General features: G+C 44.8%; 9 protein-coding genes and 2 long non-coding RNA genes across 21 annotated transcripts; 6 read left to right on the top strand and 5 right to left on the bottom strand.

Annotated features, from left to right (window-relative positions):
• Positions 1–23,020: 23,020 nt before the first annotated feature.
• LOC135397846 (histone-lysine N-methyltransferase SETMAR-like) lies at positions 23,021–25,802 on the bottom strand. 6 transcript variants are annotated; one of them, XM_064629388.1, is made up of 6 exons: positions 25,714–25,802; positions 24,766–24,801; positions 23,681–24,664; positions 23,507–23,627; positions 23,264–23,296; positions 23,021–23,150 (listed from the first exon to the last, which is right to left on the bottom strand). In XM_064629388.1, the coding sequence occupies exons 3-5, from the start codon at positions 24,485–24,487 to the stop codon at positions 23,271–23,273; spliced, it is 954 nt and encodes a 317-aa protein (XP_064485458.1). In that variant the 5' UTR covers positions 24,488–24,664; positions 24,766–24,801; positions 25,714–25,802; the 3' UTR covers positions 23,021–23,150; positions 23,264–23,270. The 6 variants fall into 6 exon arrangements, 4 of the variants coding, with proteins under 4 accessions (XP_064485458.1, XP_064485456.1, XP_064485454.1 ...); XR_010423799.1 differs by having other exon boundaries at positions 23,264–23,627; XR_010423800.1 differs by having other exon boundaries at positions 23,021–23,627; positions 23,681–23,822; positions 23,887–24,664.
• A 14,640-nt stretch (positions 25,803–40,442) lies between these two features.
• LOC135398482 (uncharacterized) lies at positions 40,443–41,757 on the top strand. The gene is made up of 5 exons (XM_064629884.1): positions 40,443–40,669; positions 40,746–40,853; positions 40,922–40,993; positions 41,284–41,333; positions 41,734–41,757. Exons 1-5 carry the CDS (start codon positions 40,471–40,473, stop codon positions 41,755–41,757), a joined length of 453 nt encoding a protein of 150 aa, XP_064485954.1. The 5' UTR covers positions 40,443–40,470.
• A 43,445-nt stretch (positions 41,758–85,202) lies between these two features.
• LOC135398481 (uncharacterized) lies at positions 85,203–85,655 on the bottom strand. The gene has a single exon (XM_064629883.1). The coding sequence runs from the start codon at positions 85,653–85,655 to the stop codon at positions 85,203–85,205; it is 453 nt and encodes a 150-aa protein (XP_064485953.1).
• Positions 85,656–92,416: 6,761 nt separating this feature from the next.
• LOC135397845 (uncharacterized) lies at positions 92,417–95,505 on the top strand. Its single transcript, XM_064629383.1, has 3 exons — positions 92,417–94,454; positions 94,526–94,901; positions 94,966–95,505. The coding sequence occupies exons 1-2, from the start codon at positions 93,727–93,729 to the stop codon at positions 94,545–94,547; spliced, it is 750 nt and encodes a 249-aa protein (XP_064485453.1). The 5' UTR covers positions 92,417–93,726; the 3' UTR covers positions 94,548–94,901; positions 94,966–95,505.
• Positions 95,506–101,503: 5,998 nt separating this feature from the next.
• On the bottom strand, positions 101,504–102,985 carry LOC135398480 (uncharacterized). The gene has a single exon (XM_064629881.1). The coding sequence runs from the start codon at positions 102,983–102,985 to the stop codon at positions 101,504–101,506; it is 1,482 nt and encodes a 493-aa protein (XP_064485951.1).
• Positions 102,986–108,674: 5,689 nt separating this feature from the next.
• On the bottom strand, positions 108,675–142,289 carry LOC135396535 (ubiquitin thioesterase OTU1-like). Of its 4 annotated transcripts, none has more exons than XM_064627562.1 (5): positions 142,164–142,289; positions 135,869–135,997; positions 129,046–129,336; positions 121,523–121,720; positions 108,675–111,472 (listed from the first exon to the last, which is right to left on the bottom strand). In XM_064627562.1, exons 3-5 carry the CDS (start codon positions 129,304–129,306, stop codon positions 110,978–110,980), a joined length of 954 nt encoding a protein of 317 aa, XP_064483632.1. In that variant the 5' UTR covers positions 129,307–129,336; positions 135,869–135,997; positions 142,164–142,289; the 3' UTR covers positions 108,675–110,977. The 4 variants fall into 4 exon arrangements, with proteins under 4 accessions (XP_064483632.1, XP_064483636.1, XP_064483634.1 ...); XM_064627566.1 differs by having other exon boundaries at positions 121,523–121,717; XM_064627564.1 differs by having other exon boundaries at positions 135,869–135,993.
• Positions 142,290–142,472: 183 nt separating this feature from the next.
• On the top strand, positions 142,473–147,257 carry LOC135396536 (myosin regulatory light chain sqh). 3 transcript variants are annotated; one of them, XM_064627568.1, is made up of 5 exons: positions 142,473–142,609; positions 142,847–142,921; positions 143,129–143,335; positions 145,432–145,661; positions 147,013–147,257. In XM_064627568.1, the coding sequence occupies exons 3-5, from the start codon at positions 143,149–143,151 to the stop codon at positions 147,118–147,120; spliced, it is 525 nt and encodes a 174-aa protein (XP_064483638.1). In that variant the 5' UTR covers positions 142,473–142,609; positions 142,847–142,921; positions 143,129–143,148; the 3' UTR covers positions 147,121–147,257. The 3 variants fall into 3 exon arrangements, with proteins under 3 accessions (XP_064483638.1, XP_064483639.1, XP_064483637.1); XM_064627569.1 differs by having other exon boundaries at positions 142,807–142,921; XM_064627567.1 differs by lacking the exon at positions 142,847–142,921 and having other exon boundaries at positions 142,474–142,609.
• Positions 147,258–161,207: 13,950 nt separating this feature from the next.
• Positions 161,208–224,784, top strand: LOC135396534 (aminomethyltransferase, mitochondrial-like). The gene is made up of 8 exons (XM_064627561.1): positions 161,208–161,489; positions 163,776–164,010; positions 167,167–167,312; positions 169,011–169,092; positions 182,529–182,674; positions 203,347–203,533; positions 218,947–219,066; positions 222,938–224,784. The coding sequence occupies exons 1-8, from the start codon at positions 161,400–161,402 to the stop codon at positions 223,165–223,167; spliced, it is 1,236 nt and encodes a 411-aa protein (XP_064483631.1). The 5' UTR covers positions 161,208–161,399; the 3' UTR covers positions 223,168–224,784.
• Positions 224,785–235,217: 10,433 nt separating this feature from the next.
• On the top strand, positions 235,218–241,189 carry LOC135396533 (uncharacterized). Its single transcript, XR_010423420.1, has 4 exons — positions 235,218–235,440; positions 237,544–237,689; positions 237,968–238,080; positions 239,430–241,189. It is a non-coding gene; the product is annotated as an uncharacterized LOC135396533 (long non-coding RNA).
• Positions 241,190–242,073: 884 nt separating this feature from the next.
• On the top strand, positions 242,074–260,467 carry LOC135396531 (cylicin-2-like). Its single transcript, XM_064627560.1, has 6 exons — positions 242,074–242,238; positions 242,295–242,403; positions 242,500–242,601; positions 252,795–252,846; positions 256,997–257,134; positions 259,703–260,467. The coding sequence occupies exons 1-6, from the start codon at positions 242,207–242,209 to the stop codon at positions 260,446–260,448; spliced, it is 1,179 nt and encodes a 392-aa protein (XP_064483630.1). The 5' UTR covers positions 242,074–242,206; the 3' UTR covers positions 260,449–260,467.
• Positions 260,468–287,544: 27,077 nt separating this feature from the next.
• On the bottom strand, positions 287,545–287,983 carry LOC135397843 (uncharacterized). The gene is made up of 2 exons (XR_010423798.1): positions 287,783–287,983; positions 287,545–287,719 (listed from the first exon to the last, which is right to left on the bottom strand). It is a non-coding gene; the product is annotated as an uncharacterized LOC135397843 (long non-coding RNA).
• Between the last annotated feature and the right edge of the window lie 375 nt (positions 287,984–288,358).

Below are 288,358 nucleotides of genomic sequence, written 5' to 3'. Positions count from 1 at the left end.
CACTCTTGATGGTTTTCAAAGTATGAGCTTTTCAAAAATCCTTCCAATCTCGTGACACCACCTCATTGGACATGACAGCCTATACATGTAATCATATTGTGACGTCCAAATCAATTATTTTCGTTCTGTTTTTTTTAAACCGCATTTTGCGGCGTGCACGAGTATGTGTATGTTGTCGCGCCCAGGATCAGCGGCGGGGGGGGGGGGGAGTAGGGCGAGTTTTCGTATCGAGCCCCCCCTACCTTGGAGGTCTGGCTACGCCACTGTGTCTGATCACACATATGGCTCCCGTTTCCAGCCCTCTGATGCCTGCAAACCACAAGAGCAAAGTGTGGAAGATGTCGAGTGTGCAGCTTGGCAGGAAGTGACACAGGCTATGAAGACACAAACGTGCCAGGTAAGTGAATGCAGTTATTGTGTTAAGAAGCTATATTTCAGTGCTTACATCACCAAAATATTTTCTATGAGGCTAGGAATTAAGCTTGCCAACTAATTCAGGTTCATTCCTTCTGTAACCCAAACTGAATTTTACTTACAAGGTCAACACAGCACATCTCTCCAGACATGCACCACGCACGAGTATATTCAAGGTATGCAGGTAGACATAAACCAGCGTGCAGGAATAGAATGCATTAGCATTGAATGTAAGTACAACAGCTGGTTCCTACTGAATTACTTAAATATGACCGTAATTAGCTCTTTGGAAACTTCTGGTTGTTTTGTATTGCTGCTATCTGTTGCCCTTCTTTCTGGTATATGATATACGTGCAGCATCTCAATACTGTTGTTCATGTTAGGCCCACAAGAATCACCACAGCTCGAAGTATCAACCTTTCTCGAGAAGATAGTCCACACAGCAGATGTTGCTTGTCAAGCCAGCTCCCTTGAGCTCCCCAGGTTTTCGCCATTGGTGTCTGCATCCCTGCTGAAGAACGAGCATGAGCTTGTTGCACTCACCTGCATTCCTTGTAAGCACCTGTTCGAAAATATTGTTCCCATCTACACAGAGATGCGCAAAACAGTCTCAGAACGAGGCTTTTCTATTAGTGACGACGATGCTATCCTGTTAACCTTCATGAAGCTGTATCATAACCTGACATACAGTGCCTTAGGCGTGATTTTTAGGATCCACAGAACCACAGTAGCAAAGATATTTAAATTGTCTGTCTGCATTCTGTCAGAAATACTTGGTCAAGCGACGTACTGGCCTGAGAAGGAGGAAGTTCTGAACAACATTACGTCCCATTTCAAAGGCTACACAGACACACGAGTCGTGCTTGACTGCACAGAAGTACCACTACAAAGGCCGAAGGATCTAAATTCCAGAATCCTGACATACAGCCATTACAGCGCACATATACTGCGAAAATCCTGGTGGAGAGAGACCCCAGGAGGAATGATCAGTTTTGTGAGCAAGGGTTACGGTGGAAAGGCATCGGACAGCTTAATTTCAGATGAAAGTGAGGTTCTTGCTTGTGTGAGCCATATACAGACGCTGTTATGGCAGACAAGGGCTTCCTTATTGATAAAACAGTGTGAAGATGCTCGTGTGACCTTGTACCGCCCACCCTTCTTGGAAAGAAAGGTCAGCTGTTTGAGAGGGCTGCACTGCAGAACCAATCGATTGCTGCAGCTGTGTGCATGTTGAGAGAGCAATTCAGCGCATGAAAGTCTTTAAGATCCTAAGGGAGCCTTTTGATGCAGATATGCTGCCTTACTTTGATAAGGTATCACAATAATCGCAGGCATTGTCAACCTGTCACGACCTATCATCAATTGCTACACGCCTGTGATGAAAACTTGTGATGGCTTCTGTGAACAAGCATTGCACAAATGCAACATCCACGACAGTATAAGCAAAGCTACTATCAACAGCCACATTTTTATTCAATTTCTCTGGTAATCCACTGCTTGAATAATCATCATTCACTCTTGAGTGCATCATACAGTATGAGAAGAACAGCTCCTTCATCTTGCATAAGATTGTCTCATACGCTGCTTCATCGAAAACGCACTCAACGTTTACGTAACCACCTGACCTCTGTATCAATAAAACAAAGAAATGACATTTGTGTATTGCCATTACTCCCATTTGCAACATTCATTTGCGTTGTGTACACAAGTTTTGGTCTAAGGTTTTCTAGGTTACGGAAAGAATTCTTAATTGCGGTTGGGCATTTTCACCTCGAGCAGTACCTTTTTCCCCACACAACATGGGCAAGAAAACTCAACCACACCGTCTGGCGAGCAGCCATCAATTGGCAGCTGCTTTGATATCTGCGAAAGCCAACAGCATGAAGAGTAGCAGTGTGACCCTGCTCCTCCATATGTCCCAAGTAGCATTTCTTCGCTGAATCCTCTTTCATTATACCATCTTTCATAGCACTGCTGCAAAAGATGATGTATGCAGTACCGCATTTATGCACCCCTGAGGTCGTGTGGTCGTTGCTGGTTGATCAACCTGCTTGCCTTTGTGAGGCACGTGTGAGCAATACTGGCCGTGATCAATCCTCTTCGGTACGAAACCAAAGTGGTGACTTTGACTGCTCCCTGGTTGCGTGTTCGATATCTGAAGGTTTTCATCTGTGTAAGTACTTGAGCACCAGTCAGGAACCCTTCTGCTGTCAGACTCTCGCCCTTCTTCTTTACTAACTCATGAGAGTGGGTGGTAGGTGGGTCACCTGTTGTGAAGAATTACACATTATGTTGCTGTTGCTGAGTGATTTTCTCTGATACATAAAACTTCATCACGGAAAGCTCTGACAGCTGTGCTATGTTGTCACTGGTTATGCATTGCAGAGAGACTACTTGTATGCCTTACCTGCTGCTGCACTTCTAGGGACGAAAGCCTCTGTCTCTTTGCTGCTAGTTTCTCTTCTGGAAAAAAAAAGGTGTGCAGCTTTATAGCTGTGATAAAATAGTTTGTCGGGCACAGTAGTGCCAGAGGATTCTAACAAACAATTCATATAAATATGAGGTTAGAGTGCAATTTGCTGAGCATGCTGTCGATATTTATCTAAAGCATGTTTGGCTGATGTACTAGCATATATATTGTTTAGTGTATGCGAGATCCTTAATTATAAATTGTTGGTGTAAAGTTGTAATAAATCTGCACAGATCACCTCCTATGCTGTATACATAGCGGTATTGGAGCTCCAACCTATTACTATCTTCTGCTGCAGCGATGAGTGGGTAAAGCAGGGCACTGATATGGGAGATTCTGTAGTAGCCGTCTCAGTGTATCAGGTGGTGCAGATAACGCCTTGGAAACTGCACCTGTTATGTGTTTCAGGGTATTGACATGTCATACATATAATGATATGCCTCTGTGATGCTGTCTGGAGTGACATGCAGCAAATGATTTGATAAAAAAGTATGTGCCTACTTTGTGGAGCCACAAACATGCATGCGGGAGCCACACAGCCTGGAGCAAATGGATGGTTTACCTTCTCGGAACATGCCAGTTCCACAACAGGGCGCGGTGCGAACTTCTCTTTCAAATCACCCCTGTGTGCCTTTCCCCATTGTTGTTCCATGTCGGTGCAGGACAGTTTGGGGATGAATTTGTGTTCCCTGACGTGCAGCAGCACAGCGATGCAATGTTTGCATGACTGGGAAAGCCTGAAATTAAATTGATAGCGAAATATCACCTAAGATACCTGCGTGCCCAGGAAAGATAGTGACACAAACAGCTACGGCTCATATTCACAGATTTCCTCCCTTTGCTTTTACATCCTCACCCTGCCTTGCATGAGCACTTGATTTCTATCAAGTTCCCAGCTTGCAACAGCGCGTTCACTTCGTGCGGTTCTTTATTGAGGGCAGACGTCTGCAAAACATACGAACGTATGTGCAGTTCGTTTCCTCGAACATTCTTCACCCCGCATTCGACGACGTGCCCAGCCGAAAAAACATCGTCTCCTTCTATTATGCATCTTTTCGGTCACCAACGTGGTCCATGATCACACGCAGAGTCACTGAAACTGAGTAAGTAGTACATGTGTATATGGAGCTCCGCGTAAGCGGCTCTCATGGATTTTCGAGAATTCTGTGCATCAAGGGCAAAAAATAATACGTACCAGGCACGGATTCCCACTGCGGCTCCATCATTTCACTGAATTTAATCGGACACTGCTGTGAATGAGGCTGACTCCGGTTGTAGGACGAAACAACACCACCTTCTAACATATTCTACCACCGGAGAAGCGTCTGCGATCCCCAAACCCTGTTTCCGTTATTAGCCACCAGGGCGGCGCCAACGTTCGCGCTCGGCGCCAATAGGCGAACGTGACGTAAGGCAGTATTTCGTCCCATGTCTTGTGCTCGACATCGACGTACATCGAAATCATGTCGGCCAGGGTTTTGTTTAGGCGTTCGGTGAGCCCGTTCGTCTGCGGATGGTACGCCGTTGTCCTCCGGTGAGCGGTGTGGCTGAGTCGAAGGATTTCTTGTGTTAGCCTGCTTGTAAATGCCGTTCCCCTATCGGTGATTAAGGCGGTCGGAGCTCCGTGCCGTAGTACGATGTTCTCGATGAAGAACTTCGCCACTTCTGTAGCTGTGCCCTGTGGAAGTGCCTTAGTCTCAGCATAGCGTGTCAGGTAGTCGGTAGCGACGATTATCCAACGATTTCCGGAAGACGAACGTGGGAAGGGCCCGAGTAGATCCATCCCAATCTGCTCGAACGGCGCCGACGGCGGTGCGATTGGCTGAAGGTACCCAGAAGGTCGTACTTGCGGCGTTTTTTCGTCGTTGGCATTCCCGGCACGTCCTTACGTAGTGGTGTACGGTCTTGGCCAGTTTTGGCCAGTAGTACTTTTCCCTTATACGGGCCAGTGTCCGGCTGTATCCCAAATGACCTGATGACGGTTCGTCGTGGCAGGATTCAAGAATCTCGCTGCGCACGTCCCCAGGCACAACGAGAAGCCACGTAGCGCCTTGTGGTGCGTGGTTTTCTTTGTAGAGAACACCATTACGTAGGGAAAAACTTGGGAGTGATCTTCTGAAGATGGGAGGAACATTGTCGGCGCGGCCTTGCAGATAGTCGACGAGTGTCTTCAATTCGGGGTCGTTATACTGCTTGGTAGACATGGTAGTCGCGCTCATTAGACCGAGGAAGGCGTCGTCGTCCTCGAGGCTGTTGTCCCGTCGCTGGAGTGGTGCTCGGGACAGGCAGTCGGCGTCGTTGTGTTTTCTTCCTGACTTGTAAGTGACGGTTACGTCATACTCCTGTAATCGGAGGCTCCATCTCGCTAGGCGTCCTGAGGGTCCCCTTAAACCAGCCAGCCAGCACAGAGAATGGTGGTCTGTTACCACCTTGAACGGCCGTCCGTACAGGTAGGGGCGCAACTTGTGATGGCCCATATGAGTGCAAGGCACTCTTTTTCGGTCGTCGAATAGTTCTTCTCTGCCTTGGTTAGCGTTCTGCTTGCGTAAGCGATGACACGTTCGACGCCGTCGTGCAGCTGAACCAGCACGGCTCCTAGACCATCGTTGCTTGCGTCGGTGTGTATTTCTGTTTCGGCGTTTGGATCGAAGTGGGCAAGCACGGGTGCGGTCTGTAGACGCGTCTTCAATTCATCAAACGCCTGTTGCTGGGCTTCACTCCAGATAAACGTGGATCCGTCCTTGGTGAGGGCATTCAGGGGTGACGCAATTCTTGAAAAGTTCGGAATGAACCGTCGGTAGTAGGCGCAAAGGCCAAGAAAGCTTCGAGCGTCTTTCACGTTAGAAGGAACACGGTAATTTGCGATGGCCGCCATCTTGTCGGGGTCAGGGCGTACGCCGTCGCTGCTCACGAGATGGCCGAGAAATTTGAGTTCCTTGTAGCCGAATCGACACTTCTGAGGCTTCAACGTCAGCCCTGCAGTTCTGATAGCCTCGAGGACTTGCTTTAGTCGTTCAACATGTTCTTCGAATGTTCTGCGAAGACGACAACATCGTCGAGGTACACCAGGCAGGTTTGCCACTTCAACCCGGTGAGAACTGTATCCATAACACGCTGGAACGTCGCTGGTGCTGTGCAAAGGCCGAAAGGCATAACCTTGAATTCGTAAAGTCCATCCGGAGTGACGAAGGCAGTCTTCTCACGGTCCCGTTCGTCGACTTCAATTTGCCAGTACCCCGTCTTGAGGTCCATGGAAGAGAAAAATTTTGCGTTTTGAAGGCGATCGAGCGTGTCGTCGATTGCGCGGTAACGGGTAGACGTCCTTCTTCGTTATTTCATTGAGTTTCCGGTAGTCGACGCAGAACCTGAGTGTTCCGTCCTTCTTCTTCACTAGTACCACCGGCGATGCCCACGGACTGGTCGACGGCTGGATAATGTCATCTCTTAGCATCTCTTCTACTTGCGTTCGGATCGTTTCTCGCTCTTTTCAGGAGACCCGGTACGGCATGCAGTGAATTTGACGGGCCTTTTCGTCGACGATGATGCGGTGCTTCGCAATGGGCGTTTGTCTTACTTTCGACGATGCAGCGAAGCAGTCACTGAAATCGTTGAGCATCTGGAGAAGGGTTTGCTTTTGAGTTGTATTGAGTTGAGGGTTTACGTCGAAATGTTCGGCCTCGTGTTCCGTGGTGACTGCGATGCGAGCAGTGTCCATCAGGCAAACATCCGTGGTGGAGTATTGGTCTACGATGACGGCAATCTTCGTGCCATTCGCCAGGTGTTGTGGCTCCGGGCGAAAATTTGTGACCAGGAGTTCGAATATTCCGTTTCTTACGGGCACAATTCCTCTTGCTATCCCAATTCCTCGTTCGAGGAGAAGTTGCGTGTTGCCTTCAGCCAACAAACAGCCAGTCGGTACTCTCTCGCACGTAGCCGTCACAAGGACTGACGACAAGGGAGGCAGGTTGACGTGCTGAGTCGTCACGGCGGTTACGTCCGTGTTTGCGCGTTTCTCCGGGGTTATTCGTGCCCACCACTTGTCATCGGCTGCGTCCAGAAAAGCGTCGGTCGTGGCGGGTGGATCCCGGGACAGGGCGCGAAAAATTTCTTCTTTTATGCCCTCATGAGCCGCTGAACCTTCTTCTCCTCGGAAGCTTTGGGGTCAGCTCGCCGGAAGAGCCGCAACACATCTTCGACGAAGCCTGTAACGCTTTCGTTTGGCAGCTGGATCCGTCTCTGGAGCAGATGTTCAGCGCGTTCAGCTCGTTGTTGAAAAGCGAACGCCTCGCGGAGTTTGCTTTTGAAGACGTCCCAGGACGTGAGCGAAGTCTCCGGTTCTCGAACCATGTCTTCGCGGTGCCTTCCAGGGAGAAATAGACGTTCACGAGCTTTTGGTCGTCACTCCAGTTGTTGAACTTGGCGATCCGCTCATACTGGTCGACCCAATCGTCCACGTCGTCGTAATACTCCCCGCTGAATGTCTTCGGCGACCGTGCAGGGGCTATGGGCGTGGCAACAGGTTGCGCCACTTCGGTACTGGACTCCGCAGTCATCTTCTTGCGTTTAGGGGGTTCTAATGGACCGAATTCTGCAGGCAGACCAAGCTGTCTTCTGCTTTGTCGCAGTTGGTCTTCCAGGCCGTATAGGACAAGGAGTGCCCCGCACCTCCACCAGAAATGTCACGAAGCGAAATGGGCCGGCGAGTCGTCGAATAAACAGCGAACGGTTTATTAGAGTACTTGGTAGCAAAACACAAGAGTGATAGCTCTGTGAACACAACTGAGTCCAGAGAATGAATGCTCCAGCCTGGAGCGCACAAGCATTTAAGCGTCGCGCCGAAAAGTCTAGAAACAGCACGTGCGTTTGCCAGAGAGCAGGCGATGTGTCTGGAAGCTTCTTGCTTCCTCTTCAGCATGCGCCGGGATGAGATGTACCGTTTAGTGCCTGCCCTGGAAGTTTCGCGATGATGATTCGTGGCAATATCTGCCCTGATTTGTTGAAGACGGAAGGCGTACACCTGGTTTGTGACAGTTATGAACATTTCGAGCACAATAGGGAATCTAAGTTGATTATTCCAACATTACACAATTAACCAATTTCTTATTAAGTGAACAGCATAGACGTAAGAAAATAACGAGAAACAAAACGATCAACAGCTAATAGAGAGCCAAACCTGCGCACCATCCAACACATAGAGAAATAATAGCTAATCAATCTATCAAAAGGAGAAATATTACATTATAGCACAGACTCAACGCTGAAGAACAGAGGAACACCGTAAACGGCGACATCTAAACAACAACAGAGGAAAATAATCTATCATTGAACCATCATAAAATCGACCAACATACAATTTTCATTCTAACAAACACTACGAACCTTGATGTAGGTATCCAAGACATAGAAAATATGCACTGTTTTCATCTCGGTTTTCATGCTTTTCCTCAAAGCCGGGGGACTTTATGTCTCTATCTATATGACCAAGCTCACATGCTTTATCACTCAAAAGGTTGGGGGGGGGGGGCTATATTCCTTCGTCCAGCAAACAGGACGTTCTAGAGGTCAAATAAGAAAGTTCAAAGGCGATATATTTTATTGTGCAGCGCAAATAGATGTCGATATCACTCGCGGGGATCACTATCTTTTCGCATCCTTTCCTTGAGAGGAAATCTTTCGTCAAAGTGGTTGTCAAGTCGACTAAGTTTGTAGAGATGCGATATTGTTATTGAACATGTAGCGAAAGTCCAAATTATTAATTGGTAGCAACAATACTCAATCAAAAACGAGAAACAATTTTAATTACATCAATTTTTGTAATATCTTGCAACAGATATTTCTAATGAACCACACAGAAATATCAAATGTGAAATGCAACTCAGAGTTATGAGGCATTCCCAACTCAGAGATTGTTTTTACTTATGTCAATCGAGTGAACAATTGAAACAAATACAAGACAATAATTATTTTAGGCAGTTTGTTCATAACTCATCGAATATCAGTCGAGTCAATACTTGAAAAATTACATCAATTTTTGTAATATCTTGCAACAGAAATTTCTAATGAACCACACAGAAATATCACATGTGAAATGCAACTCAGAGGTATGAGGCATTCCCATCTTAGAGATTATTTTTACTTATATCAATCGAATGGACAATTAATACATTATGCATACATAATGTCCAACTCATAGAATATCAGTCGAACCTGAAACAAAACAATAATTAATTCAGACAAATCATTTCTAAGCAAGCAGCGTGAATACACCGTATAATCTGTACAGAAACTTGTAATTTTCAATGAATAAACATGATCAACTAGTGGATTCAAACGATAAAGTGTGATGAAACCCGACGACCCCCAACACCAACATCAAGTTAGGGAGGGACGGACTCTAGTATGGTCTTGTACATAGAATCATTGAAAGCGCACATTTTTTCTTACCCATCACATCTTTTTGTAAATCTATTTCCATAATTCTCATGACATGTGGATATTAATAACATTCTAAAAAAATTAATCAATAAAATGAGCATAGATATTCTTTTAATTAAGTGTAGACGCGCACTTGAAAACAGAAGAGACAATTGTTCTACATTGAAAAGATGGACAGATTTTGTACTCGATACCATAAGTCATGGGAGGACATGATAAAACACTGCTTCGAAAAGGAAGAGCCGCGAAACGATTCCATTATCGCTGCATTTCAATACGTCTTAGACATGGTCGTATTCGGAGATATGGTACAAACTACAGAATTGAAGATGCAAGAATTTATATGCCGAATCTACAATACTTATAAAAATATCTGCGCATCAACGTCGGAAGGGCCACTGGGATTGATGGCGGAGTTTTTGAGATTTGCTAACGAAGAATTGAAATACACTAGACCAGATGTAATTGTAATCATTGCAATTGGCATTGCGTTAATCAAGAAAGCAGTCAGATCAAATTATCATATACAAGCGGTCTATATCGCACGGTTCATTACGGATTTGTTGAAATTACACATATCTGAGATGGAAAGTACATAAAATCTTATCACGTGATAGATTCCAATACCACGGCAACGCAATTATTTTGTTCTACGGGTCTATTGTTTGTGCGGGTGACCCTTTCTTCGAGTTTTAAGTAAATTTCGTTCGGAAAATATTCGTAACTTTTAATATCCACGACATAAAGAATTTGCATTATGTTATAGTGTATATAGAAAATATCAATCCATTCGATTAAATTATCTGTCATCGTGAAAGAGTGCTCGTCAAAGTGAGCGAACTAAAGCTTGCGTATTGTGAAATTACACATTCTACAACACTGATCATAAATCGCAACACCTGTTCAAATTTTAATTAAACTCTTACTGATGTGTGGCAGTCACCACTTCTCCTGAATGTGAATCAATAAATTTTAGCACTTAAGCCACAATCAAATATCTTGTATAGTATGTGTGAGTATATGCACAACTTTTTAATCTATATCTTTAAAAAATGCAAGAAATAGCGTGCAGTTTTGACTTTGAAAATTTAAAGAAGAAAATGATCTTTAGTGTGGACTTTGTGTTTTACAATGTTATGAGCTAAAGACTTATAAAATTAAAGTATGGCCTTTCCATTTGTAGTGCCCGGATGCTGTGACACTAAAATAATGTGATAGTTTTTCTGTATGGCTACGGGAAATCTCGAGTATATTTTGTGAATTGGATCTACGTTTATGTGTGACCTGCGCTGATCTGCTGATTATAATTAATATAACATATCTTCCATTGTGTTTATGCATAACGCTCATCTTCATTGTATACTGGTTAATCATTTCTGATGGCGGTTGTTTCTCCCAAAATCTGATTGCCACTTGGAAATTATTTCATATACGTTTGTGTGCCGTGTGTTAGGAAGATTACGTGATTAGAAATGTAGACTTCGCCTGCACATCATGCTCGTAACATCCTCCATTTGCATCGCGGCATTTGATAATAGATTCGCTTTTCGCGAAGGCTTCGTATTATCTCGCAGGCACAGAACCCGAATGCGATTGTAAAAGTTGTCGCGAACGCTTTGACTTATCCCGCCGCAATCAGTTATCTTGTCTTATTTCCCGTTTTGCCCTATCTTGGACGGCTCATTTTTCCTATCCAGTCATACAAATGGACAACTGTGTTGACGAAAATATTTATTTATTTATTCGGCACTCCAATCGGGTTGCTTGTCAAAGACGCCTCTTTTACTACGTCTGGGCTAGTGCAACTGATTGAGAAATATACATGCAGTGTGGAATTTAATTCATGAAATATGATAAGTTTTCACAAGAGATTAGTGATCCTTTTTTTGTAATCATAGACTGATGTATCATGCCTCTAAATTTCAATGGCCGATCCTTTTGTGGCAATTCTATCCTTTGGGTGATGAAGTTGTACAGAGTGTAGTCGGGGGTAAAACCTATTTGATGGCTAGCTCTGATTCCATATTAGAATTTTTGCACACAGTGTGGAATATTCGTCTCCTTAGCAATCTTTAATCTAATCATAAGCTGTTTGCGTTGCGATGTGTAGAATACATTACAATGATGACAAAGAATACAATTATTATTTCAATTATATGCTTGTTTATTCCGATAAATTACAATTCTATTCCAAACTCTGAAGTTTTCGTTTGTTCTCTTGATTGATGAATTCCGAAGACATCAAGTAGTTGATTCTGATTATTGGGCGCTTGAATCCAGCGTTGATTAACGCAGGTGATATGTTGTCGCCGTGTTTGTATTGCTTCAACAACTTGCACTTTGTCGCGACGAACTTGCACAGTCTCTTATTGATGTTTCCTTTCTTTGTATGAAGATTCTTGAATGGCGTACAAGAGAGTATTAGATGAAAATCGCCCGGTGGTCCACCGCAATTGATATGTTTGTTGAGTTTCAATAAGTGATGATACATCAGACCTTGCACAACAATATTGAACTTCTGTTCATTCGACATCACTGACTGGTAGAATAAAATAATTGCGTTGCCGTGGTATTGAAACATATCAGGTGATAAGATTTTATGTACTTTCCATCTCAGATATGTGTAATTTCAAGAAATCCGTAATGAACCGTGCGGTATAGACCGCTTGTATATGATAATTTGATCTGACTGCTTTCTTGATTAATGCAATGCCAATTGCAATGATTACAATTACATCTGGTCTAGTGTATTTCAATTCTTCGTTAGCAAGTCTCAAAAACTCCGCCATCAATCCCAGTGGCCCTTCCGACGTATGTGCAGATATTTTTATAAGTATTGTAGATTCGGCATATAAACTCTTGCATCTTCAATTCTGTAGTTTGTACCATATCTCCGAATACGACCATGTCTAAGACGTATTGAAATGCAGCGATAATGGAATCGTTTCGCGGCTCTTCCTTTTTGAAGCAGTGTTTCATCATGTCCTCTCGTGACTTATGGTATCGAGTACAAAATCTGTCCATCTTTTCAATGTAGAACAATTGTCTCTTCTGTTTTCAAGTGCGCGTCTACACTTAATTAAAAGAATATCTATGCACATTTTATTGATTAGATTTTTTTAGAATGTTATTAATATCCATATGTCATGAGAATTATGGAAATTGATTTACAAAAAGATGTGATGGGTAAGAAAAAATGTGCGCTTTCAATGATTCTATGTACAAGACCATACTAGAGTCCGTCCCTCCCTAACTTGATGTTGGTGTTGGTGTTGGAGGATGATTTTATGATATTCAACATGATAGATTATTCTCCTCCTCTGTTGTTTTGATTAAGAATATCTTCTTTGTAGTGCTATAGATTTTATTTCCTGTTGTGTTCGTGTCCCGTGGTCTTCCCGGGTCTCTGCTGTTCACAGTTAATTACATACAGCTATCAGAACTTCCTTTCTCTGCTATTCATCCGTGCATGTTTCTCGTTTTGATAGATTGTTCTTCAACTATTTATCCTTTGTGTACCTCTTGTTTACATGTTGGATTTTGGCTCTCTATTAGCTGTTGATCTTGTTTCAATAATATTTTCTTGTCTGTTGGTTACACGTTGGCAGATGCGCCGTTTAGAGTGTTTCTCTGCTATTCAGCGTTAGCTCTGTCCTGTATTAAATTCATCATGTGCATCAAAGTGCTTTTCTGCTACTCATCCGTGCATGTTTATCGTTTTTGATAGACTATTTTTCAATTATTTTCCTGCATGTGTCTGTTGTTTACACGTTGGCAGATGCGCCGTTTAGGGTGTTTCTCTGCTATTCAGTGCGTGCATATTTCTCGTTTTTGATAGATTGTTTTTCAATTATTAATCCTTTGTGTACCTCTTGTTTACGTGATGGGTTTTGGTTCTCTATTAGCTGTTGATCGTTTTGTTTCTCGTTATTTCCTTACGTCTATGCTGTTCACTTAATAAGAAATTGGTTAATTGTGTAATGTTGGAATAATCAACTTAGATTCCCTATTGAGCTCGAAGATGTTCATAACTGTCACAAAACAGATGTACGCCTCCCGTCTTCAACAAATCAGGGCAGATATTATTAGAGCTGGTTGTTGGCTAGGAGCGTGCTATGCGGTGAAGTTCATTTTTTTAATATATTCCCTGTGTTGGATTCATAAGACAAAGTAAGGTTTGTAGTGTCTCTTAGAATGAAAATTGTATTGGGTTCGACTAGATTAAGTCACGAGGATGATTTTATGATATTTAAAATGATAGATTATTCTCCTCCTCTGTTGTTTTTTTGGTTAAATGTAGTGGTATAGATTTTATTTCCTCTTGTGTTCGTGTCCCGTGGTCTTCCAGGTTCTCTGCTGTCCACAATTAACTATCGGCACTTAAAGCTCCACTACTGTGGTCACGTATAATAATACTTTATAATAAAACTTTGAATTTTGATTGGAATCATACTGATTAATAAATGTGTAGAGGCCCTACGGTGGAATATATCACGTGATAGGATTTTATGTACTTTCCATCTCAGATATGTGTAATTTCAACAAATCCGTAATGAATCGCGCGGGGGTGGGGATATATATTTATTGAATGGAAAGGTCTGCCAGACCAAGGTCGGCATGCTATTCCATTTTAAAAAATCAAAAGAAAACGAAGAATAAATAGAAAGGAAAGGACGAATAGGAAAAGGTGAGTCTCCGTAAAAAGGAGGAAAAACAAAAACGAAAAGAAAGAAGGGAAAAGGAAAAAAATAGCAACGAAGAAAGAAGAAATAGAAAAAAAAGAAAGAAAACGAAGGTGAGGCTCCTGGAGCGCGCAGCTCAGAGCTTAAAGGCCAGGCCAGTGCACTTCAGAAAGTGCAGTAAAGCAGTTGTGATGGCCCACTGTTGGTGCTGAGGCACAGGGCCAAGAAGTGCGGCCAGCGTGAGCTGGTTGTGCCCGAAACGTTCGAGGCAGCGAAAAAGGGTAGCCCGATGGTTGGTGCACGTGGGGCAGGTCAGCAGGAGGTGCGATGTGTCCGCAACCACTTCGCAAGCATCGCAGAGGGCCGAGATCTGCCTCCCCATCATGCGCTGGACCGGTGGCGTGTCTGCCAAGTTGAGGCGCAGTCGGTGGAGGAGTGCGGTGCGATATAGACGGCTTGTATATGATAATTTGATCCGACTGCTTTCTTGATGAACGCAATGCCCATTGCAATAATTACAATTACATCTGGTCTAGTGTATTTCAATTCTTCGTTAGCAAACCTCAAAAACTCCGCCATCAATCCCAGTGGCCCTTCCGACGTTGATGTGCAGATATTTTTAGAAGTATTGTAGATTCGGCATATAAATTCTTGCACCTTCAGTTCTGTAGTTTGTACCATTTCTCCGAATACGACCATGTCTAGGATATATTCAAATGCAGCGATAATGGAATCGTTTCGCGGCTCTTCCTTTTCGAAGCAGTTTTTTATCACATCTTCCCATGACTTATGGTAGCGAGTACAAAACCTGTCCATCTTTTCAATGTAGAGCAATTGCCTCTTCTGTTTTCAAGTGCTCGTCTACACTTAATTAAAAGCATATCTATGCTCATTTTATTGATTAAAATTTTATTATCTGGTTGAGAATGCTATAATATCCACCTGTCGTGAGAATTATTGTTTTGACTCTGTTTCAAGTATTCACTCGACTGATATTCTATGAGTTGTGAAGTTACTACCTGAAATAATTATTGTCTTGCATTTGTTTCAATTGTTCACTCGATTGATATAAGTAAAAATAATCTCTAAGATGGGAATGCCTCATACCTCTGAGTTGCATTTCACATTTGATATTTCTGTGTGGCGTCTACACTTAATTAAAAGCGTATCTATGCTCATTTCATTGATTAAATTTTTTTAGAATGTTATTAATATCCACATGCCATGAGAATTATGGAAATTGATTTACAGAAAGATGTGATGAGTAAGAAAAAATGTGCGCTTTCAATGATTCTATGTACAAGGCCATACTAGAGCCCGTCCCTCCCTAACCTGATGTTGTTGTTGGGGGTCGTCGGGTTTCATCACACTTTATCGCTTGAATCCACTAGTTGATCATGTTTATTCATTGAAAATGACAAGTTTCAGTACAGATTCTACGGTGTATTCACGCTGCTTGCTTAGAAATGATTTGTTTCAATTAATTATTGTTTTGTTTCAGGTTCGACTGATATTCTATGGGTTGGACATTATGTATGCATGATGTATTAATTGTGTCGTATTTGTTTCAATTGTTCACTCGATTGAGATATGTAAAAATAATCTCTGAGTTGGGAATGCCTCATATTTCTGAGTTGTTTCACATTTGATTTTTCTGTGTGGTTCATCTATACGATAGAACTTTCTGTTGCAAGATATTACAAAAATTGATGTAATTAAATTTGTTTCTCGTTTTTTGATTGAGTATTGTTGCTACCATTTAATAATTTGAACTTTCTCTACATGTTCAATAACAATATCGCATCTGTACAAACTTAGTCGACTTGTCAACCACTTTGACGAAAGATTTCCGCTTCAAGGAAAGGATACGAAAAGATAGTGATCCCCGCGAGTAATATCGACATCTATTTGCGCTGCACAAATATATCGCCTTTGAACTATCTTATCTGACCTCTAGAACGTCCTGTTTGCTGGACGAAGGAGTATAGCCCCCAACCCTTTGAGTGATAAAGCATGGGAGCTTGGTCATATAGATAGAGACAAAGTCTCCCGGCTTTGAGGAAAAGAGTGAAAACCGAGATGAAAACAGTGTATATTTTCTATGTCTTGGATACCTCCATCAAGGTTTGCAGTGTTTGTTAGAATGAAAATTGTATGTTGGTCGATTTTATGATGGTTCAATGATAAATGATTTTCCTCTGTTGTTGTTTACGTGTCGCCGCGTGTTCCTCTGTTCTTCAGCGCTAAGTCTGTGCTATTTCGCCTTTTGATAGATTGATTAGCTATTATTTCTCTATGTGTTGGATGGTGCGCAGGTTTGGCTCTCTATTAATTGTAGCTGTTGATTGTGTTGTTTCTCGTTCTTTCCTTACGTCTGTGCTGTTCACTTAATAAGAAATGGATTAATTAAAAGTTGAGTAATGTTGGAATATGAAACTGAGATTGCGCTCGAAATGTTATGACATATATTCACGCTATTGCAATGATGGTTCTCACGTATAGAAATATTAGACTTTTTATAATACAATTTGTAATTTGATTGTCATCATATTGATTAAGAATATCTTCTTTGTAGTGGTATATATTTTATTTCCTCTTGTGTTCTTGTCGTTCGTGTTCCGTGGTCTTCCATACATCTATCGGCACCCGTCTTCAACAAATCCATCAACAAGATAAAATTAGATCTGGTTGTTGGCTAGGAGCGTGCTATATGGTGAAGTTCATTTTTAACATGTCTATTTTCTGATGGGTTTGATTTTTTCTTCTGATTTTCTGAATGATAGATTACTATGTTGTTTTGATTAAGAATAACTTCTTTGTATTGGTATAGATTTTATTTCCTCTTGTGTTCGTGTCATTCGTGTTCCGTGGTCTTCCATACATCTATTGGCACCCGTCTTCAACAAATCAGGGCAGATATCATTAGATCTGGTTGTTGGCTAGGAGCGTGCTATGTGGTGAAGTTGATTTTTAACATGTCTATTTTCTGATGAGTTTGATTTTTTTCTTCTGATTTTCTGAATGCTAGATTACTCTGTTTGGTTCTCTGGCTGTTGATCGTGTTTCTCATTATTTCCTTGCGTGTGTGCTATTGTTTACGTTTGGATGGTGTGCCGTTCAAAGTGTTTCTCTGCTATTCAGTGCTAGCTCCGTGCATGTTTTCGTTTTGATAGATTCTTTTTCAATTATTTTCCTGCATGTGTCTGTTGTTTACATGTTGGATTGTGCATTGTTTTGGCTCTCTATTAATGCTAGCTGTTGATTGTTTTGTTTCTCATTATTTCTGTATGTCTATGCTGTTTACTTAATAAGAAATTGATTAATTGTGTAATGTTGGAATAATCAACTTATCTTCCCTATTGCGCTCGAAAATGTTCATAAATGTCACAAGACAGGCGTACGCCTCCCGTCTTCAACAAATCAGGGCAGATATTATTAGAGCTGGTTGTTGGCTAGGAGCGTGCTATGCGGTGAAGTTCATTTTTTAATATATTTTCTGTGTTGGATTCATAAAACAAAGTAAGGTTTTTAGTGACTCTTAGAATGAAAATTGTATAGTGTTCGATTAGATTATGTCACGAGGATGATTTTATGATACTTAAAACGATAGATTATTCTCCTCCTCTGTTGTTTTGATTAATCAATGTAGTGGTATAGATTTTTTTTTTCCTCTTGTGTTCTTGTCCCATGGCCTTCCAGGGTCTGTGCTGTTCACATTTAATTACATACAACTATCAGAACTTCCCGCTATTGCACTGATGGTTCTCACGTATAGGAATATTAGACTTTTTATAATACAACTTGTAATTTTGTTTATAATCATATTGATTAAGAATATCTTCTTTGATTAAATGTTGTGACTGTTTCTCGTTTTGATATGGTGTAGCTATTATTTCCCTACATGTTGGATGATTGGTTCTATATTAATGCTATGTGTTGATTCGAATTATTTCCTTATGTCTGCGCTATTCACTTCATAAGAAACTGATTAATTAAATTTGTGTCACGTTGGAATATTAAAGTTAGCTTCCATATCGTGCTCCAAATTACTTACATCTATCAGGTTCTCACGTCTCAGACTTTTTATAATAAAACTTGTAATTTTGATTGTAATTGTATTGATCAAGAATATCTTCTTTGATTAACTGTGCTATCTTTTCTGATTCATTGAAAGCTTGTGTGATTACAGTTAATAAAAAATATTGTGTTTGATCTGTGATACCTATTGAATGCTATTGTATCATACCTTTAATAAGTATATGCTTTGTTAGATATATTGTGTTCCTTCTGCTTCAGGTTTTTTGGCTGGGTTTTTCCCATTCACACAGAGTCACAGCATAATTCCTTGCACTATTGATTTTAATAAATATATTTTCACTTGTACTTTTGTGTATTGCTATCCTTTGCATGTCTCTGCATGTAAACCGCTCACCTGTTGTATCGGAAAAAATATGTGAAGTCGGCCCATGTATGGCCAAAGAAGTCTGCCCAGGCTGAAAAATACGCTAGGATGAGCGCACGCGCAGCCCTCCCCCGCCGATAAGCGCGCGGACAACCCTCCGCACACGCGACGCGCGGGGAAAAATACGCGCAGGGCTCAGGGCAGGGGTCCAGGTTTCTAACTCTCACCCATGGTGTCCTTCTCAACCCCCTCCTACTACTCACCTTTCATGTTGTAATGGGCTGGAATACGGATTCAGCCCATTGACCACATATTCAAAGTATTATTGTCTTAGTGTTCCGTACGACGACGGAAATGTGGGACATTCTCGATTTGGTTTCCTTAAAAAAAATCCCCATTTCTCATTACAACAAACAACAATTTTATTGCGAGATGATGAATGGGGAGTTTCATCGCCAGGGGCAATACCTGGAGTTTGGCAGCGCGACACTAGCGCCGCCTTTCTCCCCTGGTAGTACGGAGAGGAAAAGTTTCAGAGTAGAGTCGTCAGGCGAAGCATGTGATTACATGCGCTGTGCACGATCTTCCACAGTCTGTTTCCGTGCAATATCAGAGAATGTGCAGCCCGGGGAACGGGAAAAATAAAAGCCTGGACCACGTTACTGTTATAAAACGCACGAAATGCACAAGAACACCCGAGCGTACCTGTATCATATCTGTTTATCATATCTGTTATCTGTTTTTCTTTACATTTAAACTCAAGCTGATAGCTGTGTGATTTTGCAAGCTTATAAACTTGAGATGTTCGGCCATTGTATCTGCTTCGTGCCCGACGCTTTTTTTCATAATTAATTTCGTCCACCAGCTTGCCTGCGTCTACGCCATTCTGTCATAGACGTAGACCTATGTCTCTGGCTGCGTAGTACCATGTGAAAATCATGAGTAATGTGGATTATGCATTTATTTTTTTTTATCCTTAGTTAGATATTCTACATATATAGGTGGAACAAATTCGTAGGCAGCGAGTGCTTCGCAAGCACAGGAGATGTATGAGATGTCGCGAGTGCATGTGAATCCCAAAATGATCATCCTACGCAGGATCCATCCGGGAGTCCTTGCAATTGGTCCTTGGATTATGAAAGTTGTATTGTACTCGAGACGTGTCTCTCATTAAGTTAGTTCCCATTCACAGTCTAGTGTCTCAAAGTCAATAATCTCAGCCGCAAATACATCTAAATTCTTGTCCTGATGACTGTTTTGATCTCAATCAATCAATCAAATAGAGTTTATTGTTGATTAAACTCTATCTGACTCCCATATTCCTCTCTTCCGAAACAGTCACGGATATGTGACAAGTGGTAGCTTGGTTTGGAGTAAGCAAAAAGAGAAAAGAAAGAATGTAACGCTCATAAAAGAGCCGACTACTGGCTGCTGACAAACATACATAGTGCTAGCTCCATTCATTTCATAAATCATTACTCCACCGGCTCTCACACCCTCTTTGTAAACCTGAGTAAAACATTTGAAACCAGATATGCCCAACTGTATGCATTCAGGCTTTATTCTTCAGTCAGGTTTCGCTCAGAGCTACTAGATCGACGGCACCTGGGAGCCACATTTTACTCGTATTTCGAGCCTGTCCGAGAATATTCAGCCATGCGCCAAAAACGCGCCGCTGTTGACGGTTTCCCTTCTTCCGACTTGATGGGCAAACAATCCTCGGTCCCTTTCGCCTTATTCAAAAGCGCAACACAACTTGGCCATTCTGACACAGCACACGCATACCATGTGCGTGATGATAGAACACGCTACTTTTGAAAACTTAGCACAATCACCACAAGTGGCGCTGACTGCCGTAAACAGGAGCGCCCTCTGGCCCAGCCGAACAACCCTATTGCTAGTGGTGATGCGGGGAATGAAATAATGAGCCCCTTCACAGTAAGGATCGAAGTCCTATGATATCCAGAAAGGTGAAGAGAGATTTGAGGGCAGAGCGTTGGTGGGCTGGATGTGGCCAGGGACCAAGCAATTTTGTGAGAGAGGGGGGCGAGAATCTGGCTCGTTAACGGAACCGCAGAGTACGGCTCGGGAAGGTTAGTAGTGTGGGCAATGGAGAAGAATGTGCTCTAGATCTTCTACAGCACCGCAGTGACTGCATTGGGGAGAGTCAACTTGTCTCAAGCAGTGCGCTTTAAAGGGACGGTCTCGTACAGCCGGGGCGATTCCGAAACTTAGCCAAAACAACATTCACGAGTACTGTACACATACAACCGTCAAAGTTTCATTTGGAATAACAGTAGTATATAGTCAGCTCAACTTGCCCACGACTCACACAGTGGCCGGGACGCCATTAATGAGCAATTAGAGCAATTTGGGACCTCCCACAGTAATTAGGATCATTCAGTGAGTCATTACACTAACTGGGGAGCATCTAAGACGTGTCCAGACCACTGTGTGAGTTGTGGGCTAGTTGAGCTGATAAAAAATAAAAAAATAGGTAGAAAATAAAATAAAAAGATAGAAATAGAGTGGAGAGAAGAAGTTTAGTTGAAGATCAACAACGCCATCTTGAAGAAAGCGGTCTGGAACGGTCACTGACCATCGCTGGGTAACGGAGCACAGAGGCAGGCTGCAAAGCATCACAGCTGTGACCACACGTTCCGGACATCCTGTGACGTCAGCTGTGCTGTCATCATGGCATGTCTGGGCAAGTTAGGACAGCTCTGGACATGCAAGGAGAAAAACACTCGTAATACAGAGACTGGGAAAGGAAGAGTATGCAAACCATCAATAGCTAACAAGAAAATAGAATTAGTTACACAACAAATGATCCCACCACAACAGGAGCGCAGAACGATGCGACTGCTCTATCCGACAGCCAGGCAGAGAACTGACTCGTAATGGTTTTTTTCTTCTGTATAAAGCCCCGCAGCTGCACCCCCTAGCGGTTATTTTCTCAACTAATCTCACAACAAAATTATTAAGAATCACACCAGCGCTACTCCCGTTCCCAAGGCAGAAGAAGATAGAAAATGGCGGGGATGCCCGGACAACAGCAACCAGCACCCGACGTGCACTGGCACGAAAATCGCAAACAAAGCGGGAAGAAAGTTGGCGAAAGCATTAGTTACACAACAAATCAGCTCACCACAGCAGGAGTGCAGACCGATGCGACTGCTCTCCGTGACAGTCAGCGAGAAACTGACTGGGACGCCGCTCCGCGGCCGCTACGCATGCGCGCTCCTAGCGCCCTCTGGGGCGACCACCTCCGAGAGGCTAAGAGAGAAGAGCATTCCTGCGCCCCCTGCTGGCCGTTCTCATTGGTCGTGACGTCATCCTATTGTCTCAGGGCTACCCTGTTTTTTTCCACTAATGCTCCTCTAGACAAGGTCAATCTGCAATGAAGCCACGGTATGACGTCATCATGCACCTGCGTGGCTCAAGAACGTGTGTGCTCTAGACAGGGGACTTATTATTTATTGAATCACTATCCCAAGATTATTTCATTTATTCTTCTATAACGATTGAATAGGAAACTATTGCAGAAGAGCACCATGCATGAAAGCTGATCGTAGGAATTCCAAAGTCTTACTAAATGAGACTTGCAAAAGAACAAAATATCCTAACACGTAACTCCATCAATGGCAAATAAGAGGACTAGGCACTCAACAAATCAACACAGAGTACGGGTAACCAGGAGCGCAGAACTCAGGGCAGTCTATCTTGCGTCTATCTTGCCTTTCGTAACATGCTTGCTGATTCGTACCTTTATTCAACATCTGTCCTGGCCAAATGAGGACGTTGTCTGGACCGCCACTTTGTCATCACTGGCTGTTAGCGACCAGCGGGACCACGCCGTCATCCCATTTTTGTGCCTGACATGGCGCAGTCTACAGGATCGGCAGCATTCCATCCTGTTACGAGGCAAGATCGTTCCAATATCATTCGCCCCGGCATGAGGCACGTTCTAAATTTCGTTTGGGTCCAATTTCGTGCGGCATCTATTCCTTATTTTTCAGTGGTCACTATAATGTTCATCTTCTCTTCGGAGTATAATAGACTTTCACGGATTTATCTTTGAAGCTGTAACCTCTCGCAGGTCAGTGACATTCATTAGCTCTTACTTTTTCTTTGTTCTGCAAAGCATTCTCACTGGCTGATTAGCGGTTTATCTGAGTAGAACGTCATGCATTTGCGTCGCATCATGGCTTCGATCACTAGAATGGTGTTAGCCAGCATTCGTTATTCATTTCCGCATTAGTCGTACGCAGTTACGGTGGAATACTTTGCCACTGACGCCAGTAGTATAGAGGTTGTGAGATTCACAGACAATGAGATTCAGAGACATGGACCCTTGGACCCTGTGCCGTTGACCCCTGAGTCCTTCGCGTATTTTTTCCCGCGCGGCGCGTGTGCGGAGGGTTGTCTGCGCGCTTACCGGCTGGGGAGGGCTGCGCGTGCGCTTATCGTAGCGTATTTTTCAGCCTGGGCCGACTTCTTTCGCCACTTTCCCACCTGGGCCGACTTCACTCACAAATTTTTTCCCCCTACAACAGTTGTGCAGTAGGCGGCTTACATGCAAGCATAGACATGCAAAGAGAAGTCATACACAAAAAGTACAAGTTGAAATATATTTATTAAAGCCAATTATATTGCCAATAGTACTGGGAATTGTAAAGCCAATAGTGCTGCCAATTATGATGCTAATCAGGTGAAGGAGAAAAACCCAGTCAAAAACCTTCACGACCTGAAACAGATGAAACAAAACACAGGACAGTACGTGTAAAGAATATACATAAATTATTCGCTACATCCAGTCCTTAAAGAAAAGATCATATCAACATTGATCACATTGCTTACCAATTGTTCAATTACGGAGCCCCGCACCAACGACTGAAAGATGACTTATTATTATTACTACATTCGCATTCAATAATATGAGGGGTGTTCAAGTCAAACCGGGACTTTTCGTTTTTCGCAAAAGTAAAAAGAACTTAAAGGCGAGAAATTAGTTTTATTTTTCAACGTAATCTCCAGCTGCACTAATGCACTTGTCCCAGCGTTTCACGAGGGCTTGTATGCCAGCAGCATAAAAATCCTTACCGGCGCATAGCAGCCATAATCGGACCGCATTCTTGACCTCATCGTCGCAGCTCAAGTGGCGGCCCCGAGGAACGCCTTCAGTGCCACGAAGAGATGGAAATCGCTGGGGGCGAAGTCTGGACTGTAAGAAAGATGTGGCAGCAACTCCCAGCCAAGTTCCTGTAAGGTGCGTACCGTGAGGTGCGCGGTATGCGGGCGTGCATTGTCCTGTAGGAGGAGGACTCCTTTGGTGATGAAGCCCGGCCGCTTTTGCTTCAGCGCCTTATGCACATCCCTGAGAACCTTGCAGTAATATGCACTATTGATGGTGGTACCACTGGGCCGAAAATCAACATGAACAACGTCAGCCTTGTCCCAGAAAACCGTGGCCATGACCTTACCCGCAGACAGGGTGCTTTGGCACTTCTTGGGAGCAGGCAAGCCCGGATGCTTCCACTGTTTTGATGCGCGTTTAGACTCAGGAGTGAAATGGTGCACCCACGTTTCATCGCACGTGATGATCCGATCAAGGAACGGCTGTCCTTCAGTGTCGAAACAGTACCTTAGCTCTCGAGAGATTTGCAGTTTTCTCTGCCGGTCAAACACCGAGAGCTGCCTCGGGACCCAACGGGCACTAACTTTCCGAAACTGGAGGTGTTCATGAATGATAGTGTTCAACGTTCCCACAGAAAGGTACGTCTTTCGAGCCAGTTCCGTACATGTTATCCGTCGGTCCTTGAGGATCAGGCGCTTCACAAGTTGGATGTTCTCAGGAACTCTGACACTGGGCTCTGAACCGCCGCGGGCGGGATCGTCCTGCACTGATGTACGGCCGTCTCGGAACCGTTTGCACCACTCAAACGCTTTGCTGCGGCTAAGTGTATCATGGCCATACTGAGTCTGAAGTCTCCTGTGAATTTCAAATGACTTTACGCCTTCATTCACGAGAAACTTCATGACAATTTGCTGTTCGATGTGCGCGCTCACCTCGTTGTCGGCCATCTTGTCCAGCACGTGTCTTCTGTTTTGCACAAACTTTGGGCCACCACGTGATGAACGCGGAGGCCTGTCGCGTGTGAAAATTTGTACACTCAGCCATTTGTACGCTCAGGAGACAGAAAGTCCTGGTTTGACTTGAACAACCCTCGTACATTTAATACTGCGTCCACACTGGATAATCTGAAAAAGACACATTTTAATATCAACAATCATACTTCCATTATAGCAACAATAATCTGAAAGAGAATCTAATTTAATATTCTACTTTCAATAATACATACATTGTGGCGGCGGCAGCGGGGGTGGACCCCAATAATCTGAAAGAAAATCTCTTTTATTATCATATTCTACTTTCAATAATACATACAATGCTGAGGCCACATTCGATAATCTGAAAAAGGTACATTTTAATATCAACAACCATTCTTGAATCCATGGAAGACCATGGGACATGAACAACAAGAACGACACGAACACAAGAGGAAATAAAATATATAACACTACATTTAATCAAAGAAGATATTCTTAACTAATATGACTACAATCAAAATTACAAGTTTTATTATAAAAAGTCTGAGACTTGAGCACCATCATTGTAATAGCATGAAGTTCTGATAGTTGTATGTAATTAACTGTGAACAGCAGAGACCCTGGAAGACCATCGGACACGAACGACAAGAACGACACGAACACAAGAGGGAATAAAATCTATAACACCACATTTAACCAAAGAAGATATTCTTAACCAAAACAACAGAAGAGGAGAATAATCTATCATTTTAACTATCATAAAATCATCCTCGTGACACAATCTAATCGAACACTATACAATTTTCCTTCTAAGAGACACTACAAACCTTACTTTGTTTTATGAATCCAACACAGAAAATAGATATGTTAAAAATGAACTTCACCACATAGCACGCTCCTAGCCAACAAGCAGCTCTAATGATATCTGCCCTGATTTGTTGAAGACTGGTGAAGATAGATGTATGTAATTAATTGTGAACACCAGAGACCCTTGAAGACCACGGAACACGAACGATAAGAACGACACGAACACAAGAGGAAATAAAATCTATAACACCACATTTAATCAAATAAGATATTCTTAATCAAAACAACAGAGAAGAATAATCTATCATTTTAACTATCATAAAATCATCTTCGTGACATAATCTAATCGAACACTATACAATTTTCATTCTAAGAGACACTACAAACCTTACTTTGTTTTATGAATCCAACACCCAGGCAACATGAGAGGATCTCGGATTTTCTTCAAAGCCCGGAGACATATTATCTCTCTGTCTATACGGCCAAAGCACTGCGCATGCTTTATCACTCAAAGGGGTGGGGGCTATATTCCTTTTCCTTCCTCAAGCAAACAGGGCGCTCTCGAGGTCAGATAAGATAGTACAAAGGCGATATATTTTATTGTGCAGCGCAAACAGATGCCAATATTATTCGCGGGGGTCACTATCTTTTCGCACCCTTTCCTTGAAACGGAAGTATTTCGTCAAAGTGGATGACATAGTCGGCTAAGTTTGTACAGAAGCAATATTTTTTATTGAACATGTAGAGAAAGTCCAAATTATTAAATGATAGCAACATAACTGAATCAAAAACGAGAAACAAATTTAAGTACATCAATTTTTGTAATATCTTGCAACAGAAGCTTCTATATAGATGAACCACACAGAAATATCAAATGTGAAATGCAACTCAGAGATATGAGGCATTCCCAACTCAGAGATTAGTTTTACTGATGTCCATCTCTTATCAACTGAAACAAATACAAGACAATAATTATTTCAGACAGTAACTTTCTAAGCAAGCGAGAAATATTTAAAAGTTTTCCTATAGAGGAAATCGACACAATTAATACATCATGCATACATAATGCCCAACTCATAGAATATCAATCGAACCTGAACCAAAGTCAAAACAATAATTTATTCAGACAAATCATTTCTAAGCAAGCAGCATGAATACACCACAGAATCTACACAGAAACTTGTCATTTCAATGAATAAACAAGATCAACTAGTGGAGTCAAGCGATAAAGTGATTGATGGATGAAAGCCGACGACCCAACACCAACATCAAGTTATGGAAGGGAGGGTTCTAGCATGGTCTTGTACATAGAATCATTGAAAGCACACATTTTTTCTTACTCATGACATCTTTTGTAAATCAATTTCCATAATTCTCACGGCAGGTGGCTATTAATAACATTCTAAACAAAACAAAAAAATAAATTTTTAATCAATAAAATCAGCATAGATATGCTTTTAATTAAGAGGACATACCACCACCTGTTTTCTATGTGAACTTTGCATAGGTTTTATGGCTGAACAACGAGACAGATCGGATTGCGGAAACTTTCATTGGAAAGGTGACATCAAGATCTCTTAACTCTGGAAACTGAAATATCGAACTAGCGTTGCAATTTTTTTAAAAAGAAAAAGAAACGAATTTTGTCGCTACCCAGCTTCAAAAAATCCAAATAAATAAATGAAAGCAAATAAAAACAATCCGCTTCTGAGGTTAACCGGGGACATGTTTCAGGATTGAAATGACGCGTTTTTTCTGTGTTCTTAGTATTCTGTTTTTCCGAAAAAGAATTAAAAGTGAGTACAGGCATGCATCCAAGGCGTTTACCACTGATTCCGGAAGATGGCGCCGTCCGCTCGCAGCGCCCAGAGCCGTATATTAAAAGGGAGTCTGGCCATTGGGAGGAGTCACAAAAAGAGGCTCGACCTGTCAATCACAGTTTCGCTCCTCTGATTGGTTTGCTTTTTACCAAGGGGGTCGCCATGACACCATACTGCCACCCAAAATGGCGACGAAAACAAACACAGTGAAGCGGGGATTTCGTGACAAAAAATTTTCACAGACTAACCTGATTTTATGCTGCAAATGTACATCCTAATATAAATTTCTCGGAAATCAGTTTCAACTTATGCTCATCCATCAATATCTAACTGAAAATAATACGTTTTGTCGCCGGTGTTAGGCCTAGTGAACACGGCGATCACAAGGAAATCATAACAAAAACGGCGCTGTGCTGTACGATCTTATTTTTAACAGCTGGATTTCATGGATATAAACATTATTGCCTCTTATATTCCAACTATTCATGTAGATTTGTTTAAAAATCATACCGACAACAGAATGTGTCCCAGCAGGTGGTTCTGACGGCAGCGGTACAACGACGGAAGCAGACGACAATTCCCAACGTGCCTTACGCTCCCTAGGTGGCGCTTATCAAATTTGCACCAACAATCCACTACTTTTGCAGATTGCGAGAGGTATCCATTTCAATCCCATCCAATCCACTTGCCACCCAAAATGGCGCTGCCCATGTTGGATAGGGGGGGCAAATAGTGAGGATAGGCTGATTGATAGCGCCCCATATTTCAAGACTTCATTGGTCGGAAAGCTGAAAAAGTGGGTGGAGCTTCAGGTATAGGCATGACCCATTAATGGCCAGACTCCCTTTTAATATACGGCTCTGGCAGCGCCGCAGCGCCCGAACGTAGTCCGCTTGTAAACATCCACGTATTGCGCAGCAGCTGATCGGCGTCCGTGGTTTCGGTTCGTCCTGAAGTGACCAATTCGTGGCTAAGTTACGCGTTTTTTTCACTTTCTTGTCCTGTTCATTTGCTCTCTGTCCTTCTGTGTTTTCTGCGTGTTCATCATATTTACCCATTATGGCTCGAAGTCACGTCTACGGACAACCGAAACGTAAGAAGAAGGACTTTGCGAATTTACGTGGTAGAGGCAGGCATGTGACGGAACCTGCGGATTTGAGAGATTTTGGTAATGCAGGATGCTCCAGCCGTGCTGTTCCGAGTGATCGTTGCACTTCGACGACTCCACATCGCGCAGATACCGTTCTAGGATCAACCTTTGGTGGTAATGTTGTTCCTCAAACTGTAAGTGATGCCGGTCGGAATGCTTGTTTCGCTTCGAGCACAAGCGAAATTCGTCCTTCAAATTCGTCATTTGCTGATTCAGCTGAGGTAGATAATGTAGTCCCCTGCAGTTCAGGTTGTGACGAGCTTGCCGGTTCCAGAGCAAGTCCCGTTCCAACCACTGCCGCTGTTACACCCAGTCGATCTCAATCTTTCGATACTGGCAATGTTCACCAGACACAGAGTCAGCGCACAAGCAGTGTGAATGGTCGGCGTATAGTGGAGATTGATCACTTCTTCTCGTCTCTGCAAAGTTTGTCGGTACATAGTCCGTTTGGTTGCGGCCTGGCTGACATAGAAATTGTATCAGAACATCGGCGAGGTCTGTGTAGCTCTTTCAGTTTCGAAGTGCAGGATGTGTCTTAGGAAAGATGTAGTCACAACGGGGGCACCAGTTCATCAACTTGTTCAACAACGCATGGACGTCAATTCCTCAGCAGTGAACGGTATCGTGTCTATAGGTTCTGGTTTCTCAGGCCTTCTCGAGCTCCTAGGTGCTCTGGACATACCCGGCATGGCTAGTAGCACGTACAGTAAGTATCAGGATATTGTTGCTAAAGGAATCGATAAAACAGCTTGGGAACAAATAAGAAAAGCAGGCATTGAGGAAGCTTGGTTAGCTAGGGAGGCTGGGGACGTCGATGCTGACGGTTTTCCTATAATTACGGTCGTTGCCGATGGTGCTTGGTGCAAGCGTTCATACAAGAACAAGTACGACGCTCTTTCTGGCTTGGTAAGTAAATATTTTTATCTACACTAAATAAAGGTGCCCGAAAAAGAAGGATTTATCTTGCACACCGCTTGGCAGACGGGATATACAGGAAGTCTGTGCCCACGATTTGCGGAAAGAACACTATGAGCATTTATTTGGAGGAAAAAGTTGACCCCTCTGCTGCTATTAGTGGCACTGCTGTCTTTTGGTAAACACACTTACTAGAGTGGTATACATCCTGTGGCATGAATTTGTACGATACGCATACAGATGCATAATTCCTGGAAACATTGTCATTGCGGGTAGAGTTTTGTGGAATACAATCCTGACATTTTTTCGTTTTTGCAGGCTGTAATTGTTGGGTACCGCACAAAGAAAGTACTGTTCCTAGGCGTCCGGAACAAATTTTGTACACTGTGCGCAAGTTGCAAGGCAGGGTCGAGCCCAAAAAAGCATCTGTGCTTCAAGAACTGGGACAGCAGCTGTGCCAGTATGGAGAAGGATATCGTCGTTGAAGGCTTCAGGCGCAGCATTGAGTTGCACGGGGTAAAGTACTTGCAGTTGATCGCTGACGGTGATTCGAGCACATACAAGTCAATTCTTGAAGCTGCACCGTACCAGCATCAGGTAGTTCAGAAGATAGAATGTCGCAACCACCTTCTTCGAAACTATGTAAGTCGTCTTCGAGATATTGCTTTGGCAAAGAGAACAACCCCCACTCCCCCATCGCTGAAGAAGCTACTTCTCGATAATGCTGTTCGACTAAGAGTTGGAGTTGCTAGGGCTATTCACTATCGCAAAGAGCAGGCTGAGTTCAGCAAAAAAGATCAGATTCGGAACCTGGTGGCTGATATCCGTAATGGGCCGCTCCATGTGTTCAGCGACCACGCAAAATGTGCGGGTTACTTTTGCAGTGGTACAAAAGAAGGGGAAGTCAATCACGTCCCAGAGCTCAGGAAATGCTGACTTTTCAATGGAATCCTTGTAGCGATGAGTCGTTTGGCAAACAATGGTAGCAGCTTGATCCTTGACGTTAACAATAATGCTGCAGAACATTTCAATTCTCTCGTTGCAAAGTTTTCTGGCGGGAAAAGAATAAACTTTTCCCAGAGGGGATCATTCGGAATGCGGGCTTCAGGGGCTGTCGTGTCTTTCAACTCTAAGCAGTACCATCGTGCTGTACATAAGGCAGTGTACAACACCAGCCCTGGGAGGTATGCAAAAATTATGCTGAAACGTAAAGCAGCTGTTCGTGCTGCTTGCATAAGGCATCGGAGTTCTGGGGCTGCTCGCTGTAAGCGTTCACTTCAAGGTGCGCCTTGCAAGCGTGCTTCCAGCGACAACCACTGTGGCTCCATAGTGGATGCCCCAGACATGAACCACGATGACTATGTTGAAGCTGCTGCGGCGTACAAGGATTCCCTTGTGCTCTCCCAACCAGATGCAGAGCAGCTCGAGGCTGATACTCGAGGTCAAGAAGGGAGAACTTTGTGCATGCAGGAGAGGCGAAAGCGACTCACCGCTTCTAATTTTGGCAAGGTATGCAAGATGCGAGATGCAAGGAGCAGTGCAAGTACTGTTCGTTCCTTGCTCTATGGTCATTTTGACACTGAGGCTCTCCGATATGGTCGCGACACTGAGCCCATTGCAATTGCTAAGCTGCAGGATGAGTTAGGGGTGACTGTTTCACCATGCGGCCTTCTTGTTGATCGGGAGTTTGCATACCTTGCTGCAACACCTGATGGGCTTGTCGGTGACGACACTGTCGTGGAAGTGAAGTGCCCTTATTCGGCTCGGTCCCTTACCCCTGTGGAGGGGTGTGAGGCCATCATGGTATTCTACCTTGGCTTGAGTGTATGAAAATATAGCAAAGTTGTCCCCAAACCGTCGTTCTTCCCAGGCATTGTTGAAACACGTCCGCACATTGATGCTATATGTGTGAGGCCATCATGGTATTCTACCTTGGCTTGAGTGTATGAAAATTGTGGAAAGAAACATGAATGGTGTTCCTAGCACTTTTGAAGCTCCACCAGCCTGTTCAGATGTCGACATCCTGAGCATTAATCAATTTTGATATTTTGACAAGGTCGGTAAGTATCATAATTGTGCAGAGCTGTCTCCCAACTGTCGCCAGTTCCCCGCATTGTTGAGCACGAGCAACATCCCAACATGTCGCTCTGCGTTACGTCCTCTTGCCATCTTGCCTTTACTTGGGTGTCATTTCAACATATGAAAATTGCCTTTTCAGATTCAGGTTTCCAGTACTACTGCAGATATGATGGCCAGACGCCCAAAGGTCAAACTTCCTAAGTGTTACTGTCTTTATCTGTCATTTGAAAATTTCCCACTCTCTCCCTGATTATGAAGCACATGCCCTTGCCAGTGTTGTACCTGGTTCAGCATTATGTGGCCAATGATGAATGGTACCCTGCTGGACATTTTTTTTCCATAAACACACACTCTGAGGCCTTAGCGGCCAACTGACAAGCAAGGAAACTCGTTGCTGAGTAACACGTTCCAAGTTTTTACTATTCCCATATTATGAATCTGGCTCCGTCAACCAGGATGCTATATGTTGATGCCGTATGTGCGAGACCTTCATGTCCAAGTGCGCCTACATGCAGCGGACTGTATGGTACTTCATTATGTGTTTATGCCACATCACCAATGATGAAATGTGCTCTGTTGGATACTGTATCCACGAATGAACATTCTGAGGCTACAAGCATGAGCTGATACGCATAAGTAATGCAGAAAACGTGACAATGTATACATGCTGCGTTCTTCAATAAAATATCTCCAATCTACCAATAGTGAACACATGCTACTGATTTCTTTTTAATCTTTCGGGTGCTGGCTGTCTAGGATTCTCTGCTTGCAGGAATCTGTGAACCAGTGGTTACTAACAACGGCTATTGGTCACCTTGACCAGATTTCATCTGAAGAAAAACTTGAGTCCGGGGGAACACTGCAAACACATCTGTACGGACCACAATACAAATTTGAGGAGAAATACATTTTTTCCCTTGAAAAGCTTGCTATGAAGCATGATATATTTTATTAACCAAAACATATCGCAAAACATATCGCACGAGTTGCACCCGTAGGAAAATACCTAGCCATCTCATCCAGGAAATATCACGGGGAGGGGGGCATATGTGCCCTGGACCAACTTCTAAGGAAACTACTGGTCTCGGGGTGCCTAGGGTAACGAGCAGACAGCCCAGCCGGAAGCTAGCAGACGGCATGGAGCCATTACAAAATCGCCATTGGAATGATGATAGTTGTTTACAAAATTTTATCGGGCAGGTCTTGTGTAAGATGTGGGCCATTTGTACACTAATCATGGGACAAAGTATGCGATGGCAGGAGGAACAGGTTACAAAAAGCTTTGGCTACGTTGCTGCTGCTGACAGAAGTGAGCATAGGATTGGGGATCAGATGACATGGTTGTTATAATACAGCAGGTAATGGTGGTAACATCGTTCTGTGTCGTCATGACATGGCGGCTAAAATGGTGAGCGTTCACGACGGTGAGCGCACAGGCCTGCATGCACTCGTGGGGTGTCCCTTAGCACGACATTCTTCACACGACTCCATTGGCTTGAGTACGATGCCACGACGCGGACCCGGTGCTTTCAGCCATCGTCCATAGCGTTTCACGAGGGCTGTGCGGAGGATGCCTGCTAGGCACGATAACCCCCGTCCCCTCGAAATGTGATAGCCATCCCGTGAAAGCATCCCCTCTTTCACCTCCTTGTTCTTGGTAAAGACCTTGTGCTGGAAAAGATATTTGAACATATATACGGAATGTTTTTGCAAACAGCACTTCACAAAGAGAGCAATACAAATAAACCGGAATTCCTGGTAGGCATGTGCCAGTACTTCGTACGCATTTTATTTTCGGAAAAATTGCGCGATAAAAAGCAACTGGAAACTAGCTTTGTGATACTTGAATTACAAACAGGTACCGCATCAAGACCATCACCTGTTTGTAATTCAAGCACCACAAAGGTAGCCCCTGTTCCTTTTTGTCGCACTGTTTTTCCAAAACTAACGAGCATTATAAAATACCTGCCATGACCACCAGGAAGTTCCAGAGTTAGCTTTCAAGGAGCGACTACTCACGTCAATGCTCAACACCGTAGCGTCACCGGCACGGACAGCTGGAATAGTGCGCAGCATCGCGTTATATCCCTGAATTGTGCCAGAAAGTTCAGGCCGCCTTGTCTGTGGCATCAGCTTATACAGGAATATATGCTCCGCGTAGCCTTTCGCCACCTCAACGGTATCCTGTGAAAGAAGACAATTCATGGAAATGAATCTTCCCTGGCGTGTCAGAGGAAATGGGTTTTAGCAGCACGGAGATTGAAATCGTTGCAATCTGTACTTACTGAGACTTCCCGCAAAAGAGCTGCGGCACTCTTCCCATCCTGGATATCGTTGCCACCGATATACATGACGATCCAGTCTACTGCTAGGTGCAGTCGATGGATTTTTTCTCTCATACGGGCCGCTGTAGCTCCGGGATAGCTAAAAGTGACGATTTCCACGTCAGAGTCCACGAACAACCTGTCGCGCGTCATAAACTTCAGCTGGCTACTGCCAACCAACGCGCCTTTCATCGTTTAGGTTTCTCTGGGATCACAATGCGTGATGCAGCGAACTGCAAAGTCAGTTGAACGCTAAACAAGTAAATCTCCGAAGAAGCTGCAAGGGAGAACCATGCGTGCGTCTGTGTCGTGCGCGAGACGCAGTTGGCGCCGTTGCGTAGTCCTCCTCTCCACAGCTGTCTGGTCGTCTGCTCGCTGAGGTCGACGCGACCACCAAGCCTTTGGCAGCCCGCTCGTGCAGACGCGGATGTTCTGTGACGGGGCCCATACAACAAACCCACCGCATGCAAAAATATAAATAAAATCAAATGCGTTTGTGGTGTTTTGCACATTGGTTTAGGGCCTTATGGACCAGCCAAACCAAATATAGTGGGATGACCGTGAGGGTGGGGACGTTTGCCAAACCCGGATGTATTTGTCATGAGCATTCTGCATGTATTCCTAAGAATCCTTCGCTGTAGTGGGACGATCATATGTTTAAACACTAAAAACAACAAATTATTTATCGAGCAGTCAAAAGCTTCCTTTTATGAACTGTATATGCACCGCGGAAAGGATGGAAATTCGCCTGCAATCTCTGACGGTGAAAATGAAATCATAGTTCGATTGCCGCGGAAATAAACACTTTCTTTTATTGTTGAATCGGATAGTCTGCGACTGATGCAAACTACACTATGATAAACAGTCGCGTCCGAAATATCGAATATTCAGACAAACAATTCAACACGTCAGCCTGAACAGACTGGAAGACAGGTTGCTTTATCTTGGAATTATGAAATTTTTATCGTGGTTGAGGAAGGCCCGGCTAGCATTAAACCCCATAAAAAAGTAACAATAATACAGTGAAGGAAGTAACAAATTGATACCTGCCGTCTGCACGCACACTGTATCACGAAATTGGCCAAATCCGGCGGCCAATTACTCAAAATCGCCGCCAAAATTTTGGCACGATTTTCGGGTATGTTATGGAGCTATCCTTCCCGAGAACGCAAAGAAAATTGGAATGGACAAATGGGACTGGCCATCGTGCCCGCTGCGAGCCTGGGGAACACTTAGAGCAGAGGTGGGTTTGGAGTTTTGGGTCTCAGTATGGAAATATTGGTGTATGGGCAGGGCACGGGCCTGAAAATCCGGCCCATGCAGTGCTCTACCCCTTCTCAAGAGGCGACTACAGTGCCAAAATGCGCATGACCTGTGCATACGTGCACTGTTTGGTTTGTTTGATAGCTGAACTCGGGACGGGGGACAAGACAGCCGTTTCTATAGAAAAGCGCTATCACGCATTTTGTTTTCCCAAGTGTTCGCGTAAGCCAGACGGACACTTGGTAGTTTGACGAAATGGGCATTTGGACCGTATGACGTGCAACCCATTATTTGAGGGTGAAATCCATACCCGACCCCTAAATCCTCTGACAAGACCCGCCACCCGCGCTCTACCGGAAAATGAAATCCGCACCCAACCGGACCCGACCAGCAGGGGCTGCGGCGCCTTTGTTTACTTATTATTTGGTGTGATCTTTTCTCTTCTTTGTTGTTGCTGTAGCCGTTGCTTGTTCGTGGCCGACCCGCCAGCAGTGCTTGTGCCAAAAACGCTGCCCGCAATAGTCTCGTTACCCGCGCGGGTGTCAATAATATCACCGGCAACCGACCCGCTACCCGCGGGAAACTCCAAACCTGGATCCGCACCGAAGGATAGAGCGTGTCGTGCAGAACCCTGCACTACGCCTGAAAACTCCGCACTTCGGTTTTCCTCCTGATCAGCGTCTCACTCTGCTTCACGGAGAGAGCGGTGTCGTGTGTACGCGGTTGCTCCTCTCTGGCTTTGTTGAAGGACGCTCCTTCTGCTGTCCAAACGCGCCCACCACGCCTGTGGGCCCCAACGTGTGTGAGTGCATGTGTGTGGAATTTGGAGTAGCAAGCCGTAGCCATCTGGCTGACATCTCCCAATCCCTATGAAGAAGAAGAACCGAGACCCGACACAAACATTCAGATGTCGAGTCTCATGAAGTCTGTTGACCTACATGCCGCACCATGGTATGTGTTGTCGAGTCCGAACCTGGCACGGGCACGTGCGAAAAACGGAAAGCCCGGCCCGACAAGGCCCGCGCAATGCTTTAAAGGGGAGTGCGAAACCCTATCGAAATTTGCTAGCAGTCCTGTGCGAGCGCACCGGCCTTGAGTTCTACTATGAAATAATGCGAGCCGATTGAGGGAGCGCTTTCACGACACCAATCGATAGCAACGAATGTCATGGTTCAACAGCGTAAATGTCACTGGCAAGAAAAGCAGGGATGTTTTGCAACGGGATGTTGCAGTGTCATATGACCGTCGACAACCCCGCGTCCTTTCTGGATACCGTTGCCTCTGACAAAAATCGCTATTCAGCTCAACTGGAGTCCCCCAATACTCTCAGGGACACGTGATCCTGTGACACCACGAAAACTGAAAACTACGATCACTATATCACGAATAGACACCTCCACGGACAGTCTCTGCGTATCGGGTGAAAAGCTTTAGCCCGCTGCTACCGATCAGAGCAATCTTCATCCACGAGAAAGCGAGGTGGTAACGGCGGTACGCGACAGTCACACGACATGTTCGAGAAATGCCAGTAAAACGTACACACCAAACAGCAAACGCGAAACAACCAAATCCACCGCGCAAAAGCAAATCGGGGAAAGGAGGAAATCTAAAAATAAAGGAAACACAACCCAGCTCATAGGTCTCCGCCTGTCACGTGGGCTTGTCGTGTCCTCCAATCAGAGACGCGATGGACTTCTTACAAAGTCGGAGGAGTGAGAAGGGCGCGTGTGGCGCCATCTATCGTAGAAAAAAGTTCATTTTTGAGTTGAGACCTATGTGATATGTCCTCTTAAGTGTGGACGCACACTTGAAAACAGAAGAGACAATTGCTCTACATTGAAGAGATGGACAGATTTTGTACTCGCTACCATAAGTCATGTGAAGATGTGATAAAAACTGCTTCGAAAAAGAAGAGCCGCGAAACGATTCCATTATCGCTGCATTTCAATACGTCCTAGACATGGTCGTATTCGGAGGTATGGTGCAAACTACAGAATTGAAGGTGCAAGAATTTGTATGCCGAATATCCAATACTTCTACAAATATCTTCACATCAACATCGGAGGGGCCACTGGGATTGATGGCGGAGTTTTTTATGTTTGCTAATGAAGAATTGAAATACACTAGAGCAGATGTAATTGTAATCATTGCAATGGGCATTGCATTCATCAAGAAAGCAGTGAGATCAAATCTTCATATACAAGCGGCGCGATTCATTACAGAATTGTTGAAATTACACCTAACTGTTGAAATGGAAAGTACATAAAAATCTTATCACATGATATGTTCCACTACCAAGGCAACACAATTATTTTCTTCTACCAGTTCTTGCAACGATGTCGAATGAGCAGAAGTTCAATATTATCGTGCAAGATTTAATGTATCATCAGTTATTGAAACTAAACGAACATATCAACTGCGGTGGACCACCGGGCGATTTTGATATAATACTGTCTTGTACGCCAATCAAGAATCTTCATACAAAGAAAGGAAACATCAATAAAAGATAGTAGTAGGAGGGCGGTCAGAAACTACGACAGGGCGAAACTACGATATGGACCCCTGGGCCCTGCCCTGAGCCCTGCGCGTATTTTTCCCAGCGCGGCGTGTGTGCGGAGGGTTGTCCGCGCGCTTATCGGCGGGTGGAGGGCGCGCTTACCCTCTCACATTTTTCAGCCTGGGCCGACTTCTTTAGACATTTTTGAGCCTTAGCCGACTTTTTTCGCGAGTTTTTCGTGTGCGCGACAGGCGGCGCTCGGGTGGAGGGAGGCGGGTGGAGGGCGTGGCCGGAGGGCTGCGTGCGCGCTTACCCTTCAACCTGGGCCGACTTCTTTCGTCATTTTTCAATCTGTGCCGACTTCAATCGTAATTTTTTTTCAACTACAACAGGTGTGCAGTAGGCTGTTTACATGCAAAGGATAGCCATACACAACAGTACAAGTGAAAATATATATATAAGTCATCAGGAACTATGTTATGACTCTGTGTGAAGGAGAAAAACTTAGCCAAAAAATCTGATGCAATAGCCTTGAAGGGGTATCACAATTTTTTATTAGTGATAATCACGCAAGTTTTCAATTAAGCAGAAGGAGTAGCACATTTTAATCAAAGAAGATATTTTTAATCAATATGATTACAATCAAAATTAAAAGTTTTATTATAAAAAGTCTAACATGACCACCTTAGCGGAGTTTTAATTACAAAGTTCTGACAGATGTACGTAACTTCATGCACAACAGCTAATATTCCATTATGACACATTTAATCAAATAAGATATTTTTAATCAATATGATTCCAATCAAAATTAAAAGTTTTATTATAAAGTATTATTATACGTGACCACAATAGTGGATCTTTAATTACAAGTGCCGATAGTTTAATTGTGGACAGCAGAGAACCTGGAAGACCACGGGACACGAACACAAGAGGAAATAAAATCTATAACACTACATTTAACCAAAAAACAACAGAGGAGGATAATAATCTATCATTGTAAATATCATAAAATCATCCTCGTGACTTAATCTAGTCGAACCCAATACAATTTTCATTCTAAGAGACACTACAAACCTTACTTTGTCTTATGAATCCAACACAGGGAATATATTAAAAAAATGAACTTCACCGCATAGCACGCTCGTAGCCAACAACCAGCTCTAATAATATCTGCCCTGATTTGTTGAAGACGGGAGGCGTACATCTGTTTTGTGACAGTTATGAACATTTTCGAGCTCAATAGGGAATCTAAGTTGATTATTCCAACATTACACAATTAACCAATTTCGTATTAAGTGAACAGCATAGACGTAAGGAAATAACGAGAAACAAAACGATCAACAGCTAATAGAGAACCAAAACCCATCACGCAAACAAGAGGTACACAAAGGATTAATAATTGAAAACAATCTTATCAAAAACGAGAAACATGCACGCACTTAACACTGAATAGCAGAGAAACACTCTAAACGGCGCATCTGCCAACGTGTAAACAACAGGCACATGCAGGAAAATAATTGAAAAATAATCTATCAAAAATGATAAACATGCACGGATGAATAGCAGAAAAACACTTTGATGCACATGATGAATTTAATACAGCACAGAGCTAACGCTGAATAGCAGAGAAACACTCTAAACGGCCGCATCTGCCAACGTGTAACCAACAGACAAGAAAATATTATTGAAACAAGATCAACAGCTAATAGAGGCCAAAATCCAACATGTAAACAAGAGGTACACAAAGGATAAATAGTTGAAGAACAATCTATCAAAACGAGAAACATGCACGGATGAATAGCAGAGAAAGGAAGTTCTGATAGCTGTATGTAATTAACTGTGAACAGCAGAGACCCAGGAAGACCACGGGACACGAACACAACAGGAAATAAAATCTATAGCACTACAAAGAAGATATTCTTAATCAAAACAACAGAGGAGGAGAATAATTTATCATGTTGAATATCATAAAATCAACCTCGTGACTTAATCTAGTCGAACCCAATACAATTTTCATTCTAAGAGACACTACAAACCTTACTTTGTTTTATCAACACAGAAGATATATTCAAAAATGAACTTCACCGCATAGCACGCTCCTAGCCAACAACCAGCTCTAATAATATTGTCACGAAGCGAAATGGGCCGGCGAGTCGTCGAATAAACAGCGAACGGTTTACTAGACTACTTGGTAGCAAAACACAATTGAGTGATAGCTCTCTGAACACAACTGAGTCCAAAGAATAAATGCTCCAGCCTGGAGCGCACAAGCATTTAAGCGTCGCGCCGAAAAGTCTAGAAACAGCACGTGCGTTTCCCAGAGAGCAGGCGATGTGTCTGGAAGCTTCTTGCTTCTTCTTCAGCATGCGCCGGGATGAGATGTACCGTTTAGTGCCTGCCCTGGAAGTTTCGCGATGATGATTCGTGGCATTGCCCCCTCCGTAGACGGGGCATCGTCTCGATGCCGTTTCTTCTCCTTCTTTTTCTTTCTTTTTTTTTTTTCATGTTGTTTCCTTTCAGCCAGTCTTCAGCTCTACCAGCTGTAGTACGGCTTGAGTCGAACAACGTGAACTATTTCAGTCCTCGGGGGTCGTCGAGAGGGAACGCTGCCCTCAGGTACCACTTCGTAATCCAGGTCTCCAATGCGTCGAAGTACTTTGTAGTGACCGAAGTACCGCTTCAGTAGCTTCTCGCTCAGGTCTCGTCGTCGAATCGGCGTCCAAACCCATACCAAGTCGCCTGGACTGTAGCGTACGTCTCGTCGGCGCAAATTGTATCTTCTTTCATCGACGCGTTGTTGTTGACCAATCCGTAGTCTGGCCAGCTGGCGGGCTTCTTCTGCTCGCTCTGTGAAGTCCAGAGTGTCGTTTTCCACATCACTGGGTTCGTGGGGCAGCATCGCGTCTAGCATAGTCGATGCGTCATGGCCGTGTGCAAGGCGGAACGGTGTGAATCCCGTTGTTTCCTGGACAGCCGTGTTATTGGCGACGAGCGCGGCCTATAGGTGTCGCACCGAAACCCATGTGGGAGTCACGTGACCAACGAGGTTTGGGGATACGGCGTCGCACATAGCACGGTGAGCATAGCTTCCGTGAGTAAAAATGCGCTATTGTAGCGTTCCACAGTGCAATACCTATGCAAACGAACTCGGAGTAAGCTTCCACAGATACCCTCGTTCAAAAAAGATGCGGAAGATCTGGTTGATAAAGCTCAAAATGGGTAAAACGCCAGAAAACTTCACCCACTACGCAGTGTGCTCGAAACACTTCTGCGAGAGCGATTTTAAGGCAGTGCCAAATGGTGAGTACATTTTATGCGATCTTGTAACGGTTTTCGGTTGATCTATACCACTTTGCCTTAATCACACAACTGCTAGGCTCAAAGCGCCGCTTCCTGAAAGACAGCGCCATGCCGTCCGTCAACCTTCCCCAACGCAAGTTCGACAGAGCCTCTCGTTCATTTGTGAGGAAGCCAAGGAACGCCGGTAAGGAAATTATGTGCGCCTTATAACAATGACGCCCTGTTAAAAGTATCTTTCTGCACACATTTAAGACCATCAGCAGTTGGTGGGGACAGGCAGCATGGATCCTGACGCCGCCGCAGATCCGCTGGCATTAAGCGATGGTACGTCATAATTATTGCTAGTTGTTTTACGTAGACCTGGCGCCAACACAAGTTTTGTTCACTTTCATTTTTCTCTGTAATATTTAGCCGCACTAGCATGTAATGCAAGGAATCATCCACGAGTAGGTGCGTCTGAAGTAAATCATAAGTTAGAACCTGCTTTTGCAGATGCTTTGTTCTCAGGCAGCCAGCAAAACATCTTTTGCCAGAAGGCTGATATAGTTTCAGCTAGCCTTTCTGTCGCTAGGAGCTATCTACATTGTTCCATTACATGTCATGGTTTATCACAGCAGGCTTGATGACAGACAGCATGTCTGATCAGTGGCGTAGCCACGGGGGGGCTAGGGGGGCTCGAGCCCCCCCTACCTGCCACGGACCGACCCACGGAAATCGTGCAAATCCAAGGAGAAAATAATATATATATATGGGGGTGGGGGGGTGACAGTGTGACGATCGCGAAAGTTCTTACAGTTCATGGCGTCTAAGCAGCACTCTTGAATGGTTTTCAAAGTATGAGCTTTTCAAAATCCTTCCAATCTCGTGACACCACCTCATTGGACATGACAGCCTATACATGTAATCATATTGTGCACGTCCAAATCAATTATTTTCGTTCTGTTTTTTTTAACCGCATTTTGCGGCGTGCACGAGTATGTGTATGTTGTCGCGCCCAGGATCAGCGGCGGGGGGGGGGGGGGGAGTAGGGCGAGTTTTCGTATCGAGCCCCCCCTACCTTGGAGGTCTGGCTACGCCACTGTGTCTGATCACACATATGGCTCCCGTTACCAGCCCTCTGATGCCTGCACACCACAAGAGCAAAGTGTGGAAGATGTCGAGTGTGCAGCTTGGCAGGAAAGTGACACAGGCTATGAAGACACAAACGTGCCAGGTAAGTGAATGCAGTTATTGTGTTAAGAAGCTATATTTCAGTGCTTACATCACCAAAATATTTTCTATGAGGCTAGGAATTAAGCTTGCCAAATAATTCAGGTTCATTCCTTCTGTAACCCAAACTGAATTTTACTTACAAGGTCAACACAGCACATCTCTCCAGACATGCACCACGCACGAGTATATTCAAGGTATGCAGGTAGACATAAACCAGCGTGCAGGAATAGAATGCATTAGCATTGAATATAAGTACAACAGCTGGTTCCTACTGAATTACTTAAATATGACCGTAATTAGCTCTTTGGAAACTTCTGGTTGTTTTGTATTGCTGCTATCTGTTGCCCTTCTTTCTGGTATATGATATACGTGCAGCATCTCAATACTGTTGTTCATGTTAGGCCCACAAGAATCGCCACAGCTCGAAGTATCAACCTTTCTCGAGAAGATAGTCCACACAGCAGATGTTGCTTGTCAAGCCAGCTCCCTTGAGCTCCCCAGGTTTTCGCCATTGGTGTCTGCATCCCTGCTGAAGAACGAGCATGAGCTTGTTGCACTCACCTGCATTCCTTGTAAGCACCTGTTCGAAAATATTGTTCCCATCTACACAGAGATGCGCAAAACAGTCTCAGAACGAGGCTTTTCTATTAGTGACGACGATGCTATCCTGTTAACCTTCATGAAGCTGTATCATAACCTGACATACAGTGCCTTAGGCGTGATTTTTAGGATCCACAGAACCACAGTAGCAAAGATATTTAAATTGTCTGTCTGCATTCTGTCAGAAATACTTGGTCAAGCGACGTACTGGCCTGAGAAGGAGGAAGTTCTGAACAACATTACGTCCCATTTCAAAGGCTACACAGACACACGAGTCGTGCTTGACTGCACAGAAGTACCACTACAAAGGCCGAAGGATCTAAATTCCAGAATCCTGACATACAGCCATTACAAGCGCACATATACTGCGAAAATCCTGGTGGGAGAGACCCCAGGAGGAATGATCAGTTTTGTGAGCAAGGGTTACGGTGGAAAGGCATCGGACAGCTTAATTACAGATGAAAGTGAGGTTCTTGCCTTGTGTGAGCCATATACAGACGCTGTTATGGCAGACAAGGGCTTCCTTATTGATAAACAGTGTGAAGATGCTCGTGTGACCTTGTACCGCCCACCCTTCTTTGGAAAGAAAGGTCAGCTGAGTGAGAGGGCTGCACTGCAGAACCAATCGATTGCTGCAGCTCGTGTGCATGTTGAGAGAGCAATTCAGCGCATGAAAGTCTTTAAGATCCTAAGGGAGCCTTTTGATGCAGATATGCTGCCTTACTTTGATAAGGTAATCACAATAATCGCAGGCATTGTCAACCTGTCACGACCAATCATCAATGCTACACGCCTGTGAAGAAAACTTGTGATGGCTTCTGTGAACAAGCATTGCACAAATGCAACATCCACGACAGTATAAGCAACAGCTACTATCAACAGCCACATTTTTATTCAATTTCTCTGGTAATCCACTGCTTGAATTAATCATCATTCACTCTTGAGTGCATCATACAGGTATGAGAAGAACAGCTCCTTCATCTTGCATAAGAATGTCTCATACGCTGCTTCATCGAAAACGCACTCAACGTTTACGTAACCACCAGACTCTGTATCAATAAAAACAAAGAAATGACATTTGTGTATTGCCATTACTCCCATTTGCACATTCATTTGCGTTGTGTACACAAGTTTTGGTCTAAGGTTTTCTAGGTTACGGAAAGAATTCTTAATTGCGGTTGGGCATTTCACCTCGAGCAGTACCTTTTTCCCCACACAACATGGGCAAGAAAACTCAACCACACCGTCTGGCGAGCAGCCAACAATTGGCAGCTGCTTTGATATCTGAAAGCCAACAGCATGAAGAGTAGCAGTGTGACCCTGCTCCTCCATATGTCCCAAGTAGCATTTCTTCGCTGAATCCTCTTTCATTATACCATCTTTCATAGCACTGCTGCAAAAAGATGATGTATGCAGTACCGCATTTATGACACCCCTGAGGTCGTGTGGTCGTTGCTGGTTGATCAACCTGCTTGCCTTTGTGAGGCACGTGTGAGCAATACTGGCCGTGATCAATCCTCTTCGGTACGAAACCCAAAGTGGTGACTTTGACTGCTCCCTGGTTGCGTGTTCGATATCTTGAAGGTTTTCATCTGTGTAAGTACTTGAGCACCAGTCAAGGAACCCTTCTGCTGTCAGACTCTCGCCCTTCTTCTTTACTAACTCCATGAGAGTGGGTGGTAGGTGGTCACCTGTTGTGAAGAATTCCACATTATGTTGCTGTTGCTGAGTGATTTTCTCTGATACATAAAACTTCATCACGGAAAGCTCTGACAGCTGTGCTATGTTGATGGTTATGCATTGCAGAGAGACTACTTGTATGCCTTACCTGCCTGCTGCACTTCTAGGGACGAAAGCCTCTGTCTCTTTGCTGCTAGTTTCTCTTCTGGAAAAAAAAAAGGTGTGCAGCTTTATAGCTGTGATAAAATAGTTTGTCGGGCACAGTAGTGCAGAGGGATATCTAACAAACAATTCATATAAATATGAGGTTAGAGTGCAATAAGCTGAGCATGCTGTCGATATTTATCTAAAGCTGTTTGGCTGATGTACTAGCATATATATTGTTTAAGTGTATGCGAGATCCTTAATTATAAATTGTTGGTGTAAAGTTGTAATAAATTCTGCACAGATCACCTCCTATGCTGTATACATAGCGGTATTGGAGCTCCAACCTATACTATCTTCTGGCTGCAGCGATGAGTGGGTAAAAGCAGGGCACTGATATGGGAGATTCTGTAGTAGCCGTCTCAGTGTATCAGGTGGTGCAGAAAAGCTTGGAAACTGCACCTGTTATGTGTTTCAGGGTATTGACATGACATACATATAATGATATGCCTCTGTGATGCTGTCTGGAGTGACATGCAGCAAATGATTTGATAAAAAAGTATGTGCCTACTTTGTGGAGCCACAAACATGCATGCGGGAGCCACACAGCCTGGAGCAAATGGATGGTTTACCTTCTCGGAACATGCCAGTTCCACAACAGGGCGCGGTGCGAACTTCTCTTTCAAATCACCCCTGTGTGCCTTTCCCCATTGTTGTTCCATGTCGGTGCAGGACAGTTTGGGGATGAATTTGTGTTCCCTGACGTGCAGCAGCACAGCGATGCAATGTTTGCATGACTGGGAAAGCCTGAAATTAAATTGATAGCGAAATATCACCTAAGATACCTGCGTGCCCAGGAAAGATAGTGACACAAACAGCTACGGCTCATATTCACAGATTTCCTCCCTTTGCTTTTACATCCTCACCCTGCCTTGCATGAGCACTTGATTTCTATCAAGTTCCCAGCTTGCAACAGCGCGTTCACTTCGTGCGGTTCTTTATTGAGGGCAGACGTCTGCAAAACATACGAACGTATGTGCAGTTCGTTTCCTCGAACATTCTTCACCCCGCATTCGACGACGTGCCCAGCCGAAAAAACATCGTCTCCTTCTATTATGCATCTTTTCCGGTCACCAACGTGGTCCATGATCACACGCAGAGTCACTGAAACTGAGTAAGTAGTACATGTGTATATGGAGCTCCGCGTAAGCGGCTCTCATGGATTTTCGAGAATTCTGTGCATCAAGGGCAAAAAATAATACGTACCAGGCACGGATTCCCACTGCGGCTCCATCATTTCACTGAATTTAAATCGGACACTGCTGTGAATGAGGCTGACTCCGGTTGTAGGACGAAACAACACCACCTTCTAACATATTCTACCACCGGAGAAGCGTCTGCGATCCCCAAACCCTGTTTCCGTTATTAGCCACCAGGGCGGCGCCAACGTTCGCGCTCGGCGCCAATAGGCGAACGTGACGTAAGGCAGTATTTCGTCCCATGTCTTGTGCTCGACATCGACGTACATCGAAATCATGTCGGCAAGGGTTTTGTTTAGGCGTTCGGTGAGCCCGTTCGTCTGCGGATGGTACGCCGTTGTCCTCCGGTGAGCGGTGTGGCTGAGTCGAAGGATTTCTTGTGTTAGCCTGCTTGTAAATGCCGTTCCCCTATCGGTGATTAAGGCGGTCGGAGCTCCGTGCCGTAGTACGATGTTCTCGATGAAGAACTTCGCCACTTCTGTAGCTGTGCCCTGTGGAAGTGCCTTAGTCTCAGCATAGCGTGTCAGGTAGTCGGTAGCGACGATTATCCAACGATTTCCGGAAGACGAACGTGGGAAGGGCCCGAGTAGATCCATCCCAATCTGCTCGAACGGCGCCGACGGCGGTGCGATTGGCTGAAGGTACCCAGAAGGTCGTACTTGCGGCGTTTTTCGTCGTTGGCATTCCCGGCACGTCCTTACGTAGTGGTGTACGGTCTTGGCCAGTTTTGGCCAGTAGTACTTTTCCCTTATACGGGCCAGTGTCCGGCTGTATCCCAAATGACCTGATGACGGTTCGTCGTGGCAGGATTCAAGAATCTCGCTGCGCACGTCCCCAGGCACAACGAGAAGCCACGTAGCGCCTTGTGGTGCGTGGTTTTCTTTGTAGAGAACACCATTACGTAGGGAAAAACTTGGGAGTGATCTTCTGAAGATGGGAGGAACATTGTCGGCGCGGCCTTGCAGATAGTCGACGAGTGTCTTCAATTCGGGGTCGTTATACTGCTTGGTAGACATGGTAGTCGCGCTCATTAGACCGAGGAAGGCGTCGTCGTCCTCGAGGCTGTTGTCCCGTCGCTGGAGTGGTGCTCGGGACAGGCAGTCGGCGTCGTTGTGTTTTCTTCCTGACTTGTAAGTGACGGTTACGTCATACTCCTGTAATCGGAGGCTCCATCTCGCTAGCCGTCCTGAGGGTCCCCTTAAACCAGCCAGCCAGCACAGAGAATGGTGGTCTGTTACCACCTTGAACGGCCGTCCGTACAGGTAGGGGCGCAACTTTGTGATGGCCCATATGAGTGCAAGGCACTCTTTTTCGGTCGTCGAATAGTTCTTCTCTGCCTTGGTTAGCGTTCTGCTTGCGTAAGCGATGACACGTTCGACGCCGTCGTGCAGCTGAACCAGCACGGCTCCTAGACCATCGTTGCTTGCGTCGGTGTGTATTTCTGTTTCGGCGTTTGGATCGAAGTGGGCAAGCACGGGTGCGGTCTGTAGACGCGTCTTCAATTCATCAAACGCCTGTTGCTGGGCTTCACTCCAGATAAACGTGGATCCGTCCTTGGTGAGGGCATTCAGGGGTGACGCAATTCTTGAAAAGTTCGGAATGAACCGTCGGTAGTAGGCGCAAAGGCCAAGAAAGCTTCGAGCGTCTTTCACGTTAGAAGGAACACGGTAATTTGCGATGGCCGCCATCTTGTCGGGGTCAGGGCGTACGCCGTCGCTGCTCACGAGATGGCCGAGAAATTTGAGTTCCTTGTAGCCGAATCGACACTTCTGAGGCTTCAACGTCAGCCCTGCAGTTCTGATAGCCTCGAGGACTTGCTTTAGTCGTTCAACATGTTCTTCGAATGTTCTTGCGAAGACGACAACATCGTCGAGGTACACCAGGCAGGTTTGCCACTTCAACCCGGTGAGAACTGTATCCATAACACGCTGGAACGTCGCTGGTGCTGTGCAAAGGCCGAAAGGCATAACCTTGAATTCGTAAAGTCCATCCGGAGTGACGAAGGCAGTCTTCTCACGGTCCCGTTCGTCGACTTCAATTTGCCAGTACCCCGTCTTGAGGTCCATGGAAGAGAAAAATTTTGCGTTTTGAAGGCGATCGAGCGTGTCGTCGATTGCGCGGTAACGGGTAGACGTCCTTCTTCGTTATTTCATTGAGTTTCCGGTAGTCGACGCAGAACCTGAGTGTTCCGTCCTTCTTCTTCACTAGTACCACCGGCGATGCCCACGGACTGGTCGACGGCTGGATAATGTCATCTCTTAGCATCTCTTCTACTTGCGTTCGGATCGTTTCTCGCTCTTTTCAGGAGACCCGGTACGGCATGCAGTGAATTTGACGGGCCTTTTCGTCGACGATGATGCGGTGCTTCGCAATGGGCGTTTGTCTTACTTTCGACGATGCAGCGAAGCAGTCACTGAAATCGTTGAGCATCTGGAGAAGGGTTTGCTTTTGAGTTGTATTGAGTTGAGGGTTTACGTCGAAATGTTCGGCCTCGTGTTCCGTGGTGACTGCGATGCGAGCAGTGTCCATCAGGCAAACATCCGTGGTGGAGTATTGGTCTACGATGACGGCAATCTTCGTGCCATTCGCCAGGTGTTGTGGCTCCGGGCGAAAATTTGTGACCAGGAGTTCGAATATTCCGTTTCTTACGGGCACAATTCCTCTTGCTATCCCAATTCCTCGTTCGAGGAGAAGTTGCGTGTTGCCTTCAGCCAACAAACAGCCAGTCGGTACTCTCTCGCACGTAGCCGTCACAAGGACTGACGACAAGGGAGGCAGGTTGACGTGCTGAGTCGTCACGGCGGTTACGTCCGTGTTTGCGCGTTTCTCCGGGGTTATTCGTGCCCACCACTTGTCATCGGCTGCGTCCAGAAAAGCGTCGGTCGTGGCGGGTGGATCCCGGGACAGGGCGCGAAAAATTTCTTCTTTTATGCCCCTCATGAGCCGCTGAACCTTCTTCTCCTCGGAAGCTTTGGGGTCAGCTCGCCGGAAGAGCCGCAACACATCTTCGACGAAGCCTGTAACGCTTTCGTTTGGCAGCTGGATCCGTCTCTGGAGCAGATGTTCAGCGCGTTCAGCTCGTTGTTGAAAAGCGAACGCCTCGCGGAGTTTGCTTTTGAAGACGTCCCAGGACGTGAGCGAAGTCTCCCGGTTCTCGAACCATGTCTTCGCGGTGCCTTCCAGGGAGAAATAGACGTTCACGAGCTTTTGGTCGTCACTCCAGTTGTTGAACTTGGCGATCCGCTCATACTGGTCGACCCAATCGTCCACGTCGTCGTAATACTCCCCGCTGAATGTCTTCGGCGACCGTGCAGGGGCTATGGGCGTGGCAACAGGTTGCGCCACTTCGGTACTGGACTCCGCAGTCATCTTCTTGCGTTTAGGGGGTTCTAATGGACCGAATTCTGCAGGCAGACCAAGCTGTCTTCTGCTTTGTCGCAGTTGGTCTTCCAGGCCGTATAGGACAAGGAGTGCCCCGCACCTCCACCAGAAATGTCACGAAGCGAAATGGGCCGGCGAGTCGTCGAATAAACAGCGAACGGTTTATTAGAGTACTTGGTAGCAAAACACAAGAGTGATAGCTCTGTGAACACAACTGAGTCCAGAGAATGAATGCTCCAGCCTGGAGCGCACAAGCATTTAAGCGTCGCGCCGAAAAGTCTAGAAACAGCACGTGCGTTTGCCAGAGAGCAGGCGATGTGTCTGGAAGCTTCTTGCTTCCTCTTCAGCATGCGCCGGGATGAGATGTACCGTTTAGTGCCTGCCCTGGAAGTTTCGCGATGATGATTCGTGGCAATATCTGCCCTGATTTGTTGAAGACGGAAGGCGTACACCTGGTTTGTGACAGTTATGAACATTTCGAGCACAATAGGGAATCTAAGTTGATTATTCCAACATTACACAATTAACCAATTTCTTATTAAGTGAACAGCATAGACGTAAGAAAATAACGAGAAACAAAACGATCAACAGCTAATAGAGAGCCAAACCTGCGCACCATCCAACACATAGAGAAATAATAGCTAATCAATCTATCAAAAGGAGAAATATTACATTATAGCACAGACTCAACGCTGAAGAACAGAGGAACACCGTAAACGGCGACATCTAAACAACAACAGAGGAAAATAATCTATCATTGAACCATCATAAAATCGACCAACATACAATTTTCATTCTAACAAACACTACGAACCTTGATGTAGGTATCCAAGACATAGAAAATATGCACTGTTTTCATCTCGGTTTTCATGCTTTTCCTCAAAGCCGGGGGACTTTATGTCTCTATCTATATGACCAAGCTCACATGCTTTATCACTCAAAAGGTTGGGGGGGGGGGGGCTATATTCCTTCGTCCAGCAAACAGGACGTTCTAGAGGTCAAATAAGAAAGTTCAAAGGCGATATATTTTATTGTGCAGCGCAAATAGATGTCGATATCACTCGCGGGGATCACTATCTTTTCGCATCCTTTCCTTGAGAGGAAATCTTTCGTCAAAGTGGTTGTCAAGTCGACTAAGTTTGTAGAGATGCGATATTGTTATTGAACATGTAGCGAAAGTCCAAATTATTAATTGGTAGCAACAATACTCAATCAAAAACGAGAAACAATTTTAATTACATCAATTTTTGTAATATCTTGCAACAGATATTTCTAATGAACCACACAGAAATATCAAATGTGAAATGCAACTCAGAGTTATGAGGCATTCCCAACTCAGAGATTGTTTTTACTTATGTCAATCGAGTGAACAATTGAAACAAATACAAGACAATAATTATTTTAGGCAGTTTGTTCATAACTCATCGAATATCAGTCGAGTCAATACTTGAAAAATTACATCAATTTTTGTAATATCTTGCAACAGAAATTTCTAATGAACCACACAGAAATATCACATGTGAAATGCAACTCAGAGGTATGAGGCATTCCCATCTTAGAGATTATTTTTACTTATATCAATCGAATGGACAATTAATACATTATGCATACATAATGTCCAACTCATAGAATATCAGTCGAACCTGAAACAAAACAATAATTAATTCAGACAAATCATTTCTAAGCAAGCAGCGTGAATACACCGTATAATCTGTACAGAAACTTGTAATTTTCAATGAATAAACATGATCAACTAGTGGATTCAAACGATAAAGTGTGATGAAACCCGACGACCCCCAACACCAACATCAAGTTAGGGAGGGACGGACTCTAGTATGGTCTTGTACATAGAATCATTGAAAGCGCACATTTTTTCTTACCCATCACATCTTTTTGTAAATCTATTTCCATAATTCTCATGACATGTGGATATTAATAACATTCTAAAAAAATTAATCAATAAAATGAGCATAGATATTCTTTTAATTAAGTGTAGACGCGCACTTGAAAACAGAAGAGACAATTGTTCTACATTGAAAAGATGGACAGATTTTGTACTCGATACCATAAGTCATGGGAGGACATGATAAAACACTGCTTCGAAAAGGAAGAGCCGCGAAACGATTCCATTATCGCTGCATTTCAATACGTCTTAGACATGGTCGTATTCGGAGATATGGTACAAACTACAGAATTGAAGATGCAAGAATTTATATGCCGAATCTACAATACTTATAAAAATATCTGCGCATCAACGTCGGAAGGGCCACTGGGATTGATGGCGGAGTTTTTGAGATTTGCTAACGAAGAATTGAAATACACTAGACCAGATGTAATTGTAATCATTGCAATTGGCATTGCGTTAATCAAGAAAGCAGTCAGATCAAATTATCATATACAAGCGGTCTATATCGCACGGTTCATTACGGATTTGTTGAAATTACACATATCTGAGATGGAAAGTACATAAAATCTTATCACGTGATAGATTCCAATACCACGGCAACGCAATTATTTTGTTCTACGGGTCTATTGTTTGTGCGGGTGACCCTTTCTTCGAGTTTTAAGTAAATTTCGTTCGGAAAATATTCGTAACTTTTAATATCCACGACATAAAGAATTTGCATTATGTTATAGTGTATATAGAAAATATCAATCCATTCGATTAAATTATCTGTCATCGTGAAAGAGTGCTCGTCAAAGTGAGCGAACTAAAGCTTGCGTATTGTGAAATTACACATTCTACAACACTGATCATAAATCGCAACACCTGTTCAAATTTTAATTAAACTCTTACTGATGTGTGGCAGTCACCACTTCTCCTGAATGTGAATCAATAAATTTTAGCACTTAAGCCACAATCAAATATCTTGTATAGTATGTGTGAGTATATGCACAACTTTTTAATCTATATCTTTAAAAAATGCAAGAAATAGCGTGCAGTTTTGACTTTGAAAATTTAAAGAAGAAAATGATCTTTAGTGTGGACTTTGTGTTTTACAATGTTATGAGCTAAAGACTTATAAAATTAAAGTATGGCCTTTCCATTTGTAGTGCCCGGATGCTGTGACACTAAAATAATGTGATAGTTTTTCTGTATGGCTACGGGAAATCTCGAGTATATTTTGTGAATTGGATCTACGTTTATGTGTGACCTGCGCTGATCTGCTGATTATAATTAATATAACATATCTTCCATTGTGTTTATGCATAACGCTCATCTTCATTGTATACTGGTTAATCATTTCTGATGGCGGTTGTTTCTCCCAAAATCTGATTGCCACTTGGAAATTATTTCATATACGTTTGTGTGCCGTGTGTTAGGAAGATTACGTGATTAGAAATGTAGACTTCGCCTGCACATCATGCTCGTAACATCCTCCATTTGCATCGCGGCATTTGATAATAGATTCGCTTTTCGCGAAGGCTTCGTATTATCTCGCAGGCACAGAACCCGAATGCGATTGTAAAAGTTGTCGCGAACGCTTTGACTTATCCCGCCGCAATCAGTTATCTTGTCTTATTTCCCGTTTTGCCCTATCTTGGACGGCTCATTTTTCCTATCCAGTCATACAAATGGACAACTGTGTTGACGAAAATATTTATTTATTTATTCGGCACTCCAATCGGGTTGCTTGTCAAAGACGCCTCTTTTACTACGTCTGGGCTAGTGCAACTGATTGAGAAATATACATGCAGTGTGGAATTTAATTCATGAAATATGATAAGTTTTCACAAGAGATTAGTGATCCTTTTTTTGTAATCATAGACTGATGTATCATGCCTCTAAATTTCAATGGCCGATCCTTTTGTGGCAATTCTATCCTTTGGGTGATGAAGTTGTACAGAGTGTAGTCGGGGGTAAAACCTATTTGATGGCTAGCTCTGATTCCATATTAGAATTTTTGCACACAGTGTGGAATATTCGTCTCCTTAGCAATCTTTAATCTAATCATAAGCTGTTTGCGTTGCGATGTGTAGAATACATTACAATGATGACAAAGAATACAATTATTATTTCAATTATATGCTTGTTTATTCCGATAAATTACAATTCTATTCCAAACTCTGAAGTTTTCGTTTGTTCTCTTGATTGATGAATTCCGAAGACATCAAGTAGTTGATTCTGATTATTGGGCGCTTGAATCCAGCGTTGATTAACGCAGGTGATATGTTGTCGCCGTGTTTGTATTGCTTCAACAACTTGCACTTTGTCGCGACGAACTTGCACAGTCTCTTATTGATGTTTCCTTTCTTTGTATGAAGATTCTTGAATGGCGTACAAGAGAGTATTAGATGAAAATCGCCCGGTGGTCCACCGCAATTGATATGTTTGTTGAGTTTCAATAAGTGATGATACATCAGACCTTGCACAACAATATTGAACTTCTGTTCATTCGACATCACTGACTGGTAGAATAAAATAATTGCGTTGCCGTGGTATTGAAACATATCAGGTGATAAGATTTTATGTACTTTCCATCTCAGATATGTGTAATTTCAAGAAATCCGTAATGAACCGTGCGGTATAGACCGCTTGTATATGATAATTTGATCTGACTGCTTTCTTGATTAATGCAATGCCAATTGCAATGATTACAATTACATCTGGTCTAGTGTATTTCAATTCTTCGTTAGCAAGTCTCAAAAACTCCGCCATCAATCCCAGTGGCCCTTCCGACGTATGTGCAGATATTTTTATAAGTATTGTAGATTCGGCATATAAACTCTTGCATCTTCAATTCTGTAGTTTGTACCATATCTCCGAATACGACCATGTCTAAGACGTATTGAAATGCAGCGATAATGGAATCGTTTCGCGGCTCTTCCTTTTTGAAGCAGTGTTTCATCATGTCCTCTCGTGACTTATGGTATCGAGTACAAAATCTGTCCATCTTTTCAATGTAGAACAATTGTCTCTTCTGTTTTCAAGTGCGCGTCTACACTTAATTAAAAGAATATCTATGCACATTTTATTGATTAGATTTTTTTAGAATGTTATTAATATCCATATGTCATGAGAATTATGGAAATTGATTTACAAAAAGATGTGATGGGTAAGAAAAAATGTGCGCTTTCAATGATTCTATGTACAAGACCATACTAGAGTCCGTCCCTCCCTAACTTGATGTTGGTGTTGGTGTTGGAGGATGATTTTATGATATTCAACATGATAGATTATTCTCCTCCTCTGTTGTTTTGATTAAGAATATCTTCTTTGTAGTGCTATAGATTTTATTTCCTGTTGTGTTCGTGTCCCGTGGTCTTCCCGGGTCTCTGCTGTTCACAGTTAATTACATACAGCTATCAGAACTTCCTTTCTCTGCTATTCATCCGTGCATGTTTCTCGTTTTGATAGATTGTTCTTCAACTATTTATCCTTTGTGTACCTCTTGTTTACATGTTGGATTTTGGCTCTCTATTAGCTGTTGATCTTGTTTCAATAATATTTTCTTGTCTGTTGGTTACACGTTGGCAGATGCGCCGTTTAGAGTGTTTCTCTGCTATTCAGCGTTAGCTCTGTCCTGTATTAAATTCATCATGTGCATCAAAGTGCTTTTCTGCTACTCATCCGTGCATGTTTATCGTTTTTGATAGACTATTTTTCAATTATTTTCCTGCATGTGTCTGTTGTTTACACGTTGGCAGATGCGCCGTTTAGGGTGTTTCTCTGCTATTCAGTGCGTGCATATTTCTCGTTTTTGATAGATTGTTTTTCAATTATTAATCCTTTGTGTACCTCTTGTTTACGTGATGGGTTTTGGTTCTCTATTAGCTGTTGATCGTTTTGTTTCTCGTTATTTCCTTACGTCTATGCTGTTCACTTAATAAGAAATTGGTTAATTGTGTAATGTTGGAATAATCAACTTAGATTCCCTATTGAGCTCGAAGATGTTCATAACTGTCACAAAACAGATGTACGCCTCCCGTCTTCAACAAATCAGGGCAGATATTATTAGAGCTGGTTGTTGGCTAGGAGCGTGCTATGCGGTGAAGTTCATTTTTTTAATATATTCCCTGTGTTGGATTCATAAGACAAAGTAAGGTTTGTAGTGTCTCTTAGAATGAAAATTGTATTGGGTTCGACTAGATTAAGTCACGAGGATGATTTTATGATATTTAAAATGATAGATTATTCTCCTCCTCTGTTGTTTTTTTGGTTAAATGTAGTGGTATAGATTTTATTTCCTCTTGTGTTCGTGTCCCGTGGTCTTCCAGGTTCTCTGCTGTCCACAATTAACTATCGGCACTTAAAGCTCCACTACTGTGGTCACGTATAATAATACTTTATAATAAAACTTTGAATTTTGATTGGAATCATACTGATTAATAAATGTGTAGAGGCCCTACGGTGGAATATATCACGTGATAGGATTTTATGTACTTTCCATCTCAGATATGTGTAATTTCAACAAATCCGTAATGAATCGCGCGGGGGTGGGGATATATATTTATTGAATGGAAAGGTCTGCCAGACCAAGGTCGGCATGCTATTCCATTTTAAAAAATCAAAAGAAAACGAAGAATAAATAGAAAGGAAAGGACGAATAGGAAAAGGTGAGTCTCCGTAAAAAGGAGGAAAAACAAAAACGAAAAGAAAGAAGGGAAAAGGAAAAAAATAGCAACGAAGAAAGAAGAAATAGAAAAAAAAGAAAGAAAACGAAGGTGAGGCTCCTGGAGCGCGCAGCTCAGAGCTTAAAGGCCAGGCCAGTGCACTTCAGAAAGTGCAGTAAAGCAGTTGTGATGGCCCACTGTTGGTGCTGAGGCACAGGGCCAAGAAGTGCGGCCAGCGTGAGCTGGTTGTGCCCGAAACGTTCGAGGCAGCGAAAAAGGGTAGCCCGATGGTTGGTGCACGTGGGGCAGGTCAGCAGGAGGTGCGATGTGTCCGCAACCACTTCGCAAGCATCGCAGAGGGCCGAGATCTGCCTCCCCATCATGCGCTGGACCGGTGGCGTGTCTGCCAAGTTGAGGCGCAGTCGGTGGAGGAGTGCGGTGCGATATAGACGGCTTGTATATGATAATTTGATCCGACTGCTTTCTTGATGAACGCAATGCCCATTGCAATAATTACAATTACATCTGGTCTAGTGTATTTCAATTCTTCGTTAGCAAACCTCAAAAACTCCGCCATCAATCCCAGTGGCCCTTCCGACGTTGATGTGCAGATATTTTTAGAAGTATTGTAGATTCGGCATATAAATTCTTGCACCTTCAGTTCTGTAGTTTGTACCATTTCTCCGAATACGACCATGTCTAGGATATATTCAAATGCAGCGATAATGGAATCGTTTCGCGGCTCTTCCTTTTCGAAGCAGTTTTTTATCACATCTTCCCATGACTTATGGTAGCGAGTACAAAACCTGTCCATCTTTTCAATGTAGAGCAATTGCCTCTTCTGTTTTCAAGTGCTCGTCTACACTTAATTAAAAGCATATCTATGCTCATTTTATTGATTAAAATTTTATTATCTGGTTGAGAATGCTATAATATCCACCTGTCGTGAGAATTATTGTTTTGACTCTGTTTCAAGTATTCACTCGACTGATATTCTATGAGTTGTGAAGTTACTACCTGAAATAATTATTGTCTTGCATTTGTTTCAATTGTTCACTCGATTGATATAAGTAAAAATAATCTCTAAGATGGGAATGCCTCATACCTCTGAGTTGCATTTCACATTTGATATTTCTGTGTGGCGTCTACACTTAATTAAAAGCGTATCTATGCTCATTTCATTGATTAAATTTTTTTAGAATGTTATTAATATCCACATGCCATGAGAATTATGGAAATTGATTTACAGAAAGATGTGATGAGTAAGAAAAAATGTGCGCTTTCAATGATTCTATGTACAAGGCCATACTAGAGCCCGTCCCTCCCTAACCTGATGTTGTTGTTGGGGGTCGTCGGGTTTCATCACACTTTATCGCTTGAATCCACTAGTTGATCATGTTTATTCATTGAAAATGACAAGTTTCAGTACAGATTCTACGGTGTATTCACGCTGCTTGCTTAGAAATGATTTGTTTCAATTAATTATTGTTTTGTTTCAGGTTCGACTGATATTCTATGGGTTGGACATTATGTATGCATGATGTATTAATTGTGTCGTATTTGTTTCAATTGTTCACTCGATTGAGATATGTAAAAATAATCTCTGAGTTGGGAATGCCTCATATTTCTGAGTTGTTTCACATTTGATTTTTCTGTGTGGTTCATCTATACGATAGAACTTTCTGTTGCAAGATATTACAAAAATTGATGTAATTAAATTTGTTTCTCGTTTTTTGATTGAGTATTGTTGCTACCATTTAATAATTTGAACTTTCTCTACATGTTCAATAACAATATCGCATCTGTACAAACTTAGTCGACTTGTCAACCACTTTGACGAAAGATTTCCGCTTCAAGGAAAGGATACGAAAAGATAGTGATCCCCGCGAGTAATATCGACATCTATTTGCGCTGCACAAATATATCGCCTTTGAACTATCTTATCTGACCTCTAGAACGTCCTGTTTGCTGGACGAAGGAGTATAGCCCCCAACCCTTTGAGTGATAAAGCATGGGAGCTTGGTCATATAGATAGAGACAAAGTCTCCCGGCTTTGAGGAAAAGAGTGAAAACCGAGATGAAAACAGTGTATATTTTCTATGTCTTGGATACCTCCATCAAGGTTTGCAGTGTTTGTTAGAATGAAAATTGTATGTTGGTCGATTTTATGATGGTTCAATGATAAATGATTTTCCTCTGTTGTTGTTTACGTGTCGCCGCGTGTTCCTCTGTTCTTCAGCGCTAAGTCTGTGCTATTTCGCCTTTTGATAGATTGATTAGCTATTATTTCTCTATGTGTTGGATGGTGCGCAGGTTTGGCTCTCTATTAATTGTAGCTGTTGATTGTGTTGTTTCTCGTTCTTTCCTTACGTCTGTGCTGTTCACTTAATAAGAAATGGATTAATTAAAAGTTGAGTAATGTTGGAATATGAAACTGAGATTGCGCTCGAAATGTTATGACATATATTCACGCTATTGCAATGATGGTTCTCACGTATAGAAATATTAGACTTTTTATAATACAATTTGTAATTTGATTGTCATCATATTGATTAAGAATATCTTCTTTGTAGTGGTATATATTTTATTTCCTCTTGTGTTCTTGTCGTTCGTGTTCCGTGGTCTTCCATACATCTATCGGCACCCGTCTTCAACAAATCCATCAACAAGATAAAATTAGATCTGGTTGTTGGCTAGGAGCGTGCTATATGGTGAAGTTCATTTTTAACATGTCTATTTTCTGATGGGTTTGATTTTTTCTTCTGATTTTCTGAATGATAGATTACTATGTTGTTTTGATTAAGAATAACTTCTTTGTATTGGTATAGATTTTATTTCCTCTTGTGTTCGTGTCATTCGTGTTCCGTGGTCTTCCATACATCTATTGGCACCCGTCTTCAACAAATCAGGGCAGATATCATTAGATCTGGTTGTTGGCTAGGAGCGTGCTATGTGGTGAAGTTGATTTTTAACATGTCTATTTTCTGATGAGTTTGATTTTTTTCTTCTGATTTTCTGAATGCTAGATTACTCTGTTTGGTTCTCTGGCTGTTGATCGTGTTTCTCATTATTTCCTTGCGTGTGTGCTATTGTTTACGTTTGGATGGTGTGCCGTTCAAAGTGTTTCTCTGCTATTCAGTGCTAGCTCCGTGCATGTTTTCGTTTTGATAGATTCTTTTTCAATTATTTTCCTGCATGTGTCTGTTGTTTACATGTTGGATTGTGCATTGTTTTGGCTCTCTATTAATGCTAGCTGTTGATTGTTTTGTTTCTCATTATTTCTGTATGTCTATGCTGTTTACTTAATAAGAAATTGATTAATTGTGTAATGTTGGAATAATCAACTTATCTTCCCTATTGCGCTCGAAAATGTTCATAAATGTCACAAGACAGGCGTACGCCTCCCGTCTTCAACAAATCAGGGCAGATATTATTAGAGCTGGTTGTTGGCTAGGAGCGTGCTATGCGGTGAAGTTCATTTTTTAATATATTTTCTGTGTTGGATTCATAAAACAAAGTAAGGTTTTTAGTGACTCTTAGAATGAAAATTGTATAGTGTTCGATTAGATTATGTCACGAGGATGATTTTATGATACTTAAAACGATAGATTATTCTCCTCCTCTGTTGTTTTGATTAATCAATGTAGTGGTATAGATTTTTTTTTTCCTCTTGTGTTCTTGTCCCATGGCCTTCCAGGGTCTGTGCTGTTCACATTTAATTACATACAACTATCAGAACTTCCCGCTATTGCACTGATGGTTCTCACGTATAGGAATATTAGACTTTTTATAATACAACTTGTAATTTTGTTTATAATCATATTGATTAAGAATATCTTCTTTGATTAAATGTTGTGACTGTTTCTCGTTTTGATATGGTGTAGCTATTATTTCCCTACATGTTGGATGATTGGTTCTATATTAATGCTATGTGTTGATTCGAATTATTTCCTTATGTCTGCGCTATTCACTTCATAAGAAACTGATTAATTAAATTTGTGTCACGTTGGAATATTAAAGTTAGCTTCCATATCGTGCTCCAAATTACTTACATCTATCAGGTTCTCACGTCTCAGACTTTTTATAATAAAACTTGTAATTTTGATTGTAATTGTATTGATCAAGAATATCTTCTTTGATTAACTGTGCTATCTTTTCTGATTCATTGAAAGCTTGTGTGATTACAGTTAATAAAAAATATTGTGTTTGATCTGTGATACCTATTGAATGCTATTGTATCATACCTTTAATAAGTATATGCTTTGTTAGATATATTGTGTTCCTTCTGCTTCAGGTTTTTTGGCTGGGTTTTTCCCATTCACACAGAGTCACAGCATAATTCCTTGCACTATTGATTTTAATAAATATATTTTCACTTGTACTTTTGTGTATTGCTATCCTTTGCATGTCTCTGCATGTAAACCGCTCACCTGTTGTATCGGAAAAAATATGTGAAGTCGGCCCATGTATGGCCAAAGAAGTCTGCCCAGGCTGAAAAATACGCTAGGATGAGCGCACGCGCAGCCCTCCCCCGCCGATAAGCGCGCGGACAACCCTCCGCACACGCGACGCGCGGGGAAAAATACGCGCAGGGCTCAGGGCAGGGGTCCAGGTTTCTAACTCTCACCCATGGTGTCCTTCTCAACCCCCTCCTACTACTCACCTTTCATGTTGTAATGGGCTGGAATACGGATTCAGCCCATTGACCACATATTCAAAGTATTATTGTCTTAGTGTTCCGTACGACGACGGAAATGTGGGACATTCTCGATTTGGTTTCCTTAAAAAAAATCCCCATTTCTCATTACAACAAACAACAATTTTATTGCGAGATGATGAATGGGGAGTTTCATCGCCAGGGGCAATACCTGGAGTTTGGCAGCGCGACACTAGCGCCGCCTTTCTCCCCTGGTAGTACGGAGAGGAAAAGTTTCAGAGTAGAGTCGTCAGGCGAAGCATGTGATTACATGCGCTGTGCACGATCTTCCACAGTCTGTTTCCGTGCAATATCAGAGAATGTGCAGCCCGGGGAACGGGAAAAATAAAAGCCTGGACCACGTTACTGTTATAAAACGCACGAAATGCACAAGAACACCCGAGCGTACCTGTATCATATCTGTTTATCATATCTGTTATCTGTTTTTCTTTACATTTAAACTCAAGCTGATAGCTGTGTGATTTTGCAAGCTTATAAACTTGAGATGTTCGGCCATTGTATCTGCTTCGTGCCCGACGCTTTTTTTCATAATTAATTTCGTCCACCAGCTTGCCTGCGTCTACGCCATTCTGTCATAGACGTAGACCTATGTCTCTGGCTGCGTAGTACCATGTGAAAATCATGAGTAATGTGGATTATGCATTTATTTTTTTTTATCCTTAGTTAGATATTCTACATATATAGGTGGAACAAATTCGTAGGCAGCGAGTGCTTCGCAAGCACAGGAGATGTATGAGATGTCGCGAGTGCATGTGAATCCCAAAATGATCATCCTACGCAGGATCCATCCGGGAGTCCTTGCAATTGGTCCTTGGATTATGAAAGTTGTATTGTACTCGAGACGTGTCTCTCATTAAGTTAGTTCCCATTCACAGTCTAGTGTCTCAAAGTCAATAATCTCAGCCGCAAATACATCTAAATTCTTGTCCTGATGACTGTTTTGATCTCAATCAATCAATCAAATAGAGTTTATTGTTGATTAAACTCTATCTGACTCCCATATTCCTCTCTTCCGAAACAGTCACGGATATGTGACAAGTGGTAGCTTGGTTTGGAGTAAGCAAAAAGAGAAAAGAAAGAATGTAACGCTCATAAAAGAGCCGACTACTGGCTGCTGACAAACATACATAGTGCTAGCTCCATTCATTTCATAAATCATTACTCCACCGGCTCTCACACCCTCTTTGTAAACCTGAGTAAAACATTTGAAACCAGATATGCCCAACTGTATGCATTCAGGCTTTATTCTTCAGTCAGGTTTCGCTCAGAGCTACTAGATCGACGGCACCTGGGAGCCACATTTTACTCGTATTTCGAGCCTGTCCGAGAATATTCAGCCATGCGCCAAAAACGCGCCGCTGTTGACGGTTTCCCTTCTTCCGACTTGATGGGCAAACAATCCTCGGTCCCTTTCGCCTTATTCAAAAGCGCAACACAACTTGGCCATTCTGACACAGCACACGCATACCATGTGCGTGATGATAGAACACGCTACTTTTGAAAACTTAGCACAATCACCACAAGTGGCGCTGACTGCCGTAAACAGGAGCGCCCTCTGGCCCAGCCGAACAACCCTATTGCTAGTGGTGATGCGGGGAATGAAATAATGAGCCCCTTCACAGTAAGGATCGAAGTCCTATGATATCCAGAAAGGTGAAGAGAGATTTGAGGGCAGAGCGTTGGTGGGCTGGATGTGGCCAGGGACCAAGCAATTTTGTGAGAGAGGGGGGCGAGAATCTGGCTCGTTAACGGAACCGCAGAGTACGGCTCGGGAAGGTTAGTAGTGTGGGCAATGGAGAAGAATGTGCTCTAGATCTTCTACAGCACCGCAGTGACTGCATTGGGGAGAGTCAACTTGTCTCAAGCAGTGCGCTTTAAAGGGACGGTCTCGTACAGCCGGGGCGATTCCGAAACTTAGCCAAAACAACATTCACGAGTACTGTACACATACAACCGTCAAAGTTTCATTTGGAATAACAGTAGTATATAGTCAGCTCAACTTGCCCACGACTCACACAGTGGCCGGGACGCCATTAATGAGCAATTAGAGCAATTTGGGACCTCCCACAGTAATTAGGATCATTCAGTGAGTCATTACACTAACTGGGGAGCATCTAAGACGTGTCCAGACCACTGTGTGAGTTGTGGGCTAGTTGAGCTGATAAAAAATAAAAAAATAGGTAGAAAATAAAATAAAAAGATAGAAATAGAGTGGAGAGAAGAAGTTTAGTTGAAGATCAACAACGCCATCTTGAAGAAAGCGGTCTGGAACGGTCACTGACCATCGCTGGGTAACGGAGCACAGAGGCAGGCTGCAAAGCATCACAGCTGTGACCACACGTTCCGGACATCCTGTGACGTCAGCTGTGCTGTCATCATGGCATGTCTGGGCAAGTTAGGACAGCTCTGGACATGCAAGGAGAAAAACACTCGTAATACAGAGACTGGGAAAGGAAGAGTATGCAAACCATCAATAGCTAACAAGAAAATAGAATTAGTTACACAACAAATGATCCCACCACAACAGGAGCGCAGAACGATGCGACTGCTCTATCCGACAGCCAGGCAGAGAACTGACTCGTAATGGTTTTTTTCTTCTGTATAAAGCCCCGCAGCTGCACCCCCTAGCGGTTATTTTCTCAACTAATCTCACAACAAAATTATTAAGAATCACACCAGCGCTACTCCCGTTCCCAAGGCAGAAGAAGATAGAAAATGGCGGGGATGCCCGGACAACAGCAACCAGCACCCGACGTGCACTGGCACGAAAATCGCAAACAAAGCGGGAAGAAAGTTGGCGAAAGCATTAGTTACACAACAAATCAGCTCACCACAGCAGGAGTGCAGACCGATGCGACTGCTCTCCGTGACAGTCAGCGAGAAACTGACTGGGACGCCGCTCCGCGGCCGCTACGCATGCGCGCTCCTAGCGCCCTCTGGGGCGACCACCTCCGAGAGGCTAAGAGAGAAGAGCATTCCTGCGCCCCCTGCTGGCCGTTCTCATTGGTCGTGACGTCATCCTATTGTCTCAGGGCTACCCTGTTTTTTTCCACTAATGCTCCTCTAGACAAGGTCAATCTGCAATGAAGCCACGGTATGACGTCATCATGCACCTGCGTGGCTCAAGAACGTGTGTGCTCTAGACAGGGGACTTATTATTTATTGAATCACTATCCCAAGATTATTTCATTTATTCTTCTATAACGATTGAATAGGAAACTATTGCAGAAGAGCACCATGCATGAAAGCTGATCGTAGGAATTCCAAAGTCTTACTAAATGAGACTTGCAAAAGAACAAAATATCCTAACACGTAACTCCATCAATGGCAAATAAGAGGACTAGGCACTCAACAAATCAACACAGAGTACGGGTAACCAGGAGCGCAGAACTCAGGGCAGCACTATCGTCAAGACAACAATGTTCCTTGTCAAAAAAGAAAAAATACAAAGCGTCAACAAAGGAAAGCATGCATATCGGGGCATGTCAGAACACGTCAGGACAAATTGCACGACTGCTGGGCAACAGAGGAAAACAAATACTTGAACAGAGTGAAAAGACACTCACCATCATTTTTCACGTTCACAGCATTCCCCCATTGGAAATCCGCTCGTCACAAAATCCACCTGCATCGTCGAACATCATTCACCAGTGACGAACCACACATCTGCACCCCATCAGAGGCAGACAGAACCCCAGCGAAACTAAGCTCTTCCTCTGCCGGCCAACGCAATTGCTAGGATCATAATTAACGTGTCCAGACCCGCCAGTGTCCAAGAGAGAAGTGAATCCTTGCGCCCCCTGCAGGCCGTTCTCATTGGTCGTGACGTCACCCTATTATCTCACGGCTACACTGTTTTTTTCCACTAATGCTCCTCTAGACAAGGTCGACCTGAAACAATAGTGTTGCGGTATGACGTCATCATGCAGGTGCGTGGCTCAAGGACGCTTATGCTGTAGACAGGGGACCTGTTATTTATTGAATCACTATCCCTAGATTATTTCCTTTATTCTACTATAATGATTGCATAGGGAACTATTGCAGAAAAACACCATAGACAAGAGGAGATTGTAGCATTTCATTCCCAAAGTCTTACTGTACAGGAAAAAACAAAATAATGGTTCAGCAAGACATGTCCATCCCAGCCAAGAGCCATGTACCTAACTGAATAATGACGCTTTGTTCCTCCTGAATAAAGTCACACAGCTGTCCCCCTCGCGGTTACTCTCTGAACTAAATGAATCGCAAAATTATTAAGAATAGCTCTACTCCCATTCAAGGCAGCACTATCGTCATCGTCAAGAATATTCCTTGTACAAAAAGAAAAAAAAACTACATGTAGAAGGAAAGCATGTCAGAACAGGTCAGAGCATGTCAGCGCATGTTTGTCAGACAACAAGGGGGGAAAAAGCAAAAAGAAACAAAGAAGAAAACCAGCATCAAACTATTTCTAAGCACACGCACTCCTCTTATTCAAAAACAGTGCTCATCATAAATCCGTCCGGGACAATACACACCATTTTTCTATTGCTACACTTTTTTCCAGTAATGGTCAATGCATTGCTACAGACTGCGTGATGTCATCACATCCTGTCTGAAGCAGAAGACAGCGGCAAAGACTCCTATTATTCATTGAATCGCAAGATTATTTCCTTTGTCCTACTCTTAATGACATTCATTCTCTCATTAAAATTCAACAAAAAAGCGCCGTGCATATTAACGATTTTCACCTCAAAGGCTCATCATGGTCATTAGAATTACAGTAAACTACCACTGCTCTTTAACATAATAAGTGAGTCCACTCAACATCACCTCCAGGCTTATGTAATACATAACCCTTTCTATGCTCATACATTCGTTGTCTGAGGCTACACCTGCAAGCAAAAAGGCGCGAAAGCCGGGGGCAAAGTTCCATTCGCGCATTGCGAGCAAAAAGGCGCGAAAGCCGGGAGCAAAGTTCCATTCGCGCACGCCAAAGCACAAGACAGAACGCCTTTACGGGAACACGATGGCATTCCTATACTATATTAATGATTATTGCATTGCAGTTTAGAAAAACTACTACTAAACTATAATTTTAGGAGCCCATTAAAATTCTACTTTCTATGGAAAGTATAATTGCCCTAATACTTGGATCGCTATTAACGAAGCGCTCCAATTTTTTCTCTCTTCCCATTTCAGCCTTGTCATACAGTGAAGCAGACTCACATCCAAAATAATTAATTTACACTGAGGGTGCCGTGCTTCAGGAATTCCTATCCTGCGCTCAGATGCAAGCATTTCTTCACGGATACCTTTAACAGCTGACTTCCTCAACATACCGAGCTCCTAACAACATCTAACAAACAATCAGAGAAACCCTATTCTCAGCTGTACCATGCGACTTTCTTCTGCGTAAAATCGGTTATTTGAGGAAGAGAGCAGCGAAAAATTGCGCGCACTTGTGCTTGACTTAAAAAACCTGAAGCATATGCTAATAAACTAAGAAAAAGACACTCATGTCTGGTATCTGATAGTGCCACATACACAGACGCATTGCCCTTGCGTAAGGCAAGCACAGGACAGGGATACACAAATTTCCTTAGGGGAGCAGGGAAAAGGCTTAGGACCTCAGGTCACCACACTTCGCCACGCGGCTAGCACAACATGACACCAACAAGATACTAGCAGCGAGAAGAACTGCAACACTGCTAAACAAGTCCAGACATGCCATGATGACGTCACAAATCAGGAAAAAAGCACACGCATGCACGCACGCACAGAGGACAACGCATTAAACACACGGAGCGCTCAGGAATAATCGTAGCGTTACTGCACATCGCTACGAAGCTCAATGTCTAACACAAGACGACAGCAACAAGATATTAGCGAAGGGTAAAAATTTCAACACTACTGAACAAGTCCAGACATGCGACATCGCATACAAAAACACTGCTCGTCGGGGAAAAGGCCTAAGCCTGTGGCGGATCATCATAGAGCATACACAACTTCACTTTTCTATCTCGCGTAAACTAAACGCGGTCTGCTTGGAAAACGACGTACAAATTTCCTTAGGGAGCAGAGAAATATAGAAATTTTTACTCCGTGCTCAGATACCAGCATTTCTGCTCAAAAACCTGCAAAATTAAGCACTGCTTACTTCGTCAAGATATCGAACACCCAACAAACCTTTTACGCAGGAGGCTTTCTTCTACATAAAAGTAGAGAAAATAAGAAAAGAGCAACGAAAAATTACACGCACTTTTGCTCGCATAGCTATAAGAGAAAAAAATAAAAAATAAAATAACGATGCACACACTAATAAACTGTGACAAAGACACCCATTTCTGCTATCAGATAATTATTGCATAATGCTAAATACTCATTTGCATTGTCCCTGCGTGAAGAAAGCACAGGACAGGGATGCACAATTTACTTTAAGCGAGCAGGGAAAGTCACTTCTACTCGAACAGCTTAATACCATAAAGGCTGAATTTTTGCAAAGAAAATAAAGCTTGAATAGCGCTATGAACGTGACAGACACATACTAACAAACAAACAAACTCTTCTATTCATTTCTATTGATAAAGGCGTAAACCACACTACAAGAACAAAGCACACTGCTTCAGGAAAGCGTATCAAATGCAACGCAACAGGACCGGCTCTCATAAAATAGCCTGCCCAAAACAAAGACTTCACCAGGTTCGCGAGGCAATTCCATTAAAAACGCTCTCGGTCTATCCTACAGATAGCAATGCAAGCGCTGCTACCCTTATTTTTTAAACCACTGTTCCACGCAATAGTACATAAATGTATCACTCGTGTCACATTAAAAGGCACACACAAAGAACTTACTTGTCAAGTGGGATCCCTGGTTCAGAAAACCGCGCGCGCCTGCGTGCACACACAGACTCACACTCATATTTTCACACTCACAAACACAAAGTCTATTCTCACAACCACATAAATCCATATTATTCCTCAGGTCAATAATTATCCTACCATCGTCAAAAGATGGCTCACTCTTGTATGCGATCGCAAAGCGATAGGTCCTCGTTCCGGATGTAATAGGATATCGCCACTCGACCGACGCGAACCAAAAAAGAAAGAAAGGAATGCATGTTCGCTATACCTCCACGAAGAAAACGGTGCCGTGCTTCTACGCAGCGATCATCATACAGGAGTGAATTGTCTTCTTCGTTTTCCTTTTATTTTCTTGCACCCATATATTTTGCAAGAATACTATAGAGACCCAACAGAGCAGTGTGCTCCCATCAACACGCCTTGGGCTGACCTTACACACCCGAAGCCTTTTCTGAATGCATTCTGCTGGCGCTGGAATAAAAAGATTTATCGCCAGGGTACAACAATGTCAGCTCTGCTTCCGTTTAAGTGATAAAACAGTGCGCCCGAACGCCCACGCCCCACGCGAGCCGCACGCGGGCCCCATTCTCGGGACGCGACGCGCGCGATCCGTTACCGTTTCCCCGAGCAGGCGCACTATTTTATCACTTAAGGCGGTGCATCAGAGCCGGTACTTCGTCGTCTACAATCGAGGGATGGCGCAGCGAGCGAAATGGTTCGCGCAGACACCGCTTCACAACATTTTGGCGTTTGCTTGGAAATGCGGTACCGCTGATGTAACGTCTTCTTTTTGTGTTATTTTTGTTTTCTCTTTGCGCGCGACGGGTCAAGCGAAATCTTGTGCAAACATATGACCGCTCGTGCTCACCCATGCCAAGTCCAATAATGTAAACACGCATATCGCGCTCAGCCAGACGGAACAATTAGTGGCGCGGTTTTTGAATGCGCACAGGCTGTCCAGACGTCTCCTGAACGTCTTCGTCGATCTGTTGCTGTTCCGTGCTGTGTTGTTGTCGGGCGAAGGGTTAGTCACCAGTCGTTTCGTGTGATTTCTGCAATGCTTTCGCATATAATAAATGAAATTCCTCGTAACACAAAAACCTAGGTTGGACAAGACGCGGTTGAAACACGTTGGTGTCGGCATGTTATAGCCTACCGACATTACGCGGAAATTGCGAAACGAAGCCGCAACCTGTTTTTGTTATTTTCTGTCACCCTGGGCTTACAAATTTCAGACCACGTTGTGGTGGTGCAAAACGCTTCATTTACTTGCACAGTCAGGGGAAATGAAATAAAACTGCAAAGAGGCTGCATAACGTTTCCCATATCCTTGGACATCAGTGGAGAAGGAGGAAAAAGGCAAAAGAGAAGAAGAAAAGGGAAGAAAAGCAGGGTAGAGGAGAAAAATGTGTCTGCCTGGACCATACAGCTGCTTGGAACGTAAAGTGCGAATGGAGGTTTTCAGTTTGGTCGTCTGTATAATTCGGGTCTGTTGTGCTCATCCTGGTCGTCACTAACCACGGCCCCAGACTTCGCCCAAGCACAGATCAGCATGCCGCGAACTGGGTCTCTGATGTCCCATTCCTCTGGAAGTGACCTTCAGCTCGTGGTTCTGTCAGTCTGGATCTCGGAGTGAGAGCATTTCATAACAAATTGTCATTGTGAGTGTCATCTTGCCTATACGCGCAGGAACTTCCAGAAATCCTCTCTATCTTTCTTTTCCGTCCTCGTCGTGGCTTCCGACATCACGACCTTGTCCCGATTAGCAAAAAGCGCACGGCACACTGATTACAATTGTTCTGGCCTGGCGTACTTCCTTCTGTAATCGGGAACTCTAATTCGCATGCTTCGAGGATAGCGAGGGTCAACAAGCTCTAGCAGGAGGTAGTCGTTATAAATTCGTGCAAGGTACACCACACTTTTCTCGTTCCGCAAGGCGTCGTCCAGTACCTACAACGAAGAGGCAGTACTGCCGGTTGGTTATACGTGGAGTTGGCCGTGGATCTGGTACCGGTAGACATGCGTGCACTTCCACAGACAGCACTTCCTCAGTTCCGGTACGTGACTCTGTCCTGTACGCTTGCTACCGTCCACCAGTTGGTCCTGGTATTTCGCGAATGTTCCGGTCACTATACAAGGCATGTTCAGCGCAGCACAGAACTGAGCATGGGCTCAATATCGTGCTCCACTAGAGAGGACTCCCAAAACTACAGCGATGTTCACGGCCATATGATCTTGTCCGATGCTTGGTGGACGCTCAGTGTCAGCCACACCCTTTAGTCTGTACATTTTGCACTGCAGTGTTAGTACACTGCGCAATCCTTTTCTGCGTTCAGAAACGACTTTCATGTCCGCAAGTGCACAACAATGGGTGATGGTTTCCGAGCGCCTTGAAGCTACTGAACAGGTGCATTAGTGACAGACAGACGTAACTAAAGCCCACAATATTGACATGTAACTAAAGCCCAAAATACTCACATGTAACTAAAGCACTTGTAGAGGGGCGCATCCTGCATACTCTACCAAAAAAAGACGCCGTAAGCCGCTTTCTCCTTTCTTGTTTCCACCGGAGGCTCAGAAACTGCTCTATGGTGTCTTCCTGTAATGCGGCATGGTCCTCCTCTGAGAGCTCAAGCAATTTTTTGTAGTCGATGCATGCCGTTGCCAAGGACGTTGGCTCCATGTCTGGTCTTTGCACTTGTTCCCCATAGTCAGCAATTCGGCGCTCGGGCTTCTTACGCAGGGCTGGAAGGCTGGCCGCCTTCGCTTTGGTGTTGAGACGGCGCTTGGCCCTTGCCTCTTCACGTGCTCACGTGCATTACAACGTTTTTGAAGGCTCAAAGTGTACTTCCCTGGCTTTGTTTGACACATCTCCTTGTGCACACGATGATGCAAACCTTCACGTGAGTTCACTGATACGGCTGCGGCAAATGCGCGTGTTTGGTAAGACCGCCGCTGACTGAAGTTGATCCGCTTTCCCCCAACAAACTTCGCGATAACGGAATTGAAGTGCTCGGCGGCGTTATTGTCAACATTCATCAACAAGCTGCGAGCATTGCCTGCAACACGACTTAGTGTGATCTCAGTGACATAGTGACTCAGTGTGATCTCAGTGATCTCCAGTGTGATCTCAGTGCGCAACCCTATTCTGCACTCATGAATTATTTCCATGTCTCAAACAGCCAGAAGCTTTCGTGCCTGTCCGCAATGGTTTTGCTTCAAATGTTTCCTTTATACGATAGCTGACTGGTGCTCTGAATTTTTTCTTGCATTCCTGTTTTTAATACACAATTTCCAATGAAGTGAGGCTAAACGCGATCGTCCCGGCGTTATATGGGGGAATGACATGCCACGTTCATGCCCTCCCCCGCCCCTCCCCCCCCCCGAGAAAATAAACATCGATGAATGAACAGCTCATGTATAGTATAGTCCGTTCAAGTATTTGCGGCAGGGCTAAGCTGCGTGTGCTCGTGCTCCTGCGTCACAGTCAACGTCGGCCTCGTCGGCCACCTGCACGTGCAGCGGTATAGCATTTCCAGAGCTCAAATTGTTGTGTCTTGTGACGATACCCTCCATGGGAGATGGCAGCACTGCGCTGCCCATTCTGGAGCGGCGTACTCCACGGATGACCATACATGACAAAAACTCGTGTGCCGAGTCAACAGCTTAACGTAGATGAAATCTTTTTGGTGGTATTGGTTCTTGATATGTTTTTCTAGTGCGTGATCGGGCCAGATTTTCGATTTTGGGCGGCTCTATTTTGTAAGCGAGCGGAATCTCGAAATATAGCTTTTCCCAAACCTTTCGACGACGATATAAAAATTTCTGAGTCTAAAACGCAAAATCTGCTTCGATCATGCACTAGATCTAAGCATCCTCTTCCATTTAAAAGCAGTTGCACGGAGATCAACCAAATTTTCGCGGCGCTACGGGAGTTGAAAAATATATGGGGATTCCCATAGAGCGTCGGTGGTGATGCACCGCCTTAAACGGAAGCAGAGCTGACATTGTTGTACCCTGGCGATAAATCTTTTTATTCCAGCGCCAGCAGAATGCATTCAGAAAAGGCTTCGGGTGTGTAAGGTCAGCCCAAGGCGTGTTGATGGGAGCGCACTGCTCTGTTGGGTCTCTATAGTATTCTTGCAAAATATATGGGTGCAAGAAAATAAAATGAAAACGAAGAAGACAATTCACTCCTGTATGATGATCGCTGCGTAGAAGCAGGTGCATGATGACGTCATACCGCAACACTATTGTTTCAGGTTGACCTTGTCTAGAGGAGCATTAGTGGAAAAAAACAGTGCAGCCCTGAGACAATAGGATGACGTCACGACCAATGAGAACAGCCAGCAGGGGGCGTAGGAATTCTCTTCTCTCTTAGCCTCTCGCAGGTAGTCGCCGCAGAGGGCGCTAGGAGCGCGCATGCGTAGCGGCCGCGGAGCGGCGTCTCAGTCAGTTTCTCGCTGGCTGTCGCGGAGAGCAGTCGCATCGGTCTGTGCTCCTGCTGTGGTCAACTGATTTGTTGTGTAACTAATGCTTTCGCCAACTTTGTTCCCGCTTTGTTTGCGATTTTCGTGCCAGTGCACGTCGGGTGCTGGTTGCTGTTGTCCGGGCATCCCCACCATTTTCTATCTTCTTCTGCCTTGGGAACGGGAGTAGCGCTGGCGTGATTCTTAATAATTTTGTTGTGAGATTAGTTGAGAAAGTAACTGCTAGGGGGTGCAGCTGCGGGGCTTTATACAGGAGAATAAAACCATTACGAGTCAGTTCTCTGCCTGGCTGTCGGATAGAGCAGTCGCATCGTTCTGCGCTCCTGTTGTGGTGGGATCATTTGTTGTGTAACTAATTCTATTTTCTTGTTAGCTATTGATGGTTTGCATATTTACTCTTGCTTTCCCAGCCGCTGTATTACGAGTGTTTTTCTCCTTGCATGTCCAGAGCTGTCCTAACTTGCCCAGACATGCCATGATGACGTCACAGCTGACGTCACAGGATGTCCAGAACTGGTGGTCATAGCTGCGATGCTTTGCAACCTGCCTCTGTGCTCCGTCGCCCAGCGACGGTCAGCGGCCGTTCCGGACCGCTTTCTTCAAGATGGCGTCGTTGATCTTCAACTAAACTCCTTCTCTCCACTCTATCTCTATCTATTTTTTATTTTCTACCTATTTTTTTATTTTTATCGGCTCAACTAGCCCACAACTCACACAGTGGTCTGGACACGTCCTAGATGCTCCCCAATTAGTGTAATGACTCCCTGAATTATCCTAATTACTATGGGGGTCCCAAATTTCTCTAATTGCTCATTAATGGCGTCCAGGCCACTGTGTGAGTTGTGGGCCAGTTGAGCTGACTATATACTACTAATAACCAAGTCGTTTTCGAGGAATTTGTCGAAACATGCCGTAATCACGACCTACTAGATTATAACGACCATGTCATGGCACCCCTTCCCAGCGCCGCATTTGGAAGCTAGCGGTGGCGCTACTCATCGTCCCAGTTATTGCTTCCTCACAGTCTTGGGAAAAGTTACTTTGAACAGTAACTAGTTATAGTTACAATTACCCGAGCCAAAAAGTAGTTAAGTTATACCTACAGTTACATCGCGAAAATAGTAACTAGTTAAATTACAGTTACGAATTACAGTTACTTTCAGAAAATTTAGTAATGAAGATGACGTATCAACTTTTATCGCAGAATTACTTTTATTACACACATATTATCTGTTCATATTGCACTTAAGGAGCAGCTGTTGCTCGATAGTTCGCATCACTGAGTTTGCCTCTCTTAATTGCGAAAACATCCCGGCCCACGCTGAAAAGCCGCTCAACTGGGGCGCTGGAGGGAATGCTGGTATTATATTTAACGAATATTCTTATTATAATTGGGAAATCATTCAGGGCAGGTAGGGTGCTGCGGCTGTCTTCTTTCCACCTCTCGAATACCTCGGCCTCCTGTACAGTTCTTCTTTGTCCCGTCCAGATTTTCGTTGTTTCTTTCGCGTGTAGAAACTCAAGGCGGTCGTATGACACATGCTTGTTTTCAGTGGCAGCCTAGGCCGTGCCACGTTTATATTCTTCAAAGATGGCAGTCCTTATTGTTTTGACAGTAAGCGAGCGTTCACACGGGCCAACATTCTGCACCAACTTGAACCAACGTCTTATGACCAACTTCAAGACGGTGCCGTCTCCGTGTTCACACATACCAACTCGGTAACTCCACCGACAAGCAAGCTTTCGGCAATCGGAGCGCATGGGTTCCAATCCAACTGCTGGTGACTTTGTTTTCAACGGTCATAAATCCAAGGGAAGTCATTTTATTTCCACAGAAGATCGTCAGTATCTCCAAAAATGTTTGTACGGTGCTAGTAAAAAAAACGAAAAAATCTCAAGTACCCCTGTAGGATTTGAACCTATGCCAGGTAGTACAGCAGGAACGAAATCGCTTGACGTCCTCGAGGGTCACGTGGCAATGCTGCTCACGTTGATTGGCTAGAACACCACCAACTCTCCCAAGTTTTCGGTCGGCGACCAATTCAGACCAACTCCAGTAGGTCGTGGTTCGTGGTGCCGGCAAACTCGGACCAACTCCAAAGTTGATCATAGTTGGTGTAGAAAGTTGGCGCGTGTGAACGCCCCCGCAGTCAAAAGGTCGTTAAAAAGAGAAAAAGGAAAAGAGAAGACAAATGAAGTGTGATGCGAGGTGGCTCTGAAATGGAAAATCATCGATTTCGAAAAGCAGTAACTAGTTACCCAGAAAAGTACCCAGTTACAGTTAAAGTTCCATTTCTCGTACCAGTAACTATAGTTACAGTCAATAGTTACATTTTTTGTAACTAGTTACTTGTAACTAAGTTACTTCCCAAGACTGCTTCCTCAACTTCTATGATACTTTGTACTTCAGCTCACCTTAGTATTTCTGTACAAACGGTGAATGTTGCATTCTGAGGTTGATTACCATCATCATTCTAGTGTTTTCATAGGAGGTATTGCTGTCATCTGCTACAGTAGTCGTACGTACGCTTCTGCGCGTTCAGATTTCAAATTTCCATCGTCCAATCGTGATGCAGGTCTCGCGTGCCGATGAGTAGCGCCCCTAGCGGGCTGTGCGGACGGGCTCCTCATAGGGGTTGCTGGTTATGACATGGGGAGCGTTTTCTTATTCAACTCTGGCAACTCCGAGTTACTTTCAGCCAGCGAAAAATAGCAGGAGTAGCGGAAATGACGTCATAACTCTGCGGCGAAAATTAGTGCGCGTTCCAAAACCTACTCGAGTCAACTCGGGAGTAGCTCTCTACCCCGAAGCGCCGTTCCAAAACTGGGTCGAGTAACTCGATGGCGTCACTACCCGCGTTCCAAAACACGGTGGAGTAACCAGAGAGTTAAATCGATTCAATTCTCCTCCGAAGGCCGGTCAGGGAAGGTTCGCTCGAGTAATGACGTCATGCTTTTGTCGTCTTCTCTTTTCCGCGAAAGCGCGGTATCGAAACCAGCTGAACGTGTGGTTGTCGAAAAGCCTCGACCTCCACGACGGGTTATCAATACACAACTGGACACCGAAATGGCAAAACTCTGCCGATGCGGATTGTGCGACATGGTTTTTGAGGACCAGGCGAACGCCCAAAGACATGTGAGCCGGATACATTTCCCAGGACAAAGTGAGTCTCGCTGATGCGCGTTTCTAGTTTGTCTTCATGTACGTTGCTTTTCCATTATCTATTTAGCATATGTTCACTAACAGCTGCCCTGCAATGTTTATTTGTTTCACTGCCTTGTAGCCACGTGGTCCTTGTAAAGGCACAGCTGTATGTGAAACGTTCAAAATTATATTAGGAGCAAGGGCTATTACTGATCAGCATTGTTATTATTATTACTTTTATGTGCGTGTGTCGGAAATGGGATTTTAAATGGAGTTTTACTTTTCTTCCTTTACCTTCACGGTTGTAAGATGGTTTGTCGGTACGTTCGTGTGAACAGGTTTCAGATAAAATATGTACCATAGGCGCAGGCTAGCTGGTGGATAAATGTTTGGGTGGAACTTGGATAAATTCTGAGCTGTGGAAGGAAGGGACAACACGACAGAACTCTGTCACGAATTTCCCGTCTTTTCGCCCAAGCTCAGACTTCTTTCAAGATAAATGGAATAGGAGGCTTTTGCGCTCTGATTACGTTTTTTGTTTCAGCCGTTCAGCTCACATTCGACTCCGACGCCGCGGACATTTCCGTGACCCGCACGACGCCCGCACCACTACCTCAGTTGGCAGCCTCAGGAGTTTATTCTCCCACATTGCCAGACTCCTGCGACGGAGGAGGCAAAATGGACTGAGGCCGCAGTAGACCTTCTCCTGAGAATGTGCGAAAAAATCCCCAAAAGGGGCCAGTTCCGCAAGTGTTTTGGTCTACGATTGCACTTTTTTGTGTACCAGTAACAAGTATTGACTGTCACAAGGATTCCAACCAGCAGCTTCCACCTTTTGTAATTTTCATCTGCTGTCGTCATGATGTTAACATTTTTCCATTTTTATTTCTTTTGACTACCAAATGCAACGGTATGTATCCACTTCATGCATTTGGGGTAGCTAATGGTACGTGAAAACTTCCATCCCACAAAAAAATAACAAATAAATGACAACATTGTCAGCTGCTTTTCCCTTTCATTCTCCAATAGAGGGACTTAAGAATAATTCTGCAGTGTCTTGGAAGACATATTACCAGACAAGCAATCTCTGAATGTAACTGTACACTAAGTAACTACATACACAAAGCCAAATGCCCACTGGGCCGACAAGACAGAGTTCAACTATGTCCGACAGGGCATGGTGACTCCTGTAGACAGCTCACAATACATACGTACATTCGCAGTCGTCGTTATCGTCGTCTCTGTACGTAAATCTGACGCGCGCGAGATGAGAGCGGTGACGACCCCGGAGTCCCCCATGCGTTCCCAAAGCTACTCGACCGGGCGCGTAGTCTGTGGTCACATGATACAACTCGGTCATGTGACCTACTCGACTGGAGGGTTTGTTTTGGAACGCACCCTTAGCCAGAGTAGCCAGGGAGTGACAACTCTTTTCTACTCTGCTCTGAAGAAGGGTAGCCGTCGTTCTGACGTCACACACAAGATAGCAGAGCACTGATCTCTATGTATAAAGGCTGGATCGCGCATAGGGGAGGGGCTCGTGGGAGAGAGGAGCGGCAACCGACCGCCATGTTGGAGGTCCCACTGGCGCCGGCTGCTCCCATAGGAAACAATGGGAGGCGCTTTGATTTGGAGTATTTATTGCGCTTCAAACGCTCCCCATTGCTGATTAGCATGCATCTTTCTTAAGAATCAGTATGCTGATGTATTCGAAACGTGCTTCAGCTGTGTTCCTGTAGTTTTTAATGGTAATTGCTTTTTTTTTTCTTCTCCGCTGCATGTACTCCGAATAGCGGTCGTAAGTGTCGTGCACCGGGAGCATACGCATGAAGGTGAATTCGGTGAATGTCAACCTATAAAATTAATTCTTTTTGCTGAGAAAGGTTTCACGCTGTTTGTTATTGTAAGGTACTTCCGTTTTTTTTTTTTTTTTTCGTTTGTTGTTCAGTTTTTGTGTTGTGTTCCGCGGTTCTCGTTCGTTATTATGTGATTTGGTATTGTACAGTTCTCGTTTGACTTTTTCCATTATCGTATTATGTTCTACGAGTGTCTGTGTGTGTGTGCGTGCTACTGTAAGACCTCGATCCTTATTCTGAAGGGGCTCGTTATTTTACTCACCACATCGCCACCAGCAATGAGGTGGAGTATAGACCTTGGCAATGAAACTCCCCATACCTCATCTTAAAATAACGTTATTGTCATGAGTGCGTTAGTTGTTCAGCTGTCAGCGTATTTCATTACAGAAATTCGAAGCGCTGTGCACGAAGCGCATGCACATGCGTGACTTATCACACACGCTGTAGGAGCGACTGCACATACGAGGTTAACACAGCAGTTTATTTACTTCCACCGTACCTCACAGATTAAAAGAACAGTGGAACAAATTGGCATATTGGCGTAGGTTCTGCATCCGGTTCTTCGGCACAGCTGAGCGACTGTGAGGGGAACCTGCAAGCACAAGCGCATTGTTTATAGAAAATACATGGTCTGGAGATTTGTAGGAGCAACCACACATACTTTCTTAGTACGCAATGGCACCAGCGAAGTAGCGATGCAAACAAGTCCGAGTTGTCAGATGCATGCGATACGAATGAACAGATTTTTCCTCAAAATAAAGAGCTTACCTGTGAAAAATTATCCCTCTTTCTCTGTCCGTGTGAAGTGTACTCAAAGCTGCAACAAACTGGCATGACACGCCCTTTAGTTTAAAGTAAATCTTAAAAAATACGGGCCGCCCCGCTTGAACTAAATGCAGACGACAGAATGCGTTGCGCCCACCAATATGGCGGCCGGTGACCACGCCGTGGAGCACCCTATGCGCCTCGAGATCGAACTGTAGGTGGCGCTGCGGCGGAGCTCTAGTGGCGATACTGCACGACCCAGCGCGGCAGGCGCAGGCTTTTCTACGCGTGTTTCGCAGTGCTCCTGGATGAAATGCCGCTGTCAGTGCCTCATATATTGCGGATGTGTTGAAATGCGCTGCCTATATAACGCTCAAAAGGTGTGAAACTTGACGAAAACTTCTGCACTGCGAAACGTAGAAGTCGCGAAGTTCTGAAAAGAAAATATCCTGCGTGCTTTCGAAGGGAAACACTGCCAAGTCATTCCTTTGTTGCAAGCCAGATTTTGTTTTGGTCTTTTGCTGTTCTCACTCGAATATTTGTTCGTCACCTATACAGCTGTCTTTCCCTCTTCCTTTTTATCTTAGATCGATTAACAAAATAAAAACTACTCAAAATTCCTGTCTACACTGGTCTTGGCAATCCAAATTTACAAGTGTGCAACACCGCATCAGGGCAGAATAGTCCAATAGCTACTGAAGCCCTTCGCTATAATTTTTTGTGTCGTACAACAGCGGTGGTTTCACGTCGTGCGAGTCTGAGAGAGGTTCGAGATTTGATTCGTCTCCTGTGCAGGCATTCGTTAAAAGGTGCTAAAGTATGTTACGAGGTGATCGCACCTGTGTGGATGGAGTTGACTTTGTGTGGGATGCTACCGGTTATGTAATAACTACATACAAAATAAGTTTTTGGTTCCAGTGGCAGGTATATCACGTATGTGAAAGGCAAAAGTCAAGCCTGTCATGCGGTCAGATGAAATGAGATGAAGGTTTGAAACTCACACATTTAAAAACACCCATGTCATACATATATATTAATGCATTCGTATATTCCTCGCATTCCATATATCCATACATTCAATGCAACTTGTGTTTAGCGCGCGTAGAATATAATAACTGGATTTTAAGAAGTAAGATCGAACTGCTAGCACAGAAACCATTCTATAAATAAGTGAGACATCGTTATACTGATGAGAAAAAAAAAACTGTTACAACATTGAACATTGACCTTAGCTCTCGATATATTTTGTTTGACACAGAGAACCGCAGTGACAAAAATGACAAAGGCCGACTGGAATACCTATACTGGAACATATGGGCACGTTCTGTAGTTTTCTTGCCTGCTACGCACGCTTGTGCTGGGAAGTAGACAAGTCCAAAAAGTTCTCCACGAAGTCATTTTCACTCATTTTGAAGCGATTTGGAAAACTCAAATATTCAGAAACTGTGCCTTCCAAGCACGCTTTCGGGCACGATGACCACAGCGCAAGCACCGGCTCAAGCAGCGCATCCCCACTAAGGGAAGTTCACGGAGCAGCCGCACTGTGGCGACACTGTTCGATCTCGAGGCAATACAGCGCCTCCTCTATACACAATGCCTGTCAAGCGAGCGCCAAACCGCCTGCCAAGCCCTCTCCCTCATACACGCCGAATCCTCTGCTTTGGCGCTGCCTTCCACACCGTCGAATTTAGCAGACAACATGCATCGCCAAAAAATTGCCGTTCCAGACGATGTGGTTATTGTATGGTGAGCTAGAATGAATGATGTGCTGAACGGCGACTGAAACCGGGTCGTGACAACGGGCCTGCCGATAGGTGGCTACCAAGGGCTCGGCCCGCTGCCGCTTCTTGCGCCCTCAAGGCCACGTGACCGTATGCGCAAAGAGCACCTGGGAGCGGCAGGGAGTTCCCGCGATGGCCGAAATTGAAGCAATATGGCAGATACAGGGGGAGAGGGAAAAAATGTGGGCGTGCTGATACGTCACGCTTCAGAGATATGATTACGACGGAGGAGTTCGCGTTTTGGAATGTTGTGATAAAGGCACTGTCTCAATGCCTTTCGATTCCTTCTTGGGATAATCGGGAGATAATTTTCTTCGGGGGATAAGGAATATCACTGGTTCTGCTGCATCGCTTCTGCGCGAAATCCCCTAATTAAAGGGGTTGATTAATGAATTTTAGGTAATTATTGACCTTGCAGTTCCGCACTTTCTTCGAGAGGGTGTTCGCCTAGCCATATATAACTCAAAGAAAAAATAAATAAATAAATAAAAGGGAGAAATGGAATGGACTTTCACTGCTGCAAGCTTGTTGAAGTTACTAAAAGAGTATTCAAGTCATGATACTAAATACTGCATTTTAAACGTATTTGTAAGATACCAAGTTATTCCCAAAAACACTTAAAGTAAAGTAACTTGAGTAGAGTACTTTTGTTATGTACAATTCTGTGTGAAGCTCTCACATGTTTTGTGAGGTAGCAGAAAGGCATTCCATTCCAGTATCCTTGGGTACATCACACAGATACGTTATGTATAAATTAATGTATATGGAAGTGACTTCGATAGTCATAAAGATATACTTGGGGTCGTTTGCATTCACAGCAGAGTACATACTCGTTTGCTGCTTGCTGCTTGTCTGTATATGCCCAGCCCCTGTTTGGTAATAAAATACCTCCGTTTTCAGACATGTTGAAAGGCTGCTAAAATTTTGGTCGCAGGATTTTTTACACGCCATTGTTGTACAACCAAACATGATGCGCTTGTGGTATAATGCAATGATACACGGGTGCACAATGTATAAAGTTTTGGGTGCGACAGACTGACCGTCGTGACACACGCTCTGAAAGTCACACAAATCCTTCCATACTCATGCCCCTGAAGTTTTGTTTAAGACGCCATTTCCAAAAACAGCGTCATGCACTAATAGATGCAGAGTATTTGGAACATCAGTCAGATACCTCAGCCAATTCTTGACATCAAATTATGCAAGCTGAAGAACATTTATTTATTATTTATTACTTATTTACCTCATAACATGTAATCGCGTCGTTTGACAAGCAAAAGTCGGGCTGTACTATGTATTTGTCGCGGACATCGTGCTAGAGGTAGTAGAAGGGGAGATCCTGTTTAGACAGAAAATCACATCCTATAGGAACACTGGGGAGAGCAGTGACACAGTGTAGATACCTTGTTTTGTTTTCCCCTTTGGTACCCGTACAAAAGGGGAAAACAACAACAGTTCCAGCAGAATAGACTCTTCCTACTGGCTGAGGTGAGCGTTTCTCAAAACGAGGGCGCATTCTCAGCGCAACAGTTCTTAGTGTTCGCTCCATGTTGAGCAGTGACCTGTACTTTGTTTTCATGGACGCCACCACAGAGCAGCCAAGTTCGCAAAGTACATCATGACTGATAAAAAAAAAAGAGACCGAGAGAACTTTCATAACTGTAGTGCTCAGGAGCAGATGTCTTCCTAACAAATCCGCAAAAATTTTGGAAGATAGCTTCAGCAGAACCAGCAATCCCAAAGGGGGTCAAGTCCGGGCCACTCCGTGAACGCTGGTAAATCTGCGGCGGCTCACCTGGTGCTGGGGGTCACTATGGGTTAGAATGTGAGGTGCCCTTTTATGCTGACATGGCATGCCGAGACTGGGAGGTGACCCGGGTTCGAAACTCGGAGGAAGCTGTGCTGTCTGAGGCTGAGCTTTCCACGTACACTTTAAGACAAATGTCAGCACAGTTGCCTATGAATTCGGTCCAGAACGTCCCCCCCCCCCCCGCCCGAGCAGGCTCGAGCATGTGCTGCCAGACAGGCAGGTAGATCGCTCGGAAGTATCCACTACCTTTTATGCTACGCAGACAGTGTATACCGTCCTAATTTGATACAGCAATCAGGGTTACCCCCCCCCCTCCCGTAATTTCACTAATCTTTATCATTTCCAGAAAGACATCGTCGCGCTGTTATCAGGTATCAAGATACATGCCGAACGCGGCTGCTATTTTCGTCATCTTCGTTCTTAAGGAAAAGTTTTCCGTCCGCTGCAAACGAAGCTGTTCCATAATTTATAGTCTTTTTCTTCAGAAATTCGGCATTGTTATCTGGCTACCCGCACTTTCACTCATTCAGTTGGTGAATATTCGGAAAACAAGGACGGTATAATGTTTATTTTATTGCCGATTTTATCTTGTCGTTCTTACTTCCAACTTTAGCGACGCTCTTCCATTGCTTGCTTTTGAATACTGGCATTCAACAAACCCGTTATATATAAAGAAATTTTATTGGCCTTATATGCTGGTGTGTACAATAAAAAAAGCGCGAGATGTACACACACAAGTACGGGCTAAGACAATGAGTGGGTTCCCGAAACACACTTCCTTCGGTTCTTACATGGAGTCTTATTTCTTGAAAATAGCCAGCAACAAGCAGTAGTTATGATGTGACTGTGAACAGCAGGCACATTATCGCCGAAGTTCTTTCCACTTGTACGTACACCAGCTAAGGGGTTCAGAATAGGATGAATAGAAAAGCAACGAAACGTCGGGTTGCTTATCGTTAAGGGATAACAAGTGAAGATAATGTCGCATGCTTAGATGTAATTTATATCGCATCAAATACATTGGGGTGTAGTACATATGATCGCGGCATTTGATGAGGAAATCGTCTGTAAAGCACTGCACGGTCCTACGTTTGTCACCTGGTCAGTGTCCGAAGCGACGAGGGTTTATCTGACCCGTGATTAGACTGTGGAAAACTGTTTATCCGCACACTTAGTGCGCTTCCCTACTTATCCCGGCCACTTACCGGTCTAATAAAACGCCAAAGAATACGCATCACAAACCCTTAATTCTTGCATTAAGCACGAGTCCGACTCCTGCGCTCTAACCTGTGAATCACTGCGAGAAACGGTTTCTAAAAACTGTGTGAAATGAGAAAATATACGATTTGTTGCTGCTGCCTCCTCTATTGAAACCGTGCTGTCTCGGGTAATACTGTGAGGTCCTGTAGTGGCCCTTCCCGTGCCTTCGATACACAATCCTTGCATACTTGCGCCTGGACGCAGTCCTTATGCGCTAGCCGATTTCGAATGCGAGAAAACAAGCACAGTTAGATTGCAAGGAATAGCCATTGCATTTCGTCTAACGAACTGTACGCGTATTTTACAATCAGTGATCTGTAGAGGCCCCCTTACTAAAACCCTCACTTGCTTGGGGTCAGGTTGTGGATTCAATTCCGGCTGAGGAGGCTATCAGCTTTTCGGCGGGGTACAAATTGTAGATTGTGCACGCGCTGGGAGCGAACGCCCAACGCATTGCCAATCCTACTCGAAGGGTTCCCGGAAGCGCAAATATCCCTCAAGTCTGAGCGAGAATACGGCGATATGCACAGACCGACCACTGTTGCATCGCTTATGATCATTGTTGTAAGCAAAAAATTATCAATTGCAAGAGAGTGAGAGATAACCTCAGCAGGCAACGACCTTGCACTCAGCTCGTGATGCTCTTGATAAACCACCCATCGACATTGTTCCGTTTCTCGGCCGGCGCGGTGCGATCCTCTGCATTTCAAGGAAAGGGCACGTGATACGAAACAGAAGAGTACCTCGGATCCCCACAAAAATCCTTCCGCAAGGCGCGCAGCGAGCATCAGCGCATCCATGTAAACAATCGCACGTGGTCGAGTGCCAGGGCCGCGACCAAGCGCTCCCATGCATTGGATAGGCCGGTAAGCACACCAGTTATTGTCTTGTTTGAAAGAGGGAGAGGGCGGGAATGGGTGAAAGCTGGCGCCCATGCGGACTCTCCGAGAAACTTTTGGCAGGCGGAGAACAATGCAAACGCGCGCGACGTGACAGGCATATATGTAGTAAAGGAGGCACTGCTATAGAGATCAGTGTAGCAGACGACGCACTGACGTCGTTACCCAACTCCCTGGCTACTCGGGTTGAATAAGAAAACGCACCCCATGGTCGTTATAATCTAGTAGGTCGTGGCCGTAATAGCAGACGACAAAACCTTCGCTTCTCTCATGCATACATCACGCATGACGTCGGCCTGCGGGTACATCGTCGTTGTCATGGTAATTCTAACTTGCAGAAGCACCTTGGGTTGAGTCATCCCCTTTGCTCTCGAAATGGGGACACTCAGGCATATATCTCCGCGAGCGGAGAATGTAGTCCGAGGATTGACTGTGGGGTCTCCGATAATGTGGCGCATAATGGGATACGTGGAAACTAAGTCACGTGTTTTCTTAGCGCGAGTATTTAATGCGGTTTTTAAATAAACACGCACTCCTCCTCCATGTACAGTGCTGGACAAAATTTTACGGAACGCGCGAGCGGCGTATTTTCTCTGGGAAGAGACACCCTAGCGGCGAGCGAAAGCGGGCGAGTCCACTCGTTCAGAGGGATGAAAGCACAGGGGTGGAACCCAATGTATTGCTCCGTAGACGAAAACGTGCTGGGCGAACGCAATGCACCCTGGTCAGGTCCTGGTCGCACGTCACAGCAGACGTCAAGGCACATGTGACCTTAAAGACGGCGGCGCCCGTGATTGGCGGCCAAACCGTTTGTAAACAATGGGGTTGTTGTTTCTGCGCGACGTTTTGGATGTCTTTCGATCGCGATAGTTATTTTTATCCAATAATCTCCAAATCTTCCAAATATGTGATGACGACAGCGCGTTAAGGCTCACTGAGCCGATGCGATGTACTTAATTAAACGAAGGACAAATGGGCTACCAGGTTGCGGAAGAAGCACCGCATAGTTTATGCTGGCAAAATACGTTCATCTCTTGGCTTTATGATGACGGAAGTACGTCGGTAAGCGACAAAACGACATGTAAGCAAAGTCACGTGACCTCAAAATGACGTTTTCTATGACGTGCGACCAGGACAAGATGACAGTTTTGCCAAAGGCACCCGCTTGAGGGTGCTTACAACAATGGCGGGTTTGTGTCACCCCTGTGGATGAAAGTGTGGAAGAGTGCGCTTGTGGCGACCCACCGTGGTAACTTTGCTTTTGAGTGTAACGAACGCCAAAATGGTTTCGTTTTCGGTCTACTGCACCGAGGCGCGAGTGGCTATCGCGGGAAGGAAGTCTCTCCGCTATCGGAGAGATAACAGGGCGCTAAGATGAATTGAGGTGACAACGGGCTGCAGTGCCTAGCTTTTTCTTTTTTTATTAGACAAAAAACAGAAGAAAAGAGCGTGTACCCTTGAAAACACATACACAAAAAAAAGGAGGCGGGGAAGACGGTACTCAATACTTTGTCGGCCCCCCTTTCGCAGCAATAACGGAGGCCATGCGCACAGGAAGGGAAGCGTATAGTCGAAGGACGAGGTCCACGTCTTCACGTAGCAAGGACCACTCTGCTTCTATAAATTCCCAGAGTGCGTCCTTGCTCCTCGTAGGCGTCCATCTCTTGCTCATCCTATTCTTCAGGATGCCCCAGACGTTTTCGATGATGTTTAAGTCCGGGCTCTGCGCAGGCCATGTCAGCTGCATTACGCTGAGGTCGTCGAGAAGGCGTTGGACAGTTTTACTACGATGGACGGAGCTGTCATCGTGCTGGAAATGGTAGCACCCATCCGGGAACGGCCCGTCCAGAGCATAGGGGAGCAGCGTCTTCTCGATGACCTCTGCGTAGGCCATGGAATTCAAGCGCCCTACCAGTCGTACCAAAGGCCCGAGTCCGTCGTACGACAGGGCGTCCCAGACGCTCACAGTGTGCCGGCCACTGGACAACACTCTGTGGACATACTGGGGCAGGTATCTAGCAAAGGTGGAGAAAGTATGACGCCGTGCATAATAAAATGAAAATGATTAGGGGTACTGAATAGGTATACCTGCAGTTCGGAGGCCGCCAGACTCGCCTGGACTGGCACCAACGCGTACTAAACGTGGCCTCGTCGCTGAAGATTACGCTGAACCATGCGGTTGTCGTCCCAGTCCATGTGGTCGAGGGCAAACTGGAGCCTGGCTTCTTCGTGGTCAGCCTTGAGGAGGGCCTTCTGTACAGCAACACCAGACTGAAAGGCCTTGAGGCGGCGCTGAACAGTTTTGGCCGACGCCCCTAAGCCCAGTTCCCTCTTGTTGTCCGTCGACGTGAAGAATGGCTCGACGGCACTTACGGCAACTATTTGCTGGTCCTCCTCCGTGGTGGTGGCCGGCGGTCTTCCACTTCTCGGGGCATCTTCCAGGCGACCCTCTTCGCGATGAGCGCGGACAATGCGATTAACCGACGAAAGGGAACACCCAAGACGGCTGGCAATCGCTCTTTGGGACAGTCCAGTCAGTGACAACGTGGCGACTTCGCGTCTTCGCTCGACGTTCAATCTTCTGCTCATCTTGACTGATAAGAGGAGCTGTAGCTTTCTTCCCTTTTATTTTACTCTACCTTGTCATACCGCAGTTAATTTGAATTCGGGAACGATCCACACAGAAACTTTGGGTAACATCTCCATGCGTGAAGATTTCTTCGTTCGTGAAGATGCATGAAGATGTTAAAACATAAAAAATTAAAACACTTGCCTCAGCTCGGGCTCTGTCTCGCCTCAGAATAATGGTACTGTGATGTTACACGTAAGGTTTGTCTGCGCAGTGTGGCGAGATGTTGCACGTGCCGCAGGGTAGGACTGCGGATAATTTGGACCACCTGGGGTTCTTTTGACGTGCGCCGGAAATCTCCGACACACGGTGCTGGAAGCAATGTTTGCCTTCCCCACATTGTTACCGCCCTCGGCCGGGATCGAACCCGCGATCTTGAGCTCAGCAAGCCAGCACGTCACCGCCTAAGGCCTCTCTAACTTCGCTCATTGCTAAGCAATTCATTTTGTAAGCACCTTGTTAAATCTTTCTTGATGAGGACGACGACGCCACCTCGTGCTTCACTCATTCTTCTCTAGCCCTTCCATTAAAGGTACTGTAAAGCAGTAGACAAGCATGATATGTCGGTGATGTGACTAGAGACTTTGTTGCTTCTAAATACCATATGCGGAACCCTACGACCGACAACGCGCTATAAATATTTTTAATTCGCCATGAAAGATGCGCCGTAGTGGAGCGGTGCGACGCCTGGTGTCAAGCAACCCCCTGTACAGCGGGCAACACTGAAAATTGGTATTACACACTATGACATCGGAACTTCGTTATTTTAGTAACCATATTATTAGTTTTCCTGTTTACCTATGCATTCTGAAACCCCTGTTAACAGTTTAACCTGTTGACCCCTGTTTTTGCGAAGTAACTCAGTGCTGGCCGCTGTTCGATGGGGGCTCTCCCTACTTCTCTGCTGCGCCTGCGCGCTCCTTTTGTTCGCGGCCTCTTTCGAACGAACAAACTCTCTTTGTGAACCTCTGTGAACAAACAAGTCCCGACGCTGTCTGGCTTCTTGAACGTCTGACACATTTTTTTCAACGGCTCAGCATTACATTTCAGTTCGCTTATCCGTTTATCCCACTGATCTCGATTGTAAAAGGCTGGATCGCGGATAGGGAGCGCGAGCGTGAAGAAACCGGCCGCCATCTTACGGTGCTCACAACAGTCGCCGCAGCGATCATGGCAACTTCTCGCAATTACGGTCGTACCAACCGTACTGGCAAGGTTACAGGGCCTAAATTTATACAGGTGAGTCACTCTTTATCGAGGAATAAATAGGCGTTCATTCTGTATATTTAGTTGACCATTATGAAGTGTTTTTTTGCCCAAAACGAGCACTGGATGCAGGTTGCTTGATCGCTCTTCCGACGTTCAATCGAGCACACTTGCATTTTACCCGGCGGCAAATACAGTTTGAGTGCATAATATGCTTGAAAGAACACGTTACACTACACAGGTAGTGTTGTCATCAATATATGTGCGAGCACTCGAGCGCTTTTTTGCATGCATTGCTAGCATGGTACACGGTGTTCTCTGCGGAAGCAAGTGCCACATTCATTTCTTTGAATTACCTTCGCGCACAAGTTCGGTATTACGTCATAATGAGACCACGATTGTCACCTTTTTTCATGTATTGGTATTGTTTTGTGCCTTGGTTTGATTTGTGACAAAGAATCCTACGTAACGGTGGTGTGGCGCGACTTGAATAACGCCTTTGTCTGAGCTGTATCGTCAGCTTGTTACGATAGTAATAATTTGTAGCGTGTCGTGCTATTTGAAGCAGTTTTTAAGGGTGGTCTCTCAATACAGGTTTCGTCATGAGGGCTACCCAGTGAATAATCTGTGTAGTGTGATACGGCTGGGTGTACAGGTAAGTATCACGTTCCTCATCCACTGGTTTCTACTTTACAGGAAGGAACAACCTCAGTGCACGCACTGTGGTTAGCCTCTCTCAGTTTTGCATATTTTCTTACATGTTCACATCAGAAACACACCTTACACTTTAGGCTCCTTCACCCAGCAATATAATAATTATAATTCTTTTTAGAAGAGTTCCCCATATTCTTTTTAGAATAGTTTTTCATCTTTTTAATTTTTAGAAGATACAGGGATTGTAAACCATGTTTTAAACTGATGTTTTAACATTTGTCCAATGCATTTATTAAACAACATATTCATTTTTAACTGGTTGCACCCAAACCAATGTTCTGATGTATTATTTCCTTTGTTGTCGATGCACCATAAAAATTGGAATAATCATCATCAATGCAGGTTACTTCACAGCTGCCTCGACATACTCAAGAAATGGGTGCAGAACCTGCGTAATGCCCACAAACGTTGATTACCACAGCACCTCCAAAAAGTATGTGTCACATGGAATTTTTAACATGGGATTCACAGTATATAATACCTTGTATTAACTGTTGTAGATCTAAGCCGTCTCTACAGTACACTCTCAGAAATTAAAACCGTGAGAACCGTGATAATTGTTTCAGTTAATAGGGCATGCACATATATGCTATAAGAAGAAAATTATTTCTTGAGAATGCACTTCTCTGGCTACTGGTGTTGTTTACATCTACTGTTGATCACATTCATTTATCACATATTATATTCTTATATATATTATTATATTAACACATATTTGATCACATTAAATTCAAAATTCATCATATATAAGAAAATACCAGGAGGGAAGTTGCTATTCATTGCTCATTCTAACCTAAAATTGAGTGCTACAAATTTAGAGAGAGTACCTGTCCATTGTCATTCCTAATATATATTGTCATTGTAGCAAGGTCATAAAACAATAAATGTAGTCTTTTGTGACCTCCCTGCACGTTCATTGTATCCTGAAACGCATAAGTGCAAGAAATAACTTGAATAAACTTGATGTTGTATAAACTTGATATAAAATGTTGAATAATATAATGTATGATATAAAATGTTGAATAAACTAGAACTTGTATATTCTCTTTACTCACCATCAGTGACCTTCTTTACAAAAGCATATCGTGTTAGATTTTTTTGGTTTACGTTTCACAGACGGTGTACACGAGGGCCAAAATGACAAAATCACAACTGTTTCAAGCTCCAAATCGTCCTGCTGCAATTATCCTGTTGCAGACCATACGTGTGTAGTGCAAGAAGGCCCTTGCACATCAAAATGTAAGATGGGAGTCACAGTTAATGCAAAGTGGTCCCTATGAGAGACTTCGATGCTGAACAAAATTGTGCAAACTGCGGAAGGTGCCATAGAAGATACTGAGAAAGCGTGTCTGGTCTCACAACGGTGCTACGGCGCTCTCTTTTAGATGACGATGATACTCATTGGAGTTTCAGATGTGCAGCTGCATTTTTTCGAACGTGCTCCACATAACAAGCATGACAAAGTCAGCACTGGATAGCAGGCCCCGTTCCTAAGCAGCTTTGCTCACGCTGCAGTTGTATTCAGCAAAAGCATGTGAGTACTCGAGAAGGACATTCAGTTTGGCACAACCGCGCCTGCAAATCAGAACAAATGAAGGAAGAAACAAACAAACATAGAAGGGCTGTACTTCAAAAAGAGGTAAATCTTGTGTCTCAAGGAGGTGTTACCACTTTCAAGTAACTTAATTGATTAAGCTTACATCACTACCTCATTAACTGTCCTAACGAGCGTGTTCTAATTGCGTAAAGCAATTAAATCACGCTCACAACGTATTTGGGCTGCTTCGGTGTGTCCATATTTGCGAGGCAAAGCACCGCAGTCGTTCACTAAAAGACACTTTCTGCGGCGGTGCTTGATATAAATCATACGAAACCGATACACGGCTAAAACAACGGCTGTGATTCTACAGAACGATCTCTTTCTGCCATATGCGAGTATATCCTTTCCCGGACCGTTCTTTATGGAACAATTTTGTCCAGAACGCAGCACGGGATATTACATACATGGTGGTTGTTAATCTCACATCGTTTCTTGTTGAAATATTGGCTGGGAAACGTACTGTAGTACAATCCCCAGCGCTGCACTGCTGTGACTGTCTAGTTTCGGAATGCAAAACATAACGTAATTAAGAATCGAACGGCAGGACACCTGTGAAATACTGTTAGGATACATCAGTATACTGGCACCTTACAAAATTGTGTGATGACAAGCAACGATCAACGCCTGCAGCGCTATAAATACTCACAATCTCCGTTGCCTCCCATTGTTTTCTATGGGCGCACACTGCGCTTTAGGGCTTCCCAACATGGCGGCCCGAAGGCACGCCTCTCCTCCACGAGCCCCTCTCCCATGCGCGATCCAGCCTTTATACATAGAGATCAGTGGTTTATCCTCAGATGTGGATCGTTGTGTGGATTGCAGGGGCGGATTTTATGGTGGATTGTGGTGGATTGTTATGTCGGGCCCAGTGTTATACGCATGCAATGTGGTTGCCGCCGTATGTGTCAGAAGTACGGATTCATTTCAAATACCTAGTACAGTGTTGCCCGTAATCTTTAATTGTAATTTTCTAATTAACTGCACCGTCGATTGGAATGGAACTTGCACAGTTTTTGTCCTGGTGGCTTGGACTATCGAATATCCACACTAAATGACATTTGATCGGTGCTGCTTTACAGTACCTTTAAACATTGTCACCTCTGTTCCCTCGTTGTACTGTCTTCTACAAAGTGGTGCCGTGACCAGGATACACCGAATATTCATTTGAACGTCTCTGAACGACTGTACCGACCTGACCAAGAAGACTGCAACGGACACTGACAGCAATCTGAACGAACCAAATGGAGCGGTTTCAACTGATCGATCAACACAGACATCTATGAGTGGAAGTGACGGCGTTAATGAAAGGTCTGGAACGACGAAGAACTGCAGAAGAACGTCATCACTTTCAAGACTTCAAAGAAAGTACGGATCGTCTACGAAACTTGAAAGTACGTAGTCTTGCCTTAGTCTTCAACAACTTGACAGTCAGATAGATGCAATGCTTACCGAAGAAGAATTTGAAGACGAATATACAAAGCAGATCGAAATGCAAATGAACATCTTAACGTCGCTTTTCTACGCCAACGAGTACTTAAAGAGAAGCAACGCTGAATTCATCACGACATCATCTACCACTTCAGTGCCGGACATCAACGATTCAACAAGTGGAATTCAGAAGATCGAGTTACCACCTCAGACTGCAACACGTGTCACTCAACAACAGAACGCTAAATATCTGGAGGCAGCGCACGACAGTACCGCATTCCCGATCGACGCACCTGTGACTGAACATTCAGGCATCGCTGCACTGATCACGACAAGGACAGATATTGTGTCAAGTGAAGTTTTGCAACCAAACGACTTTTCTCTCAACTTGCACCAAGCGGTCAGTTCCACACGATTCATGAAACAGTTGCTGAACGACATGACTTTCATACCCGATGCTCTTACCTCAACAGGAACTGAACAAAGCACGTCTCAACCGACTGACGACCTGAACCAAACTCATGTACAGCCAGCATATACAACTAATCGTGGGATCGTCGAACCGTTATTGAAAGAAGACGATATGGAAACAGAAGGATCGCATCAGACTGACAGCTCTTGTAAACAGCCCATGAAAGGAACAGGAAAGCATGGATCAGACTTCAAAAAGAACATGAACTCATTCTATCCACCGCCGCAGTGCCACGCAACGAATCTTGCTGACATGAAAAATGAGCGGCTTCTAACGCGCGAGACAGTGGTCATCAACGTTACGACTTCTTCAGAAAGTACCGGTATATCACCGACCGCAGATACAGGCTTGATGACAGCATACCAATACTACGTGAGGGACACCAGGTCTTGGCCGTGCTATGCTGCTAAAAGTACTACCAATTGGCCAGGGTCACTGGGCAGGAGAGCCATCGGAATACGACAGATCGTCTGCTCAAGGGAACTGCAAAACGTTTAATGAATATGAAGATGGCGGAACAATCTCAAGTCACGAGATCCGTGCAATGATTTTACGTGATATGATGTCATCTTTCTTTACACTCCCACGCCCCAATTGAAGACTTTGTCTTGAACCGAATGAGCATTGAAAGATGAACCTGCTTGGTGAAATCAAGCTTCATCTGCTTCTAGTTTATACAGGAGCTGAATCGGTCTCTGAATCACCTTTCCTCCTGCTATTTGATCTGGCAGGATCGTACACGGCCATCCGCGCTTGCCTTAGTCTTCTCGACGCGCCCCACCGGCCAAGACACGGCCACTTGCGCGCGCGTCGTCGCTTCTCCTCCGGCCTGCCGCCGTCCTTGGGAAACAAAAGGAGAGCTGTGACCACGACCTACTAGATTATAACGACCATGTCACAATCAGCAAACCCTATGAGGTGCCTGTCCGCACGATCCGCCAGGGGCGCTACTGACGCACCCTGGCAGACTGGCGCACGATTGGACGATGGAAATTTGAATTTTGAACTCGCAGAAGCGTATGTACGACAACCGTAGCAGACGACAGCGATAGCTCCTATGAAAACGCGTAGAATGATGATAATAATCAACCTCAGAATTAAACATCTGTGGAAGTCCACAGCTTGTACAGAAATACTAAGGTAAGCTGAAGTACAAAGTATTGTAGAAGTTGAGGAAGCAATAACAAGGACGATCAGAAGCGCCACCGCTGCCTTCCAAAAATGCGGCGCATGGGAGGGGTGCGCCTGACGTGGTCGTTATAATCTAGTAGGTCGTGGCTGTGACAGAAGAGTTTCCGCATTCCGACGCGGGGGCGCTGCCCATCGGTGACGGCGCAGTGAGCTGACGTGTTGTTGCAGGCCGCAGCAGGACATTTCGGAAGGGAATTTTGAAGTTGTCGGGTTAGCTGAGAGCTTAAAAGCTGGTGTAGGTGCGTAGTTGCGTGAACGAAGGGACGAGGCAGCATGCCGAAAAACTGTTCGGCGCCGCTGTGTCCGTCAACACAGAGGACAAGCGTCGGTGTGACCTACCACGAGCTCCCGTCAAACAAAACTGTTCGTGATGCCTGGCTTGCTGCATTATCACGGGAACAGAGTGGGTGCCAGCGTCTCGGTCTACAATTTGTTCCCTTCACTTTAAAGAAAGTGACTTCAAGACTGGCGTGAAGAAGCGCATCTTACTGCCGACGGCGGTTCCATCGGTGTTTCCGGCGTATCCCGCTCACAAGCAGCCGGTAGAGCCTGCAACGAAGCGAAGGACGCTCGTGCGCCAGGAACCACATGAGCGCAACGAAACCTCCACGGCGGTGTCGACAACCGACGTTAATGACGACTGGGCCTCCTGCGTTACTGTCGAATGGGACCCTATCCCTCCAGCTGCAAATACAGACGCTGGGACGCAGACAACGTTTGACATGCAGGGCTTCCTGAAAGACACAGACCGGACGCTACATCGCATGAAAGTGCAATTCAGCAGGCAGAACGAGAGACTGCGCGCGATGCAAGCTGAAAGAGATGATGCACTTCGAAAAGCAGCACTGTATGAAAGCGACAAGCGCATCCATGCGTTCATCGAACTGTTGGAATCTGAAGACGACAAAACTGCAATGTTCATTGTGCAACAAGTGGAAAACTTCGGCAAAAGGCAACCCGCTTGGAACGAAAAAATCATTCGCGAGTGTGTCCTTTGGAAGGCATGTTCACCGAAGGGTTACCAACTTGTGAAAGATCGAGAACTTCTGAAGCTACCATCGAGGTCCACGTTGCAGAAATTCGTTGGACCTGCATGCGGCGAAGCAGGGGTAACACCATTGATCATTCAGCGTCTGAAAGTAGAAATGGAAGACCTGAAGGGTGATCATGGTGTCTACTGCTCCTTGGTGCTTGACGAAATGTCTATCCAAGAGAGGGTCATCTATGACAAGCACCTGACAAGATCTTCGGTTTTGTTGAAGATGGGAAGGATGGACAGGAACCTCGGCAACCTCAAGTGGCGAACCGATTGCTTTGTTTTGTCCTCAGAGGACTCGCAAGATCCTATGTCATTCCGGTAGGCTATTTTTTCACAAAATGCCTGAAGCACGACCAGCTACTCCACATTGTATTAGATGTGATGAAGGCCGTTGAAGACACCGGATTTCGCATTGTTCGTGTTGTGGCCGATAACCACAAGACGAACGTTGCACTTTTCAAGCATCTGGCTGGCGGGGAACTCCATCACGTAACTGCACATCCACTGCGACAAGTTGATCCCCTGTTCCTGTCATTCGACCCAAATCATCTCATCAAGAACCTGCGAACCTGTCTCCTGGAAAGAGAAATGACAGATGGCAGAGAATTACTCCAGGGAGGCTTGTACCTACGTGAACTTCTTAAGCTGCAGAAGGATCTACTAATTAAGTCAGTTAGATGCCTCAGCAGAGCACATGTTGCTCCCACTAATCTGGAGAAGATGAAAGTGAAGAGAGCAGTAGCCGTGTTCTCACAACCTGTGATAACAGCCCTGGAGTTCCTGAAAAACAACCCACGTTCTCATGCCAAAGCACACTTGTTTAAGGATTGCGAGGCAACAGTTAGGTTCATGACAATCATCAACCGTTGGTATAAACTGCATGATATAGGACATCGACATGCACAAGAGTATGACAGAAAGCCTTTCACAAGCACTGAAGATGGAAGGTTGGTCTGGCTGGATGTCAGTTTCCAGCAGTACTTCAGCGACATGAAAGCGGCCTGTGCACATTCGCAGCGTCAGTTTCTCGCCCGGGAAACGTTCTCTGCAACCGTGATGACAACTCGATCGACCACAGCTGTCATCGAATACCTGCTGGAAGACTTAAAGTAAGTTCTAAAACACGTACACTGGGGATGCAGTGAAGCATAACGCACCACCATTGTTGCTCATGTTACAGGTTCGACTACGTCCTGACCTAAGCATTCAACAGTGACCCGATAGAATCACTGTTCAGCTGCTTTCGACAGTTCAACGGGGGCAACGATAAAGTGGATGCATGGTCTGCAGTTCTGACTGCAGAGAAACTTCTGAAGGTGGGGATACTGCAGGCCGCCAAGGAAGGAAATTCACCCGCCCACTATGAATGCCGCCTGCCCCTAACACCTGCTCGTCACGCTGGGACTGCTGCGGACAACATTGTTCTAAGTCAGGAAGCTGTCTCTCACCTTCAGGGACTTCAGTCTATTCCACTGTCATGTGAGCTCCCCGGAACTGTGGAATATGCATCATACGCTTACATGTGCGGGTATATTCTTCGTGTGTGTCAAAATAAGGTAAGGCTAAGAGATTTGTGACGTTACCCTTTGCATATGGCTCTAATTGGTGGTTGCCATGCAGGTTTCCTGTGACAATTGCAAAAGCATGCTTTCGGGCACAACACCGTCTCGGTGCGGCGTGTACGGGCTCATACACGGCCTCGACAATGGTGGCCTGATTTATCCGAGGCCCGAAAATGTGATGGTGTGCAAGATTATTTGTGACTTTGTGGTTGCCGTGCTGAAGGACTCACAAGTACGCAAACATGGAAGCCTGGGTCTCCTGCTTCTGAGCATGTTGCAAGAACCCCTTCAGAAATGTCCTGTGATGTGCTGCTCCGAACAAGCAAAATATGATGCCTCTCATAATTAGCAGCTCTGCAAAATGTTTCTCCACAAGCTCATCAGACCAGTCCTGTCGAATTGGTGCGGAAACCTGAATGAGAGTGTTCAGCGTGTTGTCAGGCTCCTGCACAAGCCTCTGTCAAGAAAGGTCTTAAGAATATAGATGAAATGCCCAGCATGATGTAATGTTAGCGTGTAGTGATGCGTTTGTCCCTGATTTGTAAATTCCCCAGGTTCTGTAAATAAAAAGAAAATAATAAAGTGAGTCAAACAAACAGAAAAACCGCATCATGTTTATGCGCGCGCAATAGCTCTTGGTGCTCCTCGTCGTCTGCTCGTCAGCGATGTGTGGCGCCCTTCGCGGCGCCAAAACGAAACTCCCCCGTCACAGGGAAAACTGCTCCGGCGGCAGGCCGGAGGAGAAGCGACGACGTGCGCAAGTGGCCGTGGCCAAGATAACAGAGACAAATTTCCCTTGCGGATGAGCACAATGTCCCCAGTTTTGACGTTGGACGATGATTGTGGCTTTCGTACGTTCGAAGATCTGAGATGCAGGATGTATTCTTTTGACCACTTGTTCCAAAATAAATCCGTCAACCGCTCCCGGTAATTCCAACGTCTCCTGAGCTGATCCGAAGTTGATCGCAACTCGTTGGGAGGTTCATTTAATGGAAGAGCCGTTTCCCAACAAGAAGGTGGGCTGGGGTGAGCGCGTAATTGTAATTTGGGTCCTCAGAAACAAAGGTTAAAGGCCGGGAGTTCAAAACGGCTTCCACTTCTCTAACCACGGTGATTTGCTCTTCGAATGTGAGTGTGGATGTGCCGAGTATCTTCCTCAAGCAAGTCTTGATGCTACGGACGAGCCGCTCCCAAAAGCCACCCCACCATGCGGCACGTTCCGCAATGAATTTCCATACGATGCGATGTGACGCAAGGAATCCGTGTACAGGTGAATCCTGCGATAGCTGTGCGAGAGAGAGATCGCGAGAGACACGCTTGAAAGTGCGAAAATTGTCCGAATAAACGGTTCCCGGCACACCTCGCCTCGATATGAACCGCTTGAAAGCTTTTAAGAAATCTTCGGCTGTCATAGAGTCGGTGAGCTCTAGATCTATAGCTCTGGTGACAGCACACGTGAAGATGAGGATATAACATTTCTTATTGGTCCGGGCCCCCTCTGAAGATGGCCTGTAATGCAAAGGTCCGGCAGATCCAAATGGCCAGGCAGCAGCAGACACTGGTGGAACTTCTCGACTCGCTGTGCAACAACGGCTACCGACGTCCCGAAGACCTCAAGTTGGACACCTATGACGGACACTCCCAAAGTGCGGAGACGTGGTTGAAGCTTTATGAACGAGTCTGCCAACGTAACGGGTGGACCCGTGATGCAGCTAAGATCGAGAACATGCGACCGTTCTTAACAGGCGTTGCAGGCAAATGGTACGACTTCTGCCTCCAAGGGAACGAAAACGACACGTGGCAGTCGTGGAGGGATAGCTACGCACAGGCTGTCCACGATAACTTAGTGGATACGTGGAACGACGCACTCGTCTACAAATATATGGGTGATTCGCTAACAGACTATTTCTTCGAGAAGCTACGACTCCTCCAACGTGCGGAGTGCAATTTGCCTGACAGGTCAGTGGTGGCACTGCATACCGCATGACATACGCCAGCTGGTTCAGATACGGGGACCAAAGGACCCCCAACAGTTGCTAAGCTGTCTGCAAGACGTGAGCGTCCAAACCAGTTTCCGTGCAACCCCTGCCTCCACAACGACACTGCAGGACAGGCGTGACCCGCCACCAGCGATTCCCTCACCACACCATCGTCGTTCACCCTTCCAGCGCACGGTCGCCGCTGCTGAGAATCATGATAACCAGGACCAAAAAAACCAATAAACAAGGGTTGTAGTTTCCCCCCACGGACCCCAAGCGAAACTGTCTTTTTCACCGGCAACAAACTATTGTATGTCGACCTCTTCCTTAACAAAGTAAGAACGAGAGCATTAGTTGACAGCGGATCCTCCGTAACCCTTGTGAATAGCCGTTTGATTCAGCCACGCAATGTCGAATCAGGAAGGGAAGTACAAGTGAGAGCGTTTGATGGCAGCAGCAAGTTTTTTCACCACTGGGCACGGGTGAGGCTATGCATTTCTGACGCAGAGATAGTAACGGACGCTTTGGTTATACAAGACGTCGGGTATGACCTCCTACTCTCCCGCCCTGACATGAAGAGATTGCGACTAAACATTTACTGGGACGATACCGTCTCCGTGGATAATGAGAGACCCACATGTATGGTCTCCACCCCAGTCCCAGCAATACGCACACAGGAGGACGTTGCTACCTATTTCCCAGAGATCCTCCCCGTTTCAGGGTACCCAGGAGCACTGCGCTTCAAGTACCTTTCCGGCTCGCCGATGAAGCAACGGTTCATCGCAAACCCTATAACATGAGCCGTGAAAAGAAAGTATGGCTGAAGACTGAGCTACAAGACATGCTAGCTGCTGATATCATTCGCCCATCAACGTCCACCTTTCCATCCCCTATCACCATAGCGCCCAAGGCAGACGGCTCCTTTCGCTTGTGCACCGATTACAGAATCGTCAACAGGCAAACTGAGATCTTTCCGTTCCCTATGCCTCGTATCGATGATATCATTAACGATACAGGTGGTAGCACAGTCTTCTCTACCCTCGACCTCTGCAAAGGCTTCTGGCAGGTGCCACTGACGGAAGAAACGAAGCGTTACACTGCCTTCGTTACCCCTTTCGACTTGTATGAATACAATAGACTTCCGTTTGGGTGGAAGAATTCGTCCGCGTGGTTTCAAAAATTGATGACGTCCGTACTCGAGCCTTACATCGGACACTTTGTTCATGTGTATATCGACGACATACTAGTGTATTCTCGATCGATGGATGAGCACAGCAGGCATCTCCAACAGGTACTCCAGCTACTACGAGAAGCGAACCTCACGATCAATCTAAAGAAGAGTGACTCCTTCAAGTCCAGTGTCGTTTTCCTGGGCAGGCTGTTCGACGGACAGACTAAGAGCACGAAACAAGAGTCCGTAGAAAAAATTCGTCGGCTACGAAAACCGACTGACACGCATTCGTTAAGAGTGTTCCTCGGCCTCGCCGGTCACTTCCGAGCATTTATAAAGGACTATGCCAAACGAATGCGTTGTCTGAACGTACTGCTGCAAAAGGGTACCACCTTTCTTTGGACAGTAGAGTGCGAGGCTGCCTACCAGGACATAGTAGAGACTATATCCTCGAACCCGGTGCTCTCTATTCCAGACTTTCGGCTGCCCTTTGAGCTCTGTACTGACGCATCCCATTATGGCACGGGGGCCGTGCTCTATCAACGGAACGTTTCCAAGGACCGAGCACAGCAGCTCAGCGTGGTAGGATACCATTCTTATCCCTTCAACGAAACAGAGCTAAACTATCCGACCACGGAGAAGGAGTTATTCGCAGTGGTTCAAGCCCTCCGCTACTTCCAGACGTTCTTAGAAGGGAGGAAGTTTTCCCTATTCACCGACCACCAACCGATCACCCATATTATCTCATCCGCAGACTTAAAAGGTCGACTTGCTAGGTGGGTCTGCGAGCTCCAACATTTCGAGATGGAGGTCTACTATAAGCCCGGCAGAACTCTACTTGATGCGGACGCGCTGTCCCGATTGGGAATGGAGCAGCACACCGTGGCAGCTCTTAACGACATGACCCTTTGGGAGGGCACAGAACAACTGAGGTTTGTTAATGGAAGATTTGAGGTTCCGCAGACACTACGGCAAAAAGTCCTTCGATTATACCACGACAGCCCCCATTCTGGAGGTCACGACGGCTTCTGTCGCACATACAAGAAAATCTCTAAGCGCTTTGTGTGGCCAAAGATGAAGCAGGACGTTGCGAAGTACGTACGATCATGTGACAGATGTCAGCGCTACAAAATCAAGTACCGTCAACGAGCTGACAGGATGACGTTACCAGAGCACTCCCGCGTGCCTTTCGAAGTTATTCACCTAGACTTCGCGGAACTCAAGAAGAAATCCGAGGGAATAAAAAGAACGCAGGCATTTCTTCTTGCGATCGACCAATGCACACGTACCGTAGCCACACGCCCTGGTGGTGAAGACGCTAATAGCGTTATTGCAATGTTAGAGCGCCGAATGTTTATGAACACAAAAGTCATTATCTGTGACAATGGAAGTGCCTTTACTAGCCGACGTCTTTCAACATGGGCTCAAGAAAGGGGAATCAAAATCAAGCTCACGGCGCCGTACCACAAAGGTCCGGCAGATCCAAATGGCCAGGCAGCAGCAGACACTGGTGGAACTTCTCGACTCGCTGTGCAACAACGGCTACCGACGTCCCGAAGACCTCAAGTTGGACACCTATGACGGACACTCCCAAAGTGCGGAGACGTGGTTGAAGCTTTATGAACGAGTCTGCCAACGTAACGGGTGGACCCGTGATGCAGCTAAGATCGAGAACATGCGACCGTTCTTAACAGGCGTTGCAGGCCTGCAACAAACGGCCTGGCCGAACGCGCCATCCGCGACATTAAACTGTTCATCGGCCTCTACCCCGACTTCCCGGGTGGATGGCGTCTGTGCCTCGAGGCGGCCACACGCCACCGCAACCGTTCCCACAACACGGGAATCGGCTGCTCCCCGCATTATGCTTCCACTAACAAACCACCAGTTCTGGAGGCTGACAAGGAGCTCGGAATAGCTGACGCACTTCAGTTGAAAGAAGCAAGGAACACATCCGTGCAAGAAGCGAAGTACAGGAGACGGATGAAGCACTACTTCGACCGTCGCCACAGTGCCAGTGTCCCTGACATTCAAATAGGTGACCTTGTGTTTGTGCGCACTGGACTTCCCGGACCACAATCAGTCTTACATGGTCCTGTTCCTGTTGTCCAGACAGCCCATAAGCAGGGCATACTTAAAACGATTGGGTACACACACACACCAACGGACAGTTTAGACTTGCCACTATTGCCAATGTGTTTAGATACCATCCCAGGAGGGATGAACCCGTGACCCCCCGGCCCATGTAGCCAGCCGGGAGAAACGAGGAAGAAGAGGAGTAGGTAGAAGAGAATAAAGGAGAAGGTTCTGAGACAAGAACTGTTACAAATCTGTTCCTGTAACCTCGAATGGTGGAGCTGGGGATATTCGATCTCGTGGTAAAGGAGCAGTAATTTCTGTACAGACCCGTGCTTTGGCTCGGCGACAAACTCTGCGCTGATGCAAAACACTCTTGACCACCTGACGCCCTCGAATAACCCAGTACTCCTCTCGTAAGTCTGCCAAGGTATCCTGAACGCCAGCGTGTAGCAACCGTACATGCGCACGCATAACAAGTATCTTCGTAACTGGATGGTCTGGTGGCATAACAACAGGGTGTTTTATCGAGTCCCGAAAAGTGCCATACTGTAAGCGACCCTGCATGCGAAGAATTCCTTCATCATCGTGAAACAGGGGGGTGTTCTGAATGGACTTGTGAGCTGTCGGATGCGGGCCAATAGACTGCCGTTGTACAACCGCTATCCAATAGCGTTCCGCTGCCCTCATCTCACCTGAAGCCGGCATTCCTGTGGTCTTCTGCAAGACGTTCCTGCTGTTGTGCACAAACCGCTTCACCCATGCGGTTACCCTGAGCAGCCGCGAAAACAAGCTGAAATTGCTGACCTGCAGTGTGGAAGCTTCGCTGGTAGACAAAGCGGAGAGAACATGCGGTGGTGTCCTCTCTAAGCAGACCTCTTGCGATAACGTTTCTGTACCTTGCCATTCTGGATGCCAAGAGTCTCAATTGCAATGCCGCGTGACTGAGATTCGAACCACCACGCAAGCCTGCCAGTGGAGGCATGGTCCAGGAACAGACAACCCAGCCGACTTTCTGACAAGAGGGATGTCATGTGCCCACCTGTTAGACGCTACTAGTTGGTGGCACGGCCCACCATGGCTCTGCAAAGCACTCTTGACCACTGTTATCCGTTTCCCAACAAGAAAGTCGGCTGGGTTGTCTGTTCCTGGACAATGCCTTCACTGGCAGGTCTGCGTGGTGGTTCGAATCTCAGTCACGCAGTTCTGCACGAACGGTTTTCAACTCATAAGAGATCCGTGAATCCAATACAAGGCAATAGTTGAATCAATCCACAAAATTGTCTTCACATGCATCAAGGACAACTTCGTCCTAACGAACTTGGCTAGTCGTGAAGCCAGAACGGCAGCCATCAGCTCGAGACGTGGCAAGGTCAAGGTTCCGAAGGGGGCACTCTGGCTTTTGCCAAAACGATACTTATTTCGATGTTCCCGTCGTCACTCTGCAAGACTAAATAGACAGCAGCTCCATAAGCCTTGGTGCTTGCATCGCTGAAGACGTGCAAACTCTGTGTACTCTCCTGGAGAGGAGCTGAAGCGCCAGAGAGTCTTCGAGGTACGCGGAAGTCGGAAAGCATAGTCACCTCTTGACACCACCTATGCCATGTGTTCATCAGAGCTTCAGGCAGCTGATCGTCCCATTGCAACTTAGCCAGCCAGATGCGTTGTAGCAATATCTTAGCTGTTATGACGTATGGTGCTACGTAACCCAACGGATCGTAAGTGCGCGAAACCGCTTGCAGTACGTATCGTTTCGTGTCGGCTCGTCGTTCGAGAAACTCAGTCAGCGACTTCACCGATAGTTGAATCTCATCGGAGTCTATATCCCAATTAAGCCCGAGCACTTTCCTTAGAGGAGTAGTAGACATCGAAGTTGTGCCCTCGTCTTGGAATAAAGTCCGCAGTTTCATGTCATTGCTGGTCCACTTGACTAACTTCATTCCTGCTTCTAGAAGGATGTCTCGCGCTTGACGGTACAGGAGACTTGCTTCCTGAGACGAGCCCACAGCAACGACCAGATCGTCGACATAAAAATGAGTTGACAGAAGAGCCGCGGTTTCAGGACACTGTGCCGCAGCCGACTGCAAATGATGTGTAATCGACACGGCCAACAGGAAAGGACTGGACTTTGCCCCGAAAGGTACCCGTGTCATCCTCCAAGTCTCCACTCGAGGCAAAGGTTGGCTTGCTTTCGGAGTTGTCTCATACCAGAGAAAGCGTAGTGCGTCACGATCGCATGGGTCCAAAGCGATGTGCAAGAATGCCTTTTCAACGTCCGCTGTGAGCGCGATTTGATGAGCACGAAACTGCATGAGAAGGTCTAAAACATCAGAGTTCAAGTCAGGACCCGCATGGAGAGTTTCGTTCAATGAGACTTCACCAGGCATTTTCGATGACGCGTCAAAAACGATGCGCACTTTTGTCGTCTCTCGGTCTCTTCGTATTACGGTGTGATGTGGCATGTAATATATCGGTCCTGAAACCGGAGACTCAGGTTCCCGTACGTGTTCTGCGTGATCGTTTAGCAAGTACTGGCGAATCGTCATATCATACTCCTCCATAAGCGCTGAATCCAGTAACAGTTTCTTGGTGATGTGTCCCAAACGCTGAAGTGCGAGCGTCTTATTGTCCGCCAACCTGTGACTTTTCTCAGTGTCCCAGGGAAGACGGACGACATAACGTCCTTCCTGGAGCCTGGCTGATGAACGAAAACCCTTGAGGACGGGGTCATCAATCTCCCTGAAAGGCGGATAATTCTCAGTAATGCCCAAATGTTCCAGGTCCCAAAAGACTTGAAGTTGAGAAGAAATCTGATCGGCGTTCATTCCATCATACGGTTCCACACCAATCTTCATGACCTGAATATCATGTCCCTTCCTGCCGTCGGACGAACGGACTCCTTGGATGGTTCATCCGAAAAGGGTTTCAGCTGCAACCAGATGGTTCGAAAGTCGAACAGTTTCTCCAGTGACGACTTGCCAGTACGTAATAATCTGAACCAATGAGGAAAGAAATCTCGACAGGCGCCGAAAACGGTTCATCAGCTAGCTGAAGGCCCATATCTTTCAGTTGTTTCGCCATGTCGAAGGGTAGAGACGGGAGGCTGTCCGAGCAAATCTGGTCGTACTCGATTGCATCAATCACAAGTGTGTGAGAAGCGTCCTGACTTCGCAATAAAACTTGTACACAACGATGTTGTGTTCGAGCTGACGTGACATTCCCAAGGGTGTGAATCCGTCGATCTTCTGCCCGTACGGCTTTACATTCCATGTGCTGTGATATGTCGGCGCAAATGAAACTTCTTTGACTTCCCCCGTCAAACAAGACCCTGATGAGCTGTTTTCGTCCACGTGATCCCACAATCCAAACTTTAGCGGTTTGCAGAAGGACTTCTGAGCATGTTTGAAGCTTCGAAACTTCTGATGAAGAAAATGAGGTAACTACGTCCTCAACAACCGTTGTAAACGAAGTTTGATTCCTACAGGCACTGAAGGACCTGGACTCTGCGTAAGGTGTTGTCTGTTACACTTTCCACAACGAAGCCTCCAGCAGACCCGGCAATCTTTTGACAGGGGAGACCTCTTTCCACAAAGAAAGCAGGGTCATTCCACAAGAACCGTCCCAATGTGATACTGGCAAGAACCTAAAGCTGTATCGTTTATAGAAGAAATGTGACAATTGCTGTGGTGGAAGCCCCCTTTTGATGGAGGCCCCCCTGTGCAGATGCCCTGTCTTCCCCCCCCCCCCCCATAAATCCGGCACTGACAATGACTGTTGCAGGAGACGAATCTCGTCTTGGTAGAAATATCTTGGGTCACTCAATCACGTCACAGGAATGTTTTCTTTCCAGACGGCCGGCAATGCATGCTGCTGTGTCACTCAGAGACAGATAAACATACTGAGAGTGCCTCTCAGAACAGGCCAGCCCAGAAAGCCTATTTTCTTGTTATTTTGAATATGTCACTGATTATCCTCTCCCATACTCCAGTCAATCAAATCTTCCTTACCTCCGGAAGAGGAGATCTGTCCTGCGCAGTGATGGAAGTGCATCAAACTGTTCTGCCGCAAGAAAAACGGAGTTTTGGCGCAGCTTCCAGCTTCCTTTAGTGGGCCTCAGGCGTGTATGGTCACTAATTTATGATGCGGAATGAGCGCTTTCCCCGTTAATTTCAGTTTCATTGTGTCTTGGGCAATTTTCTTCTCAATTTATAGGCACGAGATCGGGGAGCCACGAGCCTAACGTGACATAGCCGCTTCCGACAAGTCAGTACACAGCGGGCGTGAACTGCGTGTCCACATATGCAGTGTCTTTCGTTGTCGAAGAGCCTAGTAATCCTCAAAGGTAGCGCAGTGATCATGAACAATAGGTCTGAACGATATCTTTAGAGACATGCAAAGCTACCCATAGGAATCGAAAAGCGGTCTGCGTGTGGAGATCACCTCGTACCTGTCAGCTTGGATATTGATGAACATGGCAAAATGCAAGCTAGTTGGTGTATACTTGACGTTGGCACGTGTCCCCGAGTTGGGCAAAACACAAAAGATAATCCAAAATTGTCCACGCGATCGTTGGGGCATCAACACGACGGTGCACGTGGGTCCCGAGACTGCTTAGCTAGGGCTAGGCTCAATGGTGTAGCCAGACCTCCAAGGTGGGGGGGGGGGCTCGGTACGAAAACTCGCCCCCTTATTCTCGCTTATTTTGGTCCCAGAGGGCGCGCAATTTTTTTTTTCGCACCCCTATTGGGCAGCGCTCGCAGGGGTCAGACAGACGTACAAAGAGTGGACTTCTACCCCACCCCCTGGCTTTTCTTTCTTTTTTTTTTTTTTTTTGCTTTCGGTGAGGGTGCCGTCATGCCGAAGGCCGACTATAGTAATATTCACAGATCACTGTGATGTCCGCAGACAAACAAAAGTTCGTGGCTTAGGCTTTCCCACCCGGTTAATCCCTTCAAGGTTACGTGCTTGAAGGAAATCGGACATGGGAACACGACATTTGTAAATACTGCGGCTTTGCCGAACCGAAGCGCGAGACGTCTATTCTCTTGCAATTTTGTTTTGTTATTTGCTGGTTTCTTCTACTTCGTCTACTACGGGTGCCTCAGTGGGCTCACACCAATATCTTGCTCTGATATGCTCCAGTTCACAGTCTGCACAATTTCGGTGGGGTCAGTGAAGTCAGCGTCGTCAGGGCTTGAAGCCAGAGGATCTTGTTCACCTGAAGGCCCTGCCTCAGCAACCTGTAGTCGAACGTGTTGTAGCAGTTCACACATATTTCGTCGGTGTCGTGGACATGGACTGCCTCCGAGGTGCTCAAGATGGTATTCAACAGCCCTGATCCTATCAACGATACCGGTCTGAAGTTCTTGTTCCAGGGTTTTCTTTTTTCTTTTGTCGTTAAGTGTAGTCCGTGCAGTATAGTCGACTTCTGGTGTGGCTACGGCTGGCCATGGGGAGCGCAGAAGAACACGCTACGCCGACGACAAAACGAAATCCATACGTAACATCGAGGAAAGCAAGGCCCTTGTCTTAAAATGTGGACAGCGGCGGGAACCCAGTAGACGCCTAAAGACCATCTTTTCCCACGCAGCGTCCCGACCTTCTCACCCATTGGAAGGCTAACTCCTTCAAATAATATTTCTAAAAGGAGTTCACCTTGAAGAAATAATAGACCGGACATGTCCTATGATTCCCAGGAAGACCAGGCAACCAGTCCTTGGGCGATCTGTCGGCATCGTGGCATATCACCTGAGTGTTTCAAATTCCGTCTTTGTTCACAAGTAGAAGAAACCAGCAAATAACAAAACAAAATTACAAGAGAAGAGACGTCTCGCGCTTCGGTTCGGCAAAGCCGCAGTATTTACAAATGTCATGTTCCCATGTCCGATTTCCTTCAAGCACGTAACAGGCAACAGTCTTGAAGTATTTCAACAACTCCACAGGGTGGGAAACCGCGTGGGAAAGCCTAAGCAACGAACTTTTGCTTGTCTGCGGACATCACAGTGATGTGTGCATATTACTATAGTCGGCCTTCGGCATGACGGCACCCTCACCGAAAGAAAAAAATAATAATCAGGGGGTGGGGTAGAAGTCCACTCTTTGTACGTCTGTCTGACCCCTCCCAGTAAACCAGAAATATCCCAGGTACGTCCCACAAATGTCGCACACGTCGCATATGTCCGCCACGTCTATGCGACGTTACCTATACGTCCACAATGGGACTTCGAAAAGTGTCTTACTTTCTATATCCCTGGGACATCTGATAGATGTAAAAAGAAAGGCGCAAGCGCGCTTTATTTTTCGGAGACATTTAGGACACGTGACCTTTAGCGGCGTGACGTAAGCAAATAGAGAAAAATTGTAGGTTTACTGCTTCATCTACCAAGTGATCACATCATAGACAGTAGCTTGAGTTAAAAACACGATATTTGCAGGGATGGGGTGTAAGGAACACTCGCAGCTATACGCTGACGTCGTTTGCGGACTCTCAAGTTAACGGCAAAGACGTTGTCACCGTTACAAACGTGATACGCCACGATACACTTCATGAACGTACTCCAACAATTTATATTTCAGTATATGCTCACTCTGGTATCTCTTGAAATCCCCGTACGCGGTGGAGGGATCGAAAAGGGAGTCTGCGTCTCATATCAGTCATATGGTGAAAGGCGAAAGCTCCTTTACTATCGCGCGGTCTGCATTGGTCTTGAATTATGGCCGAAAGTTGACCCCTCCCCAAGTGGGGTGTGCTGCCAATTGATTCAACACAAGAATAGCATAAATTTTAAAATATCCTAGGAACATCCAAATATCCAAAATAGATGTCTATGCGACGGTTCTGGGATGTGAAAACAGTAGGAATCTGGCAGTCGCATGGATGTACTTTCTACGTAAACGGGCTCTCTGTGAAGCTCCCATGGATATCCTAACATCCAATTTGCGATATCGCCAGGATGTACCTGGGATGTATATGGTTTGCTGTGCTTCGAGCGCTGCCCAATAGGGGTGCGAAAAAAAAATTGCGCGCCCTCTGGGACAAAAATAAGCAAACATTTTATTGCATGTCGTGAAAGAGCTATGTCTCAGCTACGTTAGTACGAAATATTGGACAATTTCAAGATGTCCTTTTTTGGTAAAAACTGCCACGAAAATGAGAATATTCCCCTACCCTTCCGTGTTCACGGCGTTCTTAGGGGATAAGGGCTGAAGATACATCAATGTGTTTGACGTCAAACGAAAGAGCAAAGAATGATCTTTCTGCTCATGCGAAGAACATCACAGTTGGAGATCCAGGGCCGCGGCCATGACCTTCCAAAGGTGCGGTAAAACGGTTCTCTGTTGCGTTTTCGGGATTTTTTTTTTCGTACACTTTTCTCTTGACCATATAAATTTAATAACCACAGTGGAACGTGCACTATCCACTCTCTCAGAAAAAAAAAATTGGTACAAATGGGACATCTCGTTCAAGAGATACAAGGTCACAAATTTGGAAAAAATGTAAGTCGCGAAATCGCGCCGGTTGCTTCGAAGCGCCGTGGGCGGAGTAGAAAATATCGCAGAGACCTGCGGTCAGGCACCTTTTGCACTTCTTTGTGGGTGGGATAACATATGTTTTTCTCGAGAGAAATAAAAAATGTGACCGGCGGGCATCATTCGATTATAAATGAAACTACCCTTTAGTGATTGGGAGGGAAACCGTTGCTTTGCTTTTCGGCATGACAGCACCGAAGTCTCTCTGTACGGAGGTGTTTGGAGTTCTTGCCAGCGAACACAACATTCATCCTACAACTCATGGACCAGTGTATTCGATTCTTTCGCGCTTGTGGATGTGGACATGCCCATTGTTGGTGCCACCACGGATGAGGAAGTCGTCGACATTGTCTTGGGTGCGAAAAGTTAAAACGAAGACTTGGAGGACGGAACACGGGAAATTCCGTCGACAGCTTTAACACGTAATATATACTTCGTCTTTTGCGCAACAAAGTCGAATGCGGTGGGGGTGACTACACCCTTATGCAGTGCCTCAAGAAAACTGGAAGACGTGCTGTTGCTGCGCAGCAATACTGCTCGGCAATATGAGATTATGAGCTTTTTCTCGCCGCAATAAAGGTTTGTAAGACTCCTTTTCTCATTGTCTTCTTGAAATTAGTTGTTCTAACGTGCTCCCACGCAATTTCCACGCAATTTGGGTCAAATTACACCGTATTTATGGTGCTTCCCCGTTTACCGAAACATCGCTTGTATCGAATTTTTTTCTGGTACCGACGACTTCGTTATAACGAGGGTCTACTGTAGTTGTCTACTGCGCACTCTGGCGCAACTTCGGCACAAAAGCAGCATAAACGCCCTCTACGGTGCAGGATGGCGCAACACTCCCTGATTGATGCAGTTTGTTGCAAATGGTGCAGCACTTCCATCAATGGTCCTGGGGCTTTAAGCATTAAATTCTATCAAAGAGCAACGAGAATCCCGACGCACATGTTATGCACTGTGACTAAGTTTCTTTGCAGAGACTGTGTAGGATTAATCACACCGAATATGTAATAGTGGGCCAATAATCATCTTTTATGGTGCAACAATAAGCGTACAAGAAAAAATTATTTGGTACTTGACATAGTCAAGTACCAGGTACAACACCATTTAAACCCCATGCAAACGTCATTAGGATCAAGTCAATTAAATTGGCAAAAGAGCATAAGTTGCTCAAACTGATTTAGCAACACACATGCCATTCGATACATAATCTCAACTACTGAGGACAACTGAGGAAGAAACTTAATGTGAGCTACACTGCAGTTGACACAGCAGCATTTCACCACAAAGACTATCACTATCTTGCCTTCCATGCAAGCATTTTTGTCAGCAGGCAACCTGAGAATGTGAGAACATGAGAGAACTGATGTTCTGAAGCTGGAACAACTCAGCTCAGTTGGTAGAGCCCTGGACCGGTAATCCAGAAGATGTGGGTTCGAGCCCTACAGCTGGCTAACCTTTTCAGTGACTTTCATCTTTCATCATCTTTCAACCTGAGAACATCTCCAAAGGATTTCTAAATGCTTAAATTAAACTGATGCACTTAGAGGATCATAAATATACATTTCCTATGCTGGATTACATCTAACCTATTTTCAATACCAAAGTTTGAACTTAAATCATATACAAGGTCTTCACAATATTGATTGACCATAAAAAGGCAATCTTAACATTGTTTCACTTGTCCCATTTTCCGTTGTTTGCATATTACATTCACACTGACTGAGGGTTGCAGCCCGTAGTGCTAATAGCTGTAGAACAATTGTTGACAGCTTGTATGTATCATTGCAGCAATTGCTCATGTGCAGTCACAATACGTTTAAACATATGTGTGTATTACAAGGTCCCAGGTCAAAGCTTTCATTCGTCTCATTTTGATCTTTCAGTGTGGCAGTTACATAAAGCACCTTTTGCACTATGAAGTGTTTGTGTCCTGCCTGCAACACTTGTTTCTCACGGCACAGAGAGAAGCTCCAAGAAATTAAATACAAATCATGATGCAAGAAATATACACTTGCTATCTTTCTCGCTATGCTTCTGTTTCTGCACAATACCATCAATCAGATGCGAAGAAAGTAGTGGAATATAATGAAATAGAACCTGAAAAATGTGGATCTGCAATCCAGAATAAAGGTTTCGGGAACAGCAGGGTTAAAACAGGATTGACATCTGTTAGTGGCACAAGTTGACACGTTGCACTTGCTTTCTATTTTTCCACAGAACTAGGGCATACCTGGTGCTGCACAGTACCATGGAGCAGACACCTTCAACATGCAAACACTATTATGTGCCACCATGATCACGTTCATTCCGACTTCCTAAATAAGCATAGACACTTTCCCTTGTAATCTCGCTTCCATGTATGATCCGACACAAATTTCAGGTAGTCTATTATACCGCATTAAAAAGTAAAGACAAAGCTGAAAGGCCTCTCCTAGAACCATCAAGAGCATAGTTCAGTGCAATTCATATGCAATCACACTTTCGTGTCACATTGCTTTGTTATAAAACTGTGTTCCGTAAAGCACAAGTGCTAAATTGATGCTCAACATTATATTTATGCATGCCTTTGTAAACTTCTCAAGAATTCATATCAGCACTTAACAGCTAACGCACAGATTGCAAAATATTAATGGCATATCTTCATATTAATCACTAGAAAGAGCGAAAAACTGACATAGTAAGTGCAATGCCATAATGCAACATTGTAAGTCTACGACGAAACCTATGACACAGTCGGAACAAAAAAAAAATGCAACACATGAATGATGCATTGCACTTTGAGATCATGCTGGGTGGTTTCTACCTGATGGAACAATATATATACAGTGCGAGCATGATTATAAGGAGTAGCCACGGCACAAGAGTTTTCGCCCGAAACTTATAACGGTTGTGAGTAGTCGAGAGCTACAGTGCCACTAAACTGCAGCTAGTGCCTATTTTCGGCTGCAATTTACTTTCTCATGGCATTCGTCGCTAAAAGGACTTGCACAACTCGCCTTTGGCCGCGCACTATGCTGGCGCCTTAGTGCCCAGCCAGACAAAACAACTTCCCACAATAAAATTAAGGTACAAGAAGCTGCTACTGCAAATGTGCTTGAACTTCAGGAGGCTTGTGCCAGAGAAGTGTAGGCTAGTGAGCTGTCACTCTTCATTTTCAGTGATGCACGCTGTAGGGGCTAAGAAGTGATAAATTTGGCAAAAACATACAACATGATCTATCTTCTTCTCAGTGGCAAGCCTTATATATTACTCTCCCTTTAAGAACCACGTTTTCCACCCATCCCAGCATCAAGCCAGAAAACAAATTTCAGTCATACTTCACCAAATCGCACATGGCCGGTTTCTGCTGCATGCTTGCGTGCCTGTTCCTGCCCTACCAAACCCACATCACAGGCTAGACACCTGAGGGTGAAGTTCTGAACGTCAGTGTATTGTCGACTTGCCTTGGCTTCCCTCGCCACTTCCAATGCCATGGTCAAAACAGAGTCATCTGCTGTCGAGAAAAGTGTCCGTGGAGGTTGAGAAGGGTCGAGAGACTCTAACAGCAGAGGATCATAGTGGATGCCATCATAGAGGAGCAGGATACGGCTGCTGTAGCCAGCATCTTCACCAAAACGATGAAGTCGAACGTTCTGGGCATCAACTGCTACAATTTCCAGCATGTAGTAACGGCTAAGGATAGAGAGCTCTATTGCTCCTCCCCAGTGTTCTTCATTAAGTATCCAGGTGCAGTATTCACGGTTGGGCCGGCCAAGGAAAGCTTCATTGTAGGTATGGCGATCACCAGCAACTGTATCAGCAATCACCTGCGTGTAAAGTGTGTCAGTCTGCAACACCTCGTCTTATCACTTGCACAGCCCCATGTGTTTTCTACGGGACAAACTTGCACTGCCAAAATTTGACACTTGCAAAGCATGCCACTGAAAGGTGCAAGTGCTAAGATCTTTCTAGAAGATTTTAATACCAGAATCATATGCATCCAGTTTGCTGTTCTCACGCAATACCATATAGTACTACAGTGGAGATTGCTTACAACGTATGTCGCAGGACCACTGAGAATCTGCACTATAAGCGGTACCACACTATAACCAAATTCATTACGGAAGATTAAATCTGGTAACCTTACAAGCCGCATAGCTTCACAATGCAACTGTTTTGAAAACTTCCCACCATAAGAAGACAATACAGTTCGTTTAAACCCAGGTCTGGCCTACTCTGGTACAGGTTGTGTTTGCACATTTATGGTCACCCCTCCCCTTCTTCATTGTTCTAGATATGCGAAGGATGAAAAGGCTGTGACCTCTTTACGGTACAAACGATGGCTTGCCCTTGAAAAAAGCACCGGGCACAGCCTTTCAACGAATTCTAGTTCTGACCAAGATGCTTTGCTTTGTAAAATTTCATTCCAAATGAAAGATGCTTAGTTTAACTTCTAATCCGCCTTATTAATAAGTGCTGCCATCTCGTGGCGGCAGCTGGCAGCGGCGCCATGTTTGAGTATACGAGCAATCGTGCTATGTGCGATTTCCTGGAATGGGACCAGCTGGAGAGTGGGGAAACTTGCGATTCAAGCTTTTCAGGATGGCAGGCGACCAGGAAGAATGCACAGCCGAGCTCGCGAAGCTAACGTTATACTAACGTTTCTTTCGGACAACTTCGTTGTCGTCTTCTACAACAAGCAAACGGCATCGCATAAGCACGCTCGGCGTAGCTGCAACTCCGTGACTCAATCTCACATCGAATTGCGCGCTTTTCGGACTCTGTCGCTTTTGTACGTTTGAATACTCAAATACTTTCCCGAAGTTTACAGCAGAGTGTTCCGATGCGGTGTGTTACTTACGTAGCGCGTCCCTATATGCGTGGTTGTGCAGCATGGAGTGGCGATGCATGATCTTACTACAAGACTCTTTGCTTAGCTGCTGCTCCTGTTCAGTAACTCAATAAAAAAGCATTTGAGCAACAGTGACTAGACACATTTTGTATATCTTCAGTAAAATATCAGGTGTACTTTCATACTCGCACATGTAGCTGTTCAGTACAAGAAACCCAACAAAAGGTGAACGGATACATACTTTTTGAGATGGAAGTCAAGTGGGGCTGACTGTTCACACAGAGAAATAAGAAGAGCCCCTTTCTTAGAGACACAGAAAACCGGACTTTCTGTGATGATTTTACGATTTCCGCGCATGTCATGCCGTTTTCTTTGTGATGCAAGGGCAACGGCACACCAGAAGGAGCACATTGCCTTTGCTCTGAAATCTGATATGTCGTACTTCGTTATCTGCTTGGTACACAGTTCCTTTTTAAAGCAATTATAATTATAGCAACAATGTCACCAACAGACATGTACCACTAAGAGAGACAGTGCACAAAGCTCATTTTCCCAATCATCTTCTAAATGCTGGTCTTGCAGCACGCTTCCACTGGAAATTCAACACTCCTGCACATAAATGAAGTTCTCTGTAGCTCGCGTTTAGTATAGACCTACTTCTGAAAGAAGCTGGTGTCCCGTGACACGCCAAACAACCTAAATCTATGCATGTTCTGACAGTGAACGTGTCACGTGCCTTTTTCATTATTTTAGAGGCAATAATAGCGAACTGAGGATTTACTTTCTCGGTATTCTGGCCAATATCGCCCTTTTGGGTGCCAGTGGCACGAGAAGTAATGGGGAGTTGCCGGTCAACCTCCCGGGATGCCGCGTTTTTTGCTATAGGCGATGTGGCGAAAACCGAAACCACAGGCAGCTATACTAAAACATGGCGCGTAAACGTAGTCTCCGTCTCCGCGCACAGATGGCGCACACTTATGCATAAGGCGTATACAGATGGTAAAGATAGATCAATATGGCACCAAAGGCATGGGGAATATAGCTGGCACCCGGAAAATCAATTCTACAAGGCACGGTGCCGTAGCTACCGTGACCCAATTGGTGTGTTAAACAAGTCTTTATTATGGTAATGTGATTCGCACATTTGAGTGGTTGTTATGTCACCCCATCACTTTTCAAGAATTAGTTTTCCTTCAACAGTTTGTTTATTTTGTACCAGCAGACTTCAGATATCGACGACGTGGACGATTATTAACTCCACCTGTGCTCCTGTGTTATGTCACATGGCGCAAGCCAAATGTTTTTAAAAGAACGTTGCACATGGGCGTCTGTAGATGCTTCGAGGCATTGCCCGATTAAAACACTTTCCTCAACTCTGGCTCAGTCTACGCCTCATTGGTGACCCGAACATAGAACATTATGTTCAGGAACACATTGGTCATCTTCAGCAAGAGAGCAGTCAAGCACCAGCTGGCAGACAAGGGGCACCGGGACCTCTGCTCCACGGGGACTTGCCGGGACACCACAGTGAGCTTCATTCCCCGGCTCTATCTACTTTACGATGGTCCACTCCGGCACTTCCTTGGCGACAACCCTAGGAGCTCACTGCTCACCATACCTGCCAACTTGGGAACATCCAAATTAGGGAGATTTCAAAAGTGGGGAGGGGGGGGGGGGGGTGTAGGAGAAAGCCGATGTTGGGAGGCTTTTATTTGCATGTGTAACAGGAGCAAACTTGACCTCAGCAGGCACATCATGCACAAGTTTTGCAGCAACAGACTTTGCCCTCTCCAAGAAACTATCCGGGTGTCATGTTGTGCCAAGGCTATGACACTTTCTCAAAAGAACGTGAAGACACAAAACTATGTCTCTCTTCTCTTCGCGATGCTGAACTGCCCTCACATTCAACACTACTCGTTCACCACTACCTCAGTAATGTGTCGAAATTCGAAAGCCCATCTGGGTGATTCCATCTCAACTCAGGCAAGTTGGTCCAGACACCATCACCGATTTCCTTTGAAAAAATATATGTTCTGCCGCAACACGCATACACACAGGAGCAATAAATATTTTGGCTCTATATGTTGTGGTCCGCCAGAAAAGAAATCCCAAAGAAATTGACTCGGCGACGGAGCTTTATGACGGAGCGACTTTGACATTTTATTCCTCGCCATCGGGTGGTCCTAAACTATGGATTTTTTTTTTCACAATTTGTCAGGTACAACGACTTTCAGAGTGCGCAAACAGAGCGGGTCAATTCTATTTTGATGTTCAATTAAAAATTGCCAAAGTTGCAACGAAATTCACATTTTGCTTATATTTGTCCTTACGCTGTACTCCTGCTATATACGCCATCGAGATATATGAGGTACCACTGTGTAGGTCGAAGCGTGCTCTTTAAACTGATGTCAAGTTTACATGTCTATACCTTGCCCACTTTCGTCAAGGCGGTGTAGAGTACAGCTATGTTTTCAAAAATTGTGTTTTTTGGACTCTCGTTTCTCAAAAAAACCCACCTCCGATTTCCTTCATATTTTGTAGTTATATAACCCAGGCTATGACCTACATGTGATCGCAAAACGGAAGGTTCCCTCTCAGCATAAGTCGGGATAGACAGCAACAAATGTGGAGTGCGGAGCACACGATGTACATCGCGACTGGGAGAACCACGCCAGAGAGTTAACAGGATCTGTGGTGTCTGCTACTGCCGACGTCTCCGGCCTTGAATGACAGAGCTCAGGATGCAGACCTACCGCAAATCCCATCCTAGTAATATATTTTGAGTCTTTCTGACTCGTTTTTCCCACAGTGCCGTTCACGTGAAGTTCAGTGAGATTCTGAGTCAGTGGCTTGTGTTTCCGACATGAACTCCAAGTACAGTATGGGTCACGTATACTGTGCCGACAGTGCGGAGATATGGTAGTCATCTTAAGCCAAAAAATCGAAAGAATGGCGCTTTCGCTCTTTGAAACAAGTTCCCTAGAAACATACTGGGCCTCAAAGAAGGAAGAATGAAAGGCAGCGCGAGCGGCTGTCTGAATCCAGTCTTGCCACATGTGGACAAAAACCGTGGAAGGAGATGGACGCGTCACTGTCAAGATGTCCAGAGTTTCCGAGGAACAACCGGAGTATCTTCCGAAAAGGGACATTAACGGCGGAGTCGAGCCAGTCCTTACAAGCACCTTACAAGTTATGTTGTTGTTTTTTTTTGATTGCGTGTTAGCGCCGCGAAGCAACTGTGGCTATGAGCGGCGTACAGATGTGAACAGACGGAGAGAGGACAGCAGGAAGGAGTGGGGGACAGGGGGATTAGTATGCGTCCTGGGCCGAATTCAGGGGGAACTGTGCCGACATTCGTCTGGAAAGTCTTCGGAAAACCCAGGGAAAACCTCAGACAGCACAGCCGGCGGTAGGATTCGAACCCACCACCTCCCAGTCTACAGCACGACCTTGGTTACCACCAACGAGCGGACGCCTTAGCCCATTCGGCCATGCCGCTGGTCTTACAAGTTATGTGATCTGTATTATCGTTTTTCTGAAAAATATTTTGTATAAATAAACCAATTCTTGACGACTATGTGCTTAAAAAGTGTAGAGTTTCTGTCTTATTGCACGCGGTTATTACATTTTGATGATATCACGGTTCAAGGGCCTTCCCTTCTGCCGGCATTCCTACTTCGTTGCGTGCTACCCTCAATTGTGCTGAAAGGGAGCCTTCCGTTTTGCGGACACATGTATGTCATAGCATCAGCTACGTAACTACAAAATACGAAGCAGATCGGAGGTGGAGTTTTTGAGAAACGAGAGAGAGCATGGCACTTCCTACACCGCCTTGCCGAAACTGAGCACGGTACAGACATGCAACTTTGGCATCAATTTAACGAGCATGCGTCCATCTTCTTCCACTTTTTTCGTCCACACCTGGTAAGACTGGATTGCGACAGCCGCTTGCACAGCCTTCCATTCTTCCTTCTTTCAGGCCCAGTATGTTTCTAGGAAGCTTGTTTCTAATAACAAACGCGTAGTTGTTTCGATTTTTTGGCTTAAGATGGCTACCATAGCACCGCACAGTCGGCACAGTACACGCGATCCATACTGTACTTGGAGTTCATGTCGGAAACACAAGCCACCGACTCAGAACGTCGCTGAACTTCACGTGAATGGTATTGAGATTCGACTGTGGGAAAAACGAGTCAGAAAGACTCAAAATATATTGCTAGGATGGGATTTGCGGTAGGTCTGCATCCTGAGCTTTGTCATTCAAGGCTGGAGATGTCAGCAGCAGCAGACGCCACTGATCCTGTTAATTCTCTAGCGTGGTTCTCCCAGTCGCGATGTACATTGTGTGCTCCGCACTGCAAGTTTGTTGCGGTCTACACCGGGTTCTGTTGAGAGGGAACCTTACATTTTGCGAACACATGTAGGCAATAGCCTGGGCTATATAACTACAAATTATGAAGGAAATCGGAGGTGGGGTTTTTGAGAAACGAGAGTCCAAAAAGCCCAATTTTTGAGGACATAGCTGTACTCTTCACCTCCTTGCCGAACGGGGGCAAGGTACAGACATGTAAATTTGACATCAATTGAAAGAGCACGCTTCGACCTACACAGTGGTACCTCATATATCTCGATGGCATATATAGGAGGAGTACAGCGCAAAGACAAATATGAGCAAAATGTGAATTTTGTTGCAACTTTGGCGATTTTTAATTGAAAATCATAATAGAATTGACCCGCGCAGTTTACGCACACTGAAAGTCGTTGTACCTGACGTCTTGTACGACAAAAAAAATATCTATAGTTCGGGATCGCCCGATGGCGAGGAATAAAACTCCAAAGTCGCTCCGTGAGAAAGCTCCGTCGCCGAGTCAATTTCTTTGGGAATTTTATTTCTGGTGGACCACAACAAATAGAGCCAAAATATTTATTGTTCCTGCGTGTTGCGGTGAAACATATATATTTTCAAAAGAAATCGGTGATGGTGTCCGGATCACCCTGCCTGAGTTTAGATGGAATCACCCATCTGGACTTCCCAGGAGAGCTTAAACATAATAGTTGAACAAGTTAGTTAATGAGTCATTAAAATGTAGTTTGCATAATACGTCAGAGCCATCAGTCACAGGTGTACATCGCTGTGGTCAGTTCAGCGCGTGTATCATGAGCTCTTGTGCGCGGTTTCCCATTTCACTGACAACTGCAGTCGACTTAGTTCAAAGCATAATCCTCATCCGTGTTTCCAACGTCGGACGACGGCATCGTCGGGAGTTGGAAATACGGAGGACGAGGGCCCGCGCGGATAACATCGTAGCCCTTGTCTTGCTTTTGGAAAGACTGACCTAGCTAGCACTGTTTGTCTTGGCATTTAAGGTGGTTCTTGTGCTTGCTCGATGTAACATGGGTAACAAATGTCGGTCCACCCTCCACGCAGAATGGTGATGTCGCAGCCGTAAACTGTGCAGAGCACATAGTGCCCTTCCTCACGTGTCCCAATTCATCTGTGTACTGCTTCAGAAACACGTGTAGTTACTTGTTTCGCTTACACTGAGCCATGATGCGCAATATGCAACGCGGAAACAGTGCAAAAGCACCTTTGTCGCCCGAAAACATGGAGGAAATGCCTGGAAACTAGAAGTACTAGAACTAGAACCATAAGCCTTGAACTCCATAACATAAAGAATCCGGAAGGATGCAGCGATGCCGATAGCAATCGGGCTGGTATTCGATTGACGTTTACGCCTGTGTGGCCAGAGAAAAAGCAGGTGTTTGAGATATAGAGGGGGGAACTGCATTTTCCGGGAGACTTGCTTCTCGGTCGTACAATTGCACAAAACGATCTGAATCCAGGAGTCTCCCGGATGAATCGGGAGAGTTGGCAGGTATGGCTCACGAACCGGTCACGGTACTTGGAGCCCACTCCACTTCAGCCCTTCGCTGGAACACGCCTGGCTTACATTGTGCTTGTCCAAGTCATCATACAGCTGCTCTACCCACTGCCATAACCACAAGCCCAGATGTCCCTCGTCCATATGTCGTCCTCAATCTACATTTCTCGGTATCCACGCGATCCTCAACCGTAAGCACCGCTCTGCCTCTGAGGGGGAGAGTGATGAGGCAGCCTGTGGACAACAACAATGTGGCCTTGCTGCCACGCCCTGCCGTGCTGGCTCGGCAGTTTTATCGGCAACGTCCTGCAGTGAAACCACGGGTTAAGAAACTTCCCAGCACATCTGGCCCTCCGGGATATTAAATCATCGGCGATCAGGACTTGTAGATGAATCGCCATCTCCTCTACTCTGTTTATGCCTCAATTTCAACAGATTTTGCTTTTGGTTGTATCACCAAAATCCAATCACATACCACAGCAGGCTTATCCTGAAAAGACGGATCAGGCAAGCATCAAAATTATATTTGGCCATTGATTATTAAGAAATTATCAAGACGTTAGTACTACATTCGAAAAAGCATGCAAAGATCCAGTTTTCTTAGCGGTGGGTCGTCGCGATTGTTCAGCGCGGCAAGCCACAGACGTGGTTGCTGCAACAGAGAGCAATAGAGATGTGTCATCATCGTTGAAGTCCGAAACGAGCAGATCTCTACGGCAAGCAACGGAAGTGGCGCACACAAGCGGCCAATCAGAGATTAGCCTCAGGTTAGTTCCACAGAGGCTGCGTCAGTTTTCGGGAGACCCCATAGATGACGACACGCGGAATTGCTCAGATTGCTCAGGTGAATCGCATTTGGCAGAGGATCAGAAGATTGTTGTGGACGTTAAAAAACAATTATCGTGTGAGTATCCAACATGCAAAACACAAAGAGAAGTGTGCAACAGATTGCTGAAGATGTCAACTGAAATGCTGCGTTTTGTTCATGTATTTGGGTGCTTTGTAAATAGCGAGACCGGCATTCACACCAAATGGCTCTTTGCATGCATGTTGCTGAAGTCTTGTTCATTATAGAAGTGTTATCACTCGAAAACACCTGTGTTTGAGACTTTTTCGCTTCTAGTAAAAGTGTGTACCAATTAATGTGCAGTTTCTTTCCTTGAGAGAGCACGAAAACGCTCGCATGAAAAACTGTTCACCTGCCGTTCTGGAAACGCTTCATGCGGTTAGCTTTGGGCATTTCATGACAGCGTCGCTTGCCGCTGAGAAGAGCACTATGTTTTGCCGCTCGAAAAATCCCTCATACGAAACACTTCTCGGTAGGTCACAAGGCTATCAAAAAATTATTATTATTATATTTTATTATATATATTAGTACTATAATTATTTATTATATTTCTGTTGTTGTTCTGTTATCAAAATATATTCATGCTTCTATCGGAGTTTTGCTTCTATCAGATCTAAGCAAACACGTTTGTCAGGCTTTTTCTAGAAATAGAGTGCAAGATATTCTTTTAAAATGCCTCCATTTGTTTTCCATGTATATTACCACTTCAGCCTTATGTTACAGGGTATGGAATGACTCGTAACACATCTTGTTTGTTAATACAGTCGAACCTCGCTACAACAGAATTGGATGCTACGAACTTTCGCTTATTGCGAAGTTTTATTTCAGTTTGGTTAGTCGCGCTTTGTTTCTATGGGAGTCCTTTTTTTACAACGAACCTAGCGAATTTTCGATTACAGTAGAACCCCTTTATAGTGAAGTCGTCTGGAACATGAAAAATGTTCACTATATCAGGGTCTTCACTATCAGTAGTTAACTTTTTTCTGGCGTGTATGACCCACAGAATGCCTGTAAGCAGCAGATATTGGTTGTAATGGAATACACACACTTTATTTACATGAGAACACATGATCGCAAGTACATTTGGAACTGGAGCTTTGAAGTCTTCATGCCCCAACTTCAACGCGAGTTCCAAGGCCTTCTCTTTCATCAGTGGGCCGCGCATGGGGATGTTAATTGCGCGAGCTTGACCAAACCACTTCAACAGTGCCATATCAATGTCCTCGTAGGGGGATGCCCTCATTCTTCGTCTCTTTGCATTGCACCCACCTGCAACAGCGTCTTCGACAGTTGCTCGCTTCTTGACTATGCCGGACACTGCCGCTTCTGAAACTCCAAACTTCTTCGCAATATCCTTGCGCTTCAGTGTTCCGGCGTCCACGTCGTGAAGCAGCTGCTGTCTTTTGATGACAGTGAGCACCTTTCTCTTCTACATGTTTGCAGTGCCACGCTTACGAAGCTCAAAATGCACTGCAATGTATGGCGCGTTTGACAACACCAAACAAAACAAAATGGCGAGCCTGGATGCCTGGCTGGTTGGTCATGACTCATGACCTCATTGATCACGGCCAACTTCCGGAACACGGTGGCGCTACGTGAGTTCCATTTTCGACCGCAATGGCGGAACGAGTCATTTTTTCAGGGAAATTTCAAAGTTTCAGCCGACTTTTCTTCACTATATCCGTGTTGCAAATACATGGGCGTCTATGGGCATTCAATCGGGACTGAGATTTCCCTTCACTACATCCGTTTCTTTACTACATGTGGGTTCACTATAGCAAGGTTCTACTGTACAACGAAGTGACTTCACGTCCCCCCATGAAGAATTCATGGTGCAATAAGCAACGAACAAAGCCGTTTCTCCCGAAGCTCTTCAGGGGCGAAGTGGGCTAGTGCGAGGCCAATGAACTTGCAACGACTCCATTGGCTGCCCGTTCCGACCCTTTCAGCTTTGCACTCACTCTCGGAACACTGACCCTCACCCTCAGCCTGCTGACATTCAGACCTCTTCGCATGTGTTTTGTTTGTTACGTTCTCGACGACCACGTGCTTCTCTGTTCCTTTACATCGTGTCTCTGAGCTTGGCGATGTCGAGAAATAGCAAATACCAATACGTTTCTATAGTAATGGTACATCACATGGCCATTAATATTTCTATAAATGAGCACAGCAATACAATGCAAGAAAAGAAAGCCAACTCTCAAGAAATATGGTTGACCTCAACCCTTGCAATACAACAGTATTTCTCGTATTCAGTACCATGTGTCATTTGATCATTTTATGTAGATATCCCTACCTGCCTGAGTGCAGCTCCAGCAGCTGGGTCATAGTCTCCACCCGAAAGAGCAAAGTAGACGCTCATAAAGAGGCAAGAGTTGTCGGCAGGTACCACTCGCCGCAGTAAAACACCTGGTTCCAGGGGCTTCAGGGGCGGAGCAGCACGTCGCTGTGGGGCACGAAGGCGGACTTCTGGGCACGATGGGGCTTGATGCTGCTAATGAAGGTAAGAACCTTATCAAGGTAATATGAAGAAATATGAAATCATGGACTAATGTGCTGTAAATGGTTGATGGAAAGCCTGCTTGCTTATGAATCAGCAATTCTCCAAAATGTCCTTGTTTGCATCATAGAAATAAATTGATAGCATTCACACCACAAACTGAGCACTAAAACTGTGAACATAATTGTGTAAAAGAAATTTCAAGGTTACCCCTTTTGGTGCTGGTATATTTTCTTGCTTAAAGTAGCACAGAAGTCATTTTTAACGCTATTTTCTTTCTATAAAACTGTTAAGGAGACCAGTAAGATGCACCATGAGAAGTAACTCACTCCAGTGATTCCTGTGACTGTGATTCACTCTTTGGCCACTAAAAATTCAATCCCTGTGTGTTGTTTTAAATTAGTTGACATAGCAGGCACACTCGACCCCATGGCAGCGGCTGCTGACAAAGAATGGGTGAACGGATTTCAATGATTCTTGGCAAGTTTGCAATGGGTGCATGTAGCTACAAGATAGCAGCATGGGCCCCTATGTAAGATGTTTTGTTCTGTGCATTACTTTTCAGCTGCTCCTAATAGAAAAGACAGGTCACATGACAGGCAGATAATAGTTCTAATGATTCCCTTCAGAAATGTTAATGAATTACAGAGAGTATCAATCCCTATTCAGTAGGCCAAAGGATTATGCTGACACTCAAGCGATCTACATGGTATGGATATTGCAGTTTGAAAAATGCCTGGCTCAACAAGATCTGAAGTACGACTTAAGGGGGGACACATGGGGATCAACATAAATCTTTTTGTTTCTTAATAGATTATGATGAAAATGTGCACAGATGTTGATAATGCTCTCAAAATTGTCAACATACATGGATAGAAGCCTTGCTGCTTTCACGCAAGCTGTAGCAAACTGCGACTGGTCGGCTGTCATGCATATGAATGATGCTAATGAAGCGTACGGTGTGTTTTTAGATTTATTCAAGAGCACTTATATAGCCCACTCTCCGCTCGTGGCCTGTACCCCACCGAGGAAGGCCCGTAAGGAATGGATCACGGCCCAGTTGCTTAAAAAGATTAAAATGAAAGACAAAATGTTCAAACGATTCATCCGTACTCGAGACCCGGCATTATTTGCAGAATATAAAGCTTATCGGAACAGGTTGACAAGGGAAATTAAAGCGGCACGAGCGTCCCACTACCATGTTGCGTTTGAATCCTGTTACGGAAGTACGAGGAGATTATGGGATAAGATTAACACTCTCATTGTGCGCTCGCCGCCGTCCAGTGTTCCAGATAAACTGCCTGTTTCTGGGAGAATAGTAAGTGGTAAAGAACTAGTAGACGCCTTTAACGAGTTTTTTATCAGACGAGAACACCAGTCAGGTACCAACGCACCAACTGATGCGTGCCTTTTCCATAACCCACATTGCATGTATATTAGTCCTACAACATCTGACGAAGTGCTCGCAGTTTTTATCAACATGAATAATAGCAGGAGCCGTGATGCCGATGACCTGCAAATGAAGCCGGTGAAGCAAGTGATTGATCTTATCCTTCCGGTTCTCACCCATATCTACAATCTATGCCTTGGATTAGGAGTATTTCCTCGGCGCATGCAAGTAGCTAAAGTTTCAGCTCTTTATATGCAGTGCAAGTGCGTCTCTGCGCATGAGTGGAGGCAGTGAGAGGGAAGAGGGAGGGCGCCGCCTTAGCCAATAGGGCTTCCCGAGTGGAGTAACCGGGAGAGGAGATATGCGCAGAACGCTCGGCTACTTGCAGAGCGTATAAGAAAGGCGATAGACAAAGTATGTCAAACTGTAGTCCAGTATCTGTGTTACCTATATTTTCTAAGGGACTCCAGAAATTAATTCATGTTCGCATGTCCTCTTTTTGTGAGGCACATAAAATTATTACCGCTGCACAGTTTGGGTTTACTAAGCATAAGTCTACTGAGCTAGCGCTGCTTCACAAAAAGGAGTATATTACTCGTGCTTTCGAAGAAAAGAAGATTGCGCTGGGAATATTTGTAGATTTTACTCAGGCTTTTGACTATATAAATCACGATCGTCTTTTAATGAAATTTTGGAAATACGGATTTCGGGGCATAGCTTACGGACTTATTTCCTCTTACCTATCAAATCGTAAACAATATGTTGTCATTAACAATTACAGCTCATCGGTCATGCAAATAACGGCCGGTGTTCCTCAAGGTAGTGTTATTGGTCCTCTCCTTTTCAATCTATATCTAAATGATATAGTGAATATTTCTACACACGCAAAGTATATACTATATGCGGATGATGTGACACTGCTATTCTCTGCAAACCGAGTCGATGATGTAGTTGAACAGGGAAATACTGCACTCGCTGGTTTGCAGTGTTGGTCGCTAGTCAATCAGTTGAAAGTCAATGCCACAAAAACAAAGGCTATCATGTTTAAACCAAAAAACAAACGGGTAGTAGTGCCACACCACCTGAATTTTGGGCCCTGACAAGATTGAGTTTGTTCAAAATATCAAGGTATTAGGCATTATTTCTAATAGTCAGCCGAGCTGGGACGACCATGTAAGATCGCTGGCTACTAAGGTGGCTCGGGTTGCCGGAATTATAAGTCGTTACCATTATCTGCTACCTGTTGGAGCTAAGTTGTTGCTCTATAATTAGGGCCCGACTTTTTCGGGTTTTATTTTTGGCCAAATTCGGGGGGTAAATATCGGGTGATATTTTTCATTTGAAAATTCGGGTGTATTCGGGTTAAATCCCGTTATGGCATATTCTGTCGTCAGAAATTCGGGTGTATTCGGGTGATTTTTTTTTGTTTAATAAAAATTTGTATTTAACATGGAACTAATGTTTAGCAACGTTATCAAACTTCATTTTAATGCACGCTTATGAGTGTGCCACGCGACCCGGATGTTTTCGGGTAGATTCGGGATAAACCCGAATTTTACAGATTTCGTTCGGGGGGTAAATATCGGGCGGATACGGGTTTAACCCTAAAAAGTCAGGCCCTATCTATAATACTCTGTTTCTTTCGTATTTGAGTTATGGTAGCTTGGTGTGGGGCACGACCACTTCACATAACATCGACACTATTCTTGGTTTACAAAAAAGGGCTATACGTGCCATATGTAGTGTGAGCTATACAGCTCACACAAGGAAGCTCTTCCCGAAATACAATATAATTAGAATATCAGAATTATATAACATGCGGCTTTAGCAGTGTTATAGGAAAGAAATTTTAAAGAATACTGACAATTTGTGCTTGCTAGCTGGTCTTCTACCTAAAATAGATGCATACCCTAGCAGGTATGCGGAACACTGGTAGGTACTAACCCCTCGTACTTCATACGGGCAGCATAGCATAAGTAACACGTTGCCCCGCACTCTGAACAGGCTAGCCACCTTTAACGTTGATTTCTTTCGAATTTCCTTTCAACAGCTACAAGCTAAAGTGTGTTTAATATAAACTTGTTTAGTGAAATTTAATGCTTATTATATAATCTTCCACTATGCTGTTATTTATTATGTCAATTTTAGTGTTTGTTGGTTTATAGTGGTGAGTGGTTTATTACATAGAAATGTATGATACGCCCATTGATATTGTTTGTTTGTTAATTGGACAGATTTTTCTTCATTTCTTATTGGAATTGTTCAGTTATACTGCCTTGTATGTATAGTCTATACTTGTTTTCCTCTTGACACAACTGCCACCAACTTCGGGGGCCATGGACACGTCAAGTTGCTTTATGCAGCATTTTTCCGTGGCTCCGTCCATTGTACAATGGTAAATAAACGAATTTGAATTTGAAAATGAATTAACCAAAAAATTATAATGATATCTCAAGAACTTTTTTTCACAATTTATTTATCTTTGCATTTTGTGAAGGGCCTGCAGAGTTTGGAAAATGTAATAGAAGACTGTTTGAACTTGGAGTGTACTCCCAAATGTATGGTCGAGGTCGTGACATGCTTAGGTTTTTTTTTTTTTTCAATATCCACCCTGACAATTTTTGGTTTTCATTTTTTAGCATGTGGTTGCAACTGATGCATCCGGCATAGAAACGTATGACGATAGCATAAATTACAATTTGATTTACGTGAAAAAATAAGAATATCACGACCTCTAGGAAGGTGCAAACCTGGTTCTCAGAACTAGAGAGATTCCCGGTTTCGAACATGTTGGACATAGCTACTGTGTATTGACTTCAACGACACGAGCAGATACTCATCGGGGTTCTGCTGTTCCTCAGGGTTGAGATCACAGGCGTACCGAGCGGGGGCAAGGGGGGCCATGCCCCCACCCCACCCCATAGCTCCAAGGTTGCTTGTGAAAATTGTACGCTCTTTAGTGATAAGTCGTCATGCGTCTCAGATGTCATACGAACCTCTCAACGCCCACACAGTCTGCAGCGTATGTCTCCAGGCAAACAGAGTGAGAGAGAATTTCAGATTGCACAGAAGTTTTTTTTTCTTCTTCTTTGTCATCGGAGGCTTCCGCTTGCAGCTACCGAAATGGTGGACAGTGCCATACTTTCATGTAAAAACTTGTTTGTTTGTTCGTCGTAAGAATCATCCAAGTTCGAAAACATAGTAAGAAAATGAAACTAAAAGTTGCGATCTCAATCCCTTTGTTAGAAAGAGCAGACACTCCAGCGAAGGAGGAGCCGGTTGCCGAGGCCAACCGAAGAGCAGCCAAGCTCAATCTGTGCAGAGATCAATGTGGCACGGATTTCTTGCTTTGGGACCCTGGAACTTTCCCTCTCAGTCAGAGTGCTTCTCACCGGAGAAGTTTGAATGCATGGGAACTTTGAAGAGGACTAAAAGTACTTTCGATTGGTGCAAAGATGGTGTCGCTTGGGGATGTCATTTCTGAAATACGGCTGTTTGAAACACGACTATTTTTCATAATTTTCGCCATATTGCTTGTTACCATGGACATGGTAGAAAGCGCACAAAAACATGGACTAGAAGAAGACGACAATACCAGCGCTACTCACAACTCTATTTTAATGTGACCAAAAGACACAATCGCGCACATCGCGACGCCACCAACGGCAGCAAGAGCCTCAATCAGGGTCATCCCAAACAGAGATAAGTGGCCTCCATGCGCTGCTATCAAGGAAGAAAATCTCCCTCTCCGATAATGTTACCGATGCCTTACTCACGCACCTAACGCCCATCTTACTGCTAGCATAGGCCTCTACTATTTCTCTCGCCAAGGCATTAGATGACACAGCAACAACTACAGTGTCTTGAAAAATCGGGTTGCACCCACATCTACTACAATGCAGCGCAAGATGACCAGAGGGTGTGCCTCCCAAGGATAAAGCATGCTCTCTGAGCCTTATATTGACGCACCGACCCGTCTGGCCTATATAAAATCGACCACATGAGAGGGGGATACTGTAGACCACACCAAGCCTACAGGACACAAATGGCTTAACATGACTGACACCACATATAGGCTTTCGTGCAGGAGACTTGACAATCGCCGATAACCTGCTCAGCTTAAAGGGAGCTGAAAACAGCACATTAACCCCAAAACGTTCCCCCACCTTCTTTAGGTTATGAGACACAGAGTGAACATACGGGACGACAAGGAACTTCTTACGCCTAGACTCTCCCTCCTGGTCAGTAGCAGTTTGACCCTTAGACACCCTCAATAACTTGTCACAGACACTCTGGAGCAAAGACACAGGGTACCCGTTCTGAAGAATGCGGTCACACTGCCTTGTCGTCCCGTATGTTCACTCTGTCTCTCATAACCTAAAGAAGGTGGGGGAACGTTTTGGGGTTAATGTGCTGTTTTCAGCTCCCTTTAAGCTGAGCAGGTTATCGGCGATTGTCAAGTCTCCTGCACGAAAGCCTATATGTGGTGTCAATCATGTTAAGCCATTTGTGTCCTGTAGGCTAGGTGTGGTCTACAGTATCCCCCTCTCATGTGGTCGATTTTATATAGGCCAGACGGGTCGGTGCGTCAATATAAGGCTCAGAGAGCATGCTTTATCCTTGGGAGGCACACCCTCTGGTCATCTTGCGCTGCATTGTAGTAGATGTGGGTGCAACCCGATTTTTCAAGACACTGTAATTGTTGCTGTGTCATCTAATGCCTTGACGAGAGAAATAGTAGAGGCCTATGCTAGCAGTAAGATGGGCGTTAGGTGCGTGAGTAAGGCATCGGTAACATTATCGGAGAGGGAGATTTTCTTCCTTGATAGCAGCGCATGGAGGCCACTTATCTCTGTTTGGGATGACCCTGATTGAGGCTCTTGCTGCCGTAGGTGGCGTCGCGATGTGCGTGATTGTGTCTTTTGGTCACATTAAAATAGAGTTGTGAGTAGCGCTGGTATTGTCGTCTTCTTCTAGTCCGTGTTTTTGTGCGCTTTCTACCATGTCGTATGCCTACCAACTAGCCCAACGTTGTTTGTTATTGTTACCATGGCTCAGAAAACAACGAATTTTGGTCCACTCTGGGGGGGATTTGAACAAAAATACTTTGGGATCACATAGAAGATAATTTTTCTCACCACAAATGTTATTTCCAGAAAATCAATTTTTTCCTTTCTTTTTTTGTTGCTGTCATTTTTCACGAGTTCATCCCAGTGTCCCACCTTAACTGAGCCAATTCTACTGGAGATAGTGTAGCCATTTAGGTTGAGTTGTACAGTCCAGGATGCCGGGTTATCAACAATTATACAGGACCTTGTTTCTATAGTGCATTGAAGACCCCACTGGTGAAGACTGAAGTTGTGTATATGAAACTGATGGCCATAAGTCACAATTCAGAAGGAATATGTTGCACTGTGGAAGGTGGTGCAGATTCCTCCTATCATATGCCTTGTCATCGATGCCAGTGCGAGAGTGGTTGTTTGTCATGATCATGAAGAACATGCAGCATCTAAATGGCCCAAATCACCCACCATTACTGAGAAACCACAAGTGTGCGAGCACAAACGTTAGTGTAAAAGAAAAACCACCAAGACTAGAAGTAAAATGACAGTGTCATTTTGCCATTTAATGATGTAGAGAAAAACAACAACATATTTTTAACAAAACAAAAATTTGTGAGGTAACAAGATTGGCCATTTTGTTATGCAATGCCCATCTCATGATTCAAACAAACACTGGATACTGAACTAGAAACTACAAAACTGTCATAAAAGCATAAAAGCGTAGTACAGTTGCTCTTCACACTACAACGAAATGCCACAAAAAGTGGGTGTGAAACAGAACGTTCTGATCACTCTGTTGGGTGCATTATGCTTCATGCAGAGCAGAGTATGCACTACTTGGTACTTTCAAAAAGAGTGAGACCAACCTCTGGTCGCAACGTGTCTTCTTCCAGAATGATAGTGTCTCCAGAACGTACAGAGAGGGAGTCTAGTTTTCTGAGCTCAGACGAAGTGTCAAGTGGCCTAGGAGGAAAGTCTGTGAGGAGTCGTTGGGCGATTGGGGCCACCCCAGTCAAACTGTACAGCACAGCTTTCAGCTCCTCGACAGTGCTCTCTCCTGTCAGTGACTCGAGGCGAAATTGTCCCTGCTTCCATTTGACTCGCAGTATTAGAGGTTTGGCTGCCATTGCCACGCGTTGTTTGGTGGCACAGGAAGGCTGCATGAAAGAACAAACATCATGATGATGATGATTTGTGTTTTATTCGGGCAACAAACATCATCAGGGTGAAACACACAATAGAGCATTAAAGGGACACATCCTGTAAAGAGTCACCAATCTCAAAACAATAACGCAGATGTTCCATAAAAATGGAAGTAGTTGAATAAGACAGATGCACTTTTTCTGCTGCTGGCATGGCAGCTTTCTATGGCATCTGCTGTGGCACATCCCCATTTGAGCTGGCAAACTTATTGCATTTCAATTACACAGACGTGGGAGCATCAAGCTATATTCAGCCATGGTGTCATGCAAGCCAACTGGCAGTGCACATTCAAAATCCAACACAGAAGATGTGCATGATATAGTTGATACATAGAGCCATAAACCCTTAAGAAATCTCTTCATGGTCTTTACCCACATGCAGAATGCCATTTCGTAAGGCAATAACTGTGTTGCCAGCAAGCAACACACTACGGCACCCAAGGTACCAGTGTCATCTATGTCAAATCCAAAAAGTACCATATTTATCCACATATAATATCCTGTCAAGATCCTGTCAATAATACGAAGTTAAAGTTTTTTATTTCCCCAGGAGAAACTTTATGACCGATTCACAAAAAACATGAAAAGCAAACATCATTAAATGTTTTTATGATTAAAAAAAAGTCACGTTGAGGTTAGCATCATGACGCTACAATGCACCAGTTGTGGTGCTGATATGCTTTTGAAGCTTGTTGATGACACTAAACATGAATAATAGACTCACTGCCCCCAATGTTGTCGAGCTATGGCGGACTCATCGCCGGAAAACAGGAAAGTGTCTTTTTGACCAATTACTCTGGAATAGTTCTTCACGAGAACTATTCGCAACGCCACATTTTCTGATGAAATTCATAGGAGATACCTGACTTTGGTACAGCTTGAAGTAAAGTTGAGGCTGCATGAGAGACGTCTTGGCAACATTTTGCACCCTTTTTGTTTCAAGTAGCTGAAGTGACACCTACATACCTGCCAACTTGAGAACTTCCAAATTAGGGAGATTTAAAAAGTTCGCGGGGTGGGGGTGGGGGGGGGGGGGTGGGGGGGGGGGGGGGGGGGGGGGGGGTAGGAGAAAGCCGATGTTGGGTGGCGTTTATTTGCATACGTTTCACGAGCAGACTTCATCCCAGTAGGGTCGTTGGGCACAAGTTTTGCAGCAACAGACTTTGCCCTCTCCAAGAAACTATCTGGGTGTCAAGCTGTGACAAGGTTATGACACTTTCTCAAAAGAGCGTTAGGTCACAAAACTATGTCTCTGTTCTCTTTGTGAAGTCGAGGTTCTCTTGCGAGGTCGAGGTTCTCTTTGCGAGGTACGCAAGGTCGAAGCAGCTAGTGCAAAGGCACTTTTGTCTCCCGAAAACATGGAGGAAATGCACGGAAACTAGAAGTGCTAGAACTAGAACCATGACCAGAACACCTGAACTCTAACACAGAGGCTCCGGGAAGCGGCAGCGATGCCGACGGCAATTGGGCTGGTATTGGATTGACGTTTTCGTCTGTGTGCCCAGAGAAAAAGCAGGCGTTTGAGACATAGAAAGGGAAACTGCATTTTCCGGGAGATTTGCTTCTCGGCCGTACAATCGCACAAACCGGTCCGAATCCGGGAGTCTGTTGTGTCCGCTCAGCCAGACATCCCATTCCAGAATCCTTTATTCATAGCGATCCTCATGGTGCTTCCTACACTCGCGCGCTATGGTCTCTGCGCGACACCACAGAGTCTCCCGGACGAATCGGGAGAGTTGGCAGGTATGCACCTACTGACCAAGGTGAATGGAGACAATTTGCCTTCTCATTGCTGGCATCATCATATGAAGTGCCACAAAAAAGTAGTAAAGTGTGTTTTGGCACATAATGCAAGCACGCGAGCAGTACGACCCCACCGGTAACGGCTTGTTTGTCAGCAAAATTAAATAAAAATGCATTGTAGTGTCTATGGATAAATACAGTACCTGTATGGTAACCCTGCAAACTGAGAATATCTATAGATATGGTCTAGTAATGAGTACACATATCTGGAGCTTTCAAAGCAACGCTTCCGAAATTTTCACTCAGAAAAATGCTAAATATTAAGTTCTGGCAAAATATAATGCATAAACGATGCCCAAATTGCAGTTTAGTCACTCTAGTCAACTACACGTTATGCAAGTAGGTCAGCTGTCTGCAGGCTTCCCTGTTTCCCACTCTCCCCCATTGTCCGTGGAGCGACCTCATTGGTCCCTCCCTGAAATAAGGGGGTAACAGCGAACAGCTCAAGGGTTTATTCTGTGAACCCATGTGAAGAACCATACGGGTCTACAAATACTCCCTTATTGCTGCCTTGTGAGTTGACAGACAATCTGTCCTCTCCTCGGCGGAGAGGCATAGTGAGTTGCACTTGTTCTCTTAACATGAGTTGGCCTGTAGTATTGACCCCATATTTTGCATGTTTGAATTAGACCAAATAAAAATTAATTATATAATTCTTAAAAATACTAAAATCCTTTCAGCACAGTTCTTAACTCTTATTTTTTCTCAGTCACTAGCAACTGGGGCCGCTCCAAATGACTGGCGTCTTGCCAAGGCTATTCCGGTCCCTAAAGGAGGTGACACATCTAGTCCTTCAAATTATCGACCTATTTCATTAACGTGTATTGCATAAAAAATGTTTGAACATATACTTTGCTGTCAGATAATCAAACATCTTGAATCGCTATTTTTTTCCAGCATGGTTTTTTGGGAAGGATATTCATGTGACACTCAGTTACCAGTGTTTGTTAACGACTTACAATCTAACCTTGACTCCGGTTTCCAAATGAATGCAGCTTTCTTAGACTTTGCCAAACTTTTTGACAAGGTTCCTGACGTCCACTTTTATGATAAATTGTTGTCACTTAACCTTAATCCCCCTCTCATTCTCTGGATTCAAAATTTTCTCTCCAACCGGAAACAGCGCGTCTTAGCTAATAATACTTTGTCTGACTATACTAATGTTACTTCTGGCATCCTGCAGGGCTCCCTTTTATTCATCTACATTAACTCAATTCTAACATAGTACATCTTTTTGCTGACGATTGTGAGATCTATCGAAAGGTTACTTCTTCAGCTGATACTGCAATTCTACAAAATGATCTCTCGACAATATTTAATTGGTGTCCAGTTTGGGAAATGTCACTAAGTCTAAAATAGTATCTTTCTCTCGTGCTACGTCAGGTTTACCTTATTCATACAACATTGCTAATGTTCCTCTCTTGCAAGTATCATCCTATAAATACCAAGGTGAGCACTTAACAGCTAATCTTTCTTGGTCTACCCACATCCAACATGCCATTCCCAAAGTTAACCGAACACTTCATTACCTCAGACGTAATCTTGCCCTTGCTCTGCCCAACGTAAAAAGACTTTCCTACCTTACCTACATTCAACCAAAACTGGAGTACGCTTCATCAATTTGGGACTCTCATTATAAATAACTGAGCGATCAAACTGAAGGAATCCAAAACCGTGCTGCTCGCTTTATTCACTCAAATTATTCTCGTTTTCCTAGCGTCACTCTACTAAAACGCGAACTTAACCTCAAAGATCTCTCCTTTAGATGCTGTATTTCACAATTGAATCTTTTTCATAAAACTGTTCATCATTGCCCACCCCTTTATGACCAGCTATTAACTCCAGCCGACTACATCGTACTACACTGCGATCATTTCCTCAAATTCCAGCGGCCTAATGTCGATCATATGCCTTCTTGACCTTGTTTTTCTATCCACCATTAGAGCCTGGAATGATCTCCCACCAACCACAGTCTCGATCATTAACCCCAATAAGTTCAAAGAAGCTGTATTTGCTCATGCCTCTCCCACCTGATTACTTCATTACTTCACATCAACACAATATCTTATTATGATGTCGTTTATTGCAATCGCAGTGTTTGATGTTTGTAATGTGCTGTACATACATTGCTTTATCTTGCTTTTATGTAACACTCCCATGGGGATCCTTAACGTATGTTAAATAAATAACAGATACTGCACCTTTTCTATACTGTGAATGATCGCACTCTTATGAATTTTAGTCACTGAACAATGAAAATTTAGTTTCTTCAGATTTTTGTTCCATTCTTCAAAAGAAAATAATCAAAAGCTGTTCTTCCATTTCAGAAAGTCAAAATTATCGGCATTCAGCATCTCCACATAACAACTTCAAGCGTTTCCAAGTTCTAGGTCAAGTCTCTAAATTTCACATTGACCTGAACTTGCTACATTTCGTATTTGTGTGCTAAACAGATAAAATCTGTATTCATAATTTATATTACACTATTATTTGTTCTCTAATGTTCACTACTCAATCTAAACAAAGAATGAGCGTGTCATGCAATATCCCTTTGTTTCTAAAGTTGCATTACATTTGGAGGAACTTGATGCATTGGTGTTCTGAGTAGAAGCAGAAGCTGCCACTAATCACTCTCCATGCTTCATTGCAGAAAGCTAGAAGCCATTATCAATAGAGGAGCTACACTGTAAATATGGTGATGTGCGAGGTGAAATAAAATATACTGGAGTATAATGTGCGTTATTCTTGGCTTCACTTCAGCAGTGAGAAAAACGTTCCATATGGTTACACGCGAGAGAAGCGGCGCCTATGGTCATACAGCAAAATAACTTATAACCCAGAAAAAACTAACACAACACAATCTATCTATGTGTTACGCTGCACCTCTATGCTACGCTGCTGTGTTTATTGTGATAGTTGTTTCCTATAGAGTCACTAAATAAGCTTCGCTTCAGAGTAGTGACTGTGAGTTCCAAGGGCATGCAGGAGTGCCCTCTTGTTTCCGCTCCACAGTTCAGGATCAGAGACGGCTAACATAAAGCTCCCCATGGGATAAGGAAGTGTGTGTGACTGTTGTGCGATAATCCATATATTGTCAACAAAAGCGTCCTGAGGATGTCACAGTGAGCTCGAGGCTGTCATGCTATCTACCTTGATGAGCTGCTTGCAATAGAAAGCAACATTTCGGAGCATGCTCAATAGATGGCATCATGACCCTAGCGTGGCACAGAAACAAGATGGCGTTCCTGCTTGCCCTTGGAACTCACTGTCACTACTCTGAAACGAAGCTTGTTTAGTGACTCGTTTCCTATTATGATCATTATAATTATTCGGGCATGTCTCAGCATTTTGCTCAAAAACAATTATTCCAATCAACATTTGTGCATGCAGCTGGGCATAATCATAGTGAACAATGCAAAATAATCATCGTAACACATTTCTTGAAAGAGAAATGTGACACACGTCAACGGCACCACTGTAACGAAGGGGACGTCATGAGGTGACGCCAATATGTGGTTGTGATGGCAAGTTATGGTTAGGCGTCCGACTGTTCGGATTTATCCGACAAACTCCAATAAACTCCCTCAGATGTTTTTTCGCAAATAATCGGATTTATCCGATAAACTCCGATGGTTTCAAGGCCCACGTTGCGGCCTTACGGTTTTGCCGTTTCGTTTTCCTTTGTCCCCATTCTTCCACACCTACTTTTCGACTTCAAACTGATCCATGCATGAATGGCCCAAAAGGAGGATAGTGCACACACTTGTCCTATCTGTTCTATGCATCCTCGACCCTGGGTCCTCTGGGACCTCTGTTGTCCCCGGACACTGGGCTTGTTTAGCACAGAACAGTTCTGTGTTCGTCACAGCTGCTACTCATTATGAGCCTGGGCACAATTCACAATTTGTGCAAATAAGCTTGGTTTTACTTCAATAGCTATGGGTAGAAAAACGTCCGTGCGCTATATCGTGTTGTCTCAGTCACTCTTACACTTCTTTCCTTGCATTGTCTCTGCGATGACTACTCCGAAATACTCCGAAATCAGCGTCGTTCATTTTTTAGACTTTTTGTTTCTCCGAGAAACTCCAAATTTCAGAAAAGTTGAAAACTCCGATAAACAGCCTCCGAATTTTCCAAAATGAAAACTCCGAAAACTTGGAACCCTAGTTATGGTATGCAAAGAGAGTGGTAGCTTCCCTTTCATCCTGCATTACACAATGCGGTGCCATCATGATGCCAGACACCTTAACATGCTCCACTGCAACAAACCCTCCAGCAGTGTCACCTTGACTAAAGGAGGCCTGATCGCAATGGTAGTGTCACATAATGCTTAGGAGTCCTCCAATTATGGGCGGATGAGTGAGACTCCGGCCGCCGATCTTCCTCGCTTTCACACACACCAGTATGGCAGCCTTTTTTCCTATTTGTCCAAATAAATCACACACTTCTGCACCCTATTTTCGAGCACGTCAGTTGGGAGGGCATACTATTGGAGGGTGTACTACACTGAACTTCAGAAAGACAAAAAAGAGCATTATACTACCCAGGAAACCATGACAAGGTTAACAAGGCTGGTATACAAGCGCAAGTCCACTAGCTGCCAAAGTACATTTTGCAAATGGGAAATACATTAGTAAAAGATAAGAAATTACATATGTTGGAAGAGGCAAATAATGGAGCTCACCCGTAGGACAAACAGAACACTGGAGCAAGCAATACTCGATGATCTTCTGCAGGGGCAGATTAAGGCGATCAATTATATTTGACCACAATGCGAACCCTTCTCATCTCGAAGTATATAGGTGACATCTGTCTTGAGAGATAAGAAATAAACATAAATATGACATCACTAAAAGTTGCGTGTCAAACACATGTGTCATTTTGCTGACACCAACTGATCGTGACTGAAGCAATCCATCTAACTTGTGAAGAACCACAGACGAGTTACAACTATGAATAGCACATAAGCCTTTATTACAAACTGAAATCACAATCGGTAGAGTTGGACCTTGGTGTAACTACGTGTCAAATAATCACTAGGCTCAACGTAAAGGTGTTGTTATGTCTGTATTTTCAGCTTAATTGTACCATAACATATGCATGACATGGGAAGCTAGAAGAATAGGTAATGAATAACTGTCCCTCATTCCATCAGAGGCCTCAATCACTGCTGTTGATCCTCCTAGGCCTCTCTATTGCCCACAAGAAATGGGCCATCCAAACAGTGCCACAGCAGCATCTGTTGCATCATTCAGAGATGCCAATTCCCATGCAACTATTATGTGACTCGCATTTTGTGCTTTCATTGCAAATTCGTGTTAGTGTTAATGGTCATCTTACGCATTGATTCAATATACTAATACGTACCAACCATCACAGCCCTTTCAATGCACACACAAATGCACTTGTCTGATGTCAAAATTTGTATAAAAGCAGCTCGAGGTCATGCAGAAGACATAAATTGCAGCGAAGTGTTCAGTGATATGAGCACACCAAAAACCAATCAAAGGATAACAGCACCTCTGCATTGTCCCATTTGTCCACCTTTGAAGGCTACTAATTGGAAGTGCGTGGCTTGGTTTTCAAATTGGCAAAATAGGTCGTAGAGCCCATACACAATTTGTTTAATCATTTTGGGCTCCTCAGGTTTTTGGAGTACTGAGCTTGTGAGGCTTTACTTCACCCCTTGAGAACCATGGGGCTTTGTTTAGATGTTCACTTCTGTCACCCCTAATGTGAGTAGAGCAGGTATAGGGTGGCCCAAGATTGCTGTAGACCACTCAAAACAATGACACTAAAGCTTTCTCGTGGTGGACCATGCTTCATCAGGTACAGAATGAAATGGTCAACTCACACAAGTATACATAAACACATAAAAGAAGGAGAAATATAACGAGAATAGAGTAAGAATACGAGGGTTGAATAACAAGACAGAGATTCTTCCTCCCTTCTGTACTACTCTTCTTGTCTGCTTAAACTCTCCCAGTCAGCCTCTGCTTTGTTGTACTCAGCACTAACCGTTGAATGAGTCAGGTATCAAGCGTTTCTCACAGACGGTAAAGCAGCATTCCCTTTCCGCCCTGGTTTCTTGCAGTTACATTTCTATATCTGTACCTGCTGATATTGAAATTTTTAAATTTTTAAATCTTTATTGCTAGTTTGAGCCTTATACTGTTCGCCTTGGGTTTTTGGTACTGCACTTTGGTACTGCTGTCAATGTGTACCACCACAAGGATGACAATCCGGCTAGTGCTGCACACAACAACTTTATTGAGAGATGATGAATGGGGAGTTTCATCGCCAGGGGCGATACTCTATCCCATTACTGGTGGTGATGCGGGGAATGAAATAATGAGCCCCTTCACAACTGGCTGGTGCTGCATAATGCATGAAGATGTAAGAATATTGTACAAATTGCCAGACCTGCGGAAAGCAACCATGGGGGGTGATGGGAATATTTCTTTCAATATCTGATCACCCTGAAGGATATTAAGATGCTGTTTTTAAAATCGAATTGGTGTTACAGTGCGACTTGTGGTTATGTAGTAGCAAAAATTATGTCATGTTTGTTCTTTTTAGGTTTGGGGATGACGCTCTGTTTACAGTTGGAGGATTTCACAAAGGAGTCATGAATGAGTTCAGAGGGATAGTGTCTTTTTTGAAAATCGAGGGACATTTGTTGGCCATATTTAATAAAATCATTATTATCCAAGCAGATACGCTTTAACTAGCACAGAAGTCATTTCTAGCACCTTGTTTTCTTCCTATAAAACTGTTAAGTAGGCAGGTAAGATGTACCGAGCGAAGTAATTCACACCACAAAGTCATAATTATCGCAGAAATTAAATTTAAAATACGCCCGAAAAAGCGACCGTGTGCAACGGTGGTGAAGAGCAGTACCAGCCTGTGAACTGCCTGGAACCTCGCACTGACGCTATAAGGAGAACGCTCGCTGATTGGCCTAGAGAAATGTTGTCTGCTACTCCTCTGTCGTCTGCTACTCAGCTGTTCAAGGTTCTGAAAAGGCCTTTCTCCTGGCTCGGTAATGATTCGGTCGCTTCTTCTATCCCCAATTCTCCAGGAGAACTGGCAAAACTGGTTTACGGCTGCAAAGGGACAAGGTGCTGGCCCCCATTGACCGGCGAACCAGAACGAGTTCTCCTTATAACGTCATCGGTGACGTGGCCTCATACCTCCTCGTCCTCGTAATACTTGGAGCGGCGAGTTAAGGGTGAAGGCGAGGAGCCATGTTTATGTGCGTTTTTTTTCTGGGAAACAAATTGCACACATCAAAACCTTTCGCACTATTCGGTATAATGACACACACTTTCATCAGACGTCTTAATCTGAAATTTTTGTGGATGGCCCTCTGTACTCCTTTAATACATAGAAATTGGCAATACGGAATGCTTGTTTTCTGGTGATTAGAATGGTAGCTCTCATAGTGGAGGTACTGTCGCCTATCAGTTGGTTTTTGTAAAGATCTGTGATAAGTACCATAAACCACAGGCAAACAGTATAAGACTCAAACCAGCAATAAAGATTTTAAAATTGTAAAATTTCAATATCAGCAGATCTCAGCTGGTACAGATATAGAAATATAACTGCAAGAAACCAGGGTATGGAAAGGGAATGCTGCTATGCCGTGTGTGAGGAAGCGAATACGATGCCCGACACCTGATTCATTCAGCGGTTAGCGCAGAGTACAACAAAGCAGAAGCTGACATGGATGCCTTACGATTTCGTTTTCTTTTTAACCGAAACAGTTTAAGCAGACAGGATGAGTGTAGTACAGAAGCGAGGAAGAATCTCTCTTGTTATTCAACCCTTGCATTCTTACCCACATCCCGGTATTTCTCTCCTCCTTTTACGTGTCCAGGTATACTTGTGTGAGTTCACCATTTCATTGTGCACCTGACGAAGTGTGGTCCACCACGCGAAAGCTTGTACATATTAAACTTAGAAAGCTTTAGTGTCATTGTTTTGACTCCTCTTGTGAGAAAGATATGTAATGCAACGTGATATATTAGCTGTTATCAACCAATGGATTGCTCATCCACTCATTTATTATGCTCGGCCATTGAGCTTTTTCCTTTCGTACGTGCTTCACTGGAACTGAGGGTTTCAGGTGGTGATGGGAGGACATCATGTTTCATGTGACTTTCTAATGTCACCTCCTCAAACATTGTCTAGCTACACACTGCTGATGAGGTCCAAATAAGGTCAGAACAGCTGTCCGGCGCAGGTATGGCGACGCCTAAGTTATAAACTCGGAGAACCTTCTATGTAGTTATAATTATCAGACGACATGTATAGATGAAAAATGAGGTGGTGGGACCCTCAGAGTGGAAGTTCAGGAGGGGCAGAGCCCCCTGGGCGAAAACTGGGGGGGGGGGGATTGCCCACTCAGCTCCCACCTTCCGACACCCCTATGCGTGGCATGTGTGATAAATACCACAACGTGTGGCGAAAACATGCATGCTGCGAAAACATGCATATGCTGCATACTTTTCTAATTAAAATTTTTTACATGGTTACTGAACACCCTGTAGGGTCTGGCAACATAAACAATGAAATTCCTTGAGAGGAAGAGCTACAAAACATGCTTAACATATGTGGAACTTTTGCAACAAAGAGAGGACTGGATTTCAACACCAAGAAATCTGGAATTCTTTACATAGGGAAGCCCCCCCCCTCCCCAAAAGCTGACAATTTAAGGATTGGATATACCGAATCTGGACTCTTATACCTATCTGGGAATCAACATCGAAGCTGCCGCAACTGGTTTTCAACAGTACGACGTGGTGTTCATTGCAGCCAAAATTGACACACACTCAGACAGAGAACACACAACACAAACTGCAAAATGCAAAATTTCAAAATTTCAACAGTACGAGCAGAAGCTGCGAACGAAGGCACAGCGGGCCATGGGGTATCTAAACCGAGTTATGCAATGGAGTTACAGTTACCCACAAGTGGTAAGGGAACTGTGGAAAGCTGTAGTAGTTCCCAGCCTAACTTTCGGCAATGGAATAATTTGTATTGGGTCAAGCACACGAGAATACATGGAGAGGAAACAAAGGGAAATAGGCTGAATGGCACTCCGGGCACACAAGTCTACCCGGCGTCTACACGGACAAGTCTACGGCAAGAGTCTACAAGACACGGGCGTCTATGGACCCACAAGTCTACAAGTACTCGGCGACATGGGAGTCTCTAAGTTCGAAGCAAGAGAAGCTTGCAGAAAGGTGACATACGAGGTGAGACTGAGCACTATGGACGAACATAGATGGCCAAGAATTCTGTACAAGGCTATACACTTAATGGGATTATCTACGAAATGGAAACTGAGGGCCAAAAAACTGTCGGAGAAGTACGAAATACCAGTTATGCTTCTGGATCGGGACTCACCAAAACCCTCGGCCAAACAAATACGAGAACAGATAATTACAGTAGAAACGCGTGGCTGGAAGAGACGAATGGAACAGAAGCCAGCTTTGGCGACCTACAGAGACGGGAAAACTGGCATAGGAAATGTGCTCCACCTCTACGATAACTCTCCGGAGAGCGGCCTATTGTTCGACGCCAGAAGTGGAATGCTACGTACGAGAACACTGAGAAGCAAATATGAGAGCTGTGATGAAAAATGTCCGCTATGTGAATCTGGTAAATTGGAATCAACAGCACACGTTAAATTGGATTGCAAAGCGCTAGGCGCTCCGAGACAGTGCTCCCTACAAGTGGCCCTGGGATTTGGCACAGGAAACGATGGCGAGCAAGAAATATGTGAAACGAAGCGGAGGCTAAAGACATGGACTCATAAAAGTAGAGAACTTTTGGGACAACGGACACTGACACCCACCGAAGCATGAATGGCAACACAATACGGCAGCGTGTTCAACACTGTGATTCGCGGCGCAACGGATGCGGTGGCGGAACAGGCTTCAAGTGCTGACTATCACGGACTTCGGTGCCGAGCAAACAGAGATAGGAGACCATCCGGAGCATTAGAGAATTTTGTTGACGTCAATTTATTAGAATTTGTATTATTTTTTGGGCATGTCCGCATTCGAATGCTGGACCCTCGTTACAAAGAGGCCCGCCAAGTGTGCCACTACAATCCATCCATATTAGTTTTGAAAATGTGCCAAGTTTGATGCTAGAGATTGGGGCGGTGGGGGTAACCATGTATATGGTTATTAAGAACTAGGGATAGGGCTATGTGAAGAAACAATGTGAATACAATGAGGAAGAATTGTGTCAATAATGACTCCTGGGTGTTACAAGAAAAATGTTATTCTGACTACACAAGTCAGAGACTACAAGTCTCAGCCAGAAGGAAAGAATTTGAAATGGATGAAGCGATAGGAAAAACAGTCTGTTGAAAGTGATGATTGTAATGTGCCTCCCCACAGTTCTCGTGTCTGTCTTTTACAACTATACTCAAGTTTGTTTTATTCCAAATTTAATGAATCTCCGGCAAGCCCGGGTTTTGACGCTTCTTCAATATGAAACCCTTATGTTTCTAGGTAGTACCCTTCATCACTGTGATCTTTCCTTTTTGGGTTACGAAGTGAATGAATCAATGATTTGTTGTGCCGTTTTGAGGTAACTGTGTGAGATTGGTCCCGCCGTGAACATTCATGTAGAACTTCTCTAGTCGACTTCAACGACTAGGAACTAGGACTCCAGCTCACAGTAGTGTTGAGACACATTAGAGTTTTTAGTATTTGCGGGGCACGAAACTGCGGTTTTAAAAGAAGCCTCCAAAGGCAACTTTCGCATAAAAGTGCGCTTTGTCCAATACTTGGTGGAAAGAAAGAGGCCCTCTTGCAAAACCGAAACGGATATTCATTAGCAGAGCATGAAAATCATAGACCAACGGATCATTTTCAGTAACAGTTCCTTATGTTTACTGGATATCTTTACCTCTCACTTTATGTACGTGTACCCCTAGATGACGGACGATGGGAACCTACCTATGAGCTCGCAGGGACCATAATCTTTTATGGACCAGACATTCACATAACACATTCTCCAAATCCACCACTGTTACCACTGTCATCCATTCCGATCATTTTCAATCGAAAGACGACGCGAGTTGCGACTGCTGCTCTGGTGGAAAATAAGGGCACTAAAAAAAACATGTTTTGTTTTGTCTAGGTTTTATTGTCGTGTTGGATATTACGAAATTTTATCAGAATAATATTCTTTTTAAAAGTTATAGAAATACACTAAGAACGTAGGTGTCATTTGTGTAGTCCCGTGGACGCATGACGCATTCCGACATGGCACCACGGCACAGCTTAGCTTATCGCTCTTCCGCTAGCGCCTAGCGTTGCCGGCGCGAAGTGCAGGTGCAGGGTGTGGTTTTTGGGAACCCGCTGTGTTTGGTGTTTGACAAACTTCCTTTGGCCAGGCACAGGTACCGTACATGTTTAGGCTACTGCTGCCGTGCAGTTTTTTGGAGTTTGATCTTTCTGTTTTTGCCTGCAATGATTGTACTTGTTATATCTTGATGTGGCGTTGAGAAAAGCCTTTTGACGGGCCTTATTGGGTCGGTGACTAATATGTTTACCATTTGAGTCCGCTATGTTACCACATTTGCTGTGCACATTTCAGTGGCCTTTCTTGACAGTTCGATCGCTTTTGTGCTGCACAGGATCCACGTTTATCGCTCTGACGTCTAAAAGTAGCTTTGTGTAGTAGGCACTCACCACAACAAACGTATTTGTCGGTGAGTCAGCGTCTCTGTCATGCCGTTTCATAGTCACTGAGTGTGAGCTTCCCTACCATACCACCATACTATTTTATCTGCTAACTTTTCATCGAATATATCAAAGTAACAAGGAGTACTTCATGATTGAAGTTGATTGGTTGCCTGAGCAGTTTTGTGCAGCGTGTGCATGCTCCTTCAGCTACAGCCTGTATACTTAAAACACAGAAAACTGTGCAAGAGACAAGATGTCGAGCCGCAAGACAAAGGGTCGTGGTCCAACCAAGAAGCGCGCTCAGCGTGCAACATCGAATGTGTTTGCCATGTTTGACCAGGCACAGATTCAAGAATTCAAGGAAGCCTTCAACATGATTGACCAAAACAGAGACGGATTCATCGACAAGGAAGATCTGCATGATATGCTCGCATCACTTGGTGAGGAAGTGAGGTTGCTTCGGTGTATGGCTGGGCCCTGGAGTTATTAGTATTTTGAATGTTATGTAGAAAGAGTAGTAATGATACAAAAGTGAAAGGATGTTTGAGGTTGTGTTGCAACATCATCACTAATGTATCTTCTTGCTTCGTGTATATTTTGGAATATCAGCTGGACCCGGAACACTGGAATTATGCTAACTTGAGCCAAATACACATTTCTAGGTTGGATGAGTCCTCACTAACGCAAGGCTAGTCAGACGACTGAATGGACCTCCTAAGGAAACCATTTTTTTACTATGGGCTGTTTGTGTGAAAATAGTGTTAGGATAGTCGGTACTGTCCTGTACTCTTTTTATTACGTTTCTATGCACTCTTTGTGAGTATGTGCATTTCCTTGCTACCTTATTAATGAAAATTTGTAAAGAAACAAAAAAAGATACACGCAAGATAACCATGCTTTCAAAATGTCTCTCCAGTGGTCTGCATTTTTCCTGGATATTTAGTGTGTTCTTGGATACGACAAGACCCAAAGACGCACTTGAAACGTGCAGTACACTTCACCAGGTGCCATATCCGCGCTCACACTGCACAGCCGTCAGAATTAATGAGTGAGAAATTGACACAGAAATGGAATCAATGTAACAACTTGCATTGTAACATGACACCACGTTTGAGATACACATACTAGGTGCAACAGCCAGTAACAAAAGTAGGGTGCCCAGTGCTCCAGCTAAGGATGTTCAGACGTGTTTTAGATGTTCGAAAAAAATGATGCTATTTTGACTTTTCGGTACACATTGAACATTTGGAAGGTGAAGCACATAAGACACCATGTATGGCCTAAAAGGGTTCCTGGTGATTGCATCTGTTCCTAAAAGTGCTACTACCATTTTCAAGAGTAACATCTGAGAAAGCACCCATGAAAGCCATCCTAGTTGAAGCCCACTTTAAAGGGGCACTAAAATGCAAAAACAACTTGTACTCAATTGAAAGTCTGTGTTTCAGGTAGTATAATGCAATCAAAATTAGTTCACATAGCGCTACCTTTTAGAAGAAAAACTCAATGAAAGAGAGCTGTCTTTGGCGGCAACAAATGGAACCCCAGCAAGCAAAAAGCGGCGGCATCCAATCAGTCAGCAGGAGAATCACGCGCATGCCTATCCTGTGTGTGTGGATTTGGAACGGGTCCCGTTGTTGTGTTGCGTACACGAGGGGCATGACGTGCATTGCTGCATTTTTCAACACCAGTTTACTGAATTGCAGCTCACAACAGTAATCAAACATTCTAGTGGAGCCATTCCAGCTCAATCGTCCCAGTCACGGGCTCGACCATCGCGGATTTCCGAGAGAAAAATTATAATGTTGCCATTGATGGGAACATGAACCGCACAAAATATTTCCCGGAAGCGCGTTGAATGGCCGCTAGGGGTCTTTGAACTCCCGCACGAAGCGGTAAACCAGGGCGCGCGCACTGGGTGAGTGCGGCTTCACATTGGTAAAAAATTATTCAAACAGGACTGTCTTCACAAAGCCTGGTACTAGCTCTGCACCGGTCGACACCCGTCTGCCGCGGAGCGTTCGGTGAAATATCCTCTAAATCCACTGACTTTGTTGATTTTTTTCCGGACTAACTGTTAAGGAAACTTCCAACAACTAATTTTTTACAAGTTCAGACCTGTCCAAGTAATGCGCAGAAAAAGTTTGAAACTCGAATATCGCACGGTTTTTCTTTTAAAAAATCGCAAAGTTGCGTATTCAAGCAAAAACTTGTAACTTTGTTGAGCCGCCCTGAAATTTCTGAACATGCCGTGACATCGAAACCGGCTCAGAACAGTAGTCCAATGTCCCAATCATCATAACAGAAATTTTCTCAGAGGTGTTTTTTGTTTAAGGTGCGACATTTTTGGGGGAAAGCTGTTTTATTTTCCTGTATTTGTGTTCCTTACGTCATCAGTGAAGAAGGTTGCAAGCTTACGGCTCCTCCATGTGGTCGTAGTCCTTGTTACTCGTTGCCACACTTCGTTGGGTTAAGATGAGCATTGCTTGCTATTGAGGCCACAATCTGTATTACTGAGCTTTGTTGATGACATGTGCAGGCAAGAGCCCACATGATGATTACTTGGATGGCATGATGAATGAAGCTCCAGGTCCCATCAACTTCACCATGTTCCTCACGCTGTTTGGTGAGCGACTCCAAGGTACTGACCCTGAAGAGGTCATCAAGAATGCATTTGCGTGCTTTGACGAGGAAAATGTGGGCATCATTCACGAGGAAAGGCTTCGGGACCTGCTCACCTCCATGGGGGATCGCTTCAGTGACGAGGATGTGCGTAATACCTTGCTTGCTCTTCAACATGCTCAAACTAGTGCTCCACACAAGTACCAGTAGCAAATTTATAGGTGACATTGAATTGCAATATGCAAGGATGCTGAACACAGCGTGGATCCTGGTGTTGCTCATGGTCTCAGGGGACTTCCTTTCCAATCACGTCACGTGTGGGGCAGCCAATGACAAAACTGATGCTGGAGGTGCACCATCTTGGCTGTCTAGGTGTCGTGTCTCCCGAGCATGCGTCGTACTTGGAGAAATGAGTTCCACCCGAATCTGATGCATAAAACACCATTTGCCAAGGGCGGAGATGATGTTCTGGGGCGCCTTCGAAGTTGCGGGTGCCACATGCACGCACGTAGACAGTTATGGAAGGGGTCTTATTTGACAAAATCTGTCATGTTGCCTAAAAACGGAGATATGAGCACTTTTTTATGTATTTGAATGTGAATAGAAATGACTTTTCATAGATGTACTTGATTACAGTAGAACCCGTTAAGGCATACTCGGTCGCAACGTGAGAAAAGCATGTACAAACAGGTAGTAGGGTTTAAAGGAACAATGAGGTGACATTCATCGAAACCCTGTCTCATCTGTCGAGCAGTCCATCGGAAGTCACCACGAAAAATATTTTTGCTGTGAGGTGTATTGTCACTGTGCAATCAAATTTACAAAAGCAGCTGCCGACGGCTGGCACGGGCCTCGCATGACATAGAAAATTCCTCATTGCCTTTCTTTCCTGAAGTATTGATGGCGCGGGACTCCTGAGCTGCTTATGCCCGCTTGAGGCCCACCAATCTGTGTCATATGACAGACTGCATCACAGCGTTCCCCCATCTTCTGATGTGCTGTTTTCATGAGTGGAGGATTTCTGAAAGATGTGCAGAATAGAGGCCTTCGCAGGAGCTCATCTTATTTGTTGCAGAACACATTTTGGGGTCACCTCAGTGCTCCTTCAACAGAAATTCTCAAATATATGCCCACCTACCTGCTGGGAAACGAAACCAGTAAATTACTGTTAAAAATTGTGTCTGTCATGGACAAAATATTATATTGCATTGTGGGTGTGGCATTCTGCGAGTGCCGTTGACCTGATGCACAACCCCCACCCACCTGCCCCTTTCTTTCGGGAAACCAAAATTGCTGACAACGAATGGAGCCACACGTATCGTAACTTTCGGGCAGAAGTAATAACGAAACATTGGCCTCAGATGCCTTCGGTAGGTCTGCTTTCAGTGCAGATTCTGTGTTGCAGTTGAGGCTGCAAAGAGGATTTCTTTGTATGCTCTCATGGTTTGATGATGACATTCAGTTTGCTACATGTTCTAATTGGAATATTTTATTTCAGGTGGATGAAATGTATCGAGAGGCTCCCATCGACAAAAATGGCATGTTTGACTATTTAGAATTCACACGTATCCTGAAACACGGCGCAAAGGACAAAGACGATCAATAGTTTGTTACTGCACTGGATATTTTATATAATATACTGCCTCTGTTTTCTTACTCCAGCAGTTTTATTTAAAAAGCAACATAGACGCATCACTCAATGATGCATCCTGACCATTTTGAATAAATTTGCGATAAAAAATAGAGGCTGCTTTGTCTTTGCTGAGTTCGCAAACTGTCAAAGCCACTTGGGAATGAAAAGAAGCCTCTCAGTTGGCTGCATAATGGTTGAGTCTGTGGCGTGGAAGGAAAACAGAATCCTAAGTCATGGTCCACGCAACAAGTAAAAGAGGAGCCCTATGTTCCTAATCCCAAGAACTTGTTACTCCTTTCTGTCCTTTCCGCAAATCGTTCTCTTGAACACATTTATCATTGGTGGTTATGGTTTCATTTAAAATATGAGAACATCGTTGTATAGAAGAGAAGAATGGATCGTTTTGATGCACCACATGATGCGCATTGTCCCTGCAGTCTGGTTGAAAGCTGACTTACCATTTTGCCTTAATCGCCCTAATGGAGCTACACCAGCTCAATGTGCTGTATCAGGATGTTCCCAACAACCAATATTCAACATTCATTGGATAAAAAATGGGATAAGCTCTCTCCTTTGTTAGGTCTGCGAGGTTTGGGGTGTAGAATTTACTTTGGTGACTTTTGTTACATTGATTGTATTAATGAGTAAATGACTGGGAGTAAACTGAGAGGTTGCAGCACTTGGTAACAGTTCGGAAAGAGTTGAAGAACCTCTCGCAGACAATGTTGACAGCCATTGCTTGGTGATCAAGCATGTTAGAGAGTGAAATGAAATTGGTGAAAGAGCCAAAGATATCTATGGTTGCTCTACAGAATTTCTCTTTGTTTTTCCTCTGGGGAATGTTATGCTCCGTAATGCCAAAATGTAGTGTGAAATTTCTTAAGTGTGAGCCACATAAACGATCACAAAGGTGTAAATTCTACATCAAAAGCAAGTGAACATGCAGACTTTTTTTTCCCCAGTTTGTTTGGCAAACTGAAAGGCTTGAGAGAAGTTAGACATGCGATGGCCTACAGAAGGCCGAAGGTCATTTTATTTCAGAATGCCTGTTCCACGTGTGCCTATTTTCAAACACATTAAAACATTACCGGATGAGACACCACTTGGAACACAAATGGGTTTTGCAGAGCGTGTTCGAGACAGACATGGAGACTTTCGTTTTAAAACTCTTCGCTTTTTTCATGCTTTTGTACCTTACCCCCCACCTTTCAACCATGTCGCTGTGCTGTCTGTTAGTCCTTGTTTTCCATTGTAGTGGGTGGTGTCAAATCATACCCTCCATGCAAGGGTGATTGAAGCAGATGCCTCAGGTGGTTGGTAGCTGCCCATGTTTCAGACAGTGTCTGTTGCTAAGTACAGAGGCTTCTGCTTCAATCTATGTCGAGTATATTGTTGGATTTTCTACTTATTGACGTTCCGCATGGAAGTACATTTAGGGGCCGTATTCTCTGCTAAAGCGTCACGCTTGTAGCTTGATATGTTTCATACAAGAAGTGGGGCTTGAATAGTTTTTTCAGAATGTAACTAGTGCCACATATTTTTGAATGTTGTTACATTTTGGCTAAATGCTGCAACTTCAAGTAGAATGTGTCTATGGGCCACTTGCTTGTGTCATGTCGTGGGCATGGCAGAAGTTCATGCTTTCATGCAGTGCTTTTCTGTGTACTCCCTACATGGGGGCTTTGATATTTCAGCTTGAGAGAATGATAGATTTAGATGAATTTTTTGCAATCTATCATAACATGTGATGAAACCTGGATGCATAATTTCGCACCAGAGACAAAAGGAAGCAGTATGTAATGGCGACGTAGAAATGCCGCCGCCAAAGAAAAGCAAAGATGCAGCTGTCTGCTGGGAAGTCCATGGGAACGCTTCTGGGTCATGCGGGGTGTCATCTATGTAGACTTCTTGGAGCAAGGGGCCACGATTAATGACCAGTACTACTACACGTTGATCGTGTGAAACGCATTTTGCAGGAAAAGGCCTGGGAGCTCTTGCCCCATGACCCTTGGAACCCAGATTTAGCCACAAGCGATTACCATTTGTTTTGGGTCCCTAAAAAGCACACTAGAGAAGAGAGATTCGACACAAATGAAGCCCTCCAGAAAGATGTCCTGCAGTGGCTACGACAACAGCCCACACCTTTCTATGCAAAGGGCATCAAAGAGTTCCCACAGCAATGTTAGCGGTGCCTATGCGCAAGGTGAATAATTTAAAAAACTGACTTATTTTGGTGCTTCCTGATATTCCCGTTGCAAATAAAGAAATAAGAGTCTCTGTCAACCTTGAACGACACTTGTACATGCAAATACATGCATGGTTATTTATCCTTTACAGATTTTTTTTAAGAAGCTGTGAGTGCAACACTGATGCCATTTTTGCAGGCGGGTTATGTAGCCAGGTAGACATCTGTAGTAAACCGCATGTAATTACTAGACGATTAGATTCCTAAAATTCATTAATTAGCTTTTTGACTAGATGTTTTCGGGAAAACGAGAGACAGCAGAACTGGAGGCAGTCATTATTTGAATCTACCCTCTTTTTTAATACTCCTGAAATGAGCACACACTTTGAGATATAAATCGCAAAACTTTTATATGTAAATGAGCTGAAACAAGAACAACACACTTCTCGGGCGCAGAAACGGCATGACCAGCAGCTCATCTGCCAGCTCCAATCAACTCCATCGCTACAAAACACGTGGCCCTCCTATGCAAACGCCCGCCGCACCTTTTATACTCTGAATGTGTGTTGTTTTGTCTCATTTGCGTAGCAAAATTTAGCACTTTATAGCACAAAGCATGGGCTCATTTCAGAATATTTAAAAAAGAGTGTGGATTTAAATATTGGCTGGATTCAATTCTGCTATTAATCATTTCGTCGAAAATATCAAATAAGTTGGGTAATGAATTTTAGTTAATTAGTCGTTCAGTAGTTATATATGCTTGCCAACAGGATGTGCACCTGGCCGCATTACACAGCTGTGAAAACCTAATCTAGGTATTTTATAATAAAAATTATGTGAAAATGAAAAATCCCCAGTATATCATAAGACAACCGTGAAACAATGGTAAAAAAAATTCAAAATCAGGATTTAAAAAAAAATGTCACAAAAGTCCTGCCATCAGAAACGTACAACTGGACCCCTTGCGAATAGTGGTGTGCCCAGAACACGGGTTAATGCCATTGATCTATATGTGACAAGGAAAATATGTGATTGTTTCCATCTGGTTTCTGTTCAAAGAATTCCTTTGAGAGAGCAATGTTTTCCCCGTGCTGGGTGGGGTTTCAGTGCGTGCTCCCAACAGGGTTGCACGGGTTTGCTTTGTCAATGATGCTTGCATTGTCATTTGTCAATGTTGCTAGCATTCAAGGTGCGATGTGTGCTCTGTGCATAGCACGTGTGTTCTCAAGTTTGTTTTGGCCTCATGGGGTTCAGCAAACTGCTTTGGAATTGCACAATATACACACAGCGGGATGCGCCATATGGTTAAAGGGACTTGCGACAACCCAGTAGTTTATCCAGAGCCAGATAAAAGTGCTGCTGGGTACGTCTATATCCACAGAAAAAAAAAGCACAAGGGATGTTCCATCCTTTCTGCTCTTTTTTTCACTGTATACGTACCCGGCAGCACTTTTATCTTGTTCTGCGCTACTTGCCTGCCCCTGCAGTTCTTTTACCTGGTTGGCTTGCGCTAGCACATGTGGCCCGGTTTACAGTGGCATGTGTCTGCCTGCTCCGGTGGGCTGGACAGCATATGTGCTGCGCAACTTCCGCACAATCTCTCCCCCTTTTCCTTTTAAGAGCCTTCAGCTCGAAACGTCACGTCTCTTAATTTTTCAAAGTTTACCCCTTTGGTACTCTGCATCCCTCTGCTGTTTCTTCTGTTTATCCAGAACTGCAAGCTGGAGGCTTCGAATAAACCACTGATCACAACCTCTGCACTTATAAGGCACATGCCTCCTCTTCAGTCGTGTTCCACTGACCTTGCCCCAAAGAAATTGCTGGGTGAAAACTATTGCTCCTTGGAGCAAATTTTTTGCCCCTGCTCCGTCAACGGAACATTCAACGTATGCCCCGATTCTGCGAATGGAACAGTTTTTGTCCCTTCCCCGGGCAAAACTTTTGCCCCAGCTCTGCCATTGGAATGTGCCGATTTCCCTCAATCATTGCGGGTGCGTACCATAAGTGAGTTTTATAACGGTCCATTCCATGTTCCATTGGGAGAGCAGATTTTTGCTCCGCACCGGGTGGGGTGTGAGTGCATACTCACGGCGGGTCACATGGGTTTGCTTCATCAATGAAATGCTGTACTCGTCCAAGGCGTGAAGCACGCGCTACGCATACCATGACCGCGCTTTGCTTTCCCGGCGTTGCTTTGGCCAGGTGGGTAAAAAAACTATTGCTCTTTGGAGCAAACGTTTTGTTCCTGCTCGGAATGAAACATTCAGCATCTGACCCGATTCTACCGATGGAACAGTTTTTGTCCCTTCCCAAGACAGAACTTTGACCCAGCTATGCTAATAATATGGAATGTGCAAAGTTGTTTGTGGGATTCGTATATTTCCTCTAGTATGTTTGATCACGTTTGTGACAATTTTTCCTAAGATGCGTGGCCGTTCCGGGCACGACTTCAGTTAGAATGAATTCAGGTTGGTATACAAGTTGAGCGTGGTCTGAGTTGAGAGTGAGTCGGCAGCTCCTCATGACTCACTTATTTGCTTCTTCCCCAACAGCTGACGCACGCTAGCATTTTCTTCCGCTGCACCAGTCCACATCATGAGTGCCATGATCGGCCCTGCCACGTGCCGAGGGGATAGCCATGGGCGTAGCCACAGGAGGGGGATTAGGGGGGTTCAATCCCCCAAAATCGTACGTTTGGTAGTGCATTTGGGAAAGGGAAATGCCTCCTCCTCCATATAAAGTCCCCATAGACCCCCCCGGAAATATGTTTTCTGCCTGCTGGGGATAACTGATATTACAACATACCCTGCTCTTTCCCTCGCTCTCTTGCACGCTCTTTCAGATTTTGGGAAGGTGTGCGGTGTACTTCGCACTTGCTTTTGGAAGGCGCGTGCTGCAGGTCACCTGCGTCAGCTTGCGTGGCTCGGGTTAGCGTGCTGGCCATCACGTCGAGACTGGGAGGCACTCAGGTTCGAATCCCGGTGCTGCCTGGGATTTTTCCTCAAACGCTGTCAGACATATGTCGGCACACAGTTCCCTTGGAAGTCGGTTCAAGACGCATTCCCGCAGAGAGTTAGTCGTGACGTTGCCCGCACACGTGCTTCTTTCGCAGGAGCTCAGTTTCCTAGGAACGTTCCTTCCTTCCTTTCCTTTTGTTTCCTTGGCACGTTCAACAACAAGCTTGTTGTTGAACGTGCCATAGCAAGGAACTCTGTAGGGTTCGCTCATATATAAATGCTGTCACATTGATATAAAAAAAGAGAACGTGGGCCACCCCAGTTTGCACTCATTGTCTCGGGTTTATTCGCAACGGACCTTTTTCATAACACTTCTGCGCATGCTCTATGACCCTGTCGGCACCAGAGAGGGTTCTCTAGTAGGGCTGTGTTTTGGCGCGCTCCGAGCGTGTTTCGCTGGACAGTCGCTATAGTGTGAACGACGCAAGTGTGAAAAAAGGTCCATTCGCAGTCCTTTCAAGCAGTTTTGCAAACTCTAGGAAAATTTCCCTAGATGTAGGGGATCTGAAGTTTGCCGGGAGAAAAAAAAGAATTGCTTCGAAATCTAGGGAATTTTACTGCCGTGACACTTGTACCAAAAAATTCATGATATACAATTTTCCCTGGCTCAAGCAAAGGAAAAACGCAACCACAAAAGGACTTCGCCGATCTACACTGCGTACCGTAATTTTTCCAAAGCATGGACGGCAGGTACTTGGCGATCGGCCGCGCTCCACACATCCACTTCGGGGCAGGAAACCACGGTTTTGTATTCCTCTCTCTGCTTGCCGCCACTCGCCCATTCCCCATGGCATATCTCATGTTCGTTTCTTGCAGGAGAGAAACTGAGATGAAATCTTGAGTTTACCATGAAATCACCACGAAAATACAACTTCTATCATCACAGGACAAGGGTGCGCGTAGGTGATGTCATGTCGTTTTCTTATTATTATTATTGGGGGGGATCGTATTTGTTCGCGACGCCGTTACCGGTAGCCGCCGGTGAACAAACTCGCAATCTAGGGAAGTCTGGGGAAATTTCTCGTCGTTGAGCCATCCGCCGGAAGCTGCCGTTTACGCAATGGTCCAGGGAAAATGGCGGGCGCCCAAACCACGTGATCCCCAGGCGCCATTCACAGCGTCTCCAAGGTGCAGCGCGGGAAGAAAGCTCAGGCCCAGTGTGCATGCACAGACCGCCCTCCTTTCTCAACCTCCTTTCCCTTCTCTCCTACCCCCCCCCCCCCCGCAGCCTCGTCCGTTTGAACGATGAAAGTCACTGAAAAGGTTAGCCAGCTGTAAGAGTCGAACCCACATTTTCTGGATTGCCGGTCCAGGGCTCAGGATACACCGGTGTGTTCATGACCCCATACTGGCTCAGATTTTGATTCGATATCAGGTGTTGCACACTAGATGTCCAGCACGTTGAATATAAAAGATATGGAAATGTTTGAGAAATTTCGAAAATACCAAGATGTACACGACCTACTGACATGACCGTTGCAACTGCAATAATCTTCATGCTTTCCTTAGAGCAAATGTGTTTGGCTGCACATATCTGCATTTGTGTAGTTAAATTATGTTTCCAGAGGCAAACCCAAGACCAGTTTTTTTGTTTTTGTTTTCTGGGTGTTTGTAGATGGGGGGGGGGGGATGTGGAAGAACTTGCTTTGAATAGCATGCACTACGTTAACATTTCTTCATACCTTGTCATACTGACATTTAGGAATCACAGATGGTATTGTAGAAGGTATCATGTTTTTTTACTTGTTTGACCATAATCACTCACTTTCCAATATAGCAGATGACTGTTTACATTGGAATTGCCACAACACTTAACTGAATCCCTATTAGTGACAGTGACCGCCACAGAAAAGAAGGCACTAAAATTTTACAGATATCCACCCAGTGATTCTGCAGCTAAGGCGCTTGTACAATATATCTTACAGCACTGTAGTGTGCTAAATTGCATATACTGCAGTATTACTAATCGCTAATTAAATTTAAACTAGTATGTGAGAATGATATACTGAGGTGAATAAATACATAAAGCAAATGGGGGGAACAACTTTCCTCCGCTCTTGTCTGAACATATGCGCCATCACCAAAATAATATTGCGCGAGTCTGGAGCCTTCTAATATACGCGCTCGAGTCACAAAAGCGTTATTAGGCAATTAAAAGGAAAGTATCCAAGTCTAATAAATACACCAAGGGATGCACACGGCTGTTTGTGAACGGACTGGTTAGCGAAAGCGCCTTTATAATGCAAAGTGTAGCAACACGGGAAGTCATAATAATGTGGCGTAATTTATCGTGCACGTCCTTTTGTTTATATTTATTTATTTATATTGTCGTATGCCGTATGCGTGCCGTACACCCCAATCTCACAGCATAGCAATTGAGCTCTCAAACAACAACCATCAGTTGAACAATAAACGGAGTGAGATTAATATAAACTCGCTCAAAGACTCGTGCACAACGCTGGACCCAAAACCCTTTTGCCGCCGACGCCGCGCAATGCGGTCACGAGACCATGACAACGCCGTGGAGAGCCGCCACCGAGAGCGTCTGTCATGTCGCCCGCAGCGCCACCACAGCCTTGCACAAGGGGGCGCTGTATTTCGCATCGCCATCCAATGCTTCCCGCTATCTCTCACCATGCTCCCCGAAGGAGCAATGACGTCATCCGCGGAATGCGACAGCAGCGGCCCCTAGTGGTGAGGCGTCGCTCGTAGCGCCCTCTAGTGGTGTACCCTACACAATGGCTAATCCTTCTATTCATCGGAGATAATCCGTCTATTGGGGGCTGCATTGGAAACAACACCCTTTGTTTTTTGGGAAAATCCGTGTAACCTCTCCACAGGGGACACTTCCGGGGACCTCCAGCTTATTGTTTGGAAATACGTTGAACCTCATTTCACAACACAGAATAAGCATTAACAATGACAGGATGCCCAGTAAACGTGCTGCAACAAACTGCCGTCTAAATACCATGCGATCCTAACCTCAACACCCTTATTTTGTTTCTTTCGGGAACTCCCGGTAGCCTTTCCACAGGGGACATTTTTTCCGGGGACATTTGTTCCGGATCCCGCTTTGATTATATGAAACGACTTCTCCGTGATCATTCCTTCATTTGGCAACTAGCGCTCATATTCATCTCTGGAAACCCCAATTTTGTAATTGCATCTGTGTTGCCCTTCAAGAATAGTGAATTTCCTAAAATACGCATAAATTTGGCTCACATGGTGTCCAGTTCTTCAGCTTTTCCACGACCGAATTTCACGTTTTCAAGTTTAGATTGAATTAACTGAGACCTCAGCATCCAACACAACGAAATCTGGAGTAAAAATTTACGCTTCAGAAATTATTCTAAAAAAAGAAAAGAAGGCATATATTATGCTGTCCCACATAATAAGGAGGCCGAACTGTACTTTTTTGCCACACTCAAACAAGAACCTGTTATGTTGTCAGGTGACCATTGTTATTATTTTTCTACTCTGTGTCCTTTTATTTTTTGTCGAATCGTTCCTCTTGGCGTTCAAAAAAAAAAGAAAAAAGACTGTGTTGGGAATGGCTCTAGGACATTTTGGTACAGGACGTTCCGGTACAGGACGTTTCGGTACGGACATTTCGGTACACGGACATTTCGGTACACGGACATTTCGGTGCACGGACATTTCGGTACAAGGTCGTTTAGCTAGGGCTGTCCACACGTTGTCACGTCGCTTCCGTTGTAGTCATAAATTGATAAGATGCTATCGCCTCTGCGGAGCCTATATTTTATAATATACTCAACAATATTGCCAGTTAATGGGGTACTGACGAATAATGCATTGGTATATCATCGTGGGCAGGACCTGTGTGATGACACTACTATAGAGGGTGTTTTTTCAAGCGATACATAATTAATGATGAAGCTACGCGAGCCGTACTTGGATGCGGTTTTCGCATGGCCTGGCGGAAATCCCACGAGTATTTTTTTGTTTGTTCTAATTCGAATAACTAATTGATTATAATTTATCAGTCGACTTCTTTATCAAAGCTTTTGATGACAAAAAAAAAATCAGAAAGCAGGCGATCCTTTTTTATGTCCACACCCTTTCCTCGAAATCTTCAGGATTCTTTGATCGTGGCCCCGCTCACGTTGTTTTCGAATCTGATTTGTTAAAACCATGTGATATTACGCGGAAGATAAATAATGAGATTGTCCACTTGAATGTCCATTGTTACCAGCGGCATGGCCGAGTGGGTTATCTCTTTGAAGCACAGAAAATTTTATGTTGAATTGACTTAGTCGTTTAATGATATAATTGTTTATTATGTCCTGTAGAACACAAAAATTCAGTTAGAAAAGATATATGGTATGCTGGTTACAGTATACAGGGTGGTCAATGGTGTTGACCACCGTGCATCAAGGGGCTACACATCTACAAAAATTGGTAGAGCGGAAATTTTTATTTTCTTTTTCTTTTTTATGCACAAGACAACACAGCAGGTGATGCACACCCATGTTGAGGGGGATGAACTTGCTTTTGCGCTGCAGTTAGCATATCGTCGAGGGATACACGGCGCCGGCTGGTGTTTCGTAGCTGTGCGATGGACAGCGGTATCAACGGTTAGTCTCGCTCGTTTGTTTTCGTTTGTTAAAATGTTTCTTTATCAATCAACCTGTTCGACGGCACTGTCTGTCGGAATCAGAGACAGGCGGGCATAACGGGCAATCGGACGGGCTGTGGGCCAGTCCATGAGACTGTAGGTGGGATCCTCGTCACTGTTAGCACCGTTCGAACAGCTTCCTGGGTCTGAAGGGATGTCCTATAAATTATATGGCGACTCCGGTTCTTCGATCGCACTGATGCACCTGCGAAAAGTAACAACACCCGTTCCGCGTGTTAGTGACCCCTTCCAGCATGGTGGTTCCTCCAGTTGACCACCCGTTTTTCTCAAAATACACCAAAAGTCCGCGCTGAATCAGGCTGATAGCATATTCAACGGAACATAGACATGTGATGAAACAAATGAACGGTGTGCCACGAGATTCTTACCTCGTTTTCTGTAAGAAGACGACGACGCGAATGGAGCGCCCGCAATGACGCACTTCTTCACAAAAACGAAGCAGCAGCTCTTACGTCGCACGCTCCGGTGTGGCGACACCTGATGCCGATGCCAATGACTATTGCGAAGCAGCGAGCAAGTGGTCGACGAACAGAACCACTATACAGCAGTGGGGGAAATATTTTTCTGGGTGGTCAATTGGGTTGACCACCATGCTTGAAAGTTAAGGCGTCTCGCTCGTTGATGTCGTGCTGACTGGGAGGTGGTGGGTTAGAATCCTACCACCGGCTGTGCTGTCTGAGGTTTTCTCTGGGTTTTCCGAAGACTTTCCAGACATATGTCGGCACAGTTCCCCCTGAAGTCGGCCCAGGACGCATACTAATCCCCCCTGTCCCCCACTCCTTCCTGCTGTCCTCTCTCCATCTGTCCTCATCTGTACGCTGCTCATAGCCACAGTTGCTTCGCGGCGCTAACACGAAAGTAAAATAAAAGTCAATTGTTCATGAATTGTCCGCTCTACGTTGGGTAGACGAGCTGTCTGCCTGGGTAGACTGGCGGCACATTACACGTATATTTACCTGCTGATTTTTCTTTGTCTCGGGGTTCTCACACTAAAACATTTTGCGGATGAATGTTCTCGCAAAGTAAATTGCTGTGTAATGACAGAAAAAGTGTGGTGTATTGATTGAATAAACTCGTCTGTCTTGCTGCATTTCTTTCTGCTTATTGGTATTTTTTCTCTTTTGTTTCATTTTCCTCTCGTTTCCCTCCTTTTCTTGGGAACAGCAAGCCGTTTGTAGTGGCTGATATTTACACCTTCTCTTTTTCTTTTCTTTTTGTCATTGAACTTATCTGCCCTCATGAACCAGCACACTTTGGCCAGTCCCTGACCACAGCATGCAGCGATTCTTCCAAGAAAACGCGAACTGTAACAGTGGTACATAAACATCGACAAGCGTAGTAAGTCTGAACGTTGCCGGCGGCTTGTACCGAAGCGTCCGAAGAGGCGATAGCATCTCATCAATTTATCACTACCACGGACGCGACGTGACAACGTGTGGACAGCCCTAGCGAAACGTCCTTGTACCGAAATGTCCGTGTACCGAAATGTCCGTGCACCGAAATGTCCGTGTACCGAAATGTCCGTGTACCGAAATGCCCGTGCACCGAAATGTTCATGTACCGAAATGTCCGTACCGAAACGTCCTGTACCGAAAGGTCCTGTACCGTAACGTCCGTATACCGTTCGGAATATCGCGACTCCCGCTACAAGGCCTTGCCGCTCGACCTTCCCATATCTTTTTTGGTTGGTTTCCGTGTGTCGACCCCAAGCCTTTATCGCCCTTCACCTCCTTTGTATACGGTTTTGTAAACTCGTACACCAGAAGAAAGGGAGTCCCCTGTCACTTGGGTTGTCGACTGATATCATTTTTCTCAGCGGGTATAAGGTGAAAGAAAAAGAAGGGAGAACATGGAGGAAAGGAGCCTTCCAAATATGTTACTGAAGTTTTCGGGTAATAATAAGAAGTCTGTTCTACGACGGAAATTTTGAAAAGTCTTTTGCACAAACGCCTTGTAAATGAATTCAGATATTTGATAATGCTTACTTACCAGAAATATACATATCAAAATGTCATTTTTGCATGAATAATAGAGTTATTACCAAGGTAAATTGCATGTTGTAAAAACATTTTTGGGAGCCCTCATATAGGACCCCGGTTAGCGAATGCTGCCCTGTTGTGCATTCCTCACACACAAAATATGGCTTTGTCGCAGGCAATGCTATGTACCTCGTATCTTTAGTGAGCTCCCCTTCGACAGTTTTCTTTGGAATCGAAGTACAAACTAAAAAAAGCGCTACGGCAACTTTATCATAGGATGTAGTACCTTTATATGTTCATGTACTGTCAAACTGTATGCCGCTGACTGCTTCAGGCCCAGTGCCACAAGCTTTTCGGCTTAGACGGGCCTGTTTTATTATATTTGTAGTTTGCTTTCTTGAGTAAAATTATTATTATTATTATTTATTATTATTATTATTATGTAAGCGAGTGCAGAAAAAAAAAAGGAATACCGTTTCGAGCAGATTTTCCAGACTGGCATTGTAAGCGCTGTGTGTAGGCAATGTTTATAGTCTAATTTACAGCCGCTGGTAGATCCAATTGAGAGCCTCCGAGATACAGGCATCCGTACTATCCGATCACACTTGTACGTCGGCATACAGTAAATATGCACTAGTAAAACAATAAGAAGAGCAACTAAAAATTCCATAATCAGTCAGTACAGGCGGTAGTGACTTGTGAAAACAATAATTGTAGCATGAATATATAAGAACAAAAAAAAAATAAAGTACTCATGTAGCAATAGAAGAAAAGCAAAAAGACGTGAATGTCTCGAATCGAACTGCGGACCTTTCGTGGCAAAGTCCGACATTTTACCACTCGACAAACAGCGCAGAGGGCGCGGGCCGCCTTAAACTCGCGAGGTCAACCATCATGTCAACCATGCACTGCCATGCACAATGGGGATTATTTCGTGAGTCGGAGGCGAACGGCATGATAAGGACGGCGAGCGTGGTGCCATCTAGAATCGGGAAAATCGTGAATCGGAGTTGTTCCCCGACTGGTATGGCCTCTTAACCAACGTGCCTTCTCAGCGCCAATCCAGAAGATGTGGGTTCGACTCCTACAACTGGCTAACCTTTCCAGTGACTTTTATCGTTAATTTCTTAGGCAAATTGAGGCTTTGTATGTATTTGTCCCTTCTATGTTGTTCCAGCCTCAGAACATCAGTTCTCTCATGTCCGTTTGGTTTGTCTTTGGCGCTAGCTGTAGAGCAACGATCATGCTGTCCCAAAGCAGACAATAGCGATGGTGTATGACAAATCAAGTTTATTTGCCCTCGGGAACTGCCTCGAAAAAGCTACAGTACATATCTTTTTGCGTCTTGTAACAGGCTTCACTGGAGCTTTAGGTGCTTCGACATCGAAGGGCAGTTCAGAAGCCAATGCTGAGCTATGTGTGTCGTTGTTGCCCATGGCTGCGGGAGAACTGAAACAAAAAAAAAAAAAAAAAATCTATTGATGATCCGTAACTCTGCACGAAAACACTGCTATGATAGGCAGTCGATCTTGATTTCGTATTTGAACACCAAAGCGCACTTGTCACAAATGTTCATTGATCACAGTGAATGAACGGCTGCGACGTGCATGTACCGAGTGACTCGTAAATGTTGTACGTAATACACTTAGCGTGATAAACCTGCATTACTTCCTTCGGTCACAAAAAATAATCAAACTTGCCGTACCGTTCACCTGCAGTACGTCGGAAAGAGTGCAGATTTCCTCTCTGACGATTTCTGCGTCCTTTGGAGGTGCAGGGATTCTGTCATGTTCGTCTTCCCGCTGTTATGATGATCAGGTGGATGTGCCATTCCGTTCTCACATTAGCAGTTCGCCACAATCTAAATCTAAAGCATTCAAAACCATCAAACGCGATTTCTCATGTCTCCACTGTCGTTTTTCTTTCTCCTCCGACCGTTCGACCGACCGTTTGGATAGGCGCGCCTCAATCAAATAACTCTCGCCCAATCAGCGCGAAGGAAACTGACGCCAGTTCTTGGAGACCAATGAGCATCCAAATATTTATACCTATAATGCGCAGCCAATCAGAGATCTTCCGAGCTCGCGCGCCGGTGGCGACAATATTTTCGAGGCGGTGCGTTTCGCTTTCGAGCCGGCGGCGGTTGAGCCAAAATCAGCAAAAACAAAACATCCAGCCAGCCAATGACAGAGCCGCGCGGTGCCGCCGACGGGCGGCCTTGCCTTGTTTATCTGTGCAGTCATCACGTGGCTTTGATTGGTTTTGATTTGGCTCCTCACACGATGTACCCTCGTTCTTGAACCAATATTGGGATTGCGATAAGTGTTGTTGATGCAGCTTTTGTCTTCTCGATTAGTGGTGTGTGCGGTTGTAGCTTTACGGAGCCCCGTCCGGCAGTTTGAAGTGTGATTGTAATGAAGCCATACAAGTACATAAGTACCCTTCTGAGCCGAGCGAAACTATGGAAAACGGGCGAATATCAACAGCGACTTTTAAGTGATGAGGTATACCACTTACCTTCCCGCGTTTCTGAAGTGTCGTCAAGGTTTCGGGGAGATGGTCACCGTTTTTTTCCTGTTCTCATTTTCTGTGGTTAAACGTTTTTGACAATGTTGTAAGGGAAACGTCACGGACGTACTTGACGAATCACGAAATTGAGATAGCACGATTTGCATTGAGATTCATGTGGTGGAAGGTGTGAGAATGTCGATTTTCCACTGTAGGCACAACTGCATTCTCATGCCGAATAAGAGAGATAGTTCTAAATGATTAGAGTCCAGGGTCTAAGGAACGGGAGTTGAAAACGCGACTGTGTGCTTGTGCTCGACTCCTGCGTTCCAAGCTTCGTAAAGTGAATATGATTATGAAGTGTCCTTCCATGGACATTACCAAAAACAAAAACTCAAAAGAATAAAATCTTTGCTGGCAAATGTTGCCATTTCCTGCCACACTTGAATGACATTCATTTCACAGACATGGGCGGCTCCTCCTGTGCATCAAAGACGCAACATGGCCATACTTTCTGCTGTGGAATTTAGTTAGTTGTGTAGCTTGCCCCTGAATCTTCTATTAATTTCTCTGTGTGGTCAATTGCTCTATGTAAGATTCTTCCTCACCTGTGCACAAGAAATGACTGGAATCAGACAAAGTTTGTGTCAGTGGCAAGAATCAGCAAAGGCAAGCTCCATCTATAGGGACGACGTAAACACATACGTCTGAAAGGAGTTTCCTTGTTTATTTGAATCCCAGAGCAAATGTCAACCGGTCATATGCATATAGGGTGTTATCTTTTTAAAACAGTACTGTTTCAGGAGAGGAAATGGATCTCCATGAAAATAGCAGAATCACTCAGATAGATCCAGAAAGTTTTTGTAAGCCTTGAGATAATACACTTTCATGTTTGTTTGATGTACAGATCCCGACAAGAGTTTACGGAACACCAGAGCGACATATTTCTTGATTTGAGCGACACCCTAGCAGCGAACGGGAGTGGACACACTTACTAAGAGGTGCATTGAGTACCCTGTCACCTGTTTGTAAGTCTATCTGCTCCTGTTTGCAGCAACGGTATCGTTCCGATGACTATATACACCAGTCCGGTGTCCCATAAACTTTTGTCGGGACCTGTATGTCATGAAGTGCACGCACGTACAACAAGATCATGCCCTTAAAGTGACAGTACTAGCGGCATGACCAAACGGGTGAAAGCGTCCGCTCGTCGCTGGTAGCCAAGGTCGTGCTGGAGACTGGGAGGTAGTGGGTTTAAATCCTTCCAACAGCTGTGATGTCTGAGGTTTTCAGCCAGACTTTCCAGGCGAATGTCGACACAGCTCTCCCTGAAGTCTGCCCATGATGGATACTAAACCCCCCCGTCACCTACTTCTTCCTGCTCTCCATCTGTCCACGTCTGTACCTAATAGCCACAGTGGCGCAGCTTCGCGGCACTAACACGGAATTTAAAAAAAAGTGACAGTCTACAAATACATGTATGACACAAGTACCACAATGTTTGACCTTGCTTGACAAGTCTATTTGACCAAATTTATCTCCTGAAAAGTACATAGACATTAAATAAACAAGTTGTACAGGTTAGCAAAAAACATCATGACGTACTTTTGTACACTGATCGAGGGCAGTGCGTAGCCGCAAAGGTGCCTGAACTATCAAGCACCCCCTTCTACCCTGTCCACATGCCTCTTTTCCCATCAAGTGGTCTTGGTGGTACTGAAACTGATGATAACTAAGCCAGATGGCTCAAGATCCAGATAGCATATATCTTTAGATAGTCGTTATACTAACAAGTCTTTAAAGGGATGGTCGCATCCGTTCCAGTCGATTTAGTGTCATTTTATTCCTCCTGGACCACACTATTGACACACTGGATGTTGAGAGTATTCAGGAATTCCCTCTTTGGAAAACGAGAAAACGTCACTCCATAAGAACCAATGAGGGCGCGACCTTGAGAAAAGGAATGCTACAGCCATGCGGGAGTATCCTAGAGTCACCGGGCGTCTGGACGGTGTCTTTCCTCCTCTGAGTGCCGCGCTCCGCTTCGGAAGTGATGTCACGCTGCCGGAGATTCTGCAGTCGCAGAGGCAGTGCTGATCTTTAAAATTCGTTTCTTCAACATCTAAGCACTTTTTGAACAAAAAAATTAGCCAGGTGGATTATTGGCCGATGCTGAGCATACTGGTACATCGGTTCCACAGATGGATTCCCGGATGTGACCGTTTCTTTCACACTTTGCATATGCTCCAAACTATGCTAACTACTGCATTTCTGTCTTGCAGGCAAGCTTGAGGCGTACTGTTCTCTATGACTTCCATGTGAAGCATGGTGGAAGGATGGTTCCTTTTGCTGGCTTTGCAATGCCAGTGCAGTACTCATCGCATAGTATAACAGCATCTCATCTGCACACACGAGATCACGTGAGCATGTTCGATGTCTCACATATGCTGCAAAGCAAAATCCACGGTGAAGATCGTGTGAAGTTTATGGAGAGCCTCGTCGTGTGTGACATCGAAGGTATAAAAATTGAATTTTTACGGGGGTGTTAAATTTTGACTCTGTAAGGGTCGTGCAAAATAATTTACATGGAGATGCTGGCAACTCTGGGAAAACTGCAAATACATGTATTACGAGAAAGAAAGATGTGCAGTGACCATGTCATTTATGTCAGCGAAAATAATCTTCAACTGTATATCAGTTGGTGTGTGAAAGTAATTGATCTTTAAAGTGCCACTACGGACTAAATCTCATTTCTTCAGAATCCTACCAAATCCTACTGAAATCTTCTTGTCTCACTTTACAATCCTGCAAAATATTTTGGCTCTACATGACGCGAAAGTTAGAGAAAATTAATTTTTGCTTTTGAGAACTGTGACGTCATGTTAGGCTCCGTCGGAGCACCCGTCTCTCATCTGGCAACGTTGTTGCCCTTCGGGTCTTCCGGGGGGCTCACTTTTTTGCACTTCGTTAGCGGAGCCCCACGTGACATATCCTCCGTCTGCTCCGACCTTCAAGAAAACATAAGGCGGGCGAAGACATCTCTCCTATTTCCCCCTCTTTCAATCAGTGTCACATGACTTCTTCACCACGTGACCCTCCCCGGATGCCGGTGTCGTTGGAAGGAGAGGAGCGCTCTCTCCAGAACATGACATCGCTGCGATTTGTGAGCAAGACATGACATCACCAGCTCCTCCCATCATCGAAACTCGTGGAGGTCAGCAGAGCTTCAAAAATTGATAGAAATGCATGACGCTCGCAAACAGGATCCAAATTTCGCGTATAGACTCCTTGAGGTACCTTCCTTTCATGGACGAAACAAGATAAACGTCGTTTTCCGAGTCGGAGTGGCACTTTAATGACACAGAGATTTGAGTTCAGATGCAGACAGCAACAGTGCACATTGGAAGATTGAAGTTATCAACTTCATTTTTTTGCAACCAACGATCGGTATAAACATAAATGTCCTCTGTACAGGATCCAGTCTGTAGACTCAATCAGCACAAACACTTTTGGTAAGATTAAAAGATTTGAAAAAATTTTGGTCTATTTGCGAGATTAACAGTACGTATAGTGTTCTTGACATAGCTCACAAAGCTCTCTTCTGTGACCTGCATGGTCTCTGAGTTTTCTTCGAGGTGTGCCTGCAGTCTTGTTTTCCTATTTCTACATCTCAGTGGGCCGGGATAAATCATATGGAATACAGCCCTCCTCCCTGCTGAGAAAATATACCTATTACTCCGTCCCGCTCTTCTCGACAGCAGCACCATTTGCTAGGACACTCACAAAATTCCTTCCCTTTCGCCACACCCACGGTTTTTCATTGGCAAAGGATGGAATGACATCCAAGATCAAAGACAAGATCTCGGCACATATCATAACAAGGAATGTCTGAGCATAGGCAAATACAAAAGCAATGCAAGCTTCTGTGGTTTCCATGTTTGCCCTACTCAAGCTTATTTTGTGAGAGATTTCATGCATCAGCTTTCCTACATTTACACCAATTTGTCTGCATGCACTGCTTCCTGCACAATCGGCGTCAGACATAACCGGAATGCCAGCACTGCTGAGTGTGGGCCACTGACAAGATTACCACAAGAATAGCTCAACAGGCTATCTGGGATGGTTACCTCACCTGCAGCCATTCTCTGCCATGTGCTCCCATTCGCCACCGGTTGTGCTGCACATGCACCGGGACTAGATCTCACATCCAGTGGCCAACACTACCAAGTGCTGGTGTCCTTGTAGGTCACACGCTTGCACATTACAGTTAAAGTTTGACAGTGGTTGTACATATCAGGAATAATGGTGCTGTACTATTTTGCCCACTGTCTTACTGGACCAACATGTGCACTAGTTTTGTTCTGTGAAGCTTTTGTTTTCTAAGGTGATAACCCTTCAAAAAAGGAAAAATACTCTCCTGTAGTGCACCATATTATTGAAGGCAATTTGCGTTGGTTGTGAGTACGTGTGTGGTAGTATGGGCGTGACTAGCAGACTGAGGCACACATTTATGCAAAATTGCCCTTCCAGTATATTTATTTATCTATTCAACATGCACTAAGAGTTCCTGGGGACAGTACATGGAAATAATTACAGTATTATACACATCAGCCTCCCTGAAGACTAAGCACAAGCAGTGGTATTGCATAGAAACGATTTTCTGGAGGCGTAAGTGAGACATTTGAAACAACAAACTTTGAACTGGTCAGGTTGGCAGAAAATTGTGGAGGGGAATGGAGAAATACCAGAAGGAACAGTATGGATGAATCCATAGACGAACTTTGTAAGTAAGCGGTGCATTTCGTGGTTAGTAAGGTGAAGCTGTTGTTTAACTGACAAGAGCTAGCTTGAACAGCTAGGGCAATGTATTTCCTGGGATGAAGCCGCATTACTTTTGAAGCAGCCAATACTGTTTCTCTTTGTCAGAGAATGTCTACTTTATCTTCGAACAGAGGAGTAGAAGGCAAGCAAGCTGGTGTAGATTACTTGAGGTTGGCGTTATCATTTTCTTGAGGATGAAGAAGCACACGAAAAGATGACACAAACCAGCAAAGTGAATATTTGTTCCTGAAGAAGTCTAAGTAAGTGACAGGAAATTCACCAAGGAGGATGCAAGGGTCCCAGAGTGCTGGCTAACACAAAGCGCTGTGTGTATTATTTCGCCCGCTTCTACGAGGACACGGGGAAGCACTCCCAAATCCTCCTTCCCTGTAGAAAGGCTGTAGTCTATTGAATCCCCCTTAAATGTGACTCATGCTACATTGGTCAGACTGAGAGATGTGTTAATGGTTGACTTTGTGAATACTTTAACAACGTTGAAAAGAATACCCAAAGTTTAGCACTAACAAGACATATTTGCTCTTGTTCAGGCTGTGCCCCTTTGTGGCCACAATGCTAAGTTCCATACACTGTGAAAGATTATGTATCCCGTGTCCTCTTAGAAGCTGCCGAAATAATCCGCACACCGCTTTCAGTTAGCCAACCCTCTGTGGCTCTGGTGTCCTCCTTGGTCCATCTCCTGTCACATATGTACTTAGACTTCTTCGGGAATAAATGTTCACTTTGCTGGTTTGAGTTGTCCGTGCATGTCGTGTTTTTGTGTGCTTCCTCATCCTCAAGGAAATGTAAATGCCAACTTCGGGTACTTTATCTTCCCTTTTTGTGATATTGCAGGCTTAGCAGAAAATACAGGGTCCTTGAGTGTCTACACGACACAAAGTGGGGGAATCATTGATGACTTGATTGTGAGCAAAGCGTCCGATCACCTCTACATTGTATCCAATGCTGGTCGCATCGAACAGGATGTTGCACATGTCAAGGCGAGTATTTCATAAACAGTCGTGAGTGCTATCATTCCTTGCCATCACCTGTGCTATTTTTTATTGTTGATCTTGTCACAATGAAGTCACGAACGACTGAGAGCCATTCCCAGCAAGCAAAATACACGCGTTAATATTACTTCATAAGCCCCCATTAATTCTACCCTAGTGGGCTATTGTCTCGAATATTGCCCGGCATGTGGGGGCTCTGCTCCAATGTGACCTGTCTCCCTGCGTGAGCGTGAGGTTGTGTCTCCAAGGGAAACACTTGAAAGTGCCCTGCCCACCGTCACAGGAAGGTGTTGAGTAATGAAGTGCTCTATATCTTTGGCGACCCAATGGTTTGAATAGGAAATGATGCATTATTTACTAAATGCTAAATTTGGATTGGGACATCCGTTTTGTGAGCTAGGACTGGACGAGTCAAAGTTTTTAATGTGAAATTGTCTGTATTACGAAGTTGCAATTTCGAATTTAGGTGCCTTTTGTGAAACTGATGTCCCATTTCAAAATTACTAATTAGTAGCGAGTTGTAGTAGATCGGAAGGTGTTTATGGTGTCGGGTCCAGAAACATGATAAGAAAGTCAGCTTATTCTTTTGAAGTGGCTGACTTAACATATGGCTGATGTTTGATTTGGCAGCTTCCTTTACCTAATGGTAAATCCAATCCTTTATCCAGTCTGTGCTCCTGCTGTCAACGAATGTGGAATACAGAAGAACCGCACTGCCTCTGGCAAATATGTACTTAATTCTCGCATTACCTTCCTCAGATGGTAGGCGAACTGCTTCAGAGCGAGCGTATCCTTTGGAGACACAACGTGGCACTGACGCTGGGAGATATGTCATAGTGGGGTGGAGTCCTCGTGCGCCGTGCAATATTAGGGACGATAGCCCCCTCATGGACCCACAAAGATAAATGAAGCAAATTGAAGAAATGGCAGGGAAACAGTTTGTCATTTTTATCCTCCAAGGTAGTCTGCGATTGGGCGTGCCTAAAATGCACATCTGAAGCCAAGCTCGGTAGAGCGCTGACACATTAAATTCCCTTTCACAATTATTCTCTTATGTAGCTCTGCACTAAGTCATGTATGAGGAGAGGTGAGGTGCTGCATGGCTTCTTTCGTAACCCTTTTTGTTTGTGTGACAGATGTGTGTTTGGCTGTGCGGATGCAGCATCCATATGCAAATGGTTAGGATACTTTTCAGACACAATTTCAGCTCATTTTTCATTCATAGCGACTCCTGGCCAATTGTTTGCAACATACTAGTGGGTCAAATTATTCTGTGCAGACTCCTTCTGCATTGAATAGGACACTTTCTCGCCTATAGAAATATACACATCAACAACTTTTGTTATTTTTTCCATTGCTTTCATTGTCTTATTTTTACACTTTTAATTTTAACAAAAATGTCATAGTAGTTCTGTGGCATCAAACTATTGTGCAGTAGTTCAGTAATGGAACATATGATTGTGGGACATTATCATCCATTTCCATAAGTGTGCATTCCATAATGTTGTTCACCAACATGCACATGAAACATAAAGATTATTATTACCTTAAGTCAGAATAGAGCGTACTACTACAATAACTCTGGGATTTACTTCCCGTACGAGCATAATATAGACTGTCACAGTGTGTCTGATTATTATGAAATAACCCCAAACTGTCTGACATCTTTGTTTTGTGTGTGCACAGAGCAAGTTATCTGAATTTCAGAAGAAGGGAGGCAAGGCAGAGTTGGAGCTTCTTCCAAACCATGCTCTTCTTGCTGTACAGGGTTAGTAATCTATGATACATGCCATAGAATGCGAATTACACTGGGATTGTCTGAGCTGTGATTAGTCTTTGCATTTCTTGCACGTGGTTACAAAAGTACAACAGCATTTATTTATTTATCTATTTATGTTGCAAATGATCCAAACGGACAGTGAAAAGTATCACAAAAAGAAAATATCAGTGGTGGTTGCGATGTTACAGCTTTGTTGCCTGTAGGCAACACCAGGCAAAACCCCGGAAACACTACTTTCCAGACTACAATTACTAACGAGTGTGAAAACAAATGCGACAATTTTTCCCAGGTGTGAGGCATAGGGAGACATTGCACTTTGTGCACACTACATGGGTAATTCCAGCGCTATTTGGATATTTGCAACGCCCTTTCATCTCAGCAAACTTCGGAAAGTCGTCCAGACGATCGGCCCTATCTCCATCGATGGTAAAGGCACTGCCGGTCCTCTGTGCTTTTTAGCTTCCAGCATGTTTTCTGTTTGTGAGTTTGCTAACGGATGCCTTCTTGATGGGGTCTTTCCTTGTTTTCTAGCCTATGTGCACACGCAATTTCGGATTTGAAATCTACCAACGACATGTGCTCCTTGGATGGAATGTCAGCTACTGTACTAGCTGATGTCTGGGGCTTTCTGTTGTCTTTGAAATGCAGCGATTCTTTTATGAACTCCCAGATGTCCCGTGTCATGACGTTTGCTATGTGGTTGACCCAAAATTTCTCAGACCAGTGCATGCGTGCCTGGGGCAGCTTATATGGACGTGCCGAGTAAGATACCAATAAATTCCGTTCAGTTCCTTTGACGGTCATTGCAAGCACTTTGTTCAGATTCTTTTGTACAATATAAAGACAGGACTGCTTGCAAATGTGCTGCAGAAGTTGTTTGTCCAAAAAACTTCTGCAGCAGATTTGTGAGCAGTCCTGTCTTTACAGTGCACAAAAGTGTAGATTTATCAGTACGATACTTGGGAACACCTCTGAACACCTCTGAAAACGTCTTTTGGTGTGTTGCCTGAAGGCAACATCCAGCATTAATGGGTTGGTGATGGCAGGCATGAAATAGATTCAAAAAGTGGCGCTCTCTGTGTATCCAAATGACGTTGCCGTTTGGGCCGCAGGAAAATCACGACCTGCCAATCAGTGCCGTTTGTAGCTGGCTTTAAATAACATCCACAGGTGCCTCACACAACTTGGGATGGACCATTTGCCTGAAAAGTGTGTCGAGCTCCCATTCACACGCAGGGCTATGAGAAATTTCCCTCCGTGGGTTGGGGCCAAGAAGCTTGGGCCTGTACATTTCCATCGCTTCCTTGATGTTGTCATAGACTTGGACCTGCACTGGACTCGCCACATTAAGCACCTTGAAGTCATAGTGCAGCGATGGCTCCCTAATATTCAACATCTTTCTGGCTCAGGATGGGACTATGATCAGCGCTCCCTTCTTGCAGTTCACTCAGCTTTGGTGCGGGTGACTGCTTTACAGCCTTCCGGTCCTGCACAGGATATCCTCAACGTTATTAAATACTAGGGCTCAGGATCTAACATGTTATTCTGATTTTCGTTTAAAACATTTCCGTTTAAACGTTTGATACGCCGTTTAGATTAACGTATAGTGCACGTTTTAACGCACGTTCCTGCACGTATCGTAGATTAACGTAACTCTGGAAAACGTTTCCTTATGAAACGTTTAAACGTTTTGTTAAAATGAAGCGGTTGAACGTTATGTCGAGGTCGTTTAAACGTCTTGTTAATACGAAACGCAATGCCTTTCGAAACGGATAGCTATTTAAGCAACTTCTTATCTTTATTAATGGGAAACATGGACGCGCGAGGCATTACGAGGACAGAGACAGAAGAGTTGCCCCGTTATGCCTGGCGCGTCCATGGTTCCCATCAGTAATTACCAACTACATCAGTTTCTCACTGTCTTATAAGTAGCTTATTATGTACTTCTGTTCATATTTGGCTTTTAAGCAACCCTATTTCTGTTCATTTTCGTCCTACATTTCATTATGAACCGGCGTGTTTCACTATAGTTTTAAACATGTCGAGCGTGTAATGGCGGTGATGACGTTTGAATCTGTTGGGTAGTTGATACTAAAAATTTCATATCTATCTTCTTTACGCGAGTAGTATTTTGGTGAAAAGACCAACGCGGAAGATTGTCACCTTGAGCGACTACTTTAGCCCGAAGAATGTAACCTGCTCTTTCCTACTTGTTCCCACTATTGCACTCTAAAACCAGAACATTTGCCAATTACGTGTTAAGAGCCAATCACTGTCCTGAATGATATCATTCTTGCGCCAGAGTGGGAAAAAAGGGATGAGCACGACTTTTGTGGCATGATGCGCTGAAGCGAATTCCCACAAAGAGCCGTACACCTCCCGTTATGAAAAATTGGGATGGAGAAAAGGATAACACCCAGCATTGTAATTCTGCCGGACGATGTCAATAAGATAAAACTCCGTTTTTCGAGTGTCAGTGATCCCAATGCCATGAGTGCACACGGAGCGAGGTCGTGGCAACGCTCTATTAACCACCAAGAAACGGAGTAAAATGCGCTCTGCGCTGTGATGGTTCTTTATTAAACATAAGACGGTCACATATGAGCAAGACAAAGTAACATGCCACTTTAACGATACCCTGCACTGTCTTTCAAGGAAAGTAAGCTGTAGTGTTCAGAGGAGGAATGAAAATGATTAAAAACGATTATGTAAAAGAAAATGATTAAATGTCTCCTGGGAAAACGTTTAAATACGTATACGTGCTGTTGAACGTATATCTAACATTTTAAACGTGTTTTAAGAAAACGTTTAATCTGTGAAACGTGTTACGAAACACGTTTCTTAAGAAAACGTTTTGACGTTTAAACGTTTAACATAGAGCTCTATTAAATACCCTTTGGAGCCTGTTTGCTTGAAGCCTTCGTCATTGTCTTGGAGTTCCAAGAATGGCAGAAACACAGCATGTTCTGGCTGAAGCTTGTGAACTCCCGATTGAGGTTCTACTGAATGTGAAACAGTTCGGCACTAATTGAACCTCTGTGTGCAATAAGGGGTTAAGTTGACTTATCCCCTTTGTACTATTTTTGCTGCAATGACGTCTACATACCAGTATGCACCTGTGCATGAAAATTTAGCACCTTATTGTGATTTGCTGGCCTGCTACAGCATGGTGAAAAACGGCAAATGCATGTGTGTCAATGGGACTTACAGTCAGATCAGGCCCCTTTTCTTGGTTTGGCATTTTTCGACTTATCCCCTTATTGCATACAAAGGTTCAATTCTGTTTGCGTGCGCACAATCGTCGTCACTTGCTCCTCAGGAAAATTCGATACAGGCCTGAAAGCAACTTTTATCGCAGAGGACGCATTTATCCGCAACCCTAGTGACGGATGTATTAATGACTTACCACTGTGTGTACGAAGCAGGGCTCAGACTGGTTCTCTAGTGGGTTCCAGCTTACTGTAGTGTTGTGGGGAACAAACGCGCCGACAGCACCGCAGAAGCGGCTCTCACATCTTAAAGGCGGACGAGTATTGCACTGCTGAGAGGAGCCTGTTGTTCCATTCTCCGATGTCTAGTCGCACACCTGGCTTCCCACCAATGGACAAATGACATTCTCCCCCATCTGTGCTTAGAAGAGTTGATCCGACGCTCGCTTTCTGGATGCCACAAAACACCTCTCGTCAGCACGCTACACTAATTCATTGGATGCGACTCAATGTGACTTTTGCAGCGCAGTGGCATCACCGCTTGAGACAAGTTTGTAGTGGCATGGCATCCCAAGGAAGATGAGGGATGCCGTGTGCGCACGCACCACCCGCACCAAGCTTCGCTCCACCGCCATTAAACCATTCTCATGCCAACCGTCAGCCTGTCCCTTCATTATCCCTCGTCGCGACAATCCACAATTGGTGACCCGAACTACCCTGCTGATCCAACTGCATACCCTCCGCTGATCGCTTTTACCATGCAGGAGTCCTCGTCCACCAGCAACGTCAGTCGCGTCGCCGTGAGACTACTGCCATTTTGGCCTGCGCACCCTACACACCCTACGCACATCTGGTTCGTACAGGTCGAATGCCAATTCCAACTGGCTGGCATCACCACGCAAGCGACGAAGTATCAGCACGTCGTTTCCGTCCTTCCACCCGAGGTAGCTTCTGATGTGACCGACATTCTCTGCGCTTTGTCGGGCCCTACGCCCTACGACACACTGAAGGCTGCTATCATTCAGCGCACCATGGCATCCGACCGGAAGCGTTTCCAACAGCTTCTCTCCGCCGAAGATCTCGGAGACCGGCGACCATCCCAATTTCTACGGCATATGCAGAGCCTGCTCGGTGACCGCGCCCAAACTTTTGACGAAGCACTCCTCAAGGAGCTATTCTTACAGCGCCTTCCATCTACCGTGCAGATGATACTGGCCACTGCAACCAACCTTTCGCTAACAGAGCTGGCGCTTCATGCGGACAAGATTCTGGAAGTGGCGCAGCCTTCACTAGCCGTCATGCAGGCCACCCTCCCGATGCCCGCTCACGTGTCTGCACCCTGCACTTCGGTGACTGCCCCTCAGCCTTCCTTCCGTCCTGCCGATCCAACAAGCGAAATTGCCGCTCTTCGAGACGACGTTCACGAGCTCCGTGCCCTCATCGCCACGACACAGTCAAACCGTGGCCCTGCCTCCGCTCGACGTCAGCAATTCCGTTGCGGTTCACGATCCCGACAATTTCATAGGTCCCATTCTCCAGAGCGTGCCAACCCTTCACCATTCTGTTGGTACCACTGGTCCTTCGGTGCTCAAGCTCGCAATTGCCAACCGCCGTGTTCCTGGCCGGGAAACCTTCCCGGGGAGCGCTAAAGGCGGCGAGCGCCCCCCCTCCTGTCCATCGGGACCGCCTGTTCTTCGTCGCCGACTTAGCATCTCGTCGGCGCTTCCTTGTGGATACTGGTGCTGAGATTAGTATCCTTCCGGCCAGCAAGGCGAACAAGTGCAAGTTCCCGATTTACCACTTGACCGCTGTCAACCACACCAGCATTCTCGTTTACGGCGAGCAGTCACTGACGCTAAACCTCGGCCTACGTCGCTCCTTCCCATGGATCTTCAAAATCGCAGCCGTTGACCAGGCTATTATCAGAGCAGATTTTCTGCAGCATTTTGGTCTGCTTGTCGATGTGCGTCGTAAGGTCCTCCTTGACTCGAACACGGGACTGCGCATAGCAGGCATGGGATCAACGCCCCGCATTTCCTTGCACGCCATCTCCCTCTCGTCCCTTCAGTCTCCCTTCGCTGCCGTGATCAGCGAATTCCCTTCTCTGTCCCAGCCCCCTGATTGGACGAAGCCCGTTCGCCACGACGTTGTCCATTGTTGACATTGACATCGTTGACATTGTCTCGCCCCTTAGAAGTGGAATATCGCTCGCAGCGAATTCGACCATATGTTGGCTATCGGCATCGCCCGCCCCTCCTCCAGCGATTGGGCATCTCCCCTACATATGGTCCCCAAGAAAACCGGAGACTGGCGGCCATGCGGCGATTACCGCGCCCTGAACATCGCTACGAAACCCGGGGCCAAGTATTTCAGCAAAATCGATCTCACTAAGGCATACCACCAAATTCCCGTAGCGCCAGAGGACGTTCCGAAAACAGCCATTGTGACACCTTTCGGGCTCTTGGAATTCCTGCGCATGCCTTTCGGCTTGAGGAATGCTGCGCAGACGTTCCAGCGTTTTATTGATTCGATACTGCGAGGCCTCTCCTTCGTTTTCGCGTACATGGATGACCTCGTCATCGTCAGCGAAACAAAGGAGCAGCACTTCCACCACCTCCGCGAAGTCTTTGCCCGCCTCGAACACCACGGCGTTGTCATCAACACCCAGAAGTGCGAGTTTGGCAAGCCCTCTCTTGAATTCTTGGGCCATCTCGTATCCTCTGCCGGAATCTCGCCTCTGCCCAAGAAGATCCAGACCATCGCAGAATTTCCGACCCCCACTTCAATCCGTCAGCTGCGCCGCTTTCTCGGCTTGGTCAACTTTTATCGGCGTTTTGTGCCATCCTGCGCAGCGATACTCCGGCCACTGGAGGACCTCCTCCAGTCCCCAGGGCCCGGCGCGTCCAAGTTTCCGTGGGCAGAGGCTCACGAGGCAGCTTTTGACGCCATCAAGAAGGCCCTCTCGCACGCGACACTTCTTGCTCACCCTCGTCCCGATGCTGCTTTTTCGTTGATGGTCGATGCCTCCGACCGGGCCTTGGGCGCTGTTCTTCAACAAGAAGTCGATCACTGCACCCAACCTCTTGGCTTCTTTTCAAGATGTCTCCAACCGAGGCCCGCTACAGCGCTTTCGGCAAGGAACTGCTGGCAGGTTATGCGGCCGTGCGCCACTTCCGCCACTTTTTGGAGGGACGGCGTTTTGTTATCTGGACACACCATAAGCCAGCCCCTCTTCGGAGCGTTCACGTCCGCTGGCCAAAATTATTCCCCCCGCGAGATTCGCCACCTTGCGTACATCGCGGAATTTTCCACGGACGTACGCCACGTGAAGGGCTCCGCCAACGTAGCGGCCGATGCACTCAGCCGTGTCTACGCTGTACCCGGGCAGCCCGTCCTCAGCATCGACAACCTGGCAGCCACACAAAATTCGGACGACCAGCTCTGCCAGCTCCGCGCGTCCTCGCGCACGTCCCTCAAGCTTGCTGACATTCTCCTGCCCAGTTCAGCCGTCCCCATCCTCTGCGACACGTCAGGCCGGTCACCTCGCCCTGTCGTCCCTTCTACTCTCCGCCGCGCAGTTTTTGACAGCGTCCACTGCCTTGCCCATCCCGGAGTTCGCACCACCATCAAGTTGGTTACCGACCGTTTCGTCTGGCCAGGGGTGTGGCAGGACATCCGCCGCTGGGTGCGCGCCTGCACGCCTTGCCAGATCAGCAAGTGCCACCGCCACACCATCTCACCGCTTGGCCAGTTCGCCCCACCAACAAGCCGTTTCTCGAAGGTCCATATTGACATAGTTGGACCCCTGCCCCTCTCTGACCGTCATCGCTACCTTCTAACATGCGTCGACAGATTCACCCGATGGCCGGAGGCGGCACCCATGCAGGACAGCACAGCTGAAACTGTCGCAGCGACTTTTCTTCAGACGTGGATTGCCCGATTCGGCGTGCCCTTCCCGAACCACACTTTCCAGGTCTCTGAATCAGCTGGACTCTCGTCCCCTCTCTTTGTTAAAATTGATTGGTCCATGGCCACATCTAGCCCACCAATGCTCTGCCCTCAAAGCTCTTCTGGCCCTTCTGGACATCGTAGGACTTTGGTCCTCACTGTGAGGAGACTCACTGTTCCATTTCCCACATCACCACCAACAGTGGGGTAGGGTAACGCCCCTGGTGATGAAATTCTGCAATCATCATCCTTAAATAATGTTGTTTTGTTCTCTTTATGCATGTGTGCTGTTGACTATTTGAATGAATCACTGTTTCTCTTTCAATTTAATAAATAAACTATATAATAAGTAGTCATTTACGTGGATACCTGCACTAATCTTGTAGGTTCATGGCTGCAAAAGATAATATAAAAAAATCCACTTGATGATTGCGTGCAGTTTGTTTTACATTTTTTCTTATCGATTTAATGTAATGGCATTTTCTGGAATGGAACCTATTGTACTGTGACGTGCTTTCTTTTATTCCAGCCATCTTCTGGCTACCCCATTAGTGGACCTTTCCCGAGTAAACATATGTGCATGCGCAGCCACCTGCAGGCGGCCGCCATGTTAGCTGGGGGCATAGGTGGGCATTTTCCTACGGCCTCACTCATCCTCACCTCACGAAGCACAGACTTTATTGGCCTCACTCACCCTCACCAAATTTTCCTCACCACTAACTAAACCTCAGTTGCCCTCACCCTCACATTCCATTTTAAATTTTGCCCTCGCAAACCTCACCTCAGGGCATCGGGATCCCGAGAGGCCTCACCATCCTCATCCTCACATGCCTTCACCTCATGAGGCTATTCACAACCCTTATGGCCTCACGTATCTTCACCTCATGAGGGTCCTCATCCTCACGTGTCCTCACCTCATGAGGGCCCTCATATCCTCACGGCGCCTCATGTACTTTCGCCTAATGAGGACCCACATGGCCTCACGAGTCCTCACCCTCACGTGCCCTCACCTCATGAGGGCCCTCATGGCCTGACGTGTCTTCAAGTCACGAGGAGGCACATGAGCCTCAAAAGAACTTTCCGTCATGTTCACATGACTCGTTCCGTCATGTTCACATGTTCACATGTCGGCGTTGAACTACTGTGTCGGTAGTTGGTACTAATGATACTGCGCGGCATTAAACTGTTTATAGGGTTTCGTGCTGTGCTTGGATAAATGTGGTAACAGGTGTTACTGTCACAGTGAGGTTTAACGTTAGTGTTTGGCATCAGCATAGAGGAGCCCGAACCCATCACGTCATCCGTGAGGGACTATCCTTGACTTTGCTGACCAAGAGCGAGGGAGGCTCCGCCCCCAAATGGCGCGCCAATAGGAGGACTCGGGAGGCGGAGCGCTGCGGCCTCTGCTCTTGCCTAATAGATGGAGCATCGGTAGCGCTCGGCTCGGGATATGTGAGCCGCTGTTGTCTGCTTCTTCCGGTAGAGCTACGACCTTGAAGCCTCTGCTCTCGCGTAAGAGATGGCGCAACATTGGCGCTCGGTAAGGGCACGTGTGGTCACCATAACTTTGACCCTCGACCTTGAGACTGGCCGGTAACCTAAATTCCGATGACGCGGGGATAGCAAACCATAGTGCGTAGTTTTGATGATTATGCTTCATGAATATGTCATTACATTACCAAATTTGTGGCCAGTTCTACGTTTCGCTCCGCTCTTTTGCGTAAACATTGTCTTAGCTCATGAAAAATGAAAGAAATATTTGTTCTACTCCTCACACTGAAATAAAGCATTTAAAATAATTGTCCATGAAGAAGACTGAGAGACACGGACACAGAAGACGACACACGTAGGTTCTCAGTGGTTCTCTGAGAACCTACGTGTGTCGTCTTCTGTGTCCGTGTCTCTCGGTCTTCTTCATGGATCTATACCAGCTAGCCTGCACCCTTTCCCTTGTTTCTAAAATAATTGTACTGTGTGTTTCTTTTTTCTTTTTGTAAGTAGTTACGCAAGTATGTAAAAAGGACAGAAATGTTGCTGCTTGTTCTACTCCTCGCACTGAAATAAATAATTTAAAATAATTGAACCTCTGTATGCAATAAGGGGATAAGTCGAAAAATCCCAAAATGAGAAAAGGGGCCTGATATGATTGTCCGCCCATTGACACACATGCATCTCCCGTTTTTTTTTACCATGCTGTAGCGGGCCAACAAATCGCAATAAGGTCCTAAGTTTTCATTGGCAGGTGCATACTGGTATGTTGATGTCATTGCAACAAAAATAGTAAAAATAAGTAGACTTATCCCCTTATTGCATACAGAGGTTCAATTGTACTGTGTGTTTCTTTTCATGTTTTTTTTTCTTCTCTTTTTGTAAGTAGTTACGCAAGTATACTGTGTAGTTTTGACGATTATGCTTCATGAATGTGTCATTATTACATTACAAAATTTTTTGGCCAGTTCGACATTTCGCTCCGCTCTTATGCGTGAACATTGCCTCAGCTCATGGAAAAGGAAAGAAATGTTGCTGCTTTTGTTCTACTCCTCGCACTGAAATAAATCATTTAAAATAATTGTACTGTGTGTCTCTCTTTTTTTTAAAGTAGTTACGCAAGTATGTAAAAGGGAAAGAAATGTTGCTGCTTGTTCTACTCCTCGCACTGAAATAAATCATTTGAAATAATTGTACTTTGTGTGTCTTTTTCGTTTTTTAAGTAGTTACGGAAGAAACTGTTTAGTTTTTGTAAGGGATTCCGGGATCGAACGTCGTTTGGTCGAAAGCTGTCGCGGAACATTTGGACGAAAGCCATTTAATCGAACACCGTTTGACCGAAACGGCAGCGGTCATGAAACAGAACACACAGACAACATGAGAAGATTAAGAAGCAATTCCAAAGGCCCTGATACCTTCTGCATATTTCCTGCAGATATGTTGGAAAAACGCAGCGAGCCACATGTCTCACGTTAGCGTGGGCGTAGGAAAAAATTGTCCCAGTTTGCGGAGAATTTTACCAAATGAAACGTTTGGGCGTACTTTTAGCAATACGCTGAGACAGTATCAGCCACGAGGACATGAGAGTGGAGCTAAACGTCTAATTTTACTGCAAACGCAGTTTCAGCATATGCAAATAAATAGCGAGAAAAAAAGGCACATCATCGGATCGCCTTCTGGATGCGAAAAAGTGGATTAGGATGAGAAATGTGTTTATGGGCGAGCGGATGACACAGAGTGAAATGTTCCTTGGGATAACAGCATTTAGGACTGAAGCTTTCTTTTGTTGTTTTCTTCTTTTTTGTTTCATCAACGCTCCAAGCGAACGAATAAAAGAATCGATCGAACGACTGCTGCCGTTTTTGATCAAACGGTGTTTGATCAAATGCCTTTCGACCAAATGCCCCGCGTTCGATCAAACAGCTTTCGACCAAACGACGTTCGATCAAATGTCCCGGAACCCTTACAAAAAGGAAGCACACACACAGTGTACAATTATTCTCTTTCATAACTACTGACAAAAAGGAAAAAAAGACACACACACACAGTACAATTATTTTCTTCCGTAACTACTTACAAAAAGGGAAAAAAAGAAACAGAATATAATTATTTCAAAGGATGTAGTTCAGTGTGAGGAGTAGAACAAGCAGCAACATTTCCTTTCTTTTTACATAGTTCTGTAACTACTTACAAAAAGAAAGAAAAAGACACACAAACACTACAATTGAAAATTATTCATTTCAGTGCGAGGAGTAGAACAAGCAGCGACATCTCTTTCCTTTTTACATACTTGCGTAACTACTTACAAAAAATAAGAAAAAAAAGAGACACACAGTACAATTATTTTAAATGATTTATTCCAATGCGAGGAGTAGAACAAAAGCAGCAACACTTCTTTCCTTTTCCATGAGCTGATGCAATGCTCACGCATAAGAGCGGAGCGAAACGTCGAACTGGCCAAAAAATTTGGTAATGTAATATTGACACATTCACGAAACATAATTGTCAAAACTACGCAGTATACTTGCGTAACTACTTACAAAAAGAAAAAAACAAACGTGAAAAGAAACACACAGTACAATTGAACATCTGTATGCAATAAGGGGATAAGTCGACTTATCCTTTTTTTACTATTTTTGTTGCAATGACATCTACATAAAGTATGTACCTGCCAATGAAAACTTAGGACCTTATTGCGATTTGTTGGCCCGCTACAGCATGGTAAAAAAACGGGAAATGCATGTGTGTCAATGGGACGGACAATCATATCAGGCCCCTTTTCTCATTTTGGGATTTTTCGACTTATCCCCTTATTGCATACAGAGGTTCAATTATTTTAAATTATTTATTTCAGTGCGAGGAGTAGAACAAGCAACAACATTTCTGTCCTTTTTACATACTTGCGTAACTACTTACAAAAAGAAAAAAAGAAACACACAGTACAATTATTTTAAATGCTTTGTTTCAGTGCGAGGAATAGAACAAATATTTCTTTCATTTTTCATGAGCTAAGACAATGTTTACGCAAAAGAGCGGAGCGAAACGTCGAACTGGCCACAAATTTGGTAATGTAATGACATATTCATGAAGCATAATCATCAAAACTACGCACTATGGTTTGCTATCGCCGCGTCATCGGAATTTAGGTTACCGGCCAGTCTGAAGGTCGAGGCTCAAAGTTATGGTGACCACACGTGCCCTTACCGAGCGCCAATGTTGCGCCATCTCTTACGCGAGAGCAGAGGCTTCAAGGTCGTAGCTCTACCGGAAGAAGCAGACGACGGCTCACATATCCTGAGCCGAGCACTACCGATGCGCCATCTATTAGGCAAGAGCAGAGGCCGCAGCGCTCCGCCTCCCGAGTCCTCCTATTGGCACGCCATTTGGGGGCGGAGCCTCCCTCGCTCTTGGTCAGCAAAGTCAAGGATAGTCCCGTGAGGCCCCTCACGAAAGGCCTTATGGCCTCATTCGTGAGGTCCCTCACGAAAGGATTCATGGCCTCATCCGTGAGGTCCCCCACGAAAGGCCTCACGGCCTCATCCGTGAGGTTCCTCACGAAAGGCCTCACAGCCTCATCGGTGAGGTTCCTCACGAAGGGCCTCACGGCCTCATCCGTGAGGCTTCTCACGGAATACGTTGTACCCTCACGTATTGATGGCCTCACGACGACTGGCCTCATGAGGGCCCTCACGGTGGGCCTCATGAGGGACAATGTCTCACGACTGTCCTCGTGAGGAACATTCAGCGTGTTCTGGCCTCACTCACCCTCACCTCATCGTCGTGAGGTGAGGGTGAGGCGTCTTCATGAGGGTCCTCATGAGTGAGGACGCCCAGCTATGGTTGGGGGAGATCATCAGCTTCGAGGTTACGTGGACGTTTGGCAGAGACTTTACCACGCTTGTACGCCTGATTACTAAACTGTGCTTTCACTCTTTTCACATTCTTGAAATCTCCTCTTGCTACTTTCCTACGCAGCGTGCAAATTGGTATGAGCGTCGCAATGATTACTGGAGGGGAAGATGACGGCCGATATTCCGCCACTAGGGGCAGCGCGAACGTGTTGGTGGTCCATTATGACAACATAAATATTTGTTTATGATTATGTGACAGTGAAACTGTAGAAGAAACTCTGTTGATCTGCATATCTAATGTATTCCGATCTATTATAAAGGAGTTTTGGAAGAGTGGACCCAATTTTAGTGTACTCAACCAAAGGCAATGCGGGAGAGCCTTAAAAAAAAGTTTAGCTGCTGCCCTAACTGTAAGCACCTTGTGCTTGAGGGCATGTCAAGGGATTGCCATAGTATTGCATTTTGTGTGTGAAATTCATTCGCTTCAGAAATAGAAAGTTTGGTCCTATAGAGCATTGAAAAATTGATGTTATACCAACCATGCACTTGTTTTACTATTTTCACTTGGAGCTGGCTTTCACATGACTTGCAATGCAAGTTTGGGATGAGCAAGTGACTGTATACATCCAAAATTCAGTGCTGTCTGTGTTTAGCTTCTGTGCAGTGGCCATGACACTTTTTCTTTGCTTTCCCAGGGCACGTGGATCCCTTATTTTAAAATGTACTATAGAGTAGAACAAACCAAAAGGACACAAACAAGCTTGTGTACATTTGAATGTGGTAACATTTGTCATGTCGCCCAGTTGTATGTTTCCTGTCCATGTTGTTTTCCTGAGACTCAAGGAAATGTTACCACTCTCTTTGCTATTGAGTATTAGTAAAATGCTGTAATGTAGTTATTATGTTCCTTTCTTCTTTTTTTTTTCAGGCCCAGGCATGTCAAAAGTACTGCAGCCCCTTGTAGACTGTGAATTGAGTAAATTGACATTTATGTGCACAACTGTAGCAACGGTAGCAGGTATTCCACACTGCAGAGTAACTCGCTGTGGATATACTGGTGAAGATGGTGTTGAGGTAGGCCAGTTTATCGTAGATTTTATATATTTATAACACCCATAATTAGCCGTTTTTTTTTTCTGTTTTCTTCCACCTTCTGTTTTCTTGCACCAATTTGACGGAGAGTTGAATGCAGTGGACAATTTCTGTATCTCGAAACGACGGTTTTCACATTCCCCCCCCCCCCCCCCCCCCAAGCTATTACCATTGTAGCAGGGCATTTGTTATGCGTGGGGTAAATCTAACATGCACTTTCTGTTCCCAGCAAAAAAAGTGTTACATTTGCTTGACAAATTTTGGATTTCCCTGGTAATTCAGAAAATTCAGTTTTTCACGACCCAAAATTGGTCAAAAGTGCTTGTATGTCATGGCAAAAGTTTGCTGAAAATACTAAACTTTGTTGGTCCCATAATTTTAAGACAAGTGGATTTCTTAATGTACTTTTGTGACACGTGAGATAACTGTCTAAAAAGAGGGAGGGGACAGGTATGTTGCATTGGCTACAGGGCAACCACGAGGTGCCAGGGGAGCTTGTGACCTTTATGGCCTTATCACACTGACTCGACAATGACAAGACAGCCAACAAAAACAGGTTGGCGAAATGCAGCAAGCAGACAAGGACATAGAAAGAACTAAACAGGACAAGTTGCTACATTTTGCCATCATGAACTTGTACCAACTACCCTGAATTGTTCCTATTGTGCAACAAAAATAGTCATTTTTGTCGTCATTGTCGCAATGTCACACTGTCCGAGCAAAAGACACAGAAAAACGACAGCTTTTGCTGACGATGTCTTGCTAACGTGTTTTGTTGCGTACCCTTGTTTCGGTTTCTTGTCACACTGAAGGACAAAAGCTAAAAGCATCATCGCCAATCATCACGTTTCCTCTTCCATACCAGGACCCAAGACGTCAGAGACTGAGCAAGAGTGCTCTCGGCTCTTGCTTTTTGCTCGGATCTTGCAATGTCTTCTTTTGTTTGTGTGATTCACAAATGAGTATTTTCAGCCCATATGATCGGTCTCTTTTTGATCTCCTTAATTGTGTGACCTTGAACTTACGCGCCCACTCTATCGAATTGGAAGATGAAGCGAGAGGCTATGAACGATGCCGAATAAGAATCAAACTGCTGTTGTACCACTCTACGTCACTCTACCGAAAGACAGAAAGCGCTGAGAGTCGAAGTTTACACCATGTTGGTTGCGCTTAATTCACCCACTTGTTGAACTTGAGGCAACGCATGAAACACAATGAAAGAAACACATGAAAATTTTGTACCTGCTGTCCAAAATTTGGTCCGTGTCCAAAACACTAAAAACATGTCTTCGGACGTGTTTTATTTCTGTTTTTGTCTGTTAAACTTTTCACACTGTGACGACACGTCTTTCGCTTAAGTGAGACACGGACTCCAGCTGCCGACAATGTCTTCCAATGTCTTGTCTATGTCTCATGTTTTGTCTTTCAGTGTGACAAGGCCTTTATCGGTTTTCTATTCTATTTCGAGTAGAATAAAGAGTTGCTTGCCGGTAGTAGAGACCTGCTACGAGGCTACACATCAAAATTATGTACTGAAATGAGTAACCCATTCAAACCAAATTACTCTTCTTAGTAATTGTAATTCAGTTACAGTTATGATTTTGTGAGACGACCCTCTGCTGAGGTCACTGTAAACACTAACTGGGTTGATGCGGAGCGAAGGAGAAGAGCCAAACACGCTCAACAAGTACAACCCATTTAATCCAAGAAATAAGTGCAAGAAAGTTTCGGCCGAGAAACACGGGATTCAAGAATGGATCTCACCAATGTCATGTCCTCAGGATTCCAATATCACGTCACACAGAGAGTCTACGCCGCTGTTGGTCCTCCTTTGTGCTTTTCTTCACGGTCGTATATGTGTGTCTCGTCGTTCTTAGCCTCCTTATCGTGTCCGGGACCACGTCTAGGGTACTGCATGCCTTCTGGTGTTCCACTCCCTCCTCTTCCATTTTCTCTTCCCTGTCCTCTTCTTCGTCTTTCCCCCATCACAGTCTCTTCATCACACTCGCCACAACAAAGAAAAAATTTGACTGGAGGGCGAATTCCTTTAGCCCAACCACTTCTGATCGGTTGTCGTGTCCAGTCGAGCAGATTTCACTGCAGCCACACTCGTTCCGCAATCAAACTCAACTCTAACTAAAGTCTCTTCCCAGCTCGGCGTGCTATCTCAGTGAGGTTAAACCCACTTGCAGACAGTTCTATCATGCTGACAGAACGCTCTAACGGAGCTACGCCCGGTATGCTGGAGGTACGGGCCCTCTACTGCGCAAGAAATACCGTGGTTGAGGATGAAATAACTGTGCTTTGTGAAGCATGTTCTGTTGTCGGCACAGTTCGTCAACTATTGCCTCCAGCAGGGTGTGCATCATTACGTCTGGTTGCAGGGCGCCGGATTCACTTATATGTGAAGATGAAGATCCGGCGGGATGGTGCACCTTTACCCTGTCTCGAAGAACCTCAGGTTCCTGTTCCTGCGTACTCCCCTGCCTGGTGTCAGTTCCGCTGTCCGGTGAAGTGGAATGTCCGTCAACGGAATCGTCTCTTGTTGTCCTAGGATTAGCCTCATCTGGGTCCTTCTCGTATGGTCCAACGTACGGGGTCCTTCAACTTCAGCCTTGCTGCATGAATGATTTGTTGCCTTCTGTTTGTAATGCCTCGGATCCTGTACATGACGTGAGAGAGCTTCTCGACCACACTGTATGGTCCTTCCCACTTCTGAGCTAGCTTCCTTGTCACTCCTTGTCTCCCTCCCATGATACGTACATACACCCGATCGCCGACTTCATAATTAGTTTGTCTGCTGTCCTTGGCAAGTCGTGCTTTCCTCACTTCAGCCACATTAGTCAAGGCCTTCCTGGCTATGTCATGAGCGATTGTCAGTCTTTGTGACACTTCTGCCCTATAATTCTGCAGGGTACCGTAGTGTGAGGTCGGAGTCGTCCTTGGGCATTGGGAAATGTAGGGTCATGGCCGTATCGGAGCAAAAAGGTGACTCCTTCATTCCCTCATGAACAGCGGTATTGTAAGCAAATAGCGCATACGACACCCACATGTCCCAGTCTTTCTGATCGTGGGCCACGTAGTGCGATAACAACTTTGTTATTGTCTGATTCAACCGTTTGACAGCACCATTACATTCCGGAAGATGGGCTGTAGTCTGTAACTTTGATATGCCGAGAAGTTCATACGCATCTGTCATCAGCTTCGACGTAAAGTTTGCTCTCCTGTCTGCGAGAAGTTGTTCCGGTACACCGTGTCTAAGGATAACTCCTTCGACAAACGCTTTTGCCACGTTCTCCGCCTTCTGATCTTACATGGACACTGCTTCAGCATATCAGGTCAAACAGTCGACGAACACGAGTAAGTAACGGTTGCCCATGGTTGTTATGGGAAGTGGCTGTCCTCTCAAATGGTTTGCCGACTTCTCAGAAAAGCTGAAGTGGTGGCCGTGCCAGATTTGTCGGTCGTTTTCGTTCCACGCAAGACTGACACTGCGCACAGTATTCTTTAATGTCGTCGTTCATCCCTTTCCAAAAGAAACATTTTGCTATCCTGAGTCTTATCTTTCGTACTCCAAGGTGTCCCGCATACGGCACGTCGTGGTACTGCCGAAGTATCATGGTTACTATGCTGGTGGGTAAAACGGGACGTTGCAACTCGCAGTCGTTCTTACCATGCTTTCTTTCTTCTATGTGGCAGAGTAGTCCTCTCTCATCAATGATGTAATGTCCATAACGCTGTGCTTCTTAGTTTGACGTTGTTAATGATCCCCTTCAGCTTTATATCTCCCTGTTGTGCTTCTCTGATTTCGCTCTCATTTACAGCCGGCACAAATTCCGTGACTTTCCGTACTACTACCCTGCTCAGAGCGTCCGCATTGTGATTCAGTTTGCCTGGTTTGTGCTGGATGTCCATTTTATACTCTTGCAATCGTAAGTTCCAACGGGCGAGTCTTAAATTCGGGTCCCTAGTATTCATGAGCCACCTCTGAGCGCTACAGTCTGTGACAAGTCTAAACTTCCTCCCGTATAAGTAACATCTAAAGTGGCGTACGGCCCAGACAACTGCAAGACACTTCTGTTCTGTCGCTTCGTATCTTGTTTCGGCATCGTTCAGCTGCCTGCTCACATATGCCACAGGATGTTCTGTGCCATCTATCGTTTGCGACAGCACCGCCGCGACAGCGTACTTCGACACGTCAGTCGTTAACGTGAAGGAACTTAAAAAGTCCGGAAACCGCAAGACCCAGGCTGTCGTGAGAGCGTCCTTCAACGACTCAAAAGCTTCCTGTGCTTCAGCATCCCATTGAAATAGGGTGCGCTTTGTAGATGTTAGCTTGAGATGTAGATTGAACGATGTTCGCAAAATTGTTGATATGTGGACGTTAATAGCCAGCTAATCCCAAAAACTGTCTGGCTTCTCTTACCGTCTTGGGCACTGGGTATTTCTTTACACACTCTACTTTCTTTGGGTCGGGCCTGATGCCATGACGCGAGACGACATGTCCTAGGTAACTGACTTCTGGCATGAGGAACTGGCACTTGCTCAGCTTCAGTTTGAGTCCCGCATCGTGGAGTTGGATGAAAACGTCTTCGACATCTTTCAAGTGCTGCTCGAAAGTGCTACTATATATGATAACATCATCGAGATACACATGACAGACCTTCCCCAGCAGTCCTGAAAGGATCACGTCCGCCGCCCTCTGCCAGACTGCCACACTGTAGCCTAGCCCCATGGGCATTCTTGACCACTGGTAATGTCCAAAGTGTGTGTTGAAAGCTGGTTTCCCCTTGTCGGCGGGGTCGAGTTCGATCTGCCAGTATCCTGACACCATGTCAACAACGGTGAAATACTGTGCTGATCCGAGCAAGGAAAGAGTTTCGTGAACGTTTGGCAGCGGGTAAGGGTCGATTCGTATCACCTTATTCAGTTCACGGTAATCCACTACCAAGCGGAAAGATCCGTCAGCTTTCTCAGCTAGCATGCAGGAGCGCCATACGGGGACGTGGAGTGCTATGCTATGCCTTTATCCAGTAACGCGCTGATCTGTCTATCCATTTCTTCCCTTTTGGCGTAAGGCACCTGATATGCACGGCGGTAGACAGGCACCGAAGAAGTGGTCGGTACGCGATGCTTTATCACTTCACACCGACCCAGGTCATGCTCCGACATCGCAAATACACGACAATATTTTCTGAGTAACTCTAGCAGCTGTAGACGTTCTCTGTTGCTAATATGACCCAAGTTGAACTTGCTGCCGATCTCCTCTTAATTGGATTCTGATATAGTGTCACGCAATTCCCCTCCTTCGGTTGGTGACTCTTCTACGGTAGCCGGAAAGAGAGTTCCAACGACTTTTCTTTGGGGCAACGAAAGTTCCTTTTCGGTTGTGTTGGCGATTTGTAGTGGAACCATGTTTTCTTTGCCCACACGTACCAACGTGGCAGCACCTACTAAACCTTGCGTCTTTATCCGGTCTAAGTGGACCACAGCTGTCGTGTCTAACTCCACCCCTTAAACAAGACCAAGTATATGTTCTCTGTTCTAGGTGGTAACACCACCTCACGGACCAGTCTGATAGGGACACACTCGAATCTGTGAACTTCCTGCCTACCTCCAGCGTGGCCTTCTTGACCCCAATTTATCATCGGGACTTCGCATCCCTTTATACGTACCACTCCTTTACTTGTAATCAGATCTATGTGTCTCGAACATAAGAGGTCGTGTCCAATAATGCCTGCAGTGGGGAATACCACTTCATCCGTGCACACGTGGTAATTGTGCTCGAATGTGAAGTTCCCTATGCGGAAGGGCAACTTAAACACACCTCTCGTGTCTAGTGCCTCACCAGTGATGCCGACCAACTTCGTACGTTCGTGTCGCGAAAGCTCGAAAGACGTTTCCCAGCCTGGGTCGATCCTGTAAAGTGTCGACGCTTGGACTAACGTAACTCGGGATCCCGTGTCTAGTAGACAAGTAACCTTTTGACCTCCAACTTCACACTCAATGATTGGACTTGTCTCTGTACATAACCTGACCACCTTGATATGAACCGCCTCTTCGTAGTGGTCTTGCGTAGAGGCTGTCACTAGTTTCCTGGATGAGTACCTGATACGTGCCTCGTTTGGGGAAACGATTGCCACGTTCGTTCTAGGCTGTCATCATTTCGCTGTCTGCGGCTGATCCAGCTCCTGGGCCTATCCTGATACTCCCGGGCGAAGTGCGTGAAGTTCCCACAATTGAAGCACCGTCGTTCTCGACTAGTCTGTTGTCGTGGCCCTGTTTGTCTGTCCTGCCTCATCTTGGAGGTCAACTCTGCGAGCATCCGCTCTAACCGCTCTAGACGGTGTTTCATGTCCTCCGTCTGTTCTGAATTTGTCACAACGGGCCATGTGGCCAGTTGCTCTACTGTCATCTTCTCGTTTCTCTCCTCCTTTGCCGCAACCTCTATCGCTTCCCGAAATGAAGACGGGTCGCGTGATAGCACAAATCGTCTTATAGGGTCCCACAAGCTTGTTAAGTACCTCATGAGTAACTGACCGGCCAACAACTCTCGAGTCACAGAATTCTTCCGTTCAGAGCCTTCTCCACTAAACGTATCCAACGTATCGTAGCCAAGTGCACGGAGGCAGCTAGCAAATGACCTCACTCCTTCTCCATTCAACTGTTTCGCTGTCATGAACCGCTCCATTTTAAAGCTTTGAGTGTCGGTATCATATTGGGTCAGCACTAACGTTTTAAACTCTGCGTATGTCTTTGCATTGGCAAACTCCCTGTCTCGCCAGCAAAGTCATCAGCCTCGCCCACCATCTTGCATCATGCGATACCTATGAGCTGTACATCATTCCATCCGCCCATGGCCCCTACTTGCTCTAATGTGCGTAGGAAATCTTTTGCTCTGATGCCTTTGTCATCTCCCGTGTACAGAGGTACCATATTTCCTATAGCCAGAACACTGGCCCCTACGACGCTCGCATGAACTGCCTGCAAGTCCCCGGCGCCGTTAGACGCTCCTTCGGGTAAGGGCATGATGTCCGTAAAAACTCCGCAAAATCCCACCGCTGCCACAAATTGAGACGACGCTCTGCTGAGGTCACTGTAAACACTAACTGGGTTTATGCGGAGCGAAGGAGAAGAGCCAAACACGCTCAGCAAGTACAACCTGTTTAATCTAGGAAATAAGTGCAAGAAAGTTTCGGCCGAGAAACACAGGATTCGAGAATGGATCTCACCAATGTCATGTCCTCAGGATTCCAATATCACGTCACACAGAGAGTCTACACCGCTGTTGATCCTCCTTTGTGCTTTTCTTCATGGTCGTATATGTGTGTCTCGTCGTCCTTAGCCTCCTTATCGTGTCCACCAGGATTGGTGGGTCTAGGTTACCGCACGCCTTCTAGTGTTCCACTTCCTCCTCTTCCTTCTCCTCTTCGTCCTCCTCTTCTTTGTATTTCCCCATCGCAGACTCTTCGTCACATTTGTACTTGTATCATAATTTAATTAGACTTTTATGATCATGTAGTTGTAACTATAATTTAATTACTTCTGAATTACAGGTATGGTTTTGAATGAGAGCAGGCAAATGTAAATGCTCTGTAAAGCTCTCAAATGCTCCAGGCTTTTGCAGCTTTTTCATGAAATGGCAGTGACTGACATAGGTTGGCGAATTCATTCATGATGGCCTTCACCGACTTCATTCACCATCACCTCATAGAGAATGATGTGATGTTGAATGAAGGGCATGATGTGATGTAAAGTTAAAGTTGAAGTTGAATGAGCGGCATGATGTGAAGTTAATGTTGAAGTTGAATGAAGGGCTATGATGTGACGTGAAGTTAATGTTGAAGTTGAATAAAGGGCTATGATGTGATGATGAAAAGAAACTGTTTCACGGACTGTAAGTTGGCGGTCTTCCGAGCTCCTTGCAGTCTTCACTTCAATTTGCGCCTCACATTCTGTATGTATTACATGTGTCCAAACGCCTCGGTCGTTAAGAATTCACTTAGTGTTCGTCCGTATATACCCTCCTCGGACGAAAAAGAATACAATGGGTTACACTTCTCCGAGGAGAGATTCTCAGTTTTTGGTGTCAGTGATTTATCGAGACCATGATACATCCCTGTGACAGCCCCCCACCCCAAAGAAAAAAGTTTGGCGACACCCCCTGCAAAAAAGGGGGCTTGCCGTTTCAGCTGTAATGACATGTCGGTAATTATACGTGTAAAGCTGTTATCACGTAGCTGTAATAATGACCACGCCCCCTGCTTGGGATTCCGGATAAACCACTGCAGTGGTGTATTGCATGAAAGAATTAGAGTAAAAACATATGTCCAGCGAAAGTGATTACAGGTCGCTGAATTCGTTCCTGACGGCTATTTCCAGTGTCAGTAAGCATCATGTCACAAGAACTCATGTAATACTGAGTGGCTGGCCACGATGTATTCCGATGCTGAAGCTAATAGCCGAAGATACCCCCGCGTCACGAGTGAAAAATGGCACGGCGGAAAAGCCAGACGTACGAAGCCACATGATCGTGCAATGTACCGGCAGACACGGCGATCGTACGAAGTCCTATGGACGTTCAATGCTCCGGCAGGCAAGGACATCGTACGAAGCCACATGAACCTGCAATGTGCTACGCGCTCACTTAGCTGTCAACAAAGGAAAGCAACATTGTGCAACAACCCTACCGCGTAAGCAACATATCTCCCGCCGCCGTTCACATGCGACAGCAGAGGTCAAACGTTGCATCCCTCCCTTTCCTCCTTTCTTGGTGCACCCTGCTTCCAAGCCCAACCCAGAGCAAGGCGACCGCACCCTCCAAACAGCATACCCCTCCTCCACTTACGCTTTCGCCGCCACTACCAGGAAATCCACGCTAACGGGGGCGAGGAAGACGCCAACGTCGTAATCCTCCAACAGCGAGCAGCCGGGCACACCAACGTAGGCCTTCGTTGGTATTCAACTTCAAAACCCCATCAGCGGTCACCCGAAGCCACATGAACGCGCAATGTGCTATGCGCTCACTTATCTGTCAACAACGGGCGCAATATTGTGCAACAACCCTACCGCGCAAGCAATACACCTTTTGCTGTTCGCATGCGACAGCGGAGGTCAAACGTGGCATCCCTCCCTTTCCTCCTTCATTGGTAAACCCTGCTTCCAAGTCCAACCGAGTGCAGGCTGACCGCGCCCACCAAACAGCATACCCCTCCTTCGCTTACGCTTTTGCTGCCACTACCAGGAAACCCACGCAAACACAGGCGAGCAGGACGCTAGCGTCGTAATCCTGCAGTCGGACACACCCCACGTAGGCCTTTGTTGGAGTTCAACTTCAAAAACCCCATCACCGACTTCAGCACCCATCATAGGAATTCAACTTCAAAACCCCATCACAAACTTCAACTTCAAAATCCATCACTGACTTCAGAAACCATCATAGGAATTCAACTTCAGAGCCCCATCACAAACTTCAACTTCAAAATCCATCACCGACTTCAGACCACATCATAGGAATTCAACTTCAAAACCGCGATGGGATCTGAAGTTGAATTCTGATGATGGGTTCTGAAGTTGAATTCTGATGATGGGTTCTGAAGTTGAATGATGGGTTATGATGTGGTGGATTCTGAAGTTGAAGTTGAATGATGTGATGTGATGTGATGGGTTCTGAAGTTGAAGTTGAATGATGGGTTATGATGTGATGAATTCTGAAGTTGAAGTTGAATGATGGGTTAAGAAGTGATGAATTCTGAGGTTGAAGTTGAGTTACGGGCTCGTGATGTGATGGTTTATGACGGTGATGTGATGTGATGGGCTTTGCGGAAAACTGACCATGATGTGATGTTGAATGAATTCTTAGCAAAATGCCGACCTATGGTGACTGAACGTGACTATGGTAGTTTGGCATTCAGAATGCATCAGCTGTTGCAAGAATTACAGAAGCACTCCTGTCAATGTTGTTGATACATGTATGCAGCAATGATGCTTTAAAACAAAATCTATTAATTCAATTAATCTATTAATTTGCTGTGGGTGATTCCACACGAAATGATCCAGAAGTGCCGCTCGACCCCCGGTTACATTTGTAAGCCACATTTCTTTGTGGGTCCCTATGACTCAGGCAATACCGGAATGCAATTCATTTACGGAAAAATCAAATATCAGAGGGTATGCACCAGCTCAAAGCTGCAGTGTTTAGTGAAAACCTCTGTTGCTTTGAACTGCGGCCTATCTAGAGCACTGAGAATGTGATAAAACATCTTACTCGATAGAGGAGGGTCATTTTATCATATATCGGAAATATTCAGAGTGGTCCGCATTGGCAGCAGGCAGAAATTTTGCAAAGTCTTGAAGTTTAGGTTTTTTTTTTAAATTAGAAGATACAATAGCATCTCCTCAATATATTTTTTGCAGGTACTACTGGTTCAGTGCTATAACCAGAAAAGGATCTGTCTCGGAGATGAAGTTCGGAGATGAAGCCAAACCAAAAAATCAAAAAGGAAATTTGAGAAAATACGAAGAAAATGCATCTTTTCTATGAAAATTTTCAACAGGAGGGGGTTGGACTAGAAACACGATCAGGATGTCATTTGATACATCATTCTCTTTATATCAAATAGTGAAAAATATCAGTGGTACATTTTGTTAAACTCAAATAATAATTTTTTGACTAATGGTAGCTTCACGAACCTGCATGTGCGCTGCACAGCACCTTACCTCAGGAATGACATACCACATGCGCCTATACATGACACCTTTGTTGCCATAATCATTCCAGTCCCTACAGAACGTTGTTTATTGTGCAAATATTAGACGAGGTTGCATGATTTTGTCGTTTTGCATTTATTCTCAGCGCCAAATTGCTTCGCGGGACCCTTCGGCTCAGAGCACCTTCACATGCTGTTCGTGCGTACGTATGATGAACTGTGTCCCCAAATGCTAGCTACACAAGAAAAATCACCCTTTTACTTGAACGTGATATATTCTTTGGGCTTTGATCTTCCACTTCCTCTTCCGGCACTCATATGGCACTGGAGCGTACCATAGCTCTGTAACAAATTTCGAAACAAACAATACATTCTTGTTGCATGTGTAACATTAATCATACCCGCCCACATAGAACTTTGTTCCTCGAAAAAGATGACAAGAGGTTATGACATTGTCAAGTTGCATTCACTCCGAGCCGCTTTGGAAATCTCTGGTCACGGCTCCTGCATTTAGACGTGCACGTCGAATGGCGCTCACGGGTGGAAGTTTTAGCTTTGGCTCACACATGTTATAGCAATTTTACACACAGTTTTCTGAATTCCAAAACTCTGAGTAGGCAGTAGCCCTCAAACAATCATCGAGTCTCCATAAAGTGGCACCAGTGGCATGGCCAAGCAGGTAAAAGCATCCGCTCGGTGGTGGTAGCCATGTTTGTGCTGAAGACTGGGAGGTGGTGGGTTCGAATGCTATCACCGGTTGTGCGGTTTGAGGTTTTTCCTGGGTTTTCCGGCAGAGTTCCCAGACAAAGGTCTGCCCAAGACGCATATTAACCCCCCCCCTTTCCTCCTGTCCTCTCTTCATCTGTCCATGTCTGTACACTGCTCATAGCCACAGTTGCTTCCTGGCACTACCAGGGAATAAAAACTAAATAAATAGAGAGTGGCATGCTCCTCAAAAGAGCACAGAGCGATTTGTTTCGATGGGGACATTTGTAACGCTCACCGGATGAATTTATTGACGTACGGGATACATTATTATAGGATACACGCCTGTAAACTGTTTAAAGACAGAAAAGCCTCGAACACCGTCACACACGCGTTACATGCCATGCCGCCATCTTCCATTGTCTCTCCCTCTTCCCCCAGTCTTTTCCTCATGTCTTTCTCTCCGCCGCCTCGCTGGCGCCCCATCGTTCTGTGCAGGAAAAGCGCCCTTACAGGCGCCCACCCCTAAGCGGTGACTGCTCGGATAAACTGCTACTTTCGCTACATTCGCCCACCCCAAAGCGGGACATGGTTCCGAAAGCGTTCCGTGGTCCGCCCAACAAACACAACCACACACTCAAAAGTTGCTCAGCAATCACACCTGGGCACACTTGTCAGTGCGACATGAAGAACTACAAGGAATGTCCAACCTCCTCTTCAACCTCTGCTGTTCGCAGCGTTGCGCGTTTCAGCCGGCTGATATGTTGAACTGACTGCTTGCCATCACGTTCAGCCACTTCATAGAGGTTGTGTCCACGTTGTTCAATGACCTGGGCAGGTCCTCTCCACCTTGGTGCAAACTTTCCAACAATGCCCTCTCTAGCATCTGACAGAGTCATCGTCTGTATCCAGACTAATTCCCCAGGTTCGTAGGCTACCTCCTGTCGTGACTTGTCATAGTTCTTCTTTTGGCGAGTACTTGCTTGATTCTGATTTTCACTCGCCCTTTTCCAAAGGAGTCTGAAGTGCTGAAGTTGTTCCTCAACAGCTGGCACCTCTGAAGTATCTTCACAATGTAACCGTGAGGCCAAGGGCGTTCTGACGCGCCGTCCGTACTGAAGTTCCATGGCTGTATACCCGACTGACTCGTTCAGCGAGGTGTTGATAGCGTAACAGAGTGCCGGCAACTTCGTGTCCCAGTCTTTGTGCTTTTCTTCTAGGTACGCCATGAAATATGACTTCACGTTGCGGTTTGCTCGCTCCACGGGATTGCAGTGTGGGCTGTATGCAGGGGAATGCTGAAGCTCTATTCCCCATAGCTCTAGGAGCTCTCCAAATTTCTTTGCCCGAAACTGTGGGCCGTTGTCTGTGATAATGATCCTTGGAGCCCCTATCTCGTAGAAAAGATACCTTAGTCGCTCCACAACCTTTTCCACGGTAGCTTCCGACAATGCGGTAGCCCACAAAAACTTCGTGAAAGTGTCGTGAATCGTGAGAATCCATCTTTTTCTTCCCGCTGTCAACGGGTATGGTCCCATGAGGTCCACACTTAGTCGATAGTTCGGCCCATGAGGTTCTCGGATAGCCATTACACCAGCAGGCTTGGTGTTTGTTGCTTTTGTTGTTTGGCATATTACACAGGATGCCACATAATCTCTCACCATGCCCCGCAATCCAGGCCAGGTGAACTCTTCGGATACCCGGTAGTACGTCCGTTTGACACCGCCGTGTCCCGTGGTTTCAGCATCATGGCATTCGTGTAGGACTTCGCGTATTCGTACTTCTGGGACCATCAGGCGCATATGGCTACCACCATCGTTTTCTATCGACTGATACCAGAGGGTCCCGAGCTTCTGACATTGTTCAGAATGTTGCTGGCGGTATTCCGCGATCCAAGGGCTATTTTCCTGATCCAAAGCCCATTCGGCACTGACATCAAGGGAGCTCACTCTTAGGATGGCTTCGTTGGAGCTTTCCAGTTCCAAGTCCCAGTCGCTACGGTTCTCTTCACCGTTGTCAACCAAAGGTGAGACTAGGTCACCTGTAGGGTGGCGTGACAAAGCGTCCGCACAGCAGTTGTCACTTCCCCCGATTTTCTCCATTGTGTAGTCGTACTCCTGTAAGGTGAGTGCCCACCGGGCCAGGCGTGCCGATTTGCATTTGTTGTCCTGTAGCCAAACTAATGCACTACAGTCCGTACGGACGGTAAACTGCCGTCCAAACAGATATTGCCGGAACTTGTCCACGGCACTCACAACCGCAAGGCACTCTCTTTCCATGACTGTGTACCTCTGTTGTGCCTCCGTCAGAGTGGCGCTCATAAACTCCAGTGGGTGTTTGAACCCAGTGTCATCGGTCTGCAATAAAATAGCCCCAACTCCTACAGCGCTTGCGTCAGTAGCCAAAATGAATGGTTTGCTGAAATCAGGCAACCTTAGTGCAGGAGCACGAGCCATCTCCTCTTTCAGCTTAGTGAATGCGTCCTCCATTTCTTCACTCCATTCCCATCTTTTCTTGCGTGAAGTTGCCCTCGCAAGAGGCTCTGCTATTGATGATGCGTGTTCGAGGTGTTGGCGATTCCAGTTTACCATTCCAAGGAATCTTCTCAGTTCCCGCTTGTTACGTGGCCGTGGATATTCCTGTATAGCCGCACATTTTGCCGGATCGATCTCCACACCTTTTGCTGATATGACGCGCCCTAGGAACTTCAGTTCGTCACGGAAGAACTGACACTTTTCCAGGTTGCAAGTAAGGCCACTTTGCTCCAGTCGTTCCAGCACTTCGGTGAGCCTTTGCTCTAGTTCTTCTCTTCCGCTTGCAAAGATGATGATATCATCCAAATACACCCAGCATGTGCGCCCAACTAGTCCCGTTAGAATTCTTTCCATTATGCCCTGAAATACACCGGGAGCACACTTCAACCCAAAGGGCATCCTTGTGAACTCGTAAAGGCCGTTCGGGCCCTGGAATGCCGTGTATGGAATGCTTTCCTCGCTCATTGGCACTTGCCAATAGCCGTGCCGTAGATCCAGGGTTGTGTACACTGTGGAACCCGCAAAGCTCCTCAATATCTCCCGCATATCGCGCAACGGTGCGGCATTTCCGAGTTCTCGCTTATTTAACTCGCGATAGTCCACACAAATCCTAACGCTGCCGTCTGCTTTTCTGACAGGCTGCAGGGGAGAGCACCAGGCGCTTGTACTTCGCCGAATAATTCCCGCCGCCTCCATCTTCTCCACAGTTTCTTGTATCTCCCTTTGCCACGCTGCCGGGAGTTTTCTGCGGTAGATGCGTATCGGTGGGCCTTCGGACATGTGCAACTTGCACTGGTCTCTAGGATCTCCCGTCTTCCCAATCCTGTTTGAAAATACACTTGGGAATCTGTCCACCCATTTTGATGCAACGCTGTCACCGACGAGGTTATTAACGTACATCATATCATCCGTCTGAGCAAACGACGTCACTTGATCCCGCTGGTCCGTCAGCAGACGGTGGCGTACCAAAAAGGACGCTCCCAGTACGAAATCTGTAGCTTGTACCAGTACCACCTGGAAGGGTATCCACTCTGTTTGATCTCTCCATGTGACCTCGATGTCTAATCCACCAATAGTAGTCAGGTTACTGTTGTCATGTTGGTACAGTTCGAGTCGTCCAATGCTGCCCCTACGAGTGTTGACCTTTCTGCTGGCATCCCGCAAAAACTGTGAGGATACGAGGTTCGCATCTGATCCATTGTCTAACAGCGCACGTGCCACTTTCTCCCCAACCGTCAGTTCTATCACTGGCCGGTGGTGTAGGTCGTTCATGGGCAACCTGTCCAGTCTTGTGTTGATGTCATAAAGTCCAGACAGTTCGTTCACAGATGTTGACAACTCACAGGTGAGGCCGCACACGTTGAGTTGGGAGCTCACTTCATCCGGGTCCCCCACGCCCGTCCTCTGGAAAGCTTGCGTGGTGCCTTCCTCTTCAGACACCAACACACACGTCGCTCGCTGTTCCGGGAGAGGTTCACTGTCACGCGGGCTCGGCGGTCGTGGACAGCGGTTTATGAGATGCCCCACCTCACCGCACCGGAACCAACTCCGTTTCTCCTTCTTGCTTGTCGCTTGGCTTGGATTCTGGTTTGTTGAACCCTCTTTGACAATCTCTGACCTGTCCTTGTCAGCCTGGTCATCAGCCTTTTCTGCCGCTGCCTTTCTTTCCCTCTTGGGTGTCTTCTCCTGTCCGGGTAGACTACCCATTGTTTTCTGGCGATGGGTCACATCATCTAAGGCATCAAAATAACGATTCAACACCTGACTGTTCCACCGTCGTGCTGTTCCAGCTGTTCCACCGTCGTGCACTCTCGGACATCTGTATGCCACTGCAGCTGGGCTGGCAATCCCTCATAAATAGTAGTTAGGAACTGCGGCGACGAATCTCGAAATCCTGCTCGATGTACCAGTGCACGGACGCGGTCTACATAGTCCGCAGGGCGCTCATTGCTTGCCATTACAACGCGGGATAGAGCCAGCTGTGCTTCTCGAATTCCCCGAGTAGACGTGAAGCGCTCAACAAACTTTTGACGCCATGTCTCCCAGTCACGGAATGTTCGAGCCGCCATCTGTCCCCACTCATGGGCATGTCCTACAAGACGCTTGCGCAGTGCTACAATTGCTGCTCTGTCGGACACGCCGTAGGTTTCTATCTCGTCTTCTACACGACGTAGGAATAACAAAGCGTCGTCGTTTTTGCCGTTGAACTTGAGACCCTCCAAGAAGTCTCGTGGCACTTCCAGATTGTCATTATCTCCCTGTCTTGAGGACTCACTTGAACGCCAAGGCTCATCGTTGCTCTCCCACCTTGTCCACGGCTGCGTCCGGCGTTCACCAGGGTTCAGATGGTATCGAGCACCAAGCAGTGATTCTCTCTCCGGAGTTCCATTCAAGCTAGATTGCCCGTCCACCTGGGCAGCGAAAGGGACTCCCGTAGCAACCACTCTTGCGTGCACGTCACTCGACACGCGGGGATATCCAACACCCCTTCTGTCGGCGGTTGCCGCCGCGCCGCCGAGATTCTCTACCTGAACCGTATCGCATTGCACAGACGCATCAACGCCCGGGACTTTGGACTGTCGGCCGCGGTTTTGGCCTTCTTGGGCGACAATTTTGTCCAATATCTGTGCTAGAGCATCTATCTTCTGGCTCACCTTGCTTTCAAGCGCAGCCATGCTTGCTCGAAGCTCAGCGATGTCGCCTTCACGAGCGTTCGCCTCATCGGAGACCTTCCTTTTGTTCTTCGGCATGACCGTCTTGTTGTGTCGCTGATCACGGCTTCTTCAGACGCTGGCCCGTTAGCTCAACTGTAACGCTCACCGGATGAATTTATTGACGTCCGGGATACATTATTATAGGATACACGCCTGTAAACTGTTTAAAGACAGAAAAGCCTCGAACACCGTCACACACGCGTTACATGCCATGCCACCATCTTCCATTGTCTCTCCCTCTTCCCCCAGTCTCTTCCTCATGTCTTTCTCTCCGCCGCCTCGCTGGCGCCCCATCGTTCTGTGCAGGAAAAGCGCCCTTACAGGCGCCCACCCCTAAGCGGTGACTGCTCGGATAAACTGCTACTTTCGCTACACATTTCCTTGTCATTGTATCAGGTGTCATAATGTCAAACGTTTTCTTATTCACTCTGCTGCATCTGTAATTGGAATACAGTCGTGCCTCCTTAACATGGACAGTTTCGTCCCCAACCAAAATCGTTCATAAAGCGTTCATTATCGAATACCAAGGAAATTACGACAACAATGTTGAAGGCTTACTGAAAAAATTCCAGATGTGCCTGCTTGAAGGTATATTTTGTTGCATGTTTGCTATATGTTGGCAACACATAGAGCCTGCTGCTCATTGTCCTCAAAGAATTGAAGAGCCGTATGTAGTCCCGCTTGAGCCATAGCAGACGTGACAGTTGGCTCTGCGGTGCTGAAGTCATCGACGTCAGAGCCTGACAACTTGCCCTGACTGCTTGCAACTGTACTGCCTCTGTTCTCGTAACCTGCCGAGCGACAGTACTATGTTTAACTCAAGGCACAACTCCTTGCTCGTGGGTCAATCACCTGTGGACGTGTTCGGAACAGTCATGACGTCATACAGGATTTTTCATGTTCTTCATGTCCGCAAATAACCCCCTTTCCTCTTATAGTTCTTGTGGACGGTTGTGAAGGAGAGGGCATAGCACCCTACGCAACGGAACGTCCTACTTTCAAAAGTTCTCCTGCAGAAAGTGGAGAGGCTTGCCCTCCCTACCGATACTGTACATAATAACGAGACAAAAATACATGGACTACATATGGTTTGTGCCTTGCTGGACCGTTCATTGTCCGAAAAGCGAGTTTTCATATTACTGAGATGAAAATGCATTGAAAATGTTTGGTCCTCACAAAAATTATTCATAACTCCATGGCATGGAGAAACGAACCGGGCACCAGTGGTAGATGCTTACAAGGGTCAGGCCCTGCCATGCTCCCTTGCATTTCAGTTTTGTTAGACAACTGTATAACCCAGTGCAGTGTGAGCAACTCATTAGCATTCGCTTCACTGCCCTTACATGCAGGAAACAATGATTGACAGATCAGGGATACGATATATATTTGCACTTGTGCTCTTAAACATACAGAAACTTAGCAGCAAGATACTATGACTCTGATATCTGACTGATATATCTGTGATATTCTGACTGATGACTTCAAGAATGCCATTGCATTGCCAACAACAAGATCCTGTACCATGCCTTCGAACCCGTCACCCACAGTGATCTTGCAGCAAAGATTACATCACGTTCAAGTAAAACTGTGATCTTTCGTGCGTTGGACAGCTACAGTTAGCATTCGAGGACGGAATACCTCGTACATCAGCACATACAGTATGCGAACCATATAGTGCCTGTGACACAACTACCGGCAGGGTACACTTTAAAGGGCTAGAGTGCACGTTTTGATCAATTTCGTCTATGTCGCGCTGGGAACACAGCAAAGCATCCTAAGCTCACGAATTACTTGGTGATAGAGTGCCAGTGGCCCAACTATCGGTAGGGTGCACTTTAAAGGGCTGGTGTGCACGTTTTCGTCAGTTTCGTCTACATCGCGATGGGAACACAACAAAACGTCCTACGCTGACTAATTACTTGGGGATATGGCGCCAGCGACACAACTATTGGGAGGGTGCACTTTGTAGGGCTGGTGTGCACATTTTTGGCAGTTTCGTCTATATCGCGCTCGGAACACAGCTTCATCTCTCATACAGTATGCGAACATGCTATGAGTGGAGGAGGGTCAGAGAAGCGAGGCAGTCAGCCACTGGGCATGAATGTATAACGACAACAAAAAACAACTTTATTTGATTATGACGATAAAGAGTTTTATTGCCAGGGGAGATGCCCTACCTCATTGCTGGTGGTGGTGTGATGTGGAGTCACTAAATAAGCTTCGCTTCAGAATAGCGACACTGACTTCCAAGAGCGAGCATCCGCCTTCTTGCTTCCGCGCCATGGTACCCATGCGCACTTTAGCGCATGATGCCATCTATCATGCGCAGGTGAAATGTTCCTTTCTCTTGCAAGCAGCTCATCAAGGTTGACGGCCTTGAACTCACCTTGACATCCTCGGGACGCTCTGGTGGAGAATACATGGATTATTGCACAACAATCATACACGCTTCTCTATCTCACAGCGAGCAGTATGTTAGCCGTTTTTTATCCTCAACTGGGGATGGTACCGGTGTGGTGCGGAAACAAGATGGCGCTCCTGCTCTCCGTTGGACTTCAGTGTTGATACTCTGAAGCGTAGCTTATTTAGTGACTCTAGTGTGATGGAATAATGAGTCGCCTCACAGCGAGGACTGAAGTCCTACGATGTCCAAAAAAGTCAGAAGAGCTTTGAGGGCAGAGCGTTGGTGGGCTGGACACTGGCCGTGGATAAAGCAATTTTGACAAAGAGAGGAATGATTATGGCAACAAAGGTGTCATGTATAGGAGCATGTCGTATGTTGTTCTTGAGCTACGGTGTCGTGCAGCGCGCATGCAGGTTCGTGAAGTTACCTTCAGTCAAAAAAATTATTTAAGTGTGACAAAAAGTACCTCTGATGTTACAGGGAGAACAATGCATCGAATGGTGCCCTTTTTGTGTTTCTAGTTCGACCTCCTCATCTAGAAAATTTTAATTGAAAGGATGCATTTCCTTTGTATTTTCTCAAATTGAATTTGTGATTTTTTGCTGCGGCTTCATCTCCGGGACTCATTTTTTTTCTGTGATAGTGCTGAATCAGTAGTATCTGCAAAAAACATTCTGAAGAGAAAGTGTTGTATTTTCTAATTTAAAAAATCGTAAACTTCATGAAATTTTGCAAAATTTCTGTTTGCTGCAAACGTGGACTGTTTCGTGTGGAATATTGCTAGAATATGGTAAAAGGAACCCTCCGCTATTGAATAAGACGCTCTATTACGTTCTCCGTGCCCTAGGTGAGCCGCAGCTTTGAGCGGATACCCTCTCTTATTTTATTTTTCCAGAAAGAAGTGCCCGAGTGATGGGGAACCACAAAGAAATTTGGCATACAAATATGAGAGGGTTGAGCAGCACCTCTGGATCATTTGACATGGAATCACCCTAAGTGTTCTGTGCATTTTGAAGATTTATAGAAAAATATTTTGCTATAAATTTTCAAAACGCATTTCCCTAATCCTATCAAGATTGTGACACATATGTGTCACAATGTTAAAAGGATCAGGGAAAGGCAGGTGGAATTCTAAGTTGCGCTGCCCTCCATTTCTGTCTACTACCCTGCAGGTGTAATTTCTGACCGCTATGTGGCTTTTATGTTCAATTACACACCTGCAGACTTGCACCAGTTCTGTACCATTGGCTATATTGCAATTTCTCACTTCTTTGTGCCCAGAAACAGAAGAGTTTGTGTTACCTGCAGTCAGTGGTGTTACCTCTGTAACTGCATTTCTTAAACTTCCATGTCACCTTCTTTAAAGTGTCATTGAGATGGTCTAGTGATCTAAGTTGGCAGCGAGCCATCAGAAATGATGTCATTGCAAAAGCTACCTTTCGGTTTCTTTTTTTTTTGTTAAAGTATATCGATGTGTACATTTTAGAAGAACATTTTAGACTGCACGTTTAGAAATATCAGTAGGTAGATCCTACTAAATTTCATAGTGGCTGCATATCCCCACAGTTATGGCTCAGTTCCTTTTCAGATCTCTGTTGTGGCCCACAGAGCAGAAGAACTTGTAAATGCCTTATTATCATCGAAAGATGATGATGTCTGGTTGGCTGGCTTGGGTGCCAGGGACACACTACGTCTTGAAGCTGGGCTCTGTCTCTATGGCAATGACATCTCTGAAGAAACAACACCTGTTGAAGCTGGCCTCTCATTCACAATCGGTAATGGTTGTCCGACTCTTTGCTGCTATCTTGCTGTTGTGCCTTACACATAGATACAGTAAAACCTAACCTACTTAGCTCCTGGAGACATTTTGAAGGGGCACCTAACAGAATCATCCTTAAGGCCCCTGGTTTTCTGCTGCGGCAAATTCAAAATTCTGCGGCACAGTCTTGTAAATTCCGTGATTTTCCGCGGCAAGCAGTCAAGGGCTGCTTGAAACGGGAAACACAAAATATTTTATAAAATGACAGATTCAAAGCACTGTTGTGGCTCAGCATTACATACATGATATCTTGTGTTCTCCTCTGACAAAGAATGCATTCTGTCACCTGCAATCATTTTATACCTGCTGAAAGATCTTTCAGCATCTACAGAGTTCATAGGAACTTTATAGGAAGATTATAAAGGGAGCTTACAATACATGCCCTGTGGAAGTTATATTTTTAGGACATCCTTTTTGTTTCTGGGCTGTAGGCATTATTTAAGAGTCTTTCAGTTCAGTTCAGTTCAGTTCAAATGTTTTATTTTACAGCTTGTACAGAGGTAATGCCATACAAAATGGGGTAAAGAAAGGCAAACTCCCAGACACCAAATCAAAATCCCCCACTGCCACCCCTAAAGTGCACACGGGAGGGACACCGCCCCTTCCTCAGGCGAAGTATGCACAATAAACTTGGTATAATATTATATTAAGCTAAATTACAATCTGTCTGTGTTGGTCCTGCAGCATGGGCAATTTTGTAAAGCAGTCTTCACCTCATGCAGGGAAGCGTCCGGTGAAGCCCACTTTCGGGAGGTGTCGTTCATATTCGGCGAATAGTCGGATATTCGGAAATTCGAATATTGGGTATTCGATTCGCGAATGAAATGCTTCGAGTGATTGATATTTGATTCAAATTCGAGAACTCGAATATCCGCACACTTCTAAAAATAAGCGATTCCGTGAAATTCTGTGCCAAACGAAGGATTCCGCGATATTTCGAGGAATCGCAGAAAACCTGGGGCCTTCATCATCCTTATCCTGAAACCTACCTACCTCGAAAAACAATATTTCTAATTAAAATACCACTGCATGATAGCGTATAGCACAATAAGCATGAAATTGTATTTATACAGTTGCCAACCGATAGGACTCCACAAATTCGTACTTTCGAATTTTTCTGACAAAGCCGTTGGCGCCATCAAACATCCCATAGAACCAACGTATTTCAGCGTCCATAAATTCGGATTGTTCATAGGAAGACGTGCTTGATTATTCATACTTCTCGCTTCATACCTGCATGGTTTTTGGGATATAACGTCTCTTACACCAGAAATACCGCAGAAAAATGTACTCCTGCGACTGATATTTCATACTGCTTTCATGACACGAAGGGATGAAGGCCATTCGCCATTCCCGATATGACGCATGCGTAGAACTGCAACCCGCGTGTGTGGAAGGCAAATCTTATTTGCGCGTGACCAGAACTGAATGCTCTGCTTCAGACGTGTTGCAAGGAGTTATACAGTCAAACCTCATTACAACAAAACGCTATATAACGAAATTCGTGATAGAGCGAAATAATTTGGATTCCCCGGCAGAGGGTCATTGAGATCAATGTATTTTAACCCCACTACAATGAAATACTTTTTAGCTGGCACTTCGATACAGCGAGAGAACGAGATAAGGTTTATAACCGCAAAGCCGACTTCGGGGTCACGAAAACAACGGCGCAAGCAGCGTCCTGTTCCCGCAGTGAGGGGTGGCACGCGTGATTAGGGTCGGGAGGAATCTGGCGCCTACAAAAGGAAGTCTGAGTCATCGGAAGGTTTAGTATTTTCCTTCTGAGGTTTCTCCTTTTTGCGCTGGTTTTGAACTGTCCGGTTGCAGCCAAGTACAGGAGGAAGGTAACAGACAGTAAAGTGTATGACACAGGAGTGGGAAATGCTTCGTTCGCATGGCGGCATACGTGACGAATGCAGCCTGGATGATTTTCTTGACAGGGACAGACATGTCGTAGTAACGGAGAGCCTTACGGAAGACGCACTACCATAGACATACGTACTTAGAAGGTTTACGGGATCGCAACAAGATATGGTAAAAGCTGCGGAGACTCTGGCAATGTACAAACAATGTGTGACACCGCATCTTCTAGGCACGACACAGATGCGAATAGCCAGTTAGACAAAAGAAAAAAGAAAAATAAAAGAATAAAATGCCGTATGTGCCTTTTGGTGCTGTATGTGTAGTTGTCATTTTTCACGAAAAACTTTTCGGCATTGTAGCGGAGTTATCGACACTTACTATGTACAGCACGCACCCTCACGAAGGTCGCGATTTGTGACCTTCAATTCAATACAACGAAATGTTCGATACAACTAACGAACTCGCGGTCCCTGTGAGTTTCGTTATATCGAGGTTCGACTGTATTTCAATGTGCATGTCTTTCCACTATGGATCACCTTGTTCGTTTAGAAACATTCATATGTGAAGTCTTTGTACGAACACAACATTGTGTGTCTGTCTTTATCGACCTCGAAAAGGCCTATGATACCGCATGGTGATGTGATGTGGAGTCTTGCGTGATTTACATTTGGAATGAATTCATTTGGAATACGTAGTCGTCTGTTCCACTGCATCGCCGACTTCCTTCAAGGAAGATCATTCAGGCTCCAACTCAGTACAACCCTTTCACGTCCTTTTATACAAGAGAATGGCATTCCACAAGGATCTGTATTGAGCATTACTCTGTTTATTCTTAAAATGAACTCTATCGCTAAGGTTATACCCATCTCGGTCAGGTACTTGCTGTATGTTGATGATGTCCAAATACCATATTCTTCCTGCAACCTAGCCATGTGCGAAATACAACTGCAGCTCACGGTTAACAGATTAACTAAATGGTCCAGTGAAAATGGGTCTAAATTCTCCCAAGACAAGACTGTATGTGTACCATTTTCAAGAGTGAAAGGAATGTTTCCCGAGCTGCATTTAAAATGAACGGCTGTGATCTTGTTGTAGGGACAGAATATCTATTTTTAGGTCTTGTCTTTGATAAAAAGCTTACTTTCCTTCCGCACATAAAAATCTTAGACTAAATGTATGAAATCAATGAACCGATTGATCTGATCAATGAATCCGTAATCGAAATCACTGACCCAAAAAATTTTCTTGTGCAGCGAGCGCGATGCCTAGCAGATACAATAGCTAACAGAAACTATCGTTTAATCCGTTGTTGGGTGCCCAGCCACGTGGGCATACGTGGTTACGAATGTGCAGATCGTGCTGCTGCGGCTGCCCTTTCAGCTGACATAACAGTCTTTGATGTTGCTCTTCAAGACCTCAGGTTATCCTTGATGAATGCTGTCAGCAATTCTGGAGCACACAAGAGCAGAATAAGCTGCCCTTGGTGAAACCAAAAACAGAAAGTTGCTCACACAGTTTTGAAAACAGGTTACACAACGTCTTAAGGTGCGCAGGTTAAGAGTTGGAGACACATACATAAGGCCCTCTGTTTTCCGCGATTTCTCGATTCTGCAAAATCTCGCGGAATCCCATATTTTGCTCGAAGTTTTGCGGAATTCTTGGTTTTGCATGGAAGTTCGCGAAATCTCATTGGGTCGAAGGACGCGATTGGCGCGATGTGAATGGATATACTACGACGTGCGGCATCTCAGGAGAAGTATTGCACGCTCACGCAAAAGATCGTCAGATAAACGCGCGTACTGCGCACACTCCCAACTGCTCCATGTTATACGTAACCCCAGAGAACTGACAGAACTTACGTTGACAACACGTGACCCGATCCAAGTACTTTCGTTTCGCACAGACAGCCCGTGTATTCGTGTATCTTGTGCTGCATGCTCCCATTGCATATTGCCAAGCTTCTTGTTTGATAATGACGGTAACATGTGGCATACATCAAGGTCAAGGACAATCAGCACTTCGTGAACTTTCGTGAGCAATCTGTCTATGGTGCGAGCCACCTACGTTGCACATGCTAGAACTGACACGCAAACCTCGACGATGTGCGTGGTCCCTTCTCGATTATTCCCTGCCGGGAAGGGGCGGATCCACACCCTATGTATGGGTATCAAATGATTGTAAGCCCCATGCCGGTGCATGCAAAGATTCAAGTGTGCTCTTGTGCTTATCTCAGCAAGAGCTCAAGTGTTCCACCCGTTTCATAGCGGTATTCGGCAAGAAGGTTGCAAGTCTACTGAGGGCAGCTGAGGGTCAGCAAGTTGCTTCCCACAAGGTGTTCAATGCCATGTTTGCATTACGGGGCTATCTGAAAGTCGCATCTGGTGCTAATGTTGCCCTAATGAGGCGGCAAGGAGTATAAAAGGAAGAAGCTATCCACGTGGGAGAAAAGCTAAAAAGAGGCAGACAGCGCAGAAAGCACAAGCAATCCTTGAAAACAATGAGAGGTGGTAGTGCTTTAAAAGCATGAGGTCAGTGTCACTACAACGAACGTGTTTGGTAGAGGCGAAGACGGAAATTTGTTGACGATCGAGACTGAGGTGACGTCGCTGTTTGACACTTAAGCATCGTTAGGCATCTCCAGCACAGACAACATGAGAAAAAAAGGTGAAAACGACGGCAGTGACGAGGATGTCGTTGATGCACCCCCGTCCACAGGGGCAATCCTTGCCGTGGTGACTACACTGATGATACACTCGCTGAAATTTGCCACGATACATTGTTGTGTGTTTGTGCAGTGAAGCAGACACATATAGGTTCTTTTTTGAAGTCACTTTGAATCATAGTTGGGAAAGTTATTTTTATTTTGTAGTGCACTACCGTTGCTCACTACTTTTTCAAAAAGTAACGCATTACGTTATTCGTTACTATTGCGGTAGTAGGTAACGCGTTACTAACGCCATTACTTCTGATAAGTAATGCCGTTACTTTTGCATTACTTCACCAGTTGTCCTCATAATATGTACCATTTATTGTTAAGTCACATAAGTGCATTCCGCAAATCAATACAAGCAATGTTGAGCACAAACAAGGGTCACGCAAGAACACAACTTACATGTACGGTTTATTGCAACACAGAAGTAGTTGATGTTCACAATTTTCATCTTCACCCGTTTGGCTGAGAGGACGTCTAATGACCGGTGAGTGCTCCTTGTCAAGGTTGGTAGAGATGGTGACGACCTTTTATCTCACACAGTACAAATCCAAACACTCAATCCCTTGGTACTTTGTTACTTGTTCAGAGGGTAGAGGCTATTTTGCTGTCGCTTTTGCCCCATTCATCCGAAAAATACCAGTAGGAGTGAAAAATAGAGGTGATAAACAAAGGTAACATCTCAACCACGGTAGGTCAATGATTATTCTTTTGCGTTCTTCGTGGGTGCCGACGTGACTCTCTTGTCATTGTTGAAGATGAATAGAAAAAATCTGAGATTTTCCCGGATCCTGCAGGCAGGGCCCTCACTCAAGCTTTCAAGTTTAGACGGTGAAGCAATGTTCCCGAACACGCAGTAATGCATAACGTCGTTACGCGTTAGTTAGTAAAAATGTAATGACGTTACGTTACCCATTCCTTTTCTCCCAAATGTGATGCGTTACCATATTTCACTAATCGAATGTAACGCGCTACCGGTAACGCACTACTTTGTAACGCGTTACTTCCCACCTATGCTTTGAATGTTCTCAGTGAAGGCTTTTGAAATCAAGTGGATTTATGCCATTCACTAAAAATTTGGATTGCCCGATAGTTTGGACTTATTTCGTGGTTCCTAGAAGTCCGAAAAATCACTTGGTGACTATATCAATAAGTATCAACCCACCTATAATCAAAACTTTTTTTTTTTTTTCAGTTTTTCTTTTTTTTTTTTTGGAGTTTTTCAGATGTAGCTGTTGAAAATACAGTAAAACCTCGCTAATTGGATCTTGCTTGATTCAAAATTCTGGTTAATTCGAAGGATTGCAGCGGTCCCGTCTTCGCGCGTTGCAATCTGGCTGCCTAATTTGAAGAAAACTAACCCATATTCCGCTTCATTCGTAAGTTTCCTACCGAACTCCATCATCTACCATCGACTTCCAACCCACGCAGCCTGCCATAGAATATCATGTGCATTCCCCCTTGCTGACTTCTCTTTCCCAGCCACCAATCACGTGGCATGCTCGCGCTTCCTTGCCAACCCAGGCGACTCAGCGTCACCATTTTGCATTATGAGGACCACATTTTGGCTTGCTTTTGCTTGATGCTTTCATTGGGATCCAGTTGTGGAGACAGCCCGCGGACGACATGGTGAAGTACAAGACGCTGACGTTGAAAGAGAAAGTGCCGATCGTCGCAGCCACGACACCTGCAATGTTAAAGGAGCATGGAAATCATTTGGAACATATATTTTTTCACTAGTTGATATGAACATACTACCTTCATAAACTGTCACGCAAAATATTTCCTTCGAAAAGCGCGAATTTCCTGAGAAAATTAGTTTGCAAGACTGCGCTCCGCGGCGACAGTCTCCCCCAAGCAGAGTCTGGCGTGTGGTGACGTCAGGCGGCCGATCACTTCATTGGCTGCCGGAAGCGTCCGCTCCCCGCCAGAATCGTCTCCTGGCTCCGGAATCGTGGCGACTTACCGACTGAGACGCTGTTGCTAAGTATTTGCGTTTGACATTCACTTGCATTCTTACATGATTTGTCTCGTACGTTTTGCATAAAACAAGACTGCGGGCAGTGTAAAAGGTGTGGCTAGGCCTCTGTGTTGCCGTGACGGCCCGCGTTGAGGTGGATCGTACGCGGTTGTGGTTTCTGTTCTGATTGTGCTGAGGTGTCGTTAATTAGTGAACAGTATTGTGCCTGTGTGTGCAGCATATATATGACACGGCTAAATACATTCCTGACAGTTGGAGATTTATTCCATGTGTCATTGTTATATGCTGCGTATGACCATTCAAAAAAGAAAATTCTTATTTGGCTATGTGTTTTGGGGTTTCCCACAGATCACTAGCAGATATGAATTCTACTGACATTATATTGGTGTCCATGTCGTTGTGCTTGTGGAGACGTTGTGCTCCTGGTATCAGTAAGATATGATAAGCGCAATGTTACACAGCTATGCATTCATCGGTCCGCTCTTTCGCCTCAGAGACGCTAGTGTCCATGCGGTTCAGAGCCCATAGTGTTGACCACAACACGGAGAAGTCATGATGGTGGACGACCTCTTCAAGTGAAAACACTGTTCACTGCGCCGCATCTTCATGACAATGCATTTGTAACCACGAAGAAGCACTATATTTCAATCCAAATGTTCGTCCACACTTAGCAGCATCGCTTACCAGCTTCCGGTACATTCGTGTGGCGAAATCGAAGCTGGCGGAGATTAGACTCCAACTCCATAAAACGTTTCGTCAAGAAGAGCAGACGTGTCGCCTAAAGAGTGTTCAGTTCATCACCTGTCCTTTCCACGACGTCCGATGAACAACAACGCTTCCTGCTTGGTCGGCTTGCCAGCGCCGCGATGCCGGCGAAATCGCAAAGAAGCAAGAAACAGACGGCGCGGCCATATGACGTCAGCGGCTGGCAGGCAAGTGAGGGGGCATTTCCGCCACGAGATTCAAAGCTCCCTCGCGCTCCATGATTGCACGCTACGCTCAAAGTTTTTTTGCGAATATGTATCACAGGGCTCAAATCGTAATTTCTACTTCTCCCCATCATATTTTATTCCGATCATTTCCATGCTCCTTTAAGTTCCTGCCAGTGATGCAAGGGACGTTGTAGAGGGCTTCACATTTTTCGATAGAAGACACAGAACAGACCTGTGCCGCAACTCTCATGGGGGACATCGTTCTGAACACTGCTCACGCAAATGAACAGGGTGATGATGACGGTTGCGACGAGCCTGCCTGTGCACCAGAGTTTTCGGAAGTTCTTAGTGCACCAACTGGGTGCAAGTTCAGAATCAGAATGTTGCATGATTAGAATGTTGTACGCAGCTTTGTATAAGCTAACCATGTGCGCAGTGATATGATGGACTTCGTAGCCCATCTTGAACGAGGGGGGTGACGTGCAATGTCAATTTTGGAAAGCGACAGGCGAAGATAAGTGAGTTTTTCGGCAGATAAATATATTTTCCTTCACCATGTGCCTAAGTTCACTTAATTCGAACACCCGCATAATTCAAAATTTTTTCGCCGTCCACGACTTCGAATTAACGAGGTTTTACTGTACTAAAATGTCAACAGTTGAATCCTGACACTTCTATTTCACGATCAGCAAATAGCTTCAGCATATCTAAGCATGCTAAATCTGGGCTCAGATCACTGTTCTTCTACCTCACTATCATTAATGGGGATCATTTACCACGTGGCCGACATTGTCAGCAATGTCCACTGTTGTACTATCGTTACTGCTGTCATTGCCCACATACAGGGTGTGTGTAGGTAAACCTAAGTTGCAGTTGTACATATAACGCATTGCCTACTTATCAGATGAATTGGAGGTGGCACATGACAATGCATTTATGCGAGCTGAACCTGCAGAATCTTTGAAATTAGACTGCATAACAAAATAAATATAGCGATGGAACTTGGGTGCTGTAAACTGGTTTCGAGAAGCTTGTGTGCAGGTGGCACTAGGGGCAGTAAAGTTGCAGAAACCGAAATAAGAGAAATTAGCATCCATGTGGGACTTTGTTTTGGTTTTCGTGCTGGTAGTGCCCCTAGCGGTACATGTACACAACTCTCCGGTGACTGCCTTGACATCAGTATAGCCTATCCTTTTGTATGGAAGCCCAAGTTTCCTCGCTGCACAGTCCAACCTAGTAACATCACAACGGAATGCCGTGTAATTCGCGACATAACAAAATAATTGATGTTCTTCGTCAGGCTGCAATATTGAACAATGCATTTTAACTCCCCTAAAGCAGAAGAGTTTTAAGCCGGCATCTCGATACAACGAAAGAAAAGCTCCCAAAACAGCATTTACTCTATCTGTAGCATGTGCCCAAAGGTCAAACAAACAAGCAAAGGACACAAGCACATGTGTGTACTCCTTTTTGTGGTGTTTCTCTTCTGTCTCTCTCCTCAACCATCCTTTGTTGGCAAGGCAAAAGATCAGTTGTGGTGATCGCAACTGTGTGGGATTGTGTTGCTAACATCGCATGTCGTCAGCTAGCTGGCGATGGTGTACCTGGAAAGGGAGACGCAGAGACGAGGCGCAGCCGATTCGTGGAGTGCAGTTTCCTGTGCAAGTATGAGTGACATGCACGGCAGCTTGCTAGTTTGTATCATTCAGAGCGACCCAGAAAGGTGTTCGTACTATGTCCCGAAATATATAGGGCCATGACCCCTTGATCGCTTTGTCTCCATTCTGGGACCGGCCTGCCAAATCCTCGTGCTGCCCGGAGAAGGGCGTAGTTTGTGTTCCTCCCCTATTCTCTGTGAGGGCACTATCCAATGGGGGTTGCCGGCACCTGTTGGCTTCTGCATTTGCCCAGGTGCTGCCAGGCATGCACTTGTGCTCCGTTTTCTACAACATTTTTGTTCTTTATGTGAAGACTGGAATATTCGAGAAGGTGGTCAAAGATTTACAGTGATTTCTGTGTGTGACTCCTTGTGTTGCCAAAGACATAGCTGGGAATCATGTTAGAGTGCTAGTTTCTCTTTCGGTGTAACCGTATAAGCTTTACAGCTCTAACACTGAGTGAACTTAATTGAAGTCACCTAAATTATGACTAGAGCCTGAAGTTTTAGGGTTTTACCCGATTCTTCCCCGAATTTGCACCCCGAATTGGAGGTTGCCTCTTTAGGGTGAAACCTGATTTTTGCCTGGCAAATTGCCCTCACTTGGATGTCTGTAGGAATGCACTAACTTACTTGTTTGGCAGCAAATGCAGTTACATCACCGTTTGTACCAAACCACTACAGTTACTTTGAGTAACTGAGCCGGATTTTCCCCCGAATTTAGCCTACTGGAAGTTTTTTCACTGGAATTCGCGTGAATTTAGTGCACATGTTTATTTACCCGATTTTTACCCCCCAAATTTATCGTAGAACGTGAAGAAAAACAATGTGCAAGTTTCCGGTGATGCAGAATCAAAAATAACAAAGACGGTTAAGAGCATCAGCTGTTTACTATATACATTAAAAACAAGACTTTCGTGCAGTAGGCTGCACTTCTTCAGGTTTCAACCTGAAGAAGTGCAGCCTACTGCACGAAAGTCTTGTTTTTAATGTATATAGTAAACAGCTGATGCTCTTAACCGTCTTTGTTATTTTTGATTCCCCCGAATTTAGAAAAAAATATTTCCCGAAAACTTCAGGCTCTAATTATGACCATCGTATGCAAGTCTGTTGACACATCATACTTGCAAAAGGAAAATACACTGATACACTGAGGCAGAGATACATGCATACCTGCATACGAATTTCACAATGTACATGGACGCGAAAGAACGTCTTTTCTTCGAGCAAAAGAGAAAAAAGACATGAACCTTACAGCCACCAAGTTATTTCCTTTGTTGTTACATTCCTCCACGGTAATGATAGACAGAAGCCAATCGTCATATGGACGCATATATACACATATGGATTAGCACCAGAACGGTATTTTACATTAAACATACACATACAGCAAGGGCCTATGCACAAAACTATACGCAAATACAATAAAAGGTCAGAAACACAGTAGTGATCTCGTGACACCCCAACCTCCCGCCAATGGACAACTGACATTCTCCCCCCATCTATGCTTAGAAGAGTTGATCCAACGCTCGCGTTCCGCATGCCACAAAACACCTCTCGTGAAGCTGCTTCATTAATTCATCGAATGCGACTCTATGTGGCTTTCACAGCTCAGTGGCGCTACCACTTGAGACAAGTTGACTCTCCCAGATGCTGTCACTGCAGTGCTCTAGAAGATCTAGAGCACATTCTTCATTGCCCACATGACCAACCTTCCCGAACTGCGGAACGGCTGTTACTTCACCAGTAGTCCAACTATCATTCCGAATGACATCGTTCTCTGCCCTGATTTGTCGAAAATGGGAGGCATACACCTTTTTTGTGACAATAATGCAGTTCATAATTGCCACCAAAGAGCTACCATTCGAGTAATGTTACACTATGATTTGTTCTCCGGCATGTTCAGTCCCAATAATATCTCTTAATGTTCAGGAGACATGCTGGTGCAAAAATGGCAAAAGTGAAAACCTCGTAGTATTAACAGCCTGGAACTAGCCAAAATAATTAGGTGTTCCACCAATTGCCATCATATATACATAGGGTCTGATTTTTTTCCGGTCAAATGCCTTTACAAGATTCAGGGGGCAAATATGTGGTGAAAGAAGGAAGTCACTGAAAAAGTTGGCCAGCTGTAGGACAACTGTAAATATGCGGTGCTATTGTTGATCCTGTAATTCGGGGTGAAATCGTGTGTGTGCTATTGATAGTATTGGGTGTTATTGGGTTAATTTTTCTTTCTGTCCAGCAAGCAGCCTGTAGGTAGAAGTGCACATATTGGTCAAACATGTATTCCTCGCGATTTATAAGAACAAGTACCACGACATTCAATGTGCTTTGCGTGTTTTATAGTTGCTCAGATAATATTTTCATCAGATTTCAGATTGCCCCTAAATTGTGTACGTGATACACGATAAAACCTAATACGTACGTGATTGGAATTCAGGAAGAAAACTGGCGTAACCTGAATTGGTCTGAAACTGATTCGGGAGGGAACAATCAGGTGGAATCGGGTTTAATCCGCAAAAGTCAGATCCTACATGTATGATAACCTTTTAAATATATAAAAATATATATGTGGCCATGAATTAATACAGGCTAATGGATAAGCTAGTTGGAGACTGAAGTTATATGAAAGGAACCAAAGCTGAGCAGTTAAAAGACTACGTGTGAGTGATCTGTTGTGAAAGAGGCCAAATATATACACAATGAACTCGACGGTCACGCAAAAACTGTTCGTTATATCCAGAAGTTTGTCATAAATGGGGTTAAATATTGGCAGTCATTTGCGATGTGTTCATTATAACCAGAAATTCGTTACAAGTGGGGCTGTTATAACCGAGATTTACTGTAGTTCAAGAATCAGAACATTTAATTTAATAGCAAATGGATCCAAACCATTATCAGAAAAATTGTTTTAGTGTCACTCACACCACACTAAGCTAACCAATTCGAAGAAAAGTGGCAAGAGTTTGCCTTCATTGTCATCATTGTTGTTGCCGCGTTGTAGACAGCAACTGTTGTAAACGTACGAGAACTTGTGGTTGACTAATGGATGCACACGACTAATTTCTTTTGTGCTATTTTTTGTGCTATCCAAGCCCCAGAAATGATTCTATAGTACGTGGTAGCCGTAAGAAATAAGTGAACCATTTTTGAATGACAGGTTTCTAGAGCTGAGAGATGTCCTGGAAATTGATTATAACAGGAAACATAATGTGAGGCACAACTAGTCAATAGCCTGTGGCAAATGCTTTCACTTTGCATGATCAAGGACATTGGGTGTCACTCTCATTGTCACTGTTATTATTTTCTGTTGTCTGGATTTAATTGAGCGGGTTGGCTACTCGTGGCCTACCCTGTTATGTCAATCAGACACCAGAGGTGTTGGGTGATTCCATCTCAATTCAGGCAAGATGGTCGGGGTTCCATTAGTAATTTTTATTGAAAAAATATATGTTGTAGCCTGGCTCAAGTTGAGAAGGGAACTGCAAGTGTTTTTCTCTAGTTTCCGTAGTTCCTGAGAAAACAAATCCTGAAGAATATGGCAGGTCCGGGGCACTTTCAAGCATAGCGATTTTGGCGTTCAATATCTGTCCAAGGAACGCATTCACGGCTTTGAATTTTTTTCCATGAACATTCAGCTATGTTGGTCACTAGTGCTTGGGTTCGGTTCTGGCGGGGATTTTATTAGTTTGCAGCTAAAAATACGCAAAGTAGGTGGCGATGACGAAAATCGCTCATATTCTTGCGGCTATTGTGGCACTCATGCCAGTGAAACGAGAAAGGCATCTCGATGTAGCAGAGACTGAGCTCTATAATTTGGTATCAAATTTAGGGGTCTAGGCCAGGTTGCTGTCACGCATGGAGGTGTCTACAACACGTGACATTTGAAAAAATGCAGTTTTTGAGCTCTCATATCTAAAAAACCCCACCTCGCAAATTCTTAAAACTCCGTAGGCACATGCTTCTGCGTATGATATTTGGGTGCACAGAAAACTGAAGGTTTTTTCCTTGCATAATAAAAGTTAGAGCGCGCCAAAGTTTCAGTGTCTGACTGTGGTGCCTGTAATGACCATGGAAGCGCTACGACAAGTTCACTGGTCGATATTCGAGTTTTTCTTGAAACAGCGGACCATGGTACCTGTATTCTAGAGCCCTGCGCGGATGAGATTTTTGGCATCCGCATCCGACCCGCACCGCTGCATACACAACAGTTACATCCGCATCCGATCCGCTGAGCAAAACGCAATATCCGCATCCGATCCGCAAAACCGCAAGTTTTAAAGGCCGCGTAAATACCGCTGGAAGAATGTTGGTATAATTTCGGATGCCTCCATGCTGTCACGGGACGACTCACCACGATAAGCAAAAGTAAACCTTTCAACAAACGCGATATGGAGAGACTTCTGGAAGGCTATCTCGCCGATGCTTGTGTGGACGCCAGAATGCCTCCTCTCCCGTCTTGACCGTGCATGGTCAAAGTTGAACCCTAGCATGCGCTCGCTGTCGGCGCGCAATACAAATAAATTGCTAGTGGAAAAATTACAGCATGCGGTATATCCGCATCCGATCCGCTACCGATCTGCTGCCTTCGCATCCACATCCGATCCGCACACCGCAGAAAGTGATACAGTTTCATCCGAATCCGCAAGTATCTTGCGGATATCCGCTTCCATCCGTGGATGGTGCAGGGCTCTACTGTAGTCTACCCAAGGAGACATCCTTCAGTTAGCATAGAAGCATAGACAACGATTTCTGTGTCCCTCGGCGAGTACTTTGCCGTGACAGGAGCCGCCGCTGCTAATGAACGGTGAGGAGAGTAACAGGATTGGCGCCACCCGCACTGGAGCCGTATCCGGCTTTAGGTACAAAAGTTTGTACAACAGTTTGTAGTCATTGCGAGAGCGAGTGGTTTATCTAGCTGTTGCCAGCAGTGACTTCGTTTATAACAGATGTGTTTTGACACTGTTTCGACTCGCCGTCGCTTTGCCGTCTGTATCTTCACCATGAATATGAAATTAAGTAAAGACTGTGTCTACTGCACGAACTACATGAACAGGCACAGACAGAAGATACATTTTCAAAGGAACTTAGCCCGTGTATCTTCGCTGTACGATGCATTGATGACACACGTTCTGACGCCTGAACAGTATTGTGATGTGCGTGAGTCTGATTATCTTTGCCACATCTGCTAATGTAATCAGTCAAATGTAAATAAATAGTAACTCATCTTTACCAGCATGGTCTAGAGTGCTGGATGTAAACATGCACGTACCGGGCAAGCAGTGACACATACACTCAATCTACATTTCTCTATAGTGTCCTTGTGAAACAGTCGTGCTGCTTTCGACGTCCTGGGAGAATATTCGACTCCTTGGGTTCTCCAATAGCAGCACGAACAGCACGGGCGGAAAGAAAACGGGCACAAGAAAAACGTGACTATCGACCAGTTAACTTCTCGCAGCGCTTCCATGGTCATTACACGCACCACAGTCGGACATTGACACTTTGGTGCGCTCTAACTTTTATTGTGCAAGGAAAAAACCTTCAACTTTCTGTGCACTCAAACGTCATGTACGGATATGCGCCTACGAAGTTTGAAGAATTTTCGAGGTGGGGTTTTTTAGATATGAGCGCTCAAAAACCGCATTTTTTCAAATGTCACCTGTTGTAGACGCCTCCATGCGCGACACCAACCTGGCCTAGACTCCTAAATTTGATATCAAATTATAGAGCTCAGTCTCCGCTACATGGAGATGCCTTTCTCGTTTCACTGGCATGTACACAATAGCCACAAGAATATGAGCGATTTTCGTCGTCGCCACCAAATTTGCGTATTTTTAGCTGCAAAATAACAAAATGCCCGCCAGAACCGAACCCAAGCACTAGAAACCAACATAGCTGAATGTGCGTGGGAAAAAATTCAAAGTCGTGAACGCGTTCGTTGGACAGATATTGAACGCCAAAATCGCCATGCCTGAAAGCGCGCCGGACCTGCCATATTCTTCTAGATTTGTTTTCTTGGGAACTACGGAGACTAGAGAAAAAATACTTGCTGTTCCATTCTCAGTCTGAGTCAGGCTACAACGTATATTTTTTCAATAAAAATCACTCATGGTGTCCGGACCCCCTTGCCTGCTTTGAGATGGAATCACCCTGTTACAAAAGTGTAAACCCTTGAAGGACACAGTGCACTGTAAAGTCTGTGGTTCCTCTTGTGATGCAGGAAAACGCAGGAGACATGCTGCTGATTTTCCTGGTGCTCGGGAGATATTGGAACAACTCAAGAATAAACCATCGAGGCGAAGGGTGGGACTGATAGCGTCTGCAGGAGCACCAGCAAGAAGTGAGCATAGTCTATTTGTTACCTACACGCCCACTGTACAATTTGTTTACACCATCATGTCTAACATTTGCGGTGACATGGTAGCAATCATGGTTGAGCACTTACTACGATCAAAGTAATTTAGCTATAACTACCAGCTGCTTTTTTAGAGAGTAGTTACTAGAGCTGTGTGAATAGCAACATTTCTAAATCGAATGTGAATATCTCACGCACTGCAAATCAAATTCAACATTGCAATGACAACAACTTTATTTTATGATGATGAATGTGGAGTTTCCAAATCAAATTCAAATTATTTATTTCAATATCAAATCAAATTTGAATATTCACCGGCAGTCCAATTCAAATACAGTGCAATCCTGTTGATTATTCGAAGTCGAAGGGGACTGAAAATGTGTTCCAGTAAAGCGTAGCTGTAACTAAAGGGCTCTGCTCTGAATGAGTGCTTGATGTGTTGGCAGTGCATACAAGCTGCATCGGAGACACATGGCGGCTTGTAGACCTTGCCTCATGTTTTAGGTCACGCGATGCCGGTAATGTAAGAGGCTCATTCATTCCAAAATATTGATTTACAGGCTAGCATCAAACATCTTGGAGTAGAAAATAATCTGTTAAACGTCGATGTAACGAACTTCAGTATAACAAAATTCTCGATGTAACAAAGTATTACATTTTTCTCAAATCCATCTTCATAGAACCCCATGTATTAGAGACTTCGATAGAACGAGGTCTGTTTGCAGCAATTTCGATTTAACGAAGCTGCACCGAAGAATATGCACCGCGCCGGCGGCCAGAAAATTTGGAGCAACGACATCGGCGTGCGGCGGTGCCATCTAGGAGAGGACTGGAGAGACCGTAGCTCAGTGTATGCAGGCGAAGGCATAAGAGGGCATGTGGGGGGTCTCTCTCTTTCTCCCGTCGTCACCTCCGCCGCGGCGTTGCTGGCTGCGCTGCACTCACGTGTTACGTTGCTCTTTCACGATGGGCAAGCCTGGTAAACGGAAGGTACTTTCGTTGGACAAGCAAAATATCTTGGATAGAGAAAGGCGAAAGGAAGAAGGACGTTAACAGATATGGCATACTCCAGAGCTCGCTCTCGACGATCTTGAACGTGAAGGACTGTATTCGTCAGTGATGGCCAGTAGTTAACTACATGTAGTTAAACTACTAGTTAAACTACCTGATTGTGGTTAAAAAGTAGTTATCAGCTACTTGCAGAAATGTAGTGACAACTACTACTGAAACTACTATTTGAAATAGTTAACTACAGTAGTTAGGTTACTGCAGGCGCCAACTACTTCCGGTTTTGCCGCAAGCTTTACGGCATGATTGTGCTTCCCACTTTTACCTTGAGCTACTTGTTTGATGGTAACGGAGGTGCAGAGCAATTGCGCCGTGCATGTGTACCAAATCTTTACTTTTAATGCTTGTCTAGTGAAGCCTCATTTGCATGAATTTGCATTGAAACCGCATAGGATGGCTACGTGATCGATCATCGTGGCTAAGCGAAAATATGTTATGGTCCACAGTGGCGCAACCGGCACCCACAACAATATTTGTGCGTGGCACATTGATCTGTGACGAAGGGGCCTGAGTGTAAGTCTGGTACAGTAGAACTTCGATAATTCGAACTCGCTTAATTCGAAATCCCGCTTAATTCGAAGGTTTTCCGTGTTCACACGTTCAAATTTGACCTCATAATTCGAAGCACAAAAGCACCGCGTCCCGCTTAATTCGAAGGTTTCCACGAACGAAAAGCTTCTGCATCGCAGAGTAGTTAGTACTGTAGTTATAGTTAAACTACTGTAGAAGTAGTTAGTAGCCATCACTGGTATTCGTGTTGCATTGAAAGAACGAAAGAATCCATCGTGAACGAAGTCCGTGGAAGCCCTCCAGAAGACGATGAGGAAGAGTAGCAAGCCATTAGACTTTGGCTGACCACTCTCACCCCTTATGAAAAAGAAGAAGAAGCTAACGCTGTGGAACATGCGTGCGCGGTTCCGGTCGCCAGCGATGTGCTTATGACACCGACACTAGTTGAAGATAAAGTACAAACTAAGCTTACGGACTACTTCAACAGAAAATAAACATGGTATAAGTGTTTACTCACGTCTAGAGCTAAGTTTCTGCATGCTAGGTGGCCATATTCCATGTAACGAAATTTCAGTTTAACGAAGTAAATCAAATTTTATCGACTTTGTTGTATTGAGGTTCAACTGTATACGCGCTTGCATTAGTTTCCTCAGCCGCGACTCAATCAACATTGTTTGCGATGGGCGATGTTGAGCTCAACCCAATCGCGAACCTGAATGCAAATATCTCCAACGCAATTGAAGAAAATATTGACTGTCATCCATGCATTTTTGTTGGCTGTGTTGTCAACAGGAAGGATCTCGATTCCCTTAGAAAAGAGAGACTTCTTGCTTTTCCCGACCATGAGTAAGCAGCATCGTTGCGCGCACTCCATTATGGTATTTTTCGTTCCTTGTTCATCTCTCCTCTGCCACAAGTATTGCCATTATAAGTAATGGTCTTATAAGTAATAAGTTAACTTAACAAGTAAACGTGTCCTTGACATGCCAACAGCATGTGACCGGATGCGTTCAGGACGAAGCATAGTTGGGTGCAGCTGGGCAATCTCGAATAAACCGTTGTTCACGTTCATGTGTTCGAATTACAGGGCACTTTTGCCCAATTAAATACAGTGAGCCCTCGTTAATATGACAACCACTGTACCAGCGGATTTCGGTCATAAAGTGAATTGTCATACTAACGAGAAATGCACCCTTTGCTGACCGGAGAGATGCAGAACAAAAGCCCATGTAATTATGATGATTTATTTGCTTAAAAGTCCATTTCTAAAGTCCATTACCAATGTCTGCTTGAAGCAATTGTCAGTAATCAGGTTTTCTAAATGGACAATAGCACCGTCTTGGTGGGAGACAGGGCTCTCTTATGCAGAGCTGTTTCAACTGAGTCCTTCTGTTCATTCCGGCCATTCTTACATGCTCGATAGCAGCAGCACATGGACATGTGACCTGGTCCCATGGTCGCTGCCTTTTTAAGCACTTCAGCAGTTTGGCGTCCGGAAAAGCGCTGTGAGTAATCCCAAGGTCAACAACTTCAGGGGTCATCCCAAACCTTGGCACCCTACTTTAACATGTGTCACCTTCTGCCCCGGGGCAGATCCAGACCCCCCGGTTTTTTTTTTGGGGGGGATGGTTTCTTTGTTGGAGTGCATAGTGGGAGAGGGGAGAGAAGGAAAGCCAATGTATAAACTGACGTTTTGGGGGCGATCGCCCCCCAGCCTCCTTGATCCGCCACTTCTTCTGTCTGAGGTGCGTGGTAACCTCTCCCTAGGGCTACTCTCAGGGTCATGTGATGTAGTCATAATAGAGAAGATAATACCTGTCTTTGATCCTACTTGCAACAAAAATCTCGGTCATTGTCAGATGAGCAGATTGTCATACTAACGAGGTAGATCTACATAGCGGCGAAACGGTTCCCAAGAAAAATGGCCATAAAGCGAACATGTCAGACTATCGGGGGTCATGCTAACGAGGATTCGCTGTATGTTAAAGGAAAAGTTTCATTTTGAGTGTGATCACCCCCCAGATGCCAAAGCTTACACAGGTGCACTTGGAGATACACCTCGTTTGCAGTAAGCGTGCGAATAATAAATTATAAGGTTCTGTAGTGTGAGAAATGGGAGTGGAACTTAATAAATTTAGAGTTGAATCAAAAGTTTGAATTCAACATCGCTTGATAACTTCATCAGCTTGAGAATCTTCGTTGCTCTTTGTGGCTTTTTATAAGAAAAAAGAAATGAGTCAAGACAGCTGCATTAATCAAACACTGCCTTTTTATGCAGGTCATTTCACCATCTATGATGAATCAGGAACAAACAGGTTGGGTGAAGTTAGCAGTGGTTGTCCATCTCCAAGTCTGAAGGCCAATATTGCCATGGGCTATGTGCCCACTGCCTATTCAAAAGTTGGTACTAGGGTGAAGGTCGAAGTACGCAAGAATTTGGTAGAAGCAACTGTCACCAAGATGCCATTTGTCCCCACAAAGTATTATACTGGCACTACAAAAAACTAGGCATTCTTAAAAAAGAAAAGAAAATTTTTAGTTTTTGAGATGAAGTTGGTCAAGTGTATGGAATGCATTTCATGTAACAGCATCTTGGAAATTAGTCCTGGAAATTAGTCTGAAAAATTACTGCACAGTACAAGTTTTGAAATCATGGATTTTCCACATGTTCCCTTGTGAATCCGAATTAAATTCACTCTAACCCAGTTTACCTTAATTCTGTACATAGTGCGGCTGGATGCGGCTGCGTAGAAATAAACTCTTGAATGTGTTTTCATTAGACCAATCACGTAGCTGCATTGTTGCTGGTATGAGGGAAGCTTTGCAAGTATTCTAGTGTAAGCTTTATGGATTCTGTCCTGTATGGTTGGTAGGGGGGGCAGTAGTGTAGCCAGAAAAGATATTTTGGGAGGGGTTCCATGGGAATTTACATAGAGAGAAAGATTGCATCCCAGTTCCCCCTCTTCGAATGCATTGCCAAAGATGTGAGCTGGGGGGACTGGAGCATATGACCTCCCCCCCCCCCCCTGTTTTTCTCTTTTTTTTGGGGGGGGGGGAGGGGTGAATTCATCACATGAACAACAAGCAAACTCCATGACAGATATGAGAGTCCCACTCCCTATGCACAGAGTGTGTAAGCAGTAGCTGTCTGCAGTTGTATGCTGTCTTGTTTCCCACATAGTATCCAAAAATGTTACATCTGCAAAGCAATGCAGTGTCACAGAGGGACACCTGCAGTCCGATGAAGCTTAATTTCCAGGAAATACAGCACTGACTGTTTGTAGTGATTGTAATGGAAGTCGCAAAAAACGTTCACTATGTCCACTAATTCAGTGCAAGCACTGACAGGTGTGTCTAGGAGTAAGTTCCATCTCTGGAGCCATGTAAGCAGTCAAATATAGCACCAAGATCTTTGCTTTGATCATGAACAACATATGGTAAGTGTCGCCAAGTCACATTAAAAAAAAAATGCAAATAACAGAAAGAACTTCAAAGCCCCAAAAGGTAGCATTTTAGGCAGATGTATGTTGTAGTAGTTCAGTTTTTGTAGTGAAGTAGTTGAAGTGTTGTGGATCTTGTGTACGTACATAACTATAAGAACTATATGGAAAAGCAACATTAATGTGACTATAGCGTGACTCGTTCTGTTCACTTGGTAGTGCTGAGCTCACACATTTCAACATAAGTGCCCATGTCCTTGTGTAGATTAGGGCTCTAATATGTCCTTCGAAGTTAAGCTCACAGGATCACAGTTTCTGTCGCAAAAGTTGAAAACTACAGTGATTGGGACCTTTTAAGCGTCCTTGTTGCTCATTACACCAATGAAATTAATGTGGTATTTGAATGCTGCTCTATTTTTGCTGTTGTGACCGTCGTATTGTCATTGCTGTTGGGACTGTCATAAAAGTGCCAAATGAGTCATGCTTGTTATGTTATAGCAGCACTAGTCACAATGATGCATGCTCAATACATACTTTTATACTGAACATATGAACCAAAGCTTATTTTGTGAGTGTTTTACACACTTTTGTACTGCAATATTATTTTGGCTGCTTACAGGTGTGTAGTAATAGAAGTCACCAGTGGCTTCCGTTCCCACCTCATTAAAATGTGCTTGTTACGAGACTATGGCAGATGTGCTTGTTATGATGCAGAGAGCCGAACCGAACCAGAATGAACCTGAACCGAAAACTGTCATGAACTGTAATTTTTAGCCAAACCAGAACTGAACCAAACTGAAACTATTGGCACCATCTTGGAGCTGAAATGGAACTGAACCGTTAAAAGAATTTGGGTGCCCGGTTCAAATAACGGTTCACACTTACCCAAATTCCCAAATGTGTGTAGGAAACTTAAGGGGGTACGCGGGGATCAACTCGCGAAAAATTGCAAAAAAAAAAAAAAATAAGAACAGATTTTCTGGAAATAACATTTTTGGTGACAAAAATCTGCCTTCTATATGATCCCAAAGTATTTTTGCTCAAATCCGCCTCAAAGTGCCCCAAAACTAGTTTTTTCTCAGGCATGGTAGCAGGCACGATTGCGAAAATGACGAAAAATCGGCTTTTTTCAAACAGCCGTGTCTCGGGAACGACATCACCGAGCGACGTCATCTTTGCACCAATCGACAGTACTTTTAGTCCTCTTCAAAGTTTCCGCGCATCCGAACTTCTCCAGTGAGAAGCACTCTGATGAAGAGGGAAAGTTCCAAGGCCCCGAAGCGAGAAATCCGTGCCACGTGATTTGTGCGTGCGTTAAGATTGGCCGCTCCTTGGTAGCCTTAGGCAACCGGCTCCTCTGGCCGCCGGAACGTCTGCCCTTTCTCACGAGGGGATTGTGATCGCAACTTTTAGTTCCAATTTCTTGCTGTGTTTTCGAACATGGACGATTCTTACGATGAACAAACGAGTTTTGAAATGAAAGTATGGCATCGTCCAGCATTTCGGAAGCCGTAAGCGGAAGCTGTCGACGACAACGAAGAAAAAGCCTTCTGCACCGGAATTCGAAAGCGAGCGCTTTGTTGACGTGTTTTGCAGTGGTGATGTCGTCGAAACACGACGAAATACTTATTTTGATGTTGTTGTCGAAGCACTATGCAGTACTTCTTCCCATAATCTTCTGGAGGCTTGCCATTCATGAGCTCAGATCGCACAGTCTAAATTCATTTGGAGTCATCGTTAATTGGTGCAGTGTTGCCAGGTCTACTGAAATTTCAGTAGATCTACTGGACTTCAGTCAGTCTACTGAAAAAAAAATCAAAATACGCTTAATTTTTTGCCTCAAGCGTGGTTTTACTTAGCGAACTCCAATTCACGTTTGCTGACACTGTCTGGTTGCATCGTAGTCCGCGTACGAGTGAGAAAATCATGTCGTTTTGACATAATGAATGGTCTACACGTTATGTGGCATCTGCAAGCAGTCACCCTTAAAAAAGCGAGCGGCTGCCCAGGTAAAACAAGTTATAACTAATACATTGCAGAAGTATGCATATTCCACAGGACACCCGGTAACATAGCAAACATGAAGACAGGTTCCGACGAGCTTTTGTTTCCGTCGTTAGGAAGTTTCGTTTTAAACCTGCTCTGCTTGCCGCATTCGAGCGCGTGCGTGGAACGATATTTTCTGAGGTGAACCTCATGAAAAGGAAACAGCTTTCGACAGAAACTACCACTGGACTGCTGCACACGAAGTGATTGATAGGAGACAAGAACTGCTATAACTTCACTGTGACTTAGTAGAAACTGAATGTATATATGTATGAGGCGAGAGTACATGATCGAATGACACTGTGCAAGCACATATTTACTGTCACCAAATAACAAGTATATTATACTTATTCTATCACCTATATATCGTGATAGTTCGCGTTTCTTTATCATATGGCCCACTAGTCAGGTCGCCGTGGAGTGCTTCGCCCTTGTTTTTAGTACATATACTGAATTCCACTGAATTTTCTGATGCCGACCTCCTGAATTTCCGCCTAAGTGACATGGCAAGACTGCGTTGGTGTTGCCGGTGGTGTGCCGCGGGAGTACAAGCGTCGTTGACTTCAGTGTCCGACACTGAGCCAAAACTTAGGCTAATTCGTGAGGATCTCGACCATGGGCATTCCCAAGGTTTTCTTCAAGGGACTTGCCCAAATAGAGCCGAGGGGGTTGGGGGAGGTGTGGGGGGTTGGGGGTTGGGGGCAAAGCTTGCAGCCTCCCATCTCCCGCGCTCGGCACGCCCATGATCCCAACCCTGAGGAACTGCAGAACCCCTACTACGAGCATCTGTTTTGCGAAGCTAACAAGCTAACAAAATCATTGGACACGAGTTTACTGCCTTGTCAGACTTGTGATCAAAGGCAAAAGCAGTCAAAGTGCATCAAACAAAGCGCCAGGATGGCAAGAGAACCTGTGCACAAAAGGACACAAAAGACTACACTGCTGGAGCCTTCTAATTTGCAGTAAAAATAGCGTGAAACTTTGCGCTTCATTTTCTCAAAACAACTTTTCGCTCTACTTGCTCCGCTTGTGAAACTGATATCTCCGTAACGACTCGGTCTATATTGGTACGGTCTGTCTTCTTACAATCACTGATCATTCCTAGAGGTCGTGACATTCTTATTTTTTCACGTAAATCAATTTATAATTTATGCTATCGTCATACGTTTCTATGCTACATGCGTCAGTTGGGACCCCATGCAGAAAAATGAAAACAAAAAATGTCATCGTGGAAATTGAAAAAACTAAGAATGTCACGACCTCAACCGTACATTTGGGAATACACTACAAGTTCAAGCTGTCTATCACATTTTTTAAACTCTGCAGGCCTTTCACAAAATGCAAAGATTTGAGAGATATCATAATATTTTTTCTGGTAAATTCGCTTTGAAGGCATTATCAGCGATGGTGCAAATTTTAATCATAATCTATTAAGAAACTAAAAAGTTTGTGTTGATCCCCACGTCCCCCCTTAAGTTATGCTACGTAGAGTGTGACTGATGTATGCCACTCTTAAAACAAAACTTGACCACATAGCATGCTGAAGGCCAACCATTGCACTGGATGGTACAGTTATCGCTCCTGAGTTGAGGAAAACACAATGCGTAAGGCTTTTTGTGAACATTAACATAACTGCATAAGTGTCACAAAAGGGCCTACGCCTACCGTTTTTGACGAATAAGAGGAGCTAATGCTGTCATTGGGCATTATGGTTGGGTAAGAAGTGTGTTATGTGGTGAAGTTCTCTCTTAGGGGTGCAGTATGTAGGCCTTTCATATGTCACACATTAAGACGAAATGAGTTAGTATGGCATCACAAAGGACTAAATTTACTCTGTGTGAGCAAATTTAGTCTTTTGGGGAACTACCGTAAATGAATTGCCACAACCATTATGTCCTTTCTGGACTAAATGCATGAGGCTAAATGAATGTCACAGAGTGGGTACTGCATTTCATTCTTTATCCCCACAGTCCTTATGCGTGACATGCATAATGCACAGTTTGCCAATGAAGAACCACTATTTCTTACTCTCCATCAAATTCACAAAGAGCACATGTTTACGTAGATTGTTATTGCTTTCGGAGGGTCATTTGCGAAGTTTAGTAACTTTTTTGTGTCCTGGGGAGTAAATTCCGAAACCAGGGTACTAAAATGGAGAGTAATTGCGATCTAGGGAACTACAGCCTGCGATTATGCTCCTTCCCCAGTTTACTCCTTTTTTTTAGTTCTCTCTTTCACACTTTCTTAATTCACAGGTGATTGTGGTGCTGATCTTGAGCAGATAGTGGTGGTCCTTGTCATTAGTTGGATCATAAGCAGAGTATCACCGTTTAGCATGCTCAGGACCAATCACTACGTAGGTGAAAGTGTAGAATAGGGGTGCTAGCACAAATTGAAAGGATGAAAGATATGTCTGTGATTCGCTACGAAATCAGGGCGTACGTCTGTCACTTAACAATTAAAATATGTGCAGAGTGCCCGATAATCGTATGGCCCCTGTTCTCAACTTCTCAGATGAAATTCTAATTGACAGTTCACTCTGATCGTGGTAGGAGAGCATCTGATTTGATAGTGCACGTTCCTCGTCCTCCGTGTTAAACCATCCCAAAAATCCACCTTGAGCATTGCAATCTCCTGTCCCAGTCTCAAATAGAAAATTAAATATAACAACGAAGATGTTGAAACACAATACATGTACCACATCTGATTTTGCCTACAGCGACATTCTGAGACTATTCTCTAGAGATCTGGCCTAGGATTTTCCCTCTCCCTCGCGCGCCCCGCCCACCCGGAGCGCGCCAATGGGAGGACGCGTGGGCGGAGTCGACTTTCATTGCCATCTGGGGGCAGAGGGCAGAGGTTCGAACGTAGACGGAGACGTGCTTTTCGCGCTGCTACGTCCACTGGGTCGTTCCATTCACCATGGCCCTGAGTTGGCCCGTGTTCCAGAGACGGCGCTGCTCGATCTGTGAACCTAGGGACGCGCGTTCCTTGGGACCACGAAAATGGTCGGCGATAAGCACTGTGTCTGAGCCACGACCTACTTAATAAGAGAGCGACCAGTTCACTTGACGGAGCACAGATATGATTGCCACAGCGGATTTCAATCGGATAATTTTAATTGCAGGCTTTTAGCAGGAGAATCTTTCGTCTTGAAATGCGGTAACGCCTGAACAGATGCGAATGAAAAAGGCCACATGGCGAATCTTTGGAACATCCTGGAAGTGTGCTGAAGTTTCAGTTGCAGAATTTTGAATTATTCAAGCACGCTTCCAGTTTATTGTACACCCCAACCTAAAATTCAGCAACGTACAGTATACAGTCACATATAATATAATGCATGTATTTTTTAGTTGCAAATTATTCTCTGAAAATCACATAATTTCTTTTCGTTCTCATTAGGGTTTGCATTTATCCGCCATTTCCGAAAACGTAGATACCGATACATTCAGATTGTATTTGAAATTGTCAAGGTGCTCATATATAAAACAACCCATAGCGTCTTGCAAAATGAACAAAAAGTCTGCTTATTTAGCTTGTAACATGCAAGTGTTTTGAGGTGATTCTCAACATCTTGTATGTGTGAGGTTGTACGTCATGTATAGGCCTCCTGAATACATGCTTTTCAGATAGAAAGTCACGTCCGGAACAATCTCTCTTTCTATATACACTTTTGCAGTACACTCCCACCTACTGGTTCAGAGACGCACTAGCAGCATAAGGCACCGAACTGTTATTATTAGTATTATTTATTATTAGCCACACTCTGTTTACGTGGCAGAGATGATGAGTCCGGTGTTTCTGTAACTTTATGCGGTAACGAGTTACTAATGTAATAACAACAACAAACACTGGGCAGGTTGGCACACAGCTTGTGAAAAGCAACAAAGAAAACAAGGCAGACGCACAGATGATGAAAGATGAAAGTCACTGAAAAGGTTAGCCAGCTGTAGGGATCGAACCTACATCTTCTGGATTTCCGGTCCAGGGCTCTACCAATCTGTCCCTTCTATGTTTGTTCCAGCCTCAGAACATCAGTTTCTCTCTTGCACAGATTATGTCGCGCTTTCAACCGTTTAGTAGTAGAAGGAATTACCAAACCTGAATCTCAATCTGCAGGCTCATCAGATCACAGATCATACCACAAGCAGGTTTACTATCAGATTGAGGCACCGGTTTCGTAATTCATTGTATTCCCATTGTGCTAAATGATTGAAAGTGTGACACCTCTGCGCGTCTTCCTTGTTTTCTTCATCACTTTTTACAAGACACTAACGTAAACCCAGGTTCAGGTGCAATAGTCCATAAATACGAGGCGTTCCATCTCACCCGTAACAAAAATATATTTAGAAATCAGTGGTTCGATAATGAGTGGGCAAATGGTGTTTATCTTCTATGAACTTTTAGTATGTGGTACGAGCTAGCACGCTGACCAATTTTATGTCGTGAGTGATTGAATTGTCTGAATTAAGCTGTGGAATTTGCCAAGTCACTGCAGTTTCTCTCTCTCTCTCTCTCTCTTTTGTCTTTCTTTTTTTTTTTTTGTGGAAACAGGCCAGCGCATCTCGTATTTCATCCCAAAATCGATTCCCTATTCAGTGGTTATTCAGGAAACATTTGCGAAAACTGTAGTTCCAAGATGCCCAAACTGTCCACTGTGCTGACCTCTCCGTATAGGTGATACATGAAATAAGCTGTGGATAAAAACGATGACCGTCTTCTTCAGTTATATTTCTCATGTTGCTGTAGCATGAAGGCTGGAACGCTACACTTATATCAAAGTGCAGAAAGAAAAAGGGGGGGGGGTCACCTTTTTCTTCTATCGCCTTGCATTACTTCAACAATTTGCGCGTCTGGAAACGATAGTTTTGCAATTCTTTTGAGCCTTTGCCATTGTAATAGCAGGTCGTAGCTTGCGATGGAACGAGGCTAAGTCCATTCGGAGAGCTTTCACCTTCTGGCAGAAAGAAAAGAAAAAAAAGAACAACAACAACTTTATTTCAAGATGATGAATGGGGGATTTCATCGGAATTTCATCATGGGGCGACACTTTTCTCGTACAGTGGTGGTGAGGTGAGGATGACATAATGAGCCTCTTTAAGAAGGAAAAGAAACATTAAAACGTAAAGAAACATTATATTCGCTTAGCAAATTTCGGAGATCAATTCAGAAAATTTTATTTCGGCGATCAAAGACTAATCAAACTGGCGTTATGCCATGCAAACGACTGCCGAAGATGCAAAGTTCAGAATGCTGTGGAGTTTAGCATGTTGGCACATAGGTACACGTATCTATTCCCATCCAAAGCTTATCATATATATGAACAGTGTTTATCAACAGGTTACTGTAAAAGTAGTAATTTTGTGTGTGACTGTGCATTTTCCTTTTTCTTTCACAGTTTTTACCTTGCTGCATAACTGGATTTTAGATCTCCCATTGGCTTCCATAAAACACAAGACAGTCATCAACGTAACGGAAAATCTGACATTTGTATACCTTGCGTAGCTCACTTTGGATTCTTGAGTTGCAAGTGCCTAAGTAAATGTCACATATAGGAGACATTGGAGACCCTATTGGAGTGCCACTCCTTTGTATGTAGTACTCATTCTGGTGCTGAATGATGGTGGCCGACAAATAAGCTGTGAGCAGCTCGATGACGGTACAGGGATGCCTATGTGGATTTGAAATCTCACGAGTCCCCAATTCTCAATGCACGTTCTCACTCCTTCCAATAATGCATTCTGAGGGACCGCATGAAAGAGACACTAGATTGTGCCCCTCCATGCTCTTCCTCCCAAGAAGCTCAAAGACAGGGTCAGAGTTATGAATCAGGTACAGGTTCCGCACACTTAGATGCACAAGTGCAGCTGCAGGAAAGTTGATATGTGTGTTTGCCTCTTTTCTGAAACTCTTAAAACTCTTCAGAAACTCATTTCTGAAATTGTAGTCTCATCTAATACACAGGGACGTTGTGCGTAGTTTCACTGTGTGTTTGGGGGGGGGGGGGGGGGGGGGTTATCTTGCACCTAGCAACTGCCCGTCAATGGAACACTGCAATTTCTTGACAAATGTACTTATGTATGTATGACATATGATATGCATGATCGGTCACAGAGGTTCCTTCATTCTCCACACCAGATCATGATCACCCTACGGAATTATTTGCCGTGTGATATCAAGTGTGCTGAAGACCTTGCAGTGTTCATATCCTTATGTACCACTCACTTGGGAATAAACAAACACAGAGAACCTGACATAACATGAATCACTGAGACAGTCCTCCAGTGAAATTTGCTTGTAAATTGAAGATTTTCTTTTTTTTCTCTCTTGATTTTAGTTCTGTGAGTGCTTGACAACTATATAGTACCTTTAATTCTATTTTGTTCCTCTTATGCTCTTTGTTGATCAAACCCCCACACCTTATGTAATGAAATGAAATATCTGCAGCACACTGAAAACCACATATGTTGGACGTATTGGCCCAGATCGGGAAAAGGTTTATTACAGATCAACTCTGCTCACACAAAACTTGTTAAACGCAGCATCATTTCAGGGTCGGATTTGGCGGCCTTGCGGAAGACTTGCGAGCACAACTTGCATGCTTCTGTAACACTGTACATATCTGGGGCTGTTGGTAACATGACGGTGTAGTCATGGCGCAGCAAATAAGACTATTTGCCATGTCTATGCCATTACATACATGAGTTCACAGGCAGGTGCTCAGATTGAAGGAAAGCGGCTATCCCGAGGCCTTTATTTGCAATGTTGCCGAGGAACTCATGACAAAAATGAAGAGACCAGAAGAAAAAAGAAAGGGATGCCATGGCACTTCACATAGCATTATGAGAGCCGGCCTCAGATGTAATGTTGTGGTGCAGTTGTCAGCCTGTATAAAACTCATCCAGTTATGCAGCAAGGTAAAAACTGTGAAAGGAAAATGCACATCATGCACAGACAATGGTTTGTAAAATGTGAAGAAGGTGTAGTCTACAGAATTCCGCTGACTTGCGGTGCGTACAGTGGGACAGACCAGTAGGTGCTTGAACAGCCTGCAGGAGCATAGCAACCTGGTGTCCAAAGGCACACTTTTGCGAAATCTGGCAGTGTTTTGCCACAGGTGCGGACGCTCGCCAGAATTTGATTATACGTCAGTAGAAGGGGCCTTCAGGGACAAGACAGCAAAAATCTTGGAAGCTTATTTAATGCCAACGCAGGAATCCAGGGACGTGGTGTGTGTACAGTCGCTCACGTGAGATTGCATATCTTAAAGGGATTGAAAAGAATGCACGTTTTGAAGTTGTTATAAAGGTTTGCGTGTGTGCAGAACAGGAATGTTATCGGCACTCGGAAGGGAAGTGTCTGGAAACAAAACGTTGAAGATAGTCTACGTGTTGGATGTTGTGTGTACCTTCAATAAACCACAGCTGTTAGTGTGCTGTTGTGTGTGTCGTTTCTCGATGTCCTTTGTTCTGTACATCCCTCCATCATGTGCCGCCTTGTGTTTTCCTAGGAAGGGAGGTGTCCAACCTCAAATGCTTACTGTAGCAAAAATTAGCCGCTATTCTCAGGATTTTGGCTTCCTCACATTTATTAGGGTCTGGAAAACAAAAAGGTTGGAAAACTGTGCCAGCATCACGATGCTGCACTCTGTCCACATCACAATGATTTTGGTTCTCCAGGTCTCTTTCCACATTAGTGTTTGCAAATATAGGAAAAAATAAGTTCATTGCAGGTTCCTATTTTGGGTCAGCTTAATTAAGATCTTTACTTGCAAATAGGCTTTCAAGCACATTCTGCTCCGTATAGTTCGCTGACCATCAGACCAAGCACCCCATAGTAAAAACTTTAAATGCAGTGTGTGGCAAACAGTACAAGCGCAAACAGTTGGTTGCCTTTCAAAGATCACGCGATAAACGACTATTGCAAAATAAATGCTCCCACATATATATATGCAACTGTTTTATTGGTTCTGTGGAACCATAACAAATAGATGAGTCCATAGCAAAAATTACTAACTATGGTGCGAAAACAATCCCAAAATCGAAACACTATACTGTGCTGACTCTATAGTAGCATAAGACCTATTTCTTTTCATTGTGCTGACTCTTCTTTCCTAATAAACTACTGACATCATCTGCTGCTTTGTGAACAGCACTGCTCACATTGTCCACTTTGCTTTCTACCTTCTCATCCTTCGATCCACTCGTGGGATGGTCACTTTTATCCTTGCCTCCATTGTTGTTATCACTCTTGGAGTAGCGCTGATTGATGTCGTACATTCTCGTAAGGTGTCGTATTTCAGCTTCATGCTTTTCTATAATAAACCTGAGGTCTTCCACTTCATGTTCAAGGCAGCAGTACTTCTCTTCTTTTGCATGTTCTTTCGAACGCTCGTTTCTAGACTGTCTGACATATTCTGCTACTAGTGTCAGGGCAGCTGACGTGAAGATTATCATCTCACCGAGAAGTTCCGCTCCTAATTCGATGGCCATAGCTTCATTTAGCCGGGGCACATCACTCGGTTTCCCTAAGTTGAGCAATCGCATTTTGACATTCACTTCGACCCAGTGATATAATTGTGCTGGAGGCATGCATATGTAGTTGCGGAAAAATGGACTTGTTTTCGCCCTGCTTTTAAGTCGATTTGCCAAGGGTTTACTGAGTTGCCTGAAGGCGAGTGTAGCGAGTTTTGCGATGGGAAAGGCGCCGACCACCATGTCGACGATGCCCGGATGATTTCACGCGGAAGATCGTCTTGGGTGCTGACAGATTAGCAGTGGACGGACAACAGTCCGAGGAGCCGCTAGAAAGCAGCGCCGATCCCGCAAAAGGCAAGCTCTTCACAGACACCGACAACCAACAGCGACCAACAGAACAAGCAGGGTTGCCAGTTACCAACAAAAGCCGTGTGGGTACCGATAAGTAGCCAATGGTAGCCATGCGGCCACCGTAATGGGGACTGGCTTTCCGGAGAACATTCCGTGCTGGAGGAGTGCGAGGAGAACTGGCGAGAAAGAAGCAAAGCACAGGCGCATGCGCCGTTGTCATGACGACCCCAGGACGCTTTATGTAGGGATAGCGAGGAGAGGGAAGAAAAAAAAGAAACGCTGTTGCGCTTGCGCCGTTGCCACGACGACTGCCGACGCTCCAACAGTCCCACGATTGTCCTCTGCCCATGTAAAAGCAAATGATTTGTTTTGTGTCAAGTGAAAACTCTGCCAAATTGGCGTTTTTAGCCTGCCGCAGATGGCAGGAAGGCATTTGTCATGCGCTTGGTCGAGAGCGGTGCAGCATGGTAAGTTGTTTACATCTATTCGAGCATGTTACATCCACTAATGTACCGCGAACCGCTTACGTTCTCACACGTAGAGAGCAATGCCGCGAAGTGGTACACAAGACCGTTTTTCAATATATCTCGTGATGCTAGAACGCACAAATTATATAGCCTACCTGGGGAGGTATCGGACACCCAATTCAACATAACATTTGTACGAAATGCTTCGCCATCTGCATATTTAGGTCGCTTTTTTTTTTCTTTCTGACAACATAGTGGCATGTATGCTTTCCTTGGTCGCCGTCTCACTTTAGTAACAGAACACATCCTTCATAGCAGTAAGCAACCATAACAAATTTCCAAGATGCAGTGACCATTAAAACTGGGAAAATAATTTCAGCGCACATATATATTTTAGATAGAGGTAGATACAGATAAGTAGATAGTGAGAACGCTCCCAAATTCTTTAATTTGAAACTTATTTGGAAATGGTTTGACTGAAAAATAAATAAAACAAAGGCATAAGTGTATAGAAAGGCATCACATATGGCTACGGATCATGAAAAAGTTTTCTCAGGTCTCCAGTTTTCACTCGATTTTGTGACTTCTGTCTGTGTGCCTGGTACCTCTTTAGGATGCTTACTCTAAGGCCTTTGGGCCTTTGATTCCGCTGACCAGAGCATCCCTTTGTGGGAGAACTTCTTACAGCAAGACCTGATGATCTCGGAGTTCCAAGTTGGAGTTCTTTTTCACATTCCTTTAACAGGTCCAGTGCCTTTTCTATTCTTTCGGTGTCCCGACAGTAATACACAGAACTTCTGCAGTGCTCTAAAGCACAGATGAAATTGTTTCTTGCACGCCTTTCCTTTCTCCTTTGAACTTTTTCTAGATCCGCCAATGGTGATGAAATCTCAATTGGTGAGGTCAAACATGTGATATGGCTCTCATCCTGAAACTCGGCTTCAATTTCAGCTGTTGCATTCGTGGTGCGTTCCAGTGTGAGTGCTGGACTATCCCGGTATCTCTGTGGTAGACGTTCGAAGGTCCAAGAATCAACCAGAAGAAATATGGCACAAAAATGCTTGCATGGGAGCTGTTTTGCAACAAAATCCTTGCATGTGCAGCATGGTACATTGAAGTTAACAGTGTAGAAGCCATTGTCAGATGCCGACTTAATGCTAAATATCCCTGGCTCATCCGCAGATATGTCTTCCCTTTGGAAATCACCAGCAGCTGTGATACGTGCCATGATGTGCTTCACTACATTTGGTGGCCGGTTGTGAAGGTACAGAGGAAGGTCAGGTCGACACAGCCTGTACTCTGTTGTGAACTTGATGTTTTTTTCATGAAACAATCGCTTCCTTTCTGGAAGGAACTGGGTCACAAGGGTACTGATCAACCCAGAAAGGCTTTTGCGGCCACTGTGGCTTTTTATGTAATGCTCTTTAAGCAGTTTCTTTTGTGACTCGATACCGTTGTTTGTTGTGATAGGAAGTTCGAGCCTATGTAGTTTTACCCACATCTTCTCAACAGAAAACCACACCTCATTTAAGTAGCGCTGCAACTTCTCGTTTGTGAGCCAGGCTTCGGATGACAACAAGGTTTGCATTGCGCTGCTGTACTCTTCTGCAGTAACTGCTCTGGCAATTTTTCTCAGCACTGTGAGCACTAGTTGTGGGTCATTCACTTTGTTCTCCTTCTTTCTCAACCACCGATCCCAAGCTCTCTCCCGATGTACATCACAGAGAACTACATGAGCTTCCGGAAACACTTTGGAGATCGCATTAATCTCGGGCAGTGAATAATCAACCATCCAAAACGTGGGGTTGAAAGAGGGGCACCATTGCTTGAAAACCTGCATAGCTTCAGAAATGCTTTCAGCTGTTTCAAACTGTGTTATGAATGTTCCTACGTTCATGTAACCAACTGGTGTCTCCACAGCCAGGAGAAACAAGGGTAGAGCATAGTCAGTGGTCTTATGTGTTGCATCTAGGCACACAACAGTGCCTGCATATTTCTGCATCAGAGATTTCATAAATGCAGATTGGTAGCAAAATATTAGCGTTTCAGAGCACTCACGGGAGACAGTGTGCAAGGTGTCATCATTGCATGAAAATGTTTCAGGGTTTGGGTCGTCTTGCACCATGGACTCACAGGAACGGTATGGCCGAAAAAAGAAACTTGAAGTCGGTTCCTGCTCCTGTAATGTATTTATAAGAGCAGCAGCATTCTCCTGGTCTACGGCACTGAAGCGATCTTTCCTCAATACGGTACATACACGATTGCTGATGTCCTTTTTTGTAGGGTAAAATGCCCTGCATGAAGTTTGTGGCTTCTCTTTGCCAGGAAACAAAATCTCTTCAACAAAGTATGTGATGCATTTTTGCAGTTCTTTTACGGATGTTATGCCCTTATGTACAAGTCTTTCAATTTCCTGTGCCACTTTGCCGTTTACTGGCTGTGCATAGTAAATGGCATCTCCAAAGTTATGATTTGTGTGCATGCCTTTCCCTGAAATGCTGACGTATATCCTCTGTTCAATTTGCAGGGAGCTGTCGTTGGTTGCAATGCTCTCGCTTAGCTTGACAAGTGCCTTGCTTTTGGCTTCTCTTCGTGCTGTTGCACTGAGGGAAGGATCCACCTGCAGGACAGTATGTACATGTGAGCATCACTGTGTTGTATATTGGAACATTCTTGCATGCTGTGTGAAATTCTGCATACTGCCACTACAGTAAATGCTTGCTCATTTCAGTACTGTGCAAATTTGTTCCATGTCTACACGTGGTACAATTAAATGCACTACAATGTTTTACTCGTCCTACGGTGTGCAGAACAATGAGACTCAGTAGCATGGTGAGGTAAATGAACATAAAAAAAAAAGAAAACAAAAGCACCCAGTAAGCCATGTAATCCATGAAATACAGGTACTAAAAGGCACTAGCACTGGGAATCAAACACCACATTTATGCTCTGGGCTGTTCATATTTATTCTCCTGTTGCTGTTGTAGCTCCTTAATTTTTGTCAGTTAACAAACTATTTCAAAGCTTGAGAAAAAGTGACAGATAAACAAGTGACACTCTTAACTCAATACCTGACAAAAAAGCTAGTGTACTGCCAGAATGAACACATTACCAACTGAACATAACAGTAACGAGCTTTAGTGCTGCACCTGCATGAAAGCTTGATCTGAGAAACAAAGAATAGCTGAGGCTGGCCACAAATATAGGGATGGTGCACACATGAGCCTCAGAGCAGTATGGTACGATAAGCCTCAGGCATTCACGAAGAACCTGGAGATGCAGCAGTAGACTTGTTGAAGGGTGACTGGGTTGTGCCTTCCCTTGTCGTGTGTATGAACTCAGATACATCAAACAACAACTAACAGGAGGAAAGGCTACGAGAAAGGGAAAAGAAGGAACTTGAATACTAAGCATTATGTATTTGATCTGTGCCCCTGTGGAACTTCATGTCTATGGCTGTGGTGGATATCTACTGCATATCCTCAGAGACCATTTGTTGCTAAACAACTATAGTTTATGCTGAGAGAAGAATACAAATCTAACCAAGCCACTCCTCGATGAGTTAACTGCTGCTTCCCTCATTCCCAAGCAAGGCCACAGGAACATGTGATAGGTTAAAAATGTTGCATGTTGTACAAGCGTGTTACATCGTGTAGGTCTGAACTGTGCTTATTTTTTCTGAGAGAAGGCTCATGCATTTTCAGTGCACAGATCTATAAAATAATAAGCACATTGGACAATGAACTTGTGATTAAGTAATGTTTGTCTGCAATGTAGTTTCCTTTACAATAGCTCTCATGAATCACTCACTGTAGATATTACTGCTTTCATTAACGTTTGTATATACATACAATTAAGACAACCATGTTTTTGTGATGATTAATTTTTACCTTGAAGTCTGGATAAGCTTCTATCTTCTTTATGTGCATATATGCAGTGCATCCCTTCTTCTTTGTGGTTTGTATTTTCATTTTCTTCTTTTTTGGTAGCTCGTCCCAGTCAGAAGTGGAGCCTGCCGAAGCCTGAAACCATAGGATACATTAAGGAACCAGCTGGTTTAAGAACTACAGTAGTTTTGTGAAAGTATGTACATAGTCATTCTGATGGTTCGTCACATCCGTAAGGGGAAAGCCTAAGCTACATGAAGGTCAGTCACAAAGAAGAGAAGTGTTCTCCCCATCGAATTCTTTTTCGATGACCTTGTTCCGTGTATGTGAAGAAAGTAGAAACCAAACCGTCTAACCAAATAACACAGACCGTTGGGCTAGTTGGTATTCCATGGCAAAGGCGCTCGTTCCTGTTTGTCTTCCGCTGTCCGTTTTGTAACACTTTGCAGCGTTTTTTGCACCTTTGCCGTCTGACCAATTATTTTCTTATCATCATCGTCCCATAGTTCCATGCAACGTGATGAGCTCTGGGATTTTCTGAAGTCATCTGTTTCACTTCACGCATTTCCAACAGTATGAAGTGAAAACGCGGAAATAAAATAAACCCACTGACCTAAGGTAAAACTAGGTAAAACGTTTAAACTAGGTAAATGACTCGGAGTTTGTGTGTGAGTATAACAATTAACTTGCCTTTTCGTCCTGAATCCCATGTCGATCCTTCCCGAAGATGCACCCCTTCTTTATATTGGATAGAACTTGAAAGGGTATATCCAGTGAAATGGGGACTTCGCCTTTCCCAGTGCTGAACAGGAGCCTAGCTGCAATGCCGTCATGTCATTAAATATAAAGTTCGCTGACATGGTCATCATCATCATATAATTCAACGAATGTAGTTGTTCATTGAAAGCAGGATTGTCAGTTATTTTTATAATGTATCTGGGTTACAGCTAGTACATGCTAAAAGTATTTTAGTTATAGCTAGAGATACCACAAGAAAAACTACACAGTTGGTCTTTTCCAATATTCCCTACAAATTGCTGTTGCTGAACAGGATGGGCACACAACAACAAAAGAACAAAAAACCTAGGCTCAGTCTTGACTGTGACCCACTGATGGATCGGGGGAGGGGGGGCTATCACCCTCCACCCCCCCCCCCCCCAAAAAAAACGTGTGAGTGCAAGTGCTCACAGTTTAATGCAGCAGCTATTCCAAACCCAAACTTTTCATTGTGTGTGCGTCATTTGCTGTGTATCCCTTGTTTGCAAACTTTAGTGCTGTAGAAGTTGTAGAAGAAAAAAACAATAAAAAACTGAAGAGCAGATACAGGTAAATGAAAAACGAGCTGAGTAACAGGTAACAGTGCCTTCTTGAAAATGTATCTGGCGTTTTCCTCAAGTTACAAGTACCTATAAACAAAGATGAGTGCGGCTGGGGTTATACCCGCGGATACCCGCGCAAGCGTGTTCTTCGCGGGTACATCTGTGTCATAGCAGGTTGCTGGTCGACCCGCACTGCCTCCGCGGATTACGCGGGAATACCCGCAGGCGCAAAACCAGCCCGTCGGCTTGTGGTGCGGACAGTTTCCCCAGCATCAATAAATAATTTCGTCCTGTGATGATCATATGCGGCATAAATGAAACTGTGTTCGCATTCGGTTGCGGGTCGGGATGTGCGGATGCGGATTGCACCAGTGGCATGTTGTTGCGGTTGCGGGCCATGCGGATGCCGTGTGGGTACGAATTTTTATGCCCGCACTCATCTACCTACATACAAGTATTCAGATTCTTCTGCTCAGACCGATAGACGCTTATGATTGAAAGACATGTCTTTCAATCATAATAAGCGTCTATCGGTCTGAGCAGAAGAATCCAAATCAATATCTACTGCTGTTGAAATGTATTCAGCTCAACTTACCAGCTTCACTTCTCTCTGCAGGGCGGGCGTAGCGTGATCGCTCAGTTTGAAAACTGACGCCGGTTTTGCATAGATCCCGCTCTAGTTTTCCGAGGCAGTCTTCGTTTGGCAAGTAACCGTACCACTGTCCAGCGTCGCATTTGAGGCTTTTCAGGTGCTGTCTGAGGATTTCCTCTTCAGAAACTAAGGAGGAAATCCTGGACACGTCTTCGGCCATCTCTGTCCTGCTGGAGTGGGTTCAGCCACAGCTAACCACAAATCGAAACCATATGTCAAACGGCGCGCCACATGAAGGGAGCGTCGGCGGTCGTCTTGGCAACGGCGCGTGCGCAGAAGCGTTGCTTTTCTGGCCATTATGGCTTTGATCCTCCTGTCTCTAGGCAGAGAGCGTCTCAGGGTCGTCATGGTAACGGCGCATGCGTCTTTGCTTTGTTTCTCTCTTGCCAGTTCTCCTCGCACTCCTCCCTCACTGAATGTTCTCCGGAAAGACGCTCCCACCGTAATGTTCTATACTTCTGTTTTAGATTTTAAAAACATAACAAAACACAAAAACAAGTGTAAGTGAAAGGTGCAACTAAATAATACAGCGAAATAGGCACACCGTAATAAAATTTAAGAAATTTTCCCGACTTATAACATCAAAACATCTTCACATCTGCTGCACATGTGTCAGCTTCATTGCTAGTTTCAGCTAGTATCGAAAAATTTATGGAATATTGTCAGATTTCTCATTCAATCACCCAATAGACAACAATCGTTTGTCAAGAGTTTCGGTATTATCGGCCATCACGATCACTATGGCCACTATGACGACTTGACACTTGACTGGCTTTGGCTTTGGCTTTAGCTCTCGCGGCTCACGTGCTTTGGCGCAAAGCATGGGAACCGATGGAAACCGTCGCAGTCAGTGTAGCGTTCTGCACATTTGAACGTGATTAGACGACTCCTTCAGCAGTAACCGAGTTATGTCAACCTCTGCAGCGAAACCTGAGAACAGGTGTGCCTTCCTAACTAGTTTAATGGGACACGTCAAGCGCTAAAATTTGCTTTCAGGTGCTTTGATGTGTCCTCCGACCTAACACCCGTGGACAGCGAGTTTCTCACAACAGCTGAGGCCGCTGAAGGGAGGAAACGAGTGTGGCTCTTCCAAGTGCCGAAAGACGTGAGCGTTATTTATTCATTATTCTACTTATAGCTGTTACTACAGTACTATTATTCCACTTCTGTTACTTGTCTGAAATTTTTCTCTTACTGATAGGTCAACATCCAGGATCTAAATGGTGTTAAAATATCTTGGAAGAAAAACAAGAATGTTCGAGTTGGAGAAAAGCTCTACGAAGTCTCGAAAGATGTAGCAGGTGTGAGTAGGACATTACTGTAGAGGGCGAGAGACATGTACAGGTCCCGGCAAAAGTTTACGGAAAACGCGAGCAGTGGGCATTTTCTCCCCGGTGCGACGCCAGCCCCAAACAGCTCCACATAGAGCCCATTGTCGGGGATAACTCACACAACACTGTGCCTGTGGCCAATCAGAATGTCTCCTTTGCTTCCTGAACCATCCAATCAGGAGCCATCCAGCCTTCCAGTTCGGCTCGGCGCTCAGCCGTTCCCGGCTCCCATTGACTTGTACCACGACCTACTACTATACTAGAGACCTGGACATCCGCAAAGCTCCCACCGCTGAGGTAGTAGTTCTGGCAATCGCCGCTTGGCTATGGGATTTGGCGCTAGTTCGCACTATTCGTTACCACGTGGCTTGCCGAAACCGCGGCAAAGCATGGTGGGCTGAGTTGACAACGACGACGAAAGAGTGCGAGAGAGAATAGCGCGTGCTTAGCAACAGCTTGGTAGCACGAAAGACGATGGCAAAGGCGACAGCAACATTCCCTCTCCCCAATAATGCTATGTGGCGCTTGCAGCGGCCACTACCGTAACTATGCCATGACCCGGCTCTCCCATAGGCGATTGCCAGTTGTCCAGGTCTCTAGTATAGTGTAGGTCGTGCTTGTACTGGCTTTCATGTCAATCGTCCCGTGATACCAAAATCACTGGAAAGCAGCTCTAGAACGTTCTGACCAAAGCATACATTTATTGACGCATCACGTTGGCTCAGACGCCTAAAACATGCGTAAGCACAGCGTGTACAGCGCCCTAACTGTGGCGTTTGCTAACACACTGGATCAAGTTCAAGCTTGTACAGTGCACGCACACAGTCTATTCTTAATAACAAACAAGTTTTATATGACCATGTCCTTTTGTTGCGTCACTGTCCTTCAATACTCTTTCTGATCAGGAAACTCCGCTCTAATACAATAGACTAGGTCACTTAGGGACAATTGCTCCTGCTTGGGGCGATCGCGTAGTTCGGGGGGAGTCACCCTCGTGGAGCAGACTATGTTTCCGCAGCACTGCGTGTTTTCAGGAAATATTTGATAAGCTACTTTTTTAAGTTTATTTCGTGTTCATAACAGAAACAATTAATTCTCGAAGTGATTCATGATTTGAGCCGGCACATTTCAGTTCAGTGAACGTAAATTTGCAGATTTGCCGCGTATATTGCAACTTTTGTTGTTGGCTTTCTTTGACACAGAAAATTTCAATTTTGCTCTCACTCATGGCTCTCAATGATGGTCGAGAAACATATGATTGCATTTTGTTACACAGTCACTCAATCCAGTGATATATTGTAAGCTAATGACGCTTTCCGTAGTTGTTGTGTGCGGGCGAAACTTTCCAAACGTGTGATTTTCTTGTTTTCCTCGTGGTAGTTTGTTGTAACTTGAACAGAGATAAAATTACGAGGTGATTCTATTTCAGCACAGACAGATAAGACTTCAGAAGAAGTATGTATAGAAAGCCTGTATTTTAATCCTCTAAAATGATCTCTGGCAGTATGAGAGCCCGGGGATACACATGCTATAAATCGTATGGATCGATTGTTTTCGGCGTGGAAATGTACTTATGTTGTTTTTTGATGTGGTGCAGTGCTATGCACAAGGTTTAACGTATTGTAGAGAGCAACTTTTACACACTTTGGGAAGAGATGATTGGAAAACTTGTTATGAGAGATCACAACAAAACCAGCAGGCACAATGATTGGTGCCTCCTGAATGTAGTTTGGACGAATACTCTCTAATTACGGAGAAAACCATACGTTCCTTTGCCGATTCCAACAAGATTAAAGCCGGGTTATTAAATTAACACGATCGAATTACCTCTTGCTGAAGTGTGACCTGATAGCGCTTTCCGACTATAGAATTTGGCTGACAAGATTCAGATGTCAAATTCAACGGCTCCACTATCACCGCGTTGTAGATAGCCTCGGCATATAAGTCAGAGCAGTTCCAGGACATTTCACTGAACACATTATTTAAAATGGCAGAATGGAGTTTTATTTGGGAGGTCAGAAGGAAATTTTGGGATTGGGCCTTTCTCTTCAAATTCAGCATGAAGACAAGGAAACTATATATTTTTAGCACTATACATGGCCATGAATGGGCTCTAGAGTCTGTAGTTTACGGACCGCAGAAGCATTGCAGAAAGAAAAAAAGAAAAATGAATAGATAAAAAGATAGAAAAACATCGCCCCTCCCTCTGCCTGCTTCCGATGCAGCAAAAACTAATCGGTATGAGTGGACTTCGTTTACTAAGCCGACTTGGCATTACATCTTTCCCCCCAAAGTTGTACCCTAAGACATGTTATTGTATTGATATCATGTTGAATGATATATCTCTGAAAATTTTACGGTTCTTTAGTGTTTGATGCTACATATATCACCCAGTGATCAACTTGAAGGAGCTCAACAAACCACGCTCATCGCAGCACATCTCCAATAAGCCTATTAGCGAATGTTTTCTGTTTATACCCGTAGACCAGGTCATCGCTGTTTTTAGACAAAGAAAAAAATACTTTCATTCAGTCCTCGTCAAGTTAAGGCACCCCTTCCATGAAGAGCATATAGCCATCACGAAATGCTGCACGCTCGAATCAGGCGAAGTCCCCTTTATATGTGTAGATCATTCTTACATACGAACAGAGTGCAAAGATTGCAATAAACTTAAAGGATATTTAAAAAAGAACCTCTGCTTATGCACTCAAAATGCAAGCACAAAGAAAGAAAAGGTGTACACTTTCAAGCACCCATAGAAACACTATGCAAGCCATACGCGCAGGCACCAGCGGACACGAAAGTCTCCCCCGAACGATCGCTGCGCCACCATGCGCCGCTCGGCCGCCGAAATGAAGTTCTCGCACGAGTTTCCTGACCAGAAAGAGTACTGAGTGACAGTGGTTGCGTGCAGTATGTCGAGTAGTCTCCGCGAAGCAAAGCACGTACGCTGCAGGCTTATCTTTGTTGCCACTATGTCGGAAATCAGACGGGGTCAACGTGGTTTCAACTGACAACAACATTCCGAAATCTGATAGACTGGCCGATATTTGGGTAGAGAAACAGTGCAACACGACAGAGACACAACATAACACACAAGTAAGCCCGCCGCACACAACTTTTTCAACAAAAGATGACATAATCAAGCTGTCAATTCGCAGCTGCCCACAGTTCAAATGAAACGCCTGAGCCAGCACGCAGACGAAGGGACGAAGGACGAACTGTGCACAAGTGAGAAGGTACAGAGTGCCCTTTTGAATCCTAGCCACGTGATTCTGGCAAACCAACCGGAGCACGTTACAGGTGCCTGACCCATGGGAGCCTCCTTTAGCTCTGCGCGCAGTGATACTCTGTTTCAGACCACGACTGAGGGTACCTGTGGGGCACTGGCGACTCTTTAGCGGCAAGCGGAAGTTGGCTTGTTCGCTCGTTCAGAGGGGTGGAGGAGAGAGAGCCGTATATTTAAAGGGAGTCTTGCCATTGGGAGGAGTCACAAAAAGAGGCTCGACCTGTCAATCACAGTTTCGCTCCACTGATTGGTTTGCTTTTTATCAAAGGGGTCGCCATGACACCTCACTGCCACCCAAAATGGCGACGAAAACAAACACATGGAAGCGGGGATTTCGTGACAAAAAAAATTTCACAGACTACTCTGATTTTACGCCGCAAATGTACATCTTCATATACGTCTCTCGGAAATCAGTTTCAACTGATGATCACCCATCGATATTTAACCGAAAATAATAATTTTTGTCGACAGTATTAGGCCTAGTGAACACGGCGATCGTGGTGATCACAACGAAATCATAACAAAAAATGGCACTGTGCTGTACAATCTTATATTTAATTAGTCTTTCATAGATATAAGCATTCTTGACTTTTTTATTCCAACGATTCATGTATATTTGTTTAAAACTCATACCGACGACAGAATGTGTCCCAGCAGGTGGTTCTACAGGCAGCGGCACAACGGAAGCAGACAACAATTGTCAACGCGCCCCACGCACCCTAGGTGGCGCTCATCAAATTTGCACAAAAAATCCACTAGTTTTGCCGATTGAGAGAGGTATCCATTCCAATCCCATCCATTCCACTTGCCACCCAAAATGGCGCAGCCCGTGTTGGATGCGGGGACAGATAGTGAGGATAGGTTGATTGATAGCGCCCCATAATTCAAGACTCCATTGGTCAGAAAGCTGAAAAAGTGGGTGGAGCTTCAGGTATAGGCATGACCCATTAATGGCCAAACTCCCTTTTAATATACGGCTCTGGGAGGAGCGTGCCGGCAGTGACACCACACCAATTCAAACCACCTTTCGAGCACATTCAAGCCATACCGAAACTACTGCGGTATGTCGCTACCAGCGCACTCGTTCACCCCTCGGAACAAGTAAATGAGCCTCAGTCTTTCGCAGTAACTTAGTTAAAAGTAACTAGCTACTGGAAAAGTAGCTAGTAATGGAAACTAATTACGCAGAGACTATTCTTTGGACCAGACCAAACGGACCACAACATTAACGATACGCTATCCCATTGGGCATGACGTCATATCCACAGGTTGTCTGGTCTCACCTGCACATGTTTTTTCGAGGTCTCTGACTCTGTTTGCACTTTGACCATTTGCTTGGTTTCGCATCTTTCCCTGCTATGAAAATAGGAACAAAGTTAAATAATTGTTTGTGCTAATAAAGGCCTGTGGTACCCGTGGTCAGCATGGTACCCGTGCCTAGTTACAAACCTCCATGTTACCAACTACCCACCTTGCCGTTTAGTGGAACACCACATTGAAACCATAGAATGGACTAAGGTCTATTTGATAAGTTTCTTAGCCCACAGTAAAACTGTGTTGCCGGGTGAAATGCTTTGATGCATGCGTGAAAACGAGTGGCGCATGGAAGGGCCGCGCCACTCCCGAATATCGCAGTGCGTTTCAGGCGCAAAAAATAAATAGAAAGACATAATAAGGATCTCTTTTGCAATGCAAGTGAGAGATATGAAGCTACTCATATTTTTTCAGATAACCAAGGGCAAATAGTAAATGTGAGCATACCCTGCAAATTTGAATGCACTTTCATAAAAACTAGTATTTGCGATATCAATAGACCTGATATCATACGAAAGGGCCCTTCACGAGTTATTGAATAACATCAGTCAGTCGTGCGACAAACCCTTGCGGTGCGAAGTTTGGGTTTCTCTGGTGTGCGTGCAGAGTTTATAATTTTTTATAAAGTTAACTATGTGTCACAGTGAAATGTCAGCTCAGTAACACAGACTTTAGCGTTTGTTCTTACACAAATAAAGATTTCTCTTGTACCTCCAAAACAAATTTGTATCAGGAAGCGCTCAATGTCGGCACAGAAGAAAGCATGCACAAGAGGTTTCTGAGTTTCCTCCTCTCCACTTTGAAAACTATCGCCTGCACGGGCTCCGTACAGGGTGCTTTTTACATTTTTGGAGTTTGTTTGAATCTGAAGACACGACTTCCGCACCTTGTTAAATTTATAATGCAAATGCCCCTAAGCAGTTCGAAAGACGCAAACCTGATTCTACTTTCATAGTAGGAAATGTGCAAAACGAAGCAAATATCCCAAGTATGAACAGAGTCCACGAAAAAACACGTGCAGAAAAAACGTGGGTGTACTGCAACGGGATAGCGGGAGTGCTAATCTTGTGGTCCGGTCGGTCTGGTGCACAGAATAGTTGCTGCAAACTAATTACTGTTCCTAAGAAAGTAAGTGTCAGCTGTAAAGTAGTTACCTTTTTTCAGGAACTAGTTACGGTAACTAATTATTTTCAGAATCCTAATTTTTTTGCAATAATTTTGGAAGGTTTTCGCATTTTCTTTCTCCACCCACTGCTGCCTGTTATCCGTGGCTTATGCAACTGCCCATAGCTCCAAAGGAAAGGGTATGCAAAACGGTGCAGCTATCGCCACATTCGGAGGAGGCTTTCAATTTGACTGTACCCGTGGTGACACCTCACTATGTCAGGATATGCTCCAAGTACCCTCCCACAGACATACAGCGCTTACACTGTAGCAAAAGGGCTCAAATTAAAATTTGTCTTGGTATTATATAATGTAAAACGGAATCATTACTCTGATGATAAGAAAACAGTTCCGTGGTTAGCGCTCCTAAGTGCAACATGGAAGAAGCGTTGGTCCCGTATAGTGCCCAGTTGAGCAGCTGTTTGGGAGAATCACATTAGAAAATGTGGGGGTTTGTCTCCTGAATATGTCAGTGAAAGTCCCAGGCCCATGCAGTGGACCTTTTTCACAACGGCTTATGCTCATCACCATGGGGCGCCGGAGAGGGTTATCTCCATCGTCACTAGATGGCGCAGTATGGGGACGACAGAAGGGGGGAAGAGTGGGGAGACCGGTCTAACGGCGCGAGCTCGTCGGTCCCACTCCGGACCAGTTTTGGTACTCTGTGCTACCCACGTGGATTTGTTTTGTCGCTAGGATACGACGCATATGTGAAAAAGGTCTATTCCCCATTCTAGAGCTGTTACACATGACAGAAAATCTGACAGTGCGATAGGAGCACTCTCTCTCATTGTTCCTATAATACGTTTATCTGTAACTCACTTAACCAGAATTCAGCCTGCGCGATGAGGAACCAATTTACCAACATTGATTTTTTTTATCAGGTCATCCAGAATTCGTTAACCGTGTCCGGACGGGAAGCACTGGAAACAATGTTTCAGAACCAGTACTGTAAACATATTTTTATTTGCGATGAATTAATTTTTGTGAATTGCGCATTCAGTCATTTGCGAAGTTATTCGCGAGTATTTAATTTCGCGATTCCAGGGCTGTTTCCTTTCACCTTTCACGGGATAAACATCAAGCTGTGTTTGTGAGTACAATTTTTTTTGTTTAGCGGTCGCAAAATTTGCAAAACTTAATACACTGTGAATAAAAATATGTTTGCTGTATTTGATTCAGTGTGTGATTCGCTGATATAGAAATGTGGCAATGGCCTGTGGTGTTTGCACTGTCCCTGAGAAATGTTCATGTGAGGAGTGTAGGTTCTCGTCGATGCAAATCACTGTCTTTTACATTTATTTGGCATAACCTGGAGGTGAAATGTTATAACCTCTTTAACAGTCCAGTGATTCCACTCCTGTGCCAAATGTGCCATTTTGTGCCATCCTGATAAAAATCTCAAATTTTGCACCAAGGTGCTCCTAATGGAGCATGCTGTCTTCTCCCACCTGGACACAGGCAGTGACGGGTGGTGGCCAGCAGTGGCTCAAACGCTGACTTGGGAGAGAGTGAGATATTCCCCCTTTCCACGTGCATTGGCCTTTCCTTCTTCCTTGCGTTAACCTACTCCTACTGTACTTGTTTGCGCGCGGGTGCCTGTTATCGCCGCTTATATTTCTTTGCTATCCTGGAATACTCCTAAGTGTCAAAGAACAGATTTGTGTGTGCAATTAAAAACGGTACCTCCCTTGTTTGTAATGAATTCCGTACATTCCACACGCATCTATTTTGTTGGCGAGTTGTAGTGCAAATAAGGTTGCCACCTTTACCGATGGCAAATACTGAACACCGTGGGGGGGCGTCACGTCCTCCCTTTCGCTACAATGCATGTAGTGAAACAAGGTGCTAATCACGTAGTAGTATACTCTCATGAGGCTCGTTTGTTATTAGGTCCAGTCAGTTTCATTTGTCCCAGTGCTGTGTGAACTATCTCAAACTATGGGTTCTATGGGGGATGCTGTTACCATCGGGCACTGCCACTCCACCCGCTATTTTTTGCCCTGTCTTGGATTGGATGAAGTGTATTGTGAGGGACCATATCAAATTGATGAGACTTCAACGCTGGGTATAGAGGATTCTACATGAGAGGCTGTATCTTCACAGTATCTTCATGTCGCTCAACGTAGCTTTGATTGCTCATTCTAGCTATCGCTCAATCTTTGGTGATGATGCCGCAAACGAAAATCTCAAGTCATAAGGTTTTTACCCCCACCTGGCCAATTTCCGAACATTTTTTGTCCGGATTACACCTTCACACAGACACTGAATGCACACCTTGAATTTCCGAACTGTTCAGGTAAAATCCAGACAGATGGCAACCCTAAGTGTAAGGCACAGATAATGTAATTTACACAATCTTGTATATCGGTGAACCACACTGACGTACTCAGTGTAGAAAATGGGATCACCCAGTGATCATTGTGCACATTTTCAAAAAGGCCCGTAGATTTGCATAGTTTCGGATTGCTAATGAGATGGAAATGACACGTGTAGCGTTCTTTTTTTGGTGGGGGGGGGGGCTTCTATTAGTTTTCAATAGCCCTGTTTGCACGAGTAGGTCAACTCGACTTGCTTGTCCCATCCTACAGTGGACAATACAAACTTGACCGGATTGTGTTTACGCAAATTTGCTCCAACGGGTGGCAATGGATCTCATTACCTACAAACAAGTGTTCAGTTTCTTCTACTCCAGTTTATGAGAAGCCCCACAGCTAGCCCTACCTCTGTCCATATCTCTTTCTCTCTCTCTCTCTCTGCTGCTGCTGCAAAGGTGGCTATCGGCTACTCAGGCAGTAGAGTGAGCGCGAATTGGGTCATACTGACACGTTCAACATGGGTCTCTGACAGTGACGTTAGGGACTGTGCTTCCTTTCTTTCCATAGTGAATAGAGAACCAGTGCATGCTCCTAAATACACTATTGTGATTAAAAACAGAAACTGGTTTGTGTGCACTGTAAGTACGCAACCCATATGATGTACTAGGACTTGCTGAAATGGTGATGTTCCCATTGTGTGTTTTGTTTTGGTATGCCTACCAATGCTGTGTTTATGTCACGGTGACATCTCTTGGGTAGAGGTCCATAGAAGTCAGTGACAGCAGGGTGGTAGACTGTACAAGACAACTATTCCTTTTCCTAATTTAAATATGTTTTGCCACAGGAATGATGCTGTGCAATCTGCATAATGTTGACCATGTCTGCTTGAATGTGATAATACAGGCTAAATACAAGCAATTGAAAATACAGTCGACCCCCGTTTATCCGGACTTCATTTATCCGGATCCCGCGGTATCCGGACAAAAAGCACGGGAACGGATTTTCCTCCAAGTATTTTGTTCTCGTTTATCCGGACTTCAGCTTCCGGACTCGGACAAGAATTCCAGGGAACGAAAGTCGAAAATTCTTGTAATCCAGCTTCAGTTATTCGGACTACCGTGAGTAATAGGAGACGCTGACCCCGCTTCGTCACCCTTCTCGTTGTGTTGGGGTTATTCCCGTCACATGTCAGGGACCTACATTCCTCCGTAGGGGAGACAACCGTGCACGATGACCCCCCTTTTCTATTTGTGTACGCTGGGTCACGTTGACCAATCGAGTCATTTGGAAATATCTCGAGCAACTGTCCGGTTCTAGAGGGGAAAACCCCAACCCGAGGGCCTGCTGCTTACGGCCCGTTGGCCGATGAAGACATTCCCCTAGCTGAGCTGCGATCCCTGATGCAGAGGTTCTCTGCGACTACCGTAGATGATGCTGCGGTTTCTGACTACGTTGACGTTGATAAGGATGATGACGCGTGTGCAGCTATCACTGATGACGGTGTGATTGCTGCTGTTGCCTCCGATGATGTGGAGTAAGACGGTGCCAATGACGCCAGTGAGAAAGAAGGCTCCGACATTGACACTTTGCGTCCGCACTGACATTCTTGGAGCAGCGCAACAGCGTGGCTCAACTCTATGCAATTAGCAAAGTTTGCAGGAATCGAGTGCCTAGACTACTATGTAACAGCTGTCATTGTCGAGATTTCTGTGTTTTAATTGAACCTTGCTCTGTAGGACGTTTCTATTCGGTCGTTTCATTTATCCGGATGCCCCGGTATCCGGACGATTTCGCCGGGAACGGCACCGTCCGGATAAACGGGGGTCGACTGTACTTTGTTTTTCCACATGCCTAGAATTTGATATTCTTGCGGACCACTAACACCATTGACCCCAGGAATACAAAGGATTCACAACTTGTCATCTCCTTATTGCCTTTCTTGGAAAGGGGGATCCAGCAGTAGACTTGGTGTCATGCCTATGAGGGGATTGAGAGATTATGGGAGCTCTGACCTCCATTCTTTGTCTTTCTTGCTATTTGACTGGATTTCAATGTGTTCTCCACTCTCTTGTGTTTTCAGACAAACCATTTAAGTGTTGTGGTCTCCAAACAGCACGAGGGACATCTCTTATGTAAGTATTTTTGTAGCAATCATTTTGTAACATATTTCAGTCATAGAGGAAAAGCAATAAGTATTGCCCTACCCAACTGAAATGAGCTGCTACAGTGAAACCAGCATATAACGATATTGACGGTAATCGCGAATTCCATCGTTATACGGGGTACATCGTTAAACGAGGGCTGACCTAAATAGCGCGTCGCCGAAAAGTCGCGCGCCACCTCGCGTGTAGCAAAAGAAAAAGAAACAGATGCTTAAAAAAAACGCGAAGCTGTGTGACATCGCAGTGGCTTGGGAAAACAGCGATCAGAACTCGTGGAGGGAACCAGACACCATAGCAGGACAACTTCTGGCAACACTATACGTCACAATTCCGCAAGTCGGCTTCACCTAACACCTGCGTGCTCTAGGAGAAGCTCGCTTTAGACCACTGTCGCGCGACTCGCGGGTGGAAAGCACGTGCTAGGCCTTTTGAATCATCTCGCGAATTTGAGCAGCATTGGCCAAATACGGAGACAAAAAAGCGTTACCACCTACCTCTTTCACTGACAGTAGTGGAAAATGAACAGTCGCTGTCTATTTTCTTGCCTCAATTTTTATTTTGGTTTAATTCTTTTGATGTGAATTTCGGATGATACGAATTTTTTCCGCTACCCCGTGAGATTCGTAGCACCGAGACTCTACTGTATCTTATCGCGGCGAAAATCGCCGTGTGGTTCGCGCACGGGACAGCGTCCAACATCGTTATACGAATACTCGGAACCGCGGTCTCCATCGCTATACGCCGGTCATTTCCCCATAGAACCAATGTATATTTTGACGGCAAAATCATAAACCATAGTTTTACTAGGGATATCGTACGCGATATCGCTATCCGCGGGTTTTACTGTAATTCCATCACATGGACCGAAAGTGCATTAGCTACGTGTTAGAATGTGAAACATTAAGATGCACGGATGTCCTGTGACAACTCATTACCGCTACGTCCTTGCTCCGGTACATAAAGCCAACGTTGCCGCGTCCTCCTCCTGCAACCATAGCGACCACGTGCATGGACCGCCCGAGAGTGCCGTCCTCCATACGGTAGGCGACAAACTTTTTCTGCTGCCAATGAACATGACTCTCGCGAAGTCGCTGATCGGCACAACCAGAAGCGTAAACGTGGCAACTAGAACAACTACAGTCTTTAAGTCAGGTGCAGAACTGAAAGTGCAGTATAAGGGCGTAATAAACTGCGTACATAAGATGTATCAGCTTCCTGTGCGTTACTTCTTAATCGTATTTTTCTGTCATTGCTTCGAATATTTCGCGGGACTTTAAATTCGCGAAAAAAAGGGCGTTCGCGAATTTCGCGAAAAATTGGTCCTTATTACTACTACTTATAATTACTACTTATACAGTATACGCGTGCAAACACGGCAAAACTGAAACACTCGAATTCAGGGCCGGATTTTCTTTCGAATTTTTTTGCACGAAAACTATTCAGTAGAAATTATTCATTTTATGCTGTTGATCAGTACGCAGTACATGTACAATGAGCTTATAAATATAAAAACATAATGAAAATCCAGGAGTTCGATGGGACCTCCCTGCCTGAACTGACGTGAAACTGGCCAACTGTAAAGTAACCAAATTCTTGCCGTCCATTGACTGAATCTGTAATCAAACCGTAGAATATAAGTATGCTTACCAGTTCACAACAATCAGTTCAATCACGAAAGCAACGAGGCACATGAGAATACGCAAACTGGGTCTTGAGGGTGTTGAAGCAGCAGGTGGTAGGGAACAGCACTGACGTAATCAGTATATCATAGAAATCACCTGATTATAGGCTTTGTACACGGGTCTGCACAGTGTAAGCAATCTCCACTCATGGCAAACGTCACCTCCCATCGGCAGCCCTTTGGTCTCTGTTGAAATTTGCCAGACGTGACTGTTATGCTGCTATAGGTAAGATTGTTGCAATCCGCTACCTTCATCCACTTCGGCGTGATCATCATCACCCTGGCTGCGCGTGCATGAGGTTTTGTTTTCTATTACTGTTGACGTTCTGTCATTGAAACATTGTGCCATTGTAGAGAACGGTCATTTGTGGTCCCTTACTCTACAAGATAAGCAGATCAGTTGGTGTTAGTTACCACAGCATCAGCAGTAATGCTCCAGAATAATGCAGTGATTATCACACTAACAATTCAGGACTTGCTCAAATCATGGCTTGTCATCACATTGGATATGCATTTCCACCAACCAACCAAGTATGTATTGAAATTGCTATTAGACCCCATTGCTGGAATTGGATAGAAGAAAGCCCAGCAAGTACCTCCCTTGTGTCATTTTGCACAACACCATTCTTCATCTTCTTCTACTGACCTCTGCAGCTTCTCTGTCTGACGTGAGCGAATGGCTGAAAAAAACAAAAACAACGATTAGGCTCTGTTGATTAACCGTAACTGTAGCTCACAAAAGAGTGGAACTGAACCCGTCGTAAAATTTAGAAGCGAGCCAAACTAATATTTGTTTCAGTTTCAGTCCCTGAATTAGAGATACCCATAGTTCCAGAAAGCTGACAGATTACTGTTGGCTGCACTTGCAAGTTGCTTATTTCAGTCATGTACGAGGGTGGTTCCATAATTTTCCAGCCCGAGGTAGAAAATGCGCGCAAATTTAAAAATGCGATTAAGGACGCGTGGCGCCATCTGTTGGAGGGCCGGAGCACCACCCTCAACCCTCTCCATGCTTTTGTCGGTTGGAGAGCAGCATTTCAAACAGCCAGGGTGCACTCTTCAGTTAAAATGGAAAAAATCGAGTACCGCGCTGTGATAAAATTCTTGACAAAAGAGGGACTTTCGCCTAACGAAATTAAAGCGCGACTGGACAACGTGTACAGGGAAGCCTCTCCGTCGTACACAATGGTAAAAGACTGGGCTAAGCAGTTTCGACTGGGGCGAGAGTCCATTGAAGATGATCCACGCGATGGTCGTCCAGTGGAAGTGGTGACACAAGAAAATTTCTCTCTTGTCGAGGAGGAAGTGCTGAGCGACAGGCGTCTGAACGTGAAGGAAATCTCAGAAAGGCTGGGGCTTTCCAAAACAACCGTTTTTCGCATCATCGGCGAGGGCCTTCACATGAAAAAGGTCAGTGCGAGATGGGTGCCACGACTTCTCTCGTCAGTTCAAAAGCAACAGTGCGTCGTCTGTGCCAAAGAGTTTTTGGAGCTCTGTCAAGAGAACGAAGAAGAAATATTGAAGTCAATTGTCACAGGGGATGAGACTATGGTGCTCTACTACGATCCCCTTTTGAAAAAGGAGTCGATGGAATGGCGCAAACCAGGAGAAGCACCCCCAAGAAAAGCCAAGGTCACACAATCCATAAAGAAGATCATGGCAACAATATTTTGGGATTGTCACGGGATCCTCCTCATCGACTTCAAAGAGAGGAACACCACAGTGAATGCGACTTATTATGCTTCACTCCTGCACCGACTGCGAGACGCCACCAAGGAAAAGAGGCGTGGCAGGTTGAGTCGAGGTGTCCGGTTTCTCCAGGACAATGCCCCTGTCCACACGGCTTCTGTTGCCAAGGTTGCACTGAAGGTGTGCGGCTTCGAAGAAATCCACCACCCACCCTACAGTCCAGACTTGGCACCGAGTGACTACTTCCTGTTCTCAAACTTGAAGAGGGATCTCAGAGGACAGAGATTTCAAAACGATAGTGAGGTGCAAGAGGCAGTTTTCCAGCATTTTGCGGACAAAACTTTTGACTATTTTTTCAAGGGTATAAGAATGCTGGTTGAAAGGTGTCAAAAGTGCATCGAAGTTAAGGGTGACGATGTCGAAATGCGACTTCGAAATGTGACGTCGAAATGTGTGTGTGTCGAAATGTGATGTGTGACGATGTGACGATGTCGAAAAGTGATACACTTGTTTCGTCTCTATGACTATTCAAAGTTGGTCGGGCCCGAAAGTTATGGAACCACCCTTGTACAGTAACTGTTGCTCTCATGAAATGCAAAGTCCCGCATAGAGAGAGCAAGTTCTGACATGTTGCTATTTCTTGAGCAACCATGGAATGACACTATTATGTGGTATTAGCACTGTGTTGCATAAAACGTAATATGTCCACTTGAAGCAAGTCATCTAACTTGTCGAATGACAATTTTCCAGTGTCGGGGCGGATACGTGGTGTGGTGACCCTCAACCGTGTCATTGACATACCTGAAGTTGTGGTGCCTGATGCAGGAGTGAGCAGCCCAACAGTAGACACAAACAGTGCACGGCAGAGGTTCCTGCCATTTGGATCAGGTGGGGTGTGTTCATGCATGCACATGTAACTACTTTTCAGACAGATGACCAGCTTAGCTAACCTGTTAGCTCTGCCTGTAAGCTTGCTGCTAATGGCGGAAGAAAATTAGCTACTGGGTAAAGTGCATACAAGCTACGACAATTCAAGTTGACTTTATTGGATATGATACGCATGTGCTGATCACTCTATGTAACTGTGAAGCAACTGTGGCTCTGCGCGGCATACAGACGTGGACAGATGGAGAGAGGACAGCAGGAAGGTGTGTGGGACAGGGGGTTAGTATGCATCCTTGGGCCAACTTCAGTGGGAACTGTGCTGACATTCATCAAAAGTCTGCCGGAAAACCCAGGGCAAATCCTGAGACAGCACAGCTGGTGCCGACAATCTAACCCGTATCACCTCCCAGTCTTGGTGTGGAAGGTGATCATTCCAACCCCTACACCACGCGAGCTGGTACTGCGAACTGTCATAGTTAATTGCAAATGCAGTACCAAATCAAGTAAAATTTTCAAGTGGCTCATGCTGCATTCATGACGGAATTGTGTGCAGTAAAACTAATTCGTCTGACGAAGGTGTCACCATCCACATTCATGCGCTGCTACTTTTCGTTCGATTGGTGGGTATGACGGGCTCCGTAGCATGTAACGTTGCAGCCTTCTCAGCGTGACACAGCCTTAAGCACCAAGTTATCAACTTTATGAACAATCAGCGGTAACTTGAATACACACATTGCCCGGGAGCACAGATAGAGAGTTCTATCTGTGCCCGCTGATGCAATATTACTCGTACAAAGACGAAATTTACGTTAGCTGTTGATATTGTTGTACAGCAGTCATTATGTCTTCCTCTTTCCAATCACAAAGCGTGAACAGCCACACACAAAATCAGCAGCGAAATCAGACCATGCACGGTATAGCAAATGCATTCTGTTACTACATTTGATGACTGGACGAGGGACCCTCATGAGACATCGCAGAACCCTGTTTGAGAACACCTGTTCTATGCGATTGTAACAGGGAACTCATCTGGGTCAGAATGCTACAAGTCTGTGGCTTTGCAAGGGTATCAGGAATTATCAATGCTTCTGCAACACCCACATACAGGGTGTCCCAGAAAACATGTCATTGAATTATAATAAAACTACACCGCCTAGAATCATACGGTCAACGGCACTTGTTCTTACTAGGTTTTTGCCACATCCTGATGTGAATGTCGTGTAACGTAAGTTCAACTGTGTAAATTTTTGCGAATTGAAGTCGGAAATTTGCAAAGTAAAGGTCACTCTTTTATCCCACCAATGTGAAGAGCATGTCTAATTTACTCAAGTTAATGATAATTGACAGGGATATTCGGGAGCTATCCCATCGTAAAAAATAGCAGAACATCATGCTGTACGGAGATCCCAGAGGATAGCGTGCGAGGAATTTTTCAGCGCAATCATTGTCAGTCCAACGAAAGGAGGTAGGAAACCCAGTCCACAACGGCATCGCAGAGAGATAACGCAGGCATGGCTTATCGCGGCCGGCTTTCGATGGCATCATGCTTTCCCCCTCCCAATTTCAGGAACTGTCACTTTTTCTACTATCACTCTGTGGACTGGGTTTGGGACCTCCCTTCGTCAGACTGACAGCGATTGCGCTCAAAAAGTCGGTGCGCGTTATGGTCCGGTGCTCCGAAAAGAATGAGGTTCGGCTATTTTTTCTGATGGGATAGCTCATGAATATCACTGCCAATTATCATGAATTTGAATGAATTTCATGCTCTTCATATTGCTGAGGTAAAAAAGTGACCTTTGCTTGGCAAATTTCAGAGTTCAGTTCGCAAATACTTACATAATTAAACTTGCGATACATGACATTCACATCAGGAGGTGGCAAAAACCTAGTAAGAATAAATGCAGTTGACCACGATTCTAGGTGGCGTACTTTTTTTATTATAAGTCAAGGACACGTTTTCTGGGACACACTGTAGAATCAAACAGTTCCTGGGTGAGCTTAACTTGAGTGGAGATTCAGCAAATGAAGAATTTCGGTCTACTCCCATAGCTAGCATGCCTCAAAGAGCAAAATGTAGCTGGGTTGCTACAGCTATACTTTAACAATGCTGCATTGTAGCAAAGTTACATTTTGAAACAAATTATGAGAACATGAGCTTGTAGCATTCTTCTGCTTCGTAGGGACGTGTGGGATACAGTGGCGTAGCTAGACCTTCAACGTAAAGGGGACTGTGTAGAAAAACCTGCCCCTCTCTGTCCCTCCCACTGATCCTGGTGTGCACACACACATACCTGTGCATACTGCGAGATCTTTTGAGAACAAAAGAACTGTCTTTGAGTAGGGAACCTACATGTACATTTTAATAGAGTAGCAAGCTCGTTATAGGTACTGTGGGGCAAGTTGCATTGTGCAGTTCCAACACTCTGTGTTCCATATTTTACATTTTCCTGACTTTCTACGTGGAGCCTTGCTCCATTTAGTTTATGCCCTTTCAAAACATTTCGTGTCAGCCTTTGTGTACTTTATAAAAGCAAGAATACTTATGGCAGCCCTATTTCTTGTTTGTACCAGATGATGTCATAACCCTGAGTACAGCAAGGAAGAAAGGCAAAAAAAGAAAGAAAGAAAGACCTGAAGATTACCCATTAGAAGAGTGTGCATTGCATCTTGCAACAAAAAAGAAAAAGCAGAAAACAAAGAAGAGGAATATTGGAAGTAACTTGTTGACAGACTCTGCTGTACACAGTCGTACAAAAAAGAAAAAGCAGATAACGGAGGAGAGGGATATTGGAAGTAAATTGTTGATAGACTCTGCTGTACAGAGTCACACAAAAAAGAAAAAGTTGAAAGCGGAAAAGTGGGATGCTGAAGAGGACCTTTCTGTAGACAGAGCCCTTCGCAGCACCACAAAAAAGAAAAAGTTGAAAGCACGGAGAAGTGATCTTGAAGATAACTTGTTGACAGACTCTGCTGTACACAGTCACACAAAAAAGAAAAAATTGAAAGCAGAGAAGTGGGGTGCTGAAGAGGACCCTTCTGTAGACACTGCCCTTCAGAGTCCCACAAAAAAGAAAAAGTTGAAAGCACGGAGAAGTGATATTGGAGATAACTTGTTGAATGACTCTGCTGTAAACAGTCACACAAAAAAGAAAAAGTTGAAAGCAAAGAAGTGGGATGCTGAAGAGGACCCTTCTGTAGACACTGCCCTTCAGAGTCCCGTAAAGAAGAAGAAAGCAAAGAGAAAGGAAGAGAGCACTTTATTAGAAACCATCTTTCAAGGTCCAACAAAAAAGAAAATAGTGTTTAAAACTCAGTAAATAGTTTTAACTTGGTCAATTTTGTTCACTTTGCAATGTTGTTGCAACACACGTAAATCTGTGGTATGCATACATCACTACAGACCATAAACATTCATATTTTCACCCACTTTTGTCTAGTGAAGGGCCGAACAGCTATCTGCAGACAAGTTGCTTACAAAGTCAAAACTACAGCATGTGTTTATAGAGTGGCAGTCCTATAACAAACAGCAATGTTCCCCCAAAATTTGGGGTTTCAAGCATCACAAACCATCACCTGTCGCTATGATTCTTATCTTGTATGTAGCACTGAAGGCTGGATTGACCCTGAAGCCCTTCCTAGTGATTTGCTTGGCACTGGAGGGTCATTCTGAGAAACTTTCATTTATGTACCAAGAAAAACAGATTAAAGAAACTACCAAGTAGCAAAATTGTTAACATGTATTTATTTCAGTATTAGCAAAAACAATGCCACAGAGATACTACACAATTTAAAGGAACATGGTGATACACTCAACCACTTGATTGCAGGTCTTGTGAACCTGTTAAAGTAAATTGCATCGCTAACACTGTATAGCTTCAATAACTTAAAAAGCTAATTCTAAAATGCAAACTTTAACTGGTGAAGGTGTATGGCTATGTGATTACCTCAACCACTGAGATGGTATGCCCTTAAAATGACTTCCAAGGCAACAGCATACCTGGCTATTACGTATGACAAAAATCACCAGGACTGTCCTGCCTTGCAAAAGGTGAATGTTTGCTGTGCGCACTAGAGCTTGACACACAGTCGATGCTGTTCATCTGTGGAGGAGATTCTTTTGGCTCTTCTTAGCTGAAGCAGATATCTGTGAAGAAAATATGTTGCAACTTCATATATGCTAACTGAAATCCATCAGCAGTACTGGCACCAAGAAAACGGCAAGAAATTTGTGATTTAGTTACATTATACCTGCAAACGCTTCGACACTTCAATTTTAAATGCGTGAGGAACCTAACAGTGCCAGTGTGCATTCACTTCTAAATGCACCCATGAATGCATTTGCATAATGGTTTATTATACCCTGAGCGCAGCTTCGCTCTATGCTCTCGGAGGAACCTAGGTTATACCTCCCTTGACTTTCTGCTGCCCAAGCTGCATCTAACATACACTATTTTATGCCTTGTCACAACGGTATTCATGTTGATGCAAAAGAATGGGGATATTTTATAGAAAAGCAGCAATTTATCAGACACTTCACAGTGCAGTTAGTCATTTTTGCTTTTTCCTCCTATACAGTAAGTAACTCTTAATTTTGCCCAACCGGAATTACATTAGCAAAGGCATGCTGTGTTGCGGCCAATTTTCAGCTTCCCTTTGAACTGCTGGCCTAAAATCATCTCAAGCATCACAGATCCTGCATGTGACTGAGTTTGAATGTGCTCTTTGCCCTGTATCACAAGAGTACAGAAAGGGAACTCGTCCGAGCACATGCCGTGAGTTGTCTATGATCCAGTGTTTATGGTAATGGTACCTTCAGAACAAAGCAGCTTGGTAATCTCTTCTGAAGGACATGGCTCCAGACATTTCTCTGAAGTCTTGAGAGGTAACCAGTTACTGAGAAAGGTAACCAGTTACTAAATACAGTCGACCCCCGTTTATCCGGACTTCATTTATCCGGATCCCGCGGTATCCGGACAAAAGGCACGGGAACGGATTTTCCTCCATGTATTTTGTTCTCGTTTATCCGGACTTCAGCTTCCGGACTCGGACAAGAATTCCAGGGAACGAAAGTCGAAAATTCTTGTAATCCAGCTTCAGTTATCCGGACTACCGTGAGTAAGAGGAGACACTGACCCCGCTTCGTCACCCCTTTCGCTGTGTTGGGGTTATTCCCGTCACACGTTAGGGACCTACATCCCTCTGTAGGGGAGACAACCGTGCACGATGACCCGCTTTTCTATTTGCGTGCGTTGGGTCACGTTGACCAGTGGAGTCATTTGGAAATATCTCGAGTAACTGTCCGGTTCTAGAGGGGATAACTCCAACCCGAGGGCCTGCTGCTTACGGCCCGTTGGCCGATGAAGACATTCTCCTAAGTGAGCTGCGATCCCTGATGCAGAGGCTCACTGTGACTGCCGTAGATGATGCTGCGGTTTCTGACTACGTTGACGTTGATAAGGATGATAACGCGTGCGCGCTACGACTGATGACGGTGTGATTGCTGCTGTTGCCTCCGATGATGTGTAGCAAGACGGTGCCGATGACGCCAGTGAGAAACAAGGCTTCGACATTGACACTTTGCGTCCGCACTGACATTCTTCGAGCAGCGCAACAGCGTGGCTCAACTCTATGCAATTAGCAAACGTTTGCAGGAATCGAGTGCATACACTACTATGTAACAGCTGTCATTGACGAGATTTCTGTGTTTTAATTAAACCTTGCTCTGTAGGACGTTTCTATTCGGCCGTTTCATTTATCCGGATGCCCCGGTATACGGACGATTTCGCCAGGAACGGCATCGTCCGGATAAACGGGGGTCGACTGTAATTACTTGATGTAGCAATGCCACATAATCAGCTAGTTTTCTCCTCCCAGTTGTGCAGTTACATATCGTGCCTGGAGGACTGGCAGATGTTGCCAGCGAATGTCTACAGGGTGTCCCAGAAAACGTGTCATTGAATTAGAATAAAGAAACTATACCACCTAGAATCATGCGGTCAATGGCATTCGTTTTTACTAGGTTTTTGCCACCCCGTGATGTGAATATCATCAAACTTGAGTTTTACTAAGTCAGTTTTTACGAACTGAACAAGAAAATTTGCCAAGTAGGGGTCACTTTTTTACCCCACCAATGTGAAGCACGTGTTGAATTTACTCAACTTCGTGATAACTGACACGAATATTCAGGAGCTATCCCATCAGGAAAAAATAGCCGAACGTCATACTTTTTGAAGCACCTATGGCATATCGCTGGACGACTGTCGCACCTTCGTTTTCAGCCCGACGAAAGGATGTTGCTATGCTCAGCCCACGCAGGGATAGTAGAAAGAGATAAGACAGGGATGGCTTATCGCATCCAGCTTCTGCTGGAATCATGCTTTCCCTCTCCCAATTTCAAGAACTGTCACTTTTTCTACTATCCCTCTGTAGGCTGGGTTTAGCATCCTATCATTGGGCTGCACAGCGGCGCTCTAAAAGGCATTTCGTGCGATGCTTTGGAGGCTCCGAAAAGCATGATGTTTGACTGTTTTTTCCGATGGGATAGCTCCTCAAAGAACATCATTTATCATGAACTTCAGTAAATTTGGCATGCGCTGCAGATTGGTGGGGTAAAAATGCGATCTTTACTTGGCAAATTTTAGAGCTGTTCGTAAACATTTACGTAAAACTCCAGTCAGATTTATTTATGTATTTATATACCTCAAATGCCAAGATGCATTACATGAGGGGGTTGACAAAAAGAAGAGGGAACAAATAGTAACAGAAACGAACATGAGACAAATAGCACTCAAACAGTTAAGAAACAAATCATAACAAATACAACATTTCGCACTGCTTCACAAAATGTTCATGAGATGCTGAAGCTACAACATTTGCAGGGAGGGCATTCCACTCACGAATTGATGTTTGTATTGGGGAGTAATAAAAGTAATTAGTGTAACCAAAAGCTGCTTGCAGTTTACATAAATGATCAACTCGGCTTGAGGAGTGATGTGCCATTTGCAAATAATGATACCCATGATGGAAAAGTTTATACATGAATGAGAGTCTCCGTATTTCTCTTCAATTTTCTAAGAGAGGGATGAATTGCATTTTTTTGAAATGTGTGATACTCTGCCTGTCATATTTGTTATATATAAAACGGACAGCTTTGTTCTGAATGGACTCAAGCTCATCAATGAGGTACTTCTGATAGGGACTCCATATCAGCGACGCGTACTCTAATTTAGAGCGTACGTGTGTCTGATAGGCTAGCAATTTAACAGTGGGTGAAGCTAAATACAACGATCTCCGTAGGAAACCCAATACCTGGTTACCTTTATGACATATTTCTGTAATATGATTGTTCCAAGTGAGGTCGTTCGTTAGATGCACACCTAGGTATTTAAAACTACCCTAGCTACATTTTCAATTACTTTACTATTTAAGTGGTAGTCATACAAAATTCGTTTCTTTGCCCTCGAAAAGACCATACACTTCGTTTTTGACACATTCGCCTCCATTAACCATTCATCGCACCAGTTTTGGATTTTCATGAGATCTAACTGCAATGTCGTACGGTCATCTTCAGACCTGACTGACCGATAAAGAACATCATCATAAAGCCTAATCCACGACTGAATTGAAGAGAGTAAGTCGTTTACGTAAATTAAAAATAGTAACGGCCCTAAAACTGATCCCTGGGGTACACCTGATATTACCACAGAAGAGTCCAAAAAAGAATTTCCCCATTTAACACACCGAGTCCTGTTCTGTAAATATGCAGTTATCCAATTAATTATACTAGTGTGAAGATTAAGAGTATAAAGCTTTTGAATCAGACGACAGTGAGGTACGCGATTAAATGCCTTTTTAAAGTCTATAAATATTGCATCCACTTCGTTACCATTATTAAGAGACGTATATGTCAGTTACACATTCAAAAAGCTGTGTCTTGCAGGAAAAGCCACTCCTAAAGCCGTGTTGATTGCTATAAAAATAATTACATTGAACCAAGTGTTTCATGACAATAGAGTACAAAATGTGTTCGAGTACTTCGCAAGACACACATGTAAGCGATATGGGCCTATAGTTTTCAACGGCTGAAGTATGAGCTGACTTAGGGACTGGTACGACAATTGCATGTTTCCAGTCATTGGGAACTACAGAAGTGTTCAAAGACTGCTGAAACAAGATAGCAAGAATCTTGCTTGAAAAGTATCTTGTAAGTTTTAAAATCTTTGAAGAGATATTGTCACAACCTGGGGATGATGATAATGGCAAATTATTAATAACCTCAAGAACAGCCGAAATTGAAATTATGACTGGACCAACACTGTACTCGTGCAAAGTGTCAGCAACAACAACTGGACATGGTTCATTTTCACAAGTAAAAAAGCGAAGAAAAGTATTAGTTGAATTTCTTAGCAGCAGCTGTGTCTGCAAGGGGTTAATTGGTGCCATCAACGATCACAGGCTTACTCGCACCCGCTTGGCGTTTCACAACTGACCAAAACTTTTTAGGATTAGCGGCCAACATACCACCAAGGTCTACACTATAAAACTTTGTTCTAGCATTTTTAAGAGCATTCCTATACTGTAGTGCAACATTCCGATAGACTGTCCAACTGTGTTGGCTACCAACTTTCTTAGCTTGTCTATACAATCTCTTTTTATTCAACATTTTTCGCAGATCCTTCGTGTACCATGGACATGAATTAGAGGACCTAATTCTGACCTTTGGTATAAACTGATTAGAGCAGTAAAGTAGAGCGTCCCTAAAGTTTACACAGTTCTCGTTTACATTGTGGAGAGACCATTGCTCTAAGGAAGTCAAGTAAAATTGTTCAATGTATCTATTCATACCGTCCACATCTGTCCTGTTATAATCATAAATGTATTTAACCTCTACCTCTTTCTTTGGGGCAGTGTAAGACATGATAATGGAAACAGCCCTGTGATCACTAACCCCTTCAAGGACATCGCTGTACACAACAATTCCGGGTTTTTTGTAAGGAAAATACCCAAAATTGCAGTTCCCCCGAGTGTACTTACTGACAACCTGTGTTAAGCTAAATTCCTCACAAATATGTAACATCGATGTACACTCCGTGTAGTTACGACATCTGGGGTGAGGCCTATTATTCTGCCAATCAATAGATGATATTCATATCACGATGTGGCAAGGACCTAGCAAGAACAAATGCCATTGACTGCGTGATTCTAGGTGGCGTAGTTTTTTTCGCGATAATTCAATGACACATTTTCTGCGACACCCTGTATATAGCTGCTGCAGTTGGTGTGCACCTTATGTTTGTGTCACCAGTGGTAGAGATGAAGTGGCAAGCCTCCAAAAATATATCTGACAAAGTCTCTTTAATGATCTGCTTGTCTGAACGCTCAAGCTGAACAGGATGAGTGACTGTTTTGTGGTTGCGCGGCCATATATTGTGTGCCGGGAGACCGGCTCATGATGTGGCTGCTACATACTCTTCCCCAGAGAGTAACTTTCAGTTGCAACTACAGTAGACTTGCGTTAATTCAAAACCTGACATTTTGTACTTTCGGTGAATTCAAAAGATATTTCGAATTTTTGTTTGGCACGCTATATTTTCAATACTAGATGATACAGAGAGGCATGGAAGGGCAGACAAAAGAAACAAATCAAAACAAATCCCCAGTCTGTCTTTCAGTGTTCCATGCTTCTTAGTTTCCTCTAGTATGCATCGTTACCAGGTTGCCTGTACTCTTTCCCTCCTTTCACTATATTTTCAATGTCTTGATAAGCTCCTTAATTTGAACGCCACCTTCACTTAATGTGTCTTGCGTAAAGTGAACCATGCACCGAACACGTGAGCGCAAAACAAAACTTTAGCCGCTTGGGATGCCCACACACAGATATTGTCCTCTCATGCACGTTTCCTAAATGTCAGTTAATATTTTTTAAGTATATAATTTTTTGCAGGAGAAATATAGTTTCGAATGGATAATTCAGACTTTCCAATCTTTCGGACAAAACTTTTCGCACCATCAAATGCCCCATAGAACCAATATCTTTCTGTGTCCAATAAGCTGGACGGTACCTAATTCGGTCCGTACTCGTCTTGGTTCAAACATGCATGCTTTTTGGGACTTTGGTCTCCCGAGCGCCCGATATTTCGTACTACCACGGTCCCTTGATAGCTTTCTGGTCATGCAGCTCCGTCAAAAAGTTGGCCTAGGGACAACGGGAGCCGCGTGGTGGCGCGGTAGAATCTCCCGCTCGGTCCAGTCATGGGAACGACAGATGCAGTGTTGTTTTTGCGCTTTTCCAGACATCCTACGAGAAAATTATTTGTTGCAATGGTTTCCTGCTACGTTGCAGCAACTATGATCGAATAATCGTTTTCTGTTCGGCATTATTTTATGCAGAAAGCTGCTGCCGACCACTTCGAACCCTCAACCGGAGATTCTAGCGCAGTTTATGTGCATAGGGCACGGTGGTAAGGTGATCTGTACTTTACTTAGCGGGTACAGTACCTCTTACAGCTAATTGCGGACAGTTGCTGCGCCCATGACGGCGTACTAATTGACGCGATCGGCCGATCGCAATCACGCCGGTCCTTTCACGAGGTACCAGATGAGTTACTCTCAATTGTTGCCGCGAAGCTGATGAAGACAAAAGTATAGCGTCTAAAAAGATCCTGACTGACAGACATGTCACAAAATGTAACTGCTGTGTCCTTGTCAATAATCTCTTGTTTTAGTCATCTATCGTCTCGACCTCATTTCTTTTACGAGACTGAAAGGAACCGCCATGTATCCGACATGCTTCCGTGAATCAATCTCGAGCGGCATTTTTATCCTGCCATGCTAAACAACCTTAATAATGCGTACTTTATTTAGTGTGTAAAGGACTTTCTACAGTTAATCGCAGACAGTTACATGACCACTTAGAGGCCGCGTACACATCTAGCAACTCTGTAGCTCCACCCACAAGCAACCTTACGGCAACAGGAGAGTGTGGGTTCGAATCCAACTGGTGGAGTCTTTTCCTTATCAATCGTTTGTCAAATTAGTCTATTTTTGCGCGAATAGATCATTATTACCTTCTAGAATGGCAATTGACATATTTTCGTGACGTTCGTAAAAAAAGAAACAAGTCATTTCTGAGCTGCACGTGCAGGATTTGATCGCGTGAATGCAAGAACGAAATCCTCCACGCCCTCGGGAGCCATGTGACAGTACTCCTCTCGCTGATTGGCCAGCGCGCGAGCAACTTTTCGTTCGACGAGCGATTATGAGCAACTCGAGTTGCTGGAGGCTGCCGGTGTCGGCCGACTGCCAATAACTCCATAGTTGCTCATGGTTGCTGGAAAAAGCTGCCTCGTGTGAATGCTGCCTTAGTATTTGACGCGATCACTAGATCGCAATTATTACAAATGTTGACATCCCTGGGGGCCAAATCAGCTCAAAAGCCCCAGTTGCATGAGCAATTTTCTTTCAGATTCTATCCATAAAAGCACTGAGTTCATTGTTGGTGTCTACGGCAGACGCTTTCCTTCTACGTTGCCGTTTCCCTGGGTTCGTTGTGTGATGGAACGGCTTCGCAGTTTAGGTGTGCTCAGATACGAAGGCAGCCGTCGAATATGCGCGGCACTGCATCTTCTCGAAGCTTTGACTTTCCACGCTTGTGCAGCACTTTATCGCCGTTGATGACGAGTTCGTCGTGCCATACGACATCACTGTGGTCAAAGTGCTTCTCACAGACACGTGTGTGTGGAGAGTCAAAACTGAACTGCCCACCATCAATGCAATGGATGGCACGTTTCCACTTCTCACGCTTGGCAGAATACGCAGGAAAAGCGAACATGTATACCTTGCCACCCCCCGAATACCCAGAGCGACATTTGGTAACACTGTACGTCTCTGGCATGCTGCTAGCACACGGTTATAACGCGACAACAGCCGAAAAACTTGTACTGCAATTGGAGACGCAGGCGTCTCTCTCCCGCATTCCGATGGCAGCGCCACCACGTGGGCGCTCCGGTCCCTGGGCAAAGCTTCCCCACAGAGTTACGGAGAAGCTGCGTGACCAGGAAGCTATCAAGGGACCGTGGTACTACGTTAAAACCAGGGGGAAGGCTGAGCTTGCGACCGAAACCGAACCGAACGCTCCACTTCAAACTCGTTGCAAGAGCTAATCTTTCAATACGCGTATCTACGACTGCGACTATCTTTGGGTATCGGAAATACTGAAATGTCGTCCTTACCTTCAAGTTAGGACATCGACGATACTGTGATAGTCATATTTAGTAGAGGAAACGTTGAAATATGTAATGCTGTAGTGAATGAGGCAATTAAACATAGGACAGACACAACACAAGCCTCATAACACCCAGTTGCATGCTACAATTGAATGATGGCAGGAGAAGAAAATGCACCAGCTGTGGGATTCGATTACCACACCCTCTGATTGCTGGTCAGAGATGCTTATCAATTACACCATGTTAACTGTCCTCTCTTCACCATACAAGCATGTTAGGAAACATATGGACACACACACTCATCCTCAACACATTCTCTCTTACATTGTTGCCAGTCACTCACACATTTATTCATGGTGCATTTCTTCAGCTGACATCATTCAACTGAAGTATGCAACTGGGTGTTGTGAGGCTTGTGTTGTGTTTGTCCTAATATGTTTAATTGCCTCGTTCACTACAACGTTACATGAGAAAGATGATGTCCGGCAACAACAACAACTTTATTTGTGACCTTGGAGAGTGGGGAGTTTCATCGCCACCACCCCATTGCTGGTTGGAATGGGGGGAATAAAATAATGAGCCCCTTCACAATAACGATGGAAGTCTGATGGTGTCCAGAAATGTCAGAAGAGCTTTGAGCGCAGAGCGTTGCTGGGCTGGATTGGACCAGGGACCAAGCAATTTCGATACGGAGAAAGGGCGAGAGTCCAGATGACGAAGACACTCGGAGAGTGTGGTTCGGGAAGGTTGGTAGTGAGGGCAATGAAGAAGAATATGCTCCAGATCCTCAAGAGCACCACAGTGCCAGCTGGTGGGAGAGTCAACTTGTCTCAAGCGGTAACGCCACTGAGCTGTAAAGGCCACATCGAGGCGCATTCGGTGGATTAATGCAGCATCTTGACGAGAGGTGTTTCGTGGCATGCGGAAAGCGAGCGTTGGATCAACTCTGCTCAACATAGAGGGGGGAAGAATGTCGGTTGTCCATTGGCGGGAAGCCAGGGGTGTCACTAGGCGTCGCAGAATTGAACGGCGGTCTCCTCTCAGCAGAACAATACGGGTCCGTTTCCGATACGAGAGTGCTGCTTCTGCGGCGCTGTCGGCCTGCTCGTTCCCCACGACACCACAATGTGCTGGAACCCACTGGAGAACTAGCCTGTGGCCTGCGACGTAGATAGTGTGGTAAGCCATTAACACATCTGTGACGAGGGCTGCGGAATGGGCCTCGTATGCCGGAATTTTCAATTGCTTGAAGTGCAGACTTGGAGTCTGTAAAGATTGCCTATTCCCGGGGTGTAAAATCAGCGATGTGTTGTAGAAAGAAAAGGATGGCATAGAGTTCCGCAGCTGTGGAGGTGGTTGGATGTGAAAGGCGTCTTCCGTGCACTACGCCTTCGGATGGTATGACGAACGCTGAGGCGGACTTGTTGTTTCGGGATGCGCCATCGGTATATGCTGCCGTAAACGTAGAAAACTTCTCGTCTACCAGAGCATGAAAAATGGGCTTGGAGGACTTGAGGGGGGATGTCCGGCACGAATGTGTTCATCTTTGTGAATGTGGGAGTTATTGGCAACAATGTAAGAGAGAATGTGTTGAGGATGAGTGCGTGTCCCCATGTTTCCTACCGTGGCTATATGGTGTAATTGGTAGCATCTCTGACTGGCAATCTGAGGGTGTGTGTTCGAATCCCACCGCTGGTGCCTTTTCTTCAACTCCCATCATTCAATTGAAATATGTGCTTTATATGCGCAGGCACATACATAAGGAACCACAAGTCCGTCATGCACCATACAGGGTGTCCCAGAAAATGTGTCATTGAATTGTAATAAAAAAACTATTTGCCAAAAAAATTTGCCAAGTAAAAGGTCTTTTTTTTTACCCCACCAATGTGAAGAGCGTGTCTAATTTACTCATATTAATAATAAGTGACAGGGATACTGTAGAAGTGGTTTTTTCCGTGTGGAAAATATTTTCGCGTTTTCGAACAAGGCTGGTTTGTGGAGTGATTCGCGAGAACTTAAATTCGCAACACAGGATTCCGGGAGTGCTTTGCTCTTGCCTATCGTGCCGTGGTCAATACTCGGGCATGTTTCGGCACGTACTAAGACATCCATTGTTCACGGGGATGATGGCGTTCTAGGTCAATCCCTTTCTTCTCCTCACAGTCAAGGGAAAAAAAGCCCTGTACAATGGCCTTTAGGGACCCTGCAGCAGGCCATAGTACTGGCCGTGTACAGGTCAGCCAATTCATTTTAGCAGTTCTCATTCATTATCACTCAGAGCGCTGAACAGTTCAGTTGAGATGTCGTACTATCATACAAGCTGGTTTTGAGAAGGCGGAGAAGGGCATGTGCGGCTTCGTGGTATAGTGGCATATATGTACAGTGCAATGCGTTTGTAGGAGTAAGAAAAGCGTGGTCAGTTTTCATTTCTTTACATCTTGCCTGATGGGATAAAACAATCTTCTGCGGCTTGCTTAAACTACCTACGCTGCAGGGAGTATAGAAAGGGTCAAAGTAGTCACGGTATAGCGTCGGGCGGCGCACGATTTTCGCCCGCATATGGCCAGAGTTATTCGCGGTAACATAAATTCGCGATTTTGGAGGAATGCGCGAAAAACACGAAAAATAATTCCACGCGAAAAAAAACACCTCTACAGTATTCAGGGGCTATCCCATCAGAAAAAATAGCCGAACATCATGCGACAAATCAGTGCGACAGTGCTAGTGTGCGACAAATTTTTCAGCACAATCCGTGCCAGTCCGACGAAAGGTGGTTGGAAACCCAGCCCACACCTGCATCGCAGAAAGAGATAAGACAGGTATGGCTTATCACGTCAGACTTTCGCTGGGATCGCACTTTCCCTCTCCCAATTTCAGGAATTGTCACTTTTTCTACTATCACTCTGTGGGTTGGCTTTAGAACCTCCTTCTGTTGGACTGAGAGCGATTGCGCTCAAAAAGTCGTCGCGCGTTATGGTCCGGTGCTGCGAAAAGCATGACGTTCGGCATTATTTTCCGATGGGATAGCTCATAAATATCACTGTCAATTATCATGAACTTGAGAGAATTCGGCACACTCTTCATATTGGTGGGGTAAAAAAGTGACCTTTACTTGGCAAATTTCTAAGTTCTGTTCGCAAATGTTTACATAATTAAACTTACGATACAGGACATTCACATCAGGAGCTGGCAAAAACCTAGTAAGAACAAATGCCGTTGACCACATAGGTGGCGTAGTTTTTTATTATAATTCAATGACACATTTTCTGGGACACCCTGTATAGTATGTACGCAAAATATTGCTAATTCAAATTTTCGATAATTAAAACAAAATCTGTGGTTCCTGAGGGTTTGAACAACAACTTTATTTGAATGATGACGAGAGGGGAGTTTCATTGCCAGGGGCGATACGCTACCCCATTGCTGGCGGTAATGTGGTGAAATCGAACAATGAGTCGCCTCACAGTGAGGACCGAATTCCTATGGTGTCCAAAAACTTTACAAGTGCTTATAGGTCAGAGTGTTGGTGGACTGGATTTGGCCATGGGCCAAGCAACTTTGACATAGTGAGAGGGCGAGAGCCCAGATGATTTCGAGACACTGAAAGTGTGCTTCGTGGAGGTTGGTAGTGTGGGCAATGGAGAAGGATGTGCTCTAGATCTTCCCAATCACTGCTGCTCAGGGTTAGAACTAGAGAGCCTACTGTAGTTACCTGCCTCAATAGCTAGTTGCAGTAATCAATTACTTTCTTTTAGCATCTCGTGTTTCACTACCTGTTCCCAACTGGTATTCGGAGTTCACTTAACTGTTAGCAGTTCTGAAATCGTTGAAAAGGTATTGAGAAACAACTATGTGATGTAAGAATAACTGTTTTGTTTTCAAAAGCCCCAATGTAGCATCAGCAACCACAGGTGGGTATCCTAATGAGGGCAGATGAGGGTGAGGAGAAATTTCAAGAAAAAGGATTGAGGTGAGGTGAGATGAGATGTGTGTCTATTAGATAATGAAACCTATTTGCTTTTCAATTGTAATACAAATAAGCTGAGGCTGCAATAGAAGAAATGAACTAGCCATGGGGTATTCAGAATTCCGGCTATAGAATGTCGCAAAAAATCAACCTTTCTTTACTGAACGGCTTTTCTAAAGAGAAGCTGTGCTTGTTTTCCAAGGTGGTGTGCTTGATTTCCACAAGGCTGTCAGTCCGTGAGGCTAACATCTTCTTTCTTTTAATTACCAAAGTTAACAAATATTTCTGTATGAACTGCCAATTGCTTTCGTCCCCTGCACTTTTAAAATGGAACTTTACTGCATGTTGCGCTCCTAGCCAACGAAAATCCCAAATGACATCATTCTCTCTCCCGTTTTTTTAAAGCGGGAGGTGTATGCCTCTTTGTGATACTAATACAGTTATGTTACTTGTCACAAAAAAGTGTGCCCCACGAGTGACAACGGTATTTCTCTGTGCAATGATTGGCCTTCAGCATATTATGTGGTGAGTTCTGTTGAAAGAGTGTATCCCATAAGCACCTTGTAGAGTATGGTGTGGCTCACTGCTCATTTGCATATTTTTGCCCAAGTTTCCACTTCTCCATGTACTGATTTGTGAAGTGGTGAACCAGCCGTGACTCAAGTTCGCAGGGGTTAGAAGAAAATCGAAACATTCAAAGAGGGTAGACACGTTTTCGCATGCAAAACACTCAAATCTGCAGTTTCCAAAAGGTTTTGATAAATTGCATAGATGAACCTCCCATCTTTTTACGAAGCAAGAAAAATGCATAGATATTCCCAACATGTATTCTGTAAGCGTGCCAGTATGCTTCAATCACATCAATTGTATTAGGTTTCTGTCAACCAAAAGAATCTCTCAGTATCGTGGTCATCATTGAGAAGTGCTGTCGATACACAGGAATTATTTTGCTCGATTCACATTCCTTTTCCGACAAAGTACCCACGTAGTAAGAATAGTGCTTTGTGTTAGCCCATGATTTGACACACTGCAGCAGAAGACAAGGACATAGAAAGAATTGAACAGGACTACTGCAGGACCACTCGTGTTTGCCTGCAAGTGTTGCTGCATACAGGTTGTTTTAATTGCTCACTGTACTACCCCAGTTCCCAAGATATGAAGGCGATGACATCTGGAAAGACACGGAACAGTACTTCCCTCCTACATGGATCATAAAAGTCATCGCACTGGTCGCTCATGATCGCAGTTGTCTCGAGCTCCGAATTATGATTATTATTGTCATTGCACCATAAAGCACTGCACCAGTGTTTCATCTTTCTGCTCTGAAATTACATCCAATCATGCGAACTAGCTCGAAGATGTAAAAAAAAATTTGAAGGTTCGTTGAACCATTCAGACCCTAAGGTTTGGCCTTGAACTTTGTAGTTTGAAAAAGCTGGCGACATCCCTTATATTGATACGCGGGACAACGGGGTTGCCTTGCAAAAACAACGAAAAAGATGGGGGTGAACAAAATTTCTAGGGTGAGCATTGAAGTGAGGGAAACCTTCCGAAAAAGATCGAGATGAGGAGAGGAAAAATTTCCGGAGAAGGGTTAAGGTCAGGTAGATTCTTAGAAAGAAATGTGAGATGAGGTGCGGAGGAGCCTTTGCTGGCAAAAATTGAGGTGAGGGTAAAGATCGTGAGGGCATTTGAACACCTCTGTGAGAATCTAAATAATTTGAGAGGTAAGCAGTCAAAGCACTGTATTTATTTATTGTACCCTCAAGGGCAGCACCTGCTCTAAATTGTCTTTCTGTTATGACAAAAATTTTGGCACGTATGGAAGACAGAATGTTTTTTTTTTTCAGCCACTTGCAATCACGAAAGACACCAGGAAAAATATTCTTCAACAGTCTATTAAGTCTGGTTATAACTAGAGTTGGGAACACGTGATCCCGCACAATTTTTCGATCCCGAAATCCCGAGATTTTCTGACCAAAAATCCCGGGATTTCGGGATATCAAAAGCACCCTCTATGGCTTTAACTTGCAGGCGCTGTACAGGATCTGCAGGAGGTAGTTTGATGGAAACGATGGTTCCGTTGATTCACTCTTTGAAGCTTCCGTCCGCAAAAAAGTTGCCAGCACAACGCAAGAGCTTACAGTCGTTACCGGGGAGGGACTGCCCAGCGCACAGTTTTCTCTCTTTCTTGAGCTGGAGGAAGAAGCCATACCGGCGTCCAACTGTCTCACCGACGCAAGCCCAGCGTCCGCGTGTTGTGCTCACATCGCCAGTAACTGGTCGAAGCGTGACAATCTCCGCCGTTCTCTACTTCGAAGTTGAGCCAAAATGTAATGATAGTAGGAGTGTGTGGTACCACTACTTACATGCAGTAGATGGACAATCGGCGAAATGTAAGAGATGCGATAGAGTGTTAAAGACTTAAAGAAGCAAATCTCTGCCTCCGATCAATTGTTCCGAGCAGCGTGGAATCGGAAAGGAGTTTCAGCTCAGCAGGAAACCTTTGCACAAAAGTTTGATCACGCCTTGACGACACTTCTTTCGACGCTCTGTGTTTCCTGAGGGCATTTTTTTAGCAACGAGGCAGTGGCGATTGCGACAGAGCTAGGGCTCACGACTGAGACTTTAAAGGAGCATTAAAGTGGTATCTAACATGGCCAAAAACTGCTGTCATCTTGTAAAGCAGCATGTGAAAAGCATTCCCACAAAATATTTCTGTCCAAAGTTGTTTCACCACGGTGCAATTAATTTGGAAAATCGCTGCCGTGGTGACAGGCCGGAGCGCTCCAACTGCAGACCACACCCGCTCTACTGTGACGTTGGTGGTAGAGAGCCCCTCCTTCGTTCATAGGAAAAACCGTCTGCTACGAACATTGCGAGCTGTTTCTTGTTGACTTCTATTCTTTATATGATTTATATCACGTTTTCTAAAAAAACAAAGCATATGTGCAGCCTGAAAAAATAAGATTACGATCACAAGAGTAATATATCCGTGGCTTCTGTGCAATCTCAGAATTCACGGTAGCAGAAAGCAAGCGATGGTGGCGGTATTGTGGCGCTACCTGTTAGCCACTGAACCAACTGCGCGGTGAAAACGGTCGGACAGGCTGCACTGTCAGGAAGCGCGGGGTTTTCGCTGTACAAGCGCAGTTAATTTCCGGCTGCACCACTCGTTCTTCCCGTGGTGTCTGCGGTCCCAAAAAATCGTGGTTGTGTCGTGGACAGCCTTCAAACCCTCCGTTTCGGACATCATGTAGCCGGAGAACGCATGGCGTCTCCGAAGCGGTAGCAGACGCTCCGGCCTGCGCGATGTTGCTCACCTCGATCATGTGATCCCAGGTCCAGTAAGTAGCATCCTTACCACTTGCGTCATATAGTGACGCGCGTGGTGGCGCTCATCACGTGCCTATCGTGAAGGCGACGGAGGGTGTTTCGCGCACGGGAGGTTCGGGGAGCTATTGCAGGCGTTCCAATTTCGCTACGGTTGCACTAATTGTGGGCAAACTGTTTTCGGCCGCCTAACATTCCATACTGACCAAAAACAGAAACAAAGTTGTGGGCCTCTAGACTGCTCCTTTAAGGTCGCTTTGCTTGCGCGGGAAAGCTTTGTTTGTTGAACCTTAAAAAAACATTGAAAACCAAAGCAGGCAATAAAATTAATAAACCCTCTTGTTTTGCAGCTTTAGTGTCTGCCATATGTGATGACCCCTGGAAATACGACTATGAAACCTGCTGCTGAAAATTCTGGACCTGTCCCGGGATCCCGGGAATAGAATTTTTAAATCCCGGGATCGTGAAGAGGCCTCGGGATTCCCAACTCTAGTTATAACATCCGGCATTTGTTTAGTACTTCAGTTGAGCAGTTGTTCAGCACGAAACATTTTTGTGATAGTGTGGGACAAACTTATTGCTAACTTTGTGCAACAGCTACTGCTAAGGTGCAACACATACATGTCCACTTTGCACAGGCATAGAATTTGTTGAGCTAAAGGTTGTGGAATTTGAGTTCATGCTTGTGCATCATATTCCCGTTGGCATTGACAGTATAGCAAGTATCTCAAAACCAGAAAACTATAACAAGAAAAGTCTCACTTAGGAGGTACTGTGTCACATGAGCAAAGCATCAGGAGTCTTAGGATTCTGTTTGTCACAAAACATGGAAATTGCAGATTTTATGTTTGATCATGGAGAAACACATATTTGACATTTCTAGTACAAGTCTAGTCTAGGTAGAAGGTACTAGGTATAACATACAGGTACAGGTTTTGTTTTCTCGTATTGGTTCTATATATGTTTTCTGTTCAGCAAATTTACTTACCATTTTCAGATATCACTCTACATCCATCCTTCCATTCGCTCAGGGTTTTCTAATCATGGAGGAAAATTTTACCTGTCTAGCATGACTGTGGCACCGTGAGTGATCAAACATCCTTGCTAGGCTAGTACTAGCTAAAGTTCAACGTTGAAAGAACGGGATGTTCCAATCTTGCAACACAGCCAAAATAGCTGACGTTAGTAGGGTAATCGTCGGATATCAGCATAGATTGAGAAGTTACCCGTCAAAAAGAACTTGTTACAAGTTAAGTTACCTTGTGAAAAATGTAACTAAGTTAATAACGAAGTTGTTCAGCCTCAAACGTAACTCGCAGTTACTGAGTTACTTAAAGAAAAGAACGAGTTACTTCCAAGTTACTTCGGACACAAAATATCATTACGCAGGTGCAGCGCGCATGAGCAGTTGAGTTAGACCTTGAGTTGCCTGCGGAGGAGTGCAACACGCTTAGATCGTTTTCGTTTATGTCCAACAATAGACCTCTCCCTGTTTGTAAACAAATGATGTCAAAGTGTTCGACAGCGCCACAAATTTGATAGAATTGAACTACGCTCGAAGCTAAAGGCGAACAAGGTCGTGCCCGAAAGCCACGGTCTTGAGGGGATTACGATATGGTCCCTTAAAGGGACGCGACCCTTGGTCCTGCTTTTCTTTCAATGGGAGGCAGAGAACAAGTGCCCGTTCGTGGAACCCAGCCCTCTCCTTCCGATTTCTTTTGGTTTCAGTCTGTCTACCAATGTCATGATGACGTTTCACTCGTAGAGGTCTATTCGAACGCTTTGCATGTTATACTCCCTGTGGGTGCACAATGGTTCAGCTTCATTTCAATGGCAGCGGTTCTTACTTCCTGAATAAAATACTGTCATTGATTGAATATCACGTTTCATGGCAAAAAATGCCAATGGCAAATGCAAATGGCAAAAAATGACATGAAGGAACCGGAGAGAACGCAAGAAAATATGTGGACGTGAGTGAAAAGCGAGTTAAAAGTAACTTGGAACTTAAGTTACTTTGGCAAAGTTACCTGAAAAAAGAACGAGTTCCTCTGAAAGTTACCACGGCGCAAAAGTACCGAGTTAAGTTACAAGTTACCAAAAAAGGAACTTAGTTACAGTAACGAGTTACTTGTAACAAGTTACCTCGAACTCTGGATATCAGCCTACAAATCACGAAATTAGAAGATACAGCACTGCACTGTGGTTTTATCTTTGTTACTAGAGGGCACAGTACTCCATCATGCTGATATTTTCCAAATGGACATGTCTGCTTTGTGCACCGCATAAGCTTCAGAAACAGAAAAGAAAAGTGAAGGACAGCATATCAGAGTACCCTCCTAGTGTGGAGCATCTTTACTCTGTGCACTTTGCACATGGCATAACGTAACAGAAGATTCTAGACGTGGGCAACATATCCCTGAGCTTGATGTGAAGACAGATGGACGAACAAAAAGCACACTACGCAGGACAAGAGTGCAGCTTTATTCTAGGACGTGCATGTAGCAGGGACAAATAGGCAAGGAGGAAAGGGGGCAGAACACTGCTGTCTCGGCAAGATCTCCTTTGCTCCTTACCTATGTCTCTCCTTCATGTACATTCTAGAACAGGGTTGCCATGAGGCTCGCATGGCCCCTCAGCAAAAAAAGAAAAAATATACAGGGTGTTTTTTTAAATGGAGATACAGTTTTAATAAAAAAAAACTATAAGGGCTATAGCCATGCTGTTTTCACTTCTATCATCTCTGGGCCGGCGGACATTCTTGGCCATATGTTGCTTAACCGTCAAATGTCTAATTACCTAAAAATCGTTAATTGTAACTTTTTAATTATAAAGGCTACGAAGTTGTCCCAATGAGAACATCTGTTCCTTTCGGTAACCTGATATCATAGCCGTTTTCAGAACAAAAATCCGTTCGGTAGATTGTCCGCAAAAAATTCGTGAAGGAACGCCATTTTTTTATTAATTTTTTCATTGCGCATCTTCAGGGTTTTTTTTATTAAAAATGTGTCTCCATTAAATATAAAAAATTCGACCTAAATGTCATGAATGGTCGTGGCATGATCATTCGGATCTGTACACGTGCGCTTTACCTTTCGTTTACTGTGATAAAAAACTGTTGCAAGTGACCTGTACAATGACCCTCTAACTAAGAGACGAGCGGGATTGGTTGGCACATGACAACAGCGAAGACTACAAATGTAACCCAAGGGCAGTCAGGGAACCTTTAATCATATTTGAAAGTTCGACGTGGTCTGTTGGTCTCTGTGTTGCTTTCATTATCTTTGCTGATGGCTCTCTAAACCTGCCCCTGTGTCTGATGTTTGCTTTATTCATATTACTAGTGCATTCCAACCAATTTTCTGAGCAAGCCCTACATGGCCAATTAGAAGAATTGGTGCCTATATGGACCGGATCAGTCGCAGGCTTGGTGATCTCCCAAGTGAATTCGAGGAAAGGTTCTTCGTGTGCAGGAGACTTGAAATGGAGCTTTTTGGCTAGCAATTGGAACTGATTCATCTGCTATGCGACACACCGATAAGAACAAGTTCGCCGACGTTGGTGCGGTTTCGCTTCATTCTTACGTTGGACAAAAGTACCTGAAGATATGCATGTTGTTGTGGAGAAGCCTGTCCATGTTCTGTACAACATACATATAATAATAATAATTCGAGGCTTTACTTCGAGAGACAACTGTGTCAACATAGGTCAACAGGTGTTTTCTGTGATGAGCCTTTAAAGTTATGCTCACAACTAACTCACAAGCACCTCAATGCAGTCCTTAACACTGCAGTTGTGCAATCACCTTCTCACGATGTTGATGCACAGAGTAACTAAAAAGGATTGTTGACCGCGTGACTGACCAATGCTAAGTAATACGTTTTATGTCGTTCTAAGTGTTGCGTCATCTATATCAGAAACAGGCTGACCCAAAGCCGTGGTATGCGGCCCGCGTAGTTGCTCAGCGGCTCAATGCGGCTCGCGCACACAAATGAGTTCGGCACCCCTTTGGTTTGAGTCTTGTCCTGTGTTGTACGTTTGTCCCCCTGTGTTCACCCCAAACTCAGGGATATGTTGCCCACGTCAAGTTTACACCAGCTCGCTTGCATAATCCTTTTATGTCCAAGATTCTACTGTAATGAAATACGTGCCTCTTGCGCTCACCGTGAGAGAAACGACATGCGACATAGCAGTCATCGTCGCTTCTTTTTCTCCTGCCGGTTACGCCGACCCGAATGGTGGGCATGATGACGATGTGCAGGGGGATGAAGAGGCCCTTCAGGTACGTTATCTTCGTCACTCGAATCTCCGCCATCCTTTAATAAAATGAGCATTTGTGACCGAATATCAATACAGTAGCATAGTTGCCAAATTTCACAGGAATTTGGCATCGTGGCGTTATTGGTTTATTCTTAGGTTGTCGCAAGCATTTCACAAACCTTTCCTTCTTCTTTTGGTGGCACAAATACCACAGCCGCTATGCATATAAGCTGGAAAATAGCGCCTATAAATAAACCGTACCGCAAGAGTTCGTCAACAAACTCCGCCATGTTTGTTTTGGTTTTTGTGGCTGTGGCTCTGGATGTCTGGATGGGTATACGGATTGTTGTGGCTTGCAGTCACGACTTACTACCTTACTACTATGGTGAGCTAGAACATGGAGTTAGGAAACACAGGAGCGGCCGTTTCGAGCAGATTTCCGTGGGACCCCTCTGGCGGTCACTCCTGTCAAAACCGCCATTACTTCCTGTCCACCACGTGATCCTCTCTAAAGTTTCGGTTTGGAAACGCTTTGTTGCTAGCGCTGCTTTTCGTGCTTTTATGTTTTTCCAAAGCCACTTACTCTTAAAATGTGAGCACCACTGCGGAAACAACGTTTTGTTAACGTGTTCTTACCGCGGTTGCGGCTGTCGTTCAATAGAAAGCAGCTCTGTCACGGGAATAACGTTTCCTTCGTAAGCACGTACTTGACCGGTTGTTTCGTACCCCTGTCCGTGAGAGAGTCATCTTGAATCGTTCCTTTCCAAGCTGGCGCTGTGATACAGCTGCAGATTGAATTGATTTCCTCCACCGTTGTACAAATTTGATTACTGGCATGCTTCACTTTGTGGCACTTCAGCAATAAACACACAAAACGCGGCCACGTCGTCACACAAACATCGCTGCCGCGAATGATGTTTCTAGTCCTGCGTGGTTGTCCTGCAGACCCTGACCGGTCTTGTAGTAGAAGGGTAAACCGAGAGTAAACCTCCGAACACACACAAATAAAGCTGGACGCGCGGCGTTCATCACAATGCAGATACCTCAACTGCAAGGCAATCACGACTCCTGTCGTCTGCTTTGGGAGCTGGCCTGCGCATGCTCTTGGGGTCACGTGAGCGGTCACATGGTAGACAGGAGCATCCCAGAATGCAGTGCGAAGCTGGCACGCCCGTCCCAATGGCAAAAAGTTCGAAGGGCCGCTCCTGTGTTTCCTTCCTCCATGAGCTAGAAGGACTGGTGCATGACCTACTACTATACTAGAGACCTGGACATCCGCAATGCTCCCAGCACCGGGGTAGTAGTTCTGGCAATCGCCGCTTGGCTATGGGATTTGGCGCTAGCTCGCACTATTCGTTACCACGTGACTTGACGAAACCGCGGCGATGTATGGTAGGCTGTGTTGACACCAACGAAGCAGTAGGTGCATTCTTTTCGCTTGCACCTCCTGCACCAGATCTGAACTGGATTATTTGCGTGCTGCACTTTCCTGTTGAAAAGAAAGGTATTACTAATAAACTTCCTTTCAGCTGGAAAGTGCAGCTCCCGAAAACCCGCCTTGCATGGAGTCCAAGGTAGTGCAGTCCAGTGCAAGTGAAAAGAATGCGCTTAGTATAAGAGAGATAATAGCGCGTGCTTAGCAACAGCCTGTGTATCCCTGCGTTTGCAGACTAAAGGCGGTGGCAAGGGTGATTCCCTCTCCCCAATAATGCTATGTGGCGCTTGCAGCGGTCACTAACGTAACTAACCTGTGACCCGTCTCTCCCATAGGGGATCGCCAGCTGTCCAGGTCTCTAGTATAGAGTAGGTCGTGGACTGGTGTGCTTACCGGCCTATCCAATGCATGGGAACGCTTGGTCGCGGAAATGTCACCCGGTGACGTAAGATTGTTTACATGGATGCGCTGACGCTCGCTGCGCGCCTTGCGGAACGATTTTTGTGGGGCTCCGAGAAGCTCTTCTGCTTCGAGTCACGTGCCGTCCTGTGAAACGCGGAACCTTGCACCGTGCCGACTAAGAAACCAAACAGCGTCGGTGGATGGCCTATCGCGGCATCACGAGCCGCGAGCTCTCGCGCAGTTTAACTTCGTTTTCGTTTGCTTTCGCTCTTTCATGCTTTTTGCATGATGTTTGTAACGTAACATTATGAATACAAAGGCATCATGACAGCTTCCAATTCCTAGTGAAACTCTCCATTCCAAATCTTAAAATTAAAGTTGTTGGTGTATGGATGCGTTTCATTGCGTGTCTCAGAGTAGTGGTGTAGGCAGCGCTACTGCCACACGTCTAAGCTACACTTGCAATAATAGCCCCTGGGTGGGTAGGAAACAAAGGGTGCGAGTGTCACAAAACATTTGGCGGCTGTAAAGGGGGGGTGGGCTCGATCCTTATTGTATGGTACGGGTACTTGGAAGAATCATTTGTTTCAAGCTCGCTTCGTTGTCAGCAGTTTATTTATTTATTTCAAGTATCCTGCAATTCCACGTGAGTGGCACAACGTAGGGGAGAGGAGAACATAACAGTGCATACAAATGAACATAATTTCAAGTTACAAGACTACAATAGCGTTTAACGCAACAGAAATTCGTGCACTCTTTTCAAGAAAATGTCCCTGGAGGCAGAATGATCGGGGATCGTTCTAACAAAAAAAAAAAAAAAAAAAAAGAGTTTTGAAAAATTGTTGATCTCAAACGGTAAGGCTCAATCTTGTGTACGCGATCTAGGCGTCTAGAAATAAAATTCGAAGGGAACAAGTAGTTACGAGAAGGAATACCAGAAAGATCGAAGTAAATATCACGGAGAAATTTCAACCGAGCTTGCGTTCTCCGAGTCTCCAAAGACACCCATCCCAGTATGGATTATAAATGCGCAGATCGTACGTAAGGTGAATATGAAATGCCGTTTTTCGACAGGGTTACAGGTGGCATGGGCTCCGCAATGTGTACGTTGTACTCAGGGTGTGAAGCTACACCAGGGGAGCGAAACAGAGACTGAAAATAGTTACTTGAGGTGCAAGCTTTAGCGAGATCGTTATCAATAAGACCGTGAGGCGTTTTAATTGAAGGAATGCCCATGGGCGCCTTGTTCATAGATTTTATGTACTTCCACAATAGCTTTGAATTGCCCACCAAATTAAACTTAAGTCTTGTAAAACATAACCGTTTTTCTTTGCGAATTGCGTTACGAATACATTTAGATAACGTTTTTATCTGATCATAGTTCAAAGCACCGCCGTCCTTTTTGACCGTGGAGAGGGCTGCAGATCTCCGCCTGATCATCCTTTTTATATTCTTCGTAAAATAAGGTTTATCACATTTGCGTTTGTGCTTAATTTTCCGTCCCGGCACATATCTCTGAACAAGGCTAGTTAGCATATCTCGAAAATGCTTCAACAGAAAGCCAACACATGAGGATTGGCTTAATGTTTCGAAATCAGGGTAATTAGCTACCAGATTCCTAGAAATAGCCTCAAAATCAGCCCTGCTATACAAGAATATGTTTCTCTGATGCTGATTTGATACTACCTTAGAGTGGATCTTACCACTAGCAGTCACACATTCGTGATCCGAGAGGCCCGGAAAAACACAGTACACAGTTTCAGAAAAACACAGTTACACAGTAGTAAATCTAAAATGTTGGAGCCGCGTGTCAGAAGATGAACAAATTGGTGCAAAGAATGCATAGATAACATCTCATCAAAAACTCGGTAAGCAGATGAATTATTCAATCTCTCATATCCGGTAGTACGCCACTTGAAATCCGGCATGTTAAAATCCCCAAATATTAAAACAATATCATCAGAGATAAAAGATGTTTGATCGCACAAATTTCTCAACCATTCTTCGCCTGCGCTTGGCGGACGGTAAAAAGAACACAATGCAATAGATTTCCCTTTCGACAAGAGACGACACCATACAGACTCACAGTTGTCAAAATTAATCTGAATTTCCTCAGCGTGTATAGATCTGCGTACACAAATGAATACTCCACCACCATGGCTATTTCTATCCTTTCGAAATGCCGTATAGTTCGGGTATGGTGAGCAAGCCATAGTTCGGGGGAAACACTTCGGAATCACTCACGTAATCATCAAGCCATGATTCACATCCCATAATTATATCAGGATTTATCGTAGACAAAAGCGCACAGAAATCATCAACTTTATTTTTTACGCTTCTGGCATTCAGACACAAAAGCGACAAATCACACGTCTTTCCAGTGACATTCCGATAAAGCTATGTTGAGGGGGCTTATCAAGTTTATCAGTTTATCAAGTTTACGATGTGTGCGCAACGTGATCCACCAGCACGCGCACATCTTTCTTTTCCTCAAATTTGCGGCGTACTGCTTCAGTTTCGCCTATCGCAGGTACTCCCGGGTTCTCCGCGGTGCTCTTTGCACATGGGGTCACGTGACCACGAGGGCGTGCGCCGCGACAGCGAGCCGAGCCCTTCGTAGCCACCTGTCGGCAGGCCCGTCGGCGCGACCCGTTTGCAACCGCCGTTCAACACACCAGTCCTTCTAGCTCACCATATTACTACTATACTAGAGCATGACCTACTACTGTACTACAGACCTGGACATCCGCAATGCTCCCAGCACCGGGGTAGTAGTTCTGGCAATCGCCGCTTGGCTATGGGATTTGGCGCTAGCTCGCACTATTCGTTACCACGTGACTTGTCGAAACCGCGGCGATGTATGGTAGGCTGTGTTGACAACGACGAAGCAGTATAAGAGAGATAATAGCGCGTGCTTAGCAACAGCCTGTGTATCCCACTGATCTCTATAGTAATAGGCTGGATAGCGGATTGAGGGTGCAACCGTACGGTCGCCGGCCGCCATCTTGGGAAGCTCAAAACATTGCCGTCCGCCACTCAGCTGCATTATGTGCATGCGCCTTTGCGTAGCACTTTTGTGGTGTCATGCCCGCCTGCTGTGGTTATGGGTGTGCTGACCGTACTGGCAAGGCACCGGGGACGACATTTCACAAGTAAGTGACATGGTTTTACAAATAAATGTGATTTATTAGTCCACGAGCGGAGTGACAAAACGTTGCTGTTGATGCATGTGCGCGGCACTTTGTGAATCGTATCTCAAGATCTAAGCGTTAAACTTTAAGCCGTACGTTATCTGCATAGAGTCATTGTGATAGTCTAGCCTTCCTGCAGTTCACGGGTATGGTCTCGGCACTCATCGAGCGTTGAAGTGCGCTTGTCAGCTGTGATATCTACGGCTCAGTTTGTTGGTCACGGTATCGACGATTGCTTGCTTGGATTAGCCTTGTCATCCCTTCCGTAATTGATGACATCAATTGTTCAATGCAGGTTCCCTCACGGCCTCCCAGAACATTTAAACAAAGTGTGCGGAAAGGACTGGACGCCGTCGACGACATCACTGGTCTGCAGCAAACATTTTAAAAACAAATGCTTCGACAGAACGGGCCAAACCGTTCGCCTGAGGCCTGACGCTGTGCCCAACAAGTTCGACTTCCCAGAGCACCTCCAGAAAGTAATAATGCATGTGACATATGTAGAGGCCAGATTTATATCCACTAAAAGCTAGTTGAACACACATGCATGAAAAACTCATTTATCTTGCTCAAAATATGTACCTCTAGGAATTCACTTGCATGCATTTAAAATACGCAGCAAACTCACTGGGGCAAAAGTATCTTACTTTATGTAGTGTACAAAAAGCATGCAGAGTTGAAAGCATAGATCGAGAAGTTGCCCGTCAAAAGGAACTCGTTACAAAGTTACCGTGTGAAAAATGCAACTAAGTTATTCAGCCCGAAACGTAGCTTGAAACGTTACAGAGTTACTTAAAAAAAAAGAACGAGTTGCTCCCAAGTTACTTCGGACACAAAATAACACTACACAGGTGCAGCTGAGTTCGACCCTGAGTTGCCTGCGTTGAGTTTTCGTTTATGTCCAACAATTCGAACGTGTTACATCTTATTCCCTGTCTGCACACGATGGTTCAGCTTCATTTCAATAGCAGCAGTTCTTACTTCCTGAACAGAATACTGTCATTGACTGGACATCATGTTTTATGACATAAAATGCTGTGGAAGAACCGTAAACAAAGCAAGGAAATAAGTGGACGTGAGTGAAAAGCGAATTAGTAACTTGGAACGTAGCTTAAGTTACTTTGGCAAAGTTACCTGAAAAAGGAGTTCCTCTGAAAATTAACACGGCGCAAAAGTTGCGAGTTAAGTTATATAGTTACCAAGAAAAGGAACTTAGTTACAGTAACGAGTTCCCTCGAACTCTGGTTGAAAGTGTGTATTTGCATGAAAATCTAGCCTCTAGAATCATGTTCCCTAGTTAAGAGTTCCAAGCGATGGTTGATGATTGGAATCAGTACTGCACGAAGAGCACCTTAAAGCTGCAGCTAGTCCAATATATGAAAACACTCCTGAATTATGCATTCATATGCAGTTAAAAGCCACTCCATATTGTATAGGACAATACTAAGATGGGCAAAAGCATATAAAGAAAAAAGTATTGCATGAACATGTTGACTAACGTACAAACTCGTATTAGTGGGACATACAAACACACCAGCCACATGTCTCTTTGGTGCATTCCAGCATGTTTACTTTACTTAGAGACAATAAATAATTTTTCAACCTCGAATGTCTACTCTTTATTCTCGCTGCTTAAGCTTGCGACAACACATGTTTGAATGCAGCCCAAATGAAAACAATGTGATCCGTCTGATCAAAGAAGTTTCCCAGTGCTACAGCAGTATCGGACTGTACCACCTTGCCAAAGAATATACAGAGAAGGTGACAGCCAGGCCTCAGCTGCGAAAGAAATTGTCAAGGTTGATCATATTCAACAACCAGTAATGCACTCTGCCCACTTACCTGCTTGACTGCTTCAAACTTGCTGTTGCAACTGGACTTGTGATACTTTGATGTTGGAACTTTCACCACAAGACCTTGCTACTTAGCCTTTTTATGACTTATTCACTCTACCTCTAGTCATTTTGAACTGTCTTTACCGCCATTTATTTCCCCAGTGCACATATTTCTAGTCGGTATGTTTTTACCGTCATATAGCCTTTATATCACATATCATTTTAGTCCTTTGGAAGTGCTTTAGTGCCGTTCGGCATTTCGTGTCATAACCAGTCATATCTAAACTTCCTGTGCAAAGCATAATGTTTATACCCAAGCATATTAAGGTAGTTACATAAACAAACGTGCCGAACATTCCCTGGCATTCCGCACCCCCGAGCAGAAAGGAAATGGGAGAAACACGGGAAGCAACACGCTGACGGACGACAAAGGAAACGTAACACAACAAATACAACACCACACAAAACCAGCAAATCACATAATCGTAGTTCAAAGTACAAGATTGGAACGACACGCGCTCACACGAGTACAAAATAGACAGGAAATAACATGTATGTGACGGGATTTCACAAAAAAACGTAA

The sequence above is a fragment of the Ornithodoros turicata genome, chromosome 6 (genome assembly GCF_037126465.1).
Source record: "Ornithodoros turicata isolate Travis chromosome 6, ASM3712646v1, whole genome shotgun sequence".
NCBI lineage: Eukaryota > Metazoa > Arthropoda > Arachnida > Ixodida > Argasidae > Ornithodoros > Ornithodoros turicata.
The sequence above is the reverse complement of the archived record's forward strand: the minus strand, read 5'-3'. Positions and strand labels throughout refer to the sequence as shown.

Coding starts and splice junctions, on each gene's coding strand:
- LOC135398480 (XM_064629881.1), bottom strand. CDS start 102,985: ATGAAGATTGGTGTGGAACCGTATGATGGAATGAACGCCGATCAGATT.
- LOC135398482 (XM_064629884.1), top strand. CDS start 40,471: ATGCGCTATTGTAGCGTTCCACAGTGCAATACCTATGCAAACGAACTC. Junction 40,854..40,921: donor GAGGAAGCCAAGGAACGCCG/GTAAGGAAATTA, acceptor CACACATTTAAG/ACCATCAGCAGTTGGTGGGG. Junction 40,994..41,283: donor TCCGCTGGCATTAAGCGATG/GTACGTCATAAT, acceptor GGTTTATCACAG/CAGGCTTGATGACAGACAGC.
- LOC135396534 (XM_064627561.1), top strand. CDS start 161,400: ATGAAGCCATACAAGTACATAAGTACCCTTCTGAGCCGAGCGAAACTA. Junction 182,675..203,346: donor CTGGTGAAGATGGTGTTGAG/GTAGGCCAGTTT, acceptor GTTCCTTTTCAG/ATCTCTGTTGTGGCCCACAG. Junction 219,067..222,937: donor TGCAGGAGCACCAGCAAGAA/GTGAGCATAGTC, acceptor CTTTTTATGCAG/GTCATTTCACCATCTATGAT.
- LOC135396536 (XM_064627568.1), top strand. CDS start 143,149: ATGTCGAGCCGCAAGACAAAGGGTCGTGGTCCAACCAAGAAGCGCGCT. Junction 143,336..145,431: donor TGATATGCTCGCATCACTTG/GTGAGGAAGTGA, acceptor TGACATGTGCAG/GCAAGAGCCCACATGATGAT. Junction 145,662..147,012: donor ATCGCTTCAGTGACGAGGAT/GTGCGTAATACC, acceptor ATTTTATTTCAG/GTGGATGAAATGTATCGAGA.
- LOC135398481 (XM_064629883.1), bottom strand. CDS start 85,655: ATGAGCAGAAGATTGAACGTCGAGCGAAGACGCGAAGTCGCCACGTTG.
- LOC135397846 (XM_064629384.1), bottom strand. CDS start 24,487: ATGGCCGACAACGAGGTGAGCGCGCACATCGAACAGCAAATTGTCATG. Junction 23,628..23,680: donor CGCATACCGCGCACCTCACG/GTACGCACCTTA, acceptor TCTTTCTTACAG/TCCAGACTTCGCCCCCAGCG.
- LOC135396531 (XM_064627560.1), top strand. CDS start 242,207: ATGTCAACCTCTGCAGCGAAACCTGAGAACAG. Junction 242,602..252,794: donor TCTCGAAAGATGTAGCAGGT/GTGAGTAGGACA, acceptor TTGTGTTTTCAG/ACAAACCATTTAAGTGTTGT. Junction 252,847..256,996: donor GCACGAGGGACATCTCTTAT/GTAAGTATTTTT, acceptor ACAATTTTCCAG/TGTCGGGGCGGATACGTGGT.
- LOC135396535 (XM_064627562.1), bottom strand. CDS start 129,306: ATGGCAGCCAAACCTCTAATACTGCGAGTCAAATGGAAGCAGGGACAA. Junction 121,721..129,045: donor AAGACACGTTGCGACCAGAG/GTTGGTCTCACT, acceptor TACCTTCATTAG/CAGCATCAAGCCCCATCGTG. Junction 111,473..121,522: donor CTGGAGCTGCACTCAGGCAG/GTAGGGATATCT, acceptor CTTTACACGCAG/GTGATTGCTGATACAGTTGC.
- LOC135397845 (XM_064629383.1), top strand. CDS start 93,727: ATGAAGGCCGTTGAAGACACCGGATTTCGCATTGTTCGTGTTGTGGCC. Junction 94,455..94,525: donor TACCTGCTGGAAGACTTAAA/GTAAGTTCTAAA, acceptor CTCATGTTACAG/GTTCGACTACGTCCTGACCT.